We start from the raw sequence: 288,358 nt of genomic DNA, 5'->3' as shown, positions 1-288,358 counted from the left end.
AAAAAAAATCCAGACCAGAAAAAAAAAAGAAAATTTATCTCTCTGAAACAGCTCTCTTTAAGCAAGACATCAAGTTGCCCAAGTGCTACTTAGAAATTAGTAAATTAGTGGTATTTTGGAAAATGTCTTTGTTTTTATGAAACAGGTCAACTATAAATCAAGATGTAAAAGAAACAAAAGTCTCTTCATTCTCAAGAAAATATTAAAGGGGAGTCATAAATATACAATGGAACAAATCCATCCTTGGCTCACCTTTACTGAGTCACTGCTAAAGACAAAAGCCACCCAAAGAGAAACACAGTGAAGTAACATTTTACTAACCCAAAAAGGGAAATTACCTGAATTTATTAACTTCCACATATCTTGAGTGTCCTAGGGTGACGTTATGATGCTTGTATCCCCTTTCATGTGTTCTGTTGATGTTGGATATTATGTTCTGTACCTTTAAGACCGGCTCTGAAGAGGGAAAGTTTTGTTTTGGTTTTCTTATCAGCCTGGCAGGACACAGAGACTGCAGCTTTTGCTTTTGCTGCTTTTGTTTTTTGCTTTGCTCTCTCGCTCTTGCTTGCTTCGCTTCTGCTTGCTTTTGCTCATTAGCTAGTTTAGCTAAACTGTCCAATTTCTTCCTGGACTGTTTCTCCTTTCCTTTTTCCGATCATTTGGAACCTGCTCCGGACTGGGACCTGGGAAACACCAAGATCCTGCACCTTGTGGCCTGCAGCAGCAGCCCCAGCGCCGGAGGGACTGAGAACAGAGTGACCACCCCCCCCAAGAGAGACTTTTCTGAATTTGTCATCTTTTTCAGAGCGGTGTCATCCGGTATTGTTCATTTTGTGTGCTGGGGGGTGCTGTGCTTGTTAAATAAACAGGTTCTTTCCACTCCTCTCCGAGGAATCCTTCCCAAACCAGTTGGGGGGAGGGGCTGTGTGGGTTTGCTTACTGGAGGGGCCCTAATTTGGAAATTCTCCTCCAAATTTGCCCTAAACCAGGACAGCTTGCTGTTGCAGTTAATAATTAATAGCTCTGTTATGGTTATGTGCCAGCCTTATTCTGTTAACTGAAGGAAGAGTGAAGACTTAAGTCCTGAGGGTATGAATTTCTGCCCATTTCCATGCACAAAAGCCTTTTACTGATTCTCAGCATTTTCCTTCTGCTGTTTAAAAAACCCAAAAACCTCTCAAAAAACAAAATAAACAACTACCACAGAACACTGAACTTTTACTTCCCCTTCTGATTATAAGAAGATAGGGATTGACATTGAATCTGGTGCTTCATCTGGAAAAACAGTTGTGAGGAAAGTGTATTGTTTACAAAGATATTCTTGTCTCTGACCCTGGATCAATGGCTGTGCCACTGCAGATTGTGAAAAAGCTCTTATTTCTCCTCCATCTCTTCCATCTGCCTAACACACTGATGATGACATGGCAGGACACTACACTCAGTGCTGAAACATTGCCTACTAAGACAAAGACCATTCAGTCACTATTATCTTTCTGATCCTTGCTTGGCCATGGCAACCAATGTCTCTCCACTGACACCTGGGAAATATTCATGGGAGTCTTTTGCCGAACACAGCTGCAATAATAATTGCAGGTCCCAACATTTCTTCTCAGCACAGGTTTTATTTAGGAAGCAGAGGAGACATACTAAAAAATACTCTTTTGCTTTCAGCAAAACACTTGAGCAAGGCTATGGTACATCTTTCCATTTCTCTATATTCTCTGTCTAGTTAAATACTGATGTCTTTTAAATACTTTTAAGTCTTTGTTTTTGTGTATGTGGATAAAATAATTTGGACCTACCCCTTACTTTCATAACCCAGTGTTTTTGTGAGATTTAAGTTATCTTTTCTGAAGATCTCTTCTATGACATCTAGGAATTTCACAGAATTGATTAGCATTTCTTCCATAAGCATTAAAATGCATTAGATGAAAGCCATGGAACTAGTCACAGGATGCTTTAGTCTACCATTGATCTACAGATTTGACGTAGGCCCTGGCAGAGGTTAGGGACATTGTAATTATTTGATTCTATCCAAGAGAGTTTAAGTGGCATGAAACCAAGATAGATGAATAGAAAGCCAACTGCATCCTAGGCTGCATCAAAAGCAGCACAACCAGGAGTTCAAGAGAGGTTCCACTGGGAGTACTGAATCCAGCCCTGAGATCCCCAGCACAGGAAGGACATAGACCAGTTGAAGTGAGCCCAGAGGAGCCCACCAAGATGATGAGAGGGATGAAGAACCTTTCCTATGAGGAAGACTGGCAGAATTGCAGATGTTGAACCCAGAAAAGAGAAGTCTTCAGGGTTACCCAATTGCAGCCTTTCAGCACCTGAGGGAACTTACAGGAAGAGAGCAAATCGTCACAAAAGGCTGTTTGCAAGAGCACATACTGATAGAAGAAGGGGGAATGGCTTCAAACTGGGCATGTTTAGATCATGTGTTAGGAAGAAATTCTTTACTGTGAGCATGGTGAAGCACAGGAACAGGTTGCACCGGGAAGCTGTGGATGCCCAACCCTGGAAGCGTTTAAGGTCAGGTTGGACAGGACTCTGAGCAACCTGGACAAGTGGGAGGTGTCCCTGCCCATGTCAGGGGCTGGAACTGGATAATCTTTAAGGTCCCTTGCAACTCAAGCCATTCCATGATTCTATGATGTTTGTGTTCACATATGACTTTGGTTTTGACTTAAAGAACCACAAAGGTGACTTCCTTGAGCATTCATACAACTATGTTAGTTGTATGAATCTTATATATATTAAGATTTAATATATTAAATCTCATATATTGCTGAATTTTAGCAAGCCATAGGTTTATGTTCTAAGCTGTTCTAAGCAAGCAGCTCTTCTACAAGCTAGTCATTGTCAGCCTTGTGACAACATATGAGCTAAATACAGTTCTGGCTCCAGCATCCTTCACCTTTAGCATTTGATTAAGCCATCCTGTTAACTCTTGGAGTAGCCATCTGGACACTGATTCTTCAGCAGATGTATTTCTCCCTTCACATGGGACCAAATGATTGCAAAATACTTTGAGAGATTTTCATGGTCACTGATGACAAAATATCTCCAGGAATTTTTATGCCTCTTTTCCTCATCCCACATTGTTCTGGTTCCAGCTAGGACAAAGCTAATTTTTGCAGTAGCCAGGAGGATCCAGGGATTATCCTATGCAATCTCACAGCACTTTTTGACAACAGGTAAAGAGATCCCTTCTGGGTCATACAGTGCAGCAGAGGGAGCAATTGGGTATTCCCTATTGTCAGGTGTTCCACAGTGAGCAACCAAGTGTGAACTGTTCACCTTTTTTTGTATGCTCTGTCATTAGTATTGATGTTGTTGTTCATTGTCTCATTTCATTGCTGTTTCCAGTAAATCTTACTTATCTCAGCCCATGACCTTTACCTTTTGTGCCTCCAATTCTCCTGTCTATTCCACCGCAGAGGCATGCAGGGAGTGGGGAGTGATGGAACTGTGCATGGTTTGGAGTAATTCAGGGGAGACACTAAATTGTGTCCCCATTCCTAAATCAGAGCACTGAAAACAGCAGCATCTTTGCTTTCATACTTTGTTTTAAAATTACATTTCTCTTTACATGATATGCCTTGAACAATAATTTTTTTTTTTGCTCTCAGTTCTACAAAATTCTACAAATGCTAATATGATAGATTTGGATTCCAAAAACTCCCTTTTGCTTAATCAAAATATCCATGGAAACAAATATTGACAAATCTCTTTGAAGATTTCTGTAATATCTCTATATATATATATATATATCTATATATATATATAAGAGATTTATATATAAATCTCTTTCTAGAATTTCTACCTTTTCATTTTCTTCTTTTTATTTTTTTTCTCCTTGTTCAACCTGAAAGAAAAAAACCCAACAAAATAGGAACAATTCTGCAGACAAGTAAAAATTATAAATTCTTTATAGTTATACTAATTATAAAGTCACTGGAATATTCTGTTATTGTATTGTGGAATGGAATATTTCAGTCATTTTTCTTTAGAGGTTTCTGTTGTAATATTTCAAGAAGTCAAGAAAATTTGCATTAATGAAGCAGAGAGTTTGGCTTCTTCCTTTCATATTTTTTTTAAATGGCAGTTCCTGACAGCAGATTTGGCCTTTGACATGCATGTCTTTTCTAACAGATGGTTGCACAGAGTAAGGTTTCAAAGAATGCTAATAAAGTTAGTACTTGATATGTGCATGCAATTCTCCTTTAAAATCAAAGGAGAAGCAAAGAGCAGCTGCCCTGAAAGGGCAGGGATGCTGCACAGATGGGGGAATGAGAGCAGAACAGGCAGTGGCTTCCCTGGCCACTGGGAGAGCAGGATGGGGTGCTGATGGAAATCAGGATCAGCTGAGAGCCTGAGAGGCCAGTGGGCAAGTCACAGGCTAATGACACATCCATTCAGATGGGCATGCACAAGAGAAGATTTGTATGCAGTGATTGTACCAGTTTGATGTTTGAAAATGTATCTAAATTGTTTTCAATGATTAATACTAATGTCTATCATTTTATAATATAGAAATATGAGAGGAATCCTTCATTCACTCATCTTGAACCATATTCTTTCACATTCATGTTTTTTACCAAATAATCAAAGCTATGATGCGTCATTTCCTCCACAGCTTGAAAGTAATTCTTCTGGCATATTTGAGAAGCAACAGTTTGACATTGGTGTCAAATAAATTAAAAATCAGCTTGATGGTGGCAAACAACACAGCAGTACAGACAATAACATTTGAACCTGTGTATAGGGAAAAGTAAAAGAAAGAAGATTAAAACATCAGCACAATGTGGGTAAGGATCCTTTCACTTCTTTGCAATACATTATTTAATGGCTTTATGTGCTATGATTTCTAAGTATGTAATGCTGCACATCTGATCCTGAATCTGCATAGTCAACCCACCCTGCCATAAAAAAATGGTTTTGAAGAGTAATCTAGTCTAGAACCTAGACTACATTAGAACATTCTAGTCTGAAAACTACTTCGAACAGCCTCACAGACTGAAAGTAGGATGTGAACTCAATTGAACACTTCAGGTGCAATAAAAGAGGAGAAAATAGTGATTTTAAACTGCAATTGTCAGGGAAAAAATAAGTAATTCTTTGTTTCATAACATACAGACTCTGAAAAAATTATATGAGTATCAAGAGAAGATATGATATAGAGACTCCCCAATCAAATTACAGTGGATGAAAAAGCCAATAAAAGCAGTGAGAAACCAGAGTTTCTACAGAATGCTGGCAGGGGAAAAGTCTGTCTAAATTCTAAAACAATAATAAAATTTATTGATAGACTTCCTTCTTTAAAACACCCATATTTCATGTTTTCTTTCATGACTCAGATAAACGTTTTCTTTTGTGTTCTTTTTGTCTGCTAGGTGTTAAATAAGACTTTGGAGATCAGGAAAATGAGATACTAAAAATATTGTATTCAGCTGAAGACTGTAAAGTTATGTACAAAAACACCTACCTACTCCAGCAACTACTTAAAGCAACATATAACCCCTTTCCTATTCAGATTTTGAAATTTCTGTGCTAAAAGTCCATCATGGTGTATTTTAGAGGAGAAAAACTCACAAAAAAACCCAGAACAAAATCAAAAACCAAAACTGAAACAAAAATATCCCAGGAAAAAGCAAGCAGGTACCTTTTAATTTATGAACTTTGAAGAAATAGGAATTTGATTTTTCACACTAAGTTTGAATATACTCTATCACATAAAATCTGTCCATCATTTTGTTTTCAAACCCCTTTTCAATGCATCAAAATTTTAGTTTCAAAACTTTACATGATGAGTTTCCTTCTCTCATTATTACTTTATCTTGCATGAGTTCCCCCTGAAAAGGAGCTATTCATAAAAGAAGAAAAAAAAAGGAAGAAAAGGACCCACAGAATCTTGCTTGAGTCTTACTGAGGTACTTTCTTTGCAAATTTCCCTCCTGTTCCTATGTTCTCCTTTATGCATAGTTAACATGATACACAATGAAATTACAGTGAATGAAAAAGACAATTAAAATAGCCTTAAAATAAAGAAAAAAGCACAGCTTTTCCTGTTATTATTACCATCCCATGACAGTCTGTGTGCAAGATATTGCAGAGGCAAACCCATGTCTCTGATCTAGGGGAGCCTCTGGATAAAGCCTTCTTGCTCAGCCTACAGGAGGCATTACACTTGCTGACTCCTGTCCTGCTGGGGCACTTCAACCACCCTGATAACTGCTGGGAAAGTGGCACAGCAAGCTGCAGGAAATCCAGGAGACTCCTGGAATGCATGGAGGAAAACTTCTTGAGCCAGGAGATAGCGCTGATAGAGAGGATGTGATACTGGAGCTGATGGTCACCAAGAGAAGGGAGTGAAGCAGGGACATCCAGAGTGGAGGCAGCCTGGGCTGCAGTGACCATGCACTGGTGGAGTTTGCAGTCCTGAGGGATATGGGTCAGGTAAGCTGTAAAGTTAGGAAAGCAGACTTTCAGCTGTTCAAGTCAGTGTGATCCCCTGGGAGACTGCCCAGAGGATCAAGGGAACAGAGCAGAGCTGGTAGGTATTTAAGGGCACCTTCCACAGAGCACAAGAGCTGGCAATTCCCAGATGGAAGAAACTGTGCAAGGATGGCAAGAGACCAGCATGGCTGAGTAGGGAGCTGCTGGTCAAACTACTGGGAATGAATCAAGTGCAGAGACAGCCGAGGGTAGGACAAGTGACCTGTGAAGAGTACAGAGATGAACTTCAGCTGTGTAGGGATAGGGTAAGGAAGACCAAGGTGAAGTTGGGACTGAGCCCAGCATGGCACACAAAGAACCTGTAACTTTTACAGGTACACTAACCAGAAAAGGAAGGTCAAAGAAGGTGAACACGCCTGATAAACCGTTGGAAATCTGGTAACCAGGGATAGGGACTAGGCTGAGGTATTCAAAAACTTTTTTGACTCAGTCCTCAATGTCAGCCTCCCCTCCCACAGCTCTCAAGTAGATGGACAGCAGAATGGGGGACAAGGGAGCAAAGTCTCCCTCACTCTAAGTAAAGATCTGGCATGTGACTACTTGAGGAACCTAAATGTGCATGAGACTATGGAACCAAGTGAAATACACCCCTGAATTCTGAGAAAACTTCCTGATGTAGTTGCCAAGCCACTCACCATGGTATTTGAAAAGTCTTGGCAGTCAGGAAAAGTTCCAGGTAACTGGAAAAGGGACAACAATTTTTTTTAAAGGGTAGGAAGGATAACCTTTGTCACTACCAAAGTACCAGCCTCATCTCAATGCCTGGGAATACCATGGATAGATCCTTCTAGAATCTGTGTCAAGGCACATGGAGGACAGGGAGTTGATTCAGGACAGCCAGCATGGTTTCACCAAGGGCAAGTCCTGTCTAACAAACCCAGTGGCCTTCTGTGATGGCATGACTCCATCAAGGGAATGGCTACAGATGCCATTTATCTGCACTTCTATAGAGACTTTGACACAATCCTCTATCTCTATCTCTAAATTGGAGGCAGATGGATTTGATGAATGGACTGTTAGATGGATTAGAAAGTGGTTGGAAGTGACATCCAGAGAGAAGTGGTCAACAGAGCACCAATGGGCATCAATGACAAATGGTGTTTCTCAGGAATTCATTTGGACCAGTGTTATTTAATAAATTCATCAATTACCTAGACAAAGGGATCAAGTACACCCTCAGAAAACTTTTGGATGACACCAAGATGAGTGGTGCTGTTGACACACCTGAACTTCCAAATTCCATCCAGAGGGAGGGATGAAGCTCATTTAGCCATGGGAACCTTAGGAGATTTAACAAGGCCAAGTTCAAGGCACTGCACCTGAGTCAAGGCAACCCCTGCTATCAGCACAGGCTGGGGGTGAGCAGATGCAGAGCAGCCCTGTGAGAAGGACTTGGGGGTGCTGGTGGGTGAGAGGCTGGACATGACCCAGCCATGGGCACTCCCAGCCCAGAGAGCCAAACGTGTCCTGGGCTGCATCCAAAGCAGCGTGGGCAGCAGGGGAGGGAGGGGATTCTGCCCCTCTGCTCTGATGAGATCCCACTTGGAGTGCTGCATCCAGCTCTGGCTTTTATGTAAAAGCCGTATTTCTGTTCTGTTTTTCAAGCATCTTAGGCTGTATATCTTCACTTACAAGCTCCCTTATCATTCACAAATTCTGTTCCTAGAAGAAAATGATTCAGAGACTTTCAGGTTTCCCTCTGTTGTTAAAAATATTTTAGATTGTAGTTTATGTTTTTTAAAAAGAAGAATGTACAAGACCACGCATGCACTAGTTTAAAATCTTGATTACAACAATGTCTAAACAGAAATGACAAAAAAAGAAAAGAGCCTTATGAAAAGGGCAAACCTGATGGAAGTTTCTTTACTGTCAACTACTTGAGTCTTAGGGATGTCCTGATTCAGACATCATGTCTTCAAATAGAAAGCTTTTTGTATTAAAAATGCTTCAGAGAATTCTCTTTTGTAGCATCGCCATTTATGTCTTAATCTAGCACCAACTTTTTGAAGTCTACAGCAATATGTATCAGAGCCTCCTGCACCTTCAAAGTTTGTGAAGAAGACTGTGTGAAGAGCAATGCCTTTGTTTTGAGCACGCCCTCTCAACTTCAACTGATGCCCTTACTCACTCTATGAAACTCAATCTTTTATAGATCTCAATGAAATCTTTCCTGTCAGACTGTTTGGTAGGTTGAAAAAGCTTAGTGATTTTCCCTCTATCTTAGTTACTGCTTTCAAGATAGAAGCCCTCCCTGTAGTAGCTCTCATTGTGTAAATAGCTGCATTTAGAGTACAAAATCAATAGAAAATAAGGACCCAGCATAAAACAGTTAAGTGGCAATATAGAAGGTTTTTCTAAAATCATACAAGACTATTTATAGCCAAAGTTTTTTTCCCCTTAAGTGATACAGAAATGGATAAACAAAATCATAAGGTTTGTGCTTGCTCGTCTACCTGACCTACCTAACCATGTGAGAGAAAATGTCATGAAAAATTTGCCTCAGAATCTACTTTTCATGTTTCTTTCTACTTTATCTTCTGATTCGCTAGCCATAGAGCTACCTGAACTCCTGCTGTGGAATATAGCAAATAGGATTTTTCTTCTAATTTTTGCATGATTCCATCACACCTTGGCAGCTGATTTAGGACGTAACCACACCCACACACACATGCACACATACACACTCACTCAAACATACACGCACGCATTGTGGAAGTGCACAGACATTCTAGACAACCTGCACAAAATAACTATTTTTTGTCAGTGAGTCTCTGGTTGGTAAATAATTTTCTCAAAAAAAACCCTCTTGATGTAGAACATGAATTTCCTTTCTGGTATGAACTAACCAAAATTTCAAAAAAAAAAAGTTTCATCTTGCAAATGAAAATCAGGAAATGTTATTAAAAAGTAGATCATACATAAACATCTATGTGCAAATTTACCTTACATAATTTTGATGATATAAATATATGCAGAACAATGAGTCTAATAATTTTACAGAAAAGACAGGTAAAAATTAGAATTATTGTGAAACAAAAATATAAGACACAGCTTCCTCTACTGACCTTACAAAATTATATTATAGATCCAGCATGGAACATAAATTTTATAACTCAATACATAGACATCATGAAATAAAAGCTTTTCTAAAATGAGCACATAAGAGTGGAGAAAAGCCTTCTTTCCTTTTTCAAAGAAAAAAAAAAGTGTTTCAGTTTGTAAAATTGAAAAACAAATTATTCCATTTAAAATTTATTTTGATTATTCAATGTAAACATCAATGTTCAGTATGAAACTGCAGTTCTCCACTGTGCTGTACTATTTACAGGGACTATCATTCAGGCTTTTGGAAAACCTAATTTTCTCCTCCATGTTAACATTCAGATCAGACTATATTCTATATCATCGATCTAAATAATGGTTGAGAGAGACTTTGCATTTTTAAATATGTAGTTGAAGAAGAGAAGCCAAAAAACCAAGCAGGAACAGAATCCTAAGGGACTCTGCTGATACATGAACTGCAGGCTAATGTGAGTGATTAAATTTTTACAGATTGTTTATCAGCCTGGTTTACCAAGCATGACTTCTGCTGCTGTGTATACAAGAAGACTGCTAGACTTGTTAGAAGAATAGTGGTGCTCTGGGACAATTTATAGAACCCAAGATAATCTCACTGCACAGCTGTTAGGAGCCAATTTAGTTTTGATTTGTCTCAACCCAGGTTGTCAGAGGCGTGTGGAGGAGAGGTGCACTTGTGCCATGTGCAGGAAGCAACTAGAAGAAGCCTGGTCTGTGGGGAGGCTTTGCCTGGCAGCTGTTTCGTATCCCACATGGCACAAGCAGACAGCAGGAGACCACCAAGGACACCAACAACACCAAGCACCCTCCAGAAAGGCTCTGCAATCAGATGGCAAATTTCCAAGTTTCCACTGCCGTCCATTGGTGGAGACTTGGATTGGGCCAATGGTCTCTCATCAGCAGGCAGACCTTGGGAGGGGCAAGGGGGTATAAAAGGAACTGCACCACAGACTCTGGGGCATTTTGTGACTTGCTTTTTGGTTTTGTGCTTCTTGTTTTGAAGCTTGGTGATTGAGGCGTTCTGAGAGTTGTCTTTTAGGGCTTTTGGAGACTTGTCTTTTGGCCTTGGCCCCAGCCTGGCTTTTATCACTCCTGCCCTTGCTGGCTCTTGTCTCTTTGTCTCCACCTCCATTCCTTTCCCATTTCCTTCCTTTTTTTTTTTTTTTTTTTTTTTTTTTTGCTTTTTGCTTTTTGCTTTTTGGCTTTTTGTTTGTTTGCTTGGTTTGGTTTGGTTTGGTTTTTTTTTAGCCCACTTTGTTTTGGGCAACTCGTTTTTGTTTTTCATTACCAATAAATGGTTCTTAGATACAATGTTTGTCTTGTTTGACCTAATTTCATTCTAGAAATTTTAAAAGAGCTGGCAGCTCCCCACAGTGGAACATGACAACAGTGCACCAGGAAACAGGATTTCAGGAGCATATGAGATGACCCCTGGGCACACTTGCACGTTATCAAGTCAAGCTGAGCTTTTTCAGTTTGTATGTCATCAGCACTGGAGTCAAAATCAAGAGGTATGAGAAGAATATGTCAGAAGCCTTGTAGTTGAGAAGAAAGGGGAGAAATATGAACTTTCAAACAGCTATGTGTTGAAAGTCCTACAGCCCTAGGAACAATGGAGGCAGTGAGGCCTGGAGCACTGGGAGTTTCCTCTGTTGAGGCTTGCATACAGTGAGATTGCAGGCTACTTACCTCTCATTTAGTATTGTATTTATCTAACTCTGAGTGAGGAACTGAGCTCCAGCATCACTAAACAGAACATGTTGCAATAGCCATGTGAGCTATCTCCCAGTGAACCACCTGGCACAGTGAATGGAGGTAAGGCACTATATAATCTGCTACCTAACACTCATGCCACATCAATGCATTCAAACAGCACATTGCTGAGACTCTGACAATCCCCCTGTAGCACCAGAGGAAAATGCAATACATCAAATGCAGTAACAGATCCTATAGCCACTCTGACAATCAAAGGATTTCATATGACTTAAATTATATCAAGTGGACATTGGAAACCCAGTGAAAAGATTCTGTCTCTGTGATGCTGCTAAGAAAAGTGCAGACACATGGAGCAGGGAAAGCACAGGAGGTCTTGCAATGGACTCCTGTGCCTTTTAAGGTGAATGGGAAGTTCCTTATTGATATCCAATTTGACATCCTATTCCTGCTAAAGCTTACTAAGGGTTCATCATGCTGAGTTTTGCTCAGCATTGAGATATAATTTGCTAAGAAGCACTTTTTATTTTATAAGGCTTACTTCTGCTTTTCTGGACATTAGAAACTAAATTACCATGCTCTGAATAGAGCTTTTGTTAGCAAATTAATTTACCTTTTGACCAGCCTACAATGGTAAGGCATGGATTAAGTAAATGGACTGTATTTTCAGTGGTCATGCTTTATAGCAATATTGATACATTCTGACTAAATACAGCTATTACAAAATGCTGTAACTGGATAAAAATGCTGCAAGTAATACATTGCAGTTTTTCCACAGAAATCTCAGAATGGTGTCCCCTACTTGAATAGTAGCTTATGCTCACCCCTCACAAGGAGTTACAGAAAGGGACCAAAAAAATTAGTTCAGGCAAATGCTTCCTCATTGAGAGTGAGGAAAGATGAAGACTCCATGATGCCCATTAAGTAGTACTTCATTGATGACAGTATTATAAAATGCATGTATGCATGCAACAGTTAGACTTCTGATTATAAAAGTACTTTTTAACCCAGATGAAAAAAGAAATAACCCTTAGAATTGAGAATTTTTAGTCCTTATTTCAAGCTTTTTCTGAATAGCAGCCATCAACATACCTCCCTGTAGGAATGTTGATAAAAGGCTAATGGATACAGCAGAATATGCTTTATGCTCATAGAGATAAACAATTTATGGAGCACAATATGAAGCAGTGGACTAATACAAGAGTTAAATAGCAACAATTTTATGTCTGAAAAAGCTGCCTGCTAGGTGCCAGGTGGATATTGTAATAATTTCTACAGAGTGTGAAATGCGAGTTCAGATATTGCATCAGAAGCAGCAGCTCCCAAGATAAAGGAAATTACCTTGGTAAGTGCTGTGGCATGTAACAATAGAGGGATGAGCTGAACAAAAATAAACTTGCAGAAGTGAGTATTATAAGAGGAGTTGTAAACCAGGAGGTGAAACTGCAACTGAGGTTACACTTGGGAAATGAGAATTGAGGATATTTTGATTCTTAACCCAATTCCATTCTATGGATAATATATGTAAGTATTTCTTATTAATTCACTAAGATTAATTCACACTCCATAATACTGCCTTAGACCTTACACTTTACCTAGAACTTCAAATTACTTTGGCTATCATGTTGTATATGACAATATTCTGAATATGAATCTTTCCCTGTAAGCCAGAAACAGCAGTACTCAGTGCGGTAGTTTAACCCCACCTGGCAACTAAACCCATGCTCATCTGCTCAGTCACTCCCCCTAAAAGAGATGGGGGAAGAAAATCAAAAGAGTAAAAGTGAGAAAACCAGTGAGTTATGATAAAAACAGTTTAATAATGAACATAAAACAATAATAGAAATATTACAAATACTAAAGCTAATATGAATAATATTTTAGTGAAAAGGGAAATAACAAATAGAGAATGATAAAAGCCAAGATAAGTGATACAGCTGAAAATAATTATTCAGCACCAACCAACCAAAGGCTGGCCAGCCCCTGAGCAGCAGCCCTTATGACAACCTCCTCCCTAGTCTGCTGAGCATGGCAATACATGCTGTGGGATACCCATTTGTTCAATTGATACCAGCTGTCCTGGCTGAGTGATCTTCCAATTCATGTTAAAAAATAAACATCAAGGGAAAAAAAAGGTAGAGAGAGAATAAAAGCTTGTCAAGTTAATTCTTGCAGAGTCTTCTGAATCTCTATTTTTTGTTGACACAGCTCGCAGCTAAGATATCCAAGAAAGCAGATGCAGTGTCAAAATAAACTCTGTAAACCCATCTGACTTTTCATATAACTACACTGACCTGCTTTTGGATTTCAAAAATTGTAACCCAATTTTTGGGCTACAGAATACTAAGTATTTTATTTTTAGACAATACAAATCAGCTCAGGCATTGAAGAAATAATTATGTTCCTGTGTTTAAAGTGGTGGTTGCACTCTTTTCTTCACAACTGCCAATATTAAGAAAAATTTGTCACACAATATTTAATATCAATGCTTACTTTATAGATAAATTGATACCTTAACTTTAAATAAATATTTAAATGCTTGTAGTCACTTACAGGAATGTACATAGCTGACAGAACATGCAAACTCAATTATTGGGAATCGTCCCACACTTCACTGAAAGAGATTAACTCATTAACTCAAGCAAGCTACAGTTTTGTCATCTTGATCAAGTCCCTATCTAAATACAATTAATTTATTCCTCTTTTTTGGTCTCTTTCATCAACTGCTTATATAAAGCATGTAAGTAAATTAGGACATGATTTTAGAAGCCTATGCATAAGAGAAACCCATGTGTCAGAATGTATGTCAAATAATTTTAGTGGGGTATTCTTCCAACAGTGTGATCTACCTTCGTGAATGCAGTAACTGAGATGGCTCCACAGGTAAACCTGTAGTTAGAGTTTCATTCATCCAGTTGCAATGAAGAAGAAATCACTGCTTACATAATTTCAGCCTTTTAGAAGAAGTTAGACATTGAGCCTAAATTATTTCCAGTTTTTAAAGAGAGAAAATAAAGTACACAGAAGATGAGTTTTTCCAATTAAGTAATTGGTCATCTTTCAGCACAGCATTTCTTCTTTGTTGGATTCTAGATGACTTGTCTTTCCAAGATATACATACTATTTAGATAATGAAAGTTGTCTGGAATGAGATAAGATGACTCTCACCCTTTCTGTGTGCTGTGGATTAACACGGTGTCTTCATGCAGAATATGAACTGTATGAATTCGCATCACAACGCGTGACAAATTATTCTGCTCAAGCAGGCTACCTCCGAGAACAACACACTCATTCAGTCTCTCAGAATTTTGTCCCAACAGGTTCGTATTTTTACCCAGGCATGAGATTCCAAAAGATGGAGCAGTGCATTATTCCAGTACTATTGCTGGAAGATACCATGGTAATAGAAGAAATATGCAAAAAGTGATGTTATCAGTGTACATGTACAGGGTTTGCTGAAACACTTTCCAGTTTATTTTATGCAATTTCTAACTTCTAGATACCAAAATATCACCTTGAGAGGTTTTTTTAGGTTATGTCTCTTTGGCAAAAAAGACCAAAAACTTCATGTGCAATCAGGAAACAACTAAGGATTGTGAACATTTGCCTCTAGCTGGGGCTAGGAGTGCTATAAGCTGCCTGCTGGAAACAAAAAAAAATCTATCATGGATCTCTATTAATCTCAAATTCACTGTAGAAGCAAAACTTAATACTAGGAAATGAAACCTGGAGGGAAGAGCGAGAAGTCTTCCATGTCAGGCTTTTGTTCCAGAGGAGGATTGGATGAGGTATATGCCAGAGAATTGCTCTGTAAACCTAAAGAGACAGTAATTCCATAACCTGCCCATTCTATGTACTGCAGTTACTCACTGACCTCCTTATTAGAATGCTTTTCCTTATTTCTATCCTGCACATTTTTGGCTGTAGCTTAAGCATATTATTTCTCATCCTAGCTATTTTTCAGACAGACTGAATGCATTTCTTTTCCTTTTCCATACTCCTTCTGTTACATAAAAGCCATTGTCTTTAGTTCAGTCTTTTGTTCATCGTAATAGCCCCACAGGTCATGGCTCCTGGATTTCTTGCAAATTCTGTGGACTGGACTGAACTACTTCTAAATCACTTTGCTCTAGCCAGTGTCTTTGCATCTTTCTGGAAATACATGTGCTCACAAATGAAAATTGCACTCCAGCCACAGTTGTAGCAATGCTGTTTAGAGTAGAAGTATTCCAGATGCCTTGATGACTGTTCTCCTAAATTCCAGTATAATGTGTTTAGTAGTATCATGATGTTTTCAACTCACGCTGAGGCTGTTATAAAATGTAACATATCTTGATCACTTTCAGAACAACACTTATCTTCAGCTGACTCTTCCTCATTTGTGTCGATGATACTCATTCCTACATATAGCTTCTGGTATTTCTTTTTGTCAAAAATTGAGTTAGTTTTCCTAAAAACTCCTCCAATCTGTTGTCTGTTTTGAAATGTAATACTGTTTTTCCAGCCTTTCCAGCCTTCCAGTTTCACTTCACCCACATCTTTTTCATAAACACATTTCATATTGAGGCGTAACTGGATAAATACTCTGTGCAGAAAAATGACATTGCCAAGAGCTCTGTTGTCATGTGAGCAAAAGCCCGAAGCTCTGTGTAACTATGTACTCAACCACACCTCTCTAAGTATATGAGATCAGGACTGTAGAAGTTGTCACTGCTGCTAGGGAAGCTCAAACCACCCTATGGCTTTTTGTGTTCTTTTTTGTCCCAACTACTTCTTTATCTCAGCTGCCATGTTTTGAAGATAAAACAGCAGCAGACAGAGATTTATTGTGATGTATCGTGCTGCTGTGTCATACAGCTCTGTGCCTCGCATTTTCAAGGTGACCCTTTCGTCACACTGGAGTTTAGTTAAGGAATGCATGCACAGTGAGAAGGCAGACTGTTGTTGTTGTCTCTGTCACTGAGTAAGGCTTATGGTGAGGTCAAGATGACATTAGGGGAGTCCTCCTCACCACACCAGCTGACTTTTCTTCATTGATATTTGCTTTTTCTAAATTAACAAATATTTGCATAACTAAATATTATATGCAGCCATCTCATATTGACTGAAGTGTGCATCCCAAAAGTAGTTTTAGACCCCAAGGTCTATTTCATCCAATTTTTTGGCATTCAACATCCAAATAACTATTAAGTGATCAAGCAATGTCATGCATTAAGAAAACAAATCAAAAGGAGAGAAACTGTGGACATAGCAGTAAGTACTAGTACTAGACTGACAGAATGGGATAAAGATGCTTAACTGATTCACAGAACAGGCATAATTTCAGCTTATATTCAGCAAATATTCAGCATATTATGTTTGAATATTCAGCATATTCAAAAATGTGCCTCTGGTAAAACTCAGCTCAACTGCTGTCCAGTATATGCAGATCCCTCTATCCATCATTCTCTATTTTCTTCAAAACTAACAAATGGGGTATCAGTTAAATACTTTTTGTGAAGGTAATGATTTCTGCAGACACTGTACCTTTTTCAAGTAGACAAGGAATTCTATATAAACCACCAGTCATCAGCCATTCATTTCATGTTATTCATATTTACCTGGTGTATAAATTGCCTCCCTTCAGTTTGACCTCCTGGGAAGACACAGTTCAGCTGATCACATGGTTCACAAATTTTCTTGTAGGCCCTTAAATTTACAAGGAGAGCTTTCAAGAACATTTGTAAAACATAAACATATGAGCAAAGGAAGTCATACTAAAGACTTAGGCTTTCAATCCAACAACTAACTTAGTTTGTCCTCCTTCTCACATTCAAGTCCTGAAATAATCTCCGAATATTTTTTCCCACTGGGGAAAATGAATTTAAACAAAACATAGAAAAAAAGGCGAATGCTGTAGATGGAGTTGCAGCACTATATAGCACTGAGGTTCATGACCTTTCCAGAAAGCCCTGATGTCAGTTGTTTATAACTTCATCAGACCATGACCTTTAACAATGATTTTTTGCATGCTTCATTGCCTGCATAAAATTCTATCTTTCGTAATTTCATTTAAACTCTATCAGAGGCAGTTTTTTTGGTTTTTTTCCCCCCTCAGAATGCTAGAATAAAGGGGTTTTTTTGCTATTCAGCTATTCAGTGATGAATTGTAGTATTTTGTACAGTGAAACAAGGATCCAATAAACATTATGGGACATTTTGTGAGAAATTTAATGGTTTTCTCATATTAGTCTGGCTAAGTTATGCATTCCAGTTACAAAGCTAGGATCCCATAAGATAAGATTCGAGACTAAAGTCACATGTAACCCACTATAAATCCACTATGTGCATGCTGCATAGTACACGACCCCTAGTTGTATAAACACAATTTTTTTGCAAGACCCCTGCTCATTCACTTGATGAGGGCATTTGCAGCTCTTCTGTAAGCCAATACTTAGGGTTTTTTATTAATGCTCATCTACCATCAAAATGTGCAGTGCAGTAGGCTATAATCCAGGCTGACAGGACATCAGCTGTCCTCCTAACCCCCTTGTGCAGGCAGTCACTGACAGCCCCCCAGCACAGGGAGGGAGGAGAAGCGGCAGATGGTAGGAAGGGCCTTCCTCTCTCAAAGAGCAGCAAACTAGCACACAGAAAGACACTTTCAGCTGTAGTGAAGAGTAACCACAGAGAAGGCTCAGTGCAGAATTACTGTCCTTTAAAAGTCTATGTGTATGTAATGTTTAACACTTCTTTCACAGGCAAAATCCTCATTCATCAAATAATGTCCAGTCCAGCTATGAAAACCATATGAATTTCATCAGCAAAATTCATGTCTATACAACATGATTCACCACCAGAGCAAGTCTACCCTATCTATGCTATGGGTCAGGGTTCCTGGCAAAGACAGCTTATGGGCCATGCAATTTCAGAAGACAGACGCAGTCAAGCAGAATGACTTAAAACACTGCATTGGATCTTCAATTCTACATTTCTTAGCTTCAAATAATTTAATTTTGTGACCTCAATGGCCTTTTATTGTATTATTTCTATATGCATGTCAATGCATATTGTTCCTTAGGCAAAATATCTTGCCTTTTTTATTTTTATTTTTTCTTTTTGTATTGCTCCTGTCTACACACATTTATATTTGTCATGTTTGTTTCTACATCCACAGGGCTGGAGATGTGCCTTATAAATCCCTGAATTGTCATGTACTTCCATGACGTCATATCAATAATAATAAATGGAAAAAAGAAATCAGAAACTTACTTTGTGAAGTCCCACTATGAAGTATTGCTGAACTTCTGAATTAGATGTTGTTGGAAAAAAAAAGGTGTTAGAAGCAAAAGAATGGTGAGGAGGATGGTAAATTATCTTAAGTAACCTTGCAGATGGGAATACCAAAGCCTGGAAAATAATAATGTGGGAAATGCCATATTTTATGCCTACTACTGCTTGTATTTTGTTTGTTTTGAGAATTAGTATTTCTCTGTAGTGATAACACTGGTGTTTGGAGAGATTTAGAGGCACCCTTATTGACCTGCTTGAGCTGCCTGTCTTGGGAAAGAGAAGATCAAAACTCAGAGATCATAAAAAAGTACAAGGGAGTTCACAGGAAGGTGGTAAACTACAGGTGCATGAGTCCTTTATAAATGGGCACAAGCAAGGTCATTAGGGTGAGCAGAGCCTGACAGTGCCTCAGCTCCTGCTTGAGTGCCTCTCAACACCTCCTGGTGCTGCTGCAGGATCCTCCCACTAGTGAGGTAATGAAATAAACTTACTCTTTGCATTTCAGCCATGGTTTTGTGCTGCCTGCCTGTGTTGACTCTCACAGATATTTATTGACTTGGTACAATTAAAAATAAATGCTTTGACATAATATTTTTCTGTAATTTATTGTATTCAATACAAAATTATATTGCCTTAGTTGGTGTAATGCAGCACACAGTGCTACTAAGGAGATAGAAATTCAATGGTTTTAATGCTTGCAGCCTGTATTTATATATGGCCAAATTGTTCAAAACCTGCTGCCCTTTCACTGACAATTACTCTACTGAAAAAAATTGCTCATCTTACAAGAGCACAAACATGATAAAAGAAGAATATATGTTGTGGAGAGACAGGAAGAGCGAAAGAGAGAGAGAAGAATGCTGGCCAGTCAAAACCTCAACATGTGCATGAATGAATGTACAGAATCACAGAGAGTAAATGTTCTCTCCTTATGGTCATGGATCTACCACTGCCTTATGGCAATATATATACACACAGCTGAGATCCTAGTAAGTTCAAAACAATGCTCATCACAGATTTCTAAGCATTGAAACACAAATAAGACAAGATATATTAAACATAGAAAATGAAAATTGTAACAATGTAAATGTTATAAACCAAGGCAATAGCAGCTTTAAAAAATATGAACACAGGGCTGGCCTCAAAGTTGAATAAAATCTCTCATAAAAAATGCTTCTTCCATGTACTCAAAATCACCTCAATAGTTGACTGTTTCTCTTAACTCATTTGATGAAGAAACCAGGAGGTAATGTCAGGATCCCTGAATTCCCTGAAATACTCAACTAATGGAATCAACAACCTGTGTGGCTCCTGAGAGCCACAAGACATGATCCAAAAGCCAACTAGGGCCACATGTCACAGTTTCTATTGAGGCATTTTTTCAAGCTATAAAAAGTGTATGAATAAGTTGGGAAAGCAATTACTCTTTGGCTGTAACTACTGCAGCCCACAAAGAGAAGCAAATAATTAATTAAGATGAAGTGGTATTTTATAAGAATAAGTGAGAGGGGGAAAGTAACCAGAATGTTCTTCTAGATAGATTTTGGAAGGCCTAAAAGTGAGGTCTGAAAAAGTGTACAGTCCACAGCAAGAATACAGTACATCTCAAGAATACAGTACATCAATACAAATGCAATGGAAATGCCTCTTCAAGCTAGAGTCCAAGAAAAGTTGTTACAATATAAATATTTCTCTAGTCTTGCAATCATAATCTCCTTCACCCATCAGCATCTTTTTATAAACTTTTTCTTGTATCACTGTTGAGATTGATAAAAAGTGCAACCACTGTGGAGCTGCCTTTAAATTATTTGAAAGACTGCAAGATGGAAGAATAACTGAATTCAATCTAGGGCAATGGTATCCATTTGCCGTGTCTTTCTGAAATCTTGGTGAAATTCATTTCTGTTTTCCATAGTGCATGTTTTCCATCCTTGCACATGCACCATGTAGGGGTCAGATACACAGTTTGCTTTAGCACTCTGGGTTCTACACTGTTGTATGACTTGCAAGAGATAAATCAAACTAGATAGGGACTAGGAAACAAGCATCGGCTTTCCAGGTATTTCAGTGAGACTCCAACACTCCAGACCAGATCTGAGGGTTATTTGAGTGTCTGGAGCCATCTGGAGTCTTTTTAACACATCTGCCTCCAAACTTTTCCCATAGTGTACCTGTTTTCAAACACAAAGTCTGATTTTCCCCATTATATCATGGCAATATGTACAGCATTCACATGTAGACCATCATGATTTACACTTGAAAAATGTTGTATACAGAACAGAGATTTTTTTGCTCAACCAAAAACCCCCGACAAAACCACCCCATCTTGCTCCACAGATGCAGAGAGGCAAAGGAAACCTATTGTTTTAAGTAACTCCTAATTTCAAAATCTTTTATTTGACTTATTTATGCCTCCTGCATCATGCATTTAGAAATACACTACAAAAAAAAAAATTTAAAAAATCTTTTGATGCTTCACATATAGCATGCCTTATTTCTTCACCCCTCACTTGCTGTTAGAGGTGCTGTGATGTGGTTGTGACTCTTTTGGAAAGACATTATTCATATGTGATTAATGTTGAAAGACATATTTTAGTGCCTCTACTTCCACCCCAATGAGGGACACCTGCAGTACAGTATGTGACTAAACACCCCAAATGCTGTTTTTTTAACTATAGTTTTTTTCTCTATGTCACAAGCACATGTCTACATTAGAAAAATAATCTAGAAAAATGTTCCTTTTTCATATAAGGTTTGTTCATTCCATTTCTCTGTGCAGCTTTTTAAGAGTTTTGTTTAACTATGAAAATATCTGGAAACAACATATAATATAGGCCTAAAGGAAATTTTGACAGCATTATTAAGAAATGTACCAGACATAGAGAAGTCACTGTTGTATAACATCAATGTAAATGAGATTAAAATCAAGTGAACTTCTGCTTTCTGTTTCAAAACGATGAGATCTCAAATGGTTTCAGTTCACAAGGAGCTACAAACACTTTTGTGTGTGCACTTGGGTGAACTTTGACGGAAATTCAGTTGAGATTATTTTTCCCATGTTCTTATTTGGGGAAGATAAAAGAGATCTTTCAGCTTCCCATATTCATGATTCATTCTAAGTATTTTTTAAGCCTCAGTTTTATTTAAAATGGATATTGCTCCTGTCTTGTCCCCTAGAGCTCAAAAGCTTTTGTATGGCCATGTGACGCTTCCATTCTTGCAAAGAGCACCTACCCCAATGAAAAAAAGAAAAAACTTATTACATTGATTTAATTCCTTCTGATGGCTCTGCATAATTCTATAAGCAAGTGTGTTTTTAAAGCAGTGTTTAAGTTTAAACTGATTTTGTCCAAGATAGAACAATAATGACTGTTTATAGACATTTTAAAATATGTGTGTGTGTGTTTGTACACCTATAGGGAAAAACATGTTATTAGACAAGTGGTATTTCTTTCTTATCATCTGGACTAAAGGAAAACTAGAAAACTAGCCTAAAATTTCAGGATTATCAACCCCTGATTGTAAAACCTTTTTGCTTTTTGGCAGAAAATCTGCCTTCTTGATGACATACATTATTATAGCTGTTAGAAGTACAGTTTCTTTCTGGTAAAATTCTTTTGTATGCACAAAATTAGGTAACAAGTACCAGTATAAATGGCATATTCATTTAAATAGCAAAACTTCTGCTCCTCCTGAACATTGAAAACAATGTTAGCATTCTTGCAATCCATGGATTCCCAAATCAATTTGATCATGGATAAGATAGTAGTGTTCAAAGCTTTTGGAAGAGTTCAGATTCTTTTTTTACTCATTTTAGTATAGTTTTTATTCAGATGCAGACTGTGATAGAGTTACATCACTGCTAAATGAAGTCTCAGAAAATATAATACAATGGAAGACTGAAAAGTGCCATTTGTGCAACTTCAAGGCATTCCTTAGACTACAGCATCTTGGATATATTGCTTCAGCATGAAGACCAAGATACCTTGCAGCAGCAAACAAGTTAAAACTAAATTATTCATGACACTCTGATATTGACTAAATATTTATTACTGTAAAGGCAGGAATTTGGTCATGTTAACAGACAGTTAACATTTTGGGTTATAATTTTATCATATTTCATAGCCTGATTCATTTGACAGTGAATCCTGGATTGGAGGTGCTCACACTGTTCAGCTGGAAGATATTTATGACTGGGATGCAAGGTCAGCTCAGATCTGGCAGGACTCATTAGTTCAGGTGCAGTGATGTGGAAATGCTTCATAGCTCTTCCAGAGTTGGCACAGTCCAGAAATAGTACATCTGCCTTTTGTGCATCAATCAGATACTGAGACAATTATAAACTGGCTTCGCAAAAGAGGACTATTTCTTGCTATTTGGTATTCTCTTTCTGCTTCTTCAGAAAGCAGTGTGGGTCCATCTCAGATTACTAGTTCTGAGCACTATGGGTGACAGCTAATTCATTTTCTAGAAGTGTTTAATAGACTAAAGCATAAATGCACAGATGCAGCCTGTGCCAGCTCTGCATTTTAGGAAATACAAGACCCTTGACCACAGTGCAAAGATTGAGTGACTGGCTCTGTAGGAAACAGCTGACAAGTGTAACACAGAGAATAAAACTACAGCTGCATCCACGCTGATTCTTGCAGTGTCTCTCTGCCTCATGTCTTGTCACTGCTCCTTGAGATTAGAGAGGGGATCATTGACAAAGGCATAACAGGAAAATTTAGGAGAAATAGTATAGAAAAGTCCTATAAGTGGGTTTATACTGAACTGGCTTCTTGTAGGTTTACAATGGGAATATTTTTTACTATTTTCATTTCTGCATCTTTTAAGAACATGGAAATTTCACCTATTTGTCTCTACTTACTTATGTCCTAGATTCAGTATCGATGTGGCTGCTTTTATTGTCCATATGAATGTATAATAGCCTTAGAATGAAACTGGAGATGCTTAAATGCCAATGCATATGACCAGGAGGTGTGACAGCTAACAATACTACACATCTCACCCAGTGCAGTCCCCCCTCACAGCATGTTTCCATCCAGCACTTCTCTGCTTTTGCATTTCTAAGATGGCAGCAGAGGAATGCCCACCTAGGTGTCAATCATCACAGTACACAAGAGAAGGAAATGTGGATTACCCCATCCATTAACTGATGCTGCAACCAGGAGGGATCACAAATGGAACAGGATGAAGAAAATGTGCTCTCCATGGTCTCTGTACACAACCGATGACAGAAAATAAAAGGCTTCTGTTGATTGTGTAACTACATGTCAATGCAATCATCAGCTGTAACGCAAAGGCTGCCAACACTGTTCTTTTTGCCAACTGTGACAGTCCAAGACGGTTGTCAGAGGCTATGGACATATCCAGCACTTCACAAACTGAAGCGCCCCGGAAATGGGGGCACTTGCTGAAACAGAATCCCCCCATAGTTACTCAGTCTTCTGACAGTTAAAAGGTGATTATGTATCTTTCCTCTTTCCTTTTTTTTTCACCTTCATGGTGGTTTTCATTCAAAGCAGAGATTGCTAATGCTAATAAATTCTTCCTAAGAATTTTGCTCAAATCTTCTTAAAAATCAGTTTATCATCGCCTTGTTGCCCATAGTTAATTTTTGTGCTACAATTAGGCAATTATTTTACAGAAAGATTTACTTTTTAAAAAACCCTGGGTTTTTGTCCAATCATAACTTGTTATTGTATATGCTTTTTCTTCTTTCAGCCAGTGTTTTCATGCAATGCATCATTCTTTAATATTCATTTAAACAGACACATCATTTCTATAAAAACAAAAGCTAGAAGCAGTAACTAGTCATGGGCAAGCAGCAGAGGAAGTAATAAAGACCAGACTGGCCTAAATCTTCATTTCCATGTAAGTACGTCTTTCGTAAAGCCATCTAGGCTCATAACACATCTTTTCTCAACTAATCTTAGCTGGCATTGCCCCACATAAAATTTAAATTTAGACATCATACCTCCTCACTCTTTAATGTGTAAAAGTACATCCTACAACTACTCTTAATCACTGGTAAGCAAAACTATCAACACTTTGAAGTGTGACACATTTCTTGTTTTGAGGTAAAAATAGAGGGGAAAGGCGATAAATGTGGCTATTGCATGAAAAAAATTTAGTATTAAAATAGTTATATTTATACAGATATAAAACAACACGGATATAATTACAATTACTATGAACTGACAAAGAAAATACAGCCCTGAATTTTCTTATTACTCTTGATTTCATATAGCAAAGAGTATTGCTACTGACATTTCTGGTCAAAGCAGTAAATTAGTATGTAACCTAAACAGTCATAATTTATAGATTCTTACAATGAGCAAGCAATTAAATTAATTTGTTGGACACCTCCAGTTTACTTCTGTTTAAGTGTCCTGAGTTTCCCCTAGAGATTGCCACAAATGTTTTCCACTTAAATTGATCTATAAGTGAGTGAAAACTTTATGGAACACATATACCTTGTGTTTAAAATCTATGAAATATTTCAGGCCTGTTTCTTACATAAAATAGGGATCTTTCAACTCCTTGGATAACAGAAGGAGGCCAAAATATTTGAGATTACAGTCCTTACTTTTTGAAGCTTCTGATCAAGTTCTGTTTTTCAACTCTAATACAGGATATCTGTAGTAAAAGGTGGCTCTGCCTGTGGCAGAAGGTTGAAATGATCTTTAAGGTTATTTCCAATGCTAACCATTCTGTGATTCTATGATTCTATGACATTTGCTTTCGTGTCACAACATTGCTTTCAGGCTATTGACTCAATTTTCTCTAAATGTTGTTCACTGCTATTGTGCTAACATGGAATCACTGCTTCCATCAAAATTAAAATGAAGCAGATAATAAAGAACTCCCAAATAGAACATATTTTTGCTCAAACCATGACTGAATTCAATGATCTGTGCAGAAATTTTATATGTCTTAAGCAAGCAAAATGCGTCACTTCTGCATTCTTTTTGTGGAGATGTACAGTCCCATCTTACTGACACCAACTTCTTCTATCACAGAGACCCTTTACTTTTAGCTGTAGATATGGTCACATTGAGAAATTGAACCTCAAATAAAATCGTCTTGTCAGTGGCATTGTATCTCTTGTTGCTATGCGTTTTAGGCAATTTCACATTTAATCAGACAACAAAGCATGAGTTTAATTTCAGCGTTCCCTACTATAGAAATGGAGATGGCACTGCAGAAAACGCCCACCTCCAGCCTGTACTTACCTAAAGGGTAAGCCACAGTACTACCACTTGTGCTCAAGCAGAATTCTAGCAGGGCAAACAGCGTCTGTAAAAGTTGCCTACTCTTGTACGACAGAAACAACAGCTTTGCTGAAGAAAGTCTTATTTCCACATACCTACCTGTATTTTCTCCAAACCACCCAGTCCCTGCAGCAATGAAGACAGAAGGAAGGCAACAGAAGTAGTAGGAAGGCAACAGAATAGACACTTTATTCAAATTTGCAAATTTTGGAGAGGGTCAATTTTAATCTTATAAATTTTATAAATTTAAATTTTATCTTATAATTTCTACCGATCCTAAAGTCAGTATTGTAAAGAAATGAGGTTTGAGAATATTCTAATAAATAATTTAAGCAAACAATCATGACTGCTGAAAGCAGAGATCTTTCAAGATATATTGCCATAGTGAAAGCATTGAAACTCTCTCAGAAACTCCTAAAAAGTAGGGAGTATTATAAAGTTAAATGTTGCAGTTATTATACTGCACAACGATTTGGACACCATGTAAAAATTATTAATTTCTACTGTATATATTCCTGTTGGGTAGGAAAATCCACACATTTACTGAATCCTTCCAGAAAATCCAGATTATTAAATTTCCAGAAAAAAAGGATGAAATATTTTACTTTATTGGTTGCTGGCCTTAAACAGAGCTGGCCACACATCACAGAAAAGTTTCAGAATGATAATATGGATATGTTAATATACAGCATTACACGTAACACATGAAATAAGACACCACACTGTTGTGAGCACCTTACCAAAAATCAGTATCACAGAACTCAGCTATTTGTAAAATAGCTTGTATGAAATGAAAGAAAAAGTAAACTGTGGACAGCCTAAAAACTCTTTGCTTCACTTACTGGGTTTCCCCTCCGCTGGTGCCATAAGCTGACCTGGGCCAGCAGCCAAGCACCCACACAGCCAAATGCTCAGCTCCCCCTGCCCAGCGGGACTGATGGCAGAGAAGGGAGACCAAAAAAAGCCATGTGTCAAGATAAACATAATTTAATAGGTGAAGGGGAAAGCAACAAGATCACAACCACACCAAATGATGCAGAGCTGGTCACCCACTGCCTCCCACAAGCACAGTGACAAGCAGCAAACATCACATTAGTGGCTGCCTTGGAAGAAGCCCACATCCTTCCACCCTCCTTCATCTATACCCAGTTTTGAGTGCTAATCATGAGAGCTATCCCTTTGTTCACTTGCAGGCAACTGTCCCAGCTCTGTCCTGTCCCAACTTCTTGTGCATCTCTGGCTTACATGCTGGGGACAGGGGCAAAGTGAAAAATGGAGAAAGCCTTGACATTGTGCAAGTAGTGTACAAGAATAGACAAATTATTAGTGTGGTATCAAGACTCTTTCAGCCAGAATCAAAGATTCAGCACCATATTGGCTGCTGTAATGAAAGCTATTCCTTCCCAGCAAGGTCCAGTACAATTGCTTATTCATCAGTGGTGATTTTTTTCACCAATTTAAGGTTAGACTTCCCCTTAAAAAACAGTTCATAGTCCAATAATGACTTTCCAAAAGCTTTTCCTGCAGATCTGCTCTCACTTGGATGTTGACAGGAAAATAACAATACCATAAAAACAGGTCTAAGAATTAGGTTTTCTAAGTTATTCTCGTTTTTCTACCATGCAGACAGTGCCAATAAGAAATGCACTGCCATTACAGCAATTGCCAAAAGTCTCACTGAAACAAATCAAAAGCAGAGACCTTTTTAAATGGTATGAAATATGTGAGATTTGTACTTTGGCAGCTCTACTGAATATCAGGTGTACAGTCCGTTTTGCAATAAGGGAGACAGTGTTTTGACTGAAAATCATGGCTGGATCCCACAATAGTGCAAACACCAATTTATTATGGGGAAGAAGGAAGTGGATTTTTCCTGTTGCAAGGACTGCCCATCACGGGACACCGCACTGTGTCACGCAGCACAGTCACTGCTGAAGGAGACCTGCCCACTCCGGCCTCACCCAAGGCCCCTCACGCCACCCAGTCCTGTATGACCGGCATTAGGAGTGGTTTGTGCCTGGGCAGTCACGATAGCAGCATTTTTTGGCTGTGTGGTCTCAGCTTCCAGAGGAATTAATTCCGTCGCACAGGGTGCAAAGGACGCCTTGGGACTTTCCTTCGAGCTAAGTGCATGGGACACTGGAGTCTCCTTCACACCTGGAGTTGCTACAAATGTTTGATCAAAATATGGGAGAAATTTTTGTGTGGCATACAGCAGGAAGGGTAATACTGCGCTGTGGCAGGCCCCTTTGCTGCTCCAAAAGGAAATCCTCTGGGAGTCCTTTTCTCGGCGAAGTACACACAAAGCAGCAAAGAACTTAAATATTCCAGAATTTACCAATTCACAGTGGCATGTGCACCAATAGGCACACACTCGTTTTTTCCCTTTCCAGAAGCCGCAACTGGCACACTCCGATCCTCTTTCCCCAGCGTGGTGCTGAGCGACGGCACGTCCATCTTCCAAAGCCAGATGCCCGTGAGGCGACACCGGCGCTACAAGGAGCTCGGGCCGGGGTGCCAAGGCGAGCCCAAGGCGAGGATGGCGGGGTCCCGGGGACAGCCCCGTCAGGCGGCACCAAGGGACTCACGTCACGGGTCCCGGGCAGCCCGTGCCGCGGGGTCCGCAGGAGACGGACGCTGCCTGCCCCGCGGGAGAAGCAACAAGCAACAAGCGACGCCGGCGCCGCCGGGGGCTGCAGCGGTGCCCGGCCCTCCCTCTGGGGCCGCCGCCCGAAAGAGGGGTCCGGGGGCACGGCGGCCGCGCCCGCTGGAGAGGAGGGAGCGCTCGCCCACACTGCGCTGAGGAAGTGGCCGCGGCTGCGAGTGAAAACGAGGAAGCGGCGGATCCGGCGGCGCTCTAGGAGAGGTCCGGCCCGGTCCGGCCGCAGCCCGGCACGGTTCGGCCCGCCAGAGCCGCCCGCCCGAGGGCTGCCTGCCGGAAGGAGGCGGCGGCGCGGAGCCGAGGGACCCCGAGGTAGCGGTGAGCAGCGGCCCCGGCATCCAGCACGGTGAGCCGTAGGGCGACCGGCCCGGCGCCACCGCCCGTTCCCCGCCGGGGCCGCGGCCGAGAACGGGAACGAGGCCGGGGCCGGGGCCGGGGCCGGGAATCGGGGCTGAGGCCAAGGCCGGGGCTGGGGACGCTGCCGAAGCCACAGGAGCGGGCGGCGCTGCCGCTCCCGGTGCGGGGTTGGGGTGTCGCGGACACCGGCAGAAAGGAGAGCCGGAGCCCTCAGCAGTGGGTGGGAGGGAGGCTGGAGCACCTGGGACACCGGGGAGTCCTAAGGAGCGGCGGCGGAGAGGAGCACTCGTGTAAGGGTGGGAGCGGGCGGCTGGAAAGGCACCGCAGCCTGAAACCTTGCTGTATTGCGGTGCTTCGAAAAATAATTACCACTAGCCCCGCGTCTCAGGAATTTAAATCTAAAACTTAGGTGCAAAAGAAATTTGATTTTGCTTTGCTAGGAGACGTTACTGTGGTGGCAGGTTTTAAACAGAGCCAAGCGTACACAAAAGTAAGGCTACTGTTTGAATGGTGCATAGCCTGTGAAAGATTTATGACTGAAAAAAAAATCTTTAAAAAAGGGAGTTCTCTTACCAAACTTCCCTGTTTTGATTCCAAGAAAACAACTGTGGTTATTGTATCACTTGTAGTCGATTCTACAAGCCTGGTGCCAAAGAAATTTCTCTTAGTTTTGTGTTCTGCCAGCATTATTCAGTTATCTTTGTTAACACTGTATTTGCATGCACTTTATGTTGTAGCTGTCTAGATTAGTTTGAAGTGATGTGATGTTTTCTTGGACAAAGTAAAACAAGACTTTTGTTAGATGAAACAATCCTTTAGAAGAGTGGTAAGTAGAGTCCTAGTCTGACCAAGTTACATGATATATTGTAGAACAATTATTTAAGGTAAATTTAAAACGAAATTATTCTTCTTTAGGGCATTAACAGTTAATAGGATTCTTTTAATGTTCTTTTCCATTAGGTTTCTTTCTTGCTCTTTTCATCAGCAGAAGCATAGATCCCCCCGAGTCCTTGGGTTGAATCCATGGAGTAATCCATGGACACAGCCATGGAGTACAGATGTGTGTAGATTCAGCGTGCAAAGCTCTATATTTTTACAGGCTTGGAGGCCATACAGTGTAGCGGTGTAGATTGAGGCAGTCCCGTTAGAGGAACTGTGACTTCTTTTTTTTTTTTTTATCCCTCTGTTGAGCACTGAGAGATAAATAAGGAAGTTTGAATGTTCTTTATATTGTGACAGTTATCTCGTGAGGGAGAAAGATTATAGTCATAGATATGTATATTTAAAGAGTTTGGAATCAGATGTGATTCTTTTAAAAAAATGGCTGAAATAGATTAAAGTATATAATTCTTTTGGTTTTCACAATCATTTAAAATCACTACAAAATACCATGATAAATACTGTTGACATGTTCAGTGTTTTTTTCAGTTAAAAAATATTAGCACTCTGTCAAAGTAAGGGTGAACCGTGCAGCTTTCCCTTTTGCACATTGTTGCAATTTGATAGAAGAGCACAATTAGATCCAAAACCACAGGAAGACAAAAAACATATTTATTTTTAGAATTAGCTAGTGGTTTATCTTGAGCACAAAATAACAGTGTAGAAGACTGATGGTGAAATCATAAGCTTGTCTTAAGCACCTTTGAAGATACCAATGACCAAAAAAAAAAAAATCTACAGTAATTTCCTTAGTCTCCCATCTTTTTTTCTGGACCTGTTAGGACAGAAGTATTGGAAGTGTGAAAAATCACTTCTGAAATATATGTTATGTTCAGAAGTCATGGTCTCTCAATAATAATAATAATTTTCTCCTTTTTTGCAAATTACACTTCTTTTTTTCTTCCTAATCCTTTTTCAAGATGCAATATTTAGCGGAAAACAATGAGTCCAATGCCATTGCTGATTTGAATCCTATAAGTGTAAGAAATTGTTTGCATCTGAATCTACTGAAAATTCTAGGTAGTGTTATTCTTTTTCCGGCTTTATAGACTTTTGGGTCAGTTCTCCAAGATCGGTTGTGTACACATTACGCAGACTGTGCCAGAATCTGCCTTCAGTGACATGTTTTTAGCTCCAGAATAGCACAGCTGAAAAGGGGAACTTGTCAGGGTTTATATCATAATTGCAAGGAATACAAGAGTTATCTATGAATGTGAGTAATAGTCACATAAAAATCATTCCAAATGAGTATTCTCTGTTATGCTGTGCTCGAAATAAACCTGTAGCTGCTTCTAAAAGCTACCTCTTTTTTGCTCAAATGTAAACATGTGCTTTAGTTGCTCCACTGGGGCAAGAGTGCTTGTACCATTCAAGGTATCTGTTACGAAGCTGAAGATGGACTTGCAAGTGTTTCTGAGTTTCAGTAGTAAGTTTCAGTCATAAGAATGAAAACTTGTCATCTTGCAAGGATTTACAGTATAATCTTCTTAAATTCTAATTTAAGAAAAAGTAAAATACCAACTTATTGTAGGGAAACAATTTTGTAGTTCAGTTTGACAGTAGTTTTCCTTGCATTTGACAAAAGAAAAGAATCTTGGTGGAGGAGGAGAGGGCAGCTCACTAGATGTCTCAGCTGGCATTTCTAGAAATGCTTTTACGAAAAAGGATTCTTAATATCTGTACTATGTTTACAGAAAAACATTAATTTCTGCTGTTGGATTTAAGCCTTTCAGCCACTCTCATAAGAAAGAGAAACCTTGGGCTTTACAGTATCCTTCCCTAATCTTTTGTATGGTGTAGGATAGTACAATACACAATTATTAATATTTATTTGAGGCATGGTACATAGCTGACACTGTTTACCTTTTAATTTCATGACATAGGGTGATGTTAAGGCATACAGTTAAGGAGAAGTTAACTGAAAGAAAACATTTCCTACTGACTTCTTCATTGCATGTTGGGGTGATTAGAAAACATCAGCATTGCAAATGTGAGAAGTGTGAAGGAGAACCAAAAGAAAAAAATGCCAGGATTTGCTGCAGCAAATGATAATTAATAAATAAATATTGTGTTTGACACAGAAATATTGCCTGCCTCAAAGAAATTAAATACAATTTTGTAGTTTGTGTATGCATTCCAAATTTGAAATTAGGTATAACTTCCTGTGCCTTTGCATACAAAGATTAGTGATAGTTCTTAAGAGTGGCTTTTCTAAAAATGAAAGAAAAGGTAGAAATGCTTTGGAGACTCACAGGGATCCTAATGTTATAAAGTGACTTCAGAATATCTTGGGACCAGTGTTATTTAATATCTTCATTAATGACAGACAAAGGGATCAAGTACATGCTCAATAAATTTTTAGATTTATTGAGCATGCACCAACACCAAGCTGAGAGGTGCAGTTGACACACCTGAAAGATGGGGTACTATTCAGAGGGACCTTTATAAGCTCAAGAAATGAGCCCATGGGAACCTGAGAAGATTTAACAAGACCAGGTTCAGGGTGCTGCGCCTGGGTTGAGGCAAACCCCAGTACCAGCACAGGCTGGGGGTGAGCAGATGCAGAGCAGCCCTGCCCAGAAGGATTTGGGGGTGCTGGTGGCTGAGAGGCTGGACATGACCCAGCCATGGGCACTCCCAGCCCAGAGAGCCAAACGTGTCCTGGGCTGCATCCAGAGCAGCGTGGGCAGCAGGGGAGGGAGGGGATTCTGCCCCTCTGCTCTGCTCTGCTGAGAGCCCACCTGGAACCCTGCATCCAGCTCTGGGGTCCCAGCACAGGGAGGACATGGAACTGTGGGAGTGAGTCCAGAGGAGGCCACCAAGGTGACTGGAGGGATGGAGCACCTTTCCTGTGAAGAAAGGCTGAGAGAGTTGGGATTGTTCAGCCTGGAAAAGAGAAGCATTCCAGATTACCTAATTGCAGCCTTGCAGTATCTGAAGGAAACCAACAAGATTGGCATAAGAGCATGTAGTGACAGGACAAGGTAGAATGGCTTAAAACTGAGTTGGTTTACATATTAGTGGATGGATTATTACATGGATTACGTATTAAGAAGAAATTCTTTACTGTGAGAGTGGTGAGCCACTGGAACAGTTTGCCTGGGAAGTTGTGGGTATACCATCCCTGTAAGTGTTCGAGGCCAGGCTGGAGCTGGCCCCTCCAGTCTGGGGCTCTGAGAAAACCTGGTCCAGTGAGAGGTGTTTCTGCCCATGACAGGGGGCTTGAATCTAGATGATCTTTAAGGTCCCTCCAACCCAAGCTACCCTGTGATTGTATGATATGCAAAATGCTGCAAGCCTTCCCTTTGTACCAGAGGAAATAATTTAAACTTTGCATGTATTAGAACCTAAATAACCAGCATATGGAGTATGATTATAGCTAGTTTGTCAAGTTTCACTATCACTCAGTGTGTAGTAAACAGATGTTAGAGTATATTGGTTGACCAGCTAGGACTACTGAGTCATTTCTCCAGTTTTGCCCTTATTTGCTTTGAGATAGCATTCCTCCAAACAGATGGATTTCCAGGTGCTTGAGTGGAAAAAATGCCCAGTAAAAATTCCAACTTTGCCTTCTTTAAAAATGGAAAGAGGCAGCAGAAGGAATTTTTCAGCACTGACACTGAGCAGATGTAAGGTATAAGGTGCTAAAAGCTTTGATAAAGAAGCAGGACTTCTGGCATGGTAGTGTGTAAGTCCAGTCATGTAAATCCCTGAGACAGTATCTAGGCTAGGGGTGGAATTGAAATTGACAGGAAACACAATTGTGAAAGGAGGCAACTACAGAAAATACATTCAGGAAGTGTTAGAGTAGGATATGTGCCAAGGAATCGGGCACAAGCTCAAATAAAATGAGTAAGGTATCATCATTTCATGCATCAGCCACAGCCCATCCCTACCCTCTTGGAGACATTCTCTTATTTCCCCCCCCAACCCCCCCCCCCCACCACCCCTTTTGTATAAAATAACAAAGTAAATGAGTGGGGGGAAAAAGAGGAAGAAACCATAAAACTTCTAAGACCATGGAAGAAATAGAATCCAGAACATATAGAGACAGTATGTGTCTTAGCTAAAGCCCATGTGACTGAAAACGTGTGGTATGCTAGATCTAAATGCTAAAATGTGTGTTGCTGCTGACCACTGAGTGTGTAGTTCTGCTTTTAAAAGTTCAAGTATCAATTTCAAAATTGGCTCAGTTTAAAACAATGTCTAAATGTGTCTTATAAAACTGATTTCCTGATTTTTTGATAGGGTTACCTGAAAAGTTGATTTTTTTAATTTAGATTCAAAGCCTGTGGTTAGAACTTTGCTATAAAGACAGTCCTCCCCCCCCTAAAATTCTTGTAAAGTGCATTAAAGAAAAGCTTCAACTGAAAAAAAATTTAGTTATTTTGTTTGTAGAGAACATAGAAAAGGAAGCTGGTATGTGTGTGAAAAGCAGTTGCTTATGGGTAAGTTCCTACTCTGGGAAAGAGACCAAATTTGATAACTTGAATCAAGTAGATCAATCTGTGCAAAAAACCACAAACCTAAAATTTTGTCAAGGTGGTAATCTTTGATGTCATAGAATCACAGAAAGTTTTGGATTCGAAGGGACCTTAAAGATCATTTATCTCCAACTGTACTACGATGGGCTGGGACACTTCTTGTTAAACTCAGTTGCTCAATATCTGAAATACGTGGAATGTTGAGCAAAGGAAGCAGCACTAGTATTGTCAACTTAGGCATAAAGTTATAAATGTCACTGCTGCATTTCATAGAATTCATGTGAATTCCACAGTGTTTTGCTCAAGAGTTAGTAAAGAAAGCAGGATGTTTAACTAAAGATTATTTTTCCAAGTTGGATAACTGGATTAGCTATCTCTTGGATCAGTGAGCATCTTGGTGCTGTAAAGTGAAAATGATCACTTCCTTAAGATATGATAAGTATCAAGTTGGAGAGCACTGCTCTGAACAGTTCTGACGCCCCAGAATTGAGGTGGTCATTAAGGGAGGCTTTGAGTAACTTTTCCATCCTCAGTTATCAGGTGCAGTTGGCAAGAAATCTCCTGCTGCCTCAGGTGCAGGGAATAACTGTGTGACAGTCTTGATCCAATAAATGCCTCAAAGATCTGCTCTGCGGGTACTTCTGTGCACAAAAGTGCAGGGGGAACCCCCAAGATGGGATGAGTAAACTCAAACCCACTGGAACATGCTTTCTGAAAAAGACGCAGAGCCGTGTTCACTTGGAAGCAGCGATGTGTTGAGGCCATGATGTTGCAAGTGTGAAATCCAGTTGCCTCCAACTCTCAAGAGACAAGTTTCATCAAATGGAGTTGGGTTTTTGTTATCCTGACATAGCAACTATGCAATTACCAGTGGACCATTTAGAGAGGTAGCTGTTGATACTGTGTGGAGGACAACACACCATGCAAAGAGAGGCCTGCCTATGCAGCCTGGCGGTTTGTCATGCAAGAGATAGGGAAATATTGCCTATTGGCCCAGAACACGCTGAGGCCAGGTGCATCCTCTTTCTGCCCGGAGTGATAAATTGGTCTTGTCAAGGGTATTTAGTTGGCCCAGGGGTTGCTAATGGGCTTACTTTGCAGGATGGGAAGAGAGGGCTTATATCTTTCTCTGTGTAGTGTTTCTGGAATGCTCTGTGTTTTATGTGAGAGGAGAGGTTAGGTTTCAGTTTGCTGTTTGCTGGCTAAAATAAGTTCCTGCCTGTCAAGAGACTGTTCTGTCTTTATACCAATGAGAAGTAAGTTTTATCTGTGCTGCTTGTTCTGATGATAAAGGTTGATATGGGGAGAGATACAGACTTAATCTTTTCAGGATAGCTGGTGCACTAATTGTTACGAAGAGCCTCTTTTGCGAAGCAGTCTGCCTTTTATGATGTCTGTGTTCTCCTCATAAAACATAGTCAGGAAGAGCTGGGACAGTTGTTGGATGATAGTATTTTTTAAGAGAAGCATTCCTTTCCTAACAAAAATGCTGTTAAATTAAAAGTGCTTTACTGGGGGAGTGTTCTTGGAGTGGTTGCCCAGAGAACTTGTAAATGCCCCATCCCTGGCAGTGTTCAAGGCCTTATTGGATGGGGTTCTGAGCAACTTGGTCTGGTGAAAGGTGTTTCTGCCCATAACAGGAGATTTGGAAGTAAGTGACCTTTAAGGTGCCTTCTAACCTGAACAATGCTGTGCATCTATGCTTCTAATTATTAGATAGATTTTAGGAAAGATATCCTTAATGCCGTCAACCTGGCTGTGTGAGCTAGTGTCACATCTTCCTTTCAAAAAACCAGAAATGCTTGGCCTTTTTTCCATACTTCTGTGGCTGTCAATTCTTTTTGAGTGTAATTTCCACTAAGAGATAGTGCTTACAGCTTATAGCAGAACATTTACCTGGTCTGTGCTCCTAGCAGAAGGTTTTCAGAAAATAAGGTAACATGGCTTGGTTTTTATAGACTCTAGAAAGTGGCACTGAGAAGACTTGGCCAGTTTTATAGAAGCTTGCCTATTCTGGGAGTATGAAAGGCAAGTTGTTTTTGTTCCTACAATAATTTCTGTATTTTATATATAAAGCAGGATACTGCAGACTGTTTCAGGTGAGAAAATAACCTCGGTCTGAAAGAGGAAGCTGCCTAATTTTGCCTCTCTGACTCATGGGGCCAGTCCATTGAGGCGTGTGTTCATCAAAGGTTTTAGCAATTCTATAGATTGACCAATACATTTCAGATAAGGAATTAAGTATAATGGGGTCCAAGCGTTCTTGCTTAACAGTAAGTGAAGGCTAATATTCCTGGTTGAGAAACTGAGATAATTTATATATCTGTAGCCTCTAGACTTGGAACTAAGTAGAGACAGACCTGTGCAAAGAAGGGGAGTTCATACCTGCATAGTAGCTTTGGAAATGCCAGCCTGCAATAATTACTGATTTTAAAAAAGTTAAAATAGACACTTACTGGAATGTAAAATAAACCTATCTTGTGAGTCTGCTGACTAGTAAGACCACAGTGGTCTTTATCTGAAACTTTGATGAATGAAATTCATTCAAATTGCATATGAATGAAATGTGGCATTTTGTCTTAGTCCTGTAAAACTAAAAACTTTGAGACTGCTGTAATAATGTTGAATTTCTCCTGGGTTGTTTATTTTAATGGATGAAGCTTTTCATTCCCCTTCTGTTTGATTATAGCAACTTCCTTCTAGAATTCATGATTCTTTAGTTCTGACATGTCTTGCTTTCCAGAAAATTTGCTAAAAATATTACAAGGAAGGAAAAACAAAGTTATGGCTTGTGAATCCATCCACACTTGGACCCTGATCTTTCTGGATGACTCCAGCCTTTCTCTGAAAATTTAAAGTATCATCAACACTCTGCCTAAGGCACTTTTTGTGTGTGTTTGGAAATCAGACAGATATTCCAGGTTTTGACTTCCTGGAAAAAGAGGAATGTTTTGAATCAATGTTTTTGGTCTAACACTCTGGTAGATCTTTCTCTGGCAACTTCTTTCTGGGTTGTGACAAACAACAGACCTCAGTGAACCTTGAAAGAAGATTTTGGAGTAATTTGGGGCTGGGGGGAAATTTAGTAATAGTTAGATCTTTGTTTTGCTCTGCAATCACTATCTTGTCCATAACAGTTTTGTTATTGCTGTCTCTGTAAAAACTCTTCTGTAAAAATGAAAATATATTCCACTTGGCAACCGCTATACTGTCATATTTAATGTCACTGTAACTTTGAACCTGAAAACAAGCAGGGTGTTGGCTAAGCAGTTCAATCCCTTTTTAGTGATTTCTTGCAAGAAAGATGATAATTTTTTTTGTTTTGCTCTTCACATATTTTCACTGCCTCTGTAAGTTCATTTCACATCTCCTTCTGTGCAGTCATAGTGGGATCTATGGTATGCACAGGAGTTTTACTTTTTATTGTAGTTCTGGGAAGTAAATACCTGTTTGAAACAAAACCATGAAGGAGCAATACGTATACACATACATACATATATATATGTGTGTGTGTACATGCATATTCATTTATGTATGTCTCAGTAGCTCCTGAAGGGAGGTAGCTGGGACTCCCTGAGTGAGACTTTTGTGACTACACCGCAACACAGGCTTTTTTTTTTTCTTTTTTTCTCCCCCAGCATTTGGAAGATGCAATTATACCTGTACTAATCTGCAGTCACTACAGAGGCACAGCTGGTCTTAGTGAAGACTATCTGTGCCCAGAGAAGTTTGTTCACATCTTGTCACAGTAGGAAAATGGGAGATTAGAAGGGTCTGCCCACAGTATCGGAAATGCTTTCTTGCAGCTGTTCCTGATCCCAGTGGTTCTGTTACTTATAGGGTAGTTTAATCACAGTCGAGTACTTTGTCCAAAAGGGAGCAGGCTTCCCCATACAAATGGTGCCACCCATTTTAAGTCTGAAATCCTTGATTTGACAAGAGACGAGTTTAGCAAGAGGCAGTGTTTGCATTTGTGACAGTGTAAGAGTCGAAAAGGAGGTAAGGGAATGACTGATAGAGCATAGTTAAAATATAGAAGAAAATGTTCACATTTTTGTGTAAGTGATCTTGTCTTTTCTTTTTCTAAAAGGAGAAAAAAAATGTTTTGGTTTTGGGTTTTTTGGTTGGTTGTTTCTATTTTTAGTATGTGTGAAAATCATAGGATTTTTTTATTTCCAGGGAAAGAATTCTTGTAATCCATAAACACCTGGCCATTTTTTTTTCTTTTCCTTTCACAATAGCATTCTGACATTTTTAAGAGATCAAAGCATAAAAACCTTATTAGAGGAAAACTATGGCATGTGAAAAGAATACCAAATACATGAGAATCCCAAAAGAAAGGTGTTGTATAAGAGAGACAATAGATTCCTAGCATCAGTGAAGAACACTTTTTTAGTGATGCATGCTCCTCCATGAGCTGTGTACAGAAGCTTTTATAGAAAAGCCCTGAATAGAACATGAATGCAGTGGTACTTTTTCTGAGCATCTGTTTGCCTTGTAATAGGGCAGTAATTGTGTTGACAGGTCAAGTAGTTTTTCCTCAGGAAATACTTCAATAGCTAGAGTGCCTGGAATAGTCTGATGATATCAGAATGTCAGATGCAATTTAGAGTAAATGAGGGCATTTCTGGCATGTTTCAATGGAGAACAAAAGATCTATCTGTCCTCAGTATTAAGATGACTCCAGAAAGTAAATCTATAGGAAAATATTTTTGATGCTAATAAGGATTTTAGGTATGTTTGTGACGTTCCTTTTTAGTTCATTTTATGAATGACTCTTTGATACAAGAGGGGAGATAAATGGAATTCACCCTAAACCTAGTAGATGAAATACCAATATCACCTGTTTAATAGGCAATTATTTGTTTGGATGTGGCCAAAATGCTGAGGATTTACATGAATGAGGGCAAAAACTGTTTCTTCTTAAGCTCAGAAAGAGGCTAGCTAGGCCACTAACTTTCATAATAACGATGAAATAAATGAACCTGTTGCAGATTGGACAATCCCAAAGCTCACTGACCAAATTGTAAGATTCAGGTTTTGAATTCCCCATCAGAAAAGTCTTCTGGGCCAAAGCTACCATATTCCCTACTTTTCCCAGACAGATTTTAATTAAGCTATGTTTCTAGTGAAGAATACATCTCAGTGTTTAAAAACCTTAGCAGAAACACCATTGTCACCCTGAAAGCATCACAATAAAGCAAAAATATCTGAAAGAAAGAAAATGCTTCTGAAACTGAACTGTTAAATTAAAATATGGAACCCGAGACAAGTATTTTTAGTAAGTAGAAGTGCTAAGGAAAGAGCCCAGTGTTGAAGAAATAATAAAAAATTGACAATATGAGCTTCCTTGCTTATTGTCAATATGAATTGACAAGGTGAAGGTATAACAATATGCAGCTTGCTAAAAACTAACACATGCTTCATGTATCTGTCAGCACTGGCCAGGAGCATGTGTGGAATAACAAGAAAGTCTTTGCAGATGAAGGCATTTTTAAAGTCTGAAGAATAAGGCAAAAAACAGAGCAACATAGCTTAGATTGTCAGTAAAAGGTTACAGAATTCAGAGAGGAGTGTTTGATTGCGTGAAGAAAGTTTTGCTTGGAGAAGCCGGGGAAAACACATGGAGAAGGAGGCTCAAGCATGAGTGACAGGAATGTTGCTGTCGGCTGTAAGCCGATTAGAGACACAATAGGTGCAGACTGAGACACAGTGCCCTGAGCATCAGTACTAAGCAAGGGCGCTTCCCTGAGGAAGGTCAGCAACTCAAAGATATCCAAGTGTCACTTTTCCCTCTCAGGCAGTACTACAGTACATCCCCTTCAGTGTGATGAATGGGACATTGTTTGAAGTTGTCTACAAAAGTTGCAAAATCACCAGTATTACCAGTTGAATTACTCAGGATTTCAAATGTTTTTCAGTAGGTCAGTAAGTTCACTCTAGTGTCCTGAGCAAACTCTAGTTTGTTTGAATTACTTGATAAAATTATATTCTGCTGCATTTCCTGCCCTGATGACTTCCTTTTAGGCACTTGCTGTGTTCTTCCTTTGTTTCTGCATAATTTGCTCATAAAAACCCTTCTCTGAAAGTGTGGATAGAAATTAGATCTTCATGTTTATACAAAAAGCTAAAGGAGGAATTTAGAGGTAATCTGATGATCAAATTAAGACCACTGTTCAGCTGCCTACACACACTGGAAGATGATTTTAAAGGTGCAAAAATGAGAAATCCATTTTCTTTGTTAAACTTCTTCAAATTTAGTTTGCTTAAAAGTGAGGTAGTAGCAATGAATTTGTAATACTTCAGTGTTAATTATTTCCAAGTGTACATCAAATCAGAATATACCTTTAAGGTTCTTCTTAAACCCTGAAACTACCAAAATATTTAGTATATTATATCAAGTCACCATAAAAAATGTATTTATAATTCTATGCATACTGAATTTCTTTCAGCTTTCATGTGTGTTACGTAAGTTCAAAATGTGGAGAAGAATCTTAAAAATACTTATCCTGCTTTTCTCAGAGGCACACATCTTGATTCCAAGAATCCTAATTAAATAAGAGCTTCAGAAAAATACACATTCATATTATTCTTTTATTATTAATGTTTTCCTGTGTATAATTAGAGAACTGTTGAAGTTCTGTGGGTGCTTGAAATATCTCCCTGTTCTAGACGAAACTGTTTCAGTAAGCATATTTTCATCATTCAGCACTGTCTGTTGTGCCTTGTAGGTATGTGTGCATGTGAGACATTTGCTTTAAACATTACTTCTTTATTTTCATACCCTGATCACAGAATACTACCTTGAAAAACAAGAAAAGGTAAAAAAATTACTGCTCAAATAAGGAACATTTTTTTGTAACGCTTACTTCACTGCTCCACAGCTTTTGGTCTTCTGTCACATTTTCCTCATCTTACCCATGAAGAAGTAAACTTAAAAATCAGAAATCCCTAAGTCTCCCACCACACTACTGTTGGTCTTCTTAGAAAGATTCATATTCCTATTTGTATTTTTTTTAATGTTAGAATGGAGAACAGTACCTTGACAATATTATTACTCTTTGCTAGGCAAACTTTTCAATATAGCAATTATTCTCCTTTTATCCTTGTCTAAATATGAGATGAAATAGAATTAAGCTAAGTGTAGCAGTATGGTTAGCACAGATTTTTTCTAACACCTTCCAAGTGAGTTTTCATTAGTTTTGTTCATCTGTTTTGAGAGAATGTTTTGCTTCCTAGTATGCATAAAATGTGTGAGGTACTAAACCCTTGTGCTATGTCAGGAGTACCCTGCAGAGTTGATGAGGAAGCTGCCTGGGGGGAAGTGAGTACCTAATTTCCCTATGGGTTTGTGCAATACTTTTTCTTTCACGTAGGATAAGCCTGATATTTGCATGCATTTGTAGCTTCATTAAAAGTCACATTTAGTGACTAAGGGGAGAGTTGCACTTAAGCCCCTCTATGGCTGTTATGCTCAAGCTTCTCTCTTGGATAGCCAGCCACACTTCCTTCAGCACTTGTAAGGGTAAAGCCTGACACTCAGCTGTAAGGGGGCTGATCTCCTTGTTACAGCTTCACGTTTGCAACCACACTGGCTCGAAAAACACTGCACTGTTTGTGCACCTGGAAAAACTTAAAGGAGGAGGAAACTGAATTCAAGCATTTTCTTCTATTCCATTACTGATCCTAGAAGGGTATTACACTCCCAAAAGGAAGGCAAGATTTTGAAATTCCAAACAAAGAGAACAGCCATCCCAAATTCAGACAGTCTTCCAAAATTTTAAATTAGTTTTTAATCATTATCTAGAGGGTTTTTGTGATTATTTGCCTCCATCCATGCCCAGCAGGTGGTGCATCAGTCCAAACATTTCCTACCATTGTTAAACATTAAATATTCTTCACATATTAGAAAGTGGGGTAGAGAAACCTGGCCTGAAATCTACCAACAGTAACCTATTTTGTGACAGTAAATCAGGCCATTGTTTTCTGAAACAGATATAGATAAATAATTTGTGAAATATTAGAGATCATAAGAATCCCGCTGCTGTTCTTTTTATAACTGAGGAATATTCTTCATATTTTAGAAACTTGTTATATAGCAGGCCTTCTCATTCTGAAGATTTAAGAGACAGTCCCTCACGAGTGCCATCACTGACATTTCATCTAAATTACAACCAGTGGATTTCCCCCCAGGCTCCCTCTGCCTTTTAAGAACTTTTTTTTCCTGGGCAAATCATCCTGAAGATTGTGTAGAAAATAGCGAGATTAATATGAGACAAAACAATACTCGAGAGTAGCCTGATCTGAAACATATCCTAGTCAAAGTGAATTTAAATTTCAGTAGCCATAAAGGTTTTTGTAGTCAGGGGTGATGTGTTTACCCCCTCTAACCCTGTCCCCCACCTTACTTTTATCTTATTAGGTGTTATTTTCATTCTAAAGTTCTTTATCTTTTTTAAGTCTGAAACTAGAAGTATGGCAACTTTAATGAAATACATTCATTAGAATAAATTTCTACAGATGAAGAGTATGGTGATACTTTTCTGTTTGATATTTGTTCAGTATGTATTACTGAGATGTTCTGAGCAGGCACTGCAGTGCAGTACCATTCTTGGCATGAGACACTTTATGGGATTATTTCTTCCTTTTCTCCAAGTTGTACATTGCTGGTGAAGAGCCAGTGTCAATCAGTCATCCATCCAAATTCTTTCCTCACTAAAAACCTAGTAGTAAATCTGTTTTCTTCCATCTTTCCTGAAAGTAATATTGAAGACTTGGAACCTGCCTTCCAGGACCATTTTGGTAGAAGTTGGATGATGTATATTTGTCTCCTAACCACCAGTATGTGTGGTGCATAGTGGAGTAAAAAAAACATTAGATGGGGATGTGTGAAGGAAGCAAGTAAGCACAAGTGAAGGAAACAGGAACTAGAACATTCAAAACATCCTTATTTGTAATGACTTTCAGAATAATTGAATCAAAGAGTCTAGGAATATGTAGGTTGGAAAAGGTCCTTAAGATTATCAAGTCCAACTGTAAACCTATCACTACTCAATCCACTACAAAACCATGTCCCTAACCACCATTCTGTAGGTCTTTAAATCCCTTCAGGGATGGTGATTTAAGCACTTCCCTGGGCACCTGTTGATAACTTACTCAGTGAAGAAATATTTGCTGGTATTCAATTTAAGCCTCCTCAGTACTACAGGAGGCCTTTTCCTCTCATCATCTCAGGTGTAGGAAGAGACTGACTCCAGCCCTGCTTGGGATGTCTTCCCCATGCCACTGTCCCTTGCAGCAGAGTTGTTCTCCCCTGTGCCTTCTTAGGTGCCCGATGCCATGTCCTGCCAAGACAGACATACAAAGTGATGGGACTTGTTTTTTGTTAGGAGTAGAAAAGTCAGGGAGGCATCAGAAGGCTGTGGGAGAGGGGAGATGGTGAAAGAGCCTCCTGGTGGCTCTCCTTGAAGGCTTGAAAGCAGCACCTGAGCCCTGGGACAGGGCAGTGAGATGTGGGGCTCGGCTGGTCTGTGCCCCTATCTCTGCACCCCACTGGAGGGCAGGGAGAGATGGCAGGGATGGAGAATAGGAGGAAGGCCCTGATCTCCTCTACATCTCCCAAGTGCTCAGGCTGAGATATATGTTGCACGTGACAGGCTCTGGCAAGATGTCAGGAGGGCTTAGGAGAGGAACTTGTATAGTTATAACCCTAAGCCCCCATACCCTTCCCCAGTCACCACCAGCTTAGTACAGTGTACTTGGGGGAGGTGGCTAGGGAAGAAAGAGGAATTTTCTGAGTGTGTTCCCTTCTATCAATGCACTGTCCCAGGACAGGCTCCTGTGAAACCCGCAGGACTGTGCAGCTGGGGAGGGGAAGGGAAGCACCAGCAGGGGCTGCGCTTATGCAGTGCCCAGGCCTGCTGCTGTCCCCTATGCCAAAGCTGGCAGAGCAAGCCAAGAGTTCTGATGGAGCCTGCATGCCTTGTGTGTGCACCTACAGGGGCCCTGGATAAACTGTGGACAGACAGACCCTGCTGGAAAACATCCTGGTCACAGACCTTCCTTCCATGGTGACATCATAAGGGTGTGAGACACTGCCGTAGCCAGGAAGGCAGATGCTCCAAAAGGGGCAAAGTCTGCTCCAGCGGATGTTCCCCTTTGTTGAGCTTCATTAAATTACTTTCATTTGAATTCCTTAGCCGTTTCAGGTTCCTTTGAATTGTATCACAGCCCTGTGATGTTTAACCACTGTGCTGTTTTGTATCATTTGTGAATTTGCTGGGGCTGTGCTCTCCCCGCTCTCCACCACCTCAATGAAATAACATTTACCCCAGTCCTGACCCTGGGTTACAATACTATTAACTGGCCTCCAAATGGGCGTTGTATTATTGACTGCAGTCCTCTGGCCCTGCATTAAATTACTGAATGAATCTATTCCATTTGAAGAAAGCTTTGTATGGTACAGTCAGAATGGTCATTTTGCATACAGAATAAATGTTGGGTGGTGACTGACTAAGGACTGCCTTCTGTGTCTTTGGTTATAACTTTTCTTTGTTGCAATTACCAAGCAAAAGTTATGTTACTAGATTGGTATGGGAACTTACACCAACTTTTAGTTGCAGATCACAAGAGTAATAAATAATATGCTGCACAAAGCTCTGTTTTATAGGTGCAATATCTTTGCAACTTTGAGGTCTCCCTTATTTAGGATGGTGGGAGAAGACCGGAAGATCTGCACAGCATGTGGTTTGACATGACTGTGCCCTATCTAGTTTTCTATACTGTGTGAGCCTTGTTGTTTTGACTCCTCTACCTCTTCCCTTTGCCACATCAACCCTTTACGTATTCACAGCATAACACAGATATTTCTCTACTGTTTTTTGATATGAGAACAAGAGACAGCAAGTCAGCACTGATGGATCAAATATGAATTAAGCAGTAGGCACAAACAGCTCTGCCTGCTTCAGGACTGCCAGGGAAGGTGTCAGTCTGAAGTGCTGTGTGCTAAAAGGTCCTACATTGAGACTCCCATTCCTCAGTTACACCTTTGCATTATGGACCCTCACTTTTTACATAGTTATCCATAAAGTCTTCTGCACTTCTCTTCATGTAACTCAGTTGCACACTGTTCCCTATAGCCTGAACCGTTTTATGCTGATTCCATAGATTGCTGCATGACTTCCCTGAAATGATGCTTCATTTTATTGTGAAGGGCTCATACTTTAACTCCTATGTGCTTCACAACTATATAAGGAGAAACTGAACTTCTGATCACTTTGTCCACTTCTAGCCAAGGCGCTGGGAAACAGGAAAAGAGAGCTCATGGGATTTAGACAAACAACTTCTAACAAGATAAAATTTAAAATGGGATCTTCACTTTAAAATAATTTTTTTAATTGTCAACATATATATCACCAACAAAGGTTTTAGTAAAATTACCTCAAGCTATGCCCCCTGGACATTTTCAGGTTGGACATTGGGTGAATTTCTTCACAGAAGGGGTTATTAAACATTGGAATCCTGTGCTGAGGGAGGTGATGGAGTCACCATCCCTGGAGGTGTCCAAAAAACAAGTGGACAGAGCACTCAGTGCTGTGGTCTTGCTGACAAGGTGGTGATTGGTTCAAGTTTGGACTCGATGATTTTAGAGGTCTATGCCAGTTTAAATCATTCTGTGATTCTGCAAACATACTAGAGGTGAACTGCCATCTTACTGGTTTATCCTCTTTTTTCTACTGACATTCATGTCTCTGTCTTTGTATTTTCAGGTACAGTATTCTAGGTTTGTTGCTTGGAAAAGAAAAAACCATGGCTTCCAACACATCAAACCCTGCTAACCATTTGCCATACTTCTTCGGTAATATCACACGTGAAGAAGCCGAGGAGTATCTGATGCAGGGAGGAGCAAATGATGGACTGTACTTGCTCCGCCAAAGCCGGAATTACCTGGGGGGCTTTGCCCTATCCTTGGCCCATGGAAGGAAGGTTCACCACTATACAATTGAGAGGGAGCTGAGTGGTTCCTATGCTATTGCAGGAGGCAGGTCGCATGCCAGTCCTGCTGAACTCATTAACTATCACTCCGGGGAAGCGGATGGCCTTATCTGTCTACTGAGAAAACCTTTCAACCGGCCGCCAGGTGTCGAACCCAAAACAGGACCCTTCGAAGATTTGAAAGAGAACCTCATCAGAGAGTATGTCAAGCAGACTTGGAATTTGCAGGTAAAACCAGACTGATCTTGCCATGAAGTAATCTTTGAGCTAGGAGAAAAAAAGGTTTCAGTGTTTGTTTCCAGCTGTTGCTGCTGCTAGGTAGTATTTTTTCACAATGAAATCACAGCTGTTTGAGATTTAACAGTAAGGGGTTTTTCTCCCCAGTACATGCAGTAACTTCATGATAAAAAGTGTAGTTTTCCTGAAATTTAAGCCCTTAGAATTTCTACAATGTCCTGGTCTAGCATAATCTTATCTATCTCTGCACTAATATATGCCATCAGATTTTGACCAGAAATTAATACCTGTAATGAACAATATACAGAAGTGGTTTGTCTCATTGCTTTTAATTCTGATTTGTTATGGATTGTTAGGCAGGCAGGCATGGTGACATAATGACTTGTTGTACATCTTACTCTCTTAGTTGGCCTTGTTTCTGTGATGCTAATTTATGTCCAAAACAGAAATTGTTCCAGAAAGAGAACAGTTTCTACAGTCCAGAGCACTGCATCTTCAGTGCTGCAGGGGTCAAGCAGGAATTTTCCATGTGGAGGAACAGATGTTGGATTTTTTCCTGGGAATGACTATGAAGAAGCCATTCTTAACATGGAAACACTAGTGTAGGAGGCTGCAAAAAGAGTATTATTTCACCTTGCGATGTCATGAGTTACCTTTATGAACTCATGAAGATACTCAAGGTTCCTAATCTCTTTTGCTGCTAGCAGGTAACCCTATGAATTCTGCTCTGTAAAATATATGGAGCAACCCCCAGCTGGGAAAACCTGAAACTTACACAACATTTTCTATAACTGCTGAGATTCACAGTGTCTTTTCTGATGAGTCTGAGCTCAACGTAGAGGGAAGTTGACGAGCTCTGGTTAAATGCTGGTGAAACTAGTGAGGGTTGCCCTCAGATTCTGAGCCCAATTTAGAAGTGGTAGGTTGTAGACAGGGTTAGAAATATCTAAGTTAATATTACTCTGAATAATTCACTCTAAAATGGGGACTGTTCTGTCTGGGAAAATTTGCATTGATGTCTTTGACATAGACATGCTGCAACAGTGCAAAGCACATTCCATTTATTTTAGTACACTGCCATAGGATATGTAATTTGGAGGTATGTTTGAAAGCTCAGACTAACCCTAACTTCATTTAGCCATGTCTCATTACCGTAACAATATGACTTTTTTTAAGCTTAAATACTAATATATCAGTGGTTTTATTTACTGGTTAATTTTTCTTCTTTTTCTCAGAGGTAGAGGGAGAACCCTAGTTTTGTGATATGTTAGTTTCTGTTTTAAAATCTTTATAGCAACCAGGCCTTCACACACAACAAATATGTGCAGATTTTGGATGTCCCAAAAGCAGTCCCAAAAGACTGAGAGTCTACCTGTCATCCTTTTATTGCAGAAGATAGTTTAACTGTTTCACCATGTTTTTACTGTTCTGTAGGGGCAGGCTCTTGAACAAGCTATCATTAGTCAGAAGCCTCAGCTGGAGAAGCTGATTGCCACTACAGCCCATGAGAAGATGCCATGGTTCCATGGGAGGATCTCTCGGGAGGAGTCAGAACACCGTATCCTCATTGGGTCAAGAAACAATGGAAAATTTCTGTGAGTTTCTTTTTCTGTGGTATTGTTGTTTGCCTCCAGTATTACTGTACAGCTCTTTTGAATAAATCTCAAATGAGACTGTGCCCTAAAGCATGGTTCATCCACAGTGAGGGCACCCAGTTCAGCATCATTTACATGACATGATGCTTCCTACCCTCAAGTCCCTCACTTAACTAAAGATGGAAAACTATAACAAAAGCCTGAAACATCTGCAGGGGTGTCCACTAGGACCTGCTGGCACCTGTTGTGACCAGCCCAGGGCAACCCCTGGCCTTTGCAGCCCCACTGTCAAAGCCTGACCACCTGCACCCAATACACAGGCTTATTAAACTGGTACAATTAGAGACAAACTCCCTATGTTAGCAGCTGTTGGGATCTGTATCTGTCACGTCTCCCAGGGACAGTGGTAGTGCTGTGTTTTGTAGTTAAGCAATAAAATGACCATTTCTACCTTGACAGCACTATTTTGTGTCTGGTGCTCACCCTCTGCATTTACCGAGCCTGATGATCTTTTGTTTTCTGAGCACAAATGTGGCATTAGGATAGTGACTGACAGCCATCAGGGACTAGAGCCAGGGGTTTGTTTGGAGAGTCCTCATTTGAAAAATACCAGTGTTTTAACAGAGCTGTCTTTTGTCACTCCCACCCCCACCCAGAAAGTATTTATATCATTATAAAAAATTTGAAAAATTGGCCTAAAACTCTAGCCACGTAAGGATCACTTGGAACTGTATAATTTTTGAGGGAAATTTCATCACCTACCTATGTAGTTTTCATTAGCACTCAGCCTTTGGCTTTTTTTAGAGGTAGTCCAAAATGAAACACCACAATTAAGTGCAGGAAGGATATGGTTCTTTAGTACCAATTCTTTCACTTTACTGTTTCTCTGTAATTATGCCATACTAATTGCTAATGTGGGTGCAACCCTTGCATATTTCCATTGTTTCAGTTTAGTAGACAGGAACCAGCAACTCCTTTAAATCCAATTCCCAGTAGAGTGAATTCCTATGAGGTCTTAACCACAAATGCTTGGACTGTAGTGACATCTCATTTCTTGAACTCTCTTTCCTCAGTAGTTGAGTTTTTTGTGTTTCATAGCCAGTCTCACCCAAGTAGCCATGCATGCCTGTTTTCAGCCTGGTATTCCCTATGGGTGGGGACCACATCCAGAGGGGTGTTACTCAGTTGCTTCGGCTGCCATGTGTAACAAAACATTGTAATAAGCTTGTCACAGATTTTGCCATACTTGTAGTAAAAAAAAAAAAACCTGTTACAAAAGTTAAAAAAATTTGTGGAGCCAGATGTATATCTTTCTGCTGAATAGGAGTTCAGAGGATTTGATGAACATAGCTGCTGTTACTAATTACCAGCCCAACATCACCACACAACCTCTCCTTTTTCTTGCCCTGTGATTTTGCTAGTTTCTTGTCCTACTTTTTAGACAGAAGGTCCAGTACTTGAAACAAAAAGCAATCCTTTCTTTTAATGACAATTTTATACCTAAAAATATATTGCTTTTTTGCTTTCCGTTTCAACACCTTATCAAACCAACTTTGTATCATCTGAGTCATGATGTTGATCATGTATTAAAACTGGCAGCTTTTCCAGTTTCCCTCAGGCACATATTGGTTCCTCTGTGGCCAAAGTACTTCTCTTTGGGGGTGGGGGGGGGCGCACAGGGAAGGAATCTAGTTTTTCTTCAAAGAAAAGAATCCACTAGCTAGCATTTATTAACAAGAGGGATAGGTTTTGGAGTAAGGGAGTGAAATTTTCTAATAGACTTGACATTTTCAGCCTCTATTATAAACACTAGTCTCTTTTTAATCTTCTATAAGCAGTCCTACTGCTTTGACTGGAAATATGTTCCCAGCATTTTCCTATGTTCCTTAAAGATGGCCTAGGAGGCATTTTTGATACTCTTTGCAGTGACATGTTCAGTCAGTTGTGGGGGAGCATTCAGACCTTCTCCCATGAGACTGGATATGTCAATGGATCCATATTTACATAGTTTTGATGGAACTTGGGTGGCTACTTTCACACTGGGAGGAGAAGCTCATAGAGGAGAAAATGCTAATTTTAAGGCTCTGTTTAAACCACGAGAACTGCCATTGGAGCTTAAATAATATGAATTGCTAGTGTGTTGATCTTGGATATCTGTTATCAAGGACAAGACTGATTACTTCTGCATCTGTAGGATGCTCTCTGATGTATTATTTTTTCTTGCACAAACTTCCTATCTGGCCATTTTAGAATGCAGTGGCCACTCAGCTGCCATTTGCTCCTATGGTCTCAGGGAAGACACAGGGAGAGAACTTAACGTATCCCATAGTTCAGTAGCCAGTGCAGCAAGAGAAATAATGTGGTGTTCATTTGTGTTGAAATCAGTTATTCTACATTGCTGAGCCATTCTAACTCTCAGACCCAAACACTTAGAGGCTCATCACAAATAGCAAAAGAACTGTCTAATTTAGAGGCGTTTATTGCTTTCAGCAGTGGGTTGCCTAACATAGGTTTGCTCAGCAGGTGTTGAGAAATAACCACTCATTTCTGGCTAACCAAAGCAGAAGCAGCAAAACTGTTGAGTGTGAGTGTGGTGCATTGTTTTATATTTCAGGCACAGACATCACAGTTTTACTTACCCAGCAGCAGTACTTGCCAGAAAATTCTGTACATCTGTGGATTGAAGGCTTTGAAGTTGTGACTGTGAGTTAGTGTTTTTCTAACATTGGTCAAGATAATTAAGCCCAGTAGCTGACTGAAAAGTAAAACTTTCAAACATGTAAGTCTAAGAGATATTTGCTTGTTGTAGGAGTTGGAACATGGGAACAAAGAGAGGAGCTAAATTTTTTAAGAGATTAGGTAAACCTGAGGTTATTTAACAAGTCCATGAGTGAATACTTGTATGTGACAAAAATCAAATTGTTTATTATGGAGAAAATAATAAATCTTAGAAGGATATAATATTTTATATATTATATAAAAATAAATATTTTTAACAAGAGTCTCCAAAACTTCATTACACTAGAAATTTGCTATCCATCTGACATATCTACCTTAAAGCAAAATCCAGTACAGCAGTCTGTGTAATAATACAACTAACATGTAGATTTCTTTAGCATTGCTCTGCAGCAATACAAGATTATCGAATCTATAATTATTTTTAATGGTTTAAATATTTAAATAGTAGAAAAGATTCCTGACTGCAGTTCAAAATATCATGAGTAGTGCCATAAAAATAACATTACAATGCATCCAAGGAAAAATTCTGAGCTAAATGCGGATGTTTTACCAGGAGTTTTCAAAGATCTATTAAAAGTTTTTTTCATGGCTTAAAAGTCAGTAAAGTATGTATGTGGATGCTAGAGTTTGTTTTCAAAACCAAATACAGAAACCATGACATGAAATGGGAAGTATTTTCTACCTCTTCTGTGAAGAATGTTTATGTAAGATTGCCACTCTAGGCACAAACTTTGGGGGGAAAAAAATAGCAGTGGAACAGCAGTAAAATATTTCTAAAATTATCTGAAAAGAAACTGAAAATAGAGAACTTTATGTCTGAATCCCCACTTAACTACACTAACACTTTTACATTCTATATTGGGTGATGGTTCTTGACCAAACTTCTGGGGTTTATTACATTTTGTCTGGTAGGGAACATTGATCATAGATTAAACTGTTAATATTGATAATACTTTTATTAATATTGCAATAGTATTTTATTAATAATGTATCATTAAATATTTATAATATTGTTCATATCTATGTGAGTTCATGCATGCATATGTGGAAGAGTTGAAAAATAAATTATAACTTCACTTAAAGCAAACAGCAGAAGAGTTAGTTTCCTCTGCAGTTTCACATAAGAAAGGCCTCTGGTATGTGGCACGGGTTGGCATATCTTGAAATCAGTAATGAACACATAAGTTATACAAGCATGTGATCTTGCATATGCGTTCAAAACCAGGAGTTATGGAGTTGGAGGAGAATAAAGAATATTCAGAAATACTGGTAAACTTAAAAATTCAGTATTAGGGAAATTGTGAGTGAAGGCATTGCAAATTAGCAGTTTAGTCTATATAAACTTTTTACCTGTATTCATGGCTGTATGTAGTTCACATAAAATATGAACAATTGTGTAAAACGAAAGTAGAAAACTATTTTGGTGTCATATGAGTGTCTTCAGTAAGTAATGAGAATATTAAAGAGGACAAATCTGATTTAGACTATTATAATGAGCCACAGTAATATGCCATATAATGGCATTCCATGACAACTAGAAACTAAACTGTCTCTTATGTGTCACAATACTTAGTACTAGTAACAACATTTCGAAATAATCAGCTTTGAAGTGCAGTTGTCTGTAACAGTTTTATTGTCTTTTGTCTGACCAAAGATTTTTGTTTCTGGGATATGTAGCAGTATATATTTACACTAATATTGCTGCCTTCTTCTAGGAGTTTGCTGCTACCAGACTGCATACTGAGCTAGGTCATTTTTCTGACCATATAGAGAATTCTTAAGATAATTCTATTAGTATTAACTTTCTATCTATAAAAGGGACTGGACATTGTTGACATCATAGAAGATGAAAACAATCCTATTAAATGTGACCCTCATTCGGGGACATTAATTAATGATGAAATTCCTCTTGAAAGTGCCAAGGAGTTGCTAGGCTTAGACGAGCTATAAAAGACCATAAAAGCTTTTCAAGATAAATGATAATACACAGACATTGAACTGTGTTTCTGGAGGTGCTGTCTTCCTCTCCACAGCAGCCTGGATGATGCGCATGACTCTTTGGGAGAGCTCTTTACTGATCTTCAGTTAGGTACATGTTGGGTGCCACTTGCAGACCACTGCAGCAGAGCTGTGGCCTCTCAAGACAGGTTCTGCACTGGGTGCTTCAGCCGCAGAGTGGGTCTAAGGTGTGAAGAAAAGCTGTGACCTAGCTGAGACAGCTGTACTAAGGTCTCCTATTTCAGGTGCAGTTTTACTGCAGAGCTGTTTATTAGGGGTTTCGTGGAGCATGATGTATTTTGCTGCCATGGTGAAGTCAACTAAATAGACTAATTTGATGCAATCCTCACAAAATTATTTTGTAACTGTGCAGCAGACTCACCAGGAGATGAATTTTTAGGATCCATTGTAGATAGCAATAGTGTGAAGCTGAGATATCTCCTAAATTCTGTAGCGTTCTGACATTTCTGAAACAGCTTTGAATGTGTTAGCGAACAGGGGAGAAGAAATGATGCAAATGAAGACAGCAGTCAATCCACTTTGCCCTTTATGTAATTCTTTTACAGATGGCGCCAAGTTCATTTCTTATTACCCGCAAACTTGGAACATATGCAATGTGCAGCAGATCTTTGAAGTGATAATGAGTACCCATGTTGTTAATAGCATTACCAGAGAGATGGCCATGGAGAGAGAGAGCAAGACAAACAGGGAATGGCTGGAGCTCCATCAGCAGTGGGGAATGTCAATATCTCTGGCATCAACAAAGCTGTAATTGCTGAGAAGGCAAAGCAATGCCAAGAATAAACTTTAGTATGCCTTTGGATTCAGAAGCAAGAATAATTTCACACCATTCCTAAAGCAAGCATTTTGCTTGTTTATTTTCTTCATAATTCTCCACTGCAGAATGCTGTGAATTCTGTTTTTTTACACGGTCAATGAGGCATATTGTGGTAGCAATTTATTTCTTTGACCCTCAGGGATATTTTTCTTTAGAAAGAGAGGGATCATTTGGGTTTTCAGATGGAAACAGAAAAAATTGGGACATTGTTCTTTTTGCTTCGAAATGAAAATACCAAAGGAAAGAATGGATAGCTATTTACACGGAATGTAATAATACTCCAAATTGTTATTGGTTGCTGTCTAGGTTACATTCCCAAAACCACAAAAAATACTCAAACACACATTGCATGAAGTATAAAATCAATACCTAAATATTCTCTGCATTGCATCAGGTAACAGTTTTAATTTCTACATTCCTTATTCTGCTGTTTTAAAAATGTATGTCACAAAAAAATCTAGATACCTTGGCACTTCTCTAATATAGCTTTGTGGCTATGTACTCAAATCTGTTCTCAGTGAAGTTGTTCATAGTTCTGATGAATTCAGTGGATGAAACAACACTTGTTTATTTACAGGTGTTTATTGTCTTTATGTTTTTCTTTCTGGACATTTGCAATTCTCTGCAATAGCATGAAATGGAAGACGAGGTGATACCTCACTGCTAGCTTCCTTCCTTGCCAAAATTTTTCAATGAAGGCCTTTTTATTTAGCAGTTTTTATTGAAGAACAGTTAATATTGTGTTTCATTTCAGAGCCCTTTAAAGCAGAGAGTGCATTTGGAGTTTTGATTTTTTTTTTTTTAATTAACATTCCGGAATTTGTTACTTTCCATACAAGGAAAGTTCCATATATGAGGAGAGCTCCCAGACCTAAAGTGAAGGCCCTGGGTAATGCAGGCAGTACCATCAAGATGTGAAACTTTTCTGTCCGTTCCATGAGGTTTCAGGTTACAACCTTTAAGTTTGAATAGCATTTGCCTTTTATTCTATTTTTTACAGCAGCTGTTGACATAGAACGGGATACTGTTACCCAGCTGCAGTTCTGGAGGCTTAGCCTAATCTAGACAGCTATTATCACAGTCTGCAAAACCAAAGTGAAATTGTGAAATGTGGCTTGGGGCAATCCATGTCACACAGTAAGGGTTCAGTTTGCCAAAACTAAGACTTAAGCTGTCAATTCAATGCACTTGACACTTCTGCCTTTCAGACGTATTTAGAAAAATGGTAGTATCTTCTGGTTTCATGTTTTGTGGGGATCCAGGTTGTGTACCTCTTGATTTTATCTTTTGTAGGGATCTAGGTTGTGCTGGAGTTGACTGACTACCGTTTAAAACCCAGCTGCTCCATAACCCTAAGGGAGAAAGGGTCCCGTGGACCCTGACCATGTGTTGGAATGGAGGTGTTTTCAGGATGTGCAGTGATGGAGCTGTCTGACAGAAGTTAACATGGCTGTAAGCTGCAGGTGGCTCCAGAGTTGTGTAGCTGTTTGGTTAGGGGAAGGAAAACCTCTGAAATGCAATTACAACCCTATAAACCTGAACTCCACCCCCAGTCCTGCACTGAAGAGTGAAAGAGCTTCTTGGGTCTGTGCCATAGTCTTCAGAAATCAGGGCTCTCCCCTCCCATGGGTGCCTGTGCTCTCAAGAAATGTTTGCAGTGCCTCTCCTGAGAGTAACAAGTCTTCAAAATGAGAACCACTTTCAGTAGAACTGAATTGTATTGAAGCCTCCATTTCTTCCTGTGAAAGATGAAGGATATTTGTTACTGAGAAACAATCCATTGCATTTTTAAAATCTTATTTGTGCTATTCTCAACAGAAGCCTGATTACAATGAAATGCCATTTGTTTGTGTTTTAGAAACAATGCCCTCTATTCTGAAAATATTTTTCTAAGCTTTATTTGCTTTGAGCAGGTCAGAGGAAGACTAAGTAAAAGTCACTCTTCATTGTAGCAGAGCCTGTTGCTTTTCACTGGTCAGTCAGAGCAGGAAATCAGCATGCTGAGAAAACACCTATATGCCATGAAGAAACCACAATGTGTTTCAATTTGCTTTAGAGACTTACACAAGTTACTTTGGTGTCAGGAAAAAAAAACTGACCCTACTTCCCTTTTCTTTTAGCCAGTGTCCTATTCACATCTTAGGCAACAAGAATCATTCTGTTTGAAGGAAAAAGCTACATAAGTAATTCAGGCAAAATACACTTTTACTTCAACCTTGAGAGAGTCAGCTGAGGAGAATACTTTAATACTTGCCTCTGCAATCTCCTGAGATATAACAGGAAGTACCAGTGTTGAACCAGCAAAGATTCTTAACACCTTAGTGAGTATTTACTGCTATAATTCTTTTCAAGGCTGCTCAAAAATTCAAGGGAGAGAAAGTAGATTTCTGTGCACACCAGAACAAGAAATGTTTTAGTGCTCCAGAATCTAAGCTTTTCATTAAAAAAAAAAAAAAAAGTCAGTTTTATTCTAACTCTAGTGCTGTCACATTGTCAGCTGTCAGTCAGCATGGAAGCCTGACTGAAAGAAAAAGCCTTCTTTCCAAACTCAGAAATGTTGCACCAACTATGTTGGAGGTAGTAACAGATTCCCATCTATTCTGCATCCAGTAGTAAGAATATGCTGGTCTCAGTGTCAGCTAGCCCCGAGTACACACATAACAACTCTGTCATGCTTTATAGGCATCTCAGAGGGCACTCATAGGTCTCCTGGAAGGAGGAGATCATCCTACCTATGGATTTTAGACAAAGTTTTTCTATTACATTTGGCAGTCTCTCCATGATGAAGTTTAGATGAGATATGTACACTTCAATACCATGTTAAGTTTCATATGAATTTTATGTAAAATCTGCAACAAAACATTAATGTCTTTCCTGAAATAATAAGAATTAATGATTACAGAAATATATTATTTTCTTTAAATTCCCAGCCACACAGCAAGCTATTTCAAACACAAAAATTTTGCCTTTTCACATTACGTTCTTTTAATATTTTATCTTCAATTCTTACTGTCATCTCTTTATTTCAAAATAAAAGATACAAGAGAGGCGAGCCAGTACTGCAAAACCTTTTAAATGCATATTTGCCCCAAGAGTGCTTTATGCAGTGTACAGTGTTCTGTAGCTGCCTTAGAGTGCCTTACATAATTGATTTTTTGTTTTCATCTGTTGCCTTTCCTTTTTGGAAGAAAAAAAAAGAGAAACTTTAGTCAATTAACCTGAAAGTTAATTACACTAAGAAATAAATGAAAAGCTTAACAAAATGTTTTCAGAGGTTGCAGTGCTGATTTTGTTTTGGTTTTAATTCAGAAGCTTTAAGGAAAGGGTAAATAGAAAAGAATGTTCATTCCTGGTAAATCCTGAAAGTCTTTCTTATTTCTACAGTATCCGAGAAAGGGATAGCAATGGTTCCTATGCCCTGTGCCTACTGAATGATGGAAAAGTACTGCACTATCGTATTGACAGAGATAAGACAGGAAAACTCTCCATACCAGATGGAAAAAGATTTGACACCTTGTGGCAGGTCTGTTAAATTTATGTCACGTGGATATCTGTCATTGCATTTCTATATAACTGACCAACTGACCAACGTTGTTTTATTTTGCCCTGTGACAATAGTCTTTGGCTAAAACCAACATGTTTTGGCAAGTTATTTGTCAAATGTTTCCAACATTGTGTGGTTTCTGTATATGAAGAAAATATATGTTGATATAGAAAGCTATGTGAGTGTAGAGAGTTTAATAATTTTTAAATGTGATGTTGCAGCCTGGCTGAGTTCAAAACTGTGATTTTTATTAATTATATTATTAGGTGAACATTCTCTAGAATAACAATCCATTCACATTTGCAAGTAACCATTTTCAATAATGGATATGCTTGGTTTAGTCTTTTGCTAATGTCATTTATGACAGCAACAACAGAATTCTAGCAAGCAAAAAGAGGATGGTTTAAGGTGTTGCACACATAATGCAGTCTTTAGCTTTGAAATTCTCTACCTTCAAGTCTGGTAAAGCATGGCCTGCTGAGGCTTACCACCCTAATATGTCTGGATCCTGGTAAAGATTAAACAATGAAGAAGTCCATAGCTGACTATGCCATAGTTGATACTAAAACTGAATACTGGTGAAATTACTGTGTAAATTGAAAATACTAAGGGAACTGAAATCCCTGCAGAAATCTCTTATGTCCTCCTGCTTAAAAATCTATTAAAATGAGTTAAGTGAGTCACAGATCTAAAATATGAATCTTTGCTTGCATATATTAATTCTTAGGGTTTTTGTATTTCTTTCCTGATGTCACTAGAGATTAAAAAGCAGCTCTACTATCTTACAGTTTTTGTGAACTGTGAACATGCCTGCAACTCTTATGCTCACAGACCTTCTCCTTTATACCCAAAGGGAAAATATCAGTAACAAACCTGTAAAAGATGATGTGGGGAGGACAATCCAGGAGCACAAATGGTCACAACTACTGGTGCTACATTTATTAACTGTGCACATCCCATTGCAATTCTGAGGTTCAGAGAAAGCATTGCATATTAAGGCAATTCTTGCACTGTAATTATCCCCAAAAATTTAAAAAAAAAAAAAAAAAAAAAAAAAAAGGAGGAGTGGGAACTCAGAGACATAAAAATAAGTTATTTGGTCAGAGTTACAAAGCTGTCTAATAGCAGAACTGGGGGGAAATACTGACCCATCACATTGTACATTTATTCACAAGGTTACTTCAGAATCATGCACCCCTGCTAAATAGAAATAAAGCAAATAACATGTGCAATAAAGATTTTTGGTATTCCAAGGTCATTTGTTGTAATATAGATCAGCTATTGTAAATATGCACACTTTTCTAAAGAGACAGTATATTTAATTAATATATTTAATACCACCCTCATATTTTCTTAACTTTTTCTCTCATTATTTCTTTTTTTTCCCTCCCCTCTCATTCTGCTAGTTAGTTGAGCATTACTCATACAAACCAGATGGATTATTAAGGGTTCTTACCATTCCTTGTCCACAACATGGCTCAGAAAATGGTGAGTTATTCCTATTATTTTTATATGTGTTAGAAGACATGATAATTATGATAAATGTGTGTGAATTTTTTCCACTTCCCATATAGGTGGGTGCAGATTTTCCACATTTTCAAATGAGGTAATATCTGCCAGACTGTGCATGATGGGGGTAATATCCTGTAGCTTAGGGCTACCAAGTGAAATTACTGCTGGGTTTAAATTATTGTTAGATCAGCAGTGTGCTTTGCTGCTCAAAGTGGTTGTGTGTATTACTTGGACCACAGACATGAACAAAGTGCTCTTCCCAGCACTGCTCCAGTGGTCCTTACTCCAAGCTGAAGCAGGCACAGCAGCAGTGCTGCTGCAGGAATTCACCATGGGTGCAGTGAGTCATGTGCCCAGCAGGTGAGTTCCTGTGTTGGGGGGAGCAGGGCAGAACAAGGCACTGGCTGCACCCAACACAGAAAATGGGGTCAGAGAGCCATTCCTTGATAACTTGTGGGAAAGGAGGAGAAGAAGTGGGAGAAAGTGTCGGTGTTGGGTGACAGTGTTGGTTTTTATCCTGTTTCTTCTTTAATGTCATATCACACTGAAGAGACGTTGACCTCCCTCTTTCCCTGACTGAAAAGTGAAAAGAAATGGATCTGACTGATCTATGTCCAACTTGTGCTCTTCCAGAACTGGTTTTCTCTCTGTAAGGCCACCTTCTGTCATTCTAACTGGATGCCAGTGCTATGGTGGGAGGATTATAGAATAATAAAATATAATCATAGAACCATTTAGGTTAGAAAAGAGACTAAGATCATCAAGTCCAACCCTGAAGTTTTTACATTTTCCATTCATTTGAATCACTACATGCTTTTTTCCACCATTATTTTCATTCTCCTTTGAATCATTTAGGCTCTGCACTTACTTTTGTCTCTGTGGCCAAAAGTACCAGAGTCTGCTGCATATAAGAGACAAAAGCAAAGAAGATGGTCCAAGAGAAACGCTGTAATGGGATCTAAAAACTTCACAGTTGGTCCCTTCTGTAAAATTCTATGTTCTTACACAAATTTTTCACCTTGCTCAGTATCATTTTACGTTTGATTCTTTTGCAGATAATCTTGGTTTTAATACTCATTCTTCTTCTGGAACACTTCCTAAGGTAAGTGAACATGGTGGTATAGCAATAGCATTCATTTGAGGAGGATTACAGTCACATACTGTTCTGGGAATCCTAATTCTTGGGTATTATTTCATCTGTGAGTTTTTTTTTCTTGGGTTATAAACAGTGATTTGAAAAGAAACAACATTCTATCATGGTATTGCTTTCATCAGTGTTTTGGATGTGCTAATCATAATTTAATTTTGTGAATCTCTTTTACACATATCATGCATGTGATAAAACAGTATTTTACATAGGCAAGATGCCTCATTGATGGTCATATTCTATAATGTTGTATCAGCAACACTAGGAGGAGAGATACGACATTGCTTATGCTGTTCACTTTGAGAATCTGCTGACTGAAGCAGAAATGGAAGTTCAGTTTATTTTCATATTTGGTCTGTGCAGTTAACATCAGACTTTGCACAAGGGTTTCATTTCTTATGCACTGCCTTAGGGGTGATTCTTTCATCCACTCCATGAAGAGTGAGCAAGTCCAACTGTTACTAAATTGCCTAAGTTCTCAAAGTCCATTGACTACAGAACCCATCTGAGGTGTGATACATCCACAGAATCACGTAATACTGTCTTGTTCAAGGTAGTTGATTTCATCTGAAATAGGGAGTTAATTTTAGTCATTCCCCTGCATAACTTAATCATTTAGATCATTATTTTGATGCAGTCCCATATTACAGAAAAGAAATTTATTCAAATAAGCAATTACCTCCATTTCAATACAATTGACTCCTAGCAGGCCTGTGAACAACCACTCTCATACCTTCACTTCTGAACATCAGGTACCTTTATAAAGAATTGGAAATTAAGCGACCAAAATCAGTCCCTTTTAAATTAGAAATATTTTAAAATTTATTTCTTCTTTATTATTAATAATATTTTTAATTAGAAAAAATTAAATATGAAAATACAGCCTTGAGGTTTGGATCTGTGCCATTTACAAGGATGTCCATGAAGTTTAAGCACACAAGACCACGTTGTATCATCTGGTATACATGCAGTTGTAGAGATAGGGCAAACATATTTAGTGTGGTAATACTGTGTATGTTTCATAATATACACAGAAAAAATTCACAATATAAGTGTAAATCTAACTGCTGCTGCTTAAGACTTGTCATGACAGCTAAAAAGAAAGTCACCAAAGCTAAGTGAAAGTGCATATTTTGCAAAGAGTGTACTGAAACATTGTTTTAATTTTCAATATATTTGATATTTTGAATTTCTTAAAATTGAAATCTGAGTTTTGTGTTTTCTTTGGGACTTTTTAAAAATGAGCCTGCTAAATTACTTTCTTGTACTATAAACATAGAAAATGGAAAATTTTAAATAACTAATACTGCTTATGGAGCTCAAAAATTTCACTTAATATTTCCAGGTTCTCACAAATTAATACTTGTGTGTAAAAGCAGTGACTCATGAAGACTTTTTATATGCCTGAAATACAATTATTCAGATTACACAAAACCAAAAATTACGCCAGCTTGAAGAGAAGGAATACAATCACCAACATACAAACAGAATCTTATGTGGAAGATGTGCCATCTATCTTCATATGATTTACACTATGATAATTAAGATTTAGGAGTTTCTGACATTTTTAGTATACTGCATTGGGTTTTTTATCTATGAAAATCATTGCTGAAATATGTAAATTGCAATAGTGAATTTTTGAATTTGGTATCAAAATAATTGTGATGAATTAGGGAAATGTCCTGTAAAAAATAAAAAGGGTGAGGCTCAGAAAAAAGTAGTACAAGATATTGCACTTTTAATAGTCAGATATAAATCACAGAAGAGCGGGCAGACACAGCTTTTCAGAGGATGTTATGCCTGTGATGAATCAGGATGGGAACAAGAATGAGCAGCCACCATGCTGGTAGAGGAAAGGGAAACATCAATGTGTTTCCAGCTTGTTCGACTCTGGCAAGGTCTCAACTGAGAGACTTTCACCTGTTTTTGGCACTGCATGGAAGAATGTTTTCCAGGAGGAGATAATTCAGAGCAAGACAACAGGGATGATCATGACTTGTGAGAAAGGATTGATTATAATAAAGAAGCAAAGGAGAGAAAGTAGAGGAACAAAACATAATGGCCAGTTCTAAGCAACAGTCTAATACTGGTGCTCCCATGCAGACCAATTTTTCAATATCTTTTTAATTTATATATATATTTATATATACATATATTGCAGCCTAAAATACAGTGGTGCTATTCCAAAGCCTTAGTGGAATAGAATGCCCAAATCTGAAGTTGAATTTAAGAAGGTGCATGAAATGTAGAAGCAACTGCTGGATGATACGCAAATTGTCCAATTATTATCTGTATACTGTTGGTTATAAAAAAAAGATCTTGGAGTAAAATTTACACCAGGGACATAAATCTACATCAGATTTTTCTAATATTTGCTATTGTTCCATGGGCAAATTTGGAGTAAAAAAATGCTTAAATTTAATGTAACATGGACATCTCCTTCTTAGTCATACTAACATGCTTCCTCTGCAAAAGAAGGGACTTTATGCTAAATGTCTGTATTGAAGCTAATTTTCCATGCAGAATATGGAGAGTTGCTTGTTCTTGCTTCTCCTAGAACATGCATGGACTGAGATGTTTCTTGCCTTTCACATGAGGCTCCATGGCTAGATTTAAGGTGATTTGACCCCTTACATTTTGTAAATTACTTCTTTCTCTTTGCAATCAATTTCATCTCAATATATATTTAAACCAGCAGAGGAGCCTTTGAGTCTTTATTTCAGTTCTCAAGCTGATGACATTATAGTGAAACTGCCAAATTCTGGCCATTTCCCAAATTCTCCTCTTAACCTTTCTCAGTATTTTGTTTAGTCACAGTCTTTTAGGTGGTAATAATAGACCTAAACTTTATGAGTGCAGCGTAACTAACTAGTTGCTATGCTTGATGAGGTATTCATCTAAACATGCATTTGTAGGTCTAATACAAATATGTGAGTTAAGCAGTATCATCGTAACTAGGTGATTGCTTTCCCAAGTGCTGGGAGATATTCTCGTTGAAAAAGTATAATGAGAACCATGCTCAGCTTGTGCAACAGAGCACTTGACCTCTTAGAGAATTTATCTACTTTCAAACTGCAACTAAGTAGTACTTCAGGTTTCATTTATTCCCAATATGGAAAGAAAATTTCATGAAGTAAAAGAAAATAGCTGACACAGTAACCTTTTTGAATATGCAGTATACGGAATTTTTATGTATCACAGCTATGAAGAATGTCAAGCATCAAAAAGGTTTCTGTTCTTCCAGTAGCATCTCAGGGACTACATGGCTGTCCTTAGTGTCTTGAAACAAAAGACACCTTTTTAATGTGAAATCAGAAATTTTATTTTAAAAGAAAACTAGGGAATATACCAACCCTAGCAATTAAAAAAGTTACCTTTTCAGAAAATAAGAAGTCCAAATGGGCTGTTAAAAAGTTCTGAGTGTCTAAGTTCAGAGGCTGTTTAAAGTGACTGAAAATGTGGCTCAGATTATTGTTTTAGCTTTGGCATCAGACTAAATGTTTGAACAGTAAGTGCTCCATCTCAGTTTTTAATCATCATGTATGATCTCTCAGTGACCCCTAAAAATGCTAATTTGTCACATTTAATTAAGTTAATGTGTTCTTGTAAAATATATTTGCATATCTTTCAAAGGTATCTTTATACAGAACATAAGTGTGCGTGTAAAATGTAAAGCCTGTTCCTTTTTGTTTGGAATTAATATTACCTAGCATGCTTTCTGCTTCAATAACCACAGTGTTTGTTTTTTGACCAAGGTGTGCTTCAAATTTTGCTTGATATGTTAGATACATTACAATTAGGAAGTATTTCCAGACATGAAAGTTATCAACTCATTTCTAAATATGTTTGGGGGCTGGGGGAGGGGGACTAACGTTCAGTGACAGAGGCAGGAGAAACATACAGAGGCAGGAGAAACATACTCCATAAATAAAGATCTGGACAAAGGGCGGTGCATTTGAATTCAAAAACTGCCTTATGGTATGTCTACAGGTTCAGGATGGTTTGACAGTAATATAGATGAAATAAAATTTAATACTAAGATTTCCTGTACTGCATTTTTCTGATGCATCATATGTGTGTACTTGAAGGCAGAAGCAACAGAAAGTTTGGGAGTTTTGTTCTTTTAGAGTGTTTTGTTCTTTTAGAGTGTTTTGTTCTTTTAGAGTGTTTTTGTTTTGTGAAAAACCTTTAGCTATTTTCATGACACATTTACTGTTCCTCTTTGACATTGTGGTTTCTAGAGTTGGGCAGGAGGTGGAATTATCTCAAGACTCAAATCGTACACCTTCCCAAAGGCTGGCAGCAAAAAGGTGCCTCATATACTTTTTTTAGGTTTTTGACTGAGTTAAATTACTAATTTCACTCTCTTCTCCCCCTCTTTTCGCTTGCTGTCTTGTCTACTAACAATTAGATTGTTAAGATTTTGTCAGTTTTCTCTATCTATCCTAATCATCTCCGTAATTATGGGCTTGATGTTATAACTGAAGCAATGGGTTTGAAGGAGTTTTAAAAATAGAGGGACTCTTTTTTGTTTTTATTTCTGGCATACCAAAATAATGCAGATCTCAATATTTCTGCAAAGGAAATGTGATAAAATATTTTTCAAAACCACTCAGTTATAACAAAATTATATTTCTACTTTCCTTTCTAATCAGAAAATTGTCTTGCTTACACAATTATGTTATTACTGAACACATTTAGGGAACAATAAAAACAACAACATACATACTTACATAACCAATGTGCACAGATCTTCTTATGCATTCACTTACATTTAGGCAAGCATAAGATGCCACAAGACCAAGCAGAATGGGAAAATTGGCCAGATGCCAAGGAGCCAAGGGGAGCCCTGCCCTATCCTAGTGAAAATGCTTTTGCATGGGCCAGAGAATGGTGCTGTCCAGTAATTGATGTAGTTCTGAAGCATGTAGCTATGAGTTTATTTGCATGCTGAGAATAATATGTATGCCCCTGTTCAGTCCATGAGTCTGTATGTTTATTGATTTATTTCCACTTGCTCTTCAACAAAAATGAGCAGGCATGAAAAGCCCTAGAGGTATGCTACTGTTCAGAGTGAGAAGCTCTGTTTTACACATACTGTATTTGATAATCCTGATAAATAACAAATATTGTTTTCCTACAGCTTCAGTTCACTTTTATGCTGAAGTGCCAACAGCTGTTGTCAGCTGTGTATCCCTACAGGACCCATACCTCTTTTTCAATGTGTTTGTTATATATGAATACAGACACAGTCTTACTATCTGCTCTCAACCATCTGAAATACAATGCAAAACTGTCACACATTTTGGGTTGATTCAGAAAAACGGGTGTAGGGTCTGAACTCTGTAGACATATGTTTGGTCACACTGCTGTCTGTTAACCTGGTAAAACCTGTGTCTTGCTCTGGTCACTTTCTGCTGTCAAATACCTATTTCCTGCCTTCTGGAAAACATACACAGAGTAGAGACTGAAGCATATTGGCAGAGTAAAACCATTCAGAAAAATAATTTCAGAAACCCGATTCGATTGCCATTTACATGTACTTTACCTGGAATACTCAGACCCACATCATACTGCCAGATTTTAGACTCTAGACAAAAGTTTTGCTTTGGACTGTTGAAAGATTTTAACTATTCATTAACCCAAATAAGCACAGTTTACTTTAGACCTGGTTAATTACACAATTACTTCTACTATGTCAAAAGCTTTCAGACAGTAAACCAGAAAAAACATATTTATTTTATTTGTTATGTTGTTATGTTATATTTATTCACTTTTGGGAATTTCTTTTTTCAATTTTACAAATGCACTATTTGTATTACATTTTCAGATGCAGTTGAAAATTTTTCAGTCTGTTTTATTCGTGTTAAGTTGGCAATTTGGACAATTTAAGTGAAATCCTGCCACCTAGTGGCAATTGATGGAGTAGGCAAAGCTCCTCTCTCATGGCTAATGAATGTTTGTCATGCGGTATTTAGCTATTAGATTTTAATAAAATAAGATTACTTTATGCATTTTTTCAAATCGTAGTTATTTCCCTGAAAGAATATTGCACTTGCTGTACAACTTGCCTTCATGAGAATCGTACAGTGCTATTTACTATAAAACTATAATCATCACTGTAAAAGTCAGGTTTAGAGTTGTTGGAGCCATTTCATTCATATGTCACATTTTCAAAAGGCTCCTCTAGAGGACTGTTTTCTTGTACTCCTTTTTATTGGTTGAATAAATCCTTGGTCATCTTGCCCGTTCTCTGTTTCTTGTAAGAATACAAGAAGTAATCAGTTACCCTCTACCTTACATGTATTAAGACAAAGATCCTTTTGTCCAAAAAAGATCTGCAGAATTATACTTGCTGTTTTAAAAGGGTAGGGCAGAAAGGACTCTGCATTTAAATGATAGTTAAATAAAAAGTAAAGTAAGAATATTAACATAAAAGGCATTACTGTTATTTAATCAATCTGCAACAATTGGAAATAATTCTATATGTATTAACCAAACTAAGTAATGATAAAGAAGGCACTACGATTCTTCTTAAACATGAGCAGCTCTCTGAGAAAGAAAACCCACTTTGATATATCTGGCGTCACTGTGTGATTTTCAGTTCACAGCTGCAGAGCTTTATTTGCAAGCATGGAAGTGATGTACTTTTTTGGTTTTATGCAGAGCAAGAGCATTCAATCCTTTTGGGTTTTTGTTGTTGTTGTTGTTCTTGAATTGCAAAGAGCAGTCATATCTCACATGTCTAGTTTGAGGACTCAGCTATGTCTTGGCCAGAGCTATGTTTTTACCAGCAGTTCTCCACTGGTGAAAGGATTCTTGAGGTGTGCAAAATTTGGTGTACATTAATTACATTTGGCCAGTTCAAAGTATGCCAGTTGACTTCCAGTCTTAATGGGGGTTGGGGGTTAGTGAATTGCCTGTGTGAAATAGAGTGACACAGGTTTTGTCAGGGTGAATCAGTCTAGAAAAACAAAACTAGAGCTAAGGATCTTGGTTTACACCTTCATTTGCCTTGAGAATGGTAGATCAATCAGTTTGTTCCTTGACATATCCCAGAACTGTCTTGGGGTTTTGTGGCTTGCCTTGACAGCCAATGGCCTTTTCACACTGTTCCAAGTCAGAAATACTGCCCTTACTGTGCCTGATGTCAATGTGCTCATCCAGCTAGGCCAGAATATTGCTGAAAACTGGATTCCTACACATGAATTGCAGTAAAATCTGTGTAGTGAAACCTTTTCTATTTCATCCAGTTGGGCAGATAACTTAATTATGATTTCAACATCTGTAGTTCCCAGGTCAGGTGTTTTCCTTACGAAATGCTGTTTCCAAATGATAAAACTTCTACTGCATCTAATAGTTCACTATGGGAAGCTTCACAGAATCATAGAATGGTTTGTGTTGGAAAGGACCTTAAAGGTTATTTCATTACAATCCTTTTGCCATGGTCAGGGACAGCTTCCATAGAGCTTTGTTTCTCTTTGCTTGAGAAAAAACTAACGTCCAGAAATAGATTCTGTAATTGCATGTTCCCAAGAGCTCACAAACAGAAGTGACCAGATTAGTAGAGTTTCTCTCATCTATACTTTATTATGCCAGGCAAGGAGCTTCAGAAGACACAATGGGTGAGATGGTTTGTGTACACCATATTATTTCTCTGTCAAGAATAAGGGCAGAGGAATTGTATTTGAACCAGATGCTTAATTAAATAATCTTGTCCCTCCTCAGAGCAGACAAACAGGCTGTACCCCTAGTATCTGGTCCATGATGTTTGTCCCTGATGTTACAGAAGCCTATGAAAGTAGTAACTTTTTACTACAGTTGCTTCCACTTCTTTAAAATAGAGCTCCTCCGTAATATCCACAAGAGAAACAGGAAATTGTTTTTTGTTTTAATTTGTGCTAGCAATTTCTCTGTGGCCCAGACAGGGGGAGAGATAACTTGAAGAAGGAGGAAGGACAGATTAAAGAGAAATCCTTCTGACTGCTTGTGTTACGTGGCAAATTTGAAAAGAGCATGTAAATTTAATAACTGCAGAATAAGATTTGTGCATGACCCACTACAGTTAGTTCTCTCTTATCTAATGTTCTGAAATATTTGTAATATCTTTCTGTGCTTTTGGCCTGCTCTAACAATAACCTTCAGAATGAAATAACCTCTTTTGGATCCCTTTCTTTCTGATTCTCACCTATGTGTCTCTTGCAAACATTATGCCAAAATTCTTAGGGGGGGGGAAAAAGGTGCTTTTAACTTACCTATTTATTGTTAAAGAGAAAAACTTTATTTGTGTGCTACAGCTTCAGTCAACTATTGGCCACCCACCAGAAGAAGCACCTTTTAATCCATATGTGCTGCAAAGGATCAGAGGTCTTACAGGAGCAGAAAGAGGTAGGCAGAGTAATATATGTCATTAATGCAATTTTCTTCCTCATGGCAGAGCTCTTTCTCAATCCTTATTTATTTTTTCTTGCATATATTTCACATTCTGTTATGTATTGGTATAGCCACTATCATAACTGAAGCCAGGTAGCTGAAGATACCAGCTGTCACAATGTATAACAAAAATCATTTAGTAGAAATCCCTTTTTCCATTTCAAAGTGGAGTATTATTTCCTGGACTCTAAAAACTATATCATCTCATGTCACAAAAAGAATTGTGCCCTGTTGCATCCACAGTGCCAAGCATAATGCAGTTAAAGTTAGGTGCCTGAGAATGAAGTACATATAAGGCAGCATTCTGAGTGAAGAACTGTGTGAGGTAACTCATGGGGAGTACCAAGGAGAAGGGCCAACCTTTAGCCTTCCTTTTATCAAGTAACCTCCTGGTTTCACCCTGCAGAAATGTTCAGTAACTGCAGCATGTCACCAGGGGGACGCCTCTGTCTTTTGGTCTGCCCTAAAATGCATATAGATGGACAGCATATGGTTTCTTTATAATGCCTTTGCAAGTCATACACACTGATGGTCTTCAACATAGAAAAAATGAATATATTAGCTGTGGCAGCAAAAATGTCTGAAATCATGTCTAATTTTTTCATTGTTTGAACTGCAGGTGATCAGAGAGAGGCCTTACCCATGGATACTGAAGTCTATGAAAGTCCATATGCCGATCCAGATGAAATTAAACCAAAAAATGTCACTCTCGACAGGAAGTTGTTGACTTTGGAAGAAGGTGAACTTGGCTCTGGCAACTTTGGTACTGTAAAGAAGGGGTTCTATAAGATGAAAAAGTGAGTGTTGCCTTCTATTTTCATGGAATCCAATATGTAAAAGTTCTAGAGTTTACTTTTTGGAGTAGCGTGTCATTTGGAGTGACACACTGTAACTAATTTCAGTTAATATTCACCAGTTTCTCTCTTTGTATGTACACTTAGGCACTCATTTGAGTTGTAAAGTAGGAAAGTACTGTTTATGACTATTTTTTTTCCTGATGGGGATAGTAGAGTAGGAGTCCCACTGTCTTGCTCCATAGTTTGCAGAACTACTGATGATGCACAGTATTTCCCATCTGCACAACATCTCTGTCAGAAAACCTGGATAGTGGCATGGACAGTTTACCTATAGCAAAGAGAGTTTTGCCTGAAGTGTGATAAATACCAGTTTCCTGAAGCTGGAATGATGATTTTCAACAAGACAGAACATGTAACATTTTCCAGCACATCATGTCAGTAGGAACAGACCCTGTTTGTACTTGACTCTTCATGCATTTTCATAGAAAAATGTTATCAGTATGCTGTTTATGTGCATGGACTGGTTTTGTACACACTCTCATCTCTTGAAGTTGGAGGCATTTCTTTAACTGAGGTTTTCAGACGCAGAAAGGATTTCTATTTTTCTAATATAGGACGTAGGAATTTGAAGGGCTCTGATCTCATCTTGTGTATATTTTAATCGTGTTTCACACTTGAGCTATGTTGATCTCATCAGTCACTCTGTCAGTTTGCTGTATGAATGGAAGGTTGCAGAAGTAGGCTTAGATTCTCAGGGTTTCAAAACCTTGCCTTGGCAACTGGCAGTGATGCATGTTCCAGTCTCCCCCCCAGAACACCCCAGTGCTTAGAAAACTCTTTATAGCTTTTCTTGCCGGAAAAGCGTTATGCCATCTTACCAGAGTGGACAAAAAAAATTTGTCCAGTGTTTTTTTTTCAGGCTTCTTTAGGTATTGTTATGACAATCTGTAATTTTCTTAGGTTCTTTTCATTCTCACTCTTTTGCTTAGCTGTCTTCTGAGCATTTGATAGAGAGATGTTCCTATTATGGCTGGATTTTTCTCCTCTGAGTGTCAATTCTTTCTTTTGTCACAATTTGTACCATGTGAATGGAAATATCTGATGAAGATTGTGTGCATTAGTGCACAGATTTTTCAGCAGCTAGTCTCAGAACTGGATTCTCTTTTGCAGGGGTGCCAAGCCTGTCGCTGTAAAAATTCTGAAGAATGAGAGTAATGATCCAGCCATAAAGGATGAGTTACTGAGAGAAGCGAATGTAATGCAGCAACTGGATAACCCATATATTGTCCGAATGATAGGTATATGTGAAGCTGAGGCCTGGATGTTAGTAATGGAAATGGCTGAACTTGGGCCATTGAACAAATTTTTGCAAAAAAATAGGTATGTAAACTTTGATTCCATTCCATAGGCATGGAAAAGTTCCTTTCTTTTATTTTTTTCTTTAAGGACAATTAAAATTGATATGTTGTTAATGTAATAATTAATGATTGTAGTTATTCTTCACTGGAACGTGTCTCCAAACTGTCAAATATTTCTGCCAAAATAGAGTATTTTGAATAAATGAAGGACTTTTCATATATCCTTCTTCTCCATATCTCCTTCATATATCCAACTTCTCCTTTATTAATGTGATCACATGTCATCTTGCCCAGGACAAGAGCTTAGATTGCCTTTTCAAATTGAAGCTTAGATAAATGTAAATTAATCAGGTTCCCAGCGTAATGTGGACAAGTTTGGAGTAAAGATTTGTATCTGAACTCCATGAAAAGTCATGAAAATGAACTACTGACCTCTTTAAAATTCAATTGTGATTTCAGACATGTCACAGAGAAGAATATAACAGAGCTGGTGCATCAGGTTTCCATGGGGATGAAATATCTGGAAGAGAATAATTTTGTTCATAGGGATCTGGCTGCAAGAAATGTGCTCTTAGTCACCCAACATTATGCCAAAATTAGTGACTTTGGACTTTCTAAAGCTCTTAGTGCTGATGAAAATTATTACAAGGTAAGTCTGAGCACAGCATGAAAACTGTGTAGTATCATAGCTTAATAAGGATATTTTCAGTTGAAATGCAGTTGAAAATGAGAAATATTATGTATCACTCATTATTTTAAAACCTGATATTAGATTACCAAATTAAAATTTTGTGATCAACATTAAGACATGTAGAGAAGAAAAAGCTTGTCCTTCCTTTCACTTGTCTACTTTCATTTCCTCTTGATAACCTTGTCATTAGAAGATTGAAAGTTATTGTGGAAATTAGATACTACCTTATATAAATGGGGGGAAATGTGTTCGTTGCAAAACAGTTCCCATTATGTCCAAGTAAAATGTACGCTACCACTAATACACTGTCTTATAGAACAGAATTAGGGGAGGCTTTTGAAAGAATACCATTGTTAAATAATAAATTAACCTAAGCAAAATTTGTTTATCTTGGTTTTAAATTCTTTGGACCTCAGTACTCCTCAAGTGATTAAAATAATTGCAACATTTAATAAGGTAAAAGGTGGGAAACAAAGGCTGTTACCATGTGTATATTTGTTTTCCTGATATACAGTCTTGCAATTCAAATTACTTCTTCCTTCTGCTTATTCCCTTTTATCAGCTCTTTGAAACTAATAGCCCAAGCCCTGAAGCACTGCAGAGGAGAAGCAAGCCCATGCTCCCTTGTGAAGACCTTCCTGTGTAGGAACAGTAGTCACTGCTGCCAGAAAAGGCATTTTAAATCTCTGCCACTAGCCTAGCCTAGCTTCTCAATCCCAGTCTCAGGGCCTCGAGAATTAATGTCAAAGTCCATTTTCTTTACAACTCTACAGGATGCAGTAGGGCCCTGTCACTAGATCTAGCACTGTGGTGGTATAGCTTGACACTTGAATGTTCATAAAGCAGTATTATGGTATAATTTAGGTAAACTGCAGTTTGCCACAAGTCACTGTGCTTTGAAATAGAGCAACCTCTTCAACCATCTGGACATGTCTCTTAGCCTTTGTGAGATCCAAATGGAAAAAAATTATTCTAAAGAGCAACTTTAAATTAAATGCCACTAAAAGCATGACTCAAAGTCATTTAGCTGCACTATTTTTACCATGGATTTCATTTCAATACATTGTTTTGAAAGTGGAAGATTAGAACAATTTTGTAACACTTTCAAAGAAGCTGCTACCCATTTTCTCTAATGCTAACTGCATCAGAAATGTTATGGTACTTGGTACAAATGTGTGTAGATCTAAGTTAATGTTAATTATGTGCATTCAGATGTTGTTTACTGCTTATCAGTTAATCTAGTCTGCTTTTTTTTCCTTTCTGTTATGACATATTTTAGGCACAAAGTCATGGAAAATGGCCAGTCAAATGGTATGCTCCAGAATGCATGAATTTCTACAAATTTTCTAGCAAAAGTGATGTCTGGAGCTTTGGGGTTTTAATGTGGGAAGCTTTCTCTTATGGACAAAAACCATATAAGGTGAGTGTTTTTATTTGGTCATGTTTTTTCTTTAAAAATTCAGAGCAAATTTGAACCAATATTTTTTCCTAACTAAAGGGACTTGCTGCAAGAAGTGACTCAAAGGATAGCCCAAAATCAGTTCCAGTCCTGTGTTTGATTTATGCTGTCATGTGTGCTGTAATAATTTGCACCTTGGATGACTGTTCTGGTCACCCTGTTCCAGGGAATGAAAGGTGGAGAAGTTGCACAGATGATTGAAAGAGGAGAACGAATGGAACGTCCTGAAGTCTGCCCAACAGAAGTCTATAGTCTAATGAAATTGTGTTGGACATACAAGTGAGTGTGCTGGGATGCTCTTTTGATAGAAGCACATTTTAATATACAGGATTAATAGCTAGAAAAGGGGTGAATAGGGGTTACTTCAAAATGCATCTTTTCACCTGGAGTTTAGCTTACAACCGCACTCCAAGCTCAGAAGTCAATTGCACTTTCAGGTGAAAATTATCTGAGTTACAGAGTGTACTACAAAAAGCTAATTTTGTAGAACAGAGTTTTCCAGAACAGTTATATACAAAATACATGGTATCATAAAAAATAAGTACACAAAGATGTCAGTCTAATGCATTTTGAAAAGAATGTTTGAAAGTATGCAAATATTTTTGTTTCATTTTGAATTGGGGTTCATTTAATTTTAATCTCCAAGGCTTTAGCTTTACTGAAATTTCAAAGTCATATTGCCAAAATGTTTGTTCTATTCCTCAATATTTAATTTTTTTGAGCTGTTTATCTCTTCTCTAATAATGGAATATCTTCAAATTGGATCCCACACTGACTTCTTATCAGTGAGAGGCAAACCATCTTTTCTGATATATCAGAAACGTTTTTTCTGTTTCATAACAATTTAGAAATTAGAACTATGAAATACAGAAAAAAAATAAAGCCTACCTGATTTTTTAAATTAGTATATTGCAAAAATATATTAAAACTCTTTCATGATTTATTGTTTCAAACTATTCTGCTTTCTGAAGTTACTTTTAACTGTAGAAAGCACCCAAAATTACTCTAGTGTCACTTATTCTTCCAGGTCATCATCAGGAGAATAGGTTTGTCCAAAAGTTCTATGTTAAGGAGCTGTGGTACTTCATTTTAGGTATCTTGCTTCATGTTAGCTTTATTAAACCTAGTACTCTAAAAAGAACATGCAACCAAAAAGTAATTCCTACCTTTTGGTTTGACTCCAGGAATGCTACAGCAGGTCTACAGTGAAAGGGATCAGGTTTTGTTTTTAGTAAGAAACATCATAAAGCATACTGATTTTGTTTTTGTACTAAAATATCTTTATTATTAGAAAGAAAATAAATTTAAAAAAGAAGATTCAGGTCAGGCAGAGTAACTATCTCAATATGTAATGTAAAATTGTAAGGGCTTGTTGTCAGTTTAATTGTGTTCTCCAAATAAAGAAACAATTGCAGATATATAAGAAAGATGGTACAGTCATATGATGTGTGGATAGGCTCCTCTCAGTGCTTCTAACCACTCTGTGTGATGGTACTACCCATTATAAGGCAGATATTGCACAGCAAATATTCTTTTCTCCAGATTATTACTAAAGTAAATTAAGTAGAAAATTAAATGGAGCTGATTTACCATTTCTTTCTTCTAGTGCCTTCATCAACCACAAACAGGCGTGATAGTAAATGGGATGCTCTGTAGGAGCTCTGTAGTAGTATTTGTCACTTGGTATTAATTTTGTAGTGTCATTTTTGTAGCCTTAATATACTGTGAGCATCTTTAAGTGAGCTGTCACTGAGGTAGAGTCTCGAGGGGTGTAAGGCCCATGAACCTTGACAGCTCTGTCCTTCCTGCACAGTGACACTTGTCATCTCCCCACAGTGTTGACGACCGACCAGGATTTGTTGCAGTGGAGATGAGGTTACGTAACTACTATTATGACATTTCCCACTAACAGCGTGGAGAGCAGCAGCTTCCTCATCGCCAGCCAGCACCCTCTGAGAAGCAGCACATTTTCCAAAACCAAGCAACCTCAATTTTTGTACTTCCGTTTTCAACCTGCAAAGCTCAGAACTGAGCCTTGCATCCGTAAGGTTGCCTTTTCTTACCTTCTACACAAAATCCAGCCCCAAAAGAGTTTTGGAAGTGTAACTGTCTCAAAGTGCACAGCAAGGATGTTATATAAGATGCTTGTACTTTTGCTGCATTCAGTTTTACTTTATTTACAGCTTTATTTGCATTATATTTTGCAGTCTTGTAAAACCTATTTAATGACTTTGAGCCCTCTTCCTCTCCTATATAGGAATGCAAATTGGAATTTAAATTCTTCTCATCAACATTATTACCCTTTAAATGTATTTAGTTGTTCCAGCCTTCCCTTTCCTCAAGGAAGAATAGCATAAACATTTCTCACTATGAAGCAAATTGGCTATGCAAGTGTGTCAGATGCTTTGACTGACAGTGTGCTTGATTTTATCACCAAGCCCCTTTAAACCAAATCACATTATTCCTAGTAGTAAAATAAGCAGAGGGGAATTGGGAGTTCTGACTTTCTAACATTGTCACATCCTTTAAATGTGACCATTTTCTTTTGTTCCTCATCTCTTCTTTTGTTCTTCAGCCCAGCTGTTCCTCAGGGAGTTATTTTTTCCTAGTGAAAACTGGGAACTCAGAGGCTTGATCTCATCTTGGAAGAAAACATACCAGCACCTAAGATGATTCTATATTTTAACATAAACTCCAACACTGCATTCCTGAAAATACACCTGTGTTGGAGCAGCATTTACCTTTCTCTGGGCTCTTCCATCCTTCTCCAGAGATACTTTTTCTATGTATCTATTTGGGTATACCATAGCTCCTTGTGTTGTGCTTTGAATAGCAATAATTTCTATCTTTTCTTCAAGCCTTTCTTTAGAAAGCATGTGAGAATTTCATGACACCTTACTCCCTCTAGATTTAAATTTCAGATCTAGTTGAAATATTTTATAATGGGCATATGGGCAACAAGATTACCAGCTCCAAAATGTTAGTATTTGTCCTGTGGGACAAATCTCAGGAAAAGGCATCTCAGGAAAAGGCATTTGTCTTACCAGTCTTCTGTAATGTAGTGTGCATCTCCATTAAATTGGAAGTATAGTAGAGTAATAACAAATAATGAAATCAATTTCTGATTCAGTTTTTACCCTTATGCTTTGCTTGCTCAACCTCATTTTAAATATTATCAATAGAGACATTTCTATCACTTATTACTTACAAGCAGCTATTTTATTGTCATTTGCATATATCTCAGGAATCTACTTACATTTTGTTTGCTTGATATAGAGATTTTAGAAGAATATAAAGAATAAGATTTAGAGTTAGATATATTTATTGCATATGGCTGGTTAGTATATACGTGATTAATTTTTGTGTGAACAGAGTATTCTTAGAGAGGCAGTGGTATTTTTTTTTCTCTAGTAATTAAATTGTGTGAGCAATTAAACTGAGAAAGGGTGAAATCATTTTCATAAAAGACGGGACGATAAACAAATATAGAAGCTACTGGTATTTTTTTTTTATTTTTACTAAGTTTATGGCCTGTTTGTTAAATAATATCTGGTGCCTTTTAGTAGTTTAGTCTTGGCTGTCCAGTGCAAGGCACCACAAGCTACTGGAAGATACTGAGTGTAATAGACTGTGTTTCAATGTGACCAAACATGACTTGCTATGAAGATGATTTAATTTTGTTTTGTTTTTAAGATACATTTTTCTACAAGACCAGCTTCCGTAGAAGTTACCCATATACATAGGTGTTTTGTCACTTTAGTTATGTTGCAGAGAACTACATGTGCAATTAGTACAGTTATGGGGATATTAGCTATAAAAAAATTGCACAAATCTCTATGAACCAGTGAGTGACAATACTCAATTTTCTAGAATGAGGGATATATTCATCTCTGTCTTTTTCTCTCTCTTTAAAAGTGATGTCTGATACAACAAACATGGAGGATTATTTCTTCTCTTCTGAGTGAATGTCAACATCACTTTCTGGAGTTACTTGATTATTTTTAACTTCATTATTACATAATTAAAGTTTACAATGAGAATATAAAGTATTGTGAAATAAATAGATTTGGTTTTAACATTTTAATTAAAGATACTTTATAAAATATGCTGTCTTAACAAGAATCCTTTCATAATTACATGCTTTGTAAAAAATCCTGATGCTGTGCTGTATATGTACTGAGTTATCGAGATTGTTGTGGAAGACTGAGGTTTACCTGCTGACAGTGAAAAGTACCCACCAGGACAGATGAGGCCACTGAAGCTTGGGCTGCTTTCAGAGCAATTCAGGAATAGCAGGAAATTCCCAAAATATGCATATTGTTATTGCACCTAAGTATTTTCAAAGTGATTTACAACAATTCTGTGCTGAATCTGTAAGGTTAGAGAATTCCAGGAGTCAATGCACTGTATCAGCTAGCTAAGAATTTCTGCCTTACAGATGTCAGCTATGCAAGATTTAAGTCACATTATATGACATGGGGCCTCCCTCAGATGCAGACAGCTGTTCTAGATATTCTAAAATAATAACAGCAACCTCTTAGTGTTTCATTTTGCTTTTTTGCGTGCTCAGGTTTTCTGGAAAGCTAAGGCTAGATGAGTGTGAATGTGAATTTGAACAATAAACAAGAAAGGCCGAAAGGTAGACAACTCTTCAAGCAGCTATTTGCCTTTGGATAAGTCAGTCAGTGTCTGACTGACTGTTCTTCTGTGGATGTTTTCCTGTATAGCAAATCTGGCCTATTTGCTGCATCTTCCCACTTGTAGGGCTGCACCATCAACTGACATGAATGGACTTTTTCTGTTTTGGCTGTCTGTTTTTAGATTGACTTGTCTCAGAAATGCCACTTGGTGGTGTAGGCCTACAGATGATTGTCAGGACAGAGTTAAGGGGTAGAAAACTGCAGCATGCAGTTAGGGAGGCTGGTGGAAAAGAAGGACTAGGTGATAACATGCTAAGAGGGCTTTTCACTGGAGGAAAACTCTGTATTTACACATTTAGTTAGGGCTCAGATTTACAAAATTATGGAGTATGATTTTGAAGTATGGGAAGCATGTGGCCTTTTCCATAAAGACACACCCAAACATCCTAAAAGCCCTGATCTAGCCTGTCCTTGCTTCTAACACTGTGCAAAAAGGGGGCTTTTAATCAGGCAGTGAGGAACCCATAATTTTCACCCCTTAAATCAGCACAGTCAGCCCTGCCAGTTTGCCAAAGAACCCATCTGCAAGCAGCCTGGCCTGCACAGCCAGGTCATGCACCAAGGCAACGGGGTGTCCTCACCAAAGTCCTGCCAGGAGGTGGCAATGCCTGAACACAGTTGCAGTGAAGCACTTGTCTGGCCATTTCTGGCACCCTCTACTCTGCCCTGGCTGCTGTTGTGCCTGCATGTTACAGAGGACACACTCTCTGTGCTCCTTGCTGTGAAGCAATGCTGCGTGTGAGGACGAATCATCATTTGTTTATATGGTGAATAGTCAGCTGTGGATGATTAACCAAGACTTCTGAGACTCAGTGTCCCCTTGTCTTTTAAATGATCACAGCAATGAGGGATTGCAGCAGACTACGCCCCACATGTGCCTAGAAGGGAGTGAGGGTGACATGGATTGAATAACATAGGGAAGCATTAAGCAAGCAGTTGTAATTACCAGCCCTAAGTTTAGTGAGGACAGACTCAAGAAGACTTGAAGACTGTAAGGCATGCAGAAAAAGAGAAAAAAAAATAGATTCCTGTTAAAAAAACAGTCAGAGAGATGTAAGGCAAATCCTGAGAACAGTCCTCCAGTCACTCAGAGTTCCCTGAAGCCGAGGTAGCACTGTGCATCTATGTCCAAGTAGGTATTTTATTATTTTCTGTCACGTATGTAATAATTGAGACAAAGACCCACTGGGTTCCTTGGCATGTAATTAACTCTGCATGGAGTATAATGACTGCTTCCCTGAGGCAATGGACGTGTGTGCATTTCTTGATAACCAGAGAAGACAGAAAACAAGGCAGCTGGGGAAAGCATTACACTACTGTCCATTAAAATTCATTACTTCAAATGTAAATAGCCCCTGGATGACCAGTCCAGTGTAAGTGTGCGGAGATGATTAACTCCTCTTGTCTATCCACTGCTGCAAATGCCTTAAAATGTCACCAAGAAACTGTTAGGTCTGGCTTAACTGTATCAAAGTGCTTGTGGGGGAATGCCACTGCCCTGCACCTGCAGCTACACTGCCCGTGCAGCACACTCCACGTGTCAGAGGTTCAGTCAGCTGAGTGCCAGGCTCCCTGTGCCTCTGCCATGTTAGAAATGCAACACATTTCTACAGTGACAGAAAAAGAGAAAAAATTTTGCAAAGAACCATTCAATGAAACTGTCCTGTTCTGTTGTCACCTGCCAGTGGCTGCATTAAAATCAACATCTGTTCTTCCTACTTCCTGCTTTAATAAAGAGAAATTGTGCCAGTTTCAGCAACAACAAGACTATAATTGCATGACTGAGCAGCAGAACATGTAGCAGAGAACTTTAATAGCTGTCTCTTGAACAGCTTGAAGACTTTCCTTTAAAAATATTACACACTTATGCACATATGCAAATATTTCTTGTCATTATTTCATACTTGAGTTCAATAATGACTTGTTCCTCAGTTGTTACTGAACAACCATTGTGGCTGCATCTTCATGTCTTGTCCTAATTTATGTGCAGATTTCACCAGTGTTACCACAAGATTTCTCTCTGACTGGTGTATCAGGTCCCACCTCCAGTAATCTGGCAAGAATTAATGTTGGTTTTCAGTGATAGTTCTAGAAGATAACATGAAAATTTCTTATCCTGTTAGATAACAAGGAGATGGCTTCAGGGTGCATGAATACATCAAGAAATGCATGAGAGGTACAAGCTCACTGAGCTTGTCAAAGAGCAGCACTTCGGGGTGTTTTTCCCACTCTACTTTGGAGCATATATAAATTGACTGCTTGGCTAGGTTTGATGTTTCTTTTCCCAAAAGATACATATTTAGAGTCAATGTTTCCTTAATTTTCCCCAGTAATGTCCCATCTTTATACCCATAGTTGGGTATAAAAACCTAGATTATCAATATCATTTTGTTTCAGCAAGATTTCCTCTGGTGCCAGTAAATGCCCCAAACTGGGCTGTTTCTATGCATACAGCTACACACCTTGCACTCAGGACCCACCTCATTTTTTGCACACTTCTAATGCACTTGAGCACAAAACCTTCTTTTTTTTTCTTTTTCTTCTGTAAATACTTTGTTGAGTCTGTCATGGATACACATATCTTTGGGTATTTTAAAATTGTATATTCACTGGTTTTACTGCTTCCCCAGGGGCATGCAGCACTGAGGTACTATTTTTAAACTCCTCAGTCAGCCATGACTTCCTTTTTGTCTGTCCACTCTGTAGCTGCCATGGGGAATGAGCATGGCATTCCTCATCATTTTGTGGTTTCTACTTATAAGGAATAAGCAGAACAAGTAGTGGTTCTTGTTGGTGCTGGAGTACTACACAAGTCAGATTACAGGAAAAAGCAAAGACTGAATCATGTCTCAGAAATTCTCCCTCCAGTGTCACATTGTACCCGAGTTAATGCAAACCAGAACTCCTGCTATACAAGCACAAGTACAAAGCTCACAGTTTGTTCCCAAAACTCCCACAGCTTTTTCCATACCAGCTATATAAAAGAAAAAAACAAAAACCTAACCAAACACCAAAACCCAACAACATTTAATAATATGACACATTCCTGTGTTTGTTTGCAGAACTGTATGTGACCAATTTTATGAGTCATTTAATTACAAGGAAGCCAAGGCCTGGACAAAGAAATACACTCAAGGTTTGCTTGGGTTGAGGACAGTCTCTGTCTTTCCCCCAAAATGAAAAGGTCCCCGTGTGTTTGAAATACAGCTAGAAGGAATAAAGACATCAGATGTCACACCAAAACTGGACTTTGAGACAGCTGTCAGACTGGTGGTACCTACACCTTTTGCTTGAAAACTCCCTTATTTGGTGGTGGTGCCAGGCCCACAAAGCCAGCATGTCCCATTGCTTGGCCCCCAGGCCTCAGTAGGAACCTGCTGATTACTACACATTAACAAACATTTGTGGAAAAAACACACAAGTACTGCACCCTCTTCACCTAACGTAAACATCATACACTGAAAATGTCATACATACATACATGGGACATGGACTTGAAAGGGAAGGAGCTTTTAAAGGCCTTTAAATTTATTTATCCTAGTAAATGCAGCCAGTCTCTGCTCCTTATCCAAGGAGCTCACCTGCTGCCAGCCTGTCCTGGCTAGATGTTATTGCATACCTTTTGGAGGTCACCAGGAAATCAGTAACTTCAACAGGTGGGAAGGGATGCAAAGGGAAGGGAAGGGCAACAGACACTATACTCATCTCTTGCAAAAAACCTATGAAGCACACTTTCACTCATAAGCTAAGAAATTTAAAGTAGCTGGAGACTGGGTCTGGAACATTCAGGTCACCAATAGGGCTCACCTTTCAGCCTAGCAAGCAGTAGTACCACGTTTGTGGAGGCAATGTGATAGAGCACAATTTTACAAAGGTCTTTCATTTTTGTAAAAACAATGCCCATGTAAGATTAAAATCTTTGGCTGATTTATTTTCCTTTAACTGTGCTTAGCAACATGCAACCGTGTATAAATATGCCTTACTTCAGAAATATTTTATTCTCACCACTAATTAGCAGGCAAGTACCTTCCAGTCTTGCTCTTGGTTGCAGGAAGCCCACAGCAGCAGGACAAACTTGGTTCAGACCTACTCATTTCAAGGAAGAGAACTTGCAGATCCTGCTGCATGCTTACTGCTCCCGTGCTTCTGCATGGCCATTTGTATTCCCCATTAGGCTGACCATAACCATAATTCCCCTGCCACCCAGAGAAATGGCTTTGACCCAAAGTAAGTTGTGTGAAGGGCACTGCACAGCTGCCAGCCATAAGACACTTCTGTGGGAAAATGCTCCAGACAATGGTGAAATGGCAAAGAACACCTGGTACCACCTTCTGCCACTGCTGGGGAACAGGATCTGGGATCCTGTTCCACTGAGGTGGCAACAGTCCCGGCACAGCCATGCAGCACAGCTGTTCTGCAGTACCACTTGCTGCTGATGAGCCAGGGGCAGAGCCTGAGGACGCCAGTGCAAACCTCAGATGAAGGAGTGGTAGGGGTGCTGCTTCTTTCTTTTAGACAAGTGCTGATCAGCTGAATCAATTGTTTCCTCTTCCCATATTTCAGACAGCCACTTTTGTGGCTCTCCCAGTAGGAATGCCAGTCTACCTGTCTGAGTAAAGAAAGCAAGGGGAGAAATAAGGCTCTAGATGTCATCACAGGTATGATGATGTGCAGAGCAAGTTTTCATGTTGGTGGGGATCTTTTGTTATTTTCTGGGAAGGTGTCTCTTTTCTGTGTCAGAGCATGGGTTTTGAGCTGAGCTTTTCCCCCCTTTTAGTTTAGATTGAAAAACACACACCTAGCTTTAGGTGACAAAGTGAAGCCACAGGACACAGAAAGAAGTCTTGTACAGTGAGTAGCCAAGTGCCCATACATTTCAAGGTCTATTTTTATTATTATTATTTCACTTGCAACTCAAAACCACTTCAAATTGGTTCTATGATGCTTATTTGTTTCTGTTCCTCACAGTCCGCATGTGACAATGAATAAACCAAAAGGTCACTTCCTTCAAAGCTCTCCAGGAAATGCTCTGCAGCCATAAACTCTGCAAGGCCACAGAGAAAACCAGCTCAAACCAATCAAGTTTCCAAAACTGCCAAGATTGAGAAGAGAATGGCCTCAACAGGTCATCCAGTGTCTCTCTGACCAAAAGGACAAAACTTCCTTCCAGCCAAAGAGCTCTAGGGTGAAATGAGAGTGCAAGAAGCTCACCAGAGGTCACCAAAGTTTAACAAAAAAGGGAACTATTATTTCTATCTTTGTGCACATATGCACACACATACGCAGAGGCATCACTGGTCAGGGATACTTATCAGGCAACATGCCTTATTAATAAAAGGCAAATAGCAAGACCTGATTCTGAAATTTCCTGCCTTCTCTATACTCATATTTCTCTAGCAAATCTCTGTTTCTGTTGTCATCTGCAAATTTTATTACAAGCAATTTTTCCTATATTTTCAACTCCATGGTAAAATAATGAAAAGGTACTGAGCCTAGCATGAAATTCATCAGATTCCCCTGACAAAGATGGAAAGGAAAAGCATCTCCTGTCATGTGCCACTTTACAATCACAAAACTCATTTAACCTAGAGGAAAGGGTTTTAAAGACCCTCAAATAATAGCACAGAACTGACAGATCACACAACAAAATTGTTTTAATACATTCCAGATGTATTGCTTCACTGAATTTAATACAAAGACTAATCTGAATCACTGCTCCTATGGTTGTCACTCTTCAATTCTCTCAGGGCTACATGCCAAATTTTTTCTGCTTTCAACTGCATGGCTTTCAACAAAGTCAGGCCAAGGGAGTACACAATTTGGTCCCAAGTAACTAGTTAAGTATTTGAAACTGTTTCCAGCCTTTTATGAGCTCAGTTCAAAATGACATTTAGGGAGGCTTGAAGCATCTTAGATAAGAAAGATGCTGAAGAAATAGAGGAGGATGATCAGCAGAGGAAGAAAAAAAAAGGAAAATCACTGCTACTGAAATAATAGAAATTACATATATAAACCAATATTTACACATGTTATTCCCCTATTTCCTAAGTAAGCATGCACCATTAACAGGAATTTTCAAATTATGAAAGCATATGCAAAGTTGTTTAAATCCAAAACCTTCAGTTGTAGGGGAGTGATTTATTCTGTATAATTAAAATGTTTAGCTGCAAAACAGAGAACAGAATTGAATGTTCTGTTCAAATACTTACGTAAATCCACAATAAAGCTGAAAGAGAGCTCTGATACCATCTCAATGGAAGCAGTTTTATTTGCTTAAGGAAAAGAAGTATTTTGAAAAGACTAAAAAGGACCAAAAACAAAAGAAAATAAAAAGAAGTTTGGGCTATGGTAATGGTGAAGCAATCCAAACAACCTCTGCAAAAATAGCAGAAATTCTGAAGAAAATATTGATGTCAGAAAATCTTTTGTAGGAAAGAATATTAACTTCTGCTATTATGAATAAATGAAATCTAAATTATTCTTTGTCTGATGGATTTTAAGAAGTATTACCATAATCACATGAACTTCCTTTCATATTAAGCTATGTATAACATAAGACTTCCCTTTCAGTGCCATGATCAGAGAAACTGTTTGAATGAAGACACTAAAGCAGTGAGATTCCAATTAGAGTATGAAACACTCTAAATCTGTCAAAGTGAGCTGCTTGGATTACTGATGGAAACCCAGAAAACCCCAAATGATGGAAGACAAAGGTGAACAGAAACTCAAATGTGGATCTGTACCCATTCCACAAGCCCCTCTCCCCCACCCTGTTTGATCCCAGAGCATGTCTTTTTGCAGCCAAATTGTCCTTTTCCCAGTCTACAGGTAGATGAAGAACAAAGTTTTATTCAAAATGAGAGTCAGGGAGAATATGTTACATAGCACAGGTTTGAAAGGCAGTGACTATCTGTCTTGCTGAACGAGTATAATCTGTCTGATGTAGATGTATGTGGAAAGAAGAGAAAAGAGAGCAACATTGATGCCTGGGCTTAAAAGAGAAGTTTTACATAATAGCTGAAAGAGCAAGATTCTTGCACTGAAAAATTTGGAGCTTCTTCTCAGAAATTAGCATAAAGCTAAAGAGACCTGACAAACAGCTGTTTTGTGTAAAAATGTTCTATGGGATTTCTTTTCATTATTTTCAGTTCTTTACTGCATCTTTTATGTATGTCAGGCATGCACACACACATACACAATCAGGAAACCTTTTATGGATATATAGATCAAATTGTTGTTCAAAGGAGTAAATTAAGACAAATTTGCCAAGCCTGCACTGAAGTGATGCTCTTCATGCCTCAGTGCATCCCAAGCAAACTCAAGGGTTTTATCCTTTACTTAAAAACAAACTTATGGAAAACTATGTTTCCACACTGTCCTGGGGTCTCTGGTGAGCCACAGACCACTCAGTGAGCCCATAGAAAAAATGAAGAAATTATCCACTCTTACCCCTATTCTGAACCACTGGCCTTAGTGAGAATATCCCTCTAGTAAAAACAAATATTTACAAAAAACGGATTTCTTCTCTGTCTGTGAAAATCACCTGTCTCCCTTTTCAGAGGCCAAGAACTGATGGTGTTGATGATTTCTTGTTTGACCTGTCCAGAAAATATGTGCTGTGGGGGGCAGACATGACAATGTCCTTCTCCTGGGAATTTTTCTAGGCTGGGTGAAGTTTTGTGGTGGTTGCAGTGGGAAATGCCTGGTCCTGTGCTGATGAGGGCAGGAGCCAAGGTGTCCCCAGCAGTGACAGGATGGATGGCAGAGGACAGGCGCCAAAGCCCACAGCACCTGTGCCAGGAACCATGTGGGAAATCTGCCTGTCAGGGCAAGTTGCCCATGTGGCTGCTGGAGGCCCACTTTGCCTTCCTTGGCTGACCAACAGGTGACACTGCAGCTGCTGCAGCCCCTTCAGCCACAGCAATGCCAAAAAGGAGGAAGGCCTAGTATGGAGGGAAGGTAATGCTGCCCAAAGCAGTATTAGACTGCATTTCTTCCACACTTTCATCCAAGTATTATTTCCTTGATAGACATGTACTCTATTCTTTATATGTTTAGAGGGGGCTAAAAAAATGTGAAATAAGCAATTTTCACTATCCTCCCTTCTGAGTACTTATATATATTTCATATTTTCTCAATGTTGTTGCTAGTCTGCCTAGTAGTCACACTGTGGGCCTGACAGCTCTTGGCAGCAATAAGCAAGATCACAAGATCATAAGCAGTACTTGGTACAGACAAATGGTAAGCATGACCTGTGTCATCAGTACCCTCCAGGACTTCCTTGTACTGTTCCTTATAGTATCCAGATTTTATCCTAGTTTCACTTCAATACACTCCTCAAGCTGTGTGTAAGAGGAAGAGGACTAAAAAAGGGACAAACATAAACCATAATCATAAACACAAACATAAACATAAACAGAAGGGTAAGCCAGTTGTCTTAGTAAGTTTCAGCCACCAGTCTCATGTCTTCTTAGGTACCTTTTGGATCAATGTGTTGACTGCAACAGACCTTAAGTGGATAGAAAAAGAAAATTTGCTCCCCAAGAGCAATTCCCACATGAGGGATCTGGCACAACCTCCTCTCCTGATTATTGATCTTAACATGTTTCCCTCCTTTGGTTTTCTCTGACAGTAACACCAGTGTGAAATCTCCTCATAATCTTTACCTCTGTGAAGCTGTTTATTGGTTTAGATTGAGTAGTTTTACACGATTAGTAGTTCTCCACTTTATTTCAGGAGTCACTGTTAAGCCTAGACAATGTATTCTGGTCAGAGCACAGATCTTAGTTTTAGGGACACTACAGCTGTATTTTGAAGCTGTTGCTTGTTATTGGGATATTAGCAGAATAATTATCCTCTCTCAAATTAATTCAGAACCTACAGAATAGTCTATGGTATTACTTCAAAATGCTGTAGCAATAAGCAGGTATGTCACTTTGCTGTACCTCTCCCAAGACTTTAAAAAAATTCTTAGATAAATGCTTTTACAACACACTAGCTAACTTATTAGGATAATGACATTTTATAATAGCATTATTGAAAGTGATTACTAACATATGAAAGAGGTCTTTTTCATATATATTGAAAAGGTTGCAGTCATATATAATTTCTATATGATAAGTTGAGTCATATTCATTGCAGGGTAATAGGTACCAATTGCACTGAAGCTACACTAGGATTTAATTTTGCTCATGACGTCTTGTGTTCCTATTCTATATTAGCTACATTATATTATCTCCCTCCACAGGCACAATTGCATGTACGTCAAACTTGATTTGATGTAATTATCTAGGAATAAATTATCTTGTTTTGGCTTGTTTCAACAACTTGGGCCATTTCCACCCTGTTCCCACAAGATTTTTCTGCCTGCAGAACTCTCTTGGCAGTTCTTCAAGTCTGATCTAAAACTCAGTTTGAAAAGGTACAAATCCTTTGTGTGTACCTACTGTACAAACACAGTTGTTGCCTTTTTTTTCCTACAGCATGTCACAGCTTTTGCTGGTGGCTTATGAGAAACATTGATTTAAAGCATTTTTTAGGACTAATACACTTGCACGTGAAAAGCAGGAGTATCAGTGACACTTCAGGTTCTTATAAGAAACACCTTTAGATATCCATTGCAGCTTAAGCTTCTATATCACTTCCATCCTTATAGAAAATTATCCATATTTGTAAACTATCATTTGTGTGTGGTTGTTCAGACATATTCTGGTCTATTGACAGAAAAAAAAAAAAGATTAGGTTTCTATCACTAGTAGGGAAATTGGCAACCTACTTCAAAACATCCTGCAGCTAGCAGAGGAAGAAGCTGTTTTCTTCACTGTCAAGCAATGGTTCAGACTTGAAACATCTCAGAGAAGGCAAAGAACAAAGACAGTGATCTGGGCACCTTCCCCTTTAAACTCCTTCACCAGGAAGCTCTGTGTTGGCTAGCATGCAGATACACACTTCTGTTGCCCTTCTGAGAGTCTATTGCTGGCAAGAAAACTCTCAGTTTTGACTGAACTAACACCTTCTGAGCATATCAGGAGCAGAAATTAATTTGGCAGATACATCAGACAAAGCTCTGTGCTTCGTCCCAGGCCAGAGGTTGCTTCAAAGTGCATCTAAGTTCCTGAGAATGCAACTGGTACTCCTCATTTCTCTGGTTATTGTCTAACAGGTGTTTGTGAAACCTGCATGGTTTAGCACCAAATCAGGCATCCAGCAAATATAGAAAAGGTAAAGAATTGCAGGGCCTATCTACAGCACCCACTGAAATCCTCCTGCTTATTTTCGCTAAGTGCTCCGAGAGCCAGCTCTGGTGAGGTGAGCTGCCTTTTTGCTGCATTTGAACAAGGCAGATCAAATCCAAGGCCTTTAGGTACTGCTGAACTAAAACTGATCAATATTCCTGATCTCCTAGAAGTCAGGAACTCACCTAGGACCAGGACCTGGCGCCAGCCCTCTGTACCTGGAAGGAAGCTAGAAAGAACATCTATTTAGTATTAGATGCCCCTGCTCTATAGCACAAGACAAATCCCACTCCACCTTACGTCTCTCATTTTCACATCAGTGCTTGGTGCTGATGTGCAGTGTGGTTCCCTGTGCTCTCTGTGCTTCCATCCTCTTGCAGCAGGCTGAGGAATGCTATCCCCTCACTCTGTCATCATTTTGTGAAATGGAGAAACTCACCACCACAAGATGCTTTATGTATTAGAATTACAAAGTTGCAGAAAGCAATTAGGGAAAGCCATAGATGGAAGGTCCTTAAAAGGTCTACTGAAGAAAGAGAGGCAACAATCTCCAGCATGGCAGGTCTCAGAGCCTGGCTGGTCGTTAGGAAGTCTTATACTGGAGAATTCTCTAGGAGCATGTGTTTTTTCTGGTCTAAGCTTATGTCAGAGACAGGACATGTGAGTGGATGACTTTTTCTTCTGAACTCATGTGATGTTGGTTCTGTAGTGTCAGTTCAGTTTTTCTGCTTTTCAGTGAGATATTGCAGGAAGAAAATTAGAAGGGCCAAAGGCCAAATAGCATTCTATCTGGCTGCAGATGTAAAAGGGAATGAAAATGGTTTCTATGAATACATCAACAACACAAGGAGAGCTAAGGGGAATCTCCATCCTTTAGTGGATGCAGGGCAGAAACATAGAGACTAATGATGTGGAAAAGACTGAGATACTTAATGCCTTCTTTGCCTCAGTCTTTAATAGAAAGGCCAGTGCTCCAAGTACCCAGCCCTCTGAGCTGGAAGAAAGGGATGGGGAGCAGAATGAAGCTCTATAATACAAAGAACAGTGCTCAGCAATCTGCTACATGGTTTTCATATGCAAGACTGTGGGACCAGAAGGAATTCACCAAATAATAGTGGGTGAAGCTTTCACTGAGCCACTGCCAATCAGTCCTGGTCAACCAAGGAGATCCAAGGCCACTGGAGATTATAAAATGTGGTGCCCATCTATAAGAAATGTGGGAAGGGGCACTCAAGGAGCAATAGGCTTGTCAGCATGATCTCAGTGCCAGGGAAGGTCATTAAACAGATAATTTTGAGTACCATCATGCAATAAGAACAGGACAACCAGGTGAGGAGGATGGACTTAGGAAACACAGATCCTCATTGACCAACATGACCTCCTTCTGTGACAGGGTGACCTACCTAGTGGATGATGGAAAGTCTGTGCATGTTGTCCACATGGACATTAGCTAAATATTTTACACCATTTCATACCATTTCCCAGATATTATCCTGGAGGAACTGGCTTCCTTTTACTTGGGCAGGTGCTCTCCTTGGTGAGTTAAGAACTGTCTGGATGGCCAGACCCAGGGACTGGTGAGTGGAGTTACATCCACCTGATGCATGGTCATTAGTGCTGTTCTCCAGGGCTTACAATCAGAGCCAGTCCTGGTCTGGGTGAGGGGATCCCCCTTAGTAAGTTCTCAGATGACACCAAGTTGGATGGGAATGTTGATCTGTTGGAGGCTAGAAAGCATCTGCAAAAGGATGAGGACAGGCCAGATCAATGGGCCAAGGCCAGTGGTATGGGGTTCAACAAGGCCAAGTGCCAGGTTCCACACATGAGTCACAGCACCCCCAGGCAGTGCCACAGACTTCAGGCAGCATCTGGAAATCTGCCCAGTGGAAAAGAACCTGGGGTGCTGCTCAACAGTGTCTGAACATGAGCCAGCCGTGCCCAGGTGGCCAAGAAGGCCAATGGCATCCTGGCCTGTGGCAGCAATAGTGTGGCCAGCAGGACAGGGCAGAGATTTTTCTCCTGACCCTGGCACTGGTGAGGCTGCAGCTTGAATTCTGTGTTCAGTTCTGGGCCTCTCATTACAAAAAAGACATTGGGAAAGGAAACAGAGCCAGTGAAGGGTCTGGAGAGTAAGTCCTGTGAGGACCAGCTGAGGGAGCTGGGGTGGTTTAGCCTGGAGAACAGGAGGTTCAGGGCTGACTTTATTGCTCTCTACAACTCCCTGAAAGGAGGATGTGGTGAGGTGTGTCAGTCTCTTCTCCCAGGTAATGAGACAGGGCAAGAGGAAGTGGCCCCTATTTCCACTAGGGAAAGTTTAGATTCGATATTAGTAACAATGTCTTCAGCAGACAGGATCACTCCACATGTCAAGCAGTGGAACAGGCTGCTGGGGAAGTGGTTGAGTCACCTTCCCTGGAGATATTTAGAAGATGTAGTGCTTAGAAACATGGTCTAGTAGCACACTTGGCAATGTTAGGTTAATGGTTTTACTCAATAATCTTAAAGGTCTTTTCTGACCTAAATGATTCTACCACTCTATTAGTCTTTCCTGTCATTGCTCATACTCTCACTCTTGTCCTGTAGTGCTTCTTGTAGAAAATGGAAAAATCTGCTGTGGTTAAAGATTCTTCTGAAAGAAATAAACAAACAAACAAACCCCTAGCCTCTTGTAGGCTGTGAAGATTATGAAAGCCATGAGCACGTAGCTGCAGCACATTTGAACTTCACAAGGGGAAGTTCAGTCTGCCTGAAAATCAGGTGACAAAGGTCTTGTCACATGCAGAACAACAAGGGGGCTGTGATGCCATCACTTTGCTGATGAAGGTGCCCAGTTATTGCTTTTCTGGGTGTGGTGCTTGGCCCATTTTCACAGCTCAGTTTGACAGTACACATCCCATAAAGCCAAGAACAACAAAAACACCAGAGCCAGATTTCAGTCAGGTTTGAAACTCCCTGAACAAAACATATGGCCTCTTCTGCCTAAGAACATTTTGTTTTCAAAAGCAATATTTTTGCATGATTTCACTCATTTGAATGAAATTGGGAGAATTTGTGGCATGATTTTTATGGTGAGATTAGCTGAAAAATATGTGTATATGGTGGTCAGTAGTGGTCACCATCTTCAAATTCTGCAAAGCACAGCTCTGCCCCTGGCAAGGCCAGGAAAGGCCACAGGTGGGAAACACATCACACCAAAAAGAGAAGAATGACCAACAGCTATCTTGACACTAAACATACTCTTGAGTGTGCAGGCTCCAAATTATCTCATATTCTGCAGTGCAAAACACTCCTCTTCTGCAGGGCCGGATGCCCAGACAGTGTAAATCATCTTCCTAGTGCTGCCATCATTGATGTCTGCCAGCTGGCATCAGCTGTGGGTTTGACTACAGGTCCTTCCTTTCCTGAAGCCAAACAACATCCCTAAAAGTAGTCAGAAGCCTTAAACCTTGCTGTTTTCCTTCTCCTAGCCCTTCTGGTGGCAAACCTAGATGTCAGCAGCCTGCTAGGAAAATGCATGTCAGTTTCTAAATGTGCAAGTGCAAAAAATGAAGGGAAAACTTCCACATACCTCCTTCCTTTCTCATTCCCACACAGAGGAACCTTGCCAACCCATGGAAGAAGAAGCCTTGCTGGACAGAAGCCCCAACCCAAGTGGGATATTTCAAGCCACTCAGTGAAGGGGAACAGTCCCATTGCTGCCAGGCCAGAACCAATGCACAAACGTTTTACACAACTGTTTTTGTGGTGGGATCTAATGGCTTGGCATCTGAGACATCTACTGAGAATCAAACCCCCCTTGCACACAGCTCAGCCAGCCTCACACTGCTGGTTGCTGAAGCCACAGCTCTGGACTGCTTCTCAGGTTTTGTTAACAGCAGAACAAAGCAACAAACCAGCTTGCTTTAAACTGCTATCAGTCATGCTTAGTGTTACTGTGTCGGGTACACCTTGTGCAATTCCAAAAACCTGCAACATCCACCACATGTCTCTGTATTTCCCCAAATCCTATTTCTGAGAGAAGAGACAAAATAAGAGCATGGTTATGGCAGGACATCATGACTTGCAGCCTGTATTTGTAAGGGAATCCTGATCTGTGCTAACAGAAAGACACCCTCCTCCCTTGCCCCACATCCCCTCCTCCACACACACACACACACATTCACACTCACTTTCTCATATACTGTCATTTAAGTGCCAGTTTCAGGTGCTGGTTCTTTCATGGGAGCACAATACAAATACACAGCAATAGCCTCAATGTATTCTTTGTCTTCACTTTAACCATTGCATTATTTTCACAGGTGATTCTTAAGGTCAGTTCTGTGATGTGAAATCCAATACTTAGGTCCCCTGTCCTAAACCAAGGTACCCATGCTCTTAAACCAGTATCTTTCAGCATCAAGGGGTGCTCTGAGCACAAAGGGTGGCAAGGAAGCAGTAGATGGTTTTTTGGATTGCCCACTCTAGTTTTGATATGAGAAGGAAAACCTTGTCACAATCTAATTGCTCCACTTCTTGCAGAAATGGCAGTTGTCACTTGTGCTCACAGTGAGATAAAACACACAGACAATTTGTATTCAGAAGCAACGCTGTTTGAGGCTTTGAGAAGATAGTGTGCAGTCAAGATCTGCAAGTCCTCCTGAGGCATTTTGCTTTATCTGTGGCACATATTCTAAATGAAGTTAGGGTATTATCTCTATAAGAGCTGCAGCACCCAGCCTGGCCTATAGGACTACTTAGCCAAAGACATAGTCCCATACATGTATGTATGTGTGCACTAAAGAGACAATAACATTAAAATTCTGCTCTGGAAATTTTGTAAAATTCTTCAAGAAAGGGCATCCCAATGTGTCTGCAAAATTATATTTTTAGAAAATGTGATTTAACTTTTCAACATCACAGGGGAACAGAGTGGTTCCTTTGGCTTCATGACTTAACTACTTGGCTTCAAGTGACATGATTGAAGGGCAGACTGCAATATGTTGCTTACCTAACATGAAAAGAAGTAGTCTTCCATTTTTTCACTTGCTCATCTGCTGAGCAAAGATTTGCATAGTCTGCGAATCAACCAGGCTGAGGCATGAAGACCACCCAGATCACTCCATGGTTGGAACAGCCTCCCTATGATCCAACCCATATACTTTGTGGCTGAGGAGATGGCTCACTGGCCTCTGAGCAGCTTCTGAGGGCCCTCAGCGCAAATATACCACATCTTTCCTTGGCAGGATAAGTGGCATGAGATTGGTTTGTTCTTTGTTGAACTCTGAATCCAAATCCGCATCCTTCATTCCAAACTATGGTTTGCTGAAGTGCAGTTTAAGGTCATATGCTATTTTGGATATGTTACAACAAAAATGTAGCTGGAAAATCAAAGAAAATGAAAAACAGCTTGTGACACTCAAATATTCAACATGTGGGTCCTCCATAATACACAATTTATAAAATAGGAGAGGGTAGGCAGAAACCCCGAAAAAACGTAAATCACAGGGAATATACAGGGACAGATGGCAAGACTCTGGAAGAGATTTCAAGAAGCCATCCACTCTTAAGACAAAAATCACTATCTCTGTCATTGCCTACAAATGCTTTTTCCTATTTTAGATGAGATAAGGCAACCATCAAATACCAATAGTGGGGATTCCACAGCCTCTCCAGGCAATCTGTCCCTGCACTTCACTATCTCTGCTTTAATGCCTTGCTTAAGTCTTTCAATACTTACTTTGATTCTGTTCCTTCATGTCATAACCAACAGGGACAAGAAAATGAGTAGAAATCAATTTAGAGAAATTAAACTGTATTTTGAACAAGGGACAGCAAATGGTTTTCCTTCACAAGTTCATTGTAAGCAGTTCTGGTTTACAGCTATGGGTTTTTTCTTTTTCTTTTTGGGCCAAATTAATTTCCACATGCTGGCAAAATGATCAGCTTCAGAAAACCCTTTAGTAACAGTAAATCCCAATAAAGACGTGAAGATGAGTACTGAAATCTTTCCTGAACTTATTTAATAGTGTTCCTGTTAGAGGTCTGAATCAGTAAGACCTAGAGGCATGCTGGGGTCTTCAGTGGCAACACCTTGAAAGGTGATTTTATATTCTTATCTGTAAGGACATATACTGAAATGTTTAGATGCATTCTGGTTTGGCCAGATAGTTCCCAGGCAGTAGGAGTTTTACCACTGATACAATTTGAGAGCTTTTAAGAAGCAACTGGTAAGAAATAGAGTATAAATGCAGGCTGTGGCATCATTGCATTGCATTGCCAAAAAGAAACCAGCTCCTGTGCAGCACACAGTAACTTTGTAAAAGTTATGGTTTTGACAGCGGTGTTCTATTCCCATGGGAGGACATTAGTCACTGTGGATGGGCACATTCAGTTTGTGCCACATTACCCATACAAAGACACATTTGCAGAAGCCAAAAGGCAGATCTGCTGCAGGGAATGAGTTGTCATAGCTTCACCAACTTCCACTGGGCAGCAATGAGTTCCATAAATTAAGAAACTTGTTCCCAAACATCTGCATGCTTGATTTCCTTCTCTGTTTACAGAAATACTCTCCACTAAATATGCAGGCTGGTGTTAGCTCTTTTTGGATGTGTTCCTGAGCATCTTATGGCTGTTCAGCTTGGCATGATTATAAACATTTCAGTACTGCTAGTAGGTACAGAACTGCCAGATCTTTAGCAACTGAATTAGAAAGAAAAAAAAAAACCAACAAAAACAATGCCTTACAGTCATATTAGTTCTGCATTGAAAAGAATATATTTAAAGTGCAATTACTACAGTTTGTATGGGACAGTTATAGAAAGTTAATAGTGTGATGTAAGTTTTGGCATGCGTTTGACAGTTTGAAGTGGGCAGAATATCTTCAGCTTTAATATATACATTACATATCCAATGAAGACTAACAATGCTTATACAAAGACTTCACATTTGTCTTTTATTGAGATCCTACTTAAAGATTTGAACTATGGCATAAAGGTAAGGCTGCAAGATAAGACTGCCAGTCAGTGTGCAAACCTGAACAGTTCAAATTTAGTAGATCAAAAATCTGCCTGTCACAAACACTCAGGTTGATGCTGCAAGGCTCAGAGCAGTTGGAGACTCTGCTTGCCAAAGCCTCCTGACAGAAATAATCTCACACCACCTAACTCCACTAACTGGATGAAAGTTGGATGGGGCAGGATACAATCTGCTACCAGTCCCTGATCTATAGAAACATGGAAGTACATGTACAACTTACCACTCATGATCAGATCATGTGCAATGTCAAGTCTGTTCTCTTACACAATCCAACCTGAGTTTGAGTTTTGCAAGAACTGACTTTTCATCATTTGATATTGTAAAGGCAACATATCCATCGCCTGTATTGCACAATATTTTCCCTGGACTGATACAAAGAAAACCAGACACTAAACAAGCCCTTTTTCAGAAGCCTATGTGTCTTCCTTTCTCTTATCCATGACTTAATGCGAGTACTTTCCTAAAGTCTAGGGGCACATACATATATCCAAAACCCAACAGCCCTGAGAGACTTTTCTAAGCAAACTGCTCCACTTTATTGCTCTTCAGCATATTGTCTCTGCACAGCTGGAGCAGAATGTGGCCTTGAGTCTCTTACCTCCCATTTCTGTGTATGATTCCTCATCAGTGTTGAAAGGTAGTGTCAACGCAGCTTTGATTCCTTTTCATTCGCTGCCTGACACATTTAGAATAGCAAAACCTCTAGATGCAAGATCAATTTGGCAAAAAGCCAATAATTGCCAACACAGACAAAAGAAAATACTTTACACAAAAAAAAACCTTCCCTGTTTTATTAACAGAGGTCCTATAAGAGGTTTCTTTTTTCCTTCTTTTCACTACAGAACCACTGTTTGACCACTCAAGGCAGCCAGAGTGGTCAACCTCCCAGTTCCATGGAGAATCCCAGGCCTTGTGCCCATGCCCTGCTGCATGTTGCAGTGGCATGGGACAGCATATGCCCAGGAGACCATGCTCCCCCAACCTGTGCTGCCAGAACCCAGACTGGGCTTGGCAGCTAAGGGAAGGAATGCCCCAAAAACCTCAGGGGGACTTCTCAACATTGGTGAACCCATAGGAAGCTCTGCCAGCCTCCCAGGCATTTATAGCAACAGGCAATAGAAAGCCAGATCTAACAGTGTATTTATTACATTAACATGCAAGGTTTAGTAAATGTGTTATAAGGAAGGAGATGTTGCAAAATAAAAAGCACATGTTTAGCTCAGTTTATCTCAATAGGGCTTCTCTTTAAATTCAGATAGTAGTTCCCAAGCCAGACTAATCTTTGAGGCCACCGCAGCTCAGAGCAATATTAAAGATATAGACTTTCTTTATATTGCTCTTTTCTTTGGTAGTTTCACCAATGTGCCTGTTCACACATCCCTAGGGATTTCCTGTAAGCTCCAGCTCCAACAGCTGATTCAACCAAGGAATCAGTTTGTATCTATCTGCCTAACTAACGACATCCTATATATCACAGCTCAGATGCTGGTAGAAAAATGGCTTTTGAGACACATCCTTACAAAGGACAGGTGTGAATGTGTGGCTGAAAGTCATAGAAACTTAGAGCTCATGTAAGTTTATGTGCATAACATCTCTGACAAAATAGTTATTTTGTAGTTATTTATAAACCCACAGACAGAATTAAGAAAGAAGTTTATTAATAGTGTGTGTAATAGAGCTCAGACAAAGGACAAATAGCTAAGGTTTGATGAATAGTATCATTGGACAGCTGATTTCTAGATAATTTTCATAGTAAAAATAGGGAACAGCCAGTGAGTCTTTTTCCATGGCAACATTCTCTTTTACTACCTGAAATCATCAGGACTTCCTCCCAGGAAACCAGAACAAGGCAATTTCTGACCCATGGACATTCTGTGCTGCTCCCTCTGCCCATGTCTTAGTCACTCCTCTTACTCAAAAGGCAGCAAAACACGCAGTTGCCATGTAACCATAAACTTGAGTGGTCTTGTATCAAATTACCCATAATTTGCTTTCAGGCTTTTCTTTTCCAGGTGTAATCAGGACTCTCTTCTAAAGTAATCAAATTAATTAGATTCGCCAATAATGTGAGAAGTTTTCTAATTAACCTTCTCCACAGCACAAATAAAAACACCTTTCTCATTCTGTCCCCATAATCCCTGCCCAAGAGGACTTGAGAAGCATCCTGAGCAGGTACACCTGGGGAGAGACATTGAATGCCTTATTATAATTAATATTTTATGATACTTTATCTGGAGGTCTCTGACTAATGGCATTAACTGCCACGAGCTAAGTGCTATGGAGAGCTAGAGGAAAGCTACATTTGTCCCAGAGAATATTGTTTATTTCTGCTGAGCAGCAGGGGTTATCCCATAGGAATCCTTGCTTATAAGGTAGAGAAATAAGAAGAGCAGGCGCATAATATCTTGTCATTTGTCAATTAACAAATCACACTTGGATGTTGTTCCTTAAGTCAGAAACAAATTACAAATGTGCAAGACAGCTAGTAGTGCCCTAGGGCACCTGTCCATCTCTCCCAGTCTGTCATGTCTCCCCCAAGTGACGCACCACCCTTTTTTGATCTCTCCTCTACTTTGGAAATCCTTGCATCACATCTCTTCAAGAAGGGCCCAGAATGGGAAGAGAAGTACAGGTATATCACTTCTGCTGTGAAGGTGCTTCCAGACATGAAGGAACTGCCAGGCCCTGTCTCTTAGTTTAAGTTTGGGAGAGGTTAAGGGTCTGGCAGATGCCCAAGTGTAGCTGGTACACAGTTGCTCCAGGTACTGCACAGCTGCTGCCAGCTTTATCCCATCATTGGCACACAGATATATAGATTCCAGTTAACATTTCCACACTTAGCAACACAGGAATAAAATCATTTTACTTCCATGCTCACTGATCTTCACTTTCAGCTGGGTGTGTCTATGGGATAGACTCCTTTGTAGTCCATTGTGGAAGACCCTGTCTACCTCAGCCCTTCTACAGAAAACGCTGTAAGTCCAGTCAGATCCCAGGTACCAACTCTCCTTGAAGCTTTGTGTCAGCTTGCATGCAAGCAAAACTGACTTCATCACCATAACCCCACTAAGCTAAATTTGCCCAAGCTTGGAGCATCTCCAATCCCGAAGCAGGGGCAACACTTGGAGCCTTTGATCTAACAGCTGCTTAAGTTCCCACGTTAACATGACAATGAAGGCCAGGGAGTTTTCTCCAACACAGATATTCTACAGAAGATTTCTATGCAGTGAGTCATTAGCACTGTAAGCTGTAACCATAACTAGGAAATAAACTCATCTGTTGAATTATTTCAAGAGCATGCTTCCCCCCTTGCCACACCTTACCTGTAAGGCCAAAGTAAACTAGCTAGAAATACTGTTAATACTTCACAGTAAAGAGAGGTACAATTTTGCAAGGAAGTAATGGCAGCTTTCCCTGTGGCTGAATGAAAAAATAATGCTACTTGCCCAGGGAACAACCTTGAAAGAATCAGTGTCTTACACGCAAAGATGAAAAAATATTGTGTAAGATGCAGCTGTTCATCACAGCCTTGTAAAATTTAATGATGTCGTGTAGAGTGTGGCTGCTAATGTAAACTGTAAATAATTCATTGGAAGCAATTTATGTGAAGGGACCTTCCAAAAGTTTTGTGTTTTTTTCCCCTAGTCAGTGACACTGACTTAGACCAGAACAGCTGTGCACAGGCTCAGAGTTTACTGAGCTGAGGAATTTAGACCCAAAAAGAAGAACACTGAGCTACTGATTTTCAGGGGTTTTAAGGATAGGGCTATTGGTGCATCACAATCTCCTGGTGTCACTAACTCTATTTGATTTTGGGTTTTTTTCCACTTCTCTTCTAGCAGGGAGAAAAGTGCCAGAAGTCCTGCCAATTGGCCAGCTGCTTCATGCACACACATGCAGCAGTGCCATCTCCTATTTATCCACCCGTTTGCCACAGCAGACAAAGCCAAACCCCGGCCATGCTGGCAGCCCTGATAGCCCCAGGGCTGTACTGAGGTCACCACAGAGTGGCTTCAATTTAGAGTTCCTCCTTGCTGTTGATTACAAATAACTCTTTCTCTCACAAACCCACCACGTGTGGCTATGCTTGCCCTCCATCACCAATGAAAGAAGCTGCACGCTGGTTTTAGTTCTCCTTCCTGCTGCCGTGTTCATAACTGATGGCAATTAATGCCCCTCTGGAGCACGCTTTATTCATATTTCTGTAGCTGTAAATGCCCAGCATGCAGGCAGGGCAGCTCTCACCTCATCATTGCCTACAAACCTCTCAGGGTTTGCATTTTGGGTCTGAGGAGAAGCAGAAAGTGGGATTAGCTGTCTGTGCTACCATGGTTAGCCTAAACCTTCCTTGTGGTGACCATTAAAGCTTTGTTCCTAAAACTGGAGGTTTTAACAGGAAAAAGAGGCATATTTCAGACTGAGGTGGATATTTTAACTTCCTCTCTTCTCCAGAGAAATATGGCCTTAAGATCTACCTTCCCCTCTCCCCAGCTTTTTAACCAACACAACGAGTACAGAGCAGAAGTCAGCATTATTTATCTCTGAGACCATGGTTACTTTGTGGGGAGACACCTCATTTTTCCTCTGTGCCTCAGCCTCCCCATAATGGCTGTTCAGGTTTCTCAAAGGCTTTCCTGGGAAAGCACTCTCTGTGTGTTAAATATTATGGTAAAGGCTCTTTGCTCACATTCACTGGAGAGCAGTGCCTTGACCTTGGTCACTCTCCTTTAGCTTAAGTCCTAGGCCTGAGTCCTTTTGTTTCCCCAAGAGGCCTCATTTCATATGCAGTCTTTATTTCTTCATGACCAAAGACTCAAGCATACCAAGGTTAAAAATGACATTTTGAAAGCAAAAATAATGATTTTTCCCAGCCACGATTTAGCCCCATAGGTAACTAAGTACCACACAGCCACTCACTGCACCCTGAACACCAGTGGGGGAGTGGAGGTGGGCTTACATAAAAACACTTTCATAATTGAAATAATAACATAAACATAACACTAATTGTACTTAAAAGGGAGCCGACAGAAACAGAAAGAGAAATAAAACCCAAGAAATACAAGTGATGTACAACTCAGTTGCTCACCACCTGCTGACTGACACCCAGCCCATCTCCCAGAGGAGACCAGCAGCTCCCAGACAACTCCCCCGGTTTACACTGGGCATGCCATTCTATTGGTTCAGGACAGCTGCCCTTGACTTAGGATTAGCACTACCTAGCAACAACCAAAACACAGGTACCTTATCAACATTAGTATCGTAATGAATTCAAACCACAGCTAGTAAGAAGAAAATTAACTGTATCCCAGGTGAAACCAAAACATTCACTCATCATTTTAAGCCTCCTGCCTGTGAATAATGCATAGATTTATATGTTTTCCTTTCAAAAGGATAGCAAATGGATATTTCATCCATTTTCAACCCGGTGAAACTTAATCATGAACACCTTAAAAGCCCCCTTCTACCCCAGTCTAAGGCTCATCAGTCAGACCTATTTTGACCATTTTGGCAGGTCTGTCCCAGATGCTCTCAAAAGGATGAACTGCACATCCCACCTGCCTCTGAACTGGCTTGTTTATAGGGTAAAGTCTCTGCAGTCCTCTCCTTCCTTCCACATTACATCCTAGTCCTTCTCTGATGCTCTTCTGTGCCCCAGTCTGGAAAGTGGCTGCTCAGATCCGCTGGGCTGTGGCCTCATCCAGGATCCCCATCTGCCCAGGCTGTGCCAGCACCTCTGTAGTAAGAGTGAGGGAGGCAGCTGTGGGGTAATGTCATTTACTTGACATCTAGGATCATTCAGGAACTGGGGAGAATTTTTTAAATTATATTTATATGTATTTATATCTACTGAAAGCAACATAAGAAGGATTCTGGCTGGGGGATTAGGTATGTAGAAGTAGGCTGAGAGCCAGCAGGAAGAAATAGAAGGAACCTACAGAGAGGCAGGAGAGTAAAGACTTTTCTATTCACTGTAATGAGCATCCTCAATGCTTTTCTGTCTTAATTTTTGTGTATGTCTTAATTTCTAAAGCTAGAATTTTGGAAGGAACAGTAATAAACACTGTTAATGTTGGTGTACATTTAAATTTTCATATTTAATATATGCAAGAGATATGTAAAAACAAGGTGGAAGTGTATAAATGTAATCTCATTTGATAAGACTCAAATCATCAGATCATCCTCAAAATTTAAGTATTTTCACTTTATCAACACTGCTGAGCTATGTCACAGACTGTACATTTCCACCAGCAGAAAATGTAATTCTTTTCATTTGTTAGGAAGCATATCAAGAGAGCTTCAACTACAAATTCCTGGCATCTAAGGAGATATTCCCAAGTGTGCCCAGAAAAAAACAGTAATAATTTCCATTGATATTACACAGCTCTATTATAACACTTGAACCTACTGCATGTGGTACTGACATTACTGGCAGAAAATAACCCATTCAAGCCCAGATATTGCACTCCTTACCCAGGCACCCTTTCTTTGCTTTTCAGTGGTTTTAAAGGCCATAACTCAGGTTACATGAAGTGCTGATGAAGCTCAGTACAACAAACCAGACCACATTTTGCATAAAATGAAGTACTGAACCCAATGGTGAGCAGAGGAAGAAAAGAAAGAGCAGGAGAAGGAGGGACACTCACAGTCTTCAGACAATGGGTTTGCAAGGAGAAACAAATGCTCTCCATATGCCTGTTCAGAAAGCTGCCAGACTTCCTGCAACATGGGATTGATGGGAGGATGGCAAAGAACAGCCAAATACCAAGAAGGGGTCTAGAGCAGGGAGTCTGTCCTGGTGTATGGCTCATTAACCACCAGATACATCAGCTGTACTGGGGTTAGACAATATGTAGGAGAAGCAGTACCCAGCACTGCCCTTATTCTGTTCCCTTCACAGACCTGATACTCCTAGCACTAGTACGAGGTTATTTCTTTGCCAGCATGGCTATGTCCTGAAATGCTGGTGCTCACCAGTGCAGGAAGCCTGGTGCAGAATAGCAAAACTGTTCTGGGAGGCAGGGGAAGCAGCAGAAATCAAAGCACCAGCTGATGGGTACAGCACCTATGAAGAAAAAAGTCCATTACAAGTATAGGCAAGGGAATAATTACAAAAGTGAAACAATTTAACATGTATAACTTAACACTTCATTCATAGCATTAGTGACAATGTTTAAAAATGCCAGATTTCTAAATGTTTAGAAATGGGCTTGTAGTCACATAAAAAATCTTTCTCCATGAGCAGCCCAATTAATTATTAACAGTGGAATGGGGTCAGTAGTTGTGATTTTATTCCAATGGTCAGTGACTGACATTCATTGCTGTCTAGCCTGAGTCTCAGTTGCAGATAGCCATGCACCAAACTTATAAAAAGCTGAACGACTCTAGCAGACCCAGGAATGAAGGGAAAAGAGGACATGCTTTTCACACAAATGCAGGGATCTCATTTCCACTCTCTTTTCAGAAGGTCACCCTCTGTGGCTCTGGGATGAAGGCCTGCAGGGCTCCCTTTCCAGGAGGCCATGCAGTGGAGAAGGAGAGGGATGTGAGGCCTGAGTTACTTGGCCATTAGCTGAACCCGTGCTGTCGCTGGCCACACAGAGCTCCAAGCAGGTGCCAGGCAGCTCCCACAGAGGCTGAGCAGGGCCCAGGGCTGCCTCCAGCCACAGCCCTGCTCTGCCCTTTCCCTTGCACTGCCAGGAGCAAGATCAGCAACACGAGCGGCTTCCACGGGCAAAATGAGCAACTCCTAAGAGCACAGCATACAAACCTGTCTACAGTTCATGTGGAGACATTCACACTCCCTAGGCTGATTATCTATGCTGTTTAAAAAACACACACACATATTCACAAAATCCTTGTTTTTCCCAAGTACTGTATTCAAATTAAATATTCATCTCCCTTAAAAACCAATTAAATTTTACTCTCTAGCAATTTGCAAATCTAAACAGCAAATGTAGAAAAATAATTAGCATAGTAAGAAATAAGTTATTTCTCTGATAAGCTCATAAACTCTTTTAATTAAAGTCGCAATATTTTTAATTGCTAAAGGGAATATTTTGTTTATCATAGCAAACATTTCTAAGTTTTAATTTAAGTTCCAATCTAATATTTTGATAACCGAGAAATGGCCTCCAGGGGGCAACAGTATCCACCAAACAAAATAACAAAGTGCATTTCAACTTTATCGGAGGATTTCCATGCATCTATCTTCTTGGGATACAGGAAAGTTAAGTTAGCCTATGTAAACTCAGACTAGCCTCCTGTGAGAAGACGCTGAAGGAAACAATTGCCATTGATTCAAAAACTCCATTTGTTAAAAAAAGATATTATTAATCAAACTACAAGAGCATGCTTCCAGTAACTTTATGCATGCAACCTAAAATTCCTAATAAATGTAAAAATGAGCATTATTTGGTTTTTAAGCTTTTAGACATGCTATTTTGAAGACATCTGAAATATCTTGGAATTGCTGCATTGTGTCACTTTCCCTGTGGACCGCAACCATTGAGACGCAAAGGATTTATGAAGCTTCGGTGCTGACCGAGCTGGTGGCATGACGGAGGTCAGGGTGACACTGCCCCTTCTGCCCCAGCAGAGCCGGTGCCAGGGCAGGGCCAAGCACACACGCAGGCATGCTCAGCCTCACACAAACACAAGTGCTGCAGGGGACCCTGTCCCGTTCCCCCCGGGCTAGCCGGGATGACCGTCCCTCCGTGAGAAACAGATCCATGCGCACACACAGCATGGATCCCTCCAGCAGCCCTGGGGACATGGAGCAGGGTCTCTCACACAGTCCCTGGGGCTCCCCCCCCACTCCAGCAGCACACTGACCTGCCCAGTCAGGCTGAGGAGTCACACATAAGCACAAAATTAACCACGTAATCTAACAAGGAGCACGTCCAAGTAAGCACCTGTTGGATGGCAAGAAGCATGTGCTAGGCCACCAACATTCATCAACCAGAAGATGGATTCTAAAAAATGAAAAATGTCATTGAGATTCTGCCAGGGGTACCTTGGAAACTGCCACCCTTGGGGAATTGATCACAAGGTGTTGCTATCAGGCCACTACTTACTGGCAGCTTCCTGACAGTAACTTTGTAAAATGTTGTCATCCTTATTTCAAGTAACAGTCACATTAAAATCCAACTTTTCTGTTACAGATGAAAAAGAAGTTCTTCATTATTCATTATTTACTGTGCTGTTATGTTTAAGCACTTAGTTAAGATCATGCTGCTCAGCTTTTTGGGAAAGGAACTATCCCAGAAAGCCTACAGTCTAAAACTGCAAGAACACACATAGGACTGAAGGTAAATGCAGGTGTCACCTTGTGAAGCAGTATGAGACATGAGGTCAGTAGCTGGGAAAAAAAGAAATGCAACTAAAGGAAGAAGAATATTGTGATATCTCCAGGTGCCATTTCTTATAAAAAAAGAAGAAAAATATAATTAAACCAGAAGACTGACTATACAAGGAAGTCACAGTAATCGAAAGCCTCACATTCAGGGAGGGAGAACTCCCATCTTCCTTCTGCACACTATCCAGAGAGATCTGGACTAGAGGTACATGATAGGAGGAGAAACAGGAGACTCACTTTAGTCCAGGAATGTGGTCAAATACTGTCACTTTTCTTTTGACTTTTCAAGATGCTTGAGCAATGATGAGATCCAAAGGTAACATTGCTTAGTCTACTTGTTGATCTGTCTTGTTCTGTTTGATTTTTCTCTTCAAGGTCTACATGGCAGAATACAATCTTAAATTAACTTTTTCATGTTTAACTTGGCAGTTTTATTTTGGATCTGAGGTGCTCATAGAATATTTTCTCTCATTTTGATCATAAAGAAGGAACTCTATTTTGAAACACAATTTAAATTCCATTCATCGTGTTGCTTTTGTGGCTTACCATGTCCAGGCTTGACAAAGTGTTGATCAATCACCCATTGAGAACACGACTCAGAGAGGAGAAAGCACAATGAAAGCTGTGTTTCTCTGACTGTAGTTTTAATAAAAGGAAACTGCTCTTTGAAGGAAGCCAACTTTTTTCACCCTATAGCCAAAGGGATGTCCAATAAACCTTAGGAAAAAAGTCAGAATAACAATCTTCCTCCATATGAACCAGTATTTCAGAGTCCATTCCAAATGCCTTTAGCAGAAATAATTCAAATGAAGTTGGATTAAGCATCAATTAGCATGGTGTTAGTGAAGCATCCTCAACAAAATAAACACACTATTTGTCTTGGGAAAAAAATATTTTACAAAGACATAAAAAGGCATAATTGCGTTAAGAGAAACTTTTGAGAATAGTCATAAAATCAATATATTCTTATGTTATTTAATCAAATAAAACCTAAGGTAACCATAGTTTTTTTCCAAGACCAAAACATACTGGTCATTTCATTTTGGGAGGTATTCCACAGATTTTTGCTCTGGTAAATTGTACCAAGTAATCTGTATTTTGGCCATTCACTTGTTCACAGGAAACATTTCTTGTAGCAAGTTTTCATGAATACAAGATTTCACATTAAAAAAAATATGACTTATTTGGGTATCAGCTATTCATGAACTGTATAACTTCTGATCTTTTGTAGCCAGATATTAAAATACATTAACATAGTCCTTAATACATGCAATGAGAAAACCCACACTGTTGGAAGACTAAGAATCAAAGGAAAAGTGAGCCTGGTCAACCAGCTAAGCTCAGTAGGAACACCAAGAAGTGCTGATAGGTAACACAGAAAACCAAACACCTGAAGCTGCGTGCATTAAGGAGGAACTTATCTGGGAACAGCTACAGCTGTGAGGTCATTCTCCTAAAACTATTTAAAAGCTGGAAAGTGGAAGCTGAGAACATGTTTTGCTAGGGTGAGTGGCTGGGAGTGTGGGACGGCCTTGCAGGGCATGTCTGCACATATCACACATTAGTTGTCACGGCAACACGGACCTTCCCTGCGTCAAAATACACCATTGCTGTGGGTTTTCCACCTGATCCTTGCCAACTCAACATGTTCAATCAACTGTGCAACTTGTTTAAGTGATTTTCCATGGATGTTAGTAAAGTAGAATGTTTACTATAAATTCCAGTCCTGTGCAAATCTTTTCCTCTGGAGAACCTCCTCATTCATGTTTATTAATTACACTGGTTCTCAAAGCTCTTATTTTCTTACTATTTCCCTATTTAGTAAACTAGAACTGTTGGATAATAGAATATCTCTCTGATAATTTCCTTTTGGAAATCATTAGTCCAATTTAGTGGGTGTGTCCTTGTGCTTTTTTTTCCCCCTTTTTTTTGTAAGTTCTGGAAGCATCTGGATTTGTTCCTTAGCAACACTTTTTAGTTTGCCATTTGCTTTTATTCAGCTCCCCAAAGAGTGCTTTTAAAGTTGTAGTAAGGTTGGCCATTTCAGAGAAGAAGCTTTTATTTTTCCTCTTGAATGAATGATGAGATCATGCCCAGATATCACAGCCTGACAGGAACATTCTCCAGTATATTAAAAACTGTCCATGAAACAATGAAATTCTTTTAAACTGAGATAATAGGTGAATTACTGGCAAGAATACTGATAATTTTGTCTATTGTGCTTGGGAAGGGCACAAGAGGAAAAGGACAACTAATTCATATTCTGTGTAGAAAGTTAATTTTGACTAAACAAAAGCTTAGACATTTATCTGAGCCTCCAAAGGTACTCCTCACCATGTTAGTATACATCTAGCACCTAGCTCTGCCATCCAGCACACAGAGGGCAGTCTAGTTACCCAGCACACCACACAGTGGTGCTTAGATATCCCTGCATACCAGAAAATACCAAATCAGCAGCACGAATTTCACATGTAGTGAGAGCAAATCCCTTGAGAGTTGCCCCCTTTGGACGCAATAGGTCCACAAAATATACATCACCCATACAAATAGTGGAAGTCCTTCCAAATAATTCAAGGTCAATATGTTGATGCCTGTCTCTGTACTTTGCAGTTCCACCCTTCATCACACAAAGAAGAGTTATACACAGTTTCAAAGGTGAGTTTTTTCACAGCATGCTCAGACAATGGTAAACCTGATCCTTTTAAGTTAATTTATAGTCAAATAATAAAACAGAACAGAACAAAGAGTGCTACATTGGAAAAATTGTGCCAGCAGAAGACTGTTCACCCATTAACTTCTGTAGAAAGGCCTTGAGACATACAATGGGCTGCTGATTAAACAGAGACTCTGTGCTGCTCACTGCCCAGAGTCCCCAAAATATACGGTGCTCTCTTTGCTCCCTGGCACCCCTCCAAGTTTAATGGGTGCCATGTACTACAGACCGATCAGTTTATCTATAAATAAATATACTCCAGGAAAAAAAAAAGTTCAATTTCTGTACGCAGGCTTCAGCACATTTCATGACCTAAACTATTTCTGTCCAAATAAGTACATTACCAAAACCCTGCAATAAACAGTCTCTTTGGCTAGACCCTTGTCCTAGTCCACTCCCCCTCAGCTGTTTAACCAGAACAAAAGGCACTTCACATTTCTGAGGAGAGATACTAAGTTTGCTGCCCACCACAACTCTTTGTGTAGCTGCTTTGGACATGGTTTCTGGCTGCAGTGTGGAAATTCAGGCAATGAACTCCAGCACGACAAAGAGCAGCTATTCTTGTGTGCAATGTAAAATGGCTTTTTGGCATCAATCTTTTACCTCAACATACAGCATGGAAAAATGCAACTGGAGTTTCAGCACACTAGGGTATCTATTTCTTGAATCAAACCAAAATTCAGAAAGTTGTAAGGCTGATAAAAATCTTCCTCCTTTAGACCCACTCTTGTGTATGAAAGGCATATCTAAAGATCCTTCGGGAACTTTTAATCTACAGGGAATTCAGGATGAAACTGCCTTGCAGGGCATTTGACAACACCTAGCTTGTTTCTTCTGTTGAACCTCTGATGTTCTTACACACAAGTCTCAGCCTTGCCCCCATGTCAGCTATTAATATGGTCAGCTATTAATATTGGGATCAATAGTAGCAGAAGAAGGGCCAAAATTGAATTGTTCATAGCCAGATCTGTAACATATTTTACCTGTCAGGGGGTCCTGTGGCACGTACCAGCCTTGCTACAGATAAGGTGTATCATGCCATCACCTGACACAGCACAGACACAGACAGTCCAGTGTCAACGCCGAGCACTCACCCAGAAGATAAGGAAATTGGAACAGAGAGACAGACAGGATGGATACACAGCATTATCTTTTTTTCTGCCCCTATCACAGATATTCACCTTCATCAGCTTTCCAGAGTTTGCTCTTGCACTTCAGTGAAATAATAATTGCAACTACTCTCACTCTAACAGAATTCACTGCCTCTGAGATATCTCACTCAAAATTACAGAACTTAATGTTACAGTCTGGCTTTAGCTCCCACTAAAGGCTTGGGCTTTCATATTCTTCAGGAAGACACTTGGTGGCACTCATTCAACATCATTTTTACTTCTATACCACAGATTCTCTGGGTTAACCTAAAAACGCTGAAAAAAATTCCCCTTAGTAAGTGTCTCCTATGAACTCTGGAACTAAGACCAACTTTTGCAGTCATTACTTACTTTTGAACTTAATCATTAATAATGTAAAGAAATACTTCATTTTTTGTTAAAAAAACCCTAAAGATCACTTTGTGATAGTAACTGATCACTAAATTTGAGCTGAGATGTTTTTGCCTACCAATTATTTTGCAGACTCTTCATGTTTCTGCTTTCATGGGTACTTAAAATTTACTCCCTGTGTAAAGTGCAAATTACTTGTCCCTTAACATAACTGTTCACTGCAACTTGCATACAGCTCTTTGAAAACAAACAAGAGAAACAAGGCATGACTGAACCATCCGATAACCAGGACAGTTACTCAAAGACAACTGCAAAGGAAGTAGAGAGTTTCACTGGCAGTACCCTGTAGTCCTTCTAATTTATACTTCTGAGTGACAGCCATTTGCAAACGGATATTCATACTGTGTTTTGAGAAAGACATAGGAGAACCAGCAGCACTCTTCATTTAGATTAACAAATACCAGTAATCCCTCTATAAAATCCAGCTTTTCCAGGAACTACCCCAGTAGTTCCTCATGAACATACCCTAAAATGCTGCCAAGGACCACAGCCTTATCAGAGACACCTGGCAGTTATTCTTATCAAGGCTGCTGAAAGATCTGACAGTGGGGGGGATTGATTTATTTATTACCCTGAAGAGCGAGACAGTATGACATTAGCTAACGATAATCCAACACCGTTAGATAGCCTAAAGATTGACTGAAGGTGCCTCCTTTGTGGGAGGGGGAAGATCATGCCCAGATGTCCCTGCAACTCTCCACTTACCACACTCAAAATAAAACTTCTGCAAAACAGACTACAAATAGGTCAGTGGCCACTCAGTGGAAATGTGTCAAAGCAATGGAGCACAGCTGAGCACGTTCTCAAAACACAGATAATGCTCTCACCCACAATGTAAATGGCCTTCCTCTAGAACAGAAACAAGGTTCATTGCCCATCCCCACCATCCTTCAACAACAGCCAAAAGAGTGACCCACAGCTGTTACTCCACGGTCACAGTGACCACAGAGCTTGATTACTCCATGGACACCCATTGGTCCTGAACCTATGAAATACACCCTGCTAGGAAACTCCTTTCCCAGCAGTTTTACTTTTGTTCCAAGTTTCACCAGCTGCACCACAGAAACCTCAGCTTTTTCGGATAAGGTGACCATGCTGTTATCTTCATGTACTTGAATGCAATTTGTTTGTATACTCAGTGGAGTTTACATACTTGAGGAAACACTTTGCTGACAAGTTCCATAGTCGTCTAATAATCTTTACTAAAGCCCAGGAGATACTTTTCAATGCACACAAAAATTTTTACATGTTAAAAGGTGTGCACCCAATGCAATGTTTTTATTTCACAACATTTTACTTCTGGCCTTTCTAGAAAGAGTATTATACTTACAAATGTGAAAGTACTATCTTCTCCCTTTCCAGACTTTTGTGCAGCTAAAGAGCTTTTCCTCTAATATTCTTCTAAAAAGAACAAAAGACAACTCACTGTTTTAGCAAAAACACAGGGAGGCAAAGCGCAATCCAAAAGTGAGTTACAATTAATCAGCTGAATATCATACTGAGCACTATATGACCACATTAAGCACATCAAATACAAAGCACTTACAATGTGCTCTTCACACCAAGCCAGTATTCAGCGTATGCTGTGTCAGACGTGTTTTGTCACCATAATCATACAGCTTTTCCCACACCAGGTGCCAGAGCATGAGCCACAAAGGGCAGAGCCTCTCCAAAACGCTTTGATGTCCTGTCCCTTCCAGGAAGGTGGGGCTGCATTGTACAGAAATGCAAACAGCGCCATTTCTGTGAATTCTAGGTACTTCGTATTTCATTACAGTTTTATTTGTTTTGTTAAAGGTTCGTTAATGGGAGAAACAGTGGCGAATCACGGGGAGCCGAGTGGACTGGACACCGGTCCCGGGGAAGCTCAGGGCAAGAGGCGAGCGGGCAGAAGCGCTGGTTCAGCCCGGTCCGTGTCCGCACGCTGCCCGGTGGGTGGTGCTGCGGGCAAAGGCTGATCGGGAGCCCAGCCCGAGGAGCCGAGCGCCGCCGCATCCCCGCGGGCCCGCTCCCGGCTCCAGGGCCGGCAGCGCCGGGAGCCGCGCCCGCTGCGCTCCCAAGGGTTAAACGCCGTGCGCGGGAGGGCTCGGGGCACTGCGGGGAGAAAGGCAGCGAAAGTAGGTCAGCTGCGCCCAGCGGCAGAGCGGAACGGGACGGAACGGGACGGAACGGGACGGAACGGGACGGGTCGGGTCGGGTCGGGGGGGCAGGAGGGGCAGGGGGCTCTCCCTTGCCGGGGTCTGCCGGCGCTCCCGCCCTAGCTCCAGGCGCCTGCAGCTTGCTCCCGGCCATTAGCAGGTACTCATAGTATTTACAACGCGATAGCTCTGCCGCTCGGCACACATTCGTATTTTGGTAAATACACAGACACATTCAAGGAATTTCGGAGGGGGAGGGGGAAAGAGGGGGAGGGGAGGGATAGGACGGGAGGGGAAGGGCGCTGGAAATTAAAAGTGAAGCATAATTTGAAACTCTGCCTACACCACAGCTTTTATAATCAGCTTGTGACATGCTTGGCACTAAACACTGTTTATGTCCACAATTAATGCAGTTAATACTAGGTTAGTAACTGTGGCAGCCAGCCACGTGCATCGCCTGGCACATGGGTGCCTGCTCCCAGCCCAGGAGGCAGGCTCTGCTCTTGGGAGCACACAGCCAGGCCAGTTCAAGCACATCTGGAGCCAGTTTAACCGGGGCCTCTCTCCAAAGCAGTACTCAGCATTGCCAGTGTATTCTTTCACACAAAATGCTATAAAAGGGGGAGAAGGAATTAGGACAAAAATGTGAGTGAGAGAAGATTAAAAAATGGGAGCGCAGGGCTCTTTCCAGTGGAAGCCACCCTGTCGCACCGGGCTTCATAGCCTGCCTGAGCAAGACCCAGCATCGCGGAGCCCCTAACATGGCCTCCAGAACCAGTCTGACCAGTTTCTGTTTCTCCTGTCTCTCCATGCAGTTGGACATCTCAGGGAGCAGTACAAACCTGTAGCTGCTGCTGGGCATCTGTTGTCTCCACCTGATAAGGGGCAGTGGCGAGGCTGTTCTTGATAAAAGGTGGTTCACATAAGGACTGTACACCTATCAGCACGCAATCCCAAAGTAAAGTTTTCCAAAAAAGTCTTTCTCAAGACAGAGTCACCATGTTGCAATGGGAAGATTTTATGAGTTGGTTGCAAAAACCCATTTGTACTTTTTGGGTGGGAGGTGAATTTTGAAACTGAATTTTTACAAAACTCAAAAGCTCTAGCAAGACTTCTGCATCATGTTCAGGGCTTCCTTGGGAAATCCAGTATCTTCAAACACTTCTTCTTTGTCAAGGCATACGCCTACGGACCTGCTCACTAATACACCAGGCACACCAGTAGCATGACCTGTTTTTCTTTTGTGGCCACTTACAACTCCAGTGAGAGCAGAATATACGTCGGTCACGCATTAAGTAAGTCACTATCATCTGTCACGTGTTTGTTCACTTATCTGCTCCCCAAGGAGAGGAGTGTTTGTTTTGAGGTTTTACATGCCTCTAAACATTTATTCCAGTAATGTCAAGGTCAAAGAAAGGTGTTCTTCACTTGCAGTAGGAGCTGGTGTAATCTGAGATAAGGTCCCAGGGGAAAGGAAGCCTACTTCACAGTCATGGCTTGGCCATCGAAAACACATGCATCCTGCACAGACACACATCAGCTTCCATCTGGAGGGCTACCTCATGTTAGAAGAACATCCCTGTCAACCCTCATGCTATAACCCAGTTCTTCATATAGTCTGAAATGGTCTGTCGTATCAATTTCCTCTTTCCTTGGCATGGTAGCATTAGAAGCAAACTCTGTTCTGTTCAAAACAAGGCCACAAGTATTAGAGTCATAGCTTCTTCAGTAATATTTTAATCAAAATTATTAGTATTCTCTTACTTTTTGCTGAGCAAAGGGGAAAATTCAGCTTGTTTGTTGTTTTGATTTTGTTTGGGCTTTTTTAATTAAGCTACAAATTCACTAAAGGAAATTAATACTTCACAGGATACAAAAGAATACAAAAGACCACATGTGTTTGCTGTTACTGTTCTCCAGACTTTATTGCATTCTTAGTCACTGCTTTTTCACCTGCTGCAAGCTATAAGCAAGAGGGTAGCAAATACATGGCAGCACATGCTTTAAAGTGTGCTATTCTTTCCTGTTTCAAGGTTTTAGAAGTAATTTTAATGCATACGCCTCCAAAATGCAGCAAGAAAACCAAAATAACTGTCTTCTTACCAAAAAAAAAACCCACTAGAAATGATCTTCAGCTGAGACACTTTTCATTTAGCCATGCTTAAATGTCACAGAATTAATACTGCATATAGACAACCAAAGGGTCACACATTCGTCAGGAATTAAAAAATTAATATCTAGCAATGCAAAAATGCAAGTGTTCGAAAAAAGATTGTGTCCAAACAATGCAAGGATTATGAGGAAAGAAACTTCTATGGCCATTGAAGGGAAATGGCGTCCTATGCAGTGTGAAATCATTTGGTACATACTAGTGAGATATCTCCTAAATAATGAAGAAGGGGGGATTAGTTGGAGTCCCTGTTCATTGCTGAGTAAAACTTTCCACTATTTTTTCATCAATGCAAACTTGTGTTTAGGTAGACAGGGTAGTGTATGACAAATATTCCCTCTCCCGCTGTAACAATTCAGGTGGGGAGACTTCCCCTGTTTAAAATGTCTTTTCTATCCATTTGCCTCCTGAGGATAATCAGAATGTTTAAGCATGGTGCATAGCCCCCACTCCTGGGGACAGGGAGGGGCTGACCAAAGCTAATGGAGCTAATATTGTTTAGTGGATTTATAAGTAGGATTCCTTGGACTCACTGCTATTCATGATATATTTAAAACTTCAAAGCTGGAAATGTACAAAGCTGAGAATCGACATGGAGCACGCCCAGTCTTATCATTGAAATCATTGTGTGTCAGTTATCATGTCCATACTAATGAAGTTAGCCAGACAGCTCTTCTACCTGCAGCTGGAGGGCACAGATTGCTGGTGTAGCTCTCTTGGATAAGTCCTAGTGGGAAGAAATGTGTGGGAAGCCCTGGTTTCAATACAGTATTGACGACTATGGAAGTCATTACAATCAACTGGCAGAGAGGTCATTTTAATTTATAGTGAAATCTAAGAGGAAGTGTGATGCATTTTCTTACTCACTGGGAGCGTTTTTCTCTGCCCAGGTGGCTGCAGCATGCTTTGTTTCTTAGCAGCATGTTCAGGAAGAATCAGAGAGTGGGAGAGTGAGCTGGAGAACACCTAGGCAATGGTTGGTGGAATTGGAATGTAAATATGGAAGGCAAACAATGCCACCCCTCACAGCCAGATATCAGCCCTCAGAATGAGCACTGCCTGAGGTAGTCAATGCACAGTCAAACCACATTTTACCAGCTGAAAGAGGAAGAAAGGAGAATTTTACTCACTTTCTATTTCTTCATCCTGTTTCCTCAGATATGCAGGAGTTACAAGAGAAAGGGATCATTACAAGATAGCCTTGACCCACAATATAGAATAATTGCCCTGTTAGTTACAGTTGCAACTGGATTCTGCTGTACACTGTGTGGGGTAGAGCTGACTAAAATGTGTGCCTTCAGTGATTTGTTGACTAACCCAGTCTTTGTGGCCAACTCATGCACGTTCCACTGCAAATGCTTTTGATAATGCTGCTATAAAGGCTTGTGAATGTCAGTGTAGGAGGGCAAAATATTTTGAGCTGCTCAGCTTCACTTTATAAATATTTTTGGAAGTCACCAGTGTGAAATGCTCCATTCACATTCAGCACTGAAAAAAATAATGGCTTCTTCTAAAACAAAGACACATCTGTCAGTGCAGTAGAGTATATGAATTTACATAATCTGCAGCACAGAAAAAGTACTTTCTCAAACAAATTAAGTCAAAGCAGGCAGAGAAAGAACAGCATGAAGCTCTCTATGCAATGTCAACAATAATTAACAGAGTACTTTATAGTCTGCCAGTGCTTCCCGTGAATAAGGTACTCTCAGGCATTTGGTATGAACAGGCTGCCCTCCTGTTTCTCCACTGCAATCCAAAGCTGCAAGTCTTCACTTTTACTGGCTAGCCTATCATTAACTTTTAAATGTTGTATGCCACCCAACATTTCCCCTTAGAAGGACAAAGGACAGAGGGCATGAAGTTTCTGTTGCAACTGCTGCAGGGATTCATGGGGTTTGCTTTGCCGCGTCATACTGGGAAATTCGGGGAATTTACTGCTTTCTCAGATGCATCAAAAGAAAATTAAAAAGAAAAAAACAAAAAATAAACAAACAAATCCAAACATGTGTTACCATGCACAGAACTTTTTAATCCCTTTATTCCTCAGTTTCCCTGTTGATACCTTGGGAGAAGGCAGCTTTCTTGTTTCCCTCACATACACATAAAATATTTGGAAGCTTTCTTCAACTCCTACTGATTCTCCAGGGACGCGGAGTGCAGACATTTTGAATCATGGACCCTCTTCTCTTAGTTTGCCCATGCACAAAATGCAGAACTGATGTGAGGCTGCTCTTGTGCACAGAATAGTATTGTATTGCTGCTGTACCTCTGATTTAATCACACTGCCTTTGCATGTACTTACAGATTAGACTTCCAGTCTTGCCACAGAGTGGGACACTCCTGACATCTTTCTCTTTTTGCAAATGGTAAAACTGCAGCCTTGCCTAAAGCAGAGGGATTTCCACAAGTTTTTTTTTTCCTTATAGACTAATTTTGACTGATTTCTTCCACGTGTAAGAGTGCTCAGAAGGTTGTCAGGGAGACAACTGTTGACACAGCTTTACCCTGGTATTTGAAGGGCTTGGGCAGTTGAGTGCTTTTCAGCAGATTGTGCATTCGTGCAGATGCAAGCACACTGGCAGACTGCAGACCTGACTTATTCATTTGCTGGTCTGAGCTCACCAGCAAGCACTACCTCCAAACTACAGCTGTAAGAGGAGGTCAGCATACCTCAGCTAGTGTTATTTGAACTGGGTTGAGCAACAGAAAAAACCTGGTGACCAAAAGTCAAGTACAGTCAGTGTGAGACACAGGACTTATTTGGAAGGTTGGTCGGCACTGTGTACATTGCTGCTAGTAGCTCAGCTGGTTGTTTAAACTCATCCAGACCAATATAAAGCACTGTAATAATGCTTCTCTGATCCCAGCATCTTTTGTAAAGTACAGCCCTGAGCCCAGAAATTCCCATCAGCCTGCAGTCTGTGTCATTGCCTCCAGCTCCTCTGTGGATCTCAGTGCTTTCTTCCTTTCCTTCCTGCAAGCTGTGACCAAAATGAAATCAAAACCAGCCATCACGTTCCCTAAATTGGTGTAAAGGTTGAAAACAAGTGTAATAAACTTTGCACTGACTGTGGCTAATTAGCACACAGGCAATCATTTATGATTAAGCCATATAAAATGTTTGTTATTAGCGAAAGAGCTGAATGCTTCAGTACACAGCAAAGGTCCAGGGCACAGAGAAGTTAAGTAACTTGCTCAGTTTGATGCAGCAATTCAGTGACAGAGGTAGAAATAGGCCACTCAGTTTTCTCTCTCAAAACAGGTCTAATCTCTAGATCATACTTTGATCTCCCTTTAGCGGCAGAAAATAAAAAACCCCTCTGTTCACGGTATAAGTCTTTACAGAAATTACTTTCAAGTTACAGACTCACCATTATCACATCACTGCAAGATCAAACAAAGAGAGGGGCAGTAGGAGAGGAAAAGAAGGGTTACTTTGTGTCATTTACTTCTACAGTCTGCTCAACAAAGCCAAAGAGGAAAAACAATTTTTTTTCAGACAGATGTCTTTTACAGCACATCAAACACTTCTCATGGGCGTATGTCAGAGACATTTTACTACAAAGGCTTTGTCCTTTGCATTCACAGCAGCCCGGATGTTTATCAGGATTTTCCATTCCCTAAATTCAAGATCACATTGGGATCTGTGTTAAGATGGCAGCAGTACATCAACAAAGTCCAAAGTGCAAAATTCTTAGCAAAAAGAAAGCATTAACATAAATTGTTCCTGTACTAAGGCTGTGGTGGGGGAGTTCCTGTCATCTCTAAAGGAATGTCTGGAGCAGGAAACAGCCTATTTTCAATGCACTGGCTTGGAGAAAGTCAGTATGAGGGAATGATTGTCTTTCCTAATGGATTTACATATAGTAAATGTCTAAGTGCTCCATGCAAAGCATGTGGCCACAATATCATGAAGACAACATCCCATTACTTACTATATAACATCTCATACACATCTTGTGCTCTCAGTGTGCCTGCAGCAGTCCTCTGATTTGTTTATTCATAAGGGCAGTCTGTAATTCTTGAAGTTATCTAGCACAACAGAGAGCATTACACACAGAGACAAACTGAATTTAATATTGCTACACACTCTTCCTCTCTTAGGCCAGGACTCAACAGCATCTTGCATTTCCTCTCTCCTCACCCCGTGCTTATAGCATGCATTATCTCAGTCCATGGATTGCTACAGGATCCTTCCAAAAACTCTTGTATCCTTCCTTGGTGAGGTGTTCTTCTTTCTAGGAACAAAGCAAGTCGCTGAGTGTAGCTCTAAGGCAGTTCTCCCAGCCTCTCTGCCTGTAGAACAGCACAGTAGAGGATGGCACATGCTCCCCCAGCAAGCTGATCTGCTCCACTCCCTGGAAATTTCAATCACCAAGACACATCAGCAACAGTAGAAGCACCCGTCCCCAAACCCAATACCTTTTTCACTTGGGATGACACTTTGCTTCCACAAGACATTCTGTTCCCTGGCACCACCATGGATTGAAATGCTTCACTTGAGAGGAAATTTCATTGTAAGCCAGAAGGACAGCATGCTCCTATACTTAGTGCAGAAAAAGGGGATAGGCAGAAATAGCAGAGATGTCTGAGGTCCCTTTTGCTTCTGTTTGAAATATAAACAATCTCACAATTCTTCTCTATGCCAATTCTCTTGTAGGTTGAAGTAACTGTTTTCCCATTTTAGTGATCCTAGTTTCTCAAGAGGGTAAGACATCAGGTAATCCTATACTTTACTGTCTGCCCACCACCAGTGCTACTGTGTAGTCTCACACAGCATTTATGCACTGCCCTTGCATTCACCAGCAAGAAATGAACAGATCCATCCATCAGGCTCCAGCAAATGTGTATCTGCAGAGAAGGGACTCATGTCTGTTACTGGAGCAGCAGCTCCTTACCCAGTGAGTTCTGAACAGCCTCTCTCTCCAGGTTAAACCAAATGGCTTTGGTTGTCTCTCAGAGATGTGAGTGAATGGATGTGATGCCCCAAAACCCCCACCTCTCAGATCATATACTACTTATGTGAAAACAGTGGGTAAGCTTCTGGCAGCTCTTCCTGTTTAAAATGGACTGGGGAAAAGCAGCATGTAATTTTCTGGCACCAACACTGGAACACTAAAACTTATGAGTCCCCACAGCTATTCCCACCTGTTCTTACAGCAATATATATGGGATGTATACCCACCCATGAGTCTATCTGTGATGTTTTTACAGCTCAAACTGTAAAAAAAGCCCAAAAACCACCCAACCCAACCCAGACCCCAGACTTTCCTGCATAGGAAAAAGGATGTAAAACAGCAGGTGGAAATTTCACCTGTTTTCACATCTCACTAAAGTTGTGTCTAAACTCATTCCATAGAAGGGAATAAAAGCAGGACAGATGTGTATTAACCCAAAGGTGATACTGACCAAAGATACTGTAACACCTGAATATGGAGCAAGATGAGGGTGAGTCAGCAGAAGATGTTTGTCTTCTATGCAGAGTCCTAAAATTTGGCTGTCTGTTACAGGAAATTACACTAATACTGAATCACAGTTCTGTATGCATCATCATCATGTACAGATGTTTTCCATGGTGAGGAAGTTGCTGTTAGGTAAGTTTTAAAACTTTATGCAATAATTTTATTTCAAAATGTGTCCTAGAGCATCAAGTTTTTCTTGTGCATGAAAGTATCTGCAGTATTTATGATTTCTATTCTCTTCAGTAAAAACTCTGGCCAAGACACTTCAGGGATAGGTGCAACACGCCTTCCATATTCTACCTGGAAAAGACAAATAGTTTGCAACTATTCTCTAACAAAACACACAGAAAAGAAGATGAAAGGACTGAAAAGGATCAGTGGAATGCTCATAAAATGGAGACTTATCTCATGACAAATGCACTAGGATTGCCTAGGATTTTTCTTAGATATCTTTAATTTTTTCCACATGATTTTTTGTTAGTGGATGTATCTTCAGAAGGAATATATTAATTTAAAAATGCTTTCATTGTGATTAGAATAGGCAAGCTTTCTGTGCTCTAGAAACTTTTTTAAAAGTCTTGGGAAATAACTTTAAAAAGTCCCAAAGATTCTAGAGGTTGACAGGGAGTTAATTCAACTCCTCTGTAGCAAAACATGTTTAAAATTTATTTCTTTTAATAGCTATTATGTTGACAGTGTAGTAAAGAGATATGCTGATAATAGAAAAATCATCCTTTTTGCAAATAACAACAGTAATGAGGCATTACTGTACAAGGGGAAAAAGAAGAAAAGCATTTTATCCTGGATACTCTTTCCCCTCAGATAATACGGCCTTTGGCCAACTGTGATGCTACAGGTCTTTAAATAGTGAAGTTTCCAAACAAAAGATTGTGTAAAAAAGATTTGAAGATATATTTATAATTAATGATGGAGCTTGGAAGAAGTCCAACAATGAAAGCAATTCTTGTTTTCTAACCTGAAGCACAAGCTTTCTATAAACACACAGAGTGAAGATTACTCCTGCAAAGAAGCAAAAGTGATGAAGTAAAACAGGGTACACATACCATACTTTAAAATGTTTCAGACTTTCAGATATCCTCAACCAAGATGTAAGCTATCTATCACAGATGGATTTGGGATGTAACATCAGTGGAAGTCTGTGGAGACAACCTTGCTACTACATCAATACAGCCCCAAAAGGTCCTGCTTCCTCTCATAATTACTTCTGGGTGGAAACAGTTCTACTATCTTTTCAGTAGCCCATAAGTCCGCATTGCATAGAGTGAAGCAGATGAATTGCAGTTGTTCTTTTAGTGTTTAGTACTTTGTTCTCCTGGTGTGTGCTGTTTTTATACATTCACTGCTAGTTCTCTGATTAAGGCTTTAGCCTAAATATAGGGGAAAAGGGAAGGGGTGGTTTGGTCTTTGCAAAAGCCAAACCAAAGCTGTTTCAGTTCCAGGTCCCATTTTTTCTGAGCCCTGAAAGTTAAAGCTTGGATGGCTTGGGTAAGTGCTTCTAATTCTAGCCTACTCCTATTTAAAACAAGAGGGAGGATGTGTTTTTAAGAAGCTAAAACTAGTATGGCCTGGAATGAAGTCTCTGAAGACATTTAGGGAGGATTCAGATAAACAATTCCATTCCTCTCCCCACCCCTTATATCTCTCATTAATTTTTACGCTATCCTTTCCTTGCTTTCTATCTCTCAGATATTGTTTGCTTCCCCTCAATTTCCAATGGAGCTTGAAATTAGATTTCTTTTGTCACCTTGCTAGTGAACAAAGATCTGAACTGCACATCCTAGTGAAAGTTAACTCCCAGACTGAGTCACTGAGTTATCTTCCACCTCTGTACGTGAACTGGCTGAAACCACACGAAAGAAATTACTGTGTAGTTCTGTGTCCAACTCACACCATCGTTATTTGATTGTTGAAAGGATAACTCTGAGTTTAGTTGGACAGAAATAGAACCACCCAATTGTAATGGATTTAGTCTCCATTTATGACAGCAGAAATTGGGCCACACTGTTACTCAAGATAGAAACAGCACTCATTGTCACAATTTATAACTTCATCAGGAGTTAACTTGGGAGCTGCAAGCTGGCAGCAATAATTCATACATTGCTGCAAACTGTATTTTCATAATTTCTGTTGATACTGGCAAAGTACTTGTTTTGGCTTTCTGCATGTTGCAGTCATTAGTATAATATAACATAGCCACTCAGATATATTTAGGGGAAGGTCATTTTTATACAAATTATTATGTACTGGGAAGTTAAATAAACAAGTAAGTTAAAGATATCAACAATCCCACTCCTTGATCCATGCCAAAGTGAATTTTAAACACTAGTTGGTTCAATTGGAGGAAAAGTCATGCAGTGATTATGTCAGTTGGAAGGCAGAGGACATTGGACAGAGGACAAAGGACATCTCCTTTTATTTGGGACTCACCTGGAATGCTACTCCTTGAAATGGGCTGAATACATCTGTAAAGCTAGAAGTGCTCAAAGACAAGCTAGAACACACTTGGTCACTATACCATTAGCAAGATTACTCATCCTGCTCATAATAATGAAAATTCCTATTGAGACTTCACTGAGCAAAAAAGTACAGTATCCTGACTATTTATTAACAGCTCTTTGGAATGTGTTTCCAAGGCACAAAAGGACACTGACCTTGAAAGTACTATTTGGGTGGAAATAAAAGTCCACAGTTTTCATTTTGCAAGTTTGTAACCGTAAAAGTTACAAAACAAGTCACTTTTGAGAAGTACTCATCTTTTACGCTCATTAGATTGCAATCCAGCGATGACTGAACATGATATTTAAACAGTAGTGTTTTTGCCAATGAGTTGCATGATCAACACGAACTGCTAATGTTTTCTATTCTAAACCTTCTCAAAATGTCAAGTGTTCTTGTCAGCTGAGTGGAAGTGGCATAAAAGTAACTTTTGAAGTTGTTGTTGATGAGATACCCTTGGGAAATGCAGTATATATACTGAAATGATATTCACAATATTCTCTAATCTCCCCTGCTGCAAAAGAATTAGGCTCCAAACTCACATTTCCATTGATGGTAATGTAGCACAGTCTGGGTCTTCCTTCCAAAAAAGACACTGAGCATTCTTAAATAACACAGGTCTTGTGTCCTGAATTTTCTTAAGTGGCAAGAAAATAAAAACCTAAATTAAAGAAATTAATTTTGAAAACCTATACCTGATAACTACCTGTTACAACCCTCGTAATTCCAGCACTGTTAATTTTAGGAGTTTTTTACATAGCATATCACCAGGACAGCAGAAAAATTCACAGTTGTCTGAATCACACTGGCTATGGCAGATTCACAGATTTCTTCATTCCCAGTTTCTTCTGTGCCTTGGAACATCAGACAAAGGTAAGGAAACTGGTGCATTACCTAAGAAGACCTGGGCTCACTCCCTGTTATCACAAGGTTAACCATGTTCACACATGGTTATCATGCAGAGCTATTTTGAAGAACAAACTGAGGCAGAACTTTGATGTGCCTGTCCACAGGTCTCACAGCCTCAGTCAGGTGCCTCCAGAGCTCTTTTGGCTCTTGTCAGGCACACTTGCCCCTTCTTGTTTTCACCCCATTGCAGCAGGAAGAACAACAGGCTTCTAGGTTTTTGGCCCAAAGCAGTGGTGATGATGGTTTTTACACCATTTACAGCAAAAGCCATGAAATTACTTGCCTCTTAAGTTCCAGTTAAGTCAAGATCATCACCAACACTGTATTTCCAGTGTCATGGGTTTCACATGTTGCAGTTCAGGTGTTTCTTGGAGTCCCCTTTTTGACTACCAAACAAAATTTTTTTACTCAATTATTTCCCAAACACTTAGTTAGACAGGTGGAACTTTATGGACTACTAGCACAGGGACTGCACACTTGTGATCGGTGCTTGGTACTTTATTCACGCATCAGAGAGTCACAGAATGGGTCAGGTCAGAAAGGACCACAGTGCTACTTCCCTGCTCAAGAAGGGCCATCCTAGAACATGTGGCACAGGATTGTGTCCAGATAGTTCTTGAATATGTCTTTTCCTCAGAAGGTGCTGAAATGCCCTAAAGTCTCTGTTCACTTCTGGAAAGACAGATTGGTATTTTATGCTGCTGTTCCATGCACAAATGTCTGATTGCAATAATAAATAGTATTTTGGATGGGGAAACTCAGTTTTCAGCACACCACAGCAACTACAGTGGTACAAAGCACAAGCATTTATAAAGATGAGCTTTTGTAAATGGCACTTTATGGGTAAAGTGAAAATAAGCATAAAATCTAAAAGCCGGGTAGAATTTGGTATGTATTTTTATTGTTTGATTTTGTATCTGCATTTTTTCACTTGACCTGTAGCAAGCATTAGTTAGGATATCAATTCCATTAAATAAACATTTGAGAATTTGAGTGCTTTCAAATTGCTGACTGCTCATTTGTGATCATTTAGTAACACTCAGTGATGATGTCTCTATAATAAGGTATTCATGTCTAAACTGGCTTTCACACTGCTGAAATGTAAAAGTTCAAGCATGCTGGTAGAACAAGTTGGCCTCCTAAGAACATTTCGGGATCATTTCACACGTTTGATCGCATCTGGTCTTGTAACTATGACACTCCTGGATCTAAAAGCCTGTTTTCACCCAGGTAATATACAGTTCTGCAGCCTCATTTGCATTGTATTCACAAACTTAGCAAGTGGGTTGAAAAATGCACAGGGATATTCAGCAGATAGGGTAACCCACATCCAGAGATATCCAGAATGTGGGCTATGTACAGGTAGAAGAGGTGGAACAGTACAGCTGCCACATCCAGGTCAATGAGATGCATCTGGGTTCTCAGCCCATCCTTGCCTCAGCTGGCTTCCTCTGTAAACCAGGCAATCGGGCCAGTTGGGGAGGCTGCTTAGCAGCTCACCCTGCAAGGAGGGCACTTTCACTATTAACCCAAACAGCTCACATAGTCCTGACAGTTGTAAAGCCCAGCATTTTGCAATATTGACTCACTGCCATGAAGTATTAAATTAATCTTTAGAACATGAGGTAGGAGCTTTCTTAGTTACTAACAAGGACCACAAACTCCTCAATGAAGTACAGGGACATAAATGCAACAAAAAACATACTACCAGTACGAATTTTTAACCAAAACATCAGAAGCCAGGAGACTGATTAGAAGCAAGAGGCTACTGAATTTTGTATAAAGAAATACGACTTTAATGCTTGTGATTTTCAGGTGATTTATTTAATCTTCACACACATCCACAATGAAGGAAGGCAAAGCAATTCTGTCTGTGCTACATGGGGATGGCGAGGCAGCGAGAATACAGAATCTGCCTAAGGCCAGCATGAAGAGTCTGGAATGCCTGGCTGCCAGCCCCATACTCAAAATACACTCTAGTTCCTTTCTAGAGACAGCAGCTGTTTGTTCTCTGACACTTATACAGCATCTAAGATTATTTCCATTGACGTTAATAATCTCTGCAGTCCAGTGAGAACAAAATTGGGTCATAGGTGTTTAAACTGGCCCAATTTCACTGAAGACTCCTGGTGAACTCATGGTTACACACAACTCTGTAATTATCAGGTTCAGTCTGGGAAGCTGAGTGGCACATGCAGAAGGGTGGGGCAGTAACCAAAAACTGTGCACTCAGCTTTGTTCTGCCACAAGCATGGCCAGTGTTTTGGCCAGGACAATTCCTGAAGCCTGAAATGAAGCTGAGGGTTGCATGCACTCTTTGTATCCTCCTATGCCGTTGCTAGAGGTGTGTACTTTCTGCAAGGAAAATCCAAGCATTTCCCCAGCCTGTGGCCAATGCCGGCACCAGAGACGTGAACGCACAATACCTTGGGCAAAAGGCTTCCTCTAGGATATATGAGTATCCATCTGCCTTTCAGCTGGGTGATGGGCTTGTCCATCCCATGACAAAGGGAGCATTGTGGGGTTCCAGGGAAAGTGGCTAACAAGGCTGTATAGACAGGAGAATTGTCCCTGCAAAGCAGGATCCAGATTTGAAGCCCATCCCCAGCTAGGATGTCCTTGTTATGCTCTGGTATCTTTGTGAGATCTTGGGCAAAGCATAAGCATTTAAACTTTTTTCCACAACAAAGCTGTGGAAAAAATATATTATATTATATTATATTTTTGAAAATGCTATGTTCACCAAAATTCGATCATTTTAAAACAGCAGAATTGCATTGAAGCTGGAGGACAATACCTTGTGACTCAAGAAAGACCTCAGTGCTTCTGACTTCCATCAAGTTTCTGCATAAGCAGGACACAGAAGCCAGGGGCCATGAGCCACTGACATTTGTATATCAGGAACGGTAGCATTTAAATGAACATGCTAATTTCCACTGAAGAAATTTGTCCTTATTACTTTTTTTTTTTTTTGAGTGGTGGTAGGCAGAGTGAAAACGGATGTCAATCTGACTGCTTATTACAAACTTTCTCCTGCTTTTTATACCAGATTTGGCCCTATATGTGCAGAGGGCATACTGAGACACTACAGGCATTTCACTGGGCAATCTTGAGTTGCTGCATAGCACTCTGGACATCCTTACTGTCACTGAAGAAATGCAGGTACTATGAAATGATAATTAAGCCCACCTAAGAATCCCAAACTGTGTCAAACAGCTAACACTGAGTCTTGTGTAATAACCTACAATTAGCATGTAATGCCCAAGGCATTTGCACATTGACAACGTGGTTTAATCCAGTAATAAAGTAGGCTGAAATGATTATTTTAGCTAATAGTATTTTTAACAGAAGTGAAAGTACAGAAAAGAAGCTACAGAAATATATTGATTTCAGTTGTGCCTCCTTGACAAGTCTGTATAGATTTTTTTATTTATGGTCCATTTTTTCAAAAAGGACCCAAGGCAAATGTAGAAATCCCTGGTTGTATGAAATGGATGGTTGTGCATCAAAATGAGGGATTTGCATGTTTAACTGCCCATATTTGTATCCTTCTATCAAGTTTGCATATGCAAAGGCAAAGATTGTTATATTTATCAGTGCATAAATGAAAGGAGAAGAGATAAATGACCTGGTTTGCAGAGGTGCTGAGCACATGCAGTTTCCATTTATTTCAACTGGAGTGTGAAAAACAGGCCCTAAGTGACTGGCTCAAGCTCACACAATGCATGATTGTCAGTGCCAGGAAGAAAACCCAGAAATCCTTCCAGTCTAATCCTCCCAGTCTAAATCCTCCCCAGTCTAAACTCTAGACACAGTCTCTCCAAGAAATAAAAGAAAAAAAAGGAAAAAAAATCTGTCCAGTAGCCTGACACACTCTTATTCCTATCTTAATTTTCTAAGAGAATAAAAAAACAGGACATGAAAAACTCCTGCATAATCTTTAATGACTAGCAAATAATGCCAAGTAGGGCAAGTAAATATGTGTGAAGCATTGCTCACACACCCATCAACTTGCATGTGTGTCACAGATGGTTTTAGTGAAGAGCCAAAAAGAGAAGGAGAGAAAGGAAAAGGAACACAAGTCCAGATAAAGAGTAAGCTAGAAAGAAAGACAAAGATATTCTCTGTTATTAAAAAAAAAAAGAGTTAAAAATGCTACAAAAACTAATGATTAAAAAAAATCACTATTCCCTTTCCTTGATAACGTGTAGGCTAATCTCTACATAAATAGAAATAACAGCCCTTTGAAATGGCAATGATTTGCTTGGAAAACATTCATTAAAAACGTCCTGCAATTATTGACTCTATCATTATTTCTTGGCAGCAGCTGAGTCTCACTGCATCTTGTGTTGTTTCTCCAATGAAAAGCAGAGCATTGTTTGGGAAAAAAACTACAAAAATGGAAACAAAAAAAAATCAGACCAAAAAACCCCACAAGGACATTGTGTTTGAAATATGTGCTTGGTGACATGGAGCTGATTGCCCAAAGGAATCAGGATACATATATTTGTATTATTGTACACGTGAGTAGCTTGAATCATGTACTGCTCGCTCTCTTTGTTTGGATTATGCAGCTTGGCTGGGCAGCCATCCAAAAGATTCACATTAAATTCTAGCTATATTCAGCACAAAAGTCATCTAGCATCAGAGGATCAAAGTTACATCAACCAACAAGCACTAAGGAATTGATAAGCCACTAAAATTAGGTCATCTCCTAGCAGCTGCTTTTGATGGATGAAGTAGAATTTAGCCTCAGGTTTTCTATTTAAAGATCTGTTACAGCATCTTTTCCTGCAGCTACAATGAGAACACAACAAAGTATAATGCTTCTGATTAAATGTTTAATCATTACTCTTTACTCTTCTGATTGTTTCTGCCATGGCACAGATTTACAGCACATACTATTTGCAGCTTTCCTAGCCCTTTTTAAGCTGGCATTAAAACAGTCAGGATTTTTAATTCCTTAGTTGAAAAACCTAATAAATTATTTTTTAAAAATGTAGATAAAAATCTTTCAAAGCTGTTTACTTGCCACCCTTTAAGAGACAGACTGTCTTTTACTGGAACTGAAAATGGATATCTAAGCAATTATCCCACCACTGTGCCCTCTGGAAGAATCACATCACTAGGGACTGTATGAGTACAAAAGTACGCATCTGTGCATAAGTACGGGGTGGGGGGGGGGCTAAGGAAACTCTTATATTTTTATGAATTTTATTTGTGGTTACATTTGATAAATGATCTCATTAATCTAATTAACACATACTTTTAAAAGTACTAGCTAGTGCACTAGGCTATCTTTGGTCATTAGCAACTGGCATTTTAATTGCTAGAGTACAACATATGCCCTACCAAGACATGCTTGTGGTATCAGGGTAATACAAATAGTGCCATCATTATCATCATTAGCATCAAAACCATGAAACAGCTTTAGAAGAGAGTTCAAAAGAAAATAAACAAGAAAAACTGAATTAATTTCAAATGCATAGAACCTGCCCTTGACCTGTTCAGAAGGTTGGCTGGCTGCAGCCTGTGTAAAACACTGTTGTGTCATCATTTCACAAATGAAGCTAACGCAGGACCTCATTGTCAGGGACTTCAATATCACATCTCTCATGTCTGTTAAAATCACTAGAATCTCATTTAAATAACCTTGAGAAACAGGAAGGGAAAAGAAACTACCTACATCCATCCAATGTAAAAAATAAAGTAAATAGTCATCTGCCTTTTCAAGTAAAAAAATGACAGGGGAGAAAGACTGAAAAATATAGTACATGACAATGCCACATAAGACACATAACTTTCTACAAATGACAGACACGTGCATGCTGCTCTAAAGCAGTCATCCTCTGTGTTCTTTTCTGCCAGCCTTGTAAGTGGGCTGTTGCTGGGTAAGAGTCGTAAGAGGTTGAAACACGCTGTCGTTTCCATTCCAAATTTGGTGTGCCTGGTCTTTATTGCTTGCGAAAGCAACATTATGCACTGTAATTCAAAGTCTAGATCTAACTTTTTCCAGCTACATACCTCTTCTTCAACAGAAAGCCTAAACTGGGGTGGGGGGGAAGAAGGGGGGGATGTGTAATAATATGTCTGGAGTAGACAACACATCTGAAACTTTTTCTTTTCAAGAAAGGATCTTTAGAGGAAGAATGTAAATGAGTTTAATTTATCAGTTCTGCTTAGTACTCTATTCTGCTTGGATCTCAAGCTAATCAGCTTTGTCTTTCACTTGGGGCCCCAGAGAAAAAGCCAGCCAGGGAGCCAGCTTGTAGGTGCCTATCTGGCTCATGGAGTAGGACATCTGGTGAGATGGGGATGCTTTGATGCCATATAAATTTCTGACAACCTCAGCTGAAGGCTGTCTGTCATAACATCTGCTGTCTTACTGCACTATGACCATGCTATGCATTGAGCATATCTGATATTGCACTATGTAAATCTTGGGATTTCAGTTTTGACTGGCCTAAGTAGAAGTAGGACAAAAATGCCTCTTCTGTGCTCTAGCTGGCTTCCTTGGCATATTTTAGGATTAACATCCTTTCTGTTCATTTTTTTACTAACAGTTACCTCATCACCTAATAACTGTCTGCTTAAGGCAAAACTGCCCAAAGATGCCAGAAAGCAACAAGAGTTTGCTTGCTTTGTGATACTGCATCTCTGCATTGATCTAAAGAAATAAACACAATGTTTTCTATTGTTAAACAAAATACCCAACCCTTTTTCCACTGAATAAAACCACGTATTTTCACTAGGTCCACAAAGTTTGTTTAACTGAGAGTAGAAAAGAAGAATAACATTTTCAGGAGAAACTGTATTATCCTGGTAACTTTTTCTGGCAGTGGATCTCATTTAAAGTTAAACCACTTACTGAATATTTCCTTCTTTCAAATTAGTATTATTCTTGACAGTGACAAGCACACATAAATGACAGTGGGAGTTTAGTTTACATAGTATATCGAGTCTGATACTAATCTCAACGCAATGTAACATTACTTAATCCATGACCACATACTAAAACTTGATTGTTCCAAATGGACCTGAGACACTTCTGAAAAATCCAATGGGCCAATTTATCATTTAACAGTCCAAAAAATTACTTTTTTTATTGTTGTTTCAAAAAAATCTTTCTTTTGCCTGTTTCTTCTCCTAGGATCACTTGCTTCAACAAATCATGTGATGATCAGAATTTTGGGATAATCTAAGAAGGAAGAATAGCAGCCCTTTTCTTTTGTTCTATTACCAGCTTTATCCACTGTCAATATTCTTGAAAAGATAAATGGAGATAGAAATAAAACACCAGAAAAAAAAAAGGCAGTACAGTAGTTTCTCATATTTAGGGCATTTGTCTGGTATACTACAATTCCTAGTTTTGATAAAATGCTATGTTTTTAAATATCAAATGTGTCATTGTGATTGTGAGAAACTGTACTTTGTTAAAATAATGTGAAGAACTGAAAATAGATCAGATCACATTATTATGAGCTGTAGTTCTTTTCAACAGGTATGAAAGCTCTAATAGTGGTAGGTCTTCTTGCTTTACCACACATGGTTGCTATGCATTATGTTCCAAAACACAAATGCACAAATGTTCCAAAACACAAGTGCACAAATGTTCCAAAACACAATGCACTCCTGGTAAGAGTCAGTAAGAAGAGGAAAATTGTGGTTACACATCTTATTAGATGAAAATACCTGCTTCTTTTAAGTCTCTTTGCCTCTGCCCATGTCAGAAGAGTTGTACCATCCTATCTGTATCTTCTTGGAAGGGCAATATGTCCTATTTCCACTTAAAGGTTGAGGGTTTGGCAAGGAACGTTCTGATCTTCTACGAGTGAACAAACATTGTGCAAGATCTCATTACAGAGTTCCCAAGTTACCAGCCTAAAATGCTTTGCCAGGCAATCACTATTTCCTGGGTATGCTTATGTACCACAAGGAGCTTGATATTTATGCAGCTTGCAGTATGCTGCGCATATAAAAAACAGCTACGAGAGGGAAAAAGTGTTTATGGAAGAAGAGGTTGGTATACGCTGACACATTTTGATGGGTTACTAATATAAACAAGCCAAAGCAAAGATTAAGCTGACAGTATGAGGTTTGGTTTGTGATCATGTGTGCTGAGGAACCAGCTGTGCCAGCTGTCTTTCAGAAAGTGTTCATGTTGTTTTCCATACCCATGAACTGCACTGGAGAAGAAAACTGTGAAAAGAATAATTAGGCTCACAAAATCAAGCCCTTGAACCTGTGTAAATTAAGCAACAGGATTAAGGTTTTTCTCTGCCTCTTAATTGAGCCCCCCCCACCATGCTCTCCAAGCTCAATTCCCATGGCCAAGTTCAGTTATACACTTCATAACTATAGACAAGTGAATATAAAACATGGTCAGATATTCTGCTGGAACCTTGCCTTTTTTCAGTGAATGGGCAGTTACTCAATATTTATGTTTGTCCTACTCATTCAGCATGAGATCTCAGGTGTCATTTGCTGCATGCTTTTCAAACCCTACAAGCAAAAGAGAATTTTTCTTTTTCTCGGGCTTTTTTCTGGCTTCTACATCATAATATGTTCACATTGTTTCCTGTTTTGGTTTTCATTTTCCCTTTAAATAAGCCTGAATACATTTACTAAAAGTGTGGTGTTATTAGTAGCATTTTTAGATGCACAAAAAGATGAGTTTCAGTGAGAAAAAAGTTAAATTTGTCTATACTGTAAGCTAATTTGTGTGGCCAGTGGAGTTGCCAGCTCAAATTCTCAGTACTCAAAAGTACTCTATATTTGCCAGATATGATTCTCACTGCCATCAGTTTCTGCTGTGAGGGTTTCGTATTTCTGCCTATCAGATCAACACTTCTAAACATGGATATTCCTAAATCAAGAACCTACTGTTCTTCCCCAGCCATGTAGGTCCTTCTCTTCACCTGCTACTTCTCACCTTTTCACTGATGCATTGCACCAAAGCTGCCATTTTCCCCTCCTAGCAGGTCAGTAAGATTTGGAATGCAGCAAGAATAGCATCTTTACTCTTGCGCCTAGTATTTAGCTCCAAATAACTGCTGACAGCAGCAATTTCAAGGGAAATTTGCAATGAAAAGTCTCCTCCCATTTGTGTATGTACATGCATGTGTGTGTAGCGGAGGTGACTGAAGTAGAAAATTATAATTTTCCCTTGTCTTTATCTAGCATCTTGTCTAAAAGCCTTTGATCACATCTCTTTCCCTACCCTGCAGCTTGTTGATGGAGGTATAGAACCCAGTTTGGGGTGCTCTGCCACTGCTACCACAGAGATTTGGGCTGGGGTTGCTTATCTTGGGCCAATTGTAAGTGCTTTAAAAGGTATAGTGAGAATAACAAGAAAAAAGAAGAATGTTCACTAAATAAAAAGGAAAAAAATTATCACACTCAGGAATTTATTTAAATCCAGACCAGACTTCTAAGTGCAGTGGTGGAAGACCCATATCTGAGAGCTGTGAAATCAAGTGCATAAAACCCATTTTGTGTGTGTTTGTAGGGGATGATTTGAACACATTGTACCCAACCTCTTCCGGTAAGATTCCTAGAATTAAAGCATATTCTTGTAATGCTGCCAGCAGCCCGTGTAAGCTTTGCTTAGCTGAAGTGGTCAAGAAAGGTACATTCACAGCTACATCAAGGCCTTTCCAACTTACTTGCAATAACAGTAATGAGTATACAAAATATTTTACTTCCATTTTCCTTGCCATATATAGCAATTATTCTGTCATTCATCAAATGTACACAAATTTCTTTTCATATGTAAATAGACCATTTGCTTCACAGTTCTAGCCAAACAGTTGTGCAGTTCTTTGTTAAGAAGATAATATATTTAATGACGGAGTGCCTTGTTTCCATTGTATGGAACAGGTGTTGTTTAATGGCACAGGCATTGTAACATTATATTCATTTATTAATGTGAGTGTAACGAACACATTGTAGAGACATGAATGTACTGGTCTCATGGTTAGGGTTAGTGGTTTCTTATGATGTGGTAAGTGTAGGATAGTGACTTAGATTCAGACTGCAGAGAAGCAGGAGTTCATTATAGCAAATCCAAGTGATGTGGCTGGTTTTGGCCCTTGTTCACTTTTGAAAAGCAGAGAATACATGAAAGACTTCATTGAAAATGTGCATGTTATTCAGTGTGGTTAATTCTACATTGGCTTTGCTCCCACCTTCTTTCAAGACTGTGTATGTGAACACGGTTTCTGAAACAGCAAAACCAATCTGCAATGCATTTATGTTGCTTTTGGATACATGCACAATCCTTAGTATCCTATTTCATGAAGTAACCTGTCTTCAAATATGAGGGAAGAAGTCTGTAGGTGATCCACTAAAGTCATGAAACAATACTTGCCTGGATAGTGCAGCTACAGAAAGTCAGTCCTTTGCTCTGTTTCACACATGTTGCCATATTTTAAGAGTTTCTGCTCTGAGTGGTACTTACCGAGAATCACTGCTCAGCCAATTGGCAAGGTAGCTACAGCTGCACAGGCAAATCAGGTGAATGAGTGAAGTAACTAAAGTATCTTATTTTCTTATTGTGTGAAATTACTCATTTAGTATCAGTCAGAGGGCCAGAATTGACAAATTCGAGTAAATGCCAGCAGTGTCCATTTGCTTTATGGAATTCAAATGTCTACTTCAGTTTGTTTGGACACATCTTTTTTCTCTAGTGCCTCATGCTAACTTTGATGCCCTATATCACCATTATGCAGTGCATTAGAAGTATCTTTTTTTAACCTAACCTTTTGGAAACATTGCCTCTAAAAATCAAGGTATGTAGTGAAGTGATTCTGTTAAAGTTAATAAATGTGACTAAATCCTCACCTCTCTACCTTCTAATATATGACATACCTTAGTTTTTGTTTTACCTGGCAATTTAATAATCTTAATCATGTTATTTAGTATTTCATTTCCATCCATAATGCTAACGGGTCCTTTTAGAGCACTTTGTATACATCAGCCGCAACCACTTTCCTAGTAAAGCAAATGATAGCATCCCATTAATGATTTCATTGCTACTTTCTGAACTCCATCAGTTCCCCAAGTTTTACTTCTAGTGAAGGATCAGCAAGAGAACAAGGTAGCTATGAAATAAAGTGCTAATGTTATTCACATATTTTCTTCACCCTTCTCTTGAATGTTCTTCACATTTTTGAAAGCAACTGAACAAATGACCCCATGAAATTGCCCAGCTTTTCTTTTTGCTAAAACCTAAAAGCCTTATTTTCTTCTCATTAACACAATTTTTGCAATATTCTATCTCCAGTTGCAGCTGAATTTCTTTACCTTTACAATTCAGTAAACAAGAGAAAAAACAGATTCATTATCTGCTTTCCAATTTTCTCCCATGAGGCTTGGGATAAAGGCATGGACTGTTCAATTCCAGCAAGAGAAGAAATCACTTCTGCTGTTCATGGTCAGTCACAAACTGGGGAGAGTGAAAAGTCCCCACACATGATGATCCCTAAGCCCTGGTAGCTCAGCCCAGATAACTGTAATTGAAATTGCCATGGGTATGTAGGACAGGCAAAACATTTGGGACCTTTATGTGAGCCACTTCACAGAATTGCTGCTGTATTTTAAATCAGTTGCAAACACTGTGCCTTTGCTCTCAAACCAGGCTCTGCCCCACATCCCACATCTCACCATATTTCATCCTCTTAACTCAGGCAACAGCATCAACTTTCTTGTCCCTCTCATCTCCTTCTCTCTCCTCTGAAGACTTGATTTCTTCTATGAAAGCTGGTTTTAATGAGCATACCTACTGCAGGTCACAGAGAGCAGGGGAGTCATCATCCAAGGGCACATTGGTTCATTTTGCACTGTAATAGTGACACATGGTACAGATACCCGTACATAATAGGGGTTCCTGCCTTGGCCATGGCCTATCTGGACATCGTAGAAGCCACCCTGAAATAGGGCCTCTTCTCAAAGCAATTTGTCTGCCTAGCAAGCAGGACTAACAATGGATTTTGTTTGAGTGGAGGCAAAGGCAATTCGCCGACTGGTACAAAACGTGACAGAAAACCAGGAGCAAATGCATCTTTTGGCTTCCTGACACTATACTGTATCTGACCAGCTATGTCAGGCTGCTCTACTTAAATAGTTTTTAACCAAATTATTAACCAGAATGAATTCTATAACAAGATGGGAAAAGTAGCCAGCAGCCAGCTGTGGCAGACTACACAGCCTTCTTAGAAGCCTGGCTGCCGCTCATCCCTCTGAGGACACAGACCACAGCACAGGATTGATCACACAGGTTGCATTATCAGCTCTTCTTTTTATTAATACCTCAGTTTTGTCACCTGCCACCAGAGACCTCAGGACAGTCTTTTTAAGTACGCCTGTGATGTAAATCAGACTTTAAAAAATCATGCTCTCCAGGGTGAAACTGACAGCACAGGCAGGTTTACCTACCAAATCACTCTGTAACCTGGACTTCAAAAGGAGAGGCAGCAGGGACAGTTAAATCATACATGGCCCTGAGCGGACATTGCTCAGACACCTTTGCTACACAGACTTCAAGGCTACAATAAGACAGCTTTATACCTGAACTGGATCCAGAGTGAGCAAAGTAGTTCTCCTATCTCTCCCATGGTAAAGAGAGGGTAAAGCTTTCAACAGCATCCTCTAAACTAGCTGTCCTGTGACATATAAACATAAAGCCTTACATGCCAGTTAGAGACACATGAGGTATCACACTCAATTTTTCACAGAGTACGCTTCGCTTCTACCCACATCAGGAGATCACACTGTTATCTGCAGCAAGAGTTTTTCTTAACTGATTGAAAAATAACATGATGTTGGCCAAGAGAAACACTATTTCTCTACACAGGAAAATGAAAAGAATATATTCTTAAATGGACAAAAAGAAATCTCTGATTGATAGAAAAAGGCAAACAAATTCTGTTCACAGTTCTGCATCTGTCAGTGATTTTGGCCAACCTACCCTGAATTATCAGCAATGTAGCTAAGATCAAATTCTGACCAGTACCCACGTTGCATTTCATCTTACTATAAAAAGAATTACTAGCATCAAAGTGATAGCAAATCACAGCAGCATGAAAATAGCAAAGCAGGTAGATAGAGAAGACAGGTGATACAAGGTTTTCCAGAAATAATTGTCCCAGAACAATAGAAGTTCTCTGTGCAAAAGCTTTCTAGTGGGAAGATCAGTATCTTTACTATTATTTTGAAAACACTACTCTTCCTTAACAGAAAAAACCTTTTAATATTGCCCTGGAGCACTTAAAGGGACAATAAAGGCCTAACAGTATTTTAAGAAGAAATCTTCTGTCTCCAAATGCTTTTTTCCACCCTAAAAGGAATAATATTATTAAATATAATCAGTACAGACTGTCTTTTAGGAAACTTCTAATGCTTTTTTTTCAAAGGTATATGAAGACTAAAGAAGGCTCAAGCATGTGTGTAGTGAATCTAGAGCCTATATAGCTGAGGGGGATGCAGTAATCAGTGACAGTATAATTCCCTCTTTCTACAAATTTGACTGTGCCTGAAGTGATGTGACATATATGGGCACAACGCAGCTGTTGTATGGTTTCAGGCAGAATGCAAGGGAGAGTCAAGTCATATGGGTGCTAATGTGATGTCACTAAACATAGCTATCATTAAATTATTTTTAAAGTTTTAACACAGAAACATGATACTACTAGCCAACAGTTACTGGACAGGCCAGCTGGGGGGATCTACTAGAAGCATAATTCAGGATATAGACATTCAAGACATTGCATACAAATCTTAAAATAAGCAAAAAGTGGGGTAGAATTCCAGAATTATTTTTAAAAACAATTTCATAACAACATTCTTCATCATGCCAGCAACTCAGTGCTTCAGGATACTCCCTGGTAACTGCTGTGGTCTTGCTATCATGATCTCATCTTGAATTGTCATTACATAATGAGCTAAAAAAAAAGTATCTTGTTAGTAGTGCAGAAACACCCTTATATTCTAAACAGAAAATGCACTCACAATTTATAGATATTAGTCACTGTGTTTTCTTCCATCAACTTCCTAAAAATCAAGTCGCTATTGACCTCATGTGATTTAAATTTTCTTTGCCTGTTGACAGCTGCTGGGTGGCATAGAGGCTAGAATGGGTCAGAATGGAGTAAATGGCACAGCAAGAATTTCTACAGCAGCACCACACGTGGCACATTTAGCAAGGAAACTCAGAGCAGAGGTTGTACTGTGCCAGTATGTAGTATGAGTGTTAGTAGGTGACAGGACTCCAGAGCAGAAGGGTTTCCTCACAACATCTATCATTACCTGGAGCTACTATGATGTTGTATGGTGAGAACACTACTTAAGAAATACAGCCTTTTTTTTTTTCTTTTTTTAATGATAGTAATCATGTTTACCCATTCTCACACTACAGACTTCTAGTTAATGTGCTAATGTACTCCTCAAGTTATGCAACACTCCCCTAAGATTTTTCAGATTACAAACGGATTTTTTCCTAGGCACCATATTGCCATGTAGCCCCAAATTATCAACTGACCTGCATTAATTCAGAACTTCTGAAAAGTCATTATGCAACATAGCAACAGAGGTACAGGAGCAGAGGTTAGTCATTACCGTGCTCCTAATTGAAGTGACAGCGCTAAAAGTGCATTAGGGAAGAATTTCAAAAGGCTACACCTACAGTGTCTAAGTAAAGAACCTAAATGAAGTGTTAATTGAAAGTCAGAGAAGTAGAAAGTTATGAAAATAAGATAGGAAGAGTTACAGAAGAAAGAGAGACTCTGCTGATTGAAGAGAAATTATTTATAAGGCCAGCTGTAATTTTTGATAAAAAACCCTCCAGAAGGGTTATCAAATCAGACAATTTGATATTACCTTATCTATGTTGAATTGACCACCATGAGAGATAATTCCTAAAGATGCTAAATCCATACAGTGGGGAACTCACCAGGGAAGGCTGACCATGCCTGACATTTAGGATAAAATGCCATGAGGTTGCACTGTTCTTTTCATTTGCCCTCTGTACTCCTCCATTACTGCCTGCTGGTGATATGCTCAGAAGGAAACCTGAGCTGCCCTCAACAGTAATGAAGTGCCATTGTGTTTTAACAGCATGCTTAACTTACATGTTTCAGTGTTATTTTTGGCAGCCATGTGATAAAACCCAAAAACTCTGTGTGTGTGCATGCGCAAGTACGTTAAATTCAATTCACATGAGCAGCAGGCATAATTCTGTCCCAGAAATGAATGCAGTATCAAGGCTCAAGTTTTCTAAAAGTGTTTTATCCTATCTGATGCTTATTTGGGCAAAGAGAAATCTGCTTGTCCTGCTGGGAGGCACAGCAGCAATTTGCAGTAGTACATCTGCCTTCCCTCCCACCCCAGCCTTTAGCATTTTCCCAGTACTGCTGCACTCCCATATACAAATTAACCACAGTAGTGGAAGCAAATCTAGTCCTTGCCTCATGCCTCCTTGACCCCAGGACCCAGCATAGTCTACAATGGATCGCTGGGCTTTAACACAGAGCTTCAGTGGAGCAGCAGGACTGAAGCAGCGCTCTGTAGGTAAGGGTAATGCCATTTCTAATGCAAATATAAGGCGTTTGCAAACCCATCTCTATTAATGCCGAGAAACCCAAGCTGTCGATAAGCTTTCATCCAGGCAGGGTAGCATCTGAAGAAAAAACATGGAGTGTCTCCCATGATTACTCCTCCCCATGGTCTCAGAGTGCCCTTCACATGATTGATAGGTCAGTAAAGAAGAGCAGTATGAAAAAGCATTAACTATCAGCTGCCATATCTAAGGCAGGTGAACAGAGCAGGATACTATGGACAAACCCAAATTAACTTCAAACAAAGCCAACTCAGGTAGCAAGATGCTTTGGTCCATACCACCTGGACCTCTCTGCAGGCTACTTTGCAATCCTCCTTCAGCAGCATGGCCTCATTTCTGGCAAAACCAAAGCAACCAGTGGCATTTGGAAGATGTTTTCCTTGTCACAGCAATACATACAACAGCTTTTGTGGATGGCAAGAGATTGCTGGGCTTGAACAGGCAAGGCTCTCCTCTTGCAATAGTAACAGATGAAAATTTAAGGGCCCAAAGAGCAACATAAAAAGCAGGAATGGGGAGCAGTGATGAGGTTGAGAGCCTTGAGAAACGAGAATATTTGGCATGACTAGACATATGGTGGGTGAATATTTGTGTAAGCTGCTGGCCACATTGGCCTGGACCAGGGCAGTGATTGTCCTCTTGTACTCAGCACTGATGAGGCCACGCCTTGATTCCTGTGTTCAGTTTTGGACCACTCACTACAAGAAGAACATTGAGATGCTGAAGATTGTCCAGAAGGACAACTGAGTTGGTGCAGGGTCTGGAGCACAAGTCCTGTGAGCTGAGAGAGCTCTGTTGTTTAGCCAGGAGAAAAGGAAACTCAGGGGAGACTTTATGCTTTATGTCTACATCTGCCTAAAAGGAGGTTGTGGCAAGGTGGGGGTTGGCCTTTTTCATAGATTTTAAGTGGCAGGTTGAGAGGAAATAGCTTCAACTTGCACCTCAGTTTGGGGAGGGATTGGATATGGGAAAAAATGTCTACAGCAGAAGGGCTATCAAAGTTGGAAGTGGCTGTCCAGAAGTGGTTAAATCACCACCATCCCTGCAGGTATTTAAAAGATGTGTAGATGTGGTGCATAGGGGTACGATCTACTGGTGGGCTTAGCAGTGTTAGGGTTATATTTGGGCTTGATGATCTTAAGGGTCTTTTCCAACCTAAATGATTAACAATTCTAAGCTACCTAAACATCTATATGCTGTACCTGGTTGCTGCTGAGTCATTTGGTGCCTTTGTGCAAAGTTGTGAAGAACGTGTCTCAGATTATTCCCTTTGAAAGCAGAATAATGTTTACTTAGCAGAGTAGACCTCAGAAACACCAAAAGACTGTCCTGCACTTTGAAGCTAACAGATACCACTCTACAACAGAGTCATACCCTTTTCTCCAGCTGCTGTTTTCCATATGAAAATGAAATTATTCTATGAACACTGAAATGAAACCTGGTTACTAATGAGGGTCAAACCTTTGTCCCTTCAGATCTCTTTTCCCAGTCACCTGTGCCCAAACCTGCCTTATCAGTCCTCACTGTGTTCCTTTATGCAAATAACTGTGTGTACTGTTCCACGGAGCCCCATGTCGACTGCTGACAATTTCTTTATCTGCCTTCCCTTCTGCAGAGGTACTGCCTCTCTTCTTCTAGACAGAAAGCAGTTTCCACAAATCTAGTCAAAATATAATTACTGCAAACACTCTTCAAATTCAGCTGAAGGCTGAAAAAGCTCAGAAGCTGCTTGCGAGGGCTAATAGCAGACAGACAGACTGATTATAAAGAAAGATTGCAGAAGCATAATTTTCTTATGAAACCAAGCTACGGTAGAATTAGGAGATTCAACATGATGTTCCACAAGCACTGTAATTTGTTCACCTTATTCAATTTATTATACACTAACATTTTTCATTTCACAGAGCAACACAAAATATTACACAGGAAAAAGAAGAGCTGATCCCTCATTATAGTTGTTCTAGGTGTCATGAACCTATGGGTTTTGCAAGCAAATATAAAAAGATTAATTACTGCATTGAAGAATTTCACTTAGAGTTAAAACCTACAGAAAGGTGAATAAACAGAACTGGGATTTGGATTTATCATCAACTCGCCATAAGGCTAGGCTACACTATTTTAACTAACTAAAATATCAATGAATCACAGGCACCTACAGGAATACTGGTCACCCTTCTAAATTTCAGTAGAGACAGCACAGTCTTCCTCACAGTCATGTCTATATACCTAAATACAGTTCCCACAGCTGAGCTCCATTCTGTGGCTGTGTTGCAGTGGTATACGTGCTTTACATTTTAGTATTATGCACACTTCACTCTATAATGTGTGAGCTTTCTGTTTTATGTAAGTTCCTCATTCCATTTGTGGTTGCCATCAAAGTATTTAACCTTGTTTAAAATTCACAGAACTGAAGAGTTACCTCAACAATATTGAAGTCTATGCCTTCCTCATGACCTGCATCCAGCCATTTTAAATCAACAAACAATGTCTTTTCCCTGACCCTTTTGAGCTTTTGTTCAAAAGTTTGAAGGCTGCTTACTGACAAGTGATTTGTTTCCATTAGAACATGCCTCATTCCAGCCATCCGTGACCATTTTGTACTTAGAGCTTTATAACCAGCACGTCTCAACATTCCTAAAATCCCAGAGAGGATCTGAAAATAGAATAAGAAATGAGCATTTAAATTAAAAGCAACAGCACTTGCATGAAGCTGCCAGGTTTTTATGGTAGATAGTGTCTTTTTGCCCACCCCCACTCTCTCTACTCCCCCTTTTTCTCAGGGTTGTAAGCCATATTTTCCATAATATTTTGCAATGCCACCTAGGGTTACATTCACTCTATTTATAGGGGCCTGTTTTAAAGTGAAACAGGTGTCAGATTGAATGAGGCTGTTGTCAGCATACAAGTCCTCTTGGGGAGGGGATGGGAGGTTTACTACTTTCTGTACTTGGGGAATTTACAGTCTGATCGCTAATCTCTCTGCAGGGCTCAGTACGAGGAGGGGGAAAGGCAGAAGAACAGTGGAAGGAAAGGTTAGCTTTCTGCTGGAGGTATGCACTGCTGCCTCTCCCTCAGATCCATGCAACAAGATCTTTGCTTTTTTCATGTGCTGAAACTGATCTGAGTGTTTGTAAAAGGGGCCAGACAGACAGCCTGTCCTGGGGAATGAAATCCTTCCAACAGACATGAAACAGACAGAGCTCAGCTGAGAATGGGGCAACTGAAGACCCCTGTCCTACCCACCCTTTTCTGTTGATTAGGCACCAGTTCCAGAGAAAAAAGATCAGCATAATGCTTCCAAGCCTTTCCATCTCATGCCACCTTTGCCATTATTATTTCCTGAACAGCAATCCATTAACATCACAATCAGGAACGCTGCAAGGACACAAGCTACGGAACACTGTGCTAATAGTGTGTAGCAGTAAATACCAGCATGAACAGTCCCTGGGACACTCTGAGCTCAGAGTCAGACCAAGAAGGCAATGAGTATGTGAATACATGAAGGGGGTGGCATGGGAAGATGAGGTAACACTTAAAAAATAGTTTAGAGAAAAGAAGTCACAGCTCGTTGCTCACCTTCACTTTGTTTGCAGGATGACCATGCTTATTGCCAAGCTAGTGATTTGTAGGACTTAAATAGAGACCACTAAGACATCTGACACAGACCAGTAGCAGTTCATGAATTGTTGAAACTATTAATCACTATCTATATCAAAACTAAGGCTCCAGAACATGCCAGACATGCTACAGTGGCAAGGAAGAGTTGCTACTTATTCATCCAAACTGCAGAAGTCAACTTGACACATAGAGGGAGAACAAAGGTAATGTGATAAAAGTCAGCTGACATGAGGAAGGAGAACGGAACAAGAGAAAGCATGACTGGCTTTTCTTGCTGAGAACTTTTAATGCAGCAATGAGTGTCTTTTCAGCACAGTGTAGAAAGCAGGTCTTTAGGAAGTGTAGGAATGAGAATCTCACAAATGGCATCAATGTGTAGGGAGAACCTGACATATGTGCAGTATCAATGCCAGAGGCATGGTGTGCACCATGAAGACTGGAAGCAGAGTTGTGAGGGTGAAGATAGTGTGGAAAGGCAACAACAGAGACTATTTGATAAGCAAGATGACACTGGTGATAATGATTTAGAGGTATCTTGGATTTATCTGGCATCACCAGCGTACCAGTCTGGCCATATGATGTACATTTTTTTTTTTTTAAGTATTCACAGGTATTCATCAGTAATTGGAAGCTAACAGCTTCCATAACACCTGAAACTGAGAGGATCTTTAAATATTCCTCTCTTCCAGATTTTTCTTGAATGTGGGTTAGGCCACCATACTGATTTCCATTGCAAGAAAGTCATCTGTAGTTCTTGGAAAGTTGTAAGTCACATAAAACTGCCATATTTATCCAAGAAACAAGGCGTTAAGGCAAATGGATTTACACGTGCAAAACTCCCAGTTCAGCATGTGTTTGTGGATTTACTATGATTCATCAGTCATTCATGTTAATTGGCTACACAAATAACAACTTACATTTTAAATTTAGTATTTGTACTTGGAGTTATCACTACTGTATAACTCATCATGGTATTTGTGGTTTCTTTTGTGTACTTCTTTATGAATACGTGGGGTTTAAATATAATGAAAATCACAAAAATATGAACAAGTAATCACAAAAATATGAAAATCCCACTGCACAGAAATGCAGTGGGACTCTTGCAGAACTATTTAGTTTTGTTTATTAAGCAAGGGAAAAAACTCTGAAAATTACAAAAAATATGACGTAGCTTCATGGAAAATGGGATTGGGAGAAAACACACAAATATTTAAGTACAAAAGGTTACATTTTCAGAAGAGCTCACCAGCTTCCATTCCTGAAAATGAACACCAGACTCACTGGATGCTGAGTGCTGTCAAAAATCTAACCACTTCACTGAAGAGCCTAACTGGGAGCTGAACTGTCTTTGTAATCTGATCCCATTTGGGAGATCTGGCATACCAAATTCTTTGGAAAGAACTAGATCTTATCACTGCCATTCCTGAATTAATAGAACGCAGTTGATAAAGCACTATGTGCAATATAAAAAAATTCAATAACAAATTTGCATACAGCAAAAACAAACAAGCAAAAATATCTCTGAAGAATCGAAGCGGTTTTAGCAGGTTGCTCTTACCTTTGATAGTCAACTTGAAAAAAGGCAGCTGGATAAATCCCCATGTCTCAGAGACCCTGAATACAACTTCACTGGACTTTGACCTTCCCTAAACTCCAGGGCCTCTGTTTTTTCTTACGCACAAGAGCAGAGGGATAGTACTGGGGACTATAAAAACTGCCATGGCTCTCTTGCCTGCTGCACTATCTTCCAAAGGATGGTGCAACCATTACTTCCATTCCACCATCTCTAAAGCTCTTGTGCCCAACCCCTCCCTCACAGCAGGGTTCAGGTGTGCAGCACGTCCATATGCATATATGTTTATGTATATATACAGATGAAAATACAAAAGTTGAGACTTTGCAGACAGGTTATCCAGAGGAGATTACAAAACCATTGCTTCCACTCCCTGAAAAGTGTTTGGATCTTGAATTCAGCTATATCAATGGAAATGCTTTCCAGACAAGGTCTGCTACCAGTCCCCTGCATCCCCTCAGCTTTTGTCAGACCTCATACCTCTAAGGAAATGCTCATATCTTGAGTTACAGGAAACAGAGATGACAATCACTGTAGTCTTTCTTGTCATTCTTAGGTTCTTATCCCTAATATTCTTGGCAACTGATCACTTCAAAATTATCACTATCTCTGTCAATCTCAGTAGATCTGCTACCTGCTAGCTGTAGTTCTTTGTTTTACTCTACTCTCCTACAGATTCAGTTTGTTTTGAATTTTTTCTCAGACCACAATTCTTTCAATTATTTCTGCAAAACATCCTTCCTGTCTACAGCATCACACGGTTCCGCATTATATTTTCATTGTGTGACAGGCCTGCATTCTTGAGGGTCACCAAATCTGCATTTGAAAATTCCTTGATGGCTAGAGCAGAAGCTTGTATACCAGTCCTTGTGCTGTAAAAGTAACAAAATAATAAAAGCATCACTGTGCAGCAGGAACATCACATTCACCTTTCAAAGGGTTTGCCACGCTTATGGAGTTAATTTACATTAACATAAATATTCCATTAGTAGAAATGTTTATAACATACTTCTCTCTCAAGAGCATTCTGCAACAAGATTCTTCAACCACTTATGTTTAACTAATGTGTATCATATTTGAATAATATAAAAAGACAACTGAGCTAAGTGATTGAATGCCTGGAGAAAACCAATGTTAATTTCCACTAAAAGCAAAGCATATTCCTTCATTTTGCTGCTTAATTACTGCAGTATTTGGCCCACAAATAAAAAAAATTGTTTAAGAAGTCTCCAATAATAGCCTGCTGAAGCTTATTTTTGTCCTCACACATACGTCTAAAAAGGATTTTCCATATGCATTATTTCAAGCCTATTACTGTGACCCAGAGCAAGGCTGGTAAAGTTGAATACCTGCTTTCCAATATGCTGTTGATTTAATCTGATAACCTTGCAGGAGCTTGGCATGGGGTGGCTTTTGCATCCCAGGCTACATTAGTGACAAAAATCCACCCAAAGAATATGGAAAACAATCCTCTTCTCCTCAGTTCTGATAGGATATTCTTCATGGTTCTCTGGAATTTTTCCACAGAAGCTTTATAAATAACTTTAATAATGAACTGATCCCCATGCTATTGTGCTACTGCGACTTGTTAGCCATGTACTTTTAAAAACAGTAGCAATAACTTCTCAAGGTAGTTGGTTAAGATGAAGGTCACACTGTTTCATATAAATTTCAACTCACTGATATCCAAAATAGATTAGGTTAGTTTTCCAGCCATATAAAAGGCAGTATTAAAAAAAATTTCATTAAGATGAAGAGAAGGCAAAGGCAAGTCAGTAATTAAAGAATGTATTAAAAAGCTTAACCAGCCTTCTAGTTTATGCAGAAAAAACATATCACTGACAAAGTTCAGGCAAGCTCAGAACAAACTCATGGCCATAAGCAAGATCGCTCCTTTAACTTCAGTAAGATGAGGGCAATTTACTTTATCTGGAATAAAGCAGTGTACGGATGGCTTACATCATTGCTCAGTGAAGCTGTAACCCAGATTTCTACTCCAGGCACCTGGAAATTTATCATAAGAGTCACTTAAAGTGTAATTATTGCTACTTTATCATGGTTACAGAAAGTTAACTTGTTTTGTATGAACTTCTGTGAAATTTCTAAAACCCAGTTGCTAAAAATTTAGTTCTAGAGACTGGTTTTTAGAGCATGCAAGAGAAAAACTGAGAAAGATTAATTTGAGCCTTGTAAAGCTTTAATTCTTTCCTTTAATGCTCTGACTGTTAATTATTTCTTTCTGTAAGTAATAAAATATTTGATTCTTCACTAAAGTATGCAAAAAAATCTGCAAAATGGTATTAGCAGGAAGTAAATGTTTAATTTCAACTCAAGCTTCAATGACTTTTAAGAAAGAGGATATATTTCCCTGAATAGATCATACGATCTTGTGTGCTCAGCCCACCCCAATTCTCTAGTCTCTTATCTTTGTGTTTAGAGTGCACACAAGTGCACTCTACAAAGAATTTACAGGACCACCCTTTAATGCAAGTGGACATTCACCTTCTGGCAAGACTTTTTAAATTCCTGGTACTGTATGTGGTACATTGAGATGGGTGGCTTAGATTATTGACTTCTATGGACAATGTATCTTGAGAAACAGCTGAATGGCAGTTCTCAAGAGGGTTGTAATCAGTGGCACATTGTCTAGCTGAAGGCATGCCATTAGTGGTGTCCTCCAAGGTTCCATACTGGGCCCAGTATTATTTAGTCATCAATGACTTGGATGAAGGGGCAGATGCCTCCTCAGCAAGTTCACTGATGGCACAGAGCTGGGAGCAGTGACTGATAATCCAGAGGGATGTGCAGCCCTTCAGAGGGACCTTGACAGGCTGGAGGGATGGGAGGAGAAGAAACTTCTGAAATTCAACGAAGGTAAATGCAGGGTCCTGCACCTGGGGAGGAACAACACCAGGCACCAGCACAGGCTGGGGGTGACCTGCTGGGAAGCAGCTCTGTGGAGAAGGACCTGGGGGTCCTGGTGGACAGCAAGCTGTCCATGCGCCAGCAGTGTGCCCTGGGGGCTGAGGCCAATGGCATCCTGGGGTGCATTAGGGAGAGCATTGCCAGGAGGTCAAGGGAGGTGATTCTGACCCTCTGCTGTGCCCTGGTGAGGCACATCTGGAGTGCTGTGCCCAGTTCTGGGCTCCTCAGTACAAGAGAGACAAGGAGGTCCTGGAGGGGGTCCAGTGCAGGGCCAGGAGGATAAATTATTGGACTAGGGAGCATCTCTCTTATGAGGAAAGACTGAGGGAGCTGGGCCTGTTCAACCTTGAGAAGAGATGACTGAGATGGGAGCTGATCAATATCTGCCAGTATCTGAAAGAAAAGTGCTGGAGGATGGATCCAGGCTCTTCTCAATGGTGCCCAGCAACAGAACAAGGGACAGAAACTGGTGCATGAGAAGCTCCACCTGAACTTGGGGAAGAACTTCTTTACTGTGCAGTTGACCAATCACTGGTATAGTTTGCCCAGAGAGGGTGTGAAGTCTTCCTTACTGAAGACATTCAAGAACTGTCTGGACACAACCCTCAGGCCATGTGCTCTAGAATGGCCCTGCTCGAGGAGGGAGGTTGGACCAGATGACCCACTGTGGTCCCTTCCAACCTGACCCATTCTGTGACTTTGTAAGTGACTGAATGCAGCACGGGTAAAAAAATGCACAAGGATAACATCCATTAGGGACAAAGCACTGATGAGAAACAAAGGAATAAATGTTCAAAAAATAGATGTAATTTATTTTTAAGAGCCTCCCATTTCTCACATCTAACATTTGAGGTCAGTTTAATACAAAGGCACAGGCAATTTAGTTATTTGCCTGCTCATAGAGGGGGTTATTTGAAGCAATCAAGCAGTGCTGAGAATAACTACAAGGCCCATGTAGAGATCGTCCACAACCACGTGCAAAAGTGTATTTATGCAGTTACTTTGAATTATAGCTTTTGTGTGAGTACGAATTTTTTCTAATTTGTAGAGGGTTCCACAAGTTCAGAGATCCTTCTTATCTCCAGATGTCATGACAATTATTATCTGCTGATTGAAGCAGAGGCCTTATTTTCAAGAGCTGTTGAAGAAAACAGGAGTTATATCTATATGACTCCTACCCAGTATTTTTGTCTTTGGGCATGTTAATTAGATTAAAGACCAAACTAGTTTTGCTGTTCTTCTGAACATCAATCAAACAAGGAATCTAAGTGTATGGCTGATTTTACACATATATGTATATTGATGAAATCTGCTCATATTCTTGAAGCTAGACAGGTACTACAATTCTTTACATGAAACCAATTTCTTAATGATGGTGGACTGAGACTAGACCTTGGAAGAAAAACTTGGGGGTGTTTGGATGAAAAGCTCGATGTGATTCAGCACTCACAGCCCAGAACACCATCTGCATCCTGGGCTGCACCCAAAGCAGCGTGGCTAAAAAGACAAGGGAGGAGGTTCTGCCCCTCTGCTTTACTCTGCCTGGAACTCTGCACCCAGCTCTGGGGTCCCCTACAGAAAAAAGACATGAATAGATCTAGACAAGAGCCACTAATTTGTTCAGAGGTCTGGAGCACCTCTCCTACCATAGAGAAGAGAACACTCTGGGAAGACCTTAGTACAGCCTTCAAGTACTTAAAGGGGGCCTACAGGAAGGCTGGAGAGGGACTTTTAATGAAGACATTTAGGAAAAGGACAATGGGGAATGATGGCCTAAAGGTGAAGGAGGGTTGGCTGAGATTAGATATTACGAAGAAATTCTTTACTGTGAAAGTGGTGAGGTACTGGAACAGGTTACCCAGACAAGTTGTGGGTTATCCATCTCTAGAAATATTCAAGATCAGGCTGGATTGGGCTCTGAGCAATCAAGTCTAGTGGAGAGGGTCCCTGCCCTTGGAAGGCGGAATTGGAACCAGATGATCTTATCATCCCTTCCAACTCTAACCATTCTATGATTCTAATTAAATTTTTATTCTCGTGTATAATGCTCATTTAAGTACACTACCAAAGACATTTCCAAAGAGTAGCTGCATGTTTCATGGCACTTCTGCAGACCCCAGATACTTCTTATCTGCCAGCTAGGTAGTAGAAGAATACTTATTGTGCAACTGCCTTATTTTGCAGCTGCAAACATCTCTGTATTGGACAGCACACACAGTTTCTCTGTTTCAGTGATTACTGGAATCATTAAAATGTTGCCATTGAGAATGAACAATGCTACTTGCATCAAATGCTGGATAGCACTGAAATCAAATAAAAACTGTGATGAGTGTTAATGGAAATAAGAATTGGGTTATAAAAGGAAAGAAGTCCTCAATCTGATTTGGTAGAACAGGGCAATAGAGAAGAGTGGAGGGATTTCTGAGTGTGCATGGAAGTAATCAGCATGAAGCTGTTGTGGAGAACTTTCGATGCCAGCAGGGCTTTCTAGCGTGGACGGAGAGGATGCACATCAGATCAGGAAAAATGATGGTACAGCAGAGAGCTGGGGAGAAATGTGGCAAGACTTAGAAGAGCCAAGGGGCAAAAAGACCTATGCACCCACCTCTGCCCCATGAACCACATTCTTCCTTTTGGGGAAAACAAACAGTGAGCTCCATGCCACAGTCACAGCATCATCCATCAGACATCAAAGAAAAATACAACTGAAACATATAACCACAAAATAAAATGAAACAGCAATTCTAGCACTTAAAGAGTACTGACACTTAATACCTGTAACTGCCTTCCAAACAATAGACTCTGTGCAGATGTTCACGGTACACTTGATCATAAAGAGCAGAGAAGCAATGTCAAAAAAAATGAAGCCTTCCAGCTCCTTTGTAAGCAAGCCTCATGAAGGATAGCTATGTGAAGGATTTAAGACTCAAATTTATTCCAGCAATGCACAGATGTATGCTGCTCTGGAAGCTCCACTCTTCCCTAGGTGGTGGGAAGCAGAAACTACAGTTGTTGAAAGGACTACACACACTTGAAACTCACATATATATATTTGTATTTGTGTGTGTGTGTGTGTGTGTGTGTATACACATACATGTATGTACATACATGTAAAACCACCATTATCATGTGGAGTTACTCTCAGCTCTGCTCACAAGAAAGGGAAGCATAGAGCTACCTGGCCTTCTCTTTACACATAAACTTTGCCACTGGAGAACCACAGCTTTAGGAAGAATCACCAAAGTGCCCTCCTGAAGAAAAGTATCTATGAGGAGTTATCACCAAGAAGAAGCTACCTTCCTAACAGGCATATTTCTTTTTTTATATTATAGGAGAAATATATTCTTAGTATTCACAGTAGTACTTTCTCAAAGACAGGTTATATAAAGCGATACAACACACACACACACAGAAGCACGCAAAAATAAAATATGAATGACTCACTGCACTTATGCAAACTAAGTTGCGTAAGCCTGTTTTTCTCAACTCTTAAAAAAACCCAAAACAGCACATACACAACCCTACAAAATGAACTGAAATGCTCAGTTATGAAAGCTAAAATTGTTGAATAAAAGCAGAACTCCCTCAGCTTCTCTGGGTCCTTCACACCCACATCTGGTATAGTGTTTATTAATGGATAAAAATAGAAAGTTGAAACTTAACAGACCCTGACATTTATCACAGTATTTAGGAATCAAAACAGAAAGCATCTGAGAAGTGGCATTCACTTCTCAGGCAAAAGAAACCTAAAGAGGGAAAGATCAACAGCTGCATTTTGAAAGGTATCCAGTTAACTCTCACTGAAATACTCATCTCTAGGTACTTAGCAAGGACAAACTAGAAAGAAAATAATCAACTATACTTCTTCATTTCAACAGGTAAGTAATTTTAATGTAACCTGAAAATAATTTAATATTTTTTAAAAATGGTGCAGAATTTCCTCTAAACCATTACATTTGATCCATTGTTGGCAGATTACATCACAAGACCTGATTTCTTTAGACATGCACAAAATGCTTTTTTCTTGCAAAAGCGCAAGTTATTTTCTTATCTGCCAGAACCAGCAGATGATAGCATGAATGGTAGAGGTGGGACATGAGTCCATGGGTCACTGTTCAGGGGTTCAACAATCATTATCTGTCTCATGAGCAAGGTATCCCTGATCAGCTCATAAAGCAATATTCACTTCACTTGCAGATTTGGAAAAGTTTGGCACACCAACTTTGAGAACTGCCAAATCATGCTTTTGAACAGATAGGCCACAACATTTAGATGAAATAAGCCCTGAACTAAGGAAGGTGTAGCATGAAATGAACCTTCTAATCTATTCGCAGAACTATGATCCAAAATAATCTGAGAGCTTTTGCAAATAATCCTTTTAAATTGCAGTAGTAGCATTACTTTGGTGAATTATTCAAACCTACTGCTGATGAGAAGATGTCAGGCTAGAAAATTGTATGAGTCAGCTAACCTACTCACAGGATCCTGCTCTCTCTGTCTCCCAGACACAGTACACAGACACATAGCACAGAGGTGGAGCATGCCATTGATTAGCCATTGGATCATATGAGCACCTGAATGTCATAGAATCACAGAATGGCTTGGGTTGGAAGGGACCTTAAAGAACATCTTGTTCCATCTTTCTGACATGAGCAGGGTTGCCTCTTATTAGACCAGGTTGCTCAACCAGGCTGTGAACACTTCCAGGGATGGGGCATCCACAGCTTCCATCCCTGGACAACCACCATCACAGTAAAGACTTTTTTCCTAACATCTAATCTAAACCAACTCTCTTTCAGTTAGAAACCACTCCACCTTGTCCTGTCACTACCGTTCCTGAAGAAGGATCCCTCATTGGCTTTCTTCAGTAGGCCCCTTCAGATCCTGGAATGTTGCTATGATGTCTCCATGCAACCTTCTCTTGTCCAAGGGGAACAGCCCCAGCTTCCTCAGCCTGTCTTCATATGGAAGGTGCCATTATCAACTTTGTGGCCTCCACTAGACTTGCTCCAGCAGTTCCATGTCCTTCTTACCTTGGTGGCACCAGAACTGCATAGGTGGGGTCTCACGAGAGCAGAGGGGAAGAATTACCTCCCTTGACCAGCTGGACACATCTCTTTTGACACAGTGCAGAATGTAGTTGGCTTCATCAATCAATAACCACAAGTCCTTCTCCTCCAGGCTGCTCTCAGTCACTTTGTCCAACCTGAAGCTGTGCCTGGTACTGCCACAACCCAGGCATAGGACCTTGTGCTTTGCGTTGTTAAACTTCATGAGGTTCAGGCAGGTCCAGCTCTGAAGCATGTCCAGGTCCTTGTGGATGACATTCCTTCTCTCCCATGTGACTGCATCACACAGCTTGGTGTCAAACTGGAAAACTAGCTGAGGGAGCACTCAATGCCTCAAAGTGTGTGCGAGTGCTCAGAGGCTGAAGCGCTGCCCAGAGAAAGGGCAGGCGGCAGACCTGAGTGCAGCAGTGTCTGTGCTAGTGCTGAGAAGAGCTGTAGCGCCACGACAGGCAGACCAGGAGGAGCCTGGACATGATGGGAAAGAATGCTGGTCAAGGACAGCAAAGAAGGGAACAGAGAAGGGAGACTGTAGGATGGCTCAGGAGGAACCTGAGGCAGTGCAGCAAGAATTTTTAAAGGTGAGGCTGCTTTACAGAGAATACTGAGCAGGCACTAGAATAGTACATATTATATGTAGGAAGAAAACTCTTAGCACATCTTGTGTTAGGGGTTGCAGCTCTATCTTAGAATTCCAGCATCTCCATTCCAGCTCTGTGACTGCAGAAAAAGCCCCTGATGGCATCTTAGCCTCACAATTGAAAAAGCTGCCTCTTTTGTTTCACATGATACATGGGACACAAGGCCTGGTTCTGTGCCCACTGCCTGTTACTGATTCAACATGACACTCATAGAAAACAGAACAGAGTATATTTAGAGGAAATAAAAGCCTAGACTTTACAGCCACAAGCCACAGCTCATTGGTTTTGTAAGATATCTTTAGAAAAATACAATTTTCTATGTTGTGGCAAATTAAGAGTTTCTACTCGAAGAAAATATTGAATTTTTGAACTACAGAGTTGGCAATAAAAAAAATATCTTGCTCTCTGTCACAAGAGCAATCAAAGCAACCCTGATTTTTCAGAGAGCTCATAGATGGCCAGACTTCAGTTTTAAAATGTTGCCTGTACATCGGCTTTGAAGTACAGGTTTCCAGCACACTGGTAACCCAAAAATCTGCCTGCACTACTGCCTCAGCCACCGAGACAGACAGCATTCAGGAACCAGTTCTGTCTGCTCTGTAAGACAGCCTAAGGCAGAATCAGGCAGTTCCTCTGCCTTCAAATTAATCTCATTTAGCACTAGGAAGGCAAAGAATAACTACATTCATGGACTCCACTGTTTCCAAGATGCTCCTGGTGCTAGAGCAAAATGTCCATCAAAACCGAAAACTAGCCTAGCTTTGGTTTCAGAAAAGAGTCCCAGGTATCACACAGTGTCAGCTGCTGCATGACTCTGCCTTCCACTTCAAGACACTTTGGGTCACTTCAGGGTCAGGTGGAGCCAGGGGCAGTACACCATGGCAGTACACCAGTACACATGACAGTGTCTTGCTAAAGATCTATCAGTAAAACCCTGACGAACCATATTTCAATAATAAAAACCACTGCAAAATGGTTTTATTATTGAAATAAGGTTCATCGGGGGGACCAGATGAAGGCCAGTTTGTACTGCTGACTGCTTTAACATGTTTTAAGCAAGTTGTTACAGGTATCAAAACTTCTAGCACTGCAACACAGAGTTTTGCTTGGGTCATTTATGATACACTGTGCCACAGAGACCAGGTCCAGAAATTATATAATCTTGTCAGCTACAACAAACAACCGAACAAAATATCCTTCTATTAATGGAACTTACGGAATCTGCATAATCACAGATAAATCCAGCTTGACTGATATGAACAATTCTATGCTTGAGGAAGACTCAAGGAGGAGCTGAAAGAAACAAGGTGACACAAATCTAAGACCTACCCTCTAATCTTAACTCTACCCATTCTGTCCTGTCAGAAATCATATGAACTAACTTTCAGATCTTAAGATGCTTTTTAATTCTGGGGAATTAAACAAAGCAGAAGAAAATTCTAGTCCTACCAAGTGGGTGGTTAATTTTGTTTCCAGTTTGTCAAGTCACAAAAAGTCAAATCATGCATAAGTTTTTGCAAATCACAAATTTTTCAGTGTTAGCCTTTTCAGAGAAGGAAACATTTTGAATAACTAACACAAGCCAGAATATTGTGCATGTATAATTAATACTATTTCAGTATATTTGGATTTTCATTCAACTTTTGTCTTTCAATAGTGTCACAAATAATCAAACCAGTTTATTTCCTTCATTCTGTCTTTCAAACAACATGATAGAGGACAAAGACAAAATGCCCTGTCAGACAGGGCAAAATTCAGTTTTATAAGAATCTATTTTACTGAAATCTGCTAAAAATATCCGCTTGGGTTTCACAACTTCATCCTGTCCAATGACAAGGAGTTCTGAATTCCAGTGGAGATTGAGAAGATTACATGCCGGTACTCCATAGTGCTTACACTGATAAATTAACTTTATTTTTAGGAAGTACAGACTCTACTTTCAGAAAGTACCACCACCACTACCCCCAGGTTCTATTTTTGGGGACAGGCAAGAATCTATAAATTCAAGACAGATAATTATGCCACTGATTCAAGCCAAAGGTAGGGATTTTTCCCTGTGTTCTTTACCAGTTCTTCCCAACTTCCTGATCTTCCTTCCTTCTGAGCAGGAGGATAAAGGAGTATAATTTTATTCATTGAGACTACATGAGTGCAAAGAAGCAATGATGACTGAAAAAGGAAACTGACAACTCAGAAATTTTGTATTCTGTATTTATCGTGGACAAAAGGATGCTTTCTCTGAAAATGACAGTCCAGCTTCCAGATTATGCACTGGGGTTTTGCTGAGGCTGTAATTTGAGTAAAAATAAGCTGACATCACAATTACAAATGCTAAATGATTGGCCCAAGTCAGAAGGCAGACACCCTAACCCTGAGAAATGTCAGTCTAAGTGAAGCCCAATAGCTGGAACTTAGTAACTCACACACACAAGGTCTCTGCTGTTCCATTCCAGCCAAATTAGGTAAATCAGTTCCTGACTGAAAAGCATCACTGCTGGGCACCCTTCTCAAGCAGACAAGCCCACAAGAATAATGATGAGAATTAAACTGTTCTTCTAGCCCCAGAGGCAGGGTTGTGCCACAATGGCAGAGCTGCTCTTCAAAGCCAGAATGACTCTGGTATTGCCAGTCCTGGTGTTGATGGAAGATGTTGGGCTCAGCAATTACACTAAACTTGTCACACATGATATCCAAATTCACTTCCTGCTCCTAATGAGATAGTTGAAAAGTCTGATACAGGGGCTGTTTTCTTTTCATAAAAAACATTTATAGTATGCTCCACACATGAGGGTATGATAAGCACACAGGTATATATCTGACTACATTAATTATATATCAGTGTCTATATATGAGACATTCTAAACATATGGAAGTGTAGTAGGTTTTGCACATATATTTCACAGAATTACACATCACTCCTTTCTGTAATCATCACCTCAGTACACACTCAGTTGATGCTCACCTAAAGAATGCTTGTACCTGTTCTTTTGAAAATTTTAGTGCTAAATTTAAGGTATACTTAATTTTTAATGTTAATGAAGCCATTGCAGATATTAAAGCCACTTATATCTGCTGAAACTATCAAGCACTATGTCCCACAGAGCATTTATACTGTTTAAACAGACCCTTTATCTAACAGGAAGAGATACAAATGAGACCCATGTACCTAAGTACCCAAGTGCACTGCAGAGGATACTCTTCTTCAGAGTACTGCTAGCAGCTTAAGCAATGCCACACAGAACATTTCTTGTGGCATTGCAAGTTGTGCAGAGAGGCTGCAACTGAGGAACAATGACAACAGAGAACCCATCTATAGTTTAATAATTTTTTTTTGTGAAACAGTGTTTGCTTAGCATATGAGCACAGATGGGTCTATTTTTTGCTGTGCTACCCTAAACCAGTAAAAGGAGCCTAGTAACATACAGCTACAAACTGGCACAAGAACTATTTTCACCCTTTTTATTATCTGGGCAGTAAACTTTAGCTGTGAGTTCATCGTAATTCCAATATAAAAGGACTTGGGTAACAAAGGAACAGTAACAGTTTGTGTGAATTCTGAGTTTACAGGTACTAAATAGACAGAGGCACTGCCCCACAGACAACCGATATATTATGTGATATTTTTAATATACACACCTATTATATTCTCATTTTCAGGGATGAAAACTGATAATATAAACAGTTGTATGAAAAGGTGTCATCTATTTGAATATTGAAACAGTTTACAAGTGCAGCCCTACAAGTCCGTTCAAATACTGTAAGGGAAGCCTACTCAGAGGAATGGTAATGAAGTGGGTATGTGCTGGCACATTATATGTGCTATGTAAGCAAGACCCCCTCTCAGCTGCTGCATCTCTAGCTCTCTTCAATCACTCACAAAGTAAGTCCAGCTGACTACCAGCTGCAGTTGCAATTGTAAGTTCTTTATAAAGACTTCTCAGTTAGTAGCTCTGGGTAACTTGACCAATCCTGGAGTTTCATCTTCTCTCGTATCTGCAGAGGTATGCTTGTGTTTACGGAAAGCAAAGAGAGAAAGATGTGATAGACCAGGTTTGAATGACAAACAAGTAAGACATGGTACACCAAGTTACAACTTTGATCCACCTCTACCAAGTGAAACTATGTCCTCCATGGTCAGACAGATGGAAGTCTTCTGAGTGGACAGTCAGTCAAATATTGTCTTGCAGCTAGCTGAGATGTGAGCTCCTGGAAGAAGCTTTGGGAGGAAGGGTATATGGGGACCCACAAGGTAACAATTGTTTTAAGATATACATCAGAGGTGTGGGAAATATTCAGATGATGCTAGCTGCAACAAAATCATGCAGAACTTTTAGCTGTGCATTTCTATAACAACATCTTCTGATGTGTTTCACAAGAAGCCTGTGTTATGTGGAAACAGGTAAATAAGCACAAGCACAAATTATTTCCCAGCACAGCCCTGCTAAAGCAGTACCTACTACTTTTCTTTGAATTAGAAAGCCTTAAAATGGCACACAGGAATTAAGTCCTGACATCCTGGGGTGACGTATTACTTTTTTTTGCATATGCAATGCAACAGCAAGCTCAGAAACATCTTGTGTCTCCTGTCTGCTAGTGTCAGTCGTTAAGCTCTAGGCTGAATCTACATACCATAAAGACCCTTCTCTCAACAGACAATTCAGCTGGAAGAGAAAGATGGCAGCAGAGCACACATTTGCTCCCAAGTTGCCTTATGACACTTGACCAAGAAGGGACTTCCTGACCTGTGAGGGGAATTCCTCTGACTAACAGTAAATTTTCCATTCCATCAAGCTAACTCCCCCGTTCCAGCTCAGCAGGTGAGAATTTAAGGCAGTGCAACCATGAAAAGGAGATTGCGGACAGTGTTCTCTTGGCTGCCATCCAGAGCCTGGTTTGCCCTCTGAGAACACTCTCTCATGCTGGTGTTCCATGAAAGGGATAGAAGGTCCCAAGAATGGCAGAGGATAAAAGGTGTCAAGGATAGAGGGATAGAAGATCCCAAGTATCACTCGTAGGGGTTACTTAGTTTGGTTTTTGGGGGTTTATTTTTTAGTTTCACTTGTATTAATGTAGAATTCTGAAGAGAAGAATAAAAAGCCCTAAAAGACACTTAAAAAAAATTTATCAGATCAGATGCATGTTTCAACTTAAAAATCTTGAGCGTCCATTGCCACAGTGTGCTGTATCTCCCTCCACTACACCAGCCATCACTATTGTCTTCTAGCAGAGTTCCTTGCACTTTGCATAGTCTTTTGTATCTCATATTTCATCCCATTAGGATCACAGAATCACAAAATATGCTGAGTTGGAAGGGACCCATCAAGGCCATCAAGTCCAACTCCTGGTGCTGTGTAGGACAACTCAAGAATATATCACACCATGTACCTGAAAGCATTGTCCAAAAACTTTCTGAACTCAGATACCCTTGATATGCTGTGACCACTTCTCTGGGGAAACAGGAAATTGAGAAATAAGCCCTATTCTATAAAAGAATTAGGCCTAAGTGTGTATAAAACCCAGTATTTTGCAAATCCCATTTGTTCAAGCAAAGTCTGACTCTCAGAGATAACAAAAGAACTATGTATCCATGCTACAATCCTCAGAACTAAAAACCCCAAAATGCTTCATCGACCCTAGTCCATGAAAACACCTGAAGCCTTACAGGATTGTGTTGGATTATGCAATCCAGGATAACTTAAAACTGTCTCGATCAAGCTGATTAGACACCTCATTCATGCTCAAGCCCTTATCTTAATACGTAGAACCCAGATGTTCCTCCTGTCAGCCCCTGAAGAGGTTGAGTCTGACACATGTCAGTGTACATCTACTCCACTCATTGGGTCAGGCTGATGTAAAAAAAATTATAGTCACCACTTTCTTTTTCAGCACAGCTGTAATTGATACATGTTTTACCCTGGATATGGCATAATCATAAGTCACTGCATCTTTTCCTGAAGTGCTATAGGTCTTCATTTCACAGGAAAGCATCCTGAGTGGTGCCTCAGCCTAGAGGGCTGAATTTTCAAAACCACTGAAATTGCATTAGTGACTAGCAAATCACTGGTGTGGTTATGGGATACGCGCGAACACGTGGAAAAAGATGAGCCTAGATGGGTAGCACACCCACCTGAGGGTGATGAGGTCTCCATTTTGGTCACTAAATGAAGTATGGAAGCAATCATATGAGCAGGAACAAGAATGCAGGTCTTCTTCTCACTGGTCATGGAAAAAAAAAACAAAACACCAAAATTCTATACACTGAAGAAAATCTCCAACAAGGAAAGGCAGAGGCAGAAGCCAAGTAATTGTACTATTGCCATATAACAAGAAACAAATATGGATTTGAACAGAGGAGACAGGTAATTGAATTCATTTGTATCAGAAGCCAGCAATCTACTTGCAGTTCAGAGAACGCATGTTTAACACCAGTGTCTGGATTCCACTTGGAGACCCAAATATCTGCTTTTCACCAAAGTCTGACTATAACTATGATAAACTTTCACACAGCTGCTTTCCTTCCAAAAGAGCTGCTTTCCCCTCAACTAAAGTGGCCAACATCACCCCAATAATCTCATTATAATATATGGCTTCTGACATTCTTGCCTATTGAAACTCCTCTGACCTCGAGGCTGTATCCCATGGATCCTGCTTTAATCCACCCCTATGGTTTTCCATAATAAGGTTCATATAGCCCCACACAACAAATACAAGCACACATACAGACAATGTTTTAAATAATTAGTAGTTTTCCCTTAAGGGTAAAAATGTTCTGTAATAGTATTTCTTTTTGTTATGAAATACTGTAAACGATCTTGGTGTGGTAATATTTTGTAATATGTCTGTGTTATGCAATTAAGGCTGTAGGATTTAGATGACTTACATGCACCTGGAGATACTGACAGATAGTGGAGACTTGGAGCTGTTGAAAAGCACTTACATATCCTTGTGCTTATATAGATACACAGATAAACACACAAAACAACATACCCATGATCAGTCTACATCCTTTTACAAAAAAAAATACTTGGTCTGTGTAGTTTAATTTCTGCTCATTTCCTGTTTTCTTCAAATTAAGACCCCTTTGTAAATCTTAAAACCCAATATTTGTGCCTCTTTTTTAGGGAGGTAGATCTCTTGCCTTCTCTTCTGCTAAGACATGTAAATCTTGTTGACTTCAGCTAGGCCAGGGCAACTCAATATCCAACTTTGATTTTGATTCTTTCTGTCAGCTTTCAAATCAGCTTGAAGAGAAAATGTAGAAACTTGCCAAATGTTCATGTTTGCAAAGCAAATTGTACTGGCCAAGAACATAATGGTTTGTTTGTTTAGTGACTTCTTTCCTTCTAAGACCCGTTAAGGTGATCTGAATGACAATATTAGCATGAAAACCAGTTTCACACTTCATCTTCCTCCTTTCTTTAATTCCAGCAAAGACAGTGGCTGACTGCCTAACCAAAAGTTTATCTCAAAAAATCATCACAGACCATGTGGTCGTGCCTAGGGAAGTTAACCCTTAAGCACCAGTCTGCTTCTTGCCTCAACACAAGCATCACAGTTAATCACATGCCTGTCGTGGCAGCATCAGGCATTTTTTCACACTTTCCATCCTCCCACGGATTCTCTCATCTCAGGATTGTGGAATAGCAAATCTGTGTAGGAAAGGTAGCCTTTTAATACTCACCAAAGAGTTGGTGTGAAAAAGGAATTAATTTGTTACTGCAGGGAAAGGCAATAGAAATATCAGTGTTTGGAGGATAAGGAAGATGATAAGAAGGTTCAGGAACAGTTTCAGTAGATAATACTGAGACAATGATAATTGTGGTTGAAAAGTGTCAAGACTGTGCAGATTAGAAGGCAGAGAAGGGTCTTTTTAGAACAAAATTTTATTAGTTCACCACTCTAAAAAGAAATCAGACTGTTTCCATGTGGTTTGTGTTTTCCTCCTCTAACTCACAATCTGACCCAATCAGTCCTAGGGTTTTGTGCAGGGCCAGATCCAGGTCAGGCCACAGTGTGATTCCACAACATAAACAAACACACAGATGTGTGTGGCACCAATTACTGCACAGTTATAAGTCTGAAACACAGAGCAACAAACTGACACCAGAGTATTTATATATATGTACCTCACCAGATATGACCATTCCTTGAAATGGTCTGTAATCTAGAGCACTTCCATGACCCTAGCACCCATGACCTAGCACTTTGCTGATGTCATGCACATACAATCTACCTGTCCTTGTAGCAAGCAGCATCAGGTTCTTCTGGGTAGGATCTCATACTGCACTGTACTCTCAGTGCTGGGAAGTGTGAGATGGATCTGAAAGCTGAAGCCACAGGTCAGGGCAGAGTTCAGGGTCATCAGCACAGCACCTACACAGAAGTGTACTCTTCAGTGCACTACAACAGAGTGCTACGAGTGTATCAGAGGCTCTTCTCCCACCTTTCCTTTACATGACAACCTGCATGCTCTAGAGCTTCTTCCCAGGAGTACTTCAGTCAATTTGGTTTCCAGGCCCATGGATTCCACCTTGCAGTGCCACAGACACCAACATTACTGATAATATACCTACAGAGAGAGCTTTTCCAACTGAAACATTGCAGCTGAAGTTCAGGAGCCTTCAGGAAAGGCCTGTGACAGAGCATATGCTGAACTCTGACAAGATGTGCCACATTGCTTGCTGTAAGCATGTAACTCATGTGTGAATGAGGACCAAACTATGGGGCCCCCTCAGGAGTCAATGGAAAGGAGTTGATACTGTCAGCAGGGATGATGCACGATTACATCTATCTGAGCACCTCCAGACAGGAAGTGAACATTCACAGCACTGAATTAGTAAGATAAAGTATTGATCTGGGGAATTATTGATATTGTCAATCTCCAAAAGATAATAAGAATGCTTAATACTTCACAGGATTTGGCTCTAAGGAGCTGTACCTCAGAAACAAATGCTGCCAGCCAAAATATTTTACACTGAGATCACTAAAATGAAATACCCACCTTAGAGAGCTGGCTTTAGTTTTCTGCATCCATCTTTTTAGAATACATTCATGTGATCTAGAGAAAGCAGAAACCGCATTCTTGTACCTGTACCCTTATATTTCATCCTTATGCCAAGAGTTATGCCAAAATCATCTAATACTGAAAATACTTCTGAAAATACTGTACTGTCAGTCCCTTGTTATGTCAATCACCTGCACTGGGAATCCAAAAGTCTTATTCATTTCCCATTCAGTAACTTTGTCAAACCACACTTTTAATACAAGAAATGTATCAAATTATAAGGTAAACATAAGAGCCCTATTTGACTCAGATGCATTACCAGTGGCTTTTTTTTCTGCATGAATAACTGTCACTCTCATTTTCAATTTGGTAATTACAGAAAATGGGCTGATTGTTAATGTCTGTTCCAGCAGAGCTGAAGATGTTGATTTCAGACTGATTCAGACTTTAAAGTCTAATTCATGCAGTTGATCCACAAAATTAAGCGGAGTATAGGTTTCATCAATTTTGTAGAGTGTCTTTTATAACAACAGATGGTAATTTTTTGATATGTAAAGCATTAAATGTACCCTGTTACAAAACCACTTTAAATTATTTCTTTTTAAAAAACCACCAACCAACCAAACCAAAACCCACCAGGAAACTACGAAAATTGCTCCCCCCACAGTGCTCAGATACTTTAACCCAAAGAAATTGCTGACAGATTTGTTTGCAGCACAGCAGAGTAAAGAGCTGACAACGTTTTTTTTTTTTTTTGCTGGATATGGTAACCTAGGTCTATTTTTAAGGCTTCTTTGCTTTTTTTAAAGTACACCAAAATAGCAGTGGGCTTAAAAATCACCATCTGCTTCTAGGAATTAAATAATTCTCTGAAGAATAGATAATAGGCATAAAGAGCCTACTCCCAACTCTCAGATCTTTCACAGCAGGACTGAAAGTCACGTTACTTGTAAACATCATTTATTTCATCAAACAATACTGCAGGGTCACAACACCCCTGTAAATGTTCAATATACCTATTTATCAGTTATCACCAGCATAAACTGTTTACATTCTAGTCATGAATGACTGACTAGCAAGTGCTATTGCTATGGGTTTTATGACTTAGAATAAAGCTGCTGATATTTACAGCACAATAAAGACTCTCCACATTTCTTTCTTTAACTTTGATTTAGTTAAGGAGGAAAAGATTCTAACTTGTAGGGAGATTTTTTTTTTTTTTGTAAATGCCCATTACAGCTATTCTGCAATTAGCATGATAGCATTATTTGCAAATGTGTGTAAAGAAATCCGAGCTTGTTTGCATCCAGCTAGTTTGGATCCTGCTAACAATGAATCACTATGGCAGCTCAAGATGGCTCAGGACCTGGACACTTGCTCACTGGCTGAAGCCTGTCAGCAGTTTCCCCATCCTCAGCACTTGTGCCTCTGACAGCTTGGATGACTTACTGCTCAACAAGAGAAAACCTGGCCCCTATCTCTTATGCTCTACCCATGCATCAATAGTCTTAGAAAATAACATGGTACCATCGCTATCTGTCAGTCCTGACCCTTCTATCTTTTGAACCTTACACTATGTAAATTGAGCTTGGAAAAGGTGGAAAAGGAGGATCCATTAGTTTTCCATAAAAAGTGGTTTGATGAAAGAAAAAAGGCTCATGCTAAAGTGCCTGTTCCACTTCCTTTCTGAATTAAAACTCTAGCAACTTGGTCATCACACTTTCTGTGAAGGCTCCAGACATGAACAGCACATACCCAAGATTACATGGCACATATCCCCTCTCTTTAGCAGGGAATACTGGGGAAGTGGGAGCAGGGATTGTATGAAAGAACGGTCAGAAGGTGGCAAAGGCTAAAGAGGAGAAAACCAGTTTCACTAGTATGTGTGCTGGTGGGATGGTTTTCCCTAGTCCTGTGATTTCAGTAAAGATGACGAATTTTCAATTGCAGTAATTTTAGTTTAAAATATTTTCATGTTTTGAACCACAGAAGAGCATTTATCATTTTAGTATCATTTTCAAGAAATGTAGTTTGGTTTGGTTTTTTTTCCCCATGATATCCATTAAAAAAACAATGTCTTTTTCAGAGAATAAGACTAAATCTTCTAAAATAGAAAATGAGATAAGACACTGCAAGATACTTTAAGTGACACATACGATGAGTAATAAACAAGTTTACAAAATGAAAACATTTTGGAAATAGTAGTAGTATTTAACATCATTTTTTAACATTTTTTTGTCTTATTGTAGTTATTTAAAATAAAAGTTCACAACAGAAACAGTTCAAAAAAGGAGATGTCCATTATTCATATTTATACTTGGCAGATTAGAATTTTTGTGAAATGAGTTGTCTAACATTTAAAAGGCCTCCTAGTGACCACTGTAGCAACAGTATTTAGACTAACACTTTGACAAAAAGAGACCATAAAAATAATGGAGAAACATATGCTTTGTTGGTATACCCTGCTTTGGCAGGGACAGGAAGTCTTCGAAGTAATGTGCAAGAATCATCTATTTCTAGTAAACAATTAAGAAATATGTTATTTGTGAGGGAAATTCATCCTTATTTTTTTCTGAGTCATTAGTAACTAACTAAAGAAAGGAAATTTTCCAAAAAAGGGAAGAAGAAAGTAATTAATGCAAGCAGTGGGTTTGAAAACTTTAGTGTTCTTTGGACATTTTCAAAGAGGATCCTCTTTACTGAAGAATGGTTGCAGAAAAAAAGAAAGAACAGATTACGAATAGCCAAGATTCCTAGTGATCTCACTGGGAATTACACATTTATTTGGACAGCATTAAAGGAATAAGATTACAGAAGCAAAACCTGTTCCAAATTCCATTATGTAAATGGAAAAAGAAAATTTTGTTGTCTTAAAAGGAAATTGAATTGAGCCTTCAGTTCCCAGTTAATGAGATACTAGTAAATGTTGAGAATTGCAGGGGAAGTGATAAAGGAGAGATGCCGTTTTGGGTTGGGTTAGTTTTTTTTCATATTAAATACTTATTTAGGTTGCAATTTACACAAGACTTATCATCATAAGACTCTTTCTCCTTCTGACTAAATCTATCTAAAGTGCTATTCAGATACAGTGGAAATGGGGCATACCACAGATTCTAAATGTTTCATTAGAGTCTATGGGTGAGCAAAGAAGGCTATTTAACCTGTATAGGATCCATTCCTTATTCCAGACAATTTATTCCTTTCTTCAGCTGCACACAGTTACTGCTGGTTCTAATGGTATTACCTGGTTTGAAACAAACACTGCAGAGATTCCTCCTTCTTTTACAGTTGAGACACTTTTGTGATTTGTTTGATTCCACTAAAGTTGCTTTTGTTAGTGCATGGAATCACCTGAATGAGTGATTTAGGCTGTAAGATCTCACAAACGGGTTTTCCCAGCACTGCTAAGTAACACTTAGGCCAACTGGGTTCATACTCTGCACACATGTCCTAGAATATGAACGCAACTTCAGGATAAAGGATTAACCTTTTGTGCTGCAAGGTTGTCAAAACTCTCAGCTTTTGCTGGACCTAGAGTAAGTTCAAGCACTCAGCAACTGAGTCTGCACAGCAGGATTGTTCTAGCAGCATATCAGAGGGGTGAGACTTTTTGTTATTTCTCTGAAGTTATAGGTTCACATGGGAGACTACAAATAATGTGAATTTCAAGAGAGAAACAGAGACATTTTGATAGATTTTTCTTTAAAATTAATAAATTCAGGCCATGTATAAACTATCCAGTCATATCCTGTAAAAGTTTAAGCAGTGAAACCACAAGGGAAAATAAACTAACATCTCTTCCCTTTTTATCTTAAAAGTGTCTGAAATGAATTGGTTGCTAAAGAAACCTGATATAATTGTGACAGAGTGTTTTGAAACCCTTAGTGGAGTTCATCTGAAACCTCAGCATAACAAGTGGCCTCTTATCTGCGTACTATTCCAGGAAGAAATGCATGGCATTTCGTCATCACAGCTGAAAGAGTAGCTGGCTCTGCACGTAGGCTAAGTGAGAATAAGAACCCTCAGCTATAATGAGGGCACGCTGGTAGCTAATGCTTAGTCAGAGGCCATTTCCTTTAGCCTTTGCTACTGCTTGCAGGAGTTGGAATGCAGGAAAAGGCAAAAACTAAAGTGAACATACTGAAGGTCAATGTTTACCTTCTGTACTTTTTCTCAATGAAGATTAATTCTGAACACATGGCACATATGCATTAATGTGGTGACATCCTAAACCATCCCGCCCATTACAAGAACTTTAAGTAGCTTTATTTAATGTGGCAGTTCATGAGCAGAATTACTTAAAGGAGAGAGAATCATAAAAAAGCATATGTCTCTTTTTTTTTTAGTCTGACATTTAAAGGCAAATTAGTAAGTGGGAGTTTAATATAGATATTTCCTTGTGAACATTGATCATGAATTTCCAAGCAGGCAAACTGACTTTCTCCTTAATAAAGCTCTTGAAACATAGATAACTTGTAGCAATTACTTCAAAATCAGGGATGAATCTTCATATGTGAGGGAATATGGTAAGGAACATTTCTTTTTATAGGCTTTTCCTCTTCTGTACATCCTGAAGATGATAATATGAGTGATGTACTGTCATGATGCTTTTTAACATAGGAATCTGCATAATTTGAACATGGAATGATTAATCATTAGAATATGAAAACGTTAAATATGAATGTGTAGCAATGTTCAGGCTGTAAGTTTGCAAGACACTTCATTTGGGACCACATTTAGTTTTGTTACTCTGCCTGCAGGAACATCAGCAATTATTGTGAATTCAATGAGCTATCACTATGCTGATTTAAGCACACAACTGTATGTACTGTACTACTGAACACAGTGGACTGAGTCATTTTACATACATGCAGTTGCTGGCCTAAATAAGGGCTAGATTTGACTTGTTCTGTTTAACTCACTGGCTGAACTGAAAATAGTTGGCACAGATTTTTCTCAGGAAATTCAAACTTACACAAGCAGAGGAAAAACATTGCAAATGAGATGCTGCTGTGTGCAAAAATTCATCTTGGGTAAAACTTTAAACCCTAGAAATAAATCTTGTTTTCAGTTCTCACAAATAGGCTTTTCTATTCAACTCTGAAGGTTTAAAGCAGTTGTTAATCAAATACTGTACACAGTACTAAGCAGCAAAGTGTTCGGTTATTTCTGAAACACGTTATTTTGAGGCTATGTTTGAATCTTCCATATTTATGTGATGAGAGTTATGTCACAAAGTTAATCATTCCCAGGATGCTAGCATTCGGGGTAATGAAAAACTTCTTGTGCAAGCAGTCATTAATCAGTGAGTCTAACATTGCATAATGCTTTCTGAAGCATGTGTTATGTGATCAGAGTACAAGGCTGCATAATACAGCAAAGTGTTTATGCCATATGCTGACCTTTTCTAAAGTAGAAATGGAGCCATGTGATGTGCTGCTCCTGCCAGCATTTGCTTATTGCCAATAATTAAGTTTGATGATATGAAGAAACACAAACTTGTATTGCTTTAGAGTTCTAAAAGGAAGAAGCTTTGAAGTTTTTGGCACTGTAAAGCACAAAGATAGCCAACTTGGCTTGGATACACTACCGTTGTCCATTATAGGCACCGCCCATCAAAACTGGAATCAAGTGCCCTGCTCAAGTGGTTACTGGCATTTGTGTAAAGGAAAACATGTGCATCGTTACAGGACTGCTGTACTAACCAGAAGAGCATAAAGGTCATAGGAGCAAAGCAGCCAAAAGCATGCTTGGTACCTCAAATCTCAGAACATCATTATTACATTTGATGTTCTTGTGCAATAATAGCGCTAGTAAGCAGCTATTACTTAATCTCCTACCAGTATTACACAAAACTATACTTGCGAAATACTTCAGATAAATATGCTGTAATTATACGAAATAGAAAAACATGTATAGGGCAAAATGTTTTTGTAACTCTCAGCACACATACCTGTGGGGATGTGGTTTGAGTGAACTATTTTAAAAATTGAATCCATGCTTTAAAAGCTTCTATGAATAACCTTAAAGCTATGTGCTGGAAGGAGAGTGGACACATGGACATATATTTTATATCCTAGGCATACACACACCCGCACACACACACATACACACACACACACACACAGTGTGATCAAAAGCTCTGTCCTGTATACAGCTACTTTGTGTCTGTTGGCAGAATCAGGCTACTCAGCTGGAATAACCAGCTTCATACAACTATTTTAGCACAGCCAATGTAGCTATGCCACTGTTGCGCCAACATCACTTCTCCTTTCACTTGCCAGTGTTTCCTTCTCTCTCACTGATGACTGTCTTTTCTACTTAGGAGAGCTGGTAGACAGGGGTAGTCAGTATCTGTGAGTATTACTTGCTAACAGCAACTCAGTTCCACCATGTAATCTATGATATAGTACTAATGTCTGAAAAGTGATTTCTTATATCCCTTGCTTACACTGAGGAAGTATTTTAAAGCTTAACTAAGAATTCTGAAGAGTAAAGCACAATCACAAAACTAAGACATCTCTATACAGAGACATAGGTGTCCTAGTCCAAAATTCAGATTCTCAAAATTCCTGATGAGATTTTGCATCAGGAAGTGATGATATTAGGCAACTGCACTTAAAAAGTATTGTATCCAAGGCCTTTTGGGATTATTGAATTAAACCTTCCACATCTAAGGGGTCTGACTCATTAAGGATCTTCATGTTTAGCAGACAGGAGTCTGTACAAAGAAGATGCTGGGAACAAGAGCAAAGTGAGCAGGTCTCCCATTGTTGCTATAGCATCTATTATAAAACCAGTGGGGTACTTGCTGCATGAGGGAACTGCAAGACAGGCCTTACCTCTATAAACTATTTAGGTGGATGTCATTATCTTTACATCCCAATAAATTAACTTGTAGAATAAATAATTAAAGCAGAGAAATTTCTTCATGGGTAAAGAATCCACTGAACAGGTCACTACTGTAGGAAATGTTGGCTCAGGCAGTTAAGTGACAGGAGAGAGCAGAAACTGAGTTCATTCAGTGTTTCACGAGTCCTTCAACTACTTAGCAGTTATACAGATGGAAGCACGATAGCATATTCTCTTCACTTTTTCAAAAAAGGACTGATGTCAGCTAAGATTTGTAAAATCCAAAATGGAGACAGGAATTTCATTCCTCCCAAAGTGGAAAAAACCCATGTCCATGTGTTATTTATGAACTAGTAACTTAAACAGAATCCTTTTTGTTATGCTGGCTTTGTGGCTCCCGTCTCCTTTTATACTTATACAGACACTCTAGGAATCATGTCTGGAGGTTACAATCTCTGCTAGTCTTTTGGGTACAGAACTTGGGAGTTGTAACCAACCAATACAGAAAGATCTACTTTGTAGCACTCTTCATGAAGATATTAGAAATTACTGTGTTGAAATTAACTGTGACCTAAGAATGCAGCCTGAACCCACCCTGCAAAACCTCTTTCATATACACTCTTCCAAGACCCACTGCTTCTTAGAACCATGCTCCCTGGCTCTCTTCTCCTTACACCTCTACTTGGACAGAGTGGCCAAAAGATGATAACTATGGGACAACATGAACCATTCCCTTGAGGGGTCACGAGCTGGGGATACTCACATGCATTTATAAAAATATTTCAGCTTTGAAGACAACAGTCCCAGCAGTAAAAACTTATTACACAAAAGATGGAGAGTCAGACTCTTTTCACAAGCCTACAGATGTATTATTAACATTTATAAGTTGTGAAAACACAACCTTCACAACTCCATCCTCACAATTATATTTTTCAACTTTGTCTTTCTAAGCTGCATGGAAGAGACACATTTAAAAAAATTTGTACAACTGGCATCAGAATTTTTAACATACTAAAAAGTATTGAGCCAAAGATGATATCACAAAGTCCCTTATGCTTAAGGGAAAATGTTAAATCAATTAGCAGTTGCCAGAATAAAGAAGCAACAATTTGATGTATAAGTTCCTTACAAAAATAACAAACTTTCCATGTTCTTCTGAAAGTGGTTATATTATGCAACAAGAAAACTTCACCATATTCTCAGTTCTTTAATGTTACAAAAGCTTTATTAGCATACGCTTCAGAAATTAAAATCAAAGGATTGTACTCACTAGCCAGAACTTTGAAGAGTTTATAAACACAAATGTACAGACTATGCCTTAGAGGGTTAATGTACTATTTTGAACTCAAGTATTGCAAATGGGAGTTAGCTTTGACACAGAATGTTCACACCCTCTGTAATAAATTCTTTTAAAATACTTCATATTTCTTCCCATGTGAATGAGTGTCCTTGGAAGAATTATCTACTAGATAAAAGCTGAAGATGAAATCTAAGTCTAGACTTATTTAAAGGGGGTAGACACTGATCTTGTAATCTGTGACAGTGGCTGATTAATGAGCTGCTCATGATTGCTGCAGGCCTCTCCAAACTGCAGGAGCAAATGATATTATAGCACTGGGAGGAATGTGCTATCTGGGTGCCACACCTTTGTTGAAACTTAAGAACTCATGTTGGCTCCTACTACATTTATTCTAACTTTGAACTACCATAAGTACACGACCAGATACACGGTAACACATGTGCATGCCCTCACTCCTTGCCTGCTGCAGAAGCAGCAGAACTGCTGTGCCACAGAACACACGGTAACCATGCCCACTTGTAGCAGTCATGGTACGTGCTGTGTGGGGCCCACTGTTCTGCTGGTTGTGCTCTTGTATAAACAAATTCAAAACTTCTGAAGCAGAATAGTAGTATCACATCCTGAGGGCTTGATTTGGTCTTGCCTGACAACCTGGATAATTTTATTTACATTTACACACATACATAGGCACATACACATACACATGCATGCACAAGACACGCCAGTATACACACACATATATTAAAAAGAATAACAAATACACTGTAAACATAGCACATTCTGCATAACTAGAGAAACTTCTATTCAACTGTGTTCCAAGGTCAAAACAGAGCATGATTTAAATCTATAATAAAAAAGGCATATTACCTAATATTTAGTGATAACACAGTAATTTCTGATTACATCTTTCAAACAACTTTCAGGAAAATTTTTTAACCTCTACTAACTTGGTTTATAAAATACCAATGCTCTTAACGTGAAAACAACCCATACAAATTTTTAAAACTGTTCCCTGCACATTCATGTCTGAGACTTAGAGAAAAGAAAAGCCAACAGGAGAAAAGGGCAGAAATAGAAAAAAAAAGTCATTGTAATCCCAAAAAGTAGACAAGAGAAATTTTATTACCTTTAGCTGAAAACAACTCTTCCTTTGGTTTATCTGCTTGCCATTTTTCTTTTTCTCATTCTTGGAGATAGTTCTCTTTCTAGAAGTATGCAGAAAATAACATCTTAACCACATCATCATGAACTTTATCACACCTTGAGTACACAGACTGTATCAGCCTCAGAAGACAATGAAGCCCTATAGCTTCTCAGCAGTGCCATTACATTCAATAACAAGGCTAAAATTCCACAAGTGACACATGAAAGCACATTGAAACTCAATGCACACCAATCAGATGAACAATGATTTTTTTAAAGTACATTTTTAAAAATTGTAAATAAATCCCCTCTCTAATCACAGCAGATATCTTTTCAGGGATTTTCTTGCATGAAAAAGGTATAAGTAAAGACTATGCAGTGATAAATTAAGATTTCAACTACTCTTTTCACTTTGCTATGAGCTGGGTTTGGTATGTGAAGTGACACTATTGCCAAAACCCCTTACTTTACTCCCTAAGTTTCCCAAAACCAGATTCCAAGCAGTATGATAGTTTGCTCTTTCCTGTGGTGATCTCTTCAACAAATATGACTATGATTGAATGCATCAAAGAGCAATGACTGAGTAAAATATGAAGCAGTTGAGAATAATCCTGATGTTTACTATTCTAAATGCAGCTGGTTAAAAGAAGTTCTAGAAAAGCATTGACATGAACACTGATGTAGGATTATGAATAATTTAACATAGACTGACAGAATTTCAACAATAACTGGGCACTAATGACTGCAAACGTCATAAAAAGGTTCCACAGAAAACATCTCCAAAAGCACTTAACTGTATCATTACATATTATTAGAATAAATAAAACACACCTTTTTTTTCATTACAGGTGATCTACTTAAAAGCATTGAACTGGCTAGAGGCATGCAGACTATCATGAAAACTTTATCTAGAAATTCAGTAAAACAACTAAGAATGTGAGTTACTTCAAAATAAACAGTTTACTACATTAAAGGCTAAAATTATATGTGTCATATAAAGTCACACAATTTCTGCATGAAACAGAGAATTTCTAGGCAATTCAGCAAATTGACTTACAAATGCTGAGAAGTTATTAGCTGATAACTAATAATGGGTAATGGACCTACCTGTGTTATAACTTTTCAATATCCAACTCAGTGAAGTGCAGAAGAACTCACTATCCACTTGAACTCAGCAGAAGCAGGAGAAAAAGGTGCTTATGTCTAGGGACCATGAGATAACCTTTCAGAACACCAGTGGAGACCAGGGCTCACTCATCCATGAGGTATTATAGAAAAAAGCATGGCTTTACCAGGAATTGGAAGAGTTGAGCCTAAGTGCTTGAAGGAGGATTTGCCAGATTACACCTTTCATAAGGAAAAGTCAGTCTTTATATGAGCATTTTTGTAACAAATAACCCTCTCATGGAAGCAGAGTTCTAATACTAGTATTAATTATGAGCACTGCACCCATCATAACATGTCACTTAATAAATGAGATAGTAAGTGATTAACACATCTTTTGCTGAAATATTGTTCCTCTAGAACTACTTCAACATCATTCCAAAGTACCTTTAAAAACTGTTGTACTGATACTCACTTTGTAATAATATTCAAACTGTTCACTTCAAAGAAGGAACTCAAATTGCTATGATATGGCACTGTCTTCTCTTGAGAAAAGGAATGCAGAGACCACTGTGACAGTAAAATTATTTTCTGAGATCAAAACTCCTAGTTAAAGGCATGAATCTAAACAGTCATATGCCACAGTATTTAAAGTTATTAGATGTTTTTAAATAGACATTCACAGAAGCTACTTAATCAATGCTTGGTAGAAACAGAGGCAGCTCAATAAGCAGAATGTATATCAAAGTTATGCAACAGAAACTCATCAGCAAATGCTTAATATTTTTTTTCCTATTAACATAATTATTTTGTAGTCAGTAAAAATGAAAATGACATGTTAGCATTTCAAAAACATGAGAAAATAACCCTCTAGGCTTTATATAACTATCAAAACAAGTACCAATACTTTATTTGCAAATTATTGTGCAAGAAATTATCGACTCAGCAAGTTTACCAGTCAACAAAGTGTGAGTTCTACCAGTTATAATCAATTTACATGTAATGATATGTCTAAATATGAATTTAAATGAGTTCTTGTCATTTCATGTTGATGAGCTGCTTTATCATCATAGATATGGACAGTGACCATAGCTAATGTTGCAGAAATAGCAAAGCATGCACAAGTTTCATGAGCCAATGGTAACCCAGCAGGAATAAATTTGTTTTCATATAAAAAGACAGCCTTGGACTGCTAAGCCATGTTTATTTTCCAGTCAAATTAACAAAAATACTTTCTACAAGGTTATTTCTAGACATTTGCTATATATGCTGCATCCGCTGCAAATACACAGTATGAATCACAAGTTTCTTACCTTGAAACCTACTGCATTTCTCTTGCAATGCATGAAAAGAACTCTGAGGCCAACACAAAATAAAGAACCTTTCACCATTATCTCTGTTGTATATAAATATACATTCATAAAACTTGCAAAAGAAATATTCTGGAGATTAAGGTAATTCTAGGTTCTATTACAGCACATTGGTCATATCCCCGCACAACCATCTTTAACACAATCATTAAGAATTTAAAACAACTGGGGCAAATGAAATAAAGTTCCATTGCAGTGTTGATCAGATGATATGTTGGAAAAATGCAAGACAAAGACAGGTTTAACATACAAGAATGTGTAATTAAAGGCTGGCCTCAAAAATGTCTTCATTTAATACAATTAAATTAATATAATGGCACCAACTTTATCAAAAGGACACCATTAAGTCCTAAAGTGATTTTCATTTTGCTCATGATAGAGGAAGTAAGATCAACAAAGCTTAACATTTTCTAAATTATAATCCTTTTCATTTCCCCTAGCTTTATTAATAATATAGATATTCTGATAGAATACTCAAATATAATTTTTACTGATATACAGAATCATTTAAATGCATATTTGGTACAATTTCTTATTTTTGGTGTTCAGTAGTTGCTTTTGTTTTGATAAAATGATATAGCAGATTTATGCTTAACATCACAGATACATTTTTTCTATGTAAAGAATTACAGAGCTTTTTCAATTGTGGAATGGTATGTTTCTACATGTGAAATTTTAAAAATGCTGCATGAACCTGTGACTTTGTCATTACACAGATCAACCATCAGAAACTGTAATGAGCATGAGGTGACACACTTTTCTATCTTGGCTTCGTACAAGTATGGACACATTCAAAATGTTGTAACATCTGTATGATTTGCTGTTACTTTGGTGATTGTGATATTCCAGGTGCAGATGCAAAGTGCACCTTAATGGTCCTCATAGAAGTACTTTTATCCCCCTGTATTTTAAAGGCATCAGATTCTTTTATTCTCCCTTGTAGCGAGGAGGTCTCTTCTCCTTAAATGCAAGAAGGCCTTCAATTCTATCTTTTGTTGGGATAGTCTGCAATGAGCAGAGTAACAATTCATTATTGACACCAAAAACAATACCAAGAAAAATATTTTCATACAAATCCTAGTTCTTCAATGCATCCAAGATGCATCAGAAAAACTATAGTAACTATAATACAACAGAAAAAATAAAACTATATAGTCAGATATAGGAAACTATCAGACTCTTCAAGGGCATGACAAAAGGCTGATGAACAATTCGGATGGAGAAAGGAGTACCTTTTCTCCAAACAGATGAGTTAAAAAAATTCTGTAGGATTTGAGGTTTGTTGTGGTTTTGTTTTTCTTGGGAGTGGGAGGTGGGGGAAAGAGAGGAAAGTGGGGTTTGGGTTTCTTGGAGGTTTTATTGTTGGGTTAATTTTGGGTTTTTGGGAGGGGGGAGAAGATTAATAATCTGATTACCATATCTTAAATAAGCATATAGTGCTGATGCTTCTATTTCCATCATAAAAATCTTGTCTCAAAGTCTAAGAACATATAATCTCAAACACATCATTCCCATGTTTCACTGGCAAAGAGGTTTGTCTCAAATTTTTATTCGTTAGCACATATGCCACTAGCACATGTGTTAGTGAAGTGTCCTTTGTATTCTTTCATGTTAAACCAAAACAAAGCAAAAGCAAGGCAGTTCTTGGACTGGCATGGTAGTATATGACTGGCTAGGTGTATGGCTGGTATGCTTCACTACCTTCACCCTAACAGTACTGGTACCGATGTGTCCTGAACTACACTTCCTCCCTTAAATTCCTTACAAAATCAGACCAAGTAGATGGAAGTTTAAATAAAATGCCCAGAAGTTTGCAGAAGAAATCACAAAGCAATATCCAGTTAAATTTCTGCATGTTTCATAAAAGGCATCACAAAGCCTGTTTTCTGTGTTTTCTTCATGTAATTGTATTTACATACCTGAGCATAACAAGCTTCTTCAATTGCTAAACCTGTTACTAAGTCGACCTGAGGAAAAGAATACAACGGTTTTTACAAGAATTTTTATTTATTATATATTATTCATAATATCTAAATTACAACTCACAGCTAACATAAATATTGTGTTTTTATATGCCACATACTAAAATACTTGTGCAAAGTTCTACTACTACTTTAAATGCTACACTGACATGTGGTAAGAGTGGTTAGTATTTCTGTAAAAGACTCCTGATTTAGCCATACAACTTGCATGTGCTACACTCAAAAAATGTCTGCTCTTTACTACAAGTCATCTGGTTGGGTAAAAACCATTAGCTACTTGTACATTTATAATAGTTTCATTTACTACAGAGGAAAAGATGCACTGTATGATTACTTTTTTTTTCTGAAACAATGTACCTTCAAAATATCATATAAGAATAGGATAGCATACCACAAAATAAACACAAATTCAAGTTCAAAAGTATTTAAAACAGAAAAATAAAGAGGACCATGGCTGTCCTGCATCATCATCATCATCATCATCATCATCATCATCATCATCATCATCATCTATTTTTAATACATTTAGTTTGTTTGTTAGTGAGATGTCCTGAACAGTTGAAAAGGCTGAATTTTGGCCTCGTGATTTCTCCGTCTTAAGCACCACATGCTACAGAATTCACTAGCTCTCCCCGTGACCACCAGAAGGACTAGGGCTATGCACCACAATCAGTTTTCAAGGGGAGATAAGTTAGAGTATAAGTTATCAAATGAAGCCATGAAATCTGTGCCATGGTAGTTTTGTAACAACAGCTTGAACAACCATTTGGCTTGATTGGTTTTGATATAGTAGATCTTGTCTTGGGCCTCAAGATTGAACTAGAGATGATCATTCAGAGTCCATCTAACCCTATCATCCCTAATTCTCTAAACACCATTATTTTGACCTTTCAATCCACTGTATCTGGCAGTCAGATAACTTAGCTTGTAGCATTTTGAACCTTGGGTATTGAAATCAATCTCAAATTCCACCATTCCTTGCTGTGGAAAACTAACATACTCTGTGCAATGGCATCTGAGTTTGATTCTCAGGCCACCACTTACTGGTATTACGCTTTGCTGAGCTCACTGGTTGTTTTTGTGACTTTTAAGAAAAAAGGACAAATTCATCTTCTTGGACTCATATGCTGCACATGGTATGATCCTCTTTCCCTTGTAACAGGTTGAGCTACAAAGTGTTTTGGTGCAGAGCCTAACTTTAAAAATTAACAGACCCGCTGAACTCAGCATTAGGATATGTAAAACTAAAGTAAAACACATGTCCAGATGGGATTTTAAATGAGCTTTAGAGCTAGTTCAATAGTGTGGCAATGGAGTGGTAATCAGAATCAAACATGAAATCGGGTTCCAGGTACAATTTTAACACTAACTGCTATTAAACTATTTTTAAAAAATAATATGCCCTTCAGCCTTTAACTTTATTAGTTACTAAACACTGAGAGCTTGACAGACTTAACAGAGTATGACTTGATCATTTTTCCCACCTGAGATTTGAAACACAATTTGTTCACAGTAGTTTATGTTTACTTTCTACTATTAATAATTAGCAGATTACACTACTCTTGAGGTTACTAAGCCTTTTTACAGAAATCAGCCGGAGATTTAAAAAATTACATTTCACTCTTTAGAAAGTTTTGACCAAACAGACTTTGAAAGACTACACAACGATAAAATAAAAACAATTCTAGAAAAAGAGTTTCACCTCAGTACAACTGTTGCCAACCTGACTTCCAGCCTACTCTCATGGAAAGTACAGATCCTTACCTCCATTCCCTGATTGATAGCCAGTTTTGCAACTCTCATTGCTACTGGTCCCTAAAATGAGAGAAAAATTTTATTTACATGTTATCAAAACCTGCAAGATTTGTAACAAAAGAGTCTGCACATAATCCTAATCTTATATTAGGATCATCTAGACTTTGGACTATTGTTAAATTTACAATATATAAGTCATATATCCTAGATTTTATCACTATAGTAGACACTTGCTTCTAAACTGATAGTTTGAATATTAAGAAAAAGTAAAAGTATACTATTTACAAAAGAACCTAATTATTGTGTTTGGTTTATGCTTCAAAGGTGCTGAGTGTGTCCACATTTGTCAAGCTTTATCAATTTCCTTCAAAACAAGGCTCAGAATGGCCACTTTAAGATACATCATTATAGGCCTTTGCAAGGTCAGTCCTATATCCCTACTACTGCACAATGGAGACATGTGAAAATAAGTAATCATGAAATAAAATTAACTGATGCAAGCTTCAAACCTACAGTATGCTATTGCAAAGCCTGCTCTGGTCAAGTGATGACACTCTCCCATGAGCAGCTGAGATCCCCAATAAGCAGAGGGATTCTCACATTTGCCTCCAATGTGCTCCAGAACTGCAAGACATCTTTGGGAATCATCTCAGTCCTGTGCATATCCATCAGCATCAGGTTCTATATATTCAGGCCTGTTGATTTGGGAAAAGCCAAATGCTTATGAGACAGTACTGATAAAAAGTTGTAGCCATCAATCAACTTTCCAGAACCACTGTATGTTAAAATTTTTACTGTATTTTAAATTTTAATTGTCTTTCTATCAAGGTGCTTAAGACACAAATAACCACCAATAAATGCCATACCTAAGCTGTAACATTTTACTTTTCAATGAAAAATTTTAGCTGTTACACTTGTGATCCAATAAAGTCGTCCACTAATTATTTTCTTTTTCTGCCTTCTATAAATTTTCTGCTGGGGACGTTTTGCCTCTCTTCTGAGGAGCTCCACAGCAACAAAGTAATCCATTAAAATAACTGCTATACTAAAAATTAAACCTGTATATTTTTTTTCTTGTTTAAAAGTTGAAAGCCAGAATATATAATGAAAACACAGACCAGATCATGGCAAGATGAGGAGCGATGGAGGTTTTTTCCTTCACTATGAAATAATTACCATATAACACCATTCAATACAAGAGAGAAAACTTCGAATTACTTGTTACATAATTAGCACAGCTTTTTGATACATAATTCTGTGACAGTTCTCTTTAATAAAGCTGTTTCTTTTTCAGTGTTATTATTTGGTAAAAATTAAAAAACAAAATAAAAGTAATTTGTAATACCTGAGGTAAGAATTCTCTCGCCAGAGCTAATGCTCTTCTGTATGCAGCATCCCCTGCTTCATTCTGTTCTACCACATGGCTAATCAATCCTATCGATTTTGCTTCCTCACCATCTACAATGCGTGCAGAGAAGATTAGTTCTTTTGCCAATGACACTCCAATTGTGCGAGGTAATCTTTGTGTCCCCCCTAGGGTTTGTAAAAAGACAAAATGCAACTATTAGTTTCCCATGTATCTATACCACAAATGTAGATGCCTTACTCATCTCAATTATTTTCATTTTAAATTCCATAAACAACTACATAGACATACAGAAATTCAACTAGTACAACGGCAATATTAAGTACCTTCTTCTGTTTTTCAGACTACATCTAAATTGAAATCAATTGTCCTGTTTCTTAGAAAGACATGTAAATAACTGAAAATAGGTACTATTACTAGAGATTCTGTTCTATTACAGACAAGTTACCTTACTTGTATCAGCCAAAAGCTGAAGAAAAACTACTTGACAGTAATTAACAAATCCAAACCCACTGTTTCTTTTGAAAACTACATATTTTTATTATATAAATCACCACTTTCAAAGAACTATACTTAAAAAGAAAATATACCTTAATAAGTCCATTCTAGAATTTGCACCTTAGGGACAATATTTACAGCTAAACTAAACTAAAAGCATTACTAGACAAGGTCTCTAAGGCCTCATCTCTTACTCCTGCATAATTGTTACAAACTTGACGTGTGATTACAAAAACTAGGGAAGAACAATGACAGGTGCAGATCAGTGGAGAAAAGCATCCAACTTTATAAGAGTTAGCATTTCTTAGCACATTTAAAACTTCTTTGACTTATCAGCACTTTCAGGAAATCAATAAGCAGTAACTACATTAACCAGAAATTAAGATTGCTTAGCTGGGCTAACAATTAACTTTTGAGAACTAACAAACAGTGAGAATGTGGGAATAACCATTATCAAAATGGAAGATGTAGATTCAAATCACTGAAGCACATGTTTATGAATTAAGACAGCAGAAATAGCCTATATCCAGGAAAAAGGATTTTGAAAATCACAAGGTCTACCATTTTGACATGGATCTGAAACAAATACTCAATTTACAAAAACAATCTGTTAGCAAAAATTTCTTTCCAAAAACTTATTTCTGCAAGATCATGCTAATATATTTAAATGTAAATATATGTATATATGCAAGAGGAGTATTTATAGGAGTTGTTCAAAGCTGGGCAGTATAACACTGTGCAAATGTGTGTTCAACTAACAAAATATTTTAATTTCTACTACGTAATGTGGACTAAACCACCAGTATTTTATTCAAGCCATTCAGTTCTCAGTGATGTTTCCTGAAAATACTTTCAATACATTATGAGATAAACAAACTGACTGGAAACAAACTAAATTTTTTGTGATGTAATAATTCAGCTTTCAACTACTATTTTTCTGAACAATAAGCTTCAGTACTACTGTATTTTTTTCCATAAAATCAGATCTGCCTTTGAACATCTTATAAAATACAAAATTGTAGTTTGGAGGATTTCTGTCTTTCTAGAATAGTAGAAGAGGATGGTCTATAACAAAAACTGAGTTACATTTTCCAGTCAAAAACTGGAGGAATGAAAAAAAATATTATAACTATTAAAATAAAATTTGTAGAACAAAAGCATTAGTAAATACAAATAATGTGATATTCTCTATGATCCTGCGGTGCTTGAGAGGATTTTAGCAAGTCAGTCCTAATGGTCAAGGGCTACAGATATTCAATAAATTCTGCTAATTCTGTTAATTTCTAAAGCTACGTGATAGTGCTAGGGGTAAAATTTTGCTACCAGCACAATTTAGGGACATCTTTAAGAAAGGGGCAAGGGATGCACATACATGAAAGTAATCCCACACTGGATCCCAAAAAAACACTACAAACTCTGAAGCATAAGCCTTCCCTTCGGCCTTGGCTTGCCTCACTGGTGACATTCATGGAGAATGACTAAAGCTGTATCTATCAAATTTATACCAGACCTACATGCCAGAAAAATGTGATCTGTGTTTCCAAGAAACTCACTGTTTCTGATACTGAGCTGTTCCACCACCACCATCCCCACCAAACATTTATTGGGTTTTTTATTTAAACACTGAATGTCTTAATTTCTCACCCAAATAAGCTGTCACACTAATCAACATATATTCTTATACACATTTTAAGGACACATTGGAACATAGCAAATGTCTAAATTATTCTCCTTAAGAATATTTTAGTCACAAATTATTCCTTTCATGGCAGCCATGGAATCTAGAAAAGCATCCAGTTTGGCTTTTGATTAAAGAAAATTATTTGTCCAAATCATAAGACCTGAAACCATATGAGGCTGTATTTACTGACTCTGCATCTTCTGCTGCTTTCTTGCACGTATTCCTAGTATTTTTCTTTACTTAATTATCTGCCCCTTTACTGTTTTATCTCTTCTATTACTGCTTTACCAGGAAATGCTGAAAACAAAGTTTCATTGAGCAACAATATTTCATAACTTTGACCAAACAATGGATATGTTGAAGCATGAAAGAGTGTTTATAGATTTAAAAAAACTGTTCTTGCCAGTGTCTTACACAATAATGATTAAAGAGGAAAAAAAAAGCAGACTATAGTTGTTTTGCTGCCTCCTACACTGAAAAGCCATTTAGCAGAGGAGCATACTCTTTGATTAATATTTACAGAACAGGAACCAACAATTCACTGCATCAATCATATATATTCAGTAGTAGGGGTAACAAACTTGCACACACAAAAGCTGTAAGACCAAATTAATCAAATGCAAACAACACACTATAATACATCCACCACACTGAAGCTGCATCTATTTATGAAGAAAAGATGGAGTATGCCACAGATAGATGTTCTGTTTTGGTAATACACAAAGAACACATAGTGTCTGCCAACTATAATCAGAGCTAAAGGAAGTAACACCCAGTCTTCAAAGACGTTACTTAACCAAGGCATTTCATCTAAATGTAGTGCAGAATTTGATGGGAGAAGTTGTTTCATCTTCACAAATTTAATGACATGTTATTTCAAGGACTAGTGATCTGGTATTACTCACTGTGCTGATAAAAGTATTTAACATGCAGTTGCAAAGTAAATGTGTTCTTACCTGAAATGGTATACAGTCAATGTTGTAATAATTGCAACTAGCATTTTTAGATACATTATTACATATTTAAAGTTTGTTTACTGGGAAAAGACACAGTAAACAAAAGACTGCTAATTTCTGGTACAAAAACTATTAAACGGTATTTTAAAAAATTTAACAAATAGTTGATTTTGTATGAATATTTATTTACTGTGAGTAATTCATCATTTACAAAATATTTACACAACTGGTTTGAATTAAGGGAATTACGTGATAAATGCCCAAGAGTATATCCAACAAGATGAAGCAACCAGCTTACTGGAAATAGATTCATCATTCTGGCAGAGAATATCTACAGTCAGTAGTTTCTCATAGCTGACGGCACTGTCAAAACATATTGGAAAAAATCGTGTTCTGACAAAAAAAAAAATCCAAAATTTAATTCAGTAATAATCATGTTTACTAAATCAAGTAAAAACCAGTCTTCCTATCCTATCCTATCCTATCCTATCCTATCCTATCCTATCCTATCCTATCCTATCCTCTCCTCTCCTCTCCTATCCCATCCCATCCCATCCTATCCTTATCCTATCCTTTGTTTGAGTCACAGCAAATGAATTAAACTGACAGGTTTCTAGCTTTCTTCTTTTAAAGAGTGCACATCTTATATTTTATTAATAATCAGTGGTAATAATGAGTGGTGAAACCAAAACCAGTCATCCACAAACCTTCTAATTAGAAGTAAAATGTACCCTTGTGATTTTTTTTGCAGAAAACTCTAAGTAGATTTTTTAGTCTTCCATTGAAGCTCATAAAAATATGGAAGCAGAAAACTACTATTTATAATAGTTAATCCTCAACAATGTAAATCTACAAAAAAACCCTAATATGGATAAAGTTATTATTTTATATAACACTTTTCAGTCATGTTATGTCCTATTTTAAAAGTCTGTAAGAAAAAAAATATGTAACAAACATAGCTTCCACTTTAAAAGTACCTGCCATCTGTTGCTGAGTTAAGAAGTTTTCAAAATACAAAACATGCTAAATTCTAAACACTGTACCCAAATAACATTCAACACCAATTTTCCAACAGACTATTTCCAAGATTAGGTCTTGATCCTGAGAAGTTGTGTATGTTTTAGTTAATTTAAATCCAGGTATAAATCTTTATGGGCTCAGGCATTCCCAATTTTGTCTCAGAAGAAAACATCAAGAACCCTTCTCCAGCACAAACCAGAGAACCAACTAACAACCAAAACCAGCTTAGACTGGGAAAGACACCCATAAAGATGCAAAAAGATGACAGGGTGAAAACATGATGGAGAAGAAAAGAAACAAAACACTATTTCTGTAAGAGGAAGAAAAGCACTGAGATGACAAAGAGCAGGCGGTAGGTAAGGCCACTCTTATATACCACTGCTAAAGTTATTTGGAAAAAGACTGGAGATCTGAGGCAAGACGTTGCTCCAGGGTCTGTAGTGACTGAGGAAAGAAGTTTTTTTGGCAAAATTTCATAGTAGGTTGCCCAAAGGGCTCACACAAGTCTGGCTTGTCAGTAAAGCCAAAGAAAGCTCCACAGGCATGCCAGACACAATCTCCCTAGTCAAGGTCCAAGAGGCAGGACAACTTGCTGTATATGCCAGCCTGGCTGGGGCAAACCCCATCTCCAAAACAGCCCACTTAATTTGCAAGTCAGTCCTTAACTTTCACAATCCATTCTATTCATCTGCATCTGTGGATTGGTTTATTTAAAAACTGATCTGAAAAATACCTACACCAAACCGCCATGTGTGGGTGGCTTGAAGATGACAGCTTAAATCAGAAGAATGCAGTACTTGGCTTGAAGATGTATGAATGCTTAAGATGCATGAGAGGAAGTGTAAATACACTTTAAGAATTCACTAGCAGTTAAATAATTACAGCTTTTGTACTGAAAGATGAAATGGTCATGTAAATTAGAAAAACTAATTTATTTTCAAAATAAGTAATTGTCTTGTAGATTGAGAAAATAGAAGATGGTTTCCTAGCAGATGGCTGCATATGTGAAATGGATGCAACCAAAGAAATGCATCTGGAACCCAAAGTTTATAAAATGGACTCCACTTCAAAAGGGATTCTGCACCTGGCGTAAGGAGCTCACTTCACATTTCACTCACAAACATGGTACAAACAACTCCACTGTCAGACAAAACACTGTTTGAGAAGCACAGATCTGTTATTCCCCATAGACAGCCAGGACTTGCAACTCCAGGCAAAGCTAATGCACACGCTGACAATATTATTTGTTTTTAAACTGAAATTATTTGAGGGAAAAAAAAAAACAAAACAAACCAGAAATGCCAAAGACTGTTCATCTACTTATTAATGTCTACTTAAGTGTACACAAGTGCAACAAGCATGAGCACACAGAGATACTCAGTAAGACCATGTGCCTTCCTGTTACTCCATATAGGAGCTTGGTATTTTATTTGATGATGCAATCAGTCACCTTAAACAAAATTCAGAAGTAGATACACATTAAGACATAAGTCTTCTTGCTGCAGATAGATATTAATGGCCCACGAGAAGGCATTTTCCAGTTTCAAAATTACACCCACAGATTTATGAAGTCATTACTCAGCTGTAACAACAGGTAGGAGGTTTAGATCAGTGCTGCACTGTATGATCATACTTCACAAATCATGTGGGATTTATGTGTAATATTAAGTAAGAACTTCTATTTAACTTGAATTTTAAACAAATAATTTTTCTAGTCCATATTCTTGTACTTTTCAATCGACTATGACAGCTAAACTTCATTTAATATGAAAATCAAGACAAGAAAGAAACAGACATGAGAAAAACTTTTTATCACTACCTATGGCAAGTGAAAGAGAAAAATTAATTACCATGGTAGTATCCTATTTTACTTATATTTTTAATGAGATCACATTCTGAAATTGGATCAATTACTATAGTTTTCAATGGATGGAATTGAAATGAATAAACAATAAGCAAAGCAAAAAACAGACTAATAAATCTGTAGTCTTCACTGCTTAAAAGCAAGTGACTTGAATGTTTTCCTCACTTGAGCGCTCTTCTTACAGAAATCTACCATTTTATTCTTCCACATAGCAAAGAAATCTGCTAAACCCCTCAACCAATTCCTATTCCTTAACTCTATTCTTTCTCCCATCCTGACTACTATCAAATTAATCTGCTTTCAACTCTTCCAGAGTAATGGGTTTTTAAGAATTGATGTCTGAAATTATTCATCCCTGAAATTCTGTGACTTGAGCAGCACTAAAGAAAGGAGAATTGGTAGTTAATACGATGGAAGCTCAGGGAAAACGGCAGTCAATGCAACAGCAGGAGGACACAATCTCACCTGGTTCAGCTACCAAATCCCAAGAAGGCAGAGCACTCTCTCTACTGACTAATATATGCCAAATTAAGTTGTACATGCCAAGCACAGTTTTCATCGTAAGTAAAATGTACTCCCAGCAGAAGATGCATACACTACAGCTACACTGCAGCTTACCTAGTACTTAGGCTATAACATAACATCTACAACAATTTGGGGGGATTTTTGAAAACACAGATTCTACAAAAAACCTGGCCAAATCTTTCAATACTGGCATGCATTAATATAGCAATATGCAATGCAAAAAGGAAAATGTTCCATAAATTGGAACATGAAATACATTAGTATCAACATTTCAGTTTAAAGCCAGTTCCTGTGCAACGGTGGACCTACTCCAATAAGCACAAACTGGTATTTTAACACTTTATTGTCTGGGACTCCTCAAACATTTTTCCTTAACTTCAGCTCTTCCATCACCTTCTTCATATTTTTTAATTCTTGGAAAAAAAAAAACAGAAATCAATATGTGAGAGGAAATCAACAAAGAGACTAAATAAGCAATTATTCCCAGTAGTCATCTGACAGATGGTTACAACACTACAGGAATAAAATACATTAAGAAAATACCTTTTATGTTCCTCTTGCCTGCTGCTGTGACATAGCAATACAGGACAGAAGTCACTGTTTTTAGCATGCAATGCAACATGTATTGTATGCAATGGCAAGTCTTTCCCCCACAGATGAAGAAACTAGTGCTAATTATATTCTTCTGTCACCTAATCAAGCACACGTGAGTTGGAATTAATGGACCTTTACAGTTTTAAGGATCAAGAAATTAGACACTAATTTTGTTTTTCTTACATCCTACATCCAAATTCCAGGAAGAAAGACATTAGGGGCTATGTAGGCATGAGGTAATGAAGAAATGAACCTGTATCAACAGCAAGAGCTAGAATAGCTGCCCTGCATCTGTGGGGCCCTTCACTGCACTTATTAAAAAACTTACAAATATATTTTAATTAATATAAGTCATTAAGAATAGTTTGTATAAAAATCACTAAGCCTCAACAAGATAGGGAACACCACTCATTTCTGACTAGCTGGCTTCATCCTGCTCTTCAGGCAGGACTATTCTGAAGTGAGCAGAGCCCACCACTGAACACTTTGTGCTTCTACCTGTGGCTACAGCCCACCTGCTGGCTCCTAGTTTCTATCAGGGCAGTCCTACCATGCAGATCCTCTGACCCTTCTCTGGCAGCAACCCATCTGGCTTGACTAAAGATTCAGTGCTTGAGCTCTCCCAAATCCTCAGCAGGTTAGAAACATTTTACTGGAGCCTGGAGACATCAAAAGTTCTATTACTGCCTAACTCCTTCAGAGAACACATGGCATTTGAGCAAGAAACTAAAATTTAAAAAAAAAAATCTTTAAATAAAGGAAACTTTTCACTTTAAATCTGAAGAGAATAATGGAATCTTTAAGGAAAAAAAAGGTTAAATGACAAGCCTTGTAAGAGTCCATTAGCCTGCACAGCCAGAAATTTGATGAGCAAGCATGAACCTACATCACCTTCTTGGCCTCAGTCTCTTTTTTTTCTTAGATAAAATGGTATTTTTAAAAAGACTGACTACTTTTGTTTCATTTTAAGCCTGTGATGTGTTCCACCCTAGTTACTGCCAGCCTTCTTCCCTATCCAGATTCAGTTGTAACATTTATTATTCTTGGAAGTAGACCACTGAAACAGCTCAAAAATTGAAAGCATTTATCACACCTCCATTTTTAATCCTGGACAAACAGGGTTGTATCTTACCATGCACATGTAATTGAAGGTCACACAGAGTGCTGTAGGTGTTCTGGGGAGCTATCTGGTGAAATACCAAAAGTAAGATAAGCTTGCAATGTGTTAGCATGGCCCTTATGCCTTTTTATGTTACAAAACATAAACATGATTTTGAGACAGTCTACTTTGTTCTGTCAGTCTCTCTCATCTATTTCCTTGTCATACATCTTTATTTCTTTAGGTGTTTTTAAGATTCTAAACCAACATTTTTGGTGAAGAAAAAAAAAAAAACGTAAAAAAAATTCTGAAACAAAACAAACATTACAGTTTTACAACTTGTTTTCGGTTGATAATTAAGTTCAGGTGTTAAACTGAACCCTCCGAATGTTAATAGTCCTATGTACACCTGGAAAAAACTTACTAAAGTGAATTTATCCCTCCCTTCTTGTGGCTGCTTGTACTTAAGCCACATACTAATTCATACCAGTGAGACTTGTGTGAAAGGAAACCCTGGTTGTTTGGACAGACAAAAATAAAATATAACTAATAAAAATGAGACCATTAATGCAACAGTGATCATACATGGTAGTCACACTGAATGTGTGGAGTATCCTTGAAGAGAAGCAATTTTAACTGTTTTGCATGGATAATTCCCCAGTCCTAGTAATAAGTACAACCTTATTGGTTCATAACAGAACAGAGGGCTAGGTGCAGCTGTGAGCGCAGGCTGCTAGGTTTGAATCCCACAATCTCACCCTCCTTTGAATAAACACAGTCATGATCCCCTACAACACTCTGGCTTGGGTCCCTAAATATGAGAGCAATGGTGTTTTCTTGCAAACATGCTGAATGGGAAAGAAACAACTACTTCCCCCTCAAGAATGAAGAAATGTTTTCTGCAAATATAAACTATATACAGCTGATGCTCAAGGCACACAGAAAGGAAGGCAGGGTATGGGGAGAAAGACATTTTTAAAGTAAAAACACTGGGAAATTGAGGGTAGGGAGTAAGCCTGAAATTGTAGGGAGTTAGAACAGATGACTCTAATTGGAAGAAAAATTTTCAGTGACCCTGTACAGAGCTTCTAAATGCCTCCTTTTTGTGCAAGATCATCACTCTACTTCCTAGAAACTGAGCAAGTAAGGGCTTCCTTTAGCTTAGTTGTTTTCTAGAAATGTCCAGAAAAAAAATCTTAGGACCATCCAAATTTCCTCTGGCCAATAAATATATTTCATCATTTTGCACAGTCAAGGAAGCCAAGATGCTATGAGGACTACATAAGGCCCAAGATAAGAGGAGAATTTCAATCTATCCATAATAAACTACAGAGCTCCTTCTATCAGGAATTTTTCATATTAGCATATTGAACTAAAAAATCAAAATTAAACTAACTTTCTTCATCCTTTTTATTTAGATAAATCAAGTTTCAATGTAGTTATTCATATTTCTTGATGCTCAGATGCAAAATAATGTCAAAATATGCACCATTCTTAAAACTATGTCAAGTACATTGCACTCTGTTCCAGTTTTCTTTACAGTTTCACAAAACTGCAAGAGCAAGAATTAGCTTAGAATTACTCAAGAGAAAACTTAGATTAACTCAGTCATCTGATTAACACTGTCTTCCCAGATCTAAATCTCTTATTAAAATATAAATAATATTAATATAGAGTTATTAGCATGAAGTTACAAAGGATTGTAACAGCTTTTGTTTTCATGATGAAAAAATGGAGGTAAAAAGGAAGACAGGAATCTACTATTTCTGGAATTCAGAGATTTGCAATAGTTGGCTGAAACAAATCTCCAGAGCCAGAAAGGTTCTGTGAAATAATTAAGGAAACATTACTCCATAAATCATTTTGTTCAGCTTGTTTTGTGGTGAACTAACTTGTGCAGCTGTTCTTCTGAGGCAGACTACACAATTGCCATTTCATTTGTTGAATTTTCTGTAGGCTGAAGAAAAATGCCAGACATAAGAGTGAATTCATTAGGAGTTTGGAAACTATTTTTCTTTCTCATATAATACAGTCATAAATGAATGGAAATAATTAGATTCTGTGCGCTTATTCAGTAATGACAGATCTCCAAATAAGTAAACTACTCAATTAAAACAGAGCTACACAATTCATACTGATATAAAAGATGTATTTTTAATTTCCTTCAGATTTAACATTGACCATAAGTAGACCAAATTTAGTGCTCTGTCTTAGGTTGGCCTGACACATTGATGTGACTTACTTCACAGTTGTCAACCCCGTGGCAGCTGAAAATGGGGCCAAAACAAACTACCGAGCTGTGCTCCAGTATCAGAGATGTCAGACGTTTCATATATCTTTACATTTCCTAGCTGAGAGATCAGGAGATGGCTATCAGGAGATGCTCAGTTGTGTTTTCCAAGTACCCTTCAGTGTCCTATAATGCCATGATGGCAACTATACAATATAATTCAAATATTTTTGAACAATTGCATTTTATCTGTCACAGGATAAAGGACACATAACTGTATTTTGTATGAGTATCCCACTGTACCTCTGAAACAAGTAAATTTGATTATCTTTTAAGCTTAATCATGTGGTTTTGGTCTTGTTTATCCTTTTTAGTAGAAACAAAAGATGATAACTTTTGATCTTCTGTTCCTCAAAACCCTTAAGTACTTTATAATGTAGCAAAACCAAAAGTTTAGGCTAATATTTTCTATCTTCTATGCCTCAAAACTCTTTAGTAGTAATGGTTCTTAAACATAGAAAATGTCCACTTGTAATATTCATAAATGAATAGTTGGGAGGATTGCTATTTTCAGGTATTAATTGACACAAAAAACTGCTAAAACTTGTATACACTGACAAAACCTTTTTTCCTCTCCGTTCCCTCCCCCTCAGTAACAGCTCATACTCTTACAGCCCCCTACATGCAAAGACATGGATTTCTTTTGCTTGAAGGCTAAATTTTTGAATTCAAACCAACTGCTCTAGAAGTATAAAATAGGTTTAATATTTTCAGTTTGCTCTAACAAACTGAAATATCTGTGAACAAGGGAAGTGAGACACATCAGAATCTGTTTCACAGCCTCTGTAATCATGACTAATCCAAGTCCGGTAATCACTGTATAAAGGCTAAATTGGCTTTTCTAAAAGCTGAGGGGTGGAATCTAATATGATATGTTACAGAAGATGTGGAAGTTCCAAGCTTACAAATCTGATTACACCTGTTAAAATTTACAAACTATCCAGGAGAATACCTCAGTGTATCACAAATGGACTAATGTGAGTTTATTTAGAAAAAGGAGAGATTAGTATTTTTGTTGCCCACTTAAAATTGTGTCTAAAAAGTCAGGACAATTAGGGGATGAAGGAAGCTGTTTGCTGGATTTTCACCTTGTTAACAAAACAAAGCTGTTTATACTTCTTCACTATACAGAAGTTTTGGAAAAAGAAAACTACTTATCATCACCACAACAGTTTCCTCATAGATACTACTGAAATCTATTTCCATAATATTCCTGTTATCCTGTTATTCCTACATCGCCTTCATGTACTTTTTATATGGAGAAATGAATAATTGTTTTCCCAGGCCTAGGCTAAAAAGTGCAAAGGAAAGAGGGAATGACGTTAATTTTACATAAGCAGAAAACAAAATATACAAAATATTGAGTATTAGATAATCAAAGGAGAAAGATCTACTTTATGAAGGAGGGGGTTAGTGAAAAAATGTATCATGTTTCATAATGCTTATGCACAAAGGAGATAATTTCAGTCAAAAGGCACTGTAGTGACAGCTGAACTTGTTACAGTTTCACTGACTATCATTAGAAAATGTGAATTTATCAGTAAGTGGAGTATTCAGGCATACTTTTCTTAGAGCAGAACAGAGGTGCGTTTTCTGTAAAAGCAGCTCTGCTTCCCATCAGTTAATGTGTGTAACTCATTTAAGTTCACCAGACTCTTCACTCTGAGGAAGCTTAGCCAAGATGATGGTCCAGTCCCACACTGAAGTATTGGCAAGATTATAGCTCTGCAGTGGACTGACCAAGACAAATATGTTAGGTTTAAGAAGAAAGAAGTACTAGGCTACCTGGACAGTTGACTGCAGTACACCAAGCTCTGGCCGAAGTGAATGCCCAAGGCCATTAGCTAAAGGAGAAAGTTGGCCAAGAAGCCTGGCAGCTCTTCAAGGTTCTCCCACTGAAGGGCCCAGGATCAATGGCTGCTACCTCAGCAGCTCCAAGGCCCCATTTAAGATAATTCTCAGGCTTTGGATGTGGCATGGAAAATCTGTGTATGAGATAGAAAGGTTGCATAAACAGCTAGCCAAAAGTCTAGCAAAAGTCTAGAAACCTGCAGACTTCATACGATTAATTTCTTACCCTTTTATTTCATTTGTGTCTTACTAATTCCTGTCTTAGCTTAATGTGTCAAAAATTTTCCTACTTCGTTCTGCCATACCAGCTATCATTCTCAGGCTCTTCAGTTGTCTTTATCATTCACCACAAAAAAAAAGGTTTCAGTGCATTATACACAGCTTTGTTTTCCTCCTGGAATTACTGTCAATTTTGTCTCATCAATCTGATTTAATTATGAGATTAGGTTTCCCTTGTAAGTTTAGCAGGTTAAAGTTGAAGGTTAATACCTTTTCTGAGTTCTGCCGATTTGTAAGAAATGGGCTGAGGCAGCATTTCACACCCTACTGCTCAAACTCTGGAAGTGAATATGAAACCTGTATATGGGGATCAGGTAACAGTAAGAGAGTCTGCAAAAGAGTAATGTTAATTATCTCTGGCAGGAGGAGAAACAGCTAAATGCTACTTGGTTCAATTTTCTAGTACCCCCCGCAGGTTAATACAAAGGAATAGCATTTGGCTTCAAAGTGAATGGCATATATATCCTGCCTAATTAAAATGAAAATAAGACCAAAGGTCTTTTATGTTGTTATTAATATTTAATAAAATATTTCTAGGCTTCTGTGTGAAGAGAATACCAAAGGGAGTTCTGACTGTATTTCACCCATCTCCTCAATTTCAGGAAATGATAGTATCTTTTGCACAATACCATGGTACCTACTATTATTGTTGGGATTATACTTAATAGTCTTCCTTGTTTTCAGTTTCCTTGCATACATATCAAGTTATCCAGACTACTCACACTCCTCTGGTCAAAGAGATAACGTCGATAGTTCATTTAATTTAGCTACTTTAAGTGCAAACTAATCTTCCTAAGATAAATTCAGGTTTCAAAAATAAATATGGAATTTTGTGAGCTCTTTGAATTAAGGTGCTATATTTTTCATTTCTTATTGCATTGTCCAACAATCTTGAGCTTTCTACTATTGTGCAGTTTTCATTTCACAACCATATTAATTTCCTTTGTATGAAACAATAGTGTAAGCAGATTATTACAGATCTCATTTTTCTAAAATGCTAAAAATGTTAAAATCCATTTAAAAGTTAACAGTTAATATAAAGAACCTTAGCAATATGATGCATTTATATTTCTATTTCAGGCAGTGCTTGTAACATCATCTTTATTATTATAATATAAAATTTCCCAATACAAAATGTTATTTTTATTTGGGCATAGTCTCTCAAGTTTTTAAAAAGTTCTTCCCTTTATAAGTATTATAAAGAGTCCAGCAATCAGTTCATATTGCTAGACTAGTCACACATTTTCCTAATTCAGCCAAAAAAGTTCAGCTGTACCTAAGAATGAAGCTCATAGGAAAATATGACTTGCTCAAAAAAGAAAGGAGAGTAAAGAAAAGGAAAGGGAAGGAAAAGAAAAGGGAGGGGGAGGGGAGAGGAAGAAAAATAAAGCCTTGTTTTGAGTCACTCTAAATTTTGACATTGGAATACAGAGTTAAATTTGGCCTGATTTTGGTAGCAGTGTCATTTGCAAGTGGCACAATATATTTGGGGAACTTTCAGTCTTCAAAAATTTCTCATTAAGAACTGCACCAGTACATATGCCCATGAAATGAAAGAATATATAGAATAAAGAATGAATAGCTGGCTTAAAACTTTACAAGCTATATTGTACAGTTTTGTGCAAAATTGCATCTAAGTAGCTAATTTTTGGGTGCTTCAATTTTCAGTCTTTGCCAAAATGCGTTTTACATATGTCTGTATAATCTTCAAGGCGTTGTCCCTGTTTGTTTTTTCAGAATCTGTATGAGGAACCATATAAAGTAGACATTTTGAGGAACCATATAAGGCATATTATCTTCAGCTGCAAGGTTCTGGATTTCCCTGCTGCTAAAAGAGAACAGTAAAATTTTCCTACAGCAATACTGAATGCCATGTAGAGCACAGTACATACTGCAGTTGGGACTGCTGATGACAGAAGAGTAATATAACCTGCAAGATGACTGGATGGGAGGATTCAAAAATATCAGACTGATTTATATTGAACTAAGGAAACTCAAAGTTAAATAAATAAAGCAAGTTAAGTACATTCTAACTGAGAATCATTTGTGTTCACTCCACACAGCTTAAGTAATACTTAAAACAAATAAATTTTGAAGTAACTCCTCTATTCCAGCATAGTGTCTTCAAAAAAAACTAGCTCCATTCCCAGCTCTGTAAGGGACTGTGTTTTAGCAAGCACAATCATCTCTGATTTATATTCATTCAAATGTTTTTGATGGACCATCTGTCCATCTGGACACTCTGTGCCCTGCCCTTTTTCTCATTTCCTCACTGAGTTATCAGCCCCAATCCCCTCCTCAGTGTTGCAGCTGTTTAACTCCCTCAGTTTTCCTCTCCCTCAGCTACTAGTTCCTTAAAACCTTATCCTTCAAGTTCCAGGATCACCTACCTATTTCCTCCTCCTAAAAAAGCTAATGTAACTCCTCCCAAAACCCCCTTTCTTCTCCAATTTTGCTTCCTGTTGAAGTACAGTTTCTTCCTAAAAAGGTCCTGAGCTGTGTGTTCCTTCCATACAGTCCCTATGAGCTGTGAATATCCATCCACTGAAGTGCTCTCCATCCATACGCAGTAATATGGTGTGCATTGCAAAAGGGTAACCAAGAGCACAGGCAAACGCCTAAGATTTCTGCCCTGGCACCTGACTTCAGCCTCTCAATACAAGGAGAATAATGCTCAGGCCTGGACAGAAACAAGTAAATGTCATTGGGAAGCAGCAGACAAGTGAATAGTACATGAAGACTCAATTGCTTTGCTTCAGTCTTTAGTGACAGCCTCTCTTCCAACAGCTCTGAAGTGGTCACACCACAAGACAAGGATGGAGGACCAAAGTTCCTCCACTGTAAGAGATCGGTTCATCACCACCTGAGGAACCTGAACATACATATAAGTCTGTGGGACCTTATGAAATGCTTTACAGAGTCCTGAGGCAACTGGCTGATGAGACCCTGAGATGAGATCAGTTGGTCAGAGTGTGGTGCTAGTAACACCAAGATTGTGGGTTCAATTCTCATATGGGCCATTTCACTTAAAAGTGGGTTTTGATGATCCTAGTGGGTCCTTCCAACTCCAAATATTCTGTAATTCTCTAATTATGTATTTGCCAAACCACTCGCCATGATATTCGAAAAGTCATGTCATTCAGGTGAAGTCCCAGGTAGGTGAGAAAAGGGGAAACAGTGTACCTATCTGGGAACTAGTGACCCAATAGCCTCACTTCTACTTCTGGGAAGGTAATAGAATGGATCCTTCTAAAAGCTCCGAAGTACATGTGGAACGGGGAGTTAATTCGAGGGAGCCAGTACAGCTTCATCAGAGGCAAGTCCTGCCTGACCAACCCAGTGACCCTGAATGATGGAATTACTCCATCAGTGAACAAAGAAAGCTATGATTTATCTGGACTTCTGTAAAGAATTTGACACACTCCCCTTTAACATCCTTCTACCTAAACTGAAGAGATAGATTTGATGGGTGGACTGTTTGGTGGATGAGGAATTTGTTGGACAGTCACATCCTGAGGACACTGGTTAACAATTCAATGTCCAGATCGACATCAGTGACAACTGGTCTCCCTCAGGGGGTTTGTACTGAGACCAGCACTGTTTATCATCTTCAGCAATGACACAGGCATCAGGATCAAGTGCACCCTCAGCAAATATGCAGATGACACAAAGCTGAGTAGTGGTGTTGACACACCTGAAGGATAGGATGGGGACCTAGACAAGCTCAAGAACTGGACTCATGCAAATCTCATGAGGTTTAACAAGACCAAGTACAAGGAGCTACACCTGGGCTATGGAGACCCCCAGTATCAGCACAGGCTGGGACAGATGGAGAGCAGCCCTGCCCAGAAGGACTTGGGGGTGCTGGTGGGTGAGAGGCTGCACATGACCCAGCCATGGGCACTCCCAGCCCAGAGAGCCAAACGTGTCCTGGGCTGCATCCAGAGCAGCGTGGGCAGCAGGGGAGGGAGGGGATTCTGCCCCTCTGCTCTGATCTGGTGAGAGCCCAGCTAGAACCCTGCATCCAGCTCTGGGGTCCCAGCACAGGGAGGATATAGACATGTTGGATTGAGACTAGAGGAGAGACACAGGAATGATCCAGGGTTGGAGTATCCCTCTTATGAGAAAAGGCTGACAGAGTTGGGGTTGGAAGGCTCCAGGGGAATTTTACTGTGGTCTTTAAATACTTCAAGGGAGCTTATCAGAAAGAGAGATTTAGTAGGGCCTGTTGCAGTGGAACAATATTTAATGGCTTTAAACAAAAAGAGAGTAGATTTATACTAGATATAAGGAAGAATTATTTTTTTTACAGTGAGGGTGGTGAGGTACTGGAACAGGTTGCTCACGGAAGCTGTCAATACCCTACCACTGAAAGTGTCCAAAGCCAGGCAAGATGAAGCTTTGATCTCCCTGTTTTAGTGGAAGGTGTCCTTGCAACCTTTCCAAGGAATCTCATGTCCTCTTCTGAATATCTTAAAGCTTTCAGAGAGAGGTAACATCCACTAAAGCTATTCTTTGTGGGTTTTTTTTCCTTATGGAGTAGTTCTCTATCACATACACAGTGTTGTTTCTTGGAATAATCTGACTTCTTTAGAGATGAAACTGAACTACAACAATCTCTCTTCATCACACAGCACTACAACCAGAATCAGTGCCACAGACATTATTCTGTCAAACAACTCAACTCATATATATATATATTTATTTCATCATACCCTTTTAATTGCTTCAGATAGAAAAAGTTAAAACAGAGCGAGTAATAACTATCTTTAATTTATTTAATTTAAATAGATTAGTCAATTTGTAGTGTACTTTTCAAAATCAATTTTGAAACACCAAAGCCATTGAAACATTAGAAAATCGACTTTGTTTTCTAACTGCATGTGTCTGTCTTTCCAAATCTAGAAAATCACAGCTGCAACAAATATATAATATATACACATTATGTATATACACATATTTGAGTCACTTTCAGATAGCATTACCAATTAGGTTTGTACAGAGCTCCTTCTGGCTTTCTGAAACTCTTTGTGCCAAGAAGAAATTATAATTTTTATTGACATTCATAAACAAACAATGCCTTGTGTTTAAAGCAAATTAGTGAACACTACACAGAGAAATGTAACATATTTGCACTTGTTAAGAGCGATTACCCTTCGCATTTGCAAAGTACATCAGTGTCTGACATGAGATGTTGGAGATGCATAGATCTACATCTCCAGGAAATCAGTTGGTACCTTATATTCAAAACAATCGCTTGCCTTAGCAATTTGTTGAATTGAAGCTTTACAACTTTTCACCCTCAAGAGCACCACAGTGAAAGTGATGAACTGCTTCAAAATATGAACCTTTTAGACCACAAAAGTTCTCAGATGCAAAATGAGGAAATTCCAACTGGAAAACTAAAAATATGGCATGAAATCCTGAATATAATCAGCAATTCCTTTTCCCTCCTGAGCAGTCACTCAGACAGTTTCCTCAAAAACCTTACTTAAGAAAGGTTTGCTCTTCACCACATAGAGATTTGTATTCACCAAAGTGTTTCACTTTCATTTCTGAAGCTGAGATATAGCAATATTCTCCAAAGTTTTGCTCTCTCAGTCAGGACAAAAATAACACATGCTAACGTCATACTTAAATATATCATGTCCCTAGTACAATCTTGACATACATTTATGTAAAAAACCCATGTACCTACTGGTATGATAACCTTTCATGCTTGCAATCTGTATGTGTCACAGAATTTGTCAGCACTGGGGGCTTTCCAGTTATTTTCTTATTAAAGTGAATGGAAACGGAAACTTAAAAGGGCAAGCTCGACATAACTGTGGGCACAGTGATGCATACATTAACAGGAGATACTAAATATCTTCCAGAACAAGCTATACAAAGTGCATTTTCCTATTCAGTACAATCTGCAGCAACACAGTTTGATGATAAAATGTCATCCATCTGCATGCTTCTCTAAATGCTCCAATACCCTCCTGCATGTCAAACACCTTCCCTTTAAACTTTTAGCTTCTGTTGACACTTCATTAGGGAACATTTTGAAAATCCCCTTGATTTTAAATAGATGCATTTTGAAACACAGAATCTCTGGAAGGCTTTTAGCAATTCTCTCTTGGTTTTGGGTTTTGGATATGAAGTTTATTTTCCTTCTTTTAACTCTAGTTTTTGTACACTCGAATAACACAAAAGCCCTCAAATGGCAACTCAAGGAGCACTCTAGAACCCTTCTAGCAATTCATGTATTGATGACAGGGCTGAACTAAGGACCTTAAAGCCTCCAAAATCCATTCCTCTGAAAAGCCTTGGCATATGATTTTTAAGTTGAGACATCAAATTCATTCAAACTCCCTGATGCAGAGCTAAGAAATTTTACAGACTCTACTATGAATTTAAAAACCATGTAGACTTCAGAAGGAAAAGATCTTAGTCAAGCAGGTAGGACACCTAAACATATAATGGTGTGTATAAGCTCTGACCAGAAAAAAAGAAAAAGAAAAAATTTTAAAAAGAACCAGCATCTTTGATGGTCTGCTAAGTTTCAATCCAATTCTGATTAGGATTTCATTATTTTTACTCACATCAGCCTTGCATGTCATTGGTCATCTCAGAGCTCAGTGAAGTTGTACAGGAGTGCTCCCCTAGCAGCACAGTGTAGGTCAGGATGCTCATGCTACACAACCGAGACCCTATTTGCCCTGATGTTCAGGTCAGGAATTGTCAGAATCCAGAACTCAGAGTTGTGCTAAGATGTCTAAAATTTTGATGCATCTGTTCCAGTAGTAGTTTTCAATTCTCTGATAAATTTGCTGCAGTTTTTCCGAATGCCACAGATAATTTCTGAAATTCTAATTTTAGTTCTGACACATTATTACTTTCCTCACAATCATTTAAGATTTTTAACAGATACACTGCACATGTTCATCCATTGCCGACATAAAGGTAGTTCCTTTAGAAAATCAACAACTGAAAGGATATTTTAGATAGCTGTATAATATTTGCATTTTCTATCTGTCCAAGATTTTTCTTCTGGTCATTACTATCCTAGCTGTAATGTATTTTATATGTCTGAATATAACTTCTGAAACTATTCCTATAACTCACAGATGAAACTGAAATGAAAAAGGATACACTTTTCAAAAGTGACAGGACTAAAAGTATACAAACACCAATTGTAATTCCATAGCAGCAGATGTCAGTATTTTTCATTCATTTACTTCTAATTCAGAAATCCCTGACCAGGTGACTGAACAGTAATATTTTCATCATCAGTTTCTTTCTTATTTCATCTCTAAAATTAACTTTCCAAAAAGAGATTTTTGTAGTACTTAAAAAAAACCTAGTAGATGAGGCTTTTGGCCTACATACAAGTAATTACATCTTAGGATCAACTAGAAGCTGAAGAATGAAACAACATACTGAAATTCTTCCTGTGTTCCTGTTACATGTCAAATGCAATTTTTTACAATAGTTACACTCAGACGGTATTTTGTTCCTCTATCACTTAAAGATCATCAGGAAGGGATTTTGATAATTAGGCTAACACACCTGTGCTTTAAGTAGATTACAGAAGGAACAAGTAATTTAAAAGCTTTGAAATATAATATATCTGCTTCTTAATTAAAAAACAGTATTATTTTTCAATTTTGGCTGATTATGAGGGTAAGGTTAACCATTAAAACACTAATTATTTGAACTGCGAATACAGTACAAAAGTTGTTTCACTTATTCCTACAGACTTCCCTACATGTAGCACCATTCAACAAGTTACTAAAACCATCATATTCTGAACCACAAGTGAGTCATCATACACATTCCATCCCGAAGGATCAAAGCTGAAATTTTGCTTTGTTCAACATGAAGTCACCAGAGTTTAAAACTCATTTTAATTCAACACATAAAGCTTGAAGCTGTCACTGAACATCCTACATGTCTGTAAACTATTAAATCAAACCATTTTAAAAACATGATCTGTGCCTTCTAAACTGCTTTACACCAACAGTGCAATTTGCCTTTCCAGACAAGTCATCATCTCATAAGACAATATTAAAAAAAATGTTCTTTTTAGGAAGGGCATGATTAAATGGCTTTGGATGCAGTTAAACTCCTAGTTTAAAAACCAGTAGAGTTGCCCAATTTAAGACATTGACAAAAAAAGCTCTGTACTTCTTCATACATCATACAAAATGTAAATACATAATTATTGTACATGATAAGTGCTGCAAACACAATAACATTACAAGAAAATTATGATGAGCCCATTAAACTGGTTAGTGAGCCCTGAACTCTGTTAAACACATATACATTACATCTACAGATTGCAGTAATTAAGCGTTCTGCATTTTATTGCCATAACTCTTCAAGAACAGTACAAAATTTTATAAATTTCTTTCAGTGAAATAAAATTAAATATACATTTGCTAATAAATCCACTATAATAAAGATATTAAAAGCTATCTTTCTAATTCTCTGAATTGCTGTTAAAAATAAATTTACTCATCACAGAATGACTGACTGATTCTTTAAAAAAAAAGCTACCAAGCTGGTATTCAAGGCTGCTTATTTTTTAAAGGAATGATGGAATGTCTCAAATACTGAAAAAAAGAAAAGAGACAGAAAAGTGCTTAAATACACACTTGAAACACCGGAATGCCACTCCTAAGGTTTGAACAAGAAGACTTACCTTACAGTTGCCTTTGTCCATTTTATGAGCAGACAAAACAGAAACAACCACTCTAAAAATCAGATTTTACTTTTCTATGTAAATTGATAATTCTTATATGGTTTTGGACTGCACCCTAGCTCTCACATGTCAGAACATCTAGCATCACATTCCCACATGAGTTAGCAGGAGCTGCAATTCAATTAGGGAACACAGTCAATTACTCATGAGAAGAGACTTCAGGTTATTGAACTATTTGTTCAAAGATAAGTATTCCTCCAACTGAATGTAATGAAATTTCAGCAGCAGTCATCAAGTAGAAAAACTGGTCATGCAAAAAGCCTCATGATAAATTCCCTCTGCAAATATAAATGCAGCAAATACAACAACTCAAAGGAAAATGAGGAAAAGCTCCAGAATGCCAGAAAGTGTATGTAAAGTGAAAGTGGGAACAGTCCACTTAAGAACAATACAGAAACACCAACCATACGAGCACAAGTGGAAGTAAGAGTCAGAGCTAGATCTTCTCTAAGCATGTTAGCACCTCATAAAATTTTAAAAAGTAAATATATGTGTCTCTGGTGAATAAGATATGAGACCAAGCAAAAAATGACAGGGAAAAAGTACAGCAGAGGTCACAGAAAGGCTTCAATATTATTCAGTGCTTTCTTTGCCCTGTTTTTCATTGATCTGCTCCCTGGCCCACCAGAGTTCCTCCTGAGCATCACAGTCTGTGGGACTGAAGTACTGCACACAGTAGCAGATGACTGGATCATGAGCAGATACAGAATTGGGCATTTCAAAGTCTCCAGGGACAAGATGGAATGCATCCAAGGGTGCTAAGGAAGTTAACTAATGTCACTGTGATAGGAATCTCTTCTTCCAAAGATCACAGCAGTCAAGCAAAGTATCCTGGAAGTAATTTGTTTTAAACAGGAGAGGAAGTGTCTAACCAACCTGACAGTGAGATGGTTGACTCAAAAGGGGAGAGCAAAGGGGAGAGCAAAGACTGTAATTTACGACAAATTTAGAGAGTTTTTGGCAATCTATCACGGTGTCCTTGTTATCCTCAGCCACCTAAATTATAGTTATAGAAAAAAAAGAGATCATCTCATCTCAGAGATACACAGCAAAAGACTCAGATGGAAAAAGCACAAATTGCAACAAATTAAATTCTAATAAAATAGAAGGAAAAAGGTCTTCACAAGGAGGAGGATTAAACCATTAGACCACTGGTTGGCCAGAGAGGCTGAGAAATTGCCTATCTTTATGATATACCAAATGGCAACACAAGGCCCTGACTAACCTGATTTAACTTCAGGGAACTGATCTAACAGGCAACTGAAGCATATATCCTCAAAAGTACCTGCCCAACCAAAGTTACTCTATCATTCTAGAATACACAAGAGAAATTTATCTCACATGGCATCAACCTTAGTCAACCTGACAGTCCAGCTGTTCCAACAAAAGTTTCTTGCTTCTCTAAACGCCCATGAGGTTGCTTCTACACCTGATCCCTGGACTCAGAATCAGATTCTCCAAGTCTGCTGTAGTCAAAATTAGCCTGGACATCTTAAATTGTAGCTTTTTTGTAGACCTTTTTTTTCTTACTATCATAAAGAAGAATTTGAACAGGCTGTTCTACAAGTAGATCTAAATGGGTGATGACTTCTGGCAGAAAGGCAAGACACGCAGCTGAGGGTATGACAGCAAGCAGTAATCTCTTGACACAGCTGCTTGTAATATGCTGACACCCTTCCAAGTAACTATTCAAATTGTTTAACCAACCACATAAGGAAAAATGCATCATGACTAGGTCGCCAGAGCTAGCATTCAACAAAGCAACTGTTCTTTGTCAGGTAACACAGAGACTCAAATAAGCTAGTGTGAGTGAGGTAAGGAGCAAGGACTAAGAGCAGAAAATCAAAAAAATGCATGAGTTTTGTCAGCACTTCCCTTACTGTTCAGAGAATCCACAGTTGCAGGCACTGGCAATGATGTAATGGTCACTTTGAAAAAAGTGGTACTTAGATCATTCAATCACTTAACTATCAGGTCACAGTTACATTAGAATCTAGAGATCCCTCTGTGCAAAATCAGCTCAGTGGAACAAGTTCTGAACAAAGCTTGTAACAAAGCAGGGGCTTAAGGGGAAGAAAGATCAGACAAATTCATGGAAGCAAAATCCCACAAGAGTTATTAAATATATATAAAACTCATCCAGCTCAGAAAAGCCTGAATCAAAAAACCAGAGACTGGGAAAGTAATAAAGTGAAGTTTCATTTATAGACACTTGCCCTGTGGGAGACAAGACACGAGACTAGTCAGACCTTTGGGGTATGCAGTACAAGCTCTTTGGTTCTAAGGTCCCACTTGCTCAAATAAGCCCCATCCGTAAGTGGAGAATCATATGTGGAAAACTATAACCTCTATTCATCCTTGTACTTGAAAGTTTAAATCTGAGCTTATAGACTTCAACTAGTTCTTAAACTTCTCTGTGGACCAATCAACTGTTGAGGAATGTTAGACTGTGTGTACATCAGGAGACAAAATAATTAACTCAAAAACATTTAGTCTACTGCAGTTTCTTTAGCAACGCATTTTAAATTTTGTTTGATTTTAAATTTTATCATTTTTGCAATATAAAGAAAACAAAACAAGTGTACAAAATTGTAAATCTGTGTCAGAAACAAAAGTTCTAATAACATCTTCATCTGTGCCCTAAGGGACTCATTAAGGGATCAGACAGAAAAAGGAGGCCATGAAATGGTTTGCACAATCACCTCAACCAATGGAGATTCATAGCTCAAGCTGTATTTACTCAATCAAATGAGTACTCTAACTTCCTTCAGTAGTTTCCTATAAGTCCTTTGTGAGTTCAAAACCTTTTTTCTCTATTTCCACTGAGCTTCATTTGCATCATCAAAAAACTATTCTTCAGGTCAAAAAGGTTTGTCATAAAGTAATGTATTGTAAAGTTTGTCATTGTAAGTAATGTATTGAGAGAGTATTGAAAACAGCTTATTTTTTCTCCACCTAGAATATCTTGGGAGTGTCAGAGGCATTCTTTCCTGGTCCCATTGAAAGATACAATGGGTTTAGATTACAGTATATACAATTATCTTTAACACCTTTGCTGATCAGTGTAGGAGGATGAAACTTCAGCAAATTCTTCATTCTCTAAATGTCAAAGACAGTCTGTCTCTGCTCTGTTTTTGGTCCCGACATTCCTCTCTTTGCACTTCTTGTTGACTCTACACTGCTTCTATTCAGTAAAAATATCAGCGTAAGGCTCTTAGGTTTTTGTTTTATCTATCCATGAAGTCTCGCTCTGTACTGTGAGCTTTAATCTGCTCTTTGAACTACAGGAGTAATTCCAGCCTCCACCATTCACTTCTCGTGTTGTGAAACAAGAACCATTGTGCCTTCTTCCTTCACACCCCTTATGCTGGAGAATAGACAGTCTTGTGGACACAGTAACTATCCTCTTCAAACTGGGCCTTAAATTTTCTTTACTCCAATGTCTAAAGAAATCTGAAAACTGAAGAGACTCAAAACATTACCTATCACGCATGTTACAGTCTCATGTTTCCTTATATTTTGATACAATACATTGCATTTTTTCTACATTTATACTCATAAATATTTTCTATCAGGAGCAACCTCCTTCCTCCACTTTGAAGCTTGCCTTAAAATACAGGCTTCTCATCTTTAACCAGGGTATTATTGTGCTACAATAGTAAAAATTAACGATACCAAGTAATTCTAAAAGTATTCTTTGATATTACAGATTTTAGAAAATATTCAAAATTATTTAGTTCTATTCTTAGTGTGTTGGATTTACATTTATCAGAAGAAAATCTATATTCTTTAAAATATAAAAACAATTGGAAAGTTCATTTAAATCCCTCATCTAAATACCATAGAGATAAAGTAGGACATAAAAATTATTTGGGTTTGGGTAGGATCAATTTTTTAAAAAATCATATTAAAAATCGTAATTAAAAAATCATATTAAATCATGTTGAAGTAGTTCAATAAACTTAAAAGTAAATGGCAAATTAACAGACTGCTGCCATTACATCATTGCAGAACAATTGTCCAGGTACAAATACATAATATTTTTCCAACATGTAACACAACAGCCTAATTCTACTGCACTGGCTTCATGGTACAAATAATATAATATCCAAACACTAATTCATATGACTATAAAACAAGAGTCTGCTGTGGATCACAGTTCAATGAGCTTTTATTCCACTGAGACAAAGTGATTCATATAATAGACATTTTCTAAACTTCTGAGAAACTATGCCACATTAACTCTTCCATAAATGAAGGATTAAAGTACGATACAAAGCCTTAACTGTGCAGAAGACTTGATATACAGATGTTTGCTAGGGTCAAAGAAGTGCTCTAACACAAAAGGTGTTTAGTAAAATCTAAACACTTTATCACTTTTTGTTCTGCCAGTCAGAATTTTTTTTTTTTTAATGTGAACATAAGAAGAAACTGGGATTGTAGTAATAACAGCTATTTGGGTTACACAGTCACATTGGCTATGTTTCACTGATGGCCACATCACTGACAAGGTTTCACTTTTCACAAGTTTTACAGCTCCTCTATTTCAATATACAAGGTTCCATCTATAAGGTCTACTCAAATATGAAAAAAAAATTCTGTTGTTTATGAGATTACTATAAATCCCTTTGAACTTCTTCCTTGATGGTCTTTAAAAATTCAAGGTTTATCTTTCAAGTGTAACAACAGTAGTAAGGCAACTGCTGTTGAGACAAGGCAATTGCTCTCCCCCTTATAAAACCAAACATTGAATAAAATGTCTCAATCCTGAAGCTAGTGCAAAAATGTAACATCACTGGCTTAGAATGATCAGTAATAAATGTGATCAGTGATCACATTTATTACAGCTCAAATGAAAACAAACAAGATACATGTCATAACAATGGAAATACCACTACTAACATCCTGCATGCAATGAAAGCAAATACTTCTACTATGATTAGTAGTCAAAAAAATGTAGAAAAAAAAGAAAAAAACTCAATGTTTCATGAACACCAGTATCACTTTTGCACCTATTTTAGGTTTGAAATTTTCACAGGTAAACTTTTAAAGAAATACAAATATCACATAGCACTAGTCAAAACCAGACACTTTTCTAATATTTTTGAATGTTTAATTGTCAAGAATTTAACAAAGCCATTATTAATACCTCTTCAATGTCAGCAGAAGTTGATAATACTCACTACAAGTCTCTCCTGCATTAATCTATTTTCTTTCCTAACAAACAGATACTTTGGTAGCTTACTCTTTCCCAAAGCACTTACAAGAATTTTGGAATCATTGTCATTTAGATTTATAAAAACAGTTCCACAAACTGTTTCTAAAACCAAAAATTCAAGCTGGAATTATGTTAAATTCGTCTACAAAAATAACAGTTAAGAAAGAAAAAGAAAATTGTAGCTAGTGAATTAAGTAGCTACCATTAAATTCACCAAAAAACATGACTCTATGGATGAATGCATGGGTGTACAACAAGGTGAATACAGAAATTATTTTACTGTTAATTCTTATATTTACAATTAATTAAAATGTTTTGGATATAGTACCAATCCCTTCAACAGGATCCTTTCTTCACATTTAGAAAATTGCATGAGCTGTTGCAGAATATTAAGTGCAAGGGACTAGCAAGACATAACTTTATTCAGAGGCATTACAAATTTAAACTTCCATATTAAAAAAAAAAATACTTTTTATATACTCTGTCCTTCAAAGTGAATACTATTTCTAACTAAATCACAATATATTACACTTTCTTTTCTTCACATATTACTTTTATATGTCAATAATAATAATAATAATAATAATAATAATAATAATAATAATAATAATAATAATAATAATTATTATTATTATTATTATTATTATTATTATTATTATTATTATTATTATTATTATTACTATTAATCACTCAATAGTAAATAACTACTAGACTTGATCTTAAAAATCTCTTCCAACCTGAAGGATTCTGTATTGCAGCACTCACCAAGCAGTCACTGAACTACTTTTCATCACCTCTACTTAAAGTAATTTAAAAGAGCAAGTACAATAAGCAGTAGTCTGTAAAATGAGCTAGGCATCCTACAGCATAACCCTAAAATAGGGAACACTTGAAATTAGAGTAAACTTCAGTATCCAACAACTAAAATCACTTAGATACAGTGTAATGTTATGTATATATATCTTCTTTAGTAAGTTAGCTTGTAAATCTACATTGAGTTAGACTCATGAAAATACAACAACTATGGTATCAGCTTCTACAATATTAACCTAGGTTAAACAGTTCATTAGAACCCCAGTTCCAGGTAAATTATAGAGTCCTTAGTTATGTGAAATTCCATTCTACTACTTGGAATCATTTGCATTTGCCTAGCATCACAAGGCAAGGCCAGTGATACCAGGCACAAATAAACATTATGGACTTTATAGTAGATATAGATATTCTTGTTTATCTTACCTGCAAAGTTCTATTGACAAGTTTTAATGAGCCTTCAGATGTCTGATTTCTAAGCAGACTGGAAGTAAAAGACCAAAAGTACACTGAAGACTAAAAGTATATTTTTAATGTTGTAAATATAAACTGGAGCAAGAATAATTAAATAAGTAGATGACTTCTAGCAAGCTTCTCCATTTTCTGCAAGTTGTAGGATTTTCAAACTGATGAACTATTTCATTGGTTACTTTCTGCTTCTGCAGTATTAAACTAATGATGGCAAGGAATGAAATAGCCTTTGCAACAACAAAACATTACCTACTGAATGAAGCCAGATTCCATCTAGTTTCATATTCAGTATCATATTTTTTCCCCAGAAAGACACAAAAAGGAGTGTGGTGCATTATTGAATCAATGTGGATTTTCCTTTATCACACATTGTAAAAGACTCACTTAGTTAGCCAGAGAGGTTTGTAACTTTTTATAAGTATTTGGGAGTCTACAATACAACAAATAATTTTTTAAAAATCTTCCTAACATTTTAAGAAAATAATTTTGTAGAAGTAAGTACCTTGCTTAATTCCGATTGTGTTTAGAAGTGGTAAATTTTAAGATTTTGATTTAATCAGACAAATTCTTGATTATGAGCCTAAGAAATGTATAAATCAGCCTTTTTTACCAACCATTAAAAGAACTCAGTAAATCACAGTGAAAGACGGCAGAGAAAACTGCCAGACTGACCATGGAAATAACTAACAAGCAAGTGCTAAAAATATTTGACTCATCATATGATGCAATGAAAATCAGAATAAGGCTTTTTTTTTTTTTGTGTAGAGGCTAATACTCAAGATATGGAATCAAAATCAACTTCTAACAAAGAATGTCAATGATTACTAGAAATGAAAATATCAGTCATATGGTGGTGTGTTCTATTTAGATTAAATGATATTCAAATGCAGTTAATTCTTGGGAAAAAATTTCCTTCCACACACATTCTTAAAGCTGACTTTTTCATTGTGGAAATGATTACAACTATTATATCACTTCCATAGTTCTACATTGCCATCTCAGTGATTGATGTACTTTACTTTAATCAGACATTCAAAAATCAATAAGCTACACTGTGAGCAGTTCATGTTCCAATATCCTAGGTCTGTAGCAGTGCAGGTTAGTCTGGAGTTATTTTACATTTTCAAGAATAGGCAAAAAAATTCCTACTCATACTTTACTTCACACATATCTGAAGATCAAAAATGAATCAGTAACATTTTTTGATGCAAAAAAAAATCAAGTTATTTAAAGATACAGTATTTTTCATGAGTACAATAATTTAAAACAAAATAACTATGTCATTAAACTTTGTTAAAGCTGATCTGTCATGACCTTAATTCTTCAAAGATATTATGTTCACCTGCTTAAATCTCTATAGAGAAGGGAAGTACCAGAATGAAAAATCAACATCATCTAAACTTTTCCCCCGAAATTACTTCCATTTTAGTGGGCATCACCATATTGCAGAGGAAAGGGACAGTAAAGACCATGTATACAGCTGCAGAAAATGCCAGACCTGTCTCAGTAAATGTCAAGTCATGTTTGGTCATGTAGAGTCAGCCTACCAAACTCCACACTTGGTCTGTGCTTACAATATTATTCTCTAGTCTACTAAAAATATATTCCTAATGTAACCTTACCATCTATTCAGGGTACTCTAAAGATTAACTGTAAAATATTATCTACACTCATCCTTTCAGAAACCTGTGATCTGATAATAATGTTACTGGAATAACAGAAATATTCATTATATTATTAAGCATTCATTTCTCTCAGTGACAAAAAAATCTACATCATCGCACAGAGAAATGATGGATCTATGATTTTGAAAATGCACTTCCCCTAAGCTAAGTGCTTATTGATCTGTTTATGTAAATGCCTCACAGTAACACTGTCCCTGACAGAATTAGACTATGTACAAATAAATAAGAGATTATTCCTTTAAGCAAGGAAAATTTGACACTTGCATTAGTTGTGGGTTTTCATATTTGAATGGATTTCAGTCACAATTCTTTAGCAATGCAGAGCCTTACCTCTATCAATAGCTACTTCAGAGAATGATGAAAATTGCAACAGCTAAACTACATCCCTGATAAGAATAAACAAATAAAACCAAAAAACCTCTCATTTTTCTCTTGAATATCAAAACAAAGCAATTATCTCAGTATTATTTTCAGAAGATAACCTTTTAGTTTAGATCATTCCATATACTCTTTGCATCTGCAGAGGCACTAGACATATGCTAAAAGAAAGATTCTTACTTGGTGTTTGGTCTTACTTAGAAACAAATGCTAGAACAACCAACCCAACATGACCCAACAAAACCTGGAACAAACACTCCAAGGCAACTCAGTCAGTAATGTCAGACATGCTGGAGTACAATAATGTTAAGTTCAGATAAACACTTCTTCAGCCACATAAAAGACCTATTACTCCAGAAATTCACCACCTCAGAGTCCTTCTTAGCAGGCTCTCTACAGTCTCATGATACTTTGAAATCAACTACTACAGTTTGATCCTCACATCTATATCCTCAGAGACACTCAAATCAGAATTGGATAAGGTACTGTACCAGGTTGTCTCCTCATTCCTTTTTATATCTTCTGTCCTGCAGTCCTTTGGGTCAAGAATCACTGGACTTTGTGGATCTCTTGTTCCTTAAATGTGACCTTTCACAATAATCACATTTCCAGTAAGATACAGACATGCTTAGGATAATCTCAGACATAGATTACTTTTAGAGCAGGAAAAGATCTTCAGCTAAACAGCCAAATTCCACCCAACCTTAGCTGTGGCAGTACTATTACTTCACTACTCTGAATTTATTTGTAAGGATAACTTCATTTTCCTTCCTCTTACTCAAGCTGGCTTCCTGATGTGACAGCATAAGCCAAACTCCCTTTGGCAGCAACTCAGTAACTGCACTCATCTTACATACCTTATCCTTGGTTACATAAAGAGTATACTCAAGATCTGCAGCAAGCCTATTACAACCAATAGAAGAACATGAAAGTGAGTTTATTGTCCACACCACACAGAGTAAGAAGAAAGAAGGCAGAAATCAAAAAACACTATTGTTTCAAAGACTAAAACTCCTTTCTTTTAAAGACTAAAGTATGAATCATACATGCAATAAAACCTTTGGAGTAGGGTTTTTATCAGAAGTAATAATATGAAGTTCCATTACATCAGGAAGCAAGAAAATGAAAAAAATAACTAATCAGAAAAATAGCATGAGACTGCAAGAATATTTTATTCTTTGAATGATGTTTTCAGGAAATTCAATGATTTTTCCATTGACACATCATACTTCACCACTGTGAAGCACTACTTCCCTTTTCTATGCAAGGAGCAGGGGAAAGGAAAAAAAAAAACAGATTTAGACTCACATACATAATTTAACATGTTACTTTATGTTGTGCTGAGAAGGAAAGATGTTTCTGAGAAATAAAAAAATCAAAACCCGAAAGAACATGTTTTTCACTGTCTTTTGATACTTCATTGAACTGCTAAACTCATAGAATCACTGAATGCTAAGTTGGAAGGAATCTCTGGTGATCACCTTGTCCAATATTCATGAAAGGACACCTAGAAAAGGTTCGGGACTATGTCCAGATAAAGGAATTCTGAAGATCTATTTTTTCTAATGCAGTAGCTAGCTCCTGGATGACAGGATAAGCTAAAAGACATCTACATAAATCTGCTAAAATATATAGCACATGGAAAACCTGAAACATATACTAGGGTATACTAGTCCAACAATTAGTTTACTTGGGCCACCAGGACAAGAAATGCAAAAAATAGCTTTCACTGATTTTTTTGTCCTTGTTCTTTAAATAAACACTTATTTTCCTGGAGGAATAAACACGGGGGCTTGGGGGGCTTTTTTTCAGGGGAGTTGGGGTGGGTTTTTTCAAAAGAAAACAATTGAGAAATTTTGTCACTATCATTGGTTCCATTATGTATAATCACTTCTTCTAGAGGAATAGAAAAGTATGTGTCTTTGTAAATATTCAACTATGCAAAAATAAATTCAGGTTTTAAAAATTAAAAAAAAAGGTATTGTAAAGATAAACATTTAGTAAAGGCCAAAGTAGAATAGACCTCTCTGACCTGGAAAAAAGGTGCTGTCTAGAGAAATTACATATGTATTGCAGGGAATTTCAGAGTATCAGAAAATCTTTAGCTACAATACAATCTGTAGTTACATTCCACACTTTAATTTACAACACCACTTTTATAGAACATGGAAACAATTTACTTGGGGTTTAACCCCTTTTAAAATGGAGAAGCAACAGAACTGACAACATATCAGCTTTTTTCACTATTTGGAACTTTGACATTTCCAAGACTACCTTAAATCCTTCTTAATTCACAGAGGTTTATTTTTTTCATATGAACAATGAGTAAGGACAACAATAGCTGCTTCCTATGCTGCATGTACTATTATTTTTGTACTCCCAGTGTTTCTTTCTTCCTCTGTATTTCTCACTTCAAGACTGAAGAGAAGAAAGCTTTTTAATGGCAATAGCGTTATGCTCTGGGTGACCTCCTATTCTGTTGAAGAGATGGATATCCAGAAATCTGGCACCTCTAAGTGTTCAGCATGAAGACTTTTGATCATCTGTAGTAGTTATAAAGCCAGCTAGGCATAACATCCTTTTGAGCAACTTAACTGTCAAAATTCAGACACTCATTTCTGCCTCTAATCTTAGAGAAGCAGTAAGAAATCTTTCACTGCTATGGGTTCAGTCCTGTAGGAAGTTATGGCCCAATATAACTGGGTTAAAAGTGTCTATTAATTTCCTAAGATGAAAGAACTTTAAAGTACATGTTATATATTGCCTTGCTCAAAATCATGGCAATTAGTACACAAACCCAGCATCACGCTTAGGAATTTCAATAAAAGATCAATAGCTACTTTTCAGGCAGCTAATTTTCAGGCAGAATTATCATAGCAGAGAGCATTTGGTCTTCAAATGATCACATTTCTCTTCCATATTGGAAGCAGTCAATTCTGTATCAACTCTTTTCTTTCTGACCCTTTTTAAATTTTATGTAAAATGAAGACTGAAATGGAAAACAAAATAATAAAAATATGAAAATTTACTCTATTTTTATGGCTCATTACTTATAAAAGAGTTGTTGAAATCTTTTATGTGAGCTTTTACATACCAAAATTCAAAGGAAGTAACTGGCTATGGCCATGCAACATACACTTACTAAGTATTTATTCTGAAGCACACTTTTTCCTCTCGGATTTTATCTGGCATATTTACAGTGGCTATGTGCAGACCTATGGTATACTCCTGTAACTGGATGAATTTGTTATCAGAACAAATCATACACACAAAATCGTATACTGCCTATCCCTTTTATGTATAGAAGGAAATTTAAAAAAAAATAAAATCCAAACAGAGACACATCCATTTGAAAAAACATAAAATCAATTTGCTCTTATATTCTATATTTTACAAGAAACTCCCCTTAAAGCCTTCTGTGCTTGAAGCCTTGTAACACTGAGATCATGCATGGGATTCAACTTAATACACCTAGAAGTGCTTAAAAAAGTGCTTTTGGATGTCACAGTATCTGTAAGCTCCTGCACTGACAGCAAGACCACAGAAATAACCAGAGGCCCAACCAGGCACTCCAAGGCATAGGGACTCCATGTTTAGGGAACTGAGTTCCATGTTTAGGGACTCAGTTCCATGTTTAGGGAACTGAGTTCCACAGGCTATTTTCTGCTGGTGAGAACAACCTTTTAGGAACTGCCTGAAAGGAAAGGCTAGCTTCTGCTTCAAGGCATGAAAACTCAGAAACACTTAGGTCCTTTTGCAATTGTGTACCTTTCAATCTCAATTGTCCTGACAATTTAGATTGACCTAGTTACCAGATGTCTGAATTGAGAATTGTCCAACGAGGTAGTAGGGTACACAGAAAGAAGCTTTAACTTTGGCTTGCCTATGTTTGACTCCAGGTGTGGTAACACTCTAATATTCATCCAGAAAGAGGACATTATACAGAAAGTATCAGCTTTCCAATCAAAGTAGCAACTGTTCAGCAACTGTTCATTGATCTTTTCTAAAAGGACAACTTCTCCAATGTATATTGCTACACTGAGACAGACTTCCACTATAGAAAAATGGTGGGGAAGTCTGTGATCTAAGATGAATTTACCATAATTTTTTTTCTTCTAATTCTGCTAATATCCACCTAGCATCTCACTAATTCATATAGGCTAGAAGAAGTGACTTGAAAGATGTTTTAATTTTTCCTTCTGTTTAGAAGACATGTGAATTCACTAAAATTTTAGATTCAGGGCTACTGAGAATGGCTTGATGATTTTGAAGGCAGAGTTACAACAATAAAATCCTATAGCATACAGTGAAAATTCAACACATAAAATATTCAAACCTATGAAAACTTCCAGTATTTTTAATAGGTTCTAATTCATCTGCTTTCTGCAAGACTTACTTTTACTCCAGCTTTGCTGGGAGAAGTATCACTTGCTGACTCTTTACAAGAAAACAGAGTAAAGAGAGAGATTTTCCAGAGAACTTTCCCCATTAAAAAAAGGTGAAAAAAGTGACTTTATGACAGAAGAGGGAAAACTGCATTTAGCTTATGGTCTTAGTAAATGCAGACATTTGGCAAAAGTGTAATAGAAACACAGTTGAAACAGTCAATAAAGCAGATGCCAAGCTCAACAAAATGAAAAAAGTTCTGTCACAATAACAACAAAAAAAAACCACCAAACCCTTAGCATACTGATATTTTCAAGAACAACATTCAGACATATGTTTAGATGATTAAAATGTTCTATTTTATGTGTCTTACAATACAGGTGGACTAATAATTCAGGCTGAGGGATTTTTCAAACATACCAGTTTCAACATGCCAAAACAACTGCAAGTTTAGAAACATTAACGTATTTCTCTAGTTCTTGCTGAAACATAAAACTAAACAACCCCTCCCCCCAAAAAATAAGCATGTGAATCATGACCACACTATGTATTAATAATGTAATAGCATATGAACATTATAAACTACCAAAAGAATTTTCCTAAAAGTAATTTAAAAATTAATACAACTAAAAAGATTTCAATGGTATGTTTTCAAGAAAAACACAGGTCTCAAACACAGGAAGATGTGTCCAAATCATTTTCATTTGATCTACTTAGCATAAAAAACCAAGTAAGTATGTTCTGCATCTATGTGATTTACTAGATCAGAATGTTCTTTCACATTGTTCATCTCCAGTTTTTGTTTTATGTTTTATCACATTAGAAAATGAATCACTTATAATTTACTTTGTTTTTACTCTTTTTTATTACAAAGGCTTTGGGGAGCAGTCAGCAGATGCAGGGAATAGAGAACAGCTTAATTTACTGTCACTTGAAAGAATCTGAAAACAAAGGAGACATCAAAAGATGCATTGGACCAAGTCATCAAAATTTGCTAATATTCTATACACTAAAAGCCTGGATATTATGCAAAGCAGCCAGACCTTTCTTTGTTCCATTCAAGGAAATCTTATAGCTAGCAGTCTGATAAGATAAAGATCACAAAACAGAGGAGTATGCAATAGCTACTGCCCTTTATACAAGTCTCCAGTGAAAATACTGCCTTTAGCAGGAGTCAGTGAGAAAGCTATTTTTCCCCCATTTTGTCATCTTTTTAAATAAAAAAAATACATTTCCTATTAAATTACAGAAAAACAACTAGCCTTCAAATTGGATTTCATAAATTCTCTTCCAGTACTACAGAGGTGTAGGGTAATACTTCAATGGATGTAAGAACAAGATGTTTGGCCCCTCAACAGAGTTCAGGTACACCATATAAAGTTGGAATTTTAAAAGGTACTCCATTTAACAGAAAATTACTGTTCAAAAAGACCTCTAGTGTTTTTCTGTCCTCAAATATGTTAAGACATTTAAGCAAGACTTGGAGAAAATCAGATTAGAAATAAAAATCACTATTCACTTAGACCACCTTTCCAAGGCACTATGAAGAAGGGACATATTTTCAACTATCATTGCTCAGCCATGGAAGTTCAAGCCACAAGTTTCATCTCAAAGTAAAACTTCAGAAGAAAACCACTACTGATTATGAAACCCAAGACCAAAAAATTGGCCACTCTTTCCATGTTTGCAATGGCAGTGATAGCAGATCAGCACTATGCTCTGCCGTATGTTCCATCAGAAATTTAATATCTCAAATATCACTATAAGTACCCTGAGAAGCTCCTCAGCTGTATTAAATTACACCTCAAAATCCCTCAAAACCACAACCCTCCCCTAACAAAATAAACCAAAGAAACAAAAAATCAAAAAAATCCTATAAAAACCTTTTTCATTATTAAGCTTTAATCTGTGCCCAAAGATCAGTTTTGCAAAAGTCTAGAAAAGCTTGTCCCCAAGAGTAGGGTTTACTATTTGTACTACTTGCAATGATGATGCCTGATTCTTTAATCAGAGCCATCTTACTGCTATAGGCAAAATTTAATTTTTCAAGACGGTGGATTAAGGGCCAGGATGCTGTGCTGCTTTTACCATGGGGAATGGTAAATGAGGAACAGGAGAAATACTCAGATCTAAAGTAAGGTAAAAGGCTCAGAGCTAGGATGCACAGAACTGGAGGGGGGGGGGGGGGAGAAGGGGAGGGGGGGGAATCCCTATAGAACTAGGTTTGATGCTTCTCTACAGCAGAAACAGAAAAATTGAAGATAGCAGCAGCATTGCTAGGAATTGCTAGCCAGCTGTGTCACTGCACAGTAAGAATTGTTTTCTGACCATTGAAACCTTCTCCCTCACTGGCAGCATCAAGCTTGCCTCTTCAGGACTCTGGCTCATGTGAGGTAGAAAAGGGCTAACAGCTATTTTGCTCTGCAGAGTAATCCACTGTGACCGCCTGCCCTACCTGTGGCAAAAGACAATCCTGATTTCAACAAAAACATTGTAGAGATGGGGATGAGAACAAATCTGAAACAGCAGCAAATTCAAATTACTAAGCTTCTTTTTATTTGGCAATACTGCTACAATGTACTTTTCCAAATAATGATATATCATCTACAGATGCTAAATTTCTGTACTTTTTCAAAGGTAACCAGTATCGTTCTCAGATACACTGTAGTTTAATGCAGGGTAAACCCACTACTTCAATCTCTCTCCCATATTTACTAATTACATGTATTTTCCTTTTGATTAAATTGCTGGTTTGTTTTCATTAACAGTCAGACTCTTCTGCATGATCAAACCCAAAAAATGTTACATTGAACAGCAGTCCTGTAACTGATCACCTGGTAGGGTGACCATGACTATTTCCAGACACTTCCTCAGCCTCTGTTAAGCCAGTGACAGATTGCAGTTATTAACAGGTCAGTGAATAAATTAATTCCAGGGCACTGAAAATGATGTTCACAAAATGAAAAGTGGCCTTGCTGACATTGCATCACTATTTCTAGACAGTGTGCTTGAACACCAAATAAATCTCACAACTTGGATGAGTGCCAAAAACTAGTGACCTAGTTCCATTAGTGTGGGAAAAGACTAGCAATTGGTCCTAAGAGAGCAGATTACCAAAATAACTTCGCACAAAAACATTCCATAAAGATTTTTCTTTAAATCAGATATTTTCCAATCTAACAAGTCACTGAAAATCCTGTCTCCCTTGAAATGTCAGTCTAAGATCCATTAAATTCTAAAGTTAAAATGCCTTCGTATTACTCATGCTGACATTCCTATACAACACTTCGATTAAACAGAATAAATATTATCTTCTTTCCATCTCATTATCTCTTTCCATCTCATTCATAATAATTTAATACTGTTTTAAATCAAAACAGCTTTTGCATTTTCAGTGAAAAATGTAACACTTCAGGCTTAAACAAAAAGTTTTACTAATAAAAGTAAGTCTATTTTTAAGCAACAGTAATCTGCTCAGTAATCTTCCTTGATTAAAAATTCCTTGGCTCCTCTTCAAAAAACACACTGAGCATAGATGAGCTCAACAGCTGTCAACATAATTTTTAGGAACTTACCAAGTATTGTTGCGTCTATACTAGCCCCCATTTATACACTCCAGCTGGTCCACCAGAGCCCCACTCCCAATCCTTCGCCTCCAGTAACATCTATATTGAGATGAAGACATTTTGAAGAGGGGAATCTTAATAACACACAAAGTAAAAAGATATTTTCTCTCTTTTCATCTTTCCAAAGCCTGTTTCTTTCTCTAAATTGCTTTCCATTCACTAATACAGCAAAGTGCAGAAGATAAACTGAAATACTGTAAGAAAACTATTATAGCACTGGTAAAAATCCCAGAACATTCTTTCCTAAGTCAGACTTGAACATGACATAAGTAATGCAATGTAGTTAATTTCACCCAGCAATCCCTGCTTACAAGTTCTTACTAACACATGCCAATGACAAAACCGCAACTGTTCTCTGCGTGCCATGCGCAGTGAGGGTCACTTGTGCAATGACTTACACAAGAGGTCTAGAATTCATTAAAAGGCTGAAAAAAAATCCATGATCATTTAATCCCCTCAAAATGTTTGGTTTTCTTTTATCCTCCGGATTCCCTCTGGATTCATGGCTACTGAAAAAATCCTAAAGGATGATCATAGCTTTTGCAAGATTTACTGTGGCAAGCACTCATGTCAATGGAAACTTTGAGCAAATAATGTCATGAAGACTGGTGACTAAGTTTTGGAAGGACATACCCATCACTTAAATTTTAAAAATGCTGTGGGAGCATCTGAGGAAAAAATAAACAGAACGAAACCCCATACTAATAACTTTCTTCTTAATAAACCATTTATGTACGAGTATCAATAAGAAAGTTTCAGCATCTTACTTCTTTCTCCTCAGCTATTAAAAACTTTCAAAATCCTCATGTTTGTATCTCCAACTCATTTTGTTTTTCTGCCAATAACTTCCTGATCAGTGTGCATATTTTTTTACTGCTTTTTCTCTCCTATACCTTCTGTCTCTGTGTCTGTGAACAATGTCTTTGTAGGCTATGATCCCAGCTATGCGTACAGGCTTTGGCAGTATCATAACTAGGTGCTGTCAGCTGTAGACTTAAAAATAATAAAGGGAAGGCATGGGGACAGGGGCATGCACCACGGGAGTTGAGTCACTTTAAACCACTTAAAAGTGGCTAATAAGCTGTTTGATGCCAATTTATGAAGCTTCCTTATCTCAGCCATAAAACTCATGCAAGTCTTCTACAGATACTTTTTATCTCACAACTAAAATGCACATTTGGTCACAGAATACTGAAAATGACCAAGCGATATGTAATATGATAAGCTACACAGTTTGCATCCAATGTGCCATCTTCAGCATCTTGTACTAAATTGTGTCTATCATGGTACAGATTAACCAGCTTCTTAACACTACAAGGAGTATTTTCATCAACGCTTTTACACATCTCATTTAGTGACATACCAAGAACTAAAATAAAGAGTCTGTTTCTAGGGCTGTCAATGCAGAGAGACAGGATAGGCACTAAGCCTCTCAAAATTACCTAGATGAATAATTTTCTTTACTCCTTTTATTTTGCTGTATTCGACTGCCCTGGTATGTTTTACATGCATATATACTGGTAATTTGGTAATAATATATATCTGCTTGATTCTATACTAAAAGATAAAACTAGATTTTTCCCCCACCACCTCGAGTTTTTAGAAAACGAATTCCAAACCCAGACTGAGTTGCTTATGCATTTTCATCTTCATTCTTCATTGATTCTTTAAGGTTAATAATTTTCTGTACTTCATTTACCCATTCCTCTACTTCTCTTTAAACTCATAAGGAGTTCTTTCTCCTTACCAGTTTTGCTACTGTAGAGATAAGAAAAATAGAGAAAAAGCTTCTTTAGTTTGTAAAATAGAGTGAGTTAGTGCAGCTGCAGGAAGAAAGGACACTATTGAGACAATATTTAATCTCTGACAATAAGCTGGAGCAGCAATGAGGCTCTTTATACAGGAACTTAGAAACGTAGTCAGAAAAGATAGAGAACCTTAAAATTCAGAATTGCTGACTATAGAAGAGGCTGAGCCTAAAAATCTAAGCTGAAGATTTTTGGTTTAGCCTTTAGGCCACCAGAAGGAGTCAAGTCCTTAATTTGTCCAATATTTACTTCCAAAATGCAGTATTTTTTTTTTATTTAAAAAAGAGACCAAACAACCAAACCATCAATTTTTAATAGAAAATTTCATGCAATTCTGTCTTCCATATCCAGCAAATTTTAATTTTTCCCATGCCCCATTTTTCCCAAGAAACACCAGCTACTATTACTTGGTCTTCCTTTTGTTTTTGCATAAGCTTAGAAATGAGATATTGAAAGAAAATAATAAAAAAAACTTCACATGAAAGTGTGCCATTGGAAGTTTCTATTATGATTTTCAGTGGACAAGAGAGCTTGAGACAGACACTAGGTTCTGGTTTTAGGACATGTTTGGGGAACAAAAGGGTGGTCTTCTACAAAGTAAAAAACAGTGGTCTTGTACAAAGGCTTTGTACAACTTTTAAAATTAAGTCCAAACTTAATGCAAAGGGCAAATTATTTCATCAAATGCATTCATGAACTCTGATAGATTTGTATGAGTCAATAGAAAACTCATTTAACTGATTACGTGCAAGTCTGTACACAGGTATTTTATATTTTAACTGGCTTTGAAAAAATATTAAGTTCCTTACCTAGCAGCATTTTAGATCATTCTTTTCTCTATTTACTTTATTCTTTCCATGTCCTCTTCATATGAGCACCCCAAGTCAATATGACCTACTTTGCACTTATGTTATGAAACCTAGCGTGAATTTCATTCATATTGTTACAGTCTGCCCAGACCATAATTTCTATTCTGTGTCATACTATTTCAATATATGTGGTGAGAAAAACCAAGCTGCAAAAGCAAAGTTTGGGTTTGCTTTGTTTTGAAAGCTTTACTGCATAGTTCCATGCAGTACAGAGATGGTCTGGAAAAGATACAAATGTGACAGTACTACCCATGCTCAGTGAAAGAGTACCTGAATGGGGCTTCAGTCTACATTATTTAAGGAGGACAGAAAAAAACAAGTAAATTGTTTCACTTTTTCATTTTTCTGGCTGTCTTTCAAAAATGCACAATCCATGAATCTCACAAAACAATTTTCCAACTCATGAAAGCTTTCTTATATACCTATGATAATTAGGAAAGTAATTGATAACATTGCTCAGGTTGTAACAACAAATTTTAGTAAAAACAGTACTCCAAAATTCAATCTTGATACACTAAAAATAGTAACCTTTTAATTTTTCAGCATTTATCAAATGCTATTCCTATTATTGATGAAACTGAAATAGAAATCTAAAGAATATCTTAGCAGTTCATCGTAATGTGCATTGGATTTCAACTTGAAATTGACATTCAATTTAACCTTTACACTTGGCTGAATTGGACAACTACTTCTGTTAGCAAGAACATGTTCTGTGTGAGTTTTTCCCATGCAGAAATTCCCTTGACATCTTTCTCACCCAAAACAGAATTATTTTTTTTAGCTTTCAAGTAAGTACTGCAACAGAGACAATAAAGATGTTTTTGAATGCAAAGAATTAAGGAAAATATACTATGATAACCTAAATTTACTTTTCATTCTACACTGGTTTTCTTCCTATGCAAAAAAGCCTAACATTTCAATGTTCCTATCTCTTATTTTATAGTCTTATAATCTGCAAGCTCTCTAAGTCTCCAAATACAATTTGAAGTCTAGAAAAACAGCCAAAACACTATTGTTACCAAAGTACAGGGAGAACAGAGAAATGCTGTAATTTAATCTCCCTGGTTCTATATTTTAAAGACAAAACCAGTCCCATCTCCTACAGTTTGAAGCTTCAGTTTCACCTTTGGAAAATAAGGTTTAAAGCAACTTTTAGATAGAAAGAACATATAGCTTATTTACAAAGACCTTCTTACAGAGTTAGTAAAGGGTTTTTTTTGTTTCCTTCCTTTTTTTAAAAAAAAGTCTTCTTAATAAAATATGCTTTTCATCTGAATGCTCTCAAGGAAAGCATGATCCCAGGGCTACGTGCTTGGTTTTTATTTTAATATTAAACAGTGGAAGACAGCTTGGTAATGAAGTAGTGGGATTTCTGGGAGGAGCATGGAAGAATAAAAGCAAAATTATGATAAAATGAATGAAGCCTTGCTAATTAAAATGCCTTTATAAACACAACAAAAAAAAAGAGTGACAGCTGTAAGTATGCAGGCCAATAGCCAGTTTTTATCTAGCAATGTCAAATTACCTGCTTCCACAAGTATCAATTTCAATGAAGGTACTCTTTTTTTTTTTATGGAAACATAATTGTTGATGTATTTCAATACATCATTTAGCTTACACAGAAATCTTTTGTGTAAATAAATTGCATAAAGAAAACACAAATTATATTTTATATATATGACTGTCTTTTCTACTTCTTGCTATCACAGAATACTTCGCTGTGTGAAACCAATGTATCTTGTTCTTTTATTAGAGTAGGAAGTTTATGTATGTTCTTTGCAAGTACTTTTATCTTCACCATAACAGATCTAATACTGAGTGGTATATAAATACAATTCTAATAAATAAAAGCAGACCTGCCTGAAAGGCATCATCTATCAACTGCAGGCTTAGTATGACATCCACCATGAGAATCTAGAGATAAATAACCAAATTACAACACAAATTGAGACAGTTTTAAAAAGTAACAAAGCAGAAAAACAAAGGACTTCAACAAAAAAAATGCTCCAAAAGAAAAATTTTGGCTGAGGAGAAAGTTGTCACTGAAAAATACTTCCTTTGCAAGCTGAGAGACATCAAAAACTACATTCAATTAATGACAAATATTTGCACTTTTTAAAATGTCAGTTTGGGAAACAAAACAAAGAGAATGAACACAATTTTCTTGTGTAAAAAGACTCTGCCCACACTACTTTGAGTTCTGTACAGACACAGGATTACACAGAAAATAAGTTGTTTAAACAGCTTTTAACTAAAAGATCAAAAAATAGTAACTCCTTTTAGCAATGAATAGCTTTTAGCAGAGAAAAGTCACTCTGACTGATAACAAGCATCTCCTTAAACTGCAAAGCTAATGGAGTGTGGTTTCTCATGAAATTCTGTCTCATACAAACTACTTGCTGCCCACTGCAATGAGTATTCTGGGTGAAACATTATCCACAGCTAAAACACATACAACAACTTCCTCCTGTGCCCTTTCTTGCATGCCAAAGAACAGGTTAGTTCATGCTGAAACCTTTTCATCTGAGGCCAGTACAATTTTCCCTTCATCTGTCCACCTATTTTTAATAAAATTCTGAGGAATGTTTGTTTCTGCACCCTCTACCCTGTAAACCATAAATTCTACCACAACAGGCTAACAGACACTGAGTTCACAGTGAAGAAATCTGAGGAAGAAAGGGGATGAACAAACCCATATACACACTGAAATACAATACAGCACAGAAGAAACAGTCTAAGAGATCTTGGACTACATGGAAGATAACTTCCTGACAGAGCTGGTGAGTGAGCCAAGAGGCCAGGAGCCCTACTGCTATTTATGAACAGAGAAGGATGATTTGCTGCTCGGAAGCCATCTAGGGCACAGGCAACTATGAAATGATAGTTTTCAGTTCTCAGAGCAGTAAGGAATGGAGTCAGCAGACTTGTCACCTCAGACTTACAGAAGACAGACTTTTGCTTGTTTAGGAGACTATTTGATAGGGTCCCTTGGGAGGCAGTCCAGAAGGGCTAAGGCTTTCAGGAAGGCTGGAAATTCTTCAAGAAGAAAATCCTAAAGCCAGAGGAGCAGATCATCCCTATGTGGCAAAAGAAGAGTCAGTGGGAAGGAAGACGAGCCTGACTGAACAGAAAGTTTTGCTGGAACTCCACAAAAAAAGAAAAGACACTTGGGAGACAACCCCTTGCAATGCTTCAGGCTTGAGGCAAAGTGGCTAGAAAGCTGCCTAACAGAAAAGGACCTGGGCTGGTTGTCAGCAGCTGAACATGAGCCAGTTGTGCCCAGGTGGCCAAGAAGACCAATGGCATCCTGGCCTGTGGCAGCGAAAGTGTGGCCAGTAGTACCAATGCAGTGATTGTCACCCTGAACTTGGCAATGGTGAGGTCACCCCTTGAATCATGTGTCCAGTTCTGGATCCCTACAGAAAAAATATTAAGGTGCTGGAGCATGTCAAGAGAAGGGCAGTAGAGCCAGTGAAGGGAGCACAAGTCTTACAAGGAAGTGCTGACGATTGTTAAGCCTGGAGTAAATGAGGCTTAAGGGAGACCTTATCGCTCTCTACAATAATCTGAAAGGAGGTTGGGGTCAATCTCTTTTACCAAGTAACAAATGCTTCAAGTTGTACCAAGGGAGGTTTACACTGGATATCAGGAAAAATTTCTTCTCTGAAGGGTTGTCAAGCACTGGACAGGCTGTCCAGGGAAGTGGTTGAGTCACTTGAGTGGTGTAGATGTGGCACTTAGCAACATGGTGTAGTGGTGAATTTGGCAGTGCTTATTTGACAGTTGGACTTCCTAAGCTTAAAGATCTTTTCCAACCTAAATGATTCTATGACACATTTTTTGTGTTGGCATAAGACCACTTTTACAATGATGATTGGCAGACTCTCCTCAGAAAACAAAAACCTGCAATACTCATTCTCAGGTAAGTTTCCCATCACCAAGTTAACAAGCTTTTCTCTGTGTTACATATTTCAACTAGTTTCAAGATTCTTTGAATCTTTCCTTCCTTACTAGAAAGTGGGATGTACTCAAGAGGAAAAACAGAAAGTTTTTCTACTTTTCCTAGTTCATGTTCTGGCAGTTTAAGCTTTTCCCATCGTGCAGAAAAACTGGGTTTAGATTTCCAAATGCAAAAGGATAATCCTGCTTCCTCACAAACTGAACAGCAGGTCTGTGAACATAGCTATTGTATAAAAGGAGGCACTGCTGTCATCCCACTTGGTCTTGATATGTTGTCTGTCATGGATGAATTTTCTGAGGAGATTCAACCTGCTATAATACAGCATACTCTATAAATGCCTACTTGGTCAACACCCTCAGCAGACTTAGAAGGAACACTTTGGTTAACTCAACTAACTCCTGCTCAAACTTAGCCTTTAGAAAGTTGCAGTACATCTGCGCATATTTAAAAGAAAAATTTCTTGCACCTGGGAAATCTGTGTTTGTCAATAGACAGCACCTTACTGTGTCTTTTTGACAACCACATTTTATTAAGAATGGAATAAACCATAATATACAACAAGGTCCAAAACTTAACAGCTGATATGCCCTGGATCTATATTTTAATTATATTGAATTCTAGTAACAATCTTCTAACACAGCCCTTTCATTATAAATTACTGGGATATTAAAAAAGCAAACCCTCACAGTATAAATATGTTTTCCACATGGCTTCAAACACCTATATTAATAATCACCCTATTTAAAGTTACATCTATCACATACACCTGGCAGCTGACAGACAAGAATAAAAACAGTAGCTTGCCATGGTACAGCGACCTAGCTCAAAGAAGCAACTCAGTTTGCCAGCAGATTTCAGGTATACTAGATGGCAGCAGAAATCTATGTAGGCCTCTTAAGAGCTACAGCTCACTCTTCAGCTCCACTCTGCAGTTCTGTTTTGGCTCAGAGCAGCTTGAAATAAACACTCTCAGAAAATATTCCATTAACCCGTGAAACCTACAGTTCAAGTGTGTATATCTGGCTTCTCTACCTAAATGATATATCCAAAATTCCTCCACTCATTCTTCACTTTCTTTCTGGTGCCTTTTACAAAAGGCACAATCAGTTACTATTTGGATGATAAGAAGCAAAAAGGACTGAAACACTGTCATTGCTGAACAGGACTGATGTAAGCGCAGGCTGATCAGGAAAAAGTTGTGATTACCTCAAATATATTCAACAAAAATAGTTGTCAGAAAGGCTGATAGGAATAGGGGAAAAAATTCATCACTGAATATACCCCAAAATGTTGTAAGTTGGAAAGTCAATGTAACAAGATTAAATCTGTGACATTTTGAAGGACATGCACCTGAAGACATACACCTGAATCATTATTTTAGGATGAGGGAAAAAAATATTTCAAACCTCAGTCTTTGAATAGCAGTAAAATATTCTGAATGAAACTTATAATGAATCAGTTAACTAGCATTTTAAGGTAAGAGCACAGAAGTCTGAAACATCTATAATTAACTGAAGACAAAGAAATGAGACAACCTCAAAAAGCTGAATACAGAGAATATATGGAGAATTTGAGCTGAATTTCTTGAGCTCGAGAGTATGTTTTCAATACTGTCCTACAGAATTACTTAGGAAAGGAGGGAGTGGGAGGACAAAAAGCAAAAACTGACAACAAAGATAAACAACATAAACTTCTGTCTTTTTATTCACTGAAACTTATTTCCAAGGCCTATTATTTCATGATAACACCACTACCAGTAAATACATCTTTAAAATCATCTGCGTTATTATATTTATCCTCTACAAAAAAGAAACCAGACATCAATCATAACTGTTTTCCTTATGTAAAATGCAGCTCTGACCACAGAAAGTTTTGACTGAAATCACATCTCAACAATAACCAAAATAATACAGCAATTGAAATCGTACAATAATTCCAGATTAGTCATAGGATGGGACAGTTTTATACACAAAGTTCATACCACTACTGCCATTATGGTTGATTTTACTGGTTTTTTTACATGACCTGCAATGGTATCCACTAGAACTGAATATAGTGCTTTCAAAATAGGTTCCACCAATTAGAAAGAAAACAGGAGCAAAGAAACATTATAAAGTTCCCAAGAACTCCCAGAAATGAAGGTAAAAAATCACAGGGATGCACCTTTTTCCCAGGTACTGCCATTTTCCCAGAGCAGCGAATATCTTAATTCAAGTAGCAACAATTAATACATAAAATAAAAACATAAGGTTTTGTAATAACTCCTTGAAATTATTAATTACATAACATTCATTCACCTTGAGTATGTGAAAAGCAGGTCAACTGGCCTTTGAAATAAAAAGAAGTTTTTGACTCAAAAAATCTTGGCAAGGTAACAGATTTATCCAGAGCTACACTTCCAATTCTTAAACTCTTTACAACCAATATACAAGCAGCTTGAAAGCAGAATTTGAATCCTAAAGTACCAAATGTTATGTGAAAGTGGATCTTAATTCAAATAATTGGTTTTGTACACTGACAGCTAATCCTTCTTCCTTGCTTGATCCTTTGTAAAATTATTCAGTCTCCAGATCAAGACATTAAATGTCATTTACAGAATCACTCAATGTTGACTTAGTTAATGAAGACTTTGCTTAAAAACATAGTATACAGGTGACTGTCTCTGAAGATAAGAAATACACTTTTTAATTTTGGTAAATATTACAAGCAATAAGGTGTAACACATGCTATAATACTTAAAAGAAATATAAGAATAAGCACCATAAACAATTCAAAATCTAACACTAAGTATGTGTGTTATTTAGTTATCTGTGGTAGCAAAAGCAAAACATTCATACCTGCACCTGGAATGATCGCCAACTTTGTTTCAACTAGGCCCATTTTAGCAGAAGATGCTAAAAAACAGAATGTAAAGAAGTTCTTATTCTAATGTAGAAGGAAAAAAATCTATGGAAAATACATCATGATGACCTAGAAGTTTGCTAATATATTAAGTTTTCTTCAAAAAGAAAAATAAATCACTTTTTAAAGAATTTGTTTATTTAAAAAAAACAACTTCAAATAGATTCAACTGATCTGCTTTTAGTGAAAGATCCAACTACTTCCATCAAGGCAAATTCAGTACTTTAGTCATTTTCACATAGCAAGTAAGCAATAACAGTGAGTAATGAGACTTGCATTCAAATGGAAAGTACTAAAAGAAAATGGATGTTATCACTTAACATCTTAGAATGGTGTAGAATGCTGTATCTGATTATTTGAATTCTTTAGGTGACAGAATATTCTCTAAAGTCAAACAACATTATAAATCCTAACTTACTGGCTCAGAATGAAGTATCCATTTACTTTCCATCAACAGGCTTTACAGTTCTGACAGCTCATTAGCTCAAGGTTCCTCTTTTCAAGAGTGGCTGTCACTTTTATAATTTAATTTCTTATGTAATAATACACTTACTAGCAACTTTTGTTTTTTCCCTGCACCCTGTTTCAATAAAATCAAGTCTCCATCTAGAGCACTTCAAACACACAAGAATTAAAAAAAAAAAAAAAAAAGAAAAAAAAAAGAAAATAATTGCATGACCCTATAGGCAAGACTGATAAAATTAGGGTCAGAAGAATCACATAAATGTTTAAAAAAACCAATCCAACTAACAGAGCTAAGTTGTTATAAATGAAACATTAGCAAGTACTTAGACAGGTTTCTGCTAAAGCCCTTTCAAATAATGGGTTATGAACAATGTCAAATATCAAGTAAGTTTTGTAAGACTGTTGCCAACATACAGATTAGTCAAGCCAGCTGTAACACTAATAACCCTACATTCCATAGTAGTATTCAGACCTACCTGCCACCCGTATATCACAGGCTAACGCAAGTTCTAGGCCACCACCTAAGGCAGTTCCATCTATTGCAGCAATAGTAGGTACAGGCAGATTAGCTGAAAAAGAAAGTACCAATTAACACCAACCTCATAAAGAACACCTCTGGAAAGTAATTTCAGTAGTTTTGCTCATTCTACAGTCATACATTTCAAAGCTAGAAATTGTGTCTTGACATTCTCAGACCACCACTGTCAATGATGGCCACCACCATTGCCCCTTTTCTCCTGTAAAGCAGCTGCTAACAGCTTAATAGAGGTGGGAAACTCTTCAGTTTGACAAACAAATGCACATACTGCCAGCACACATGACAGGTAGCAGGGCTCCAGAGGCCTGTGCGACCATGGCATGGTCTATATGTAATTTATCACCAGTGTTCTGATATAAGCAAGTAATTTAAACAATCAGCCTGAAGTACTGCTTTTCACCTTCTGCAAATTCACGTTCTCTTCATCCGTATTCACCACAAACTCAAAGTTTGATGAAAAATGCATTTTAATTTTAGAAATACATTTATATATTACAGCTTTAATTATATTTCATGTAAGAGTTAACACAAGCTACCCATTTTAAAATATACTCAAACAGTAGTCCAGTAGTACATTGTTGCTACTAAAGTTTCAAAGATAGTGAAAAGCAACTCATTAGCCAGACACTTGGGTGTACAGCTTTTTTAAATGTTAAATCAGCTCTTGACAACAGCTTTTTTTGCAGATGTTAAAAAATATTTTCTTTGTTTTAATGTTTCAGCTAATTTAATTCAATGACCAGTTCATTCAGTTTCATAAGCCAAAAATAGAAGAGGAAAAAATTATTCTACCAAGATATAAATTAAAATGATGCATGAAAGACTTTAAAAGGCTTATTTCCTTTTAAAATCTAGAAGGGTAATATGAAAAAATAGTAATTTAAAATAATTAAAAATATGAAGAGTAAAATCTAGAAGGGTAATAAAAATTATTACTCAATGTATTAATTAGAACTTTCCTTGTCAACTAGCTAGTTCTAAATTTAGAAATTGTGCTACCTAGCTTACCTTTTTCCTGTCTGACAAATAAACTTCAGATAACTTCATTCAACAAAAGAATCAATTAAATATTGGTATACATCAGCATGACAATTATTATACAAGCCAGTAGTCTCTCATTGGGTAACAAACAAAACATGTCATTAAACAGCTGCAAATTGACCTGCATTAATGATTAACACCTAATGAAAATCCAATTGTCTTTAAAAAAAGAACAAAAACTTAGCAATGCTTTTCAAGATTCTAACAGATGCCTTAAAACAAAGTCCCTGGGTTACTGGTTTAGATCATTATTAATAGTGATTGTCTGAATCAATTTCAGCGCCAAAAGAGGCTACTGATTACTGCTTGCAAGAGCTCTTTCAGTGACTTAAAAGAGCTCAAGGTATCCATTATACCTGCCATCTGCCACAGAAGGCATAGGAGACAGAGGAATAGTAGAGAAATCTGCTCTTGCTCTATTTACTTCTTCTTAGTTATATGGAAAGGCAACTCTCATTTCCAACAGGCCACGGCTCCTGACAGAAACTTATAACCCTGTCAACACAACCAATTTGCCAAACAGTCTTGCAATTTTGCTAGCTGACACAGCTAGCCTTTCTCTCAAAGAAATATGCCTTTGCCTTGGGTAAATAAAAAATAGTTTGCCTGAACATGAAGGCAGGGTCATTGTTAACTGCAGTTTCCAGCAGTTATTGCCTATATGAATGTTCCATTTATCAGAGACTAGCAAATACTATCTTGAGCACTGTTTGCATGGCTTTTGCAGTACTCCAAGGCAGAATACTTTCCTAAGATAAGCAACTTCTGGAATTAGCTATGGTGCAATTCAAGTAGACTATTACATATGGAAATGGAAGTTACAAAATGAGCATTACAAAACAGCTTGGTTTCAAGAATTACAGCAGGCTCCTATCATAAAATAATAAAAAAATCATAATTCAAGGGGATAAAAAGCAGTTTGATAATGTTAGAATCATCACTTCCCAAGGATATTAATTTGAAAGGATCACCTGATATAAGAGTTGACAATGAATGAAAGGCAAAAGACAAATCCCCTGTAACAGTCTTATGTGTATCTATTAAATTAATTTAAGAAATTAATCCTTTTAACAGGATCTTGCGAAGCATCAGAAAAACTAGCATAGAAAGAAGTTAGTAATCACTTGGGATTGTAAACTGAGTTTCCAGGCCACAAGAACTTTTTAACAAGGGTGAAGTTTCCTGGAGTATTAGTATTTTGTAGCATAAGAAACACGTGATCACATTTATCTGCATGATTTTAATGTACAGCTGCCAAAACTGTTGAGCCCATAACAAAAGCAGAGATGATGTTTGACAAATAATGCCCTGTAGGCTTAATTGAGTTGTATGCACTCAAACTTTAGGAACAATAAATTACACATATAGACAGGTCAATCTCCACATGATTCTACATGATAAGGCTCATTTGCCATGAGTGATAAAAAATATTTAAAGCTTTGCCAAGAGGCCTAGTGGTTTTATGCTTTAACATTCCATATTTTTGTAACAGTTCAAATAACAAGATATAAATTTTGGGCAATTGCTGTACTACTACTCATACATCCTAAATTCTAGATGTGATTCAGGTTTATCAGGGTGCTATCATGAACTGCACAGTGAAATAAAAAAGGAGTTTAAGATATATATAAAAGAAACAGATTAGCTAAACTAAATGAGAGAGTACAACACAGAGACAAGAGTAGACCATGTATACATAAAGATTAAAGTTGTCAGAAGTAATTAAAAAGACTAAGTAATGAGCAGCATTAAACTTTAGTTAGAGAATTTCACTGAGTTACCGTAGCACATCAAAGTGTGGACTGTGAGCTACTAAATAATAAGGTAGTTCACAAAATGAATTCAAAAATGATTACTTCACACTTCTATTCTAATGTAAAACATGCTGCTTATTCTGTAAATACAAGTCTATTCTGCACATAAAATACATCCCAAGCAAATGCCAAAAGTCACATCCTAATGTAACATCAATGCTTAATTATATTACAGAAAAGTAAAGTTCTAAGTACAGTAAAGAAATAGAAGGGTCCAATTCAGTTTATGTTATGTCAGCATCAGAGCCAGACATAAGACAAAAACACATCCCTATATTTGAGATCACAAGAGCAGAGACTTCTAGCTGAAGAGAAGACAAACGTGAACAAACAAATTAAAATAAATTTCATGCATAAGTTGTCTAAAGAATAATCTCTTAGCACAGAAGCTGACAAAGCCTGTAAAAAAGGATGTTTACTCGTCATTCAAAACATGACACAGGTAGAGTGACCATCAGGTAAACTGAAGAACTTCAGTAAGAGAAAATAAACTTAGTTACATTAGATACCTCAACTAAATCCATAAACAGCTCAAACAAAATAGAAAATATGGCATACAGCAATATAAAGAAATGAACATGCTTCCTATTCTGCAGTAACTGTGAACTTTCAGCTCAACTTCAGAAATACATCCCTGATAAACATACACGTCATATGTAGTTTTAGATTAGGTGGACTGGCAGCATCTTGTAGTCTTGGGATACTCCCAGCTTTCCTGTGACTCTTCATTACTGAAAGATGTAGAATAGAGTAAGTAAACTCACCCATGGTTTTGCCATGAGTACAGAATGTCACGGGGGAGCACTTCGCAATTAAGCATATAAAAACACATGTAATGTGTTGGAAATAATTTCAAACAATCACAGTTGTTCTGAGGCAGGTAATTGTTATTTCACCTTCAAGTGACTTTCCACATGATGTCTACTGCTGCTGACTAACAAGGGATTTCCTTCCTGCTTAGAGACCATGATATGACAAACAACAGACCAGCATATAAATACAGGCACCTGGTCTGGAGGATTTGACCACTAAATAGTTTCTCAGATGTGTGCCATAACACCCACACAGCTGAGTCATACTACTGCAGATACTGACATTCCCCAAATAGAAAGTAGAAAATGCCTGGATTCTACTGACCTGAATCATAAATGACTGTTTAGTCTTTGCACTAATTTATTAAGGAAGTTCTTATAAAATTACAGATATGTAAGATAATAGCTGGGAGGAAACAGGATTACATGTGACACTTTCTTAGTAACTGTCATGTAGCCTTTTTTTATTCCTACACAACATCAGTTTCTCATTACTGACAAAAAAAAATAAATGGTCTGATCAACAAGGAAAACCTACGTTCCAAGTTAGTAAGGATGAAGGAAGCATGAAGAATGAGTACATATAGTAAAACCAAAATGGCAACAATTCACATATGAAAGTAGCCTCGTTTTTATGAAACATTATATACAGTAGATTTCATATAATAGGCAAGAAACCACATTCTTTAGCTGGTGTCCCATTACTCAAAGGAAGACCTACTGCTAATGCTGATCCCTTACTGTGAGTTCCTGAAACAGGCAGAGGAAGAATAATATGGTTATTCAGAATTCCAGACTTTGTGACTTGTGTTCCTAGTCAACCTGCATGAATCTGTCCCAGCTGATTAACTTAAAATATTTAACACGCAGGAAAAATAATTACAAATTCAGAATATATCAAATTCAAAAAGACCAACCTCCTTGGAGTGTCCTCCTTGCTTGCTAAACAAATTTATATATGTAAGATTTTCTGTAAGCAACTGTACTACATATTCATATAAATAGAAAAAAATCCCATTCCTGAGCTAGAAACAAGATTTTGAGATTCGGACTATTCACGTGCCAATGAGGTGTATGAGAATCACTCAGTTGTAGCCTGGCAGCTGTTGCAATTAACCTGAAGAATGCCCGCAGTACTCCCTTCCTTTAGCTAAGACGTAGGAGCCATCATTAAAAAATAAACTCTAATTGACATAGAATTCTGCTTCCCTTAAAGTAGAAGGTCTGCACTGTTACTGCAGTACCACTTGCAGTAACAGAATCAGAAAATTCCATGAAAGTCCACTCAAGCCCTAACAACACAAAAATTCTATTATAATTAGATACAATTAGATATAATGAGATATAGATATAGATATAGATATAATTAACTTCTTATACCTTAGTTAACTTAGATATAATTAATTTCTATTTTTTAAGTACTTTTTACAGATTAGGGCAAATATTTTCAACTCAACTAATTATAGCAGTCAGAATTTGGTATCTACAAACATTCAAATGAAGCCCTAGTTTAAAGCTTGCCTTTTTATGCATTTGATACAAAATATTAATGAAACGAAAGACAGTCACCTTATCTTCCCTTGCTATTATTCCAGTGTTGTCCTGTACCTGGACAATGTTAAAAAAAGGTCCTTATTGTGCCTTTCTCATCTTAATTCAGTGACCTCTGGCAACCAACCTTCAGAAAGAACAGCTATTCAGATATAAACCAGAAGCTTGTCACTACCTCTAGTACCTACCGAACCAGAGTCAAAACCCTGACTTTTCTTTAATTATGAGCAGAAGAATTCTTGTTACCCAGAATGAAACTGAAAGTAGTGAGCATACTCTACTTGCCTCAAAAACTGTGAATATCCATCTAAGACAGAAGTAGCTACAAAATTCAATTTTAAATAACAACACAACTGAATTGTCACAGAACAAAGAAAAAGATTGTCCAAGCTATTTATTCCACATGCGCATTTCTGATTATTTGACAAATAAGGTTGATTAGTGAACAGCTTACTAGGACAAACAACTTCAGGGGGCATTTCCAGCAAGTAATTTTTCCTTTTGAATAATGGATTTCATAAATCATAAAGCCAAGAGGATGAATTGTATAAAAGTATCTTGCATACTGTCAGTATTACATGGAATACTAGAGGAAAGTATGCTATAAATTGAGGGAGATTAACAGTTCCAAAATTTGTTATTTAACTCTAGCAAACTAAGAAAGTGTGGCAAACATCTGCCTACGTATGTCTGCAGCATCTGGGAAACCCTTAAATCACAGAATAGCCAAGGCTGAAGAGAGTTCTGCAGCTCACCTTGTCCAACCTGTCTGCTCAACCAGCATCACCTTGAACAGGTTGCTCAAGCTCATGTCCAGGTGATTTTGGAAGATCTCTAAAGAGGGAGACTTCAGAACCACCTGGGTAACCTGTATCAATGTTCAGTCCCTTCACAGTGAATAAGGACTTCCTGATCTCAGGGAGAATCTTTTCTGTTCCGGTTTGTGCTCACTGTCTCTGGTTGTGTCAACAGACACCATCAGAGATAGCCCAGCTCCATCTTCCAATACCCTCATATATTGCTGAGATCACCTCATGAGCCATCTCTTCTCTGGTCCTAGCTTGCTCAACCTTTTCTCACTGAAGAGAAAAGGCCCCTTCAGTGCCTTTCACTGGACTTTCCAGTAGCTCTGCCTTTTACTTAGGAGCCTAGAAATGGCCATAGTACTTCAGCAGTGGCCTCACCTGTGCTAATGAGAGCAAAAGGATCACCTCCCTCCACTCTTGGTAACACTGATCCTAATACAGCCCAGGATACCACCATCCTTCCTGGCCACAATGGCACAGTGCTATCTCACATTCAACTTGCCGTCCTGCCCAGACCTGCAGGGCTCTTTGCGCTGCTGCTTTTCCTATCATTACCACCATAATATACCTGGTGCATGAGATTGTCTGCATTTTCCTTTGTAGAAATTATTGAGGTTACTGTTAGTCTGTTTCTCCAGCTTGCTGAATTCCCTCTGAATGGCAACACAACCCACTCCTTACTATTTTACATCAGCAGCAAATTTGCTGAGTCTACATTCTATCCCATCATCCAGACCATACAAGATGTTGAACAGGACTGAATCTGGTGCTGCCCCTGGGATACAGACTGGCTAGGGGCTTCCAAGCAGACTTCATGCTGCAGATGCATTCTGTAGTCTGTACCCATTCATTTAGCCAATTTTCAGTCAATTTCACCACCTTTTCATCCAGTCCATACTCACCAGTTACTCAACAAAAATTTTACAAGAGGTACTGTCAAAAGCCTTACTGAAGTCAAGGTAGACAATATCCATGTTTCTCAATCTAACAAACAATGAGAAACAATGTTTCTCATCTAACAAACTCTTGTTTCATCATAGGTTGTCAGACTGGTTAAGCAACATTTCCCTCCTGTGACTCCACCTTATGACTTCACCTTATGACTTTCTTGTCCCTTGTGTGCCCAGCAGTAGTTTAGTTTCCACGTTTAGTTGTTCCAGAACCTCACCAAGGACAAATATTAATCTACACATAAGAAAGCTCCCTCCCCATTTCTTAGTACATTTATTTAAATGTAGTAACAATGGAGACTTCAAATTAATAAAAAGAATGGTCACATGATCCCAAAATGTTTAAATACCACTAAGTGCATATGTGTAGATAGATTCTATGATTGAAGGTCACCCATTAGGAAAGCAAGAAAGAGGGAAAAAGAGTCATATCTTAAGAGTGAGAATGTCAAATAAAGAATTACAAATTTTAGTCTTGCTATTACAAAGCAATGCACTTATTTACAAACCATTTATCTTTAGTGTATATTTCAACTAAAAATAGCTTAAACTCCTATAATACTGCAAGTCTATGGGCTGATTCCTACACTAGCACTGAAAGGTTTGAGATCTGTTACTTTACAGAGTTTCTTTAGGAACCCAAAATCTTCAAGTTGTCTGGTTACAAGTCATAAAAGAATTTTCAAAAGGTCACAGACATAAATAGGAATTTTGAACTAGCAGTAATGATTATTTGAAACTACATCCTAGCTTGCATAATAACTGGGAATGGATTTTTACTTTGTTTTTTAAATAATTAAGTTTATACCTAAATATTCTTATTTTGTAACTCAGAATAAATTTCTCTTCCATCTCTTCACTACCCAGGATCATGATGTCTCTTGGTAATGTGGCTCTTGATTATAAAAACTAAGATCTTTTAACTTAAAAAAAATAAAGGGGAAGGGGGGGCATAAAGGGCATAAGCTATGCCCCTTGACCAGCAATTAGAGGTGGTGCAGTTCTGATAACTGGAATATTCTTTATACTAGGAACATGAGGATGACAAAATTACATTTAATATACTAAATAATTTATGTCACAGGAAATCATAAAAAAAATTACAACACAGCACAGTATCTTGATTTCATTTTGGGGACCTTTACCTGAAGAACAATATTGTGATGGCATATAACCTTTGCAATGAGTTTTGTTTCAGGCAGTTACCTAGCTTTGCAAAATCTGTAATCTAGTCAGTGACTACAAGAGTTTCCTTTCATTTTCAGTTGCAAGCACTACTGTCAAAAAAAGATTCTTCTATGAGGAAAAAAGCTAACAGAAACAAAATACTTCAACAAGTACTTTCATCCATTCTGTAACACTAAGAAATCCAACCAGTGTATGCAGCAACATTTGAAAGTGGCTGAGAGAGACTGTCAGGGTAAGGAAGATTGGTCAAACCATTCTTGCACAGGGCAAGTAATCAAATGTTACAAATCTTTACCTCTCATAAGTGCAAAAACAATCATAAAGTGATTATTCAATTTATTTCTATATCTCTGTATGTTTCAAAAATACATTCATCTGCAAAAACGACCACACTTTAAACTCTGAATACAGAATTCTGTGCCATACATTTGCTTGTCACAACTGTGAAAGGCTTTTAGGTACCCTCTAATTCCTGCGCTTTTGATAAGAAGCTTAATAAACTACAATTGTTGATAGACTTGAACATTACTGTCTTTGCCTTAATACCTTCAAAGTTCAGGCAGACAATCAACAACAGTAAAGAGCTGCACAAGAATACCCCATATTTTTTAGTATTTGTAAAGAAATTTTGCTTTTTAATGAAAATGGTTACTGCACATTACAGCTGATTATTAAGCAAAAGATATTAATAAAGTTTTTCTTCCATTTATTTTGACAGAGGCTAAAGCACCTCACTCAATCCTATTAATTTCCTAGTTTCCTCCATTAATCATTCACTCTCATATATGACATAGAAACACTGGTTTTTTGAATTGAAAAACGTTTCAACTTTAATAGAGGAATATTATATTCTTTATTTTAAAATTTTCTATTTAGTACTTTATTATGGACAGGTAAGAGAGACAGTATATTCTACATTCTTGATAAAAGAAACAGAAACTGGGAAACTAATGGGAATGAAAGAGGGGGTTAAATTAAACCCCTGAGCTGTTTTCTGTATCCAACTCTTCCATGATTTTTTTGTACTATAGAAAATAATTTGGGCATTTCAATGATCTCTCAGTCTGATAAACAGATTCTTCAGTTTCTTCACATTTACCAACATTTCATCTTGTAGTCTCATTCTGCCCTCAACAAGACAATAATGAAGTAAAACCTAGATAACAGAATCCACTTTATGTAAAAAAAAGCGAAAACTTTGGATAAAAGAAAAACGAAAATTATTTCTTTTAGTTTTGCTCTTACTAAATACATTTAAGAACTTATTACTCACACAAAAACAGCATAGCATATAATCAAGCAGTGGATTTATGAAATACAGAGAAGATAAATGAATTCAGTTATATTTATATATTCTACTTCTATGCAAGTTTTTTTTTCTTTCTTAAAGAGCACACAAAATAAAACTCCAAACTATTGTCTATATAATATACACACACAACTATAGTCTCTAATATAATCTCTGTCTGTTAGGAGAATCAAATTAGATACGGTTTTATTTTTTTTATTGCCTATTTGTCTGATTTACAGTATGAAGAAAACACATACTCTATTATTACTACTATTCTTGTTTGACACAATACATTCCCTAGTGTAGTGCTAAAATATTTTATTTCTAAATTAGCATAATTTACCAAGTAATAGTTTCAAGCCAGTTCATTTACAGAACACTGCAGAAGAAACACTTCCTAACATTTCACAGTAAGCGTTTTTTTGTTTGTGGTTTTTTTTTTTAACAAGCTAGCTTAGTAATATCATCAAGTCAGAGCCTACTCAGGCAAAAGGTGCATTCACTACAATACTTGACAATTCTGAAGTCAAAGCCTCGTGCTTGGCCCTATCAGTGAGCTCAGGATTTCTTCAATAGAAGAGCAACATTATGCTTTCAGTACCATGTCAGGAGTTGTTACCCTTTGAATATCAATTCCTTCAAGGAACAGAGCCACAGACCAAGACAGGCTAACAAACTTTTCTTTCTCATTCAATGATTGAAACATGCAATTTCAAACCTGAACGGGGTGAAGAAAGGATAGTGTTACCAACACATCAAACATGCAAAGTGTGGCTCCTGGGGGAGGGAATGGAAGCCCTGAACAGCAAGTGATACTGGGGCCTGTTTTAACACAGTGCAAACTGTCTATGCTGATCTCAATAAATCATCTGAGTGAGCAGCATCCTACTTTTGGTATATTTACCTTTGTGGAAGAAAACTTAAAGAGCCATGTCCAGTCCATGTTCTCTTGTCCTTCAGAACCCTAGGAATTACTAGCAGAAGAAAAACTAAACTATTGCTGAGGTTATGTTGATTTTTGTCATGGCTGTACAGCAGCACCAGGATCAGACAACACTTAGTCAAAGGCTATCTTAAATTAATTCAATATCAAGAGAAGAAATAAATCTACCATTGGAAAACAAGCAAGAGCCTAGCAACACACTCAGAAAGCTGGCACTCAAGGACTGTATTAGTTATGTTGTACACTTAATCAAACAGGTAACATCATAGCACAGCAAGCGAAATACTGTGCTAAAATCTATATTTCACAGTGTCAGCAACACAGAAAGAGCATGATGCCTGAGGTCAGCTGTTCAGCATGGCTCTGAACGGTAGCACAACCCACCTGTAATTTGTCCTTTTTCAAATTTGATAGCTACCTGAAATTTTATTCAGCTTTCCTGTAAACACAACTCATAGCCTGTATCTCTCTTCCCTAAGAGAGAAATCCACAGTTCTTATCACAGGATTTCCAAACTAGAGTACAACATTTTTGATGGCCAGATCTACTTCCAGCAAACACAGATAGATTTGGTGGATTTGGTGAATTTGGTAAATTTTGAGTGTTCACTCCTAAACCAGGATTTAAAATGCTAACTAAACCTCCACAGAAGCCTCACAGATTCAAACAGTAAAACAAGACACAGCATCAACCTCATCAATGATAATTCTTGATTATTTTTAAGCCTTCACAATGGGAAGGTGGAGTAAAAGCAGACCAGCAATCAAGCAAAATTTTTTATAATCCTGATACCATTCTTGGGACCTCTGAAATAAATTTTTACAGCCTGCAACAAACCCAAAATGTAGCATATAACGTGGCATCATAAAATGCATGTTTGCACAATCTTCAATAGTCAAACTAGGAACTTTTTCAAAAAGAGGATGCTTGTCCAAAGGATGAACAAATGCTTTCTTTTAGGTAAATTAAAACTTGGCAATGACTGAAAGGCAGAAGGACAGAAGAAATGCTAAAGAAGATAAAAAAAAATCTGTAAATATAGAACTGTATCTGCTCTGAATAAAATAAAAAGCACATAATAAAAAACACAAACGCAAGCAATTGACCACAAGGTGCTTTCATTCCAGATATCTCATTCAAAGTGGAGTGTGTTAAAACTAACCATATCTGATAGAATTATGTATAAATAAAGTTACTAAATATCACCATTTATTAAAGTTGTATCACAGCTTATGCATAAAAACGAATCAAATGTTTTCAACAAAGACCTGTAAGATTTGTTATAATGCAACAAAACCAACAGAAAGCCAGTAACCTTAGTATTTTATTAAAAAATTCATTCTTAACTTAGTTCAGATCTAAGTTCCATTAGGCCACGAGTAAGGTGTTTTGTCTCCAAATGTGAAAAAAAAAACCCAGCCTAACCACATGTTAATTTTAAGAAGCAACTAAGAAAGTCATTTTCCAATTTTTATTCCCTGTTTCTGGGATTTGGGAACTTACATCTACATTCTTTGGAAAAGCTTTGTAGTCAATGACATTTCTCACTTAATAGAGATTGGAGCTAGATGTCAATTTGAGTAATTGAATGTATTTGCTGAATTAAAATTCTTTCTACAGCTTCAGTTTTTATTTTTATTTAATATGGTGTTTTTATTGAGGAGTGTGTTTATTGCATTCAGCTCCATACATAGCCTCAGTCTGTTTTGTGACTGAAATCTCGAAAGATAACATATACACACTATCACAGTTCTGACCCCACAGCCAGGATAAAGAACAACATGGATTTAACAAGAGGCATACCATAAAACACATATTGAAGATCTGACCCACAATGATGGGGTTTTTGTCCTCCCCAAAGCCTCAAAAACAATGCTTCTGGAAATCACTGTCATTTGATTTAATTTACCCAGGCCTGTCTTGTTGTGCATAGTTACAAGAGATCTATTAAGGCTTTTCTCTCCCAATTTCTTTAGGGTAAAGACAGCCTTACATCAGTAACAAAGTGCTTCAAGGCAGAATAGTAATGGGCAAGTAATCTTATAATTCGTACTATTAAAAGAAACAACAACAAAGAAAAAAGTAGAAAAAACCCCAGACACATACATACAAACCCAAACCCCAAACCTCCACAATTCTGGTATAATTTTAGCAATAGCAACCACTGCTAAAAATAGAGGCTGTTTTCATTTCCCCCTCCCCAGCTTAAAGCTCCAAGTGCCGCAACTAATGGGGCTCCGTTCAAAATTTTAAGCTCTTTTTTTAAGCATTTATTTATAAACAAAATCACATTTATTACAGCCTTACTTCTTCACCCAAATTTAGTAAGAAGTTACAAATTATTCCCATATAAATAAGTGCAGTATGCTTTTAATTTTCAGAAAATTCCCTTCTGCAGCTGTATTCCGAAATGATACTACAGCTTTTTACAGAACAACTAGTGTAAGGATTTTCAATGTAATGACATTGACAGAAACTAAAGAAAGCCAAAGGATGTCAATTCTAAAAAGTTAAGTTTATCTAGTTGTTCAAGACATAATTAACCTTTACTGTAATTTGTCTATAAAGGTAACTTAATGGTCTTCTTTCTGAAAATATAACTAAACAGACATAACTCTTTACTAGGTCACACATCTGAATACAAATGCAATTATCAAAACATGACCTAATTCTGAAAAGCAATAAGTAGAATACATTTTAAATGAGATTATAGTATTAAACTCGGATAGAAAAAAGAACAAAATAGGAGATTGGAAATATTGTTCCCTAGCTACATAACATTCTGTAGTGGTAAATATTAATTTGAAAATTGTTTCCCCTCTTTAACTCTCTCACAGCATCCTAGTTGTTGCTGGACAAGAAAAATACCATTATTATTTTCAACTTACAGATTAATTGCAGTGACCAAATGCAAATACAATGTCCCTATATTATGTAATGACTTGATGTAAAATTAGTATTTACTTCTATTCATCAAGGCATAGGACATCATATGCACTCAACCAATCTAACCTCCTGTATATATTTTTCTGATACTGACTACCATTTCCTGATGTAGAGAATGGCATAATAAGACCCCACCTGGGGTAATGCATTCAGCTCTGGGGTCCTCAGCATAGGATGGACATTGACCTGCTGGTGTGAGTGTACTCTGGAATGAGCCCAGAGTTGATCAGAGGGATGGAGCACCTCTCCTATGAAGGCTGAGAGAATTGGGATTTTTCAGCCTGGAAAAGAGAAGGCTTTGGAGTGGCACAAATGCAGCCTTCCAGTACCTGAAGGGAGCCTAGAAGAAAGATGGAGAGGGACTTTTTACAAGAGTCTGTAGCAACAGGACAAGATGAATGGATTCAAACTGGAATAGAGCAAGTTTTAGGAAGAAATTCTTCTCTGTGAGGGTGGTGAGCTACTGGAACAGGTTGCCCAGAGAAGCTGTGGATACCCCATCCCTGAAAGATCCAAGGCCAGGCTGGATGGGGCTCTGATAGTGGTCTAGTGGAACTGACTGAGGCATGTAATTCGCTGCAAGCCTTTAAGACTGAAAATTTACTTATATATTCAGTAGTTAAATACTTTCACATGAACTTTAATGAAGATGAAAACAATCAAACATTTTTCTCAGGGTTTTTTCAATCCTGAGGCAAAACAAAGCATCAAATAACTGAACATTTTCCAGTCATTCAGTGAAGAATGCAAAATCCAAATATTTCTTCAGACTTTAGAAATATTCTCACTTAAAAATTTGAAAATAATTGATTAAAAAAAACCTATTTACCAATCATAGGAAAAGCTTGAAACCAGCTCATATTTAAACACTAATAGCAGCCTAAAGTATTTCCAGTAACTTCAAGACAAGGAAGGCTGAAAAATTACTACTTAATGATAAGAAAGCCTCTCAAAATTCTTACAAAGAGAATGAATGGAAGAACTTGTTGCCACTTGCTTGGCATTCCCAATAAAAGGACAAGTACTAGCATGACATATAGTATCAGCTGCAGGAAATTAATGATCTGCTCGTGTCATCTAGGCATTTTACAGATTTCACTTATTTAAACAGCCTTGAGTGTCTACTTCACTTCAAAGACATGACAGTCATCTCAGGACATAAGTATCTGCATGAATTACCTAATCAAAGTCTCATTCTTCAGCAGGTTGTCATTTACCTAAAAAAACCCCACTATCCATTCATAACATTCTGCCAAATCAAAATGTTACATAGTGTTCTTAAGGAAATGCATCTAAATAAATTTTAGAAGTTAAATGTAGAAAATTAATTCCTTAAAACATGGAACACTTCACTTCTCTTTTCAACAGATCATATTGCCAATAACCCTTTGAAAAGTAATTATATTTAAACTGATCAGTAGAGATGTAGAAATATAATTATTTGTCAGTGAATTCCTAAACTAAAATGTACAGAGAAATTACTATCCTTAAGAATTGGTACAAGTTGATTAAAATACAAAATTATTAACAGTTTTACTACACCAGAACATATTAAACAAAATTTTTAAAGACCTTAGTAGCTAAGTTTGTATCAGTAGCTGATGCTTAACATATATTAGACTGTACTAATTATAGAAACCACAAGAATGCAACAGTAAAAACTGAATTCTAAAGTACTTTGATGTCACTGAACAATCTGTCCTTTATGGAAACAGCAGGGCAAATCACCTCTATTTCAGCTGAGATTTAGCTTCTCTAGCATTCTTTCAAAAAGTCTAATTCAACTTGGAACATTTTAAAGGAATAAATGCACCATGATTCATATTCATCAATATACTCCATAATCCTTATGGATTCTTTCCAATTCAAGATCGTCATGTGATACTACATAGTTAGGGATACTCTACTACTAACTATGCAGGTTTATGTCATTTTTCTGATCTAACATTCTCAGGTTAAAGTTGCAATAACATTTTTCAAGGGAGAGGTTACTTACCCAATTCATTAATAGTTGCTCTTGCTCTTGAAACAAAAGAACTAACTTCACTTGAGTGCATTTTTGCCCTTTCCTTAAGGTCAGCACCTGTAAGTGACATTTCATACATCTTTAGCAAACTATAAACAGCATTGTATATGCACTTTAAAAAGTAAAATATTTCTTCACTTATAAAAAATTTTAAGTCTACTTCTAAACAAGAATTTTAAATTGGTCATATAATTTTTCCACAGATTTCAAGGAAAATATGAACTATTTATCAAGGAAAGACAAAAACAACACCAAAAAGCCCAAAACAAACAAACAAAAATAAATTATGAAACAAACAAAAATTAAATTATTATAAAAATATTTTCAGTATGTGTATTCTTCCCAGTGACATTTCTTTTTCTTTTATTAAAATAGTTTATGAACAGTAGCATTTATGCTTATAGTTCATCTGTTATACTATTTATTTTCCCAACTATGTCTCAAAGTCTGATAAATACATGTTTTTCATATTGTACTCTTGTTATTCTCTTATTGGTAGATTATGCAGTACATACATTGCATGGTTTTACATCAACAGACTATATATCTAAATAAAAATGCTATGGTGGACCAATTTTTCAGTTCACTTTCCACTCATTTACTTATATTTATTTTGGAATAAGTTACATACCATCATTTTTTGTCAAAAAAAAAGCTGCATCTTGAAAATTTTTACCTATTTTTTCAGGAGTATATAAAAATGAAGTTTGTTTAATAAGCATAGATATGGACACAAATGTGTTTTCAAAATCCCACTTATAGAAAAAGCTGACATTTTCTCTCATGAGTGTGTTAAAAAAAAAACTAACAGTAATAGTAATAATAATAGCTAAATATAAAAGTCTATCTTTCTTATAGATGAACAATATATTAAAAAGGCAAAACCTGCACAGACACATTTATTCTCTAAAGAAGTGAAACAGTCACAAGGCAACTTAGTGTGCATTTGTTCCATTTGGTAAAAAATAACCTATTGAGCTAGTCTCTCTGCATGCCTGAAAAGGCTAAAAAAAGACAATAAAAAAAAAAAAAGGTTTATGTTTCTCTACCCTGAGAATACTATCCATTCAGGAAAATGCGCTGAACCCAGATTAAGTGAAGACTGTAGCTCAGAATTTTAAATTATGCAGTCATAGGTTTCATTTCACCTTCTAACTTTCTGGACTTAACTCATGAGAGGCCATCCTAACCCTCTTCATCAAACTTAGTCTTAGACACACTTTTGTTGACAGCACTAGTTGTAATGCTAAAAAACTCTAGGCTAGTTCTATGAAAATCGGTATCTCAATCTGACATTTTCTGATGGACATTCAGTTGTTGCTTTAAAGTACCATGTCTCATAATGCAGCTCTACATCTTTCCTTTTTGTTCTGCCATAGCAAAGCTTCTCATTTAACCATGACTTTTGTTCTCCTTCTATATATGTCAATATAAAAACAATGGAGCATCAGTCCTGGCTGCATTTGCATATTTCCTGCTAATTAATGTTAAGCTTATTTACAGTACCAGGCACTTTGCCAAAAACTTCCAAACAACGTTCTAGAATGTGCCCCCAACTGAGCCAGTAGGACAGGCCAGATGACCAGACAGTACAAAACAGGAATTATTACAGTCAAGCCTGCACTGCAGAAAAATTGCAACTGTTAACTTAGTAATTCACAATCAATGCATAAAGAAATCTTGCCAGGAACCCAAAAATCAAACAAAATTTGCACCCATAAATCTGGATAGAACTCCAAATCAAATAAAACTGCAAGCAACTTTCACAAATCCATTTGCATATAGAGTTCTGGAGCTAAAAGGAGCTTTTGAAATGTCGTGTTTAAGAAGCTAAATGGTAAATTGCTTTAGAAGTCACATCAGCAAGGATGCAAATGAAGAAGTATCATTTACTTGATATCAGTTAAAGTCTGGATCTAGTTTCTTCAACTTTCTTCAAATCACTGCCTAATGTAAGAAACTGTATGCTTTATGTACAAAAACCTCTTTGGCTGTGCAATCTGACTCAAAACTTCCACACACTGAAATCCTAGTCACTGGGCATTCCCTTGAAAAACATATTAAAGAAAATATCTAGCATTTCTTCAATATCTAGATATTAAAGAAAATATCTAGCATTACTGCAAAGAAAATCTTCTGTCAATATAAGATTAAAGCCATTTCTAGGGTTTGATTTATTCAGACTAGAATATATGCATAGAAAAATGGATTCAACCAAAAAAAAACCAACTCTTCTAAAACAAAAAATACACTGTAGACTTCTTCCGTCAGTTAGAATATACATTTCCTTGAAAACATTTACATAAATTGATTAAATATTTAACAAAAAACTTGTTTAGGAATGGATTAAAATATAGCTGCTAATTTAAAATTAACAATATGGACTACTGTAAAGAAATTTCAAGTACATAGCTGATCTTAGTGCCCTAATCAACTTTTGTAAACTAACATTTCCTTTTTTTATGTGTTTCTCCCTCACAAATGTCAAGGAAATGGAAAGTGCCCTTTTGGTAGCCCTTTTTCTATTTTAGCTCTCCAAAGAATAGTAATAGCAACTGAAGCTTTTTCAGAGGGAAGAATTTTAGTCAGAAGCCATTCACTGCACTCCAAAAGAACATATGCCTTGGTATCCTCTGGGTCACAGGAGATAGAACTGTCACCAACTTAACACTTTTGCTCCTGTTATAAGATTTGACTGCTCAAAGAATTATTGATGAATTCTGACCCACATAGCAAAGAACTGTTCACATATTTCTTCAAAATCTGTTTTTAAGTCAGTAGAAAGTGTTTTGTTTCTGAAGCTAGCCATGAAGGAGAACCCAAGTTGAACCAGAGAGTTCTTCTGTCTTAGCTACTAAAACCAAAGACCCCCTATGACCCCAGGTTTTCTACTTCAAAGTAGCTGAAAATAGTCTTTGCTTAACTGCTGAGAGCAACAAAGTAGCTAAGGTTTTCAAACCACAAAAGGTCTGACACAACAAAACTGTGATTTTTCTATGGGCCACAGCTGAAAGCTGTGGACAGTATGACCTATCCACTCCCCCACATCCACTCCCAAATGACTCCAGCAACTCTACAGTGTGTCCATTCCTTCATGCCACACTGGACACAGAACTCTAAGACTTCCTACCGGAGAAGGAAAAGAGCAAACCCAAGCTATCAGGGAGCGGAGGCATATGAACTGTTGCAGTTTTGATGGTACACTGTAATTATGTCCCCACATCCATCCGGTTTGTACTGGAGCATGAATCATTGTTTTCCCCATATTAAGCTTCCTGGTATCTCGATGCTTTGTCCCACTAATTGATTTTCATCCACTCAGAACAACAACAGAAGCTGTGATTTTAGGAGTTATGCTCCCCAGTTCTCACCTCACTGCTCCCAGCATTTTATGAACTGCATTTTAAAGATTGTGAAATGCCATTTTCAAATTACGAGCTGCTATTGCAGGACAAAAGAGAAGTGCCACAGTGAAAGGCTACATTGACAGTACCATCAACCACTCCCTCCTACAGCATATTAGCAGGTACTTGCCACTTGTGAATAAACACTTCTTGAATCAATTTAATTCACAGAAGTATCACTTCAAAATTTACACAGCAAACTGGTAGAAGAGAACCTTCCTGATGACCTCCAATGAAAAGCTATGATTGAAAAATACCAGTACAAACAGCAGTTCTTTAGTGGTCAGCTGTGATTTGGTCTTTCCAGATCAATTCTTGAAACTGATGTAAGGAAGATGCACACTGTTTTAAATACTACCTACACTTGTATTAAGGTTGGTCAATCCAAAAGAAAAATCTCTGCTGGAATTTGATCCATCACTTTCTCACTTTCCTCCTCCTATATTGGAAGAAAATAGGAAGGTTAGTTTGTTTGCCTTTTTTACCTTACTTTCCCTAAATATGAAAACCCTGTCATAGTAACTCTCTTTTGCATGGTTTCAAATATTCGGCTATTCAATGCTTGGCTGTAATACACTGTCAGTTGAGAGAATTATTGCAGCATGTGCCTGACTTCCACTTCACAATGATGCCAGAGAAAATGTTTATTTGAGAAAGCCAAGGGCAGACCAGCAAGATAGGGATATTGTTGTTATTCACCAGAATTTTCCACGTACACATATGTATGACAAGGATGGCTTTTAACTCAGAGAACACACCAAAGGAAACTAACTTTTATAGTGATTACTCTGACCCCATGCGTCCTGCCTTATATGGATATTTTTACAAACTTACTAATTGGAATTTATATACTGTTGAAAATCTATATGTTATGTTTGTAAAATACATTCCAACTATAAGCCTCACTTTCCAAATACAAATGCCTAGAAATCTTCTTGTACAGACTATTCTATGCAACTTACAGAACACACCCCAAAATCTCTAAATGAAAATGGCATAAAAAGTAATGGTTTATATGTGAAACTTAAAGAATTTACCTTTATTCAATAAATAATTTGTATTAAAGTAGGTCTTTTAGAAAGCTGGCACACCAAAATTAAACAGTGAAGTTATTCTATCAAGTGTCTAAAAGGTGCTTGAATTGTCTTTTGTCTGGGAAGAGGAAAGGAAGTGACACATACATAGGCATTTTGGTAGAATAAAGCATTAAATTCTTAGCACAGCAGTGTTATTGTGAGTTTGACCTTTGATCTTACCAAAGACAGATCAACTAGTTCTGTCAATACAACAAAATTTCAATAAGGAGGTGACACTGGGGAATATCAGAAGATACTGTCTTGCATACTATAACCTATTATTCTGTATCTTGTCAGCAAGCTAAGAACACTGCAAACAGCAAAACACAAAGGCATCACCAATCCACTCAAACAAGTTAAGGACTTTATGAAGGAAACTTACAATGCTTTCAGCTAGAAGTACAAAACATGCACTACCTCACTGATTTAAATGCTATGAATTCCTATGAACCCACATCTTATTCCCACACAATGTATTTAAGCAGACTGTAAATAAATATTCATCCTTCTCCACACATACTGAACTAAATAAGATACTGAGGGCAAAGGGTCAACTTTGACATACATTATAGATTAACTTTAAACCACAAAAAACAAATCCATTAAGGTACATGGAAATATCTTTATTTAAAAGCAGATGTGTGCAACTTCCAGAGAAGCCATCCCAAGAAATCCAAGAAATCATTAGTAGAACGCCAATAAACTTCTATGAGGTTAAAAACACCTCAAGAGGAAGCTGTACATACATTTGTGAGGACAACATTATAGTCAACATATATGCAAAGCCAGAAAGAATTATCCATGTCTTTTTCTCCAAATTTCACAGAACTTCAGAAATAAAGGTTTTAAGCCCTGAAGTCTCTTTAGGACAACTTAGCTCCCAATTTTAAAACCAAAGTACCTCATGAAATGTCGTAGTTGAGACGGACATACAACACGACACTCAAGGTTCATGCAACAACAGTCAACTTTTATTGAGCTCCCTTTATACAGTTTTTGTAAACCTGCACAGCTGCCCCTGATTGGCTGAATTTAGCTGCCACCTGCCATATTGGCCAATAATAGCTGTCTGCATCCCCAATGGTCTAAACTGGCTCCCTAATGGACTAGACTGGTCAAGTTATATAATTAGGGTTATCTATAACTGTGAGGCCTCCAGGCCAGCTGCTAACCACCACAGTTCCCCCTTTTTGTTTTTAAATACAAAGGCAGCATCTGTCTTCCTCTACAGGGCCCTTGCAGACTGGATGACAAACATGGCACAATGTACAGAATAATGATGTACCCAACACGACAAGTCTAACCTTACCAGCCACTGGTTTATGCCAGATACCTTCAAAAGATTTTACAAGCATGTCCGGGAGCCATCAAGCACAGCTTTGCAGTGTAGTATGCCCCAGGATATTTACATCTATGGCCTAATTCCACACACTTAAGTTACAAACAAGTCAACTCAAACAACTGTCAGAGAAAACATTCAAAAAACTGTCAGGGGTAATGCATTGCTGTCTTGTTTCCACTATAAAATACGTATCCTTGTACACAGTCCTGTCTTTTAAATGCCCAATTCTTGAAGTCGTAGGAAGTTAAAGGCAAATTGCTGTATCAAGGTTATATATCCTTCTACTTAGTCTTGTCCTTAAACAGTTTGACTCTTCAGGTTCAAGTGAAGCAATAGGCAAACTTTTCAACAATTGCTGACAACATCCTGCACCTGACAACAGTCAGTTTGTTAGGCCATGATTGAGAATTTTAAGAACATCCAAGGCTCTCATGGGAGTATATACCATCCCCACACATCCCCTTCTTTGTTTTTTAAACATGCATTTTGAACTGCCACGGGCATGCTCAACAATGTCTTCCTTTTAGCTACTACTGTAATTACATTTTCTTGTATTCTTTCCAGGAGCTCATACAAGAAATCACTAGATGTTCCCATCCTACTCCATTTTTTATATAAATAATTCCGTAACTGCTGTTTAGTAAAGCCTGGTTTCTTTTAAACATGCATTGTGACATTGTTCAGCTGTCTTTAGCACTCATTTGTGGTACATAAATCCGGTTGGACTGAATTAAGTTCAGGTAAAAGACCCTATCTGTAGTGGTAAGACACATTAATTTACTGGCATATTTTTCCCAATAAAATTTGTAGCTCTCACAAAAAAAAGGGAGTTATATGTTAAGAACATTAGGGCAGACCCTGAAATGAATTTAAATTCAGTGACAATTTTGTTACTTTCTCAATTACCTTTTGCAGATGCATTTAATAGATGCTCTGCAACTGCACATCTGATGCATGCAGACCATTAGTGCATGTTCAAATTTAACCAGAATTATTATAATTTCATGGTTTTCAGTGAACCTCCTCTAACTGAGTTTGAGGAGCTGCCCACTGCAAACTTTGCCAATTAATTTATCTGACATTTGGTTCTTACTGATCTGAACTTGCTGAGGCTGAGAGATTCACTGCTGATGGCATAGATTGTGATGGACAGTCTACCAAAGAGAAGAAATAGTTAATGATGTCCATTGCAATCAAGGAGAAAATAGTTCACATATCAGAACTCCACTGATGTTTTAGTTCTTTGACAATTAAGGCAATTACTGTAAAAATTCAGTTCAGCTTTAGTGCTATAGGTAAGGAGATTCTCCTCACAGGTAACAGTGTCAAGGCAGCTGTTTCATGCATGTTCAGCTGCACAGTCTGGTCCAGGTGAGTTAATGATAGCAGCTTACAATAAATAGTTTGGGCTACCAAGATTAATACATGTGACTTTTGGGTAAAATTTTGTTAGTCAGCCTCACTGATAAAAAAATTCACTGGATTATGGTATCTTTTGATAAACCTTTAAGAAGTATTAGACTTACATCCAGGATGAATGCTGGCTGTCAGGCTGGAGTACAATAGGTTTTTTAATAGAGTCACTTAAAAGGTTTCAATGCTCATGCAGGCCTTGACCTGGTGAGCACTAGTCAATCACAATATATATTCCTATACAGTGCCACTTAAATGTTTTTAGGTTATCAGTATCCACTTTTGTTCTCAGCCTTATTAATTTACTATTATTAATAATTCTAATATAATGATTATCATATTGTTGAGAATGATGTTATTAATAATAAATATTAATAATATCAACATAATTCAACCTATGAAATTCAGAAGCATGTTCAGGACAATAGGCACCTATCCCATTATGAACCGTAAAACAAACTTTCAGCAAAATAATAAGCACCACTGAACAAAAATACCTACAATTGCCTAAATGCTTACCATCACCCAGGGTCTGCCATAGCTGGGGAACCCCTTTTCCTAGCAAGGACTTAGAAGGCCCCTCCTGGGAAAGGTCTCGAAGCCAACCTTGAAAAAGTTTTTATAAGCCCAAATGTACAATTCAAAATGACTTCATTTCATTTTTAGGACAGAAACTCCTGGGTTTGATGGCATACATCCCCTGCCAGCCAGGGCCATGGCTTGGCCAGAGCCAAGACCTTGGCTGGGAGGTTTTCCCTAACATATCTTAAAAACAAACCTCTATTAATATCTACTGAAAAAGTTTCTTAACATAAATAACTTATGAATATTCAAAGGAATGCACACAATTAATATTAAATAATATGTTATGGCTGGATCCCTGTGTGTGCCAGGCATTGAGCTTAAAGTTCAGTAAGAATACACACTTAAGAGACAAGGTGACAGATTTTAATTTCAATTTTGTCAGATGTTACTAAATTTTGCAAATGCATCATCAGTATACTTAACAACATCCCTCTCTGGAATCTGTAGCTGACAAGATCTCACACCAATTCCAAAAAGGCACCCTTAAAAACCTTTACCTTATTTCTAAGTTGGTAAATATTAAAACTAGTTAGCAGAATGAAACACCAGAATCTTCAGAAGTTATTCCCATGCATAGTTAAATGCTGCAAGATAATTTCACATTTAATAAAGTAGATTTTCATTAGAGTTGTGTAGGTCATAATCAAATCTAGGTAGTTTTTGTTAATTCAAACTTTATACCAATATCAAAGAAGACTTGGCAAATGTCAATAGTAGTTAACAACTCAAAGACATGGTCCTTAAATTCCGTAATGGCAGGCATTTAAAAATTTAGCTGAGCAAGCTGTTGGTTGTTGCTGTGTGTTTCTAATGCTGGAAACTTCCTGGCTATGAATTTTATGGTAATCACTTGCCTTGCCATGTCCGATTATCAATTCTTTGGAAGACCTCACCAAAGGAGCCTTCCTCCTGAGCGTCCCAACTCAGTAAGTAATTCCAGGCCCACCCTGCACATCAGGCACCTGCACCACCACAGGTGAGCAGGCCACAGCAGGCTGCAGAGGCTGGGAAGGCACCACCTGCAGCTCCCACAGCTTGGCTATGCCCCACTCCCCTGTCCCAGCATGGGACTGGCTTCTTGGGCCCTCCCAGGATGGTGGCTCTCAGCGCAGACATGGTTGGTTCAGAGCTCTGTGCTGGGCTCCAGCTGTAGACAGTGTTTGCTAGGCAATTTGACTCACTGCCTGCTCAGGGGTGGCTCTTGGTGGCACATGGCTCCACTCCACGGTGACTCTTGGTGGCAGGCGGCTCCACTCTGCTGGTCCCTGGGGCTGCCCGCAGCCGGCAGGGTCTCCCAGCCCCTCGGGCACTGACAGCGGTGCTGGCTGCCTCAGTGTTCTCTAGGCTTCCCAAGCCCTGACTGTGGACACGGCAGAATGCGGTGTTCCACGGTTCTGGGTGCCAGCAACCTCCCGCCAGCACTTCAGGGTTTGGGCACATGTAGCTCCACGTCAGCACTTCCACTGCTCGGTGCCACTTCATTTCCAGGTTCCACCAGCACGCCAAAGCTGCAGGTGGGTGTACCAAGCAGTGGCTGGGGTACCCAATCCGCCTCAGGCAGGGACATGCCGAGCAGATTGACGGTGACATGGGGTGTAAAACAAGGCTCCTATGGCTCCAGCGGCCACATCACAGGTGAGCTTGGGCATGGTGCCTGCATGCTTGATGCCAATGGTAGCAGTCGGGCAGTCACAGCCTGGGCGAACCCATGCCCGATGCAGATGTTGCTGATAGTGGCACTGGTGGGAGAGCTTCAGAGGCATAGAACGCAGAGCCACAGGGAGATGGAGCTTGGATAACAGTAGCTTCCCCCTCAGCTTCGGGCCCTTCCTCTCTGCCAGCACACCCAAGATGGCATTCACTCCTGCCGCCATTCCACCCCTGCTGGATGTTCCGGCAGGCAGTGCCTGCAGCACCTCCGCTGCAGCTCTCATCTGTTTTAAGGTGTCCAGCACCAGCCAATAGGCTGTTAAAAAGTCTTTATCAGTTGTGTCTACTCCATGGCTCACGACAGCAAGGCTTGTAGAGCCTGTTCATATATGTATCTTATCCCCTGTCCACATAAAAAGAGGGTCCATACCTGTACAACAGCATTTTCTTCAGTAGAAACTTGTCCCCATGTCCCCAGAAGCTTTTTCTGTTTACACGGTCTGGACCTTTGCTGCTGCTGGCAGCTCTCCCCGGCTGCCCTCCTCTGCTGGGCTTCCATCTCCACCGCCATCCCCACGGCCTGGCTATTACTGATCATGTCAGGATCACCACTTGGTGCAGTAGAGACGGACACATGACACGACACTCGAGGTTTACATGACAACTTTGATTGAGTGCAGTTCCCTTTATGTATTTTTCAAAAGCCCACAAAAGTTATCCCTGATAGGCTGAATTTAGTTGCCACTCGGCTTACTGGCCAATAGCTGTCTGCATCCCCATCGGCCTAAATTGGCTCCTAACGGCCTAGACTGGTCAAGTTATATAATTAGGGTTATCTATAACTGTGAGGCCTCCAGGCCAGCTGCTAGCCACCACAATGAGACAAATAAATTTATTTAAAGATAGTGTCAAGTCTAACACAAGTTGAACTTTGTTAACACAGTAGTAAGTCATGACTATTATTCTGTTGATATATACTTCCAATTTACATCCTTAAAATCCTTTTAAAAACACATAAATGCATAATTTAAAATTGATCATAATAATGTTGCCATATAGATTAATGAATTTTACTTTGCTTTCAACTAACATTTTTCTACATGTAAAGATATGTGATTGACAAATCACAGGCAAAACAATGTCAGTCACTACTGAAATTTTTTGCCCACATAAAAGTAAAACATTTTACGCTTTGCTGACAATATATGCATGCATACCAGTAGTAATTCCACTGTACCTCTGTAGTAAACCCCATAAGTTTGAGAAAAGCACCATGGAGAATATGAACAATAGGAATACTGAAACAGCAAAAGAAAATTCCTGTTTCCCTGACCTCCGCCCCATAACCTATCTCTGTAACCTTATAAGGCCATGTTACTTTAACCCTTACTATTGGTCAATTATGGATACCCCTAAACCCTTACCATTGGTTAAGTTTGGATTCTATCCAACCCTATAAAAGAAGCATACTGTACCCCATTAGTTAGAAGAAGAAGAGCAGAGACGCAGAGACCCTTCACTGACCTCCCCAGATAAAGCCATCTCCGTGGAACAGCCTGCACCTTTCTCCTTCTCCTCCCTCTCCATCTGCCGCAGCCTCAAGCCCGGGACACCACTACCTCGCAAGCAGAGCTGAAATCCTGAGAGCTTGCAATCACTATAGAGCTGATAATCACCATGCTTGCTGGATGGTAGCCCCGCAGCGATTCAGCCTGAGCTAAGCCTGGCTCTCGGGCACCCGGTCCCCACTCGGGGACTGAGTTCCTGAGCCCTATATTGCTCTGCTTTATAATAGGGCCAAATCGGAGGCTTTATTATACCTCCAGCTCAGCCAAACTCAGGATACTCAGACCATTAATCTGTAACTATTAGAGCTATTACCGACTGTAACCCTGAACACAAAAGAGTTCAGGCTGCTCAATTAAGGACAGGAAACTGCTGACATTCTGGAACACATTCCACAAAATAACAAAAAAAAAATCACCTATTTCACAGAATAATAGACAAGTCTTACCTGGAGATTTTATTTTTATCTTCTCCCATAAAATCTCTACAAGTGACCTGGCCCAAACTTCTATCAAACATCTATCAAATGCACAGCCCTAGATTAGGTTGTCCAGGGTCCTTCCAAGTTTTTAATACTCTTGGCAAGGGAGATTCCACCGTTTCTCTGGGAAAGCTATTCATATGATTAACTCTTAATTAATCTTCTTACACTGATTTTTTTTCTTTTTTATTTGCACGATATCCCCTAGAGCCTACTGCCTTTTCTGTCATTGTATAAACCCTTGTAAATACAGTATTTTTTTCTGAATCTACCTGGCACAGGAAGACCAGTTATCTCTCCCCTCTCAGCAACCTCCAAACCTCCAATCATGTTATGCTGGCCTATGAAGTGCTGAGTAGAATAAGCACATGCCTTAATCCACTGATGATTGGACTTCCTGATGCAGTCCAGGACATTGTTTGCCTTCTTTATGCCGTATTATACTACTAGTTCATATTAGGTTTGCTGTCCCCTAGAACCCACAAGTGCTTTGAAGCAGAGCTATACCTCAGCCAGTGTGTTCCTAGCCTGTTCTGCTACTTAAGCCTATTCCTTTCCAGATGCGGTTCCTATTTATTTTTGTTAAAATTCATGCAATTCTTGTCAGTCCAATTTTTTAGCCTCTTAAGGTTTCTCAGAATGAATGGTTCCTCTTCCTTCCCAGACATCTCCTCTCCTCCCACTTTAAAGTCATCTGCAAACTCAGGGATGGTTCAGTCCTATCATTAAAGTATTTACAAATAGCACTATGAGACCCAGCATCAATTTTCAAGGAACTCCACTCCAAGGACCACTAACAGTCTGACTTTGAGCCACTAACATCACATTGCCCTTTGATCTCTAGAGATGAGACACCTTTCACAGTCCATTTGTCTAAATTGCAACTTACCAACTTGTCTACAGGAATAGCAGGGACAAACATGTCAAGTGCCTTTTTAAAGTCAAGGTACAGAGCATCTATAACTCTTCTTTCATCTACAGAATAAGTGGTTTCATCACAGAAAGCATCATGTTGGTAAAGCACAATTCACCCCTGGTAAATCTGAGCTGGGTTTTCCCCACCATTTTCTTTCTTGCCTTTCACATTCTTGGAAAAAACTTCCATAAACACTTGTTCTACAACTTCCCCCAAAAATGTAGTGAGACCGACAGCTCTGTATTTTCCCAAATTTTCATTTCTGTAGATGGGTACAATATTTGACTTTCCAGTCACTTAAGCCTTCAATGACCTCTCAAATAAGATAGATGGTGGACAAATTCAGATGCATCCCACCAAATCCTGTTCATGTGAATGGGTCCAACTGCTACAGCTGGATCTTAATTCAGTTCTACTCAAACAGTGTTTTGCTCCTTCTTGGCATAGAAGCTTGGGACCTGAACTTTCCCATGCAGACCAAGGCAAAGAGAAAATGGAATTACTTCTACCTTTACTGTGCTGTCCATAATTAAGCAGACCTGTGCAGCAGCAGACCTACATTTTTCCTTAACCTTATGTTTGGTACTAGCATACCAACAGGAGTTTTTTTTGTTACTCTTGCCACCTGTTACTAACATACCTACAGGAGTTTTTTTTGGGTACTCTTTGAACTGGCAGCTGAACTTCTTCCATCCTAAACATATTTCTGGACAACTGAGTGCTTTGAAAGTCTGTCCCATTTTCCAAGGGATAAACAACTTCTCCAAAAATACAAAAAGGGCATTCAAGAGATTAAAAGACAGGATTTTTTTTTCCCCATTAAAAATGAATATTCAAATCTAAATGTTTAAAAGGTAAAGAATATGCAAAATAAACTTACAGTGTACCAAATATTCTATATTGTATTTCTAAATATTTTCAAGATTTTAGATTCAAACTGACTCTACCAATACTCCTAAATCAGTTACAAACTCAGAACATTATGAAATGAAACATTGTTTCAGAGAGAAATCTGAAAGTTAAGGATGAAAAGTGAAAAAATATACCAAAATATTTATTAAACAAAGAACTGCTAACAACTTGCTTCTGATGATCAGCTTCTTTTAGGAGTACTACTGAAAAGGAAGATCTTACAAAGTAGTACAACTTACTCTACATTTTCTGTGCTCTGAAATTTTATATTTAGATTTGAAATCAAATGTGCATGTAACAGGTAAAATTTATATCAAAAGATCATTTTCTCAATGACCAATCTGTAAAAGAATAATGTATTGTTGTTAAGACCTGCCTTTGCGTAACTTTTTGTTTGTTTTTGGTTTGTTTTCTAATTCCTTAAGGATTGATAAAAAAATAAGATTCACATTAAGTTTGCCCATGCTGCAGAGTACCTTGAAACTTTGCAATGAGGAAAGAATCTCACAACTTATTATCAACAATAAATCTCACAATTTATTCTAAGTTTCTTCAAACTCTCACATGTTTTCGTGCTTAATTTTTCCTTTATATTTATTTCTTAATTTGAAGTTAAACAGACATGAACACCACTTCTATGTAGCAAACATGACTTGGATCTTAGTGCATTTCTGTTGTGATTTAACTCAAGTTAGCACCTAAGTATACCACACAGCCACTCACACACTCCACCTCCCTTGCCAGTGGGATGGGAATGAGAATCAGGAAAAGAGTTGAGATAAGGACAATTAAATAATGAGAGTAAAATAAGAATAATTGTTTTTATAATGATAACAACAATAACAACTGATATAACTAAAAAGAGAGAGAAAAATGAAAGCCAAGGAGAAAAGCCACATGATGTACGGTGGCTCACCACTCGCCCCGCCTGTATCCCAACAGCAGTCAGCAGCTCTCAGCCAACTGCCCCTCAGTTTATAAACTGGGCATGAAATCCCATGGTAGGAAATATCCCTTTGGCCAGTTTGGGTCAGCTGTCCTGGCTGTGATCCCTCTCAGCTCCTTGTGCACCTGCAAAGCCTTTGGCTTAGGGTAAGCACTACTTAGCAACAACCAAAACATCAGTGTGTTGTCAACATTATTCTCATACTGAATCCAAACAACAGTGCTGCAACAGCTACTAAGAAGAAAATTAACTCTGTCCCATCCAAAACAAAAACCATGTAATGATTTCAACAAAGGTAGGAAACAAAAAATACAACGGTTAAAAAATCATTAATATACCACAAAATACTAAGCAAGTCCTTAAAATCTCATATAAAATGGAATGGAGAACTTCAAAAGTTACATAAATGTATGTGGAACTTAATGTTTCACATGCACAAAATTCTTAGAAAGTCAGCAACTTGCAAAGATCCAAAATTATTTGAAACTAATATAAGTCAGGGCACATATGTTCATGGGCATTAGGAAGATATTTGAGTATGCAACACATAAGGACCCAAAAAAGTAAAACCATAGCGCTAACATGAAATTCAGCTTTAACAGTGAATTAATATACTAAGATCAGGCTCTGAAGTGCCAAAGAGCTATAAACAAACAGTCACTGGCTGAAAACATAGACCTTGGCCCTATGCCTATCTAACTGGGTTATCTCTCAGCCTTTGGTACTGTTACACACACATACTAAGGAGATTAAAACATATTTTTCATAATTGCCAGTTAAATATCACTTTTTCTAAGAAATTAGTTCACAATATATAGTTAAAGCATTTTTCATAATTGAAGAGTAACCATCCGCTTTCAGTTGTAGCCATTTGCTTTACTTAAGAGCAACTTGTAGCCATTTGCTTTACTTAAGAGCAACCACCAATCCTGTTGCACACTTGTACAGACACAAATCTTTGCAAACACACTTGAACTGAGTACAGAGGAAAATGCATTTACATATAATGATAATAAAAAGCAAGCTGTATTCTAAATTTCAAAACAAAATGGGAAAAATGCTCACTGCAGTATTTTAGTGGATGGAAAAACAGTTTGGCATGAAGGCTGCCACGTATATTTCCTACATAAGAAAATAATTTCAATTAATAAAGCCAATTTTTTCATGTGTATTCCTTAAGTTATCTAAATGCGGATATATGATTTTTAAGCCAAAATGGATATTGATATTCTTCCATGTAAGATTGGCTATCATAATTTATTAGCATGACTTGATATCTGCAGTTTTTGCACATATGCCCTCTGTGTCACAGAAACATTCCTGAGAACCATTCAACTGTGAAAAACAAACAAAATGTCTGCAATTCCTATATATTTAAGCCTGTGGCAAGATGCCAGTCCTAAACATTCCCTGTGGTAAAATGGCAGCACTACAGCTCCATTTATGTAAGTTATCTTATATATCTTGCAATAATTTACACGCAGATCAGCATATTTAAAGCACTATCTGCTATATCAGTTCTCCTAAATAGGATATTTCAAAGGTACAACTTCAGGGATAGAGGGGAAGTGGTTGCCTAATTTTTTTTTCCTTTAAGCTTTTGAATTTTGAGACTTTCTGAAAGGCCCAGGTGCTATTTCACACAGGTTTCCACCTAAAATCCAGGAGTCCTTAATATAAACAACTAACTTCATATTTAAAGGGCTGACAATCTTCTTCCAACCATGAAAATTTAGACCAGCCTATGAAAATTCAGACCAGCCACAGATTAAAGTCAGACGGCTCTTTTTCCATCCTGTGTGTCCAGCTCTAAATTTAGACACACAGCAATATTCCTCCTGCTAACCTCTTCAGCTGCAAAAATAAGAAAGACAGTTTACACCTCACATGTGTTTCCTGAACTCATCTTCACTTGCAGAAGCAAGAGGGAAAAAAAGAATCATTATAAAGATACAGAACTCATCTCTTAAAAATAAAGTCAACTTTTTCCCAAACACCAACTAGCTCTCTCTGTAAAACTTCCAACATCCAGTCACTCCCCAGTCCCTATTCTCTTACAGCTCCTTTTACAACAGGACTTCCTAAAGTTTCCTACATGAAACATGAAATAGACCACTTGTGCTGGTTTTGGCTGGGGTAGAGTTAATTTTTTTTCCTTTTCAGCTGGAATGGGGCTGTGTTTCAGATTTGTGCTGAGCACAGAGTTGATAATATAGAGATGTTCTTGTTATTGCTGAGTAGGACTTACACAGACCCAAGGCCTTTTCTTACTGCCATGCTGGTAAGGAGACTGAGGGTGCATCAGGAATTGGGATGGGATACAGCCAGGACAGGTGACTACAACTGACCAAGGGGATATTCCAGACCATATGACATAATGCTCAGGATATACAGCGTGGTGGAAGAAGGAGGAAAGGAAGAACATTTGCAGCGATGCCATTTTTCTTTCCAAGTCATTGTCACACTTGATGTGGCCCTGTTCTCCAGTCAAAGGCTGAACGCCTGCCTGTCCATGGGAAGTGGTGAATGAATGCCTTGTTTTCGTTTTCTTGTGATTCTTTTCATTTCCCACTTAAACTGTCTTTATTTCAGTCCATAGGTTTTCTAGCTTTTACTCTTCCAACTCACTCTAATTCCACTGGTGAGGACATGAGCAAGCAGTTGTGTGTGCTAAGCTCACAGCTGGGGTTAAACCACAACACCAGTCCTGGTGGAAAAGTACAATTATAGGACAGTTACATGTTTCCAAATAGCAAATTAAGACATTCTTTTTGATTCTGTACTATGTCTCAGTTCTACTGATTTCTGTCAGGCTAACAAATCAGGACTACCAGAAGACCAGCACAAAGGCTGCATAATTTTTTACTCTCAGATGGATAAAGAATCAATGGAGAAGATCCACAAAGAGAAAATGGTGGTAGCAGTAGTGAACATCAGCTGTTAAGTTGCTAGGACTCCCAACCATGGACCTTTAAAAGAACCAAATCATGACAAGCTTGTGTGCTCCAAGCTTAGAGTAATATCTTATAAAATATCCCAGCTACAGGACAAGATCGTGAGTTTACAACTCACCTCATAGTAAAGATAAATATCAGCATTTAATAAAAAACAATGCATGTGGCAATCATTGTTCAACACAGAGCTTTTTCTTATTAAAAAAAAAAAAGTATAGCTTTTTCCTATAACATTTACATTTCTACGTTATTTCCACAACAAGCACTACAGAAGTACTGAGTACTTCGTTAGTCATTGTGGTAGTATGAAAACTCAACTTTAACTTCCCCAAAAAACTCTTCATTTTCAAATTCAACCTCCTTTACTAGGTGAACTTCTACATTAAACATAACTGAATTCTTATACAGAATAGCAAAGTTCAAGCTAGACAACCACAACAGCTGTATTTTTACCCTACTGTTTACCTCCAAACTAATGGTACAATTATTACTCATGATTTTTATTAATACTACATCTTCCAAAACAAAATCCTCTGAAGTGATCAGCACCAAAGTTGTTTTTTTAAACAAAATATTTGAACTAATTTACTTAATAGAATAATTATATATGGCTATTCTGACAACACTACCACTGAAAAAAATAGCGTTAATGTAGTACCATATCTCATTTGTATAAATTGCAACAGCTTTGCAGTAAAGTCTGCTAACATCTAATCCCTTTAATAACAACTGACACACAGTTTTCTGTCTTCTGATTCACAAGAAAACATTCCCAAAACTTGCAAATGGTGAGACTCTTCATCTTTCTTTTCAGACCTTAAATGAATATTCAGACCAAATATTCTTAGTAAATACTACAAAGCCTTTCAACTCAAAAACAAAACTACAAACACACCGAAAATTCTCGGCAACCTGTTTGCAACTTTGATTTCTAGTAAATTCAGTAATCAACAAAAAGACATTTCTTCACACTATCACAGATGACTGACTCAAATATTTTGCATATACTGTACATCTGAGCATGGCAGATAAGGGGTTTTAACATTAAAAGGAATTGATACTGATGGGTTTATCTTTTTTTGATTAGAAATACCTACAAAAATAGTTTACTGACAGCACACCCAGTTTTATGAGCTGTAAACAGAAAAGGAGGAAGTGTGCTGTGTGGAAGAGAAAGAATTTCTTCTAAAGAAGTCCTGAAGTCAGTATTCTAGCATAAATGCTATTTAAAAAAGAAGGAATTTTTCCTGATAAAAACCATGGTTTGAACTGCTAGATCACTTGAATGCAGACAATGACATGAGTTAAATTCTTTTTCTTCTTTTACACTACTTTTCATTCCTTCTCTTGATTTTGCAGGCTTGACCCTGTATCTCTTTTTTTTTTTTTTTCCCCGCAATGATCTGTATTAGTCATGATGGTATATTAGCTGTAAACTTCCCACAGGTCACGATTCAATGACAATGAATTCTGTGCTGCTATGCAGCAAGTGATACTTTCAGTGGAACATTTAAAGAAGCTGGTAAATAATACATACAGTTTATGAAAATACAGACACCTTCTAAAGAATATCTGCAACAATAATCACATTCTGTTGTCTCCAAACTGTTGTCCCCAAATTACCAAGTAACTGTTCTCTGCATACATCAGACTGCAAACAAACTTGAAGACTTGAAGTAATGGCCTTAGACTGCATGAGGTGAAAACTGAGTTTGACTAGAAATCTTTTCAAGCTAAACTAGGTAAGAAGAACACAGATTTTTGTGAGAAAACCAAAATGGGAGAAGAAGCATCTTCTGGGTTAAAGATACAGAGCTCAGTTTTGGCACTCTAGGTCTATTCAGAAAACTTAAATCTTGAACTTTAAAAAAAAACCCAAAAAACATTAAAATGGCTGGCATTCCTGCAGAAACATCTCTGGCTCAAATTAATACTGGGACAGCACTTAAGGACAAAGTCTTCCCATTCTACACCGTAAAACATGCTCTTCTGTGTGAAACTAAGGACAAGTAAGTATTTGAGCCATGAACAGGAACATCTCTTAATTATCCTTTGTTCACACAAAACTCAGACATGAAAACAGCAGCTGCAATTCTATTTGTCAGTACACCAAGTTAAGCAGTTCACAATCAGTACTTCCCCTTACTCCCAGTGTCCCCAAAGGCTTTAGGTTGACTCAGAAAAATAAATCAAAGAGCTTGTAAATAGCAAAATTTCCCATCCACTGAATATATTTTCAGCACCAATATTGCAAACTGAATTCTATTTTCTAAGGACTTGTTATTTTAAAGTACTTCAGAGATATTTGCTCTCTTCTATTTATGAAAGACCATCCAACAGACTTGTGAGCAAATTACTCTAGAGAAAGAAAGGAAAAGAAAAGGAGATCCAACATGGGAGTATTACCTGCTATCTGAAGGGATTTAAGAAATTATACAGATGGGTGATATTTGCACCCAGAGCTCAATCACTTAAAAACTATGTCCATCCATATGCATTCACTAAGTTCCAGCTGGTGACAAGAACCCCACAAACAAATCTTAAAAACGCAAAAAAAATACTATTTTAGATCTAATTTTCTTATATCCTACAAAACGCTGATGCTTCACTATTAATATGAACTATGACATTAGATTGGAAGATGCTGAAAGAAATTCTAGACTACTAATTATCTACCTGCCGACAGACAACAGAGAATAGAAATTTTCAGTTCCTGGAAGCTGCAAAATAAAGCTCAAAATTCTAACTAGGAAATTAGATAAAAGAATATAAAAGCAGACCTACAGGATGCTAACCGAGTAGCTGAAACCCAGTGGACAAACAGATAATGAGGAACAGAAGTGGTTTTTGTGGCAAAGTTATGTAACAAGAAACAACTGCGCATGACCTAAGAGAAGTTCAAAGCAAAGTCATTACAACATTGGGGGCACCCAGTGACTATGAGGACCAGAGACCCCTCTGGACGAGCCTCTAAGATCATAAAAGAACTTCCAGTAGGAGGCAGATGCATGCAAATTAGTTCTAGGAAAAGTGATGTTTATGTATTACCTAGGAAGTATGCTGTAATGAATATGTATGATCATGATGGAATAAATACCCCGTTGTAAAGTTTCATGACACACATTCAGTTAGAGGAAAAATCCTCCAAATGTGTCCAGACCTGCAATAACGAATGCCTGCTTTCTAATACCTCAAATTGTGTTAGAAGTCCATTCTTAGCCAACTTCAGTATCAATGCAGCTTTTTATCATTAAATATGTTTGGGGGAACTGCATTTTGTTACAACAGGCAGGATCTGACTAGAAGTCACAGCATTTCTCTAACTTGTTGTATAAATTTGGTGCAAGACAACAAAAGAGTCACCCGATCTGTATAAAGAGAAGCACCCATGTACTCCTATTAATTAATCACACACAGGGAATCACTGCTTAACTAGGAAAAAATGTAAAAATTTTAGAAGGAGAAAATCAAAATAGGAATTTCAGAATTTCTTCATTTTCATACTACCTTTACTACTTTTAAAAATAATTTTTTTAATGTTTATTAAATTTTTAAATGTTCAAAACAAATGTCCACAGATTGCACATTAAAATAAAAATCTACATACAAAATTCAAACCATTTTCAGTATGGACAGGTCTCTACTTTTCTTTTACTCTAATTTTCTTGAATCACTCCATGAACATATTATAATGGTGATGTTACACTTGCATATATATTTAAGCAACTCCATTTTCCATTTATATAAATCCAGTTGCTTTTTTCTCCTTCAGCTTTCAAGAGCTACACATTCAATTAAGATGCTACAAAAAAAAATCTTTTACTGCAGTAAATATATAACAAAGGTATTCTTAAAATAAACAAGTGTCAGTTGCAGGCCAAGACAAGAGAAGAGAGTAAAACAATTTAATTATTGGAAGTTTTTCTTCATATTTTGTGGCAATTAACGCACACATATATAGCTGCATTGTGTCCAATTCTATGTCACTTATAAAAGCAGATGTGAAACTGACTGCTGCAAACTGCCTTAGGATGAAAATTTATAGATTCACATATGTCTAAGTACCTCTGCTCCATGTCACTTTTATTCACTCTTTTCAAAAGAAAATGGGAAAGAATTCTTTACCATGTAATAACTATTTTTGCCATGTGTTGCGCACATGTATTCTATTTCCAGCACACTACCACCAAGCACATGAGATCAGATTATTTTTGCCAGCGGGTTTTCTCTGCCAACGATATAAATGTCTAAGCAGGCTCAGTTCCCTCACCAGTGAAGAAATCAGGTGCCACAGGCACTTAGTATTCCAGAAAAAAGGCATTACTTCACTCATACAATGCACTGTGACAATCTGCCTCAGAAAACTGTGAAGAAAACTAGCATCCTTTCCTCACAAATCAACATGACAAATACCCGCAGATGTGAAATGAGCATTTCAGATGGAAGTGACTACTTGATTTGACTTAATATCTATGGAACAGATTTGGACCTTAGACACTGCAGTGAAAAGTCAAATACTCAGAAGTACATAATGGAAATAAAGAGGAGCTAAGTTCCCATGTAAGAACAAACACATTTACCAGAACCTCGCCAAATTTATCTTATCAATTTAGTATGATCAGGGCTAATCGATAATCTGTAACTTCCGGTTAAAATGACCTTCACATGGTTTTAGTCCTTTTAAAACCACAAAGTTTTAAACCATTGTATATGGATCACAGATAAGTGAGTTTAAGATCTGAAAAAAATTGATCCATGAGCATGTCATTGTTCTCTTTTCAACTAAGATTTGAACAGTGAAAATTACATTAACTAAAGTAGTTAGCCTCCACCATAATCATGTCAAAATGGCTCTTGTATCATGAAATCAGAGCATTGTTTAGGCTGAAAAAGACCTTCAAGATCATCAAGTCCAATCATTTACCTTGACCATGCCCCTAAGTACCATATCTACACATCTTTTAAGTATCTCCAGGGATCTTGCTGGACTCAGCCAATCACTCAACAGCTCTACTAACCCGTTACAATCATCATCAAACCATGAACAACATGCTATTACAAAAAGACAGAATTCTACCTAACACAGTCCTCTTGTGTTTTCCAGGCAATTATATAAAACTCTATTTCAAAATATGCAAAGTTGTCTTGGAAATCTAAAAATGTATTTATTACAGAAAGTGCAAGTAATTTGAAAAGATAAAGTTCCTGGATTGTCTTAATGCCAGTTATGATATTAACCCAGCTCTCAAGAGATCTGATAAAAAGGAAAAAAAAGTGAAAAATTAAATGTTTTGTATCTTAAATATAGACAACTTTTTCTCTATTCCAAGATTTGAAATGAAGGGCTTAAAGCAAAACCACATTGCTGATGAAAGTCTACTAAGAAAGACAGTCAAACAATATTTTGTGATTCAGGAATATATTTCAAATACATAATCCAGTGTCTAATATTCTAAGGTGCTACAATTTCAGACTCCAAGATAAAAAATGCAATATGTGAAGCAGTGAGAATAACAATACCCATAAATCATCTCAGAATTTCTCTAACTGCTAACCATGAAGGGCTAGAAGTACAGAAATAATCTTTTTCCAAAACCCGTGTTTCTACCAGAAGAGTGCTAATGGTACTTTTAGATTAAAAATAGCTAAAGAGCACCTCCCTAAATACTAAGTTCTTAATTAAGAATTCACCACTGTATTCTGAAAATAGAATGGAGAAAAAGAATAACCCTCTTGGGCTGTAACACCTGTCAGAACAGGCTTAAAGTGACTTCAAGCATCCCTCTAGCAAAACTAAAATGAGTACAGTAGCATGATAGCAATGTTGGTATTCATAACCATACAGGACATTTTTGGAACTAACCCAGCTAATGACTCCAGATTTCATTTTTCATGTGATACAAATCCATAGTTTTGTACTGCTTGACTCTGGATAGCAGGTAAGCCCACATTCAGTTGCTTTCCCACTACACAGCAGGATGGAGAAATGAAAAGAACAGCAAAAGCAGTGGGGAGGGAGAGGGGGACCTACCTTGCAGGTTGAGATAAAGGCAGTTTAATAAGCACAAGGGGAAAAAAGAAATAAACAAATTAGGCAAAAGCAGCCATTCCCCGCCAGCAGACCAATGTCTCTCCAGTCCTGAACAAGGTCTACTTTGGGAAAAAAACAACTACCCAATTTTACTGCTGAGTATGACCTCCTATGTTACGGACTACCCTCTGCTCTGCTCACTTCACATCATCTGTGCCAGCTGTGGCCCGCCCCAGCCTCCTGCTTACCTTCAGCTGACTGACTGGCACTGTGAGAAGCATAGGGGACCTTGATGTCACGCATTCAGTGACAACTATAAAACACTGGCATCTTTTCAACACTGTTCTGGTCATCAATCTATAACACAGCACCATATGGACTGCTGTGTGGGAAGTGAACTCTAAACCAGACGTGCCCAGTACAAGTTTTAAAGATAAGACCACTAGCAATTAATGCATTTGTTAGTACACACATCAACCACAGAGGAAAAACTCATATACTTCAAAATAGCTACAGAGAGATACAGAAATCTGAAAGTTGATATATACAAGGATATCAGAGGACTCATCTGAACTGCCCTGTGACTTCAAAGATCTTAAAGATACCAACAATGACTACACAGTTAGTCCTGTAGGTTTAGATATCAAATCAACAATATTTAATACACCTGCAGGACACCGACTTTAGCTTGCCCAAAGATGACAAATTATACCATACTAAGAATTTTTCTGGACAGGAGAATCTCAAGAAGACTTTACTCACTTTCATGGAAACAAAACTGTTCAGATAGAGTATCCTGTCCACTAGTCTAACCTATCCAACCAAGGACTTCAGCAGCACTGAATTCCACAGTCCTCTCTTTGATCCACACACAAACATCAGAAGCGGTCTTGTGATAGTTATGCAGGTTTCCAGTTAAGTCTTTCTTTAAGATGGTCAAGTTCATCTACACATCTTTAACATGTAAGCAATTACAGGAATTTCTTACATGGTGTCATATATGCCAATAGTCTTCTAATTACATGCTTCAAAGATACAGGATAAAAAAGGAGGGTAAAAAAAAAGTGTGATGCATGTGAGTACTTATTCATGAAATTCAATATGACTCCCAGGCAGTCCTAAGCAGTTCCACAAGGACTATATTCCAAAAGTCAAACCTAACTATAACAACTATATGAAATATAGGAATTCATTAACTCATGCAACCTAAGAAATATGGGTTTGGATAAACCTTACAGAAAAAGCATAGAACAACTTTTTAAAGTCAAAAATGAAAGGCACTGCACTTGCAGCACATACATAGCCACTAAAGATACATTCCCAAGCAGCCAAAACTGCAACAAGCCAGTGACATCACCAAAACTGCAACAAGCCAGTGACATCACCAAAGACATCAGAGGAGCAAACCCTTGAGAAGCATATTTAAAAAAAAAGACAAACAAAGGAAAGTATTTTCTGATTATTCTCAAAATATTTACATAAAATATCCAGAAAGCACAGCCTCTTTATAAGAGCAAATGGGAAAACAAGTTGTCCAACCATCTAGGGACACTGCACAACACAGTTTTCCCAATATAAAATCTTCCGCATCATCTGGTATCTTTTCAATTTTAATTTAGTCTGTTCTGGTATATCCACTCCAGAAAATATTTCACTGTTTGAAAACTCATTATAGCATTATAAGTAAGATCTGTATGTGTGTTTCTCTGTTCTAGGTAGTCAGGCGAGGTACTCCAGTGAGGTACCTTTCATTGCTTCATAATCATCAAGATGTCACTTTTATTTAAATTCTGGGATATGCTGAAGTTGCATATCCCAGATATTCACCGTTCCTGCCTGTATCAAGTTTGGACACTAAGTCACTACAAATTTCTACTCTGGAAACTTCTTTATTATTTCTGTAACAATCCAAAAGATCTAGAGCATTGCACCAATTTCAAGCATCTCCAGAAACTTTTGAAGTTCTCCAGCTGTTCGGGATGATACTTGATTTACCTATTTGTAAGCTATATGGTTATACTTATTTTCATTCATTAAATGACTTTCAGTCATTTGGTTATAAAAGTCTTAGCTCTAAAGTTAGACTCAAATCCTCAATTTACTATTATAAAAAGCAAGCTACACCTCCAAAATTTTTACTCAACATAATATAAACAAGGTGTAGGAAGGCAGTCCAAAAATGGCCAACTGTTTCTTTCAGACATTTGTCTCCCTAGGTTTTCTGTACAGCTACCTAGAGGATATCCTGAGCATGATTCTGATTGGCATAGACAGAGTCCAAACAAATAAACTTCTCTTATCATCAGTATATTTATTTGTAACTACTTCACCAGACATAACAAATTACTTTGTACCAAATATTTCAATTTGACAATTTTAGGGATTCAATTGGATCATTTTTTCCCATGCTTTTATAATTTTTCATAGCTTTAGGAAAATCACTCCCCTTCTTGTTACCCTCCTCTGGAAAAAGAACTAACCAAATACCGCTACCTCAGTAATAGATCTTTTACCTAGAACTTAATATTTTAAGGATTTTAGGTGGCTTTCACTGGAAAAAATATTTCCATAAAATACACACATTAATTGTGTGTGTTTGCTGTAATGGACTAAAAGCCCAGGGCAATTTGTTAAAATACTAAAACAGAAATTTTTTTAAATATATTTTTTAATCAGCAGGTAAACACCATGGACTCCAATAGCCAAAGATACACTTTAATCCTGCTTGTATACTCCCCAGAACACATAAGCCAGCTGAATGATACCAAATATAGTATAACCTTCTGTTGCTCAAAATGAGTTCTAAAGACAGATATCCATCACACAAAATAATCTCACATTTCCAGTGACTGAAGTAGGTGCTGTGTTTCCACATAACTGTATTGCAGAGTCCAGCGTTTGGTAAATATTATACCAGTAAAGCACTAGCTTGATCAATCAAATTAGGTAACTCTACAAAATGTTGATTTGGTTTGGCAAAGCTCACCATACAACCAGAGAACCAAATCAGACAGATTTGGATCTTTTTAGTCAATTTTAAGTAACAGCATGGATCTCAAGTTCAAGATGGCTTCAATCCTATTGACGAAGGAAAAAGAAGAATGCTTGTATCATTGGAATAAATAAACTTTTACAGTTCCATTTTTTTATCAGATGTCACAAGCCACAGAAGAGAAGGAAGTCAGATGTTGTTTCACCATATTGAAAAAGCAAATCTCAAAATTGCATCAATCAAAGAAAAATACTGCTAAAAAGATGACTCTCTAGCTAGAGCTCACAATTTATCTTTCACTAATAGCCTGATTTTAATTTTTTTTTTTATTTGTATGCACAAATCATAGTAAGCTATGGTCCACAGGTCATTCAAGACCAAAAAAGGAAGAAAAATGGCATAGAAATATCCACAACTAGCATTACAGCTGAATATATATATATCCAATTGCCAGAAGCTTTTTTTTAAAAAAAAAGCTTTATGTTATGGTAATATTAGCTATGAATTAAGTTGTCTTTACTTTCACTAGACCCTTAGAAATCTTTGACACAGGAGACAAGTATACACTGGCTGAAAGTACCTTCAATTCAAACCATCTGTATTCAGTGAAACAATGGAATCCCTTCTCAGACAGAAATACAATATTTTCATAAATTGCTCCTGATACTAAAGGAGTAACTAAACTGAAGTTGTCATTAGAGCACTTCCAAACTGGAAAAGGACACACAATATATTTCATACACAAGTCTTCACGGCACACAAGGTAGGAAGATTGAGTCATCTAAACAGAAGCCATACACAAGCCTTAAGAAAAAAAATCCTGCCCCTCAAGTAAGGAACAGAAAAAAGAACCAAGTAGTTACAGATTTAGTCTTCCCTGCTGAAGATATTCCACTTTAACCTTTATAGCATACTTATTACACAGCTCTGGTCACTACTCACTCAACTGGAGAAAAATCTTCCTGACTACTTTTATTTTAGACTATTTTTTACACCATTTCCTCTGAGACTTTATATAACTAATCCAACCTCAATTCATAGCTCTTCAAGAATAAAGGTCTTCCCTCAATCTTACTTTGAAAAATCTGGACAATAAAAAAAAATCTGGAAAATAACTGGATGTGTAGGTTAACTTAGGCTCTCTGCCAGTTCCTCTCCTCAGTAAGATAGGAAAGAAAATACAATTAAAAGCTCGTGAATCAAGGGAGATCACTCATTTGCTACCATCATGCCCAAAACAGACTGGACTTAGGAAAGATAAATTTAATTTAGTGGCAATAAAAGGTACACAGTGAGAAACAAAAACAAAACCTTCTCCCCACCATTCTTTCTTCCTTTTTTCCTGGCTTAACTTTGTTATTAACTCCCCCACCCCTCCCCACCATTGTGCAGAGCAAAAGGGAGGAGGAGTGGGGCTTGCAATTCAACCATAACACTTCATCCCTGCTACTCTTTCCTCCTCACTCTTTTTTCCTGCTCCAGCACAGAATCTCTCCCACACAATACAGTCTTTCCCAGGACTTCCCACGGGAGACAGTCCTTCAGGATCTGCTTCAGCATGGTCCTTTCCACAGGGCACAGTCCTTCTCCAGCATTGGTCCCCCATGGGCCACAACTGCCAGAGCATCTGGTCCTGTATAGGCTGCTCTCCCACAGGTCACAGCTCTGCCAGGACCCTGCTCCTGACTGGGCTCTTCAGGAGCTGCAGCTTCCATTAGGGTGTGTCTACCTGCTTCAGCCTGGGGTTCCTCATGGCCTGCACTGTGGATATCTGCTCCAGATTCATCCTCCATGAGCTCCAGGATGACAACCTGCTATGACATGGTCTTGTCTTTGGGCTGCAAGGGAATCTCTCCTTTGGCACTTAAGCACCTCCTCCCCTTCCTTGCTTCTGATCTGGGGGTCTGCAGGGCTGTTCCTCTTCCATATTTTTCTCACTCCTCTCTCATGGCTGCTGCACATGGCTCTTCACAATTTTTAATATATATGTTATCACAGAGATGCCAGCAGCATCTCTTAAAGATTCAGCATCGGGCAGTCACGGGTCTGTTTTGGAACTGGATGCAGCTTGCTCTGTCAAGTACCAGGACAGCTCCTGGACTTTTCTCAGAGAGGCTCATGTGAACTATATATATTAGTTTAAAAGCTGTATTCCCATCTGGAGAATAACTTTCAGAAATCTTAACAAATGGAAACCAAATTCTATCATTTTCTCAAGTAAGGCATTGCACCAACCAATGAGAAGACAGACAAGTGATTCTTAACATAAAATTTCCTAGTCGATTAGATGCTGATTTGAAGACTGCACTGTTGAGTACAGTCTCACCCAATTTCCTATCATATTCTTTGTGCCTGCTTCCTCATCAGGAATGGGTCAGTCTTCTGCAAATCAAAAAAAATGAACTTTGTTAGATTTTCATATTCTTACTGAAGAACCTCCTGGAAAACTCCTCTCTGCATTTTTTAGCTCTGAAAAATCCACTGTCATTCTAATTACTTCTGAAATTTAGTATGTGTTGTCAGGTAGTAGAGGAGCATTTGGAGTTAGATGACTAAGGTACTTCCAAAAGAAAGATATTTAAACCAGTTTTTCTTACTGGGATTTTTTTCTGTATATAGACTAGAGGATCAAACCTCAATCCTAACTGCACTCTCTATTGGCTCAGTTGTTCAACATGCACTCTAGAAAATAATGACGGGAATTAATCATCCAGAAACACGACATCAAAATTAAGAAGCAAAATCACCTACATTGGACAAAGCAAGCCGTAGAACCCAAATGTAACAGATGACTGTGCACACTCACAAGACAGAGCTGCCACATGGCTGACCTGACCAACCTAACGTATTTCATGTCACTGATGTTGATCTAGGAGAAATGCAACTGTTGTTGAGTCTAATTGTCTACAGCGCTTGGCATCTGAACACTGGTGAAAGCTTGGAATGAGAAAGAGGAAAGAACCCAGCTACAGTCTACATCATAAGGCATTTATCTGGGGAAATGAAAGGTACATGCAGCAACAGAAATATTCAGAAGACACTAAAACATCTTCATGTGTGATCTGAATGCTTAAGAGGGAAGAGTGGAGTAATACACAAAATCTTTTCTCAGTTTCTGGTGCAGGAGCTGAAATCTGGAGAACCAAATATGGTCTGGGAAAGTATACACTTCTTCTTGCTTGCATAACAGAGACTGCAAGAAAAAAGGAGATTACACCCACAGTAATGCCTCCCTACTACTCCTGCTAGTTCTATAAAAATAAGAGTAGGTCAAGTATTTGAGAGCTATTATGAAACTCCTCTACTCCTCCATATTAAAACCTCATAAACAAAGAAGTCTGCAAGGATCTGCTCTACCAGGCTTGTCTGCTTCATAAACTTCTGCCAGAAAAACTGCACCAGCTGGAAGTGGCAGCCAGGAATTAAACTCCATATAGCCAATTCAGCTCTGATGGAAACAAAATTTTGATGCAGACAAATTATGCCAACAGGAAAAGCATTTGGGTTGGCTTTACTCATACCACAGATTCAAATGGTGATTTTTTTTCTGGCACAGAGATTTCTTCTGCTTTTCCAAGAAGGGACTTTATTGGCCGAGCTGCAGTAACTTTTAGGTCAAAATGGTCTAAAGAGCTCAAATACCAAAATTTTTCAACTGTCTTGAAAGCCTGTTACAAAAACAGCAAAAAGTTAACTGTCTATATTCTGATATCTCTCAAAGATTTTTGAACTAAGGTCTCCAAAGAACAGTAAAAATTGTTTCAAAGCTTGCTCTCTTCGTATGCACACATATACAAAGCAAATAACCCATCAACCTCAAAATATCTATCATACAGTCCAGCTCACTTTGAAAAACCAATCCTGAAGAGAGACAGTTCTAAATACTTACCCTCTAAACACAGTCACCACAAAAGTCTCAAGAAGTTACAAGTTAAAACAGAAAGCTCTCCTAACTCTCCCAGGCAAATCAAAATCCAGAAGCAGTGCGTTCCTCTAGTCCTTTTCTCCTAAAGGAGATAGTAGGCTTTTTTTCTGCATATCAACAGAGAACAGATGGATGCAGGGAAACTGAGAACAACTCACATGTGGATTTTTAAGAGAAATGATCTATGACTGGACTTGGACAGTAAGAGTTAAGCAACTGTCCTGGTTAAGCAGTTGTACCTGGTTCAGGCACGAAAGGTACTACTCTGAATGGTAAAACAGTAGCAAGGGGGTTTATTTATCAGCATGAGCTGTAAATTGAACCAATGGACTATGGGCCAGTAAGTTACTACCTGAAACAAATACATGAAGAATATGGTTTTTTATGCTTTCTTGACCGGACATGAAGAGGGATGGAGGAACATGACATAACCAAGAAAAACAACAATACAAGAAATAGAAAGCAAAAAGGTAGAAGGAAAAGAATATAATCAGAATCTGTTTCTTTAATCACTATAACCATCAACACATAAAACTGTTTAAAAGGAAGCATTATTACTTGATCCCATAGTTTTCAATTGCAAAATATAGCATAATCCCTATTTCACGTCATCAAACATACTGACAAGAGTGGGTGAGATAGGAAAAAACAGAAGAAAGCAGGAGACCTAGAACCATGCAGCAGTCTTCAGCTTCAGCCAAAACATATCCAAATGTAAAATTCTATAATAACTAGAAGTTTTATAAATATTATCTCAGCTTCTATTCAAAGCCTTAAAAAATTGAACAACAAAAGCTTTAAGGTACAATATTAGCTTGTTCAATTCTCTTCAGAGGAAAGCCATTCTCAAATACTCTCTGAAAACTGAAAAAATTGCTCTTAAACAAGTATTTTATTTGTACTTTTTTTTGACCTCATGTAATTAAAATCAGAAGAAGCCCTAAGACTGTCTCCAGAATAACTCTGATTGAGTAGTGAGGTCAGACCAGATGACATCACTGAAGTCTCTTCAAACCTTATCTACTCTGCAAACACACCAACGCAAAATTAGATTTTGAAAAAACTTGAGGATACTGCTTCCTCTCTTCCTCCCAGTACTGTATCATCCAACACTGTTACGCAGACTTATCTCTACAAATATTTTGAAGATGAAAAAAGCCTAAAAATCTGCTCACAAAAAGCACCTCAGCAGTATCACTAATATACATATGTCAAAATCATGTTAATAATGAAAAATCAAGCTATTCAAATTGCCTATGTGAATGTAATTTTCCACCTTGTGTGAACACAGCACAGCCCATCATTACTTGATCACAGATATTTTACACATGGGACATCTGCCTTATTCCATGCATAAGCCTATGCCTTCCTCAAGAATGGAACACTGTCAGGAAATAAAAAGACTCCTTTACAGATTCACCTACTATGGCTGCAGAATGGTGCAAGTACATAGCCTCAGCTTACATAGGCCAGGACTGGTCATACATGTTCACTCCAGAAAGACCAATACTTAACTTACTTGATTTCAGATGTAGAAAGAAAGGAGCCAAGAAGTGACTCCGTGCCAGAGCATTTCTAATGGAAGCACAAGAAGCCTTTACAGACATAATTACTCAAAGACATAGCCTATGCATAATCACAGACACCCTTAACCCCAGACATTCAAGGCTTTGACTTCTGGGCGTCCCTTTTGATCAGTGCTAGAGCATTAATGAGGAGCTTTCTCCACCCATGGATGTATGAAGTATTAAAAAAGAGACACAAAGAAAAGAGTAGGTAAAGACTCAAAGTGAATTTTTATGCAGAAATGAAAGGATATGATTTCTGGCACATCTCTACATTCTTTTATACAATTCCATTTTTGTCCCCCTCCTATTTCACCGTGTGAAAATATCATAATTTGAAATCATACCCAAATCTACATCAGTCATCAAAAGAGTTTAAATATTTTAATCATCCACACTGCTACTTTCAGAAAAATGGCTGGATGTCATGTTTTGTGGACTAGGCCTTAGAAGGAAACAAGACACTTGGCTTGTGGCTTTCACAGATATGTGTTGATAGCTAAGGAATGGCAGGATTTAATGATCTTGGACTTCATTCCACACATAAAAGGGAACTACATTCTAGGACAAAGTTTCCCAATATGCGGTCTGTAAAACATCAGATGGTGGTCCAAAAAATAATCATAAAAGTGTATTTTTAAAAACATACATTCCCACACATGTTAGCAAGAAAACATTATTGAGGAAATACAAAAAATAAAAACATTCCAGGTTTAGCCTAACTAAATAGCACTATAAGGCATAAGAAAATGTGACATTTCACAAGATGATCCTTGCATTTTTTAAGGAAATTAAATGTTCTTGAAGTAACATATTCTCCTTTAACATTTAATTTTGAAAACACTTTCTTCTGTTCTACTGAATTTCCTGAGTTCCCTCCAGAAACTGCCTTCTTACATCCAGTATGTTCCTCTCCTCATCTTACTTCCCTAAGCTGTTAACCTGTTTTTTCCAGATCTCATTATGCTTCCTTTATTCTCATTCTCTTTAGAGACACCCATTAAAGTCACCTACTGAAGCAATCCATCCATCCACTGTGCAATTTTCATCAACAAACTCTGCCTCAAGAATTCTGTTTCATTCTAAATTTCAGTTACCACTGTTAGAACACCATTTATTTCACTTGTTCAGCTACAGGAATCTCCTTTCTTAGGACACTTGTTTCACCCCTCACTTTTTTAAAATTAGAGCCACCTAGTTCACACCCCGTCTCTACTCCCCGGGTTAAGATCCCAATATAGCTACCCAGCCTTTGTCTTTCACAATCTTCTTTTCAGGACTAATTTTCCTTCCTAATGTCCTGGTATGTTCTCTGTTGTTATGTCTTAATACATACTCTGAATTGCTTGGCTTTCTAAGCCAGATAAACAAGCAGCAATGAATATGTTAAATCTTTATCCCAAAACAGCTTGGAAAAGGCAGCTAACAAAGAATACTGGAAGCATACTTGGAGCTCGTAAGAACAATAATAGAAGCATACCTGAGATACTCTCCCTTAAAATAAGTATTTCTGCCCTCCTATTTCCAATACACCACTACTACAAAATTCAAGAATGTCAAATAAAAAACATTTTTAAAAAACCCCAACAGCCATGTTTTATTTCAAGTACATAACATTTAACTTGAAACATCATTTGCATGTGTTGCTCTGATGCTTCATTCCTCAACAGTTTAAAAACTAGAGGTTTTTTTCTGAGATGACTAAAACTTAAAACTTCTTGATTTAAAACAAGATACAACCTTTAAATTAAATATGCTGATTAATACACACACATTTAACCTATTTATATGTATTACTAAGCACTGAATTGATTATTCCCTTTTTTCCAAGACAATTATTTTCACAAGTCTTGTAAGTGAAAACTGTATCAGCATGAGAACAGGCCTACTAAAAGCCAGAAGAAGAATTTTAAACTTAACAAAAAGTGCTTAGGTACGCTACATATTTAAAAACTGGAAAGACTATTTTGCATTTAGAACTAAACTAATTATGTTATTTGGGCTATCAAGAATAACAACTACAAAAAGGATCAGAAAAATAAAATTTCAGAACTGATCTCTTTCTTGACAGTTTTATTAATGCATTAGAAAGAACAAACTGTTCTTCTAGTTCTGTTCTCTTGAACTGTTCTCTTGAAAGAACAAACTGTTCTTTTACGTCTGTTTTCCGTTTCAAATGGATGTAAATTAAATTTGAATAAAGTAAGATCTGGTTGAAACATTTTTAAATAAGAAGACTATTCGCTTGATATTCATAAAAGATACTGCTGTATGAATTGATCTTGACTTGTCAGCGAATTCTGTTTCCCAGCATCTGGTAGCTGAGAGCTCTTGCTTTTCTGAGCACTTTGGCAAGATTTATATACTGTTGGATTTGTGGGCTGGGATGTGTACTTTTTGTTTTGATTTGTTTTTAATTTGAGAATACATTCAGGCTGCAGTAACATGCATATTCATCATGAAATTTTAAGTTTACATATGTTTCTTTAATTAAAAGTTCAAGTTAATGCACTTAAAAGAAAGGTTTGACACAGCTTTCTACAAAGCCTCTTTATATGGCCTCAAATTATTTGCACCTCATTTTGACATACTGGCAAGAGTTTCTAGATCAATTAAATGATTTTTCACTATCATGGTTAAACTATTATATATTTTGAAATACTTTATGACACAGAAGGAATAAACCCAATATTTGATTTGTGTTAGCAATTGAGGAAAATAATTTAAAAATGTTTTGTTTGTTACTGAGATTAATATACGAAAAAGACATGTTTCCTTGGAATCTGGGCCTTTGGTTTTTGTTTTGTTTTTTTGTTAGTGCAATAAGAGAATACAGATTTCCAGCTTTTTAGGAAAATTAAGTTTGCATACCAGCACAGAATATCCCCGGGACTTCACTCCGGAATACAACAGTTCGTACTTTCTTATCAGATTTCAAAGCATCCACAGCTTTTGACATCTACAGAGAAAAGGAGGAAGGGGAATCACCAAACACTTTTTAAAGTGCTTCATTCCAATACTTCACCTTTATAGTAAAAACTATTCTTTTCACTTACCATTTTTACAAGATTTTTGCTAAGTGCATTCTTGGCATGAGATCTGTTTAATCCAAGCACCACAATTCCTGGAGAGGAAGAAAGATCACATCACTGTTACAATGGAGTGAAATATGTATCATCTATGTAAATTATTATTATTTTGAAATTATACAAAAGGCATTGAGGATTGAAAAAAAATGCTAGTGTAATCACTACTGAGTTTCTGAAAGAAAATAAAATTATTTATTCTTTTCAATACTCAACAGAAATTACACTTACTTTAATAACAAAAATAGGGCCATAACATCATTGTGTGGAAACAGTGCTTACAAAGATTGAATGTAGAACTACACAACTGCATGCACAAATTTCATGTTTCTGCACGAAGTGCTGACACGCCATCAGGAAAGATGCTTAATTGTAAAGCACGTATTTCCATATTTAGAGAGACTATCTCCAGAGACTTTTTAAAGCATGAAGTGCTATCAGAGCAAAGACCAGCAACTCTGATACAGGTAAAAGGAAGTCATAAACATAGAAAGAATGCCACCAATGGGAAAAATTGGTATTTTTGTTTAAAAAGGAACAAAATCAAACAAAAAAAATCTCTCTGAAACACGAAAATCAAGCTCAGTGCTTGGTACATGGCTCCAAAGACACAGTCACAGCTCCCTTAGCCCAGTTACAGATCAATTGTCTAACTGATTACCTGTGCATTGGTTTGAATGTTGCAGCAGAAACAAAAATTTTCTTTATTATGCCCCACTCACCTTAACAGGCATGAATATCAAAGAGGAAAATTCTGAAAAGTCTATTTTGGCAATGCCTAAGTTTATCACAATTATAGCAATCTTTTGGACAATTACTGCCTGAACCCACACAACTGCCTGAGTTCAAAACACCAGCACACAGTCCCGATCCTGCCCAGGTAACATTTTATCAGTCAGGACCTTTTATGCAGAAAATGCAAGGATAAGGGGGAAAATAGGACTAGGGCAGGACCAGGAATGAAAGGCAGAAAGGAAGCTCTGTCTCAAACAAAAATGCCCACAGTATTGCCACCAACCTATGATATGAAAAAACAGAATTCCAGAAACTCATTGTTTGCCCAGGTGATTACTACTTCACCACTCAGCTTTGAATGTACAATCTATACATAATTATGCTCCTGTAGCCTTCCTTGTCATCTCAGTGCATACTGTTTCTTCTATTTCTGGAAGACCTGTCCTCCCTTAGGACTGACCCATTAGTGTCTGAGCTCCCTTCCTCTCCTTCTTCCTGCATGTACATTGCACACACATGACAAGATTTAAAAGAGCTCCTGCTCCTTCTGCAGTTACCAATTTGAAGACAAAGTCTTCCATTTGTCAGCTATCGCTGTCAAGATTCAAATAAAAATAGTGTCAAATGCAGTAATAAAGCACACATGCCTTTCTTGCTCTTAAGGTAGTCAATTGTTAAGTATAGATCCCTCCTAAAAGGGGAGTGGAGCCAGGTCAACCCAAATGACCTCCGTTCCTTGTTCTACAAGGCTGAATTCCCACGCTTATACCTGTGGCTGGAGATACTCATTCAGGAGCACCCACAAAGGTCACTACTCAGCACTTGCATAGGAATCTGTTTACATGCTGTTAAGCAAAAAGGAGTGGTAATGTAGCACTTTTCTTCAGCTGTTACAACTTCTTCTCCAGGAGAAGGATCACTCCAAATTCAAATATTCCGTATGTTCAACACAAGTAGATTAGGCAAAAGCATCATCCTACATTAAAGCAACAAAAAGACCCTTCACCCTGACTTCACTTTGATTTTCAGGCACTACAAATCGCATGCCTGAATTAACTAGAGATGCTATTACTCCAAACCATACTTCAGTCAGAAAATAGCATCCTTTTCAGAAGCATGTTATACTCAATGGCAATAACACTTAATGACACTTGAATTTTTCTTCTCCCTACTGGAGCCGAAAGACTGCTACTCCACAACCAACAATAGTGTATTCAGAAGGAACCTCCACTTAACACTAAAGCACTTTAAAGATTTTTTCATACAAAGGAATTATCCTTGAAGACAAATCATACAAGTCAATTTTTGCCTAGCAGTGTTATATCAAGTCATAAAACTATCACTTCTGCTTTCTTCTACAGAAGTAAAAGATAAAGATGGCCCCCACCTAGTTGTTTTCATTTAAGTACGAAAAAAATATGAAGCAAGAAGTGCAAGAGGAAAAGTATAAAAGGTTTGCAAGGGATACCTACATATTGCAGTGATATATATATACAAAAGACCATGCCTTACAGTCACATTTGAATCATTATTGTTCCGATATGCCATTACTACAAGATCTGAGCATCCTGAGGATGGAAGGGACCTTGAAGATCATTTAGTTCCTGCCTCCTTCGAGGACACCTTGCACTAGACCAGGTTGTCCACAGGCCCATCCAACACTGCCTTGAATATCTCCAGGGATGGGGCATCCACAGCTTCTCTGGGCAATCACTTTCAGTCCCAAAAAGTAAATAATTTATTCCTAATATCTAAACTAAACCTGCTCTCTTTCAGTTTTAAGTCCCTCTCTATGTTTCTTACAGGCTCCCTTCAGAAAATTGAATGTCACAGTAGGCCATCCTGAAGGATGAACAGTTCTAATTCCCTCAGACTTTTTTTACAGGAAAGGTACTCCATCCCTCAAATCATATTCATGGCTCTTCTGGACCAACTCTAACAGTTCCCTTTCCCTCCTATGCTGGGACCCCAGAGCTGGATGCAGGGTTCCAGCTGGGCTCTCACCAGAGCAGAGCAGAGGGGCAGAATCCCCTCCCTCCCCTGCTGCCCACGCTGCTCTGGATGCAGCGCAGGGCACGTTTGGCTCTCTGGGCTGGGAGTGCCCATGCCCAAGTCCTTCTCACAGGGCTGCTCTCCATCTGCTCAACCCCAGCCCGTGCTGATACAAGGGGTTACTCTGACCCAGGTGCAGCACCTGGCACTTGGTTTTTTTAAATTTCACGAGATTCTCATGGACCCACTTACCAAGTTTGTCCAGCTCCCTCTGGATAGCATCCCATCCTTCAGGTGTGTCAACTGCACCACTCATCTTGTTATCATCTAAGTTTGCTGCAGGTGAACTCAATCCCCTCATCTATGTCATCAATGAAGATACTAAATCACAGTGGTCCCAGAAGAGACCCCTGAGGCACACTGCTTGTCACTGACATCCATCAGGACCCTGAGCCATTGACCACTACACTCTGGATGCCACCATCCAACCAACTACTCATCCACTGAAAAGTCCGTCCATCAAATCCATCTCTCTCCACTTTAGAAACAAAGGTGTTGTGGGGAACTCTGCAAAAGGCTTTCCAGAAGTCCAGATAAATGAAATGTGTAGCTATTCCCTTGACCACTGATGGAGTCAATTCCATCATTCAAGGCCAGTGGGTTGGTCAGGCAGGACGTGCCTTTGGTGAAGCCATGCTGGCTGTCTTGAATCACCTCCCTGTCCTCCATGTGCCTCAGCACAGCTTCTAGAAGGATCTGTTCCTCACAGAGGGAAGGCACAGAAGTGAGGCTCAGAGGTGAGGCTCATGGGTCACTAGTTCCCAGACTTCAGCTTTCTGTCCCTTTTCAACATGGGTACAATGTTTCCCTTTTTCCAGTCATGGGGGACTTGACCTGAGGGCCGTGACTCTTCAATAACACCTATTACATTGACATTTAAAGCATTTAATCATGGTTCATTTTTCCTAAACCACACACATATATATGTGGTTTCTGAAATCCGTTAAAATAAACTGTTTGAAAACTCTACCTGTGAAAGAAAATATATTAAAAAGTAATCATCAATAAATAGAAGTAGAAATCAGTAGTAGTACTATAGCAGTAGTAGTCTTTGCTTTGTTGGTGTATCTGTATGGTATCAAAAATGTGACAGATTTACTAAGAAGGAATAAGCATTCACATAATGCTGAACCAAATATTAATGTCATAGTTTTTCCTTGGAGTCATCCCCACATTATTTCTGGGACACACTTTAGCACACAATGTGCATCTATTAAAAATACATCTGCATACTGAAAACTAACTTCATCTTAACTGGCTAGGCTTTCCAAGAGACAATGATTCCCAGTGCTGTCTAATATAAGCAGCAATATTCCTGTATACTACTTTCCTAGCCAACCATTAGAGGCAAAGCATACATAAATGTACAATATATTCTCTACTTACAAGCTGCCCTGTCAAAAGAGAAAGCTGCTTGTGGTATAATTATCAGTGTTCAAGAGAAAAAGAAAATGCAACTTATATTATAAAAGTTATATCATAAAAAACAAAGTTATATTATAAAATGAAAGCATAGTAAAAGTAAGAAATGTCTTTCACTGAAGTAAGAATACATACGTATCTGGAGGATAGTTTTAAAATATTCATAAATTTCCAGAAACATCCTGGTTTCAAAGCACACACTAAATTTAATACTTGAATAAAGTGAAGAGATTAGATCCTGGTTTAACTACTGTTTGTATCAGCACACAGGAGATCTTACTTTTAATAATATTTTTTATCTCTTTTATCTTGCACATTTTAGAGATCAAAAGATCATTCTCAGTGTTTGGTAGAAACACATTTAAATGGTTACTTAAAAATTAATCTTGTCTTTAAACCAATATTAGACATTTTGCCAGAGTTTGAAAGATTCACTACATCTGCATATAAAGTAATTGCAGAATTATTTTTATTTGTATTTATTATTTATTTGCATTAAATACACACACAAGTCATTTTTCCATAATTAAAAAAAATATTTTAAAAAGTCTGAATTGTGCTTTGAAAAGTGGAAGGGGGATCAAAGTAAGCTATTTTTAAGCTTGTTTCACTTAACCACTCAGATACACCAAGGCATACAAGTAGACTTAGATGTTTATTATTCTGAAGTAGTTTCTTAAGCAAAACAGGAACATATGGTGAATATATCATGCACAATTCTGGTGGCTTTCATTAATTACCTTATCAAGAAGTATTTAAGTGAAAAATCACACAGATGTGTACGAAGCACTTTTTAAAAGCACCAAACACTCTTCAGAATTCCCTATCTGAGCCTGTTTCATCTCTAAATTCTGATCTAACTCTTTTCTGCACTTCTTAAGTTAGTAGATCTCACCTGCTCAGCCTTGCTTTAAACAGGGCAAAGGGATGGGAAGTTTTTCCAATTTATCAGCTAGCTATCACACCAACCTCTGAGCAAACAACTTCAACCAAGACTGTATTTGTTTTTGCCCATTCCATGTATATTAAAATTCCAACTGATGAAGACCAAAAGCTGTCTTATTCTAAACTGAACCAAAACCAGCTGGGAAATTTGACCATAAGAAGTCATTCTAGTGTAAAATCTAAATTTTAAAAATATTTATATCACATTCCAGCAAGTGTCACTGTCACACTGGAGTCAAGACTAAAAAGATATTTCTCCCCATGGCACCTATAACTTAAAAATCCAAAGCACTAGGGTCATTTAAATTTGTAATGGGATCACTAATGTAATTTGGCTAAGTTCTGAAATGTCAATAACTGTAATACATTTCAGGCCTAGTGATGATCAAATAGAATCTCAAATAAAGTAAAAGATAGATGCTTAATTTAAAAAAAATTAATACACTGACAGTCATCTTTACTCACAGAAAACTGACACTAAGAGCTTCACAAGTTGCAACAAGGGCAGAATATACAGGTATTTTTCAATCACATTCTTCAAAAATCCCCCACCTTTTGTATTCTAGTTCTGGTCAGATTTCAAATTTGGAAGCTGGAATGCCTTGAGTTAAAATTCCAATAACTAGCCTTTGCAAACATAGTCTCATTTTACTTCATGTTTAACAACTTCCCAAGACCTGGGGTATGCAAATCCCATGGAAGTGATATGAAGCAGAACAGTTTGCTACTCTGCCTACAGGCAAAGATTTGTCTAGCACTACAAGACACATGCCTGTACATGAGGCAGGTACAGCCAGTTTTCCTTCCTCCCAAGTATCCAGTCCTCTCTGAGCAACATGGAAATGCTCGGCACGTGCAAGAGCACAACCACAGCATCAACAAGCATGTATGTGCCATAGAAGGTAGTCAGAGAGCAGGGTCTGAGTGTGCATGCACCAAGTCAAGAAGTATGTAATGGGATGGTGTGATGAGGCCACAGGGGCACCAGAGTACCATGTGGGGATGTCAAGAACACAAAATGGTAGATCAAGGAATGTCAGGGTAGAGAAGAGCAAGAAAGACCGGAGGGGTGTTTACAGAGCTGGTGTCCTCATTAAGCAGAGATATTACATGCTGTAAGCAGAAAAATATAGATGAACTTGGTATACAAGGTGAGGAGGAGAGTGTGTGCTAGCACTACAGGGAGGAAGTAGAGCCATGTTTCTTTTGTAGAAATGCTGCCTGCTCTTTGTGCTGCTGAAGAAGGCATATGAAGTTAATGTCTCCTTCTGGCCTAATTCTACATCCTTGTTCTTATCTTTTTTCTAAGAAACAGTGTGTGTTTCTATGTCCTGAAAGACAATACCAAAGAAAATTCCTTCCACTTAAGAGAATTCATAAATTAAAAATATACTGATTGAATCCTTCCTTATGATAGCAAGAGCTGCTTTAACATCTCCACGTTTTGGGCTTTAGGCTACATATTCAGTATGAAACATCTTCATAACATTATAAAAACAATGATTCCTAGCCAATTCAACAGCTGAAACACACTGCCTAACTCTATGTTTGTTGTGTAATAGACATAAAAGTTGATTACTATGTAGGATCGTGGTATTTTCTACCACTTCTTGGTAAAGCACAAAATAAACAAAGAAAAACACTCTTCTAACATTTTACAAACTCTTCTTTGCTCCTGTCTTGTCTCTTCCTTAACTCAAAATAATAAAAAAAAAAAATCTGAATAGATGTTTTAAACTAATTCCAAGTTTCAGAGTCAGCTGGAAAAACAGGACTAAAGTAGTAAATTTTAAAGGAAGTGGAAAGAGTTGGAAACAGAACTACAAGACAGAAGATAATTTCAGGACCAGATGATATCATCTTTACTATCAATCCTAAATAATGACAAAAACCAGCCCTCAGATGAAAGCACAACATCACTTTTCCCTTGAAAAAGAAAGAATAATCATCTAAGCTCATACTAAAATTCAAAGTTTTAAAGTTACCTCTCTGTATATGTATACAAATCTATGTACAGGCATACTCAACTCACAGGTATTTGCCTTAATTGGCAGCAGGTGTGAAAAAGCTGAGTTAATGTGCTCAAAGACCTAAACTAAACTGTACATCTCAACACATGGTGGTTCCAATATATATTCTCCATGTAAAGAGATTCACATGCTGCAGATACCAAAACCCTATACTATGGCCCTCTCCGTAAAAGCAGGTATAATTATCGTGGCTAGAGAAATAAATCCTCAGGAACAGAGTTTGCACTTACTTCTCCTCCACCATTCCTAGCCCTGCTGCATCAATACGGGAGGGAAGTGACAAACACCAAAGGAAGTGGAACACTTTCAAAATCCAGAGAGCATCACATCAGAAAAGGAAGTACAAAGTGTCTGTGCTGTGATGCACTGGCTGCACGTCATTAAGGAGCACAGATTTTCTTTTTTTTTTTTTTTAACCAAGTGAGTTAAAATAAGACTCTTGGTATAGCTGAGTAGAAAAAAGTGAGTAGTAGTTGACAACACTAAAAGCAAGGAGGATGAGATGATTACTAGGAGAATGGCATGAGATAAGAGAATACTGAAGCCATACCTTCCACCACAGAAAACATGGATATCAGTTTTATGCTCTCTCTGCCACCTGCACACAAGCACAAAACTGATGTCTGTCCAGACATTTGCTGATAAACTTCATTTTCTCACAAGTAGAGTGGCAAACACATGCCAGTTCACAGAGGTGTACCTCACAAACATGGTACGTATGCTGCAGTACTCTGGAAAAGAGGAGCGACGCTGTTGACACACCTCAAGGACATGACATCCACAGCAATCTAGACAGGCTCATGAAGTGGGCCCATGGGAATCTCATGAGGTTTAACAAGACCAAGTGTTAAGGACAAACCCCAGTATCATCACCGACAGATGGAGAGCAGTCCTGGGGAGAAGGACTTGGGGTGCTGGTGGCTGAGAGGCTGGACATGACCCAGCCATGGGCACTCCCAGCCCAGAGAGCCAAACGTGTCCTGGGCTGCATCCAAAGCAGTGTGGGCAGCAGGGGAGGGAGGGGATTCTGCCCCTCTGCTCTGCTCTGGTGAGAGCCCACCTGGAACCCTGCATCCAGCTCTGGGGTCCCAGCACAGGGAGGACATGGAACCGTTGGAGTGACTCCAGAGGAGGCCACCAAGATGATAAGAATGGGACACCTCTCCTATAAAGAAAGGCTGACATAATTGGAACTGTTTAGTGCAGAAATGAGAAGGCTTGGAAGTGACCTAGTCGCAGCCTTCCAGTACCTGAAGGGAGCCTACATGAAAGATGAGGCAAGACTATTTATAATGACATGTAGCAACAGGACAAGGTGGAATTGGTTCAAACTGGAAGAATATAGGTCTAGATTAGTTAATAGGAGGAAAATCTTTACTGTGAGGGTGATGAAGCACTGGAATAGGTTGCCCACCGAAGCTGTGGATGCCCCATTCCTGGAGGTGTTCAAGGCCCGGCTGGATGGGGCTCTAAGCACATCTGGTCCAGTACGGGGTGTCCCTGCTCATGGCGGAGGAGTTAGAACCAGATACTATTTAATGTTCTTTCTAACCCGAGCCGTTCTACGCGAAGAGCCAAGAAGGACCAAGCTGACCCAGTTCTGCCACTGCCATATCGGCAGCTCCCAGCACCCTGCGACGCAACCCCGGCCGCGGTGACAAGGAGGAGGAGCCACCGCTCTCTTCCCGCCCCTCGCCGCCGGACAGCTCCCCCAGGGCCGCCCTCTCTCTGCCCCGCAGGGGTCACCCCGGCCAGGCCGGGACGGCAGGTGCAGAGCCGCCTTTCCCTCGTTACCTTTGTGCTCATCATCCAGGTACCGGACGCGCAGCTCCTCCTCTTCCTTCGCCTGGGAGCCGTAGCTCCTCCCGGCCGAGGGGAGAGCGGCGGCAACGCCTCCGCGCAGCGGGGGCGCGCGGTGGCCGGTTCGGCCGAGGGCGGCGGAGGTCGCGGCGGCTGCGGCTGCGAGCCTGAGCCGGGCGCGCAGGAGGCCGAGCCCGCCCAGCGCCGCCGCCGCCGCCATCGCTGCTGCTAGCGCCGCCTCAGCCTCTCGCGGCCCCGGCCCCGGTCCCGCCGCCCACGTGACCGGCTGCGGCACGCACGGGGCGCCGCTCCCCCCTCCCCTCCCCTCCTCGCGGCGCCGCCGCCGCTCGGGGCCGCGGGGAGGGGGCGGCTCGGCCCGGCCGGGCCCGGCTCCTGCGCCGGCCCTCTCCCGGCTGGGGAAAAGGCTTGTCAGTCAGGGGAGATCTGAAACTTGACAGAAAACCAGCCCCATCCTGGGCCACGTCAAAATCAGCGCGGGCAGCAGGGCGGTGTTCTGCCCTTCTGCTCCGCCCTGGTGAGACCCCACCTGGAGCACTGCATCCAGCTCTGGGATCCCCAGCAGAAGAAGGAGAAGAAACTGATGAAGTCCAGAGGAGGCCATGACGGTGATGAGGGGTCTGGAACACCTCCTCTACAAAGACAGGGGTCTGGAACACCTCCTCTACAAAGAGCTGTGGCTGGTGAAGCCTGGTGAAGAGATGGGGAAGAGAAGGCTGTGTGGACACCCCATAGCAACCTTCCTGTATCTGAAGGGAAGTTCATCAGGTTCTGTAGTGATAGGACCAGCAGTAATGGGTACAAATGAAGAGAGGAAATTTAAGTGTGATTTTGGGAAGAAGTCCTTCACTGTGACAGTGGATGAGACACTGGAATAGGTTGCCCAGAGAAGCTGTGGGTGCCTCAGCCCTCGCAGCATTGAAGTTGAATAAGGCTTTGAGCAACATGGTCTAGTGGGAGATTTCTCTGCCTATGGCATGGGAAGGGGGTTGGGACAGGATGATCCTTAAAGTCCATTCCAACCTCTTGACATTCTGTGATTCTCACACAGACTTTGAAATATGCAGGTCCATAGACAAATTTCTCATCAGTAAAAGGAGATGTTTAGTTTCATCAGGGCTTCATGATACTGCTGGAAGTTGTGCAGCACGTTTATTTGCAGTGAACTTGAGAACATCCCACCTTAAAGGTAACACGTTCAGGCTTTGTTGTGTTATGTGTGGTGGCACCACAATGAGCACTCATGAACTCTGCAACACTTGCTTCTTCCCCCACATCAGACATGCCAAAGCCTGGTTGTGGCATCAGGACTGAACAAAGAAAAGAGCTACGGTTAATAACAGAAATCAGGTAGAACATGGTTCTGTATGCTGCAATAAAAGACTGCTTGAATTGGCCATCCTCCTGTTTTGGGGCTCTCAGAATTACCACTGTGTTGCAAAACTAAGGATCAAATTAATACGCCTTGGTGTTTAGAGTTGAGTTTAGGTCTCTAAGCAATGCTGCCATGGTGTCTGCTTTGCCCTCCATTCACACCAGCAGATATACCAGCATGAAACAAGTCAAACGATAAAAGCAGTAACAATGGAGGTTGAAGGTAATTGCTATGTTTTGTTGTGACTTCACGTGATTCAAGACTGCTATGACCTGTTTCAAAATGGTTGAGATTTCAGCAATCCATGTGTTAATAACATAACAATTTAGTTCAGCCAGAACATGCATTAGATATAAAAGAAGTTGACTTGTTTCCTTACACAGGGCCTGGCAAAGGTTGTTATATCTGTAGTTAATGCAGGTCAGTGATGAGGCTCTTAAAAGTTGTGCAGTTTGTCTTCTTCGAGTTTATTTCCTTCAAATTAGCCCTTGAGAAGTGAAATCATGCCTTTGAGCTAACCAGTGCCATTTTCATCATTCAGTATTACCTAATCAGGGGAATAAAGCTGTACTGCTTCAGAGCAGAGGTTCAGGTGGAGCCATTTTGGTGGTTGTTTTGGAGAACTAGCAACTGCATTCCTTCATGCGGTTGCTCAGCAGCTCCTCCATGCCTTCCTTCTGGAGAAGTGAAAGTCTAAAAATAATGTCCTATTTGTTCATATGGAGCACCATGAAGGGCAAATGTGCATGTGGGGGGAGGAATAGGCAGGCTATCGCCTTGCATTTATTACGTTTTACTGTTTAAACAGGGTGATAGCTTGTGATTCACAGCCCTTTCCACTGTAGAGCCCACAGTATGCCAAAGACTTCCAGTAGAAAGAAATAAAAAAATTTGTTTGCAGTTGAAGAACATTTTAGTTTATGGGAAGGAATTTTGAAACGTCATCGAATTACATCAATAGAAACAGAGAGACAGCACTATTCTAAAAGATGCAGAAGATAAAAAGGCATTAAAAGCAGAACTAAATTCACTGCCACGTCGTAATGTTGTCTTGAAGCTGAAGGCAGACATTTAGTCATATGCAGTGGCTCCCAGACTGAAGAACTAGTGAACACGTTTCTGAGCAAAGGTCAATAAGTGCAGTCAAGCCAACAGATTCATCTCCATTGTAGAAACACCCAGTCATTTTTAAAACAAAGAATTTTGGAAATGCAATTTTCTTTTACATGCTACTGTCTGATTTTACTTTCTTTGTGTGAGAAGTGAAAGGAAAATTTAATTTCTGTTTATTTTTTCTCTATTAATGTGTAAAACTGCATGATATGATAGGCATATGTGTGGTTTATTGCAGTCATTTAATACTACACTGCATTTTGTAATACTATGTATTCCTCCCACTCCCTGACATGCAAGCATAATTCAGGACTCAAAGTTTTCCATATTCTCTTGTTCCCTGATTTTTTCACTGTAGTTTACTTCTAAAACACAGATTTGGGGTCATAGCAGTACATGAAAGGTAAGGTATGCTGACATGGAGATTATTATTTAAAGATATATCCTAATTTTAAAAAATGGAACAACTGGACAACAATTGTAAGTAACTACCTAAATAACATATCACACTTGGTAGCCCGATTGCTGCTGCTACACACAGATATCCAAGTGTTGATACTTGGTGATGGGTGAAATAAACTGATTATAATAAATCTTCATTCAGCCTCCCTTATGTCCACAGAAGCAGGGAATGAAAGTAGAACCAGTGTAGATGGAGACTAGCTCACCAAATTCTCTGTACTCAGCTCAGCTTCTAGTACGGTCCCTCAGTCATCGTCTAATCCAAGGGGAAAACTTGAAGGTCCTTCACCCTAATTAATGTTACATTTGAAGTTACCTTGAAAAGCTTATTTACATCAGGTTACAGGTTCTCACAGTGTACAGGACTGAAACTGGCAGGTGAAATGTGCAGCCCCTTTGGTAGTTTGATAATGGCCTTTGTTTGATAATATAATCTGGAGGGGGGTGTTTGAGGCTTGTGGTCAGGACAGTGCTGTTGCAGTTTACACAGCACGGGGCAGAGATACAGAAATTGGGAGACTGTTTATGTGGTTTGTGGAGAGAAGTTTCTTCATAATACTATTCTGCATGTGTTGGTGCATGGCACCTGCCATGGTTCATTTTCTAGAGGAACAATCTCACTCCTGATTAGGTGTGACAGAAGCATGTGATCTCTAAACTTCAGATCTAAATTAAGTGCCTAAAACCAAAGAGTGTGAAACTACTTGTAGATGTTCAGTTAGGGATCTAGTGCTATTAAAAATGCTAATAAATCATTTGAAATGAGACAGAAAAATAAGTGAATGTGTATTTATATAATATGCAGCTTTAATGTGAACAATTAAAGGGTTCAGATGGTATGTACAATGAAGCAGTAATATGGGAAAGGAGTCTCACCTAGTTCTAAGATGTTCTAATTTCCTTACATTGATGTATGTAGATGAGGTATAACAAATG

At 38.3% G+C, this 288,358-nt stretch overlaps 2 protein-coding genes and 2 long non-coding RNA genes across 8 annotated transcripts; 2 read left to right on the top strand and 2 right to left on the bottom strand.

The window, feature by feature from the left end:
- The first annotated feature begins 28,431 nt into the window (after nucleotides 1-28,431).
- SYK (spleen associated tyrosine kinase) lies at nucleotides 28,432-76,751 on the top strand. Of its 3 annotated transcripts, none has more exons than XM_071424741.1 (14): nucleotides 28,432-28,870; nucleotides 46,073-46,526; nucleotides 47,970-48,130; nucleotides 57,090-57,228; nucleotides 58,656-58,737; nucleotides 59,817-59,863; nucleotides 64,150-64,218; nucleotides 68,206-68,296; nucleotides 68,961-69,138; nucleotides 70,309-70,518; nucleotides 70,956-71,145; nucleotides 72,467-72,607; nucleotides 72,813-72,925; nucleotides 74,483-76,751. In XM_071424741.1, exons 2-14 carry the CDS (start codon nucleotides 46,113-46,115, stop codon nucleotides 74,553-74,555), a joined length of 1,908 nt encoding a protein of 635 aa, XP_071280842.1. In that variant the 5' UTR covers nucleotides 28,432-28,870; nucleotides 46,073-46,112; the 3' UTR covers nucleotides 74,556-76,751. The 3 variants fall into 3 exon arrangements, with proteins under 3 accessions (XP_071280842.1, XP_071280844.1, XP_071280843.1); XM_071424742.1 differs by having other exon boundaries at nucleotides 28,713-28,842; XM_071424743.1 differs by lacking the exon at nucleotides 64,150-64,218 and having other exon boundaries at nucleotides 28,435-28,870.
- Nucleotides 76,752-110,466: 33,715 nt separating this feature from the next.
- Nucleotides 110,467-191,480, top strand: LOC139588925 (uncharacterized). Its single transcript, XR_011678861.1, has 3 exons — nucleotides 110,467-110,526; nucleotides 118,047-118,130; nucleotides 191,131-191,480. It is a non-coding gene; the product is annotated as an uncharacterized lncRNA (long non-coding RNA).
- On the bottom strand, nucleotides 112,266-158,419 carry LOC139588924 (uncharacterized). The gene is made up of 2 exons (XR_011678860.1): nucleotides 156,988-158,419; nucleotides 112,266-116,894 (listed from the first exon to the last, which is right to left on the bottom strand). It is a non-coding gene; the product is annotated as an uncharacterized lncRNA (long non-coding RNA).
- On the bottom strand, nucleotides 171,448-284,747 carry AUH (AU RNA binding methylglutaconyl-CoA hydratase). 3 transcript variants are annotated; one of them, XM_071424738.1, is made up of 10 exons: nucleotides 284,449-284,746; nucleotides 275,441-275,508; nucleotides 275,256-275,343; nucleotides 240,597-240,683; nucleotides 225,197-225,289; nucleotides 224,192-224,248; nucleotides 176,716-176,903; nucleotides 175,380-175,430; nucleotides 173,553-173,600; nucleotides 171,448-172,638 (listed from the first exon to the last, which is right to left on the bottom strand). In XM_071424738.1, the coding sequence occupies exons 1-10, from the start codon at nucleotides 284,672-284,674 to the stop codon at nucleotides 172,561-172,563; spliced, it is 984 nt and encodes a 327-aa protein (XP_071280839.1). In that variant the 5' UTR covers nucleotides 284,675-284,746; the 3' UTR covers nucleotides 171,448-172,560. The 3 variants fall into 3 exon arrangements, with proteins under 3 accessions (XP_071280839.1, XP_071280840.1, XP_071280841.1); XM_071424739.1 differs by lacking the exon at nucleotides 240,597-240,683 and having other exon boundaries at nucleotides 284,449-284,747; XM_071424740.1 differs by lacking the exons at nucleotides 224,192-224,248; nucleotides 225,197-225,289 and having other exon boundaries at nucleotides 284,449-284,747.
- Between the last annotated feature and the right edge of the window lie 3,611 nt (nucleotides 284,748-288,358).

Source organism: Agelaius tricolor, unplaced genomic scaffold (assembly GCF_023055355.1).
Source record: "Agelaius tricolor isolate 1412-34295 unplaced genomic scaffold, bAgeTri1.0.p SCAF_4, whole genome shotgun sequence".
NCBI lineage: Eukaryota > Metazoa > Chordata > Aves > Passeriformes > Icteridae > Agelaius > Agelaius tricolor.
This window is presented reverse-complemented; position numbering and strand designations above follow the sequence as displayed.

Coding starts and splice junctions, on each gene's coding strand:
- SYK (XM_071424741.1), top strand. CDS start 46,113: ATGGCTTCCAACACATCAAACCCTGCTAACCATTTGCCATACTTCTTC. Junction 58,738..59,816: donor ACAACATGGCTCAGAAAATG/GTGAGTTATTCC, acceptor ATTCTTTTGCAG/ATAATCTTGGTTTTAATACT. Junction 72,926..74,482: donor AAATTGTGTTGGACATACAA/GTGAGTGTGCTG, acceptor ATCTCCCCACAG/TGTTGACGACCGACCAGGAT.
- AUH (XM_071424738.1), bottom strand. CDS start 284,674: ATGGCGGCGGCGGCGGCGCTGGGCGGGCTCGGCCTCCTGCGCGCCCGG. Junction 275,509..284,448: donor CCTGGATGATGAGCACAAAG/GTAACGAGGGAA, acceptor CTTCCTCTCCAG/GAATTGTGGTGCTTGGATTA. Junction 175,431..176,715: donor CGAGAGAATTCTTACCTCAG/GTATTACAAATT, acceptor CTCTCATTTTAG/GGACCAGTAGCAATGAGAGT.